The sequence below is a fragment of the Thunnus maccoyii genome, chromosome 19, assembly GCF_910596095.1.
Source record: "Thunnus maccoyii chromosome 19, fThuMac1.1, whole genome shotgun sequence".
Taxonomy (NCBI): domain Eukaryota; kingdom Metazoa; phylum Chordata; class Actinopteri; order Scombriformes; family Scombridae; genus Thunnus; species Thunnus maccoyii.
The window spans coordinates 15147674-15358550 of record NC_056551.1 but is presented as its reverse complement, the minus strand read 5'-3'; the positions used below and the strand labels follow the sequence as shown (position 1 = coordinate 15358550).

Below are 210877 nucleotides of genomic sequence, written 5' to 3'. Positions count from 1 at the left end.
TAAAATGGAAAATAAAACCCACAGAATGACAACAATAATAAAGTAGAATAAAAATAAAGATAAAAAATAGAATACATAGAATGCATAAAATCAAGTAAAATACATTTTAAAAGAAGCAGCAGTGCATAAGTGCGAAGCAATCAATGTTTATATCAATATTTAAGAAAATATCCTTATTCTTGCTTATAATTAATCTACCGTAGGGGCATTACAGTGGGATCGCTCATCTCTTGGCAAAAAAAAAGCGAATGTGTGTCCTAAAATGTCAAACTGTTCCTTTAACATGAACTCAATGAACCCCCCTGTGCAACGCAGCCCCACAGAAAAGCCCTGCAATAAATCCTACATGTGTGAGTCTTTACGGAAATACTTAATGCAAATACAAGCCCTGCATTCACAATTCTACTCAAGGAAAAGTCTGAAAGTGTTATCAACAAATATCAAAAGTAAAAGAAAGTTTATTTGTAGCACCGTTCAGCAACAAGGCAATTCAACAATTAGAGCTAAGACAGGATATAAAATAAACATTTATACAGACAGAATGCTCCCTTTCAGAGAGTTATAAATTTGTTAAAACATTTTACTATTGGATTACTATCACTGATGCATTAATATGTAAGCTACATTTTAAAGTTAAAGCTAATTTAATTATGTAACCCAGTCTGTTTTATCTGTAAGCAGCCTATATATAATATATTTACGTATGTTATGAAATAATAATATGTGAATATCTAAATCTGTCAAATACAGTATATATAGTGGAGTAGAAGTAGAAAATGGAAATACTCATGTAAAGCACCTTACTCCGCTGTTTGTAACCTTCTATTTTTTTGGAGTTGACAGTTACTACAGTATTTTCTGAGGCTGCAATTATTGTTGTTGTTGTATGGGAACGCATTGCATTGAAAGAAATTTCTATTATTTTGTCAAAATATTAGAAATACTGCTTTTTTCTTTTGCACATTTTGTCCATCCATTATTTCCCTGGTTCTTGGAATATGAACCCCTAAGTCCCTTTTCATTACCAAAATGTACTTTTTTTTTAATTCATTTGTGCATTTAATGATTTATTTGTGCATTTATTTATTTAGCTTATGTGATTTTCCGTGCTACACAGTGATTCGGCATTTGAACTGAAATAATACTAGTGTCCAACACTGGCGCTGTTTCTCTGTCGTCATCTTGTGGACGGGTGATGAAATTGCAGACGTCATCGTATCAACGTTTTTAGCTACACATCACAATTTATCCTAAGATCATTGCTTAGTGACTCCTTTCTCAATTTAAAAAGCTTAATATTTTTAAAATCACGTTTAAATTAATATTACATAAAGTATGATGTAAAATAAATGTTTAATGTTTAATAAGACAAGCCCAGAAACATTTTTAATTGTCATTAGCAATACATTTATAATTTTTAGTTGCCTGTCAACTGATATACAAGCAACATTAAGAGTCGTGTCATCAGTTTTGAAGTGTTTGAACAAAGTTATTTCAGGATTAAGTAGTTTACACGATAAAAAAAAAAAAGTCTGAAAAACAAAGATTAAAAACGTAGGTTTTGTTGACAATGGCAGTAATGAACTAATAGATTTTTTAACTGGTAAATAATTAAACTTGTATGACATCTGTCGGCAATGGGAGTTCAATAATCATATGGAAATCATTTGCCTGCTGCTGTTGGTACTTTTCCATTAGACACCCCCATGTAAACACACAGACGTTAGGCTAACGGCTGCTAACCTGACGTAAGCTAACATTAGTTGTTTGCTCGGCTAAGGAAGGACGCGTTGTTTTTGACATTAAATGAAATACATGGATAATATATATATTTTAATGACAAATTTTGGGATACAGTTAGACTTTTCTGTTGCTATCTCAAACTGTGGTCATGGGTCAGGGTCACTTGGTTATCTATAGGGGAAGTTACGGTCATGTTACTAGCATCGTTTAGCTTCCTAGTTAGTTAGCGTTAGCAGGAGGTGTTAAGCTAGATACAAGCTTATTTCAGGCGTAGTTGTGACGCCTCACTTTTTTCCCACCCGCTTTCCGTGAAGACCCGCCCTAGTCTGACTCTGATTGGCTAGTACTCATTGTCTTCGCTGGTTAGATTGGTTAGATTTAGTCGTAAAGAGTGAGCTGTTTGGGTTACAGTAAGAATATCAAGGTCAGAGCCAATCAAAGGCAGAGTAGGGGCGGGTCTTCGCAGAATGCGGGTGTGGAAAAAATAACGCAGCCGTGACAATGTCTTCCTCTTTCAAAATAAAGGGTTAGAGTTTTATTTGAATGGAGAAAATATGGACATTTTGACTTAATTTTCCTAGTGAATGAATGAATGAATGAATGTTTTTATTAAAGTGTCCTGCCATCTCATGGCCCATCCCTCATGGGATTATAATAGTTACCTTTAACAAGCATCCATGTTTACAATACAACAGCTTCCAGTTGTGCTGGTCACAAAAAAAGGGATCACATTGAATCCACAACACCAGCAGAAAAATGCTTGAAAAATGTCTATCTCTAGTGCACAAAGTTGTATCTTCTGTATTTTCTGTAAGGATTTGGGGCAAACTGGGGGAATTACGGTCTACAATCAAAAAGTAACACTTGGTGGATCCTTTATAGGCTGATTCCAGTATTTCTTTAGACTTGATATGTCTAAATTTGACTACTTTTAGGCAAAAAAAAAGTTAACTGAAAGAATATAATAATGAATATAAAATTTAAAAATGTGAATAATAAAAAGAGAAGGGCCTTGGGCTAAAATCCTGTGCAATGTGGTATTAACACAGCTACAGCTATTGATGTTATTGGTCATTTGTGATCCACATCTTATTCTTTTGTCAGATCTGCAATGCAAATTTTGTAAATGTTATCAATGCGGTGTCTTGTTATTATCATACACTTTTAAAAAAAAAAGGTTATTACATTGGAAAAGTAAAGCTTTTATCCACTCGAGTTTTATTTTTGAAGTATATAGGAAGTGTGTGACTCTCTCGCCAGGTAACTTTCGGTAACTTGACTTGTGTTTTTTCTACCAGCTTCCAGCTTTGCCCGATCACTACTCAGCCGAGCATAAGCAGAGAGAAGTCAGCCCGTCGTGTCTCTACCCGAGGCCGGATGGTAAAATCCAACCTCCAGCGGATCCTGAACAGTCATTGCTTTGCTCGCGAGAAAGAGGGAAAACAGCAGTCTTTTACTACCATGGCGGATTTAAGTAGTGGCATTTGTGACATGATTGGGAAGTAAGTAAACGATGAAAAAATACCTAGCCGTCTATGCTATCCGTGGTGTGGGGGAGGGGTGGCTAAGCTAACCTAGCTAGCAGCCGTAATAGCGGAAGTAAAACTGTTTATTCATAATGTGCTGTACTATCAAAGCCTCAGTGGTATGTGGCAGGCCTAGCTGTAAATTATGTACGTGTCATGGGCCTTATCGTGCTGGCCCGAGAGACAATTTGAGCAACATTAGCTAACGTTAGCTACGAACATCGTCGAACTTCTGTTAATCTACGTCACTGTGGGTAACTGCGCCAGCTAGCTACGTTTCAGATTAGCTATAGCTAATGGTGTTGTGGGGGAGAATATTAACAAATAGCTAGTTAAAGGTATTTGAAAAAGTAAACTAATTACAGAAAAGGGATTGACCTCTACATTAGGATATCGCGTTAGTGTATTTAAAGACCAAAGCGACTTCCTCGTTGAAGAAAATTATTGTTTACAACAACGTAGACAGAGTTATTTTCTTCAAACGTAACGTAAAATATTACATATTCACGATATTATTGCCGAGAAAGTGTCGTGTTTGACGTTGTACGTACTCTTTACATAATAAATACGCAGTCTATAAAGAGACAACGTACGTAGCCTCAGCTCACGTAATTAACTGTAACATCTGGTGTCTCCAGTAAGGTAAAGGAGGAAAAAAAATGACAGAATTCGCCAGGTGAGCACATGTTTTCTGGTCACGTTGATCTCGTGAGAGTCAGGTCGATAATTACGCAACTGTCAGTTTACTGCCGCAGGCCTGGTGACGGCAGGACGATGATGCACTGGTGCATGTTTTGATCGCCAGCTCATCTCAAGGACGGAGAAGGGAGAGATTATTCGTGTAATACTGGGTGTTGATTTTCCTGTGGTGCAGTTTAACCGATGAGTGGCCTATTCGTAGATGGTCTACAGGACACGTCATTTGAACAATAAAGGAAAAAGAGAGTGAATGGACTTTGGTGTTGAATATAGAAGATCCTGAACACTTATAACATGTGCCAAGTCACTCGAAATATTGATTTTCAACTCAGCTATGTTAATGGAGTTTCATTCACTCTGTTTTCAGTATTAAAGTGAGAAAAATGAGCTGAACAAAGTACTAAATGACAGTTCTGATAATCAGAGCTGTGTTGTTTTATATTAGAGCTGAAGCAATTAGTGGATTACGTGATCAACAGAAAATTAGTCTCCAACATTTTGGATTAGACCTGCTAGGATTAGTATATTTGTTGATTGACAGAAAGATAATCAGCATCTATTTGATAATCTTTTAAAAATATATATATTTTTATTGGTTTTCAAATTTTTTACACATAAAATAAAGACTTAAAAAGTAAAAGAAAACAAAACCTTAAGAATAGTAAAAAAAAACATGAAAAGTTATTTAGATATATACTAATCACGGGGTAAGCAGGGATGTAACTAATGATCATTTTCATTATCGTTTAATCTGATGATTATTCTCTGGATTTATCAATTAGTTATTTGGTCTATGAAAGGTCAGAAAATAGTGAAAAATGGCGGTCACTGTTGCCCAATCCCAAGATGCAACCTAAAGTGTCTTTTGTCCCAACCCAACAGTCCACAATGCAAAGATATTCAGTTGCTATCATAGAGGACTAAAGAAACCAGAAAATACTACATACTTAATACTACATACTACATATTTAAGAAACAGAATATCAACATGTTTTCTTTTAAATTGACTCAACAATGAATTGAATATCAAAATAGTTGGCAATTAATTTTCTGTCGATAGACTAATTGATTAATCATTGAAGCTCTAAGGGTAAGTTAGTCTCCAACAATTTACATTCTACCTGTTAGGATTGATATATTTGTTGATTTACAGAAAGTTAATCTGCAGCTATGTGATAATAAATGGCTTTCGTTATATTTTTTAAAGCAAATATGAGAAAAATTCACTAGTCATTGCTTTCTGAAACGTGAGGATTTGACTTTTTCTTTATCTGATTAGAAACTGAAGCTCTTTTGAGTTTTGATTGTTGACTTAATAATACAGACTAATTGATTACATCACCATGTACTGTCAGAGATTATAATGGCTTTTTTTCACTATTTTTAGACATTTTGCTGACAACAATAAATCAAGAAAGTAATCATAATCATATTCCCTCATTAAAGCTTCTCATTTGTGAGAATTTGCAGCTTTTCTTTGCCCTATGACAAAGTAAACAGAATATCTTTTAGGTTGACAGGACCTTTGTTACAGTGTGTACGAAGAACAATGGTCACAAGATACTGTATGTTAGCCTGTTTAATTTATTTGAAAAGAGCTTTGTGGACATAACAGCTTAACTTGAACTGGTTGTCTCAAGTAACCACACTAAGAATTTGACTTGAAGAATGGGGGTCTGGGTTTGTGCTTGTAGCAGCAAATATTTTTGGTCGGTTGCCTCCCACCGCATCCTGCTGTGTTGGTACACCGCTCTTTTAAAAGTTATGTTAACAGCTCTGTAAACACAATGCGATTGTTTTAGGGAACTGTAAGCAGAAAGTGAAAGATCATCCGGATCTGGTTGGAGCACGTAGTTAGTAGCTGCAGTATTTATTAAAATTTAACTTTACAGGTTAACTTTACAAGTTATTTTTGGTAGGCAGAGTTTGGATAATCTCGTGTTTTATTGTCAATAAAGATGAACAAAGGAGACATTTTTATTGCCAGAGCACAGATGTTTTTTTTGAGCTTAAGTTACATTTGCAGGTTCTTTTTGTCCTAAGTGACTCACAATAAGTGCTTTCAACCTGAGTAGGAAAAAGAGGTAAATGTCAGCACAAGTTGGAAACACACACCTCTCAGACAGACAAGTGAAAGCAAGAACACCGCTACAGTACCAGTGCGTAGGAGGGGTTTTTTTTGTTTTGTTTTAGAAATGAGATATGCAAATTCGCAGTATCACAGGGTATTGACATAGTTTGAAAAGGTGTCGGCTCAGTTTACAGCTGATAAACAGCCCAAAACATCACAGTGAGCTGCATGGAAATGTTTGTATTTGGAGTGGTCGTGTACTTTTGAGTGTCCAGAACAATGTTATACTACTGACAGTGTTTGCCAAAAAACACAAGCAAACAATATTACAAAGGATCAATAATTGTCTTGCCTGTGTGGGCAGTGTGACGCAAACATCCTCCATAATTTAGAGCTGCGACGGTTAGTCGAGCTAAAGAAACGTAATCAGCAACTATTTTGATGATCACTTAATCGTTCAGGTAATTTTTTTTAAAGCAACAATGCCAAAGATTTGATGGTTCCAGGTAATTAAATATGAGAATTTGCTGGTTTTACATGATAGTAAATTGAAGATATCTCAGGTTTCGATTGTTTATTGGACAAAAAGACATTTAATAAAACCATCTTGTGCTCTGGGATACTGTGATGGATATTTTGTGCTATTAGATATTTGTTTGAGAAAATAATTTACAGATTAAGTTAGTTTAGTTATAGGAATAACAGCCTGTAGTTTTCACACAATGCAAAGTTGGGTAAAGTCATCATTTGTCTGTGTCGAGTCCCATTACATGTGTTTCTCATGGTAATCATATACAAAATTATATAAAAATAATTATAGAAAATTCCTGAATGTGCATTTTTGACATGTGTACACACAGTAACAGAAGATATGTGCTGAATATCAGAAAAACCTTTCAATAAGTGTGTTGTGGATTGTAATATTTATTGGTCAGAGTCGTAATCATGTCTCCCCTCTGTCCCCCTTCTTCTCCAGCCTGTCCCTGCACTGTAGTAGTACCCGCGGCCCGGGGCCTCTGTGGTGCTCCTGATGCCCCTCTCCCACCCCTGAAGATCCCAGGTGGGCGAGGGAATGGCACACGGGATCACACTCCTTCAGCTCGGCCAATCTACTCAGTAAGTCTGAAAGCAAACACTCATTTCAGATTTAGCGAGAGGAGGAGCTGCGATACAGAAACAAGCGTGTGCTGAACAAACATGTTAAGAATAGGAACTTCTCTTGTTTCACTACAACCATTTCCTGTCACATGATCTGGTGTTTGTTTGCAAAGCAGAGGAAGGCACACCAGGGTTTTACCTGAGCCAGTTATCTACGCTCAGCAGTCAAACATCCAAAATTTTTTCTCTTCAGATTTCAGGTCATTTTACAGGCTCAGTTGCAGGATGTTGTGGCTACATTTCCATCCTAGTTAGAGAGAAACGTAATATTTTCATGACACTTGATACATTAAACTTCCTTTGCTGTTTTCCGATGCATTATTTATATTCATTTTCCAGGACCGAAAGTTGACTGTAACGGAGGAGCCAGCAGGTAATGGTCGCCCCGGGATACTCCACTTCCAAAGTCGTCCCACTGTTACCAAGACGATACAGTGGGATGCTGTCCTAAGCAGCAGCGCTCTCTACGTGGAGATACCTCTTGACCCGCTTCCTGAAGGCAGCAAGGAGAGGTGAGGCCAGATTAGAGGGAATGAGTGAAAACATTATGAAAATGTTGGCATAGAAAATGTTTTTGTAAAAGATGATAAGACCCTGGCAGGCAGCAGGCCTTGATTCCCTGTTAATCTCAATTTTAGCCTGATTTTTAGTGTCTCAGGCTGGCACATTTCAAAGCATCTGAAGAGAAGCCAACGCAGAGGCTTTTAAAATAATCCGTAAAAACACATCCCATGTTTGTCGGATACACACACACATATATATATATATATATATATATATATATATATATATATATATATATATATATATATATATATATATATATATATATATATATATATATATATATATATATGTATATATATATATATATATATATATATATGCATGAGATTCAGGCAACATGTTTGTGCCTGCATGTTAAGAGGTTGTTTTCCATTTTCTAACCTAAACTGCCCCTCTGTTCTCCCTCCAGTTTTGCGGCTCTCCTGGAGTATGCTGAAGAACATCTGAAAGTCGTTAGCGTGTTTGTCTGCTTTTACAAGAACAGAGACGATCGTGGTATGTGCTAACAACCCCGTTTTTTCCCAGCGCACATTCAGCATATTCACACGACTTTTTTTGATAACATGATTATTTAGCTTTCTGTTTTCTGACTCTCGAACGTCTACCTTCTTCTTTCAGCTAAACTGGTGCGTACATTCAGTTTCCTGGGCTTTGAGATTGTGAAACCGGGCCATGCCCTCGTCCCACCTCGACCCGACGTTCTCTTCATGGCCTACAATTTCGACAGGGACTCCTCGGACGAGGAGTAGCCCTCTGGACAGCCTCTCCGCCCCGCTTTTACCCCCCTCCCTCCCCTCCCTTCCCTTTTCTTCCCATTGTGTGTTCGTCCATCTCGTCCCAGCTTTCTCATACACCACCGTCTTCGTTATATCCTTGGCGGTAGCTGTCTGTATGCAAGTATTCACCTCCCCGTGCTTTTTGTGTCGAAGGGAATACTTAAGATGTGCATCTGATTTCCACCGTCTGTTTGTGTGTTTTTGTTATTACTGTTTTCATTGACGATTAATTGGTGTTGTCACCTTAAAAGGAGGGAACCTTTTTGTTTTTGTTTTTTTTTTGGACTTACAATCATATTGCAGTTGTTATAGTTAAAAGTTCAGTTTAATTTCCATATGTTGCGAAGTTTTGTTTATTTCCTTTTTAATGATAGATTAAGGTGGAGGATTCTTCTTTTTCTTGAATGTACAACAAAAAAGGTCATCAGGTTTACACTCGGGTACTCCAGCTTTCTGTTGATTGGCTAAATATGACTTAAAATTTGTCTCTGAATTGAATTACAAATACATTTCAGCGGGACCAGTTATTTTTTTTAGCACTAACATCCCTCTTAAAAGTATTATGATTCTTTTTGAAATAAGCGACAGCCCCAATAATTGGTACTCAATAGCTACGTAGTGAATCCATTTAGAGGTGGAGAGAAAAAGGTGAACGCTGTTGCATGTGTCTGATGTAGGCGCTTCAGTTTCAAGTGAGAAATCCTGTGATGAGTGTTTTTGGTACAAAGCGAAAGGAAAGTGAATAATCCAAAGTGCTTTTGCTTCTTTCTGCAATTTATATCTGACTATATTGTAGTTTTGGAGATTGGAGAAAAAAAAATGCTGTGATGTTATGATTGGATTTTTTTTATTTTTTTTTTTTTGGATTAGCATTCCTTTAACTTTTTTTTTTCATGATAGTATTGAGTTTGTTGTTCACCTACATAGTGGTACCGTTGTGCTTCTGTGATAATAAAACAAAAAAACAATCCTTTGTCTACTATCTGATGATTTCTTTCTTTTATTTCTTTTTTTTTTTTTAAATTAAATATCCTAAACTATGAATTGACAGTTTTCCAGCGTGAAGCCTGAGTTTTTCTACCTGACGTAATCACTGGAGATGCATCAAATTTATACGTAATCAGGGATTTTATTAATGATTTCATTTTAATTATAAGCTTCCTTTTAGCTAACAAAGTACAACGCACACCAAGTCACACTCAACACCCCCTTGAGCTTCTAGTGATAATAATAACTATAACTTGTATCCAACATAAGGGAAGAAAATCAGGTCAGTTACAAAAGAGCAGCAGGGCAAACATCCAGAGCCTGTCATGTGTCTTCATACCACCAGGAGGCTCCACAGGAAACTAAACATGAGCGTCCAACAACTGATGTTAAGGTTTCATCTGCTGTAACCATCAGTGTAAGATGTGTACTTATACAAACAAATGTTACTTAATCCTCTTTTGAGGCTTTTTCATATCTATAACCGTGTATATAAGTGCACTGGTATCTCTATTAGCTGCACATATTGATAATTCATTGATCATTATAGAGTCCTGCAGATGACACATCACACTTCACGTCATGAAGCTGATTATCAGACCTGAGTGTGTTTGCATGTACAGACTGTGTTGAATTGGTATTGTACTCACTCACCTGCTTTTTTAAAAGGCTTTGATTATATTATGTTATCCTTCAGTTCAATTTTCCCAGTTTTATCTGCTTTATTTGTTCATATCATTGTCAGGAATTTTATTCTATTTCATTTTCTGTGCCATTATTTGCTTAATTTTATTTAATTGTAGTTTTGAAGCGCTTTAATTTTGAGTTTCACCATGTAAAACACATTTTAACTGTGTTTTACTGTATAAAGTCTGTTATACAGCAGTCTGGTGACCTTATGTAACCTCTAAAGTGGCTCTACCTACCTTCAACCTGAGCAGAGATGTAATCAGGAGGAATAACTCAGCACACCTGGGCAGGGCTTTCAGTGACATCTGGTGCTCTTAACTGGGTAAAATCGATTAAATTTGTCTGTTGGTGTCTAATTAAAATAGATTGAGATGATAAATTGTCATCGTTAAAGGCAAAATATGAGATTACGTTCTTGTTTGATATCATAGCAGCAGCTCATATTCTTACTGATACCTTACTTCTTGTATTATGTTAAAACTGTAGGACAAAAAATATCATTTGAAAGGTTTTCAATATTCAGCAGGCAGCACCAATAATTTACTCAGAAACCATCATATGTGGTATATACATATACTGTAGTCAGCTGTAGATCTGCCTCATTTTAAATGTTATTTGAGTTACTTACCAGCAGACAGTAGTGATTAAGTGTTCATTTGAAGCCCTAAAGATTTAAAAATCCACCTCCTCTTCTTTATGATAAAGAAAACACTGCCTGTTCTGATTTTACTGTGCAAGGCACAAAGGAAAAAGAGAGAACAACTTGTGTATTTCTGCAAAATAAAAAGTCTTAAAAGATGTGTTTTCCTTCTACCACATAAAAGCTGATGATAAACTGGTTTAATGTAAGAACTGTGATTAACACCCCTGCACTATACTATATATGTCACTATAATCTGACTTCACACTTTACACTGATCTCAAAAGTCACTGTGAAATGTGTAAAACACATTAAAAAAAAGAAAAGAAAACAGTTTTCTGGAATCCAAATATTTATTAGGTACATATCAAGTATTATTATGACATGTATAAAATTTCAGATCACAATATGAAGCAATGAAACTCCTCAGACTGGCGTATGCTGCAAATGTTTGAGGTCGCCACATAAAAATGACTAATGATTAAAATGGAAGAGAAGCAACTAAAAACGATAGAAAAATGGCGCACGGACATAGATAATAGTAAGCATTCTAGGAAAATCAAATGTGACTTTTTCAAACATTTTTCTTCAAGAGTGCAATAAAAAAAAACAACAACACAGCACTGAAGCCAAGCGTCCACAAGACGTCTAAAAATTTGTTAGTACTGTAGGTTTCACGGAGGGAAGAAGACAGCGGAAGGAGAGAAAGAGAGAGAGAGAGAGAGAGAGAGAGAGAGAGAGAAAAGGGAGCGAAGGTCACAGCAGAGAAAGAAAGGAGGGTTATTAACTTGCCAGTCAACGCGGGGGGAAGAAAATAATCTTTGAACAAGATTGAGCAACAGCGGAAGTAATGCACATCACAGTTAGCTTTTAAAGACCATTTGTACTTGCATGTTGTTGATTTCAAAAAAAAAAAAAAAAAAAAAAAGAAAGAAAGCAAAAAAACAAAACCCTGAATGATTGAACAGAAACAAGGACGTCACCACAAACAAACAAACAGCCCGCCAATGAAAGGGGAGGAAGTGTTGGGTGAGACACACAGCTTCATCTCTGATCTGAAGAGTTTCCACGTTTAGTTCTCTAAGCTGTCGTCGTCTACAGCTTTAAACAAAACATGGCTTTACCTTGTTACAGTATAACGATGTTGATGAACAGGGGCTACATTTTTCCCGCAAAAAAACCCAACTCCTGTGTTAAAACTACTTTGAATACTTTAATCTGAACTTCTCGTGAGTGTGTCAGCTCTCCAGGTGACCTCTGTCCAGATCTCAGATCAGTGCACCGGCTCTGCTTGCGCGACTAATGTTATCTCCGCGGGACGTTGTTGTTTGAGTTCCTATCAGACCTGCCAACCCTTGACATTTTAAAGTACCATATCAGCACTGGAAAAGATGCCAATCTGCGTCAGCTGCTCACAATAGAAAAAAAAACAACATTTTTAACTCTGAGGGGGGGGGGATGGACTTGCTTGGATTGTCAACACAATATTTGATCGTAGTAGAAGATGATGTGTCAGGTCAAACAGATAAAAATAGTAACCGAGAACTGAACATGCGTGGGTGCAGTGTAATAATAAGGCCATGCATCTTTCTGTGCAGTCGTCACATGACTGTTACCATGTGGCACTATGCAGCTAAAAAAAAAATAATAATCAAAAAGGTTTAAAATGATCAAACTAATTGGGGAATAATGTCCTACAAAAGGGCAAAAAGGAGAGATAAAAAGGACATGTAGGCATATACTGTAAGATTATAACTGTCATTGGTCTTCCTGGTATGAAAACAACGTAATGATTTATGTAAAGCTTATGTAAGTGTGTTTCAAAGATATGAAAGGGGCAGTTCTTTACTGGTATTGCTGAATCCACTGGATGGTAACATATAAGAAGAGCAATAAATACAAAAACATGTCTTTTTCAGGATTGTATCCAAATAAAAGTAGCTTAAAGAATAGTTAAGAAACAGTCGAAAGACGTTGTGGGTCTTTTGGTCCAAATTTATGTTCATTTTTTGTTCACAGCTGCCACTTAACACTGTATTTTTGGCCATAGACCGTAGTGTGTTTGAGTCTGATAATCTGGTGAAACCGATGAATGTTTCTGTTTTGTTTTTTGACAGACTTTGCTGTCTCATGTCTCTTTCTGCGCCAAGAAACCAAACAGTTTATGTATTTACATATTCAGCACAGGCAATAATCTAATACTCTATCAGTAACTTCCAAAAAATGTTTTTTCAGCTTGATAAGTGTTCTTTTCCTGTTAAGTCTACTCTTGTATTCCCGGCATCTCTCTCTCTCTCCTTAATATACACACAGTGTGTGTATGTAATGATGAAATCAGGGGAAGTTGCTGACACTGATCATCTAATGATCTACTATTGGCTAACAAGGGCTTGTACATTAAATGATTAACTCAGGCCCAGTGTTGAAGTTGTAGGGACATAATTCAATCTTTACCTTGCATATACATGCATTTTACCAACTCTATATTCACAGTTATGTTATATTTTATGTGTTATCATGCAAGTGTAATTAAACATACTACCTGTTGAAATATTCCGTACTGTAATGTAAATGTGTTATGTCCTTATGCACCAATGAATTCTCACATATGCACTGTTGAAAACCCCCTCGCAATATTCAAAAGCTCTCACTTGTGGCATGTAGGACTGAGTATTGTTTACATTTTTCAGTACTAGTGTCAATATGACACCTGGACCTTTTTTTTTTTTTTTCTACAAAACCGTTTTTTCCCCCTTCGTTTAACAAAATCAGTTCTCAAATGTTTAACGTCGCCTAAACACAAGCAGCCATAGAGAACTTTGCCGAACTAAAAATAGTATAAAATTCAGATTTTTAAACCAGTAAATTTCTGATTCAAAGAATAAGTTAACAACTTATCTGACCGGGCATTGGATGCCAACTTTCGGTACAGTTAGTGACTGTCAGTGCTACAAATGCACTCTTATCCATCTCCTGTCTTCTTGTCCTACAGAGTCAGTATGTTTGGCTTATATACTGTATATTGATGTGGTGTCCCTGAGCCTCTGATGGTGTGCATCATCATGTTCATCAGGAAGCTTTGTCAAGGACTGAAAATCAGCAGCCTTTTGCATTCATAGCAAACTGAGACGGATGTAACTCCGATTCACGGATGTAATATGATGACAAATAACTCACAGGGTCATGGCTGTGCAATCCTAACAATGAAGGAGAAGCAGATAACTCAGAAGGTTATACTGAATCTAACAGAAGGAACAATAGCAGATGAATATCCGCTGAGCACGATATATGCTAACCATCTTTGTGTGAAGTACTGCTTGATTTCGGTTGCTTGGTAACACCATGTACGACCACAGTGTGCCCTTCCAAGCGTCATTGAAGAGTGGATGCAAGCAGCGCGCCATCGTGCTGTTCAAGCGTTTCAGGGTGCAGCACATAACTCTTTCACTTTCATTACATCATTACCAGTATTTCTCTGCTAGTCCATGAAATCTGACTGACAAAGTGGAAACCACGAATGAGAGGTTACACATATGAACATTAATAATGTTTCACAAATCATTTCAATAATGTTAGACGTTTCCACAGCGCTTATGAGACAGATTCACTGGTGCGTGCATGTTTATCTTGTACTTTTTTTTTTTTTTTTTATAGCTGCTTAGAAGTGGAAACAAAAAGTGCCCTTTTTTCCAAATTTGGTAAGATCCTGTTTGATACTTCACAAGTATACATTGCATTTTATTCTTAGTCGTGACTCCTCTACTTTTTTAAAGCAGATTCCTGAAGATTTTTTTTTTTACCCCTGCCCTGCCTCATGTCTTTGGTATGTTTATGAGGTTCAAAATGCCTTTTTTTATTTAAACTCCACATAAAATCTAAGGAGAGAGTTGTGCCTGTTGATGACTGTTGCATTCGCTAGGTATGTGCGGTTGCTGCTCTGTTGGGGCCAGAAATCTCCTGACACTCCAAACAAACCGGACACAGCTGCCAATTTATGTTAAGTTACCACCGGCGAGACATTTGCTATTCTCATTAGCTCGAGGCATGGCAATGGCATTATCCCAAGTGACATGAGCAGCTAGCAGGATGCTACCAGGTGCTCCTGGTTAAAACTATAAAACAAGTCTGCTGCACATGTCATTGATAAAGTGCTTCAAAGGCATAAACAGTGTGTGCTTCTCTTCATATATAAATGTGACTTTCTTAATTTTACTTTAACAAGTCTGCGGGCGTCTCACGTGATCTGCTTGCTCCAATTGTGCGGGACGTTGTCTCCTCTATGTGTCATTAGTAACCTTGTGAAATTGCCAGTCCTGCTGAGCCTAAATTGCTGTATTAACCTAGCACCGTTTTTCAAACACTGAACATATATAAAGCAGTTCAGCTGAGTTTTTTTTTTTGGTGTAAAACTGTACACATGGTACACAAAATGCTTACAGGTTGGCAGGAATCTAATGGCTGATTTCATGATATGACCAGAAGGGACATCTGGACTGTACTGTGTCAATTTTATGGAACCAGTGGTCAACAAGGTGGGGGTGGGGGTGGGGGGGGCAAATTAAAAAATTAGTTAATATCTTGAGATTGCTTGTGGGCGTATGAGTCAAGGCTCCTTATGTGTGTCTTTTTGTGCGTTTGTGGGGAAGGTAAAAAAACAAACAAAAAAAACAAACGTCCTTATTTGAATTTCAGGCTGGTGACGTTAATGGAGACAGTCCAAGTTCAACAGATGAGGTCAGTTCCTACTGAGGTTGTTTGTGTATGAATGATTGTATACATAAATGGCTGTATATGCAATATACATTTGCCCGTGGGTAAGTACAGTATGTGTGCGTGATGCGTTTTAAAGTGGAGCTCTAGGTACTTGACGGTATACGTGGGTGCACAGAATGGATGCTTATGTGCGTGTATGTATTCTACGTAGAAATGGGATTTTTTTTTCAACCTCATCGGCCCTTGCTGTAGCCGGGAAAGAACTGGTCGAGCAGCATCTGAAGCGTCTTGTTTTGGGTCATGATGTAGTCTTTGCCCAGGTCGTGACGGCAGGCGGGGCAGGTGTACACCTTCGCTCGGAATGACCGCTGGAGACAGGTCTGAGGAGGAGGGGCGCGGCAGGAGAAATTCAGACACAGATACAAATAATTGGGATTTTTTTTTTTTGTGGTGGTTATAAATATACGCACTCAAATGGACGCTACATACCTTGCAAACATTGTGTGTGCAGACGGTGGTGATGGGTTGGAAGGCCAGCTCCTGGCAGCACACGCACATGAAGATCTGCTCCATCTTGCGCAGGAAGTTCTTCATATGCACACAGATAGAAACACGTGAAAGGAGGAGGGAAAGAAGGAAAATACATGTTAAAACTGAAAAACAGGCAAACCAAAAATCTGCAGACATCCAATGAGTCGCTTTGTGAACGCAAGTGTCGAGGAGCCTGAGATGTGTTATGGTGTTAAGAGTGTGCTGAGATGCATACTGGTCCCTCTGCAAGGTGTCCCATGGCTTCGTCCCAGAGTTTCTTGTTGGCTGTGTCCTCTCGGATCAACTGCTGCTGCTGCTCTGACAGCTTGAATGTCTCCTCGATCTTCAACCGTTTAGAGGGAGGCTCCACCGCTGGTGACGATTCTGGTAAAGAAACACAACTAAGACTTTAACAAAGCAGCTACTCTTGGAGTATAAAAAATGAAAACTAAGCTGTTAAGCAAACTCATCTCACAGTGGTGCATGCCTGGGGGAAAATTCGATGACAAATATGAAATATTTACAAGCTATCTTAGGAGAAGTTCCGCTGCTCGCGCTGTTCTCACCTGTCCTCTTCTCACAACACCTCTAAAGACAGTGTCTGACCTGCTTTGAGCTTCATCTCTGAAAGCACCCACCACTATCCCTGGTTGTCTTCTGCTCTCCGTTACTTTGGGGCTCATCCTCGTCCACACTGGCCATCGGCTGCTCGTCCTCCTCATCCTCATCGTTCTCCTCTTTCTCCTTGATCTTGCGTTGTCTCCGCGGCCTCCCCCTGCCGGGATGGTGCTTCCCCCTGCCGCTGCGACCGGGTCTGGCATTGGCCTCTTTCCTTGTCTTGTTAGCCATGGCTGCCAAGTAGCCAGGCGGGTACTGCAGAGTAACACACAATCACTAAGAAGACTGCTTATTTGGAAGAAGAAAGTACAAACAACCAAGCAATGTATGTTAGTGTCTACGCAGTGAAGTTCACACATAGATGCAGGCACACTTGCGGTCTAACCTGAACATTAAGGTCCAGTTTTTTTATCCTGTCCAGCCCTTCAGGTGTCCATGGCGCCGGTTCCAGATCGTCCCGTCTCAGCAGGTACCGCCACACCAGATAACCACACTTTCCTATCTCTGGCCAGTATTTTACCACCTAAATTTCACCCCGAAAACAAACAGCAACACATTTTAAACATAAAATTCAGAGATCTTCAGGAGCAGGATCAAGTAACATCTCAAATCTCTATAATCAAAGTATCAAACTATGAGTCCTGCCTGGTCTATGAAGTAAAGAATCAAATTATTGTTACAAGTACAGCTTCCAAAATAGGTCATATTAAGTGAGAAGGTCAAAGAACAGGTGGGGATTAAGTGGCTTGTCCACAGATGGTTATATAAGAGTCTTTCTCACTATCATGCTTCCCTACATTTCCTGTCTGTTATGATAACAGTTCTGGTCCATATTTGTGATTTATATCATTTTTATTTATCTTAAGCAATAAGAAGATCTTGTTTTACAACCTAAAGCAAAACCTGTCTGTACCTTGTAGATACCATCATAGCGGTTTCCCTCCTCGGGAGCGTATTTGCTGATGCGTCGGCCTTTGGAGCTGCGCACCACTCTCACCGGTTTTCCCGCCCGCCAGTTCCTGGACTCTGCCCCATCTTTGTCGTTCAGAGGTGCATCGCAGTTTAAAGCCAAAGCCCTGCAGGAGTCGAGGGGAGCCAAGGGAAAGAATTATAGATGAGACAGGATGATGTTAATCAAGTCTGACTGAGGATTTGGGATGTTAATGAATAATCAATGATTAATTGCTATTAAGAAGTTAATCACTCAAGCTTGTTATTTGAAAAAGACACCCTGTAAATAAAAAAAAAATGAACAATCGGTGAGCTTTTTAAATGAGATTTTTTTCCAAAAGAACCGCATTTAGTGCATTTATTTGCAAACTTGAACTTGCGGTGGCTGAGTGGACATTTTTATTACCTGTAAAGTTGAGAACAAAACCTACGTAGATGGACAATCATACCTGTTCATGTGGGTCAGGGTCTGGTCAAAAGAGTGCTCTCCGATCCGTTTGTTTCCTGAGAGGTCACGGCCCCCGCTGCCTGTGTAGGTGAACTCATCTCCCCGGTCCTACAGGTCACGGTAACATAATTGAGTAATTGAGGTAAAATGCCGCTACTTCACACGTGACTCAGTAAACTACCTGTGAGAATATACTTCTGAGAAATTCATCTTGTAAATAATAGAAATAACCCACCACTTCATCCTCGAAGCCCCCGGCCAACACCAGCGAATAGGAGCCGTCGTTACTGCGCCCGTGGATACCACCGACATGTGGCCTGTGAACACCTGCCTCGCTCACCTGAAAGCACAAAGAGAGAAACAAGAAAAGCAGAGGAACGTAATTATAATGTGCGGAGGAGACAGATTTAATATATAATATAGAAATATATGATAATATACTTCATACTGAAATGATACTGACAGTATTTGAGGATGAGACAACTGCTCGATTTTCTGGGAATTTTAAATCAATTATCAGAGTATTTGGCTAACCTGAACTCTGAATTTCCATGTGGTTCCAACAGGAATACCGGGTATGGGTCCATAGTGGTTTGAAGGAACAATTGTGCACTCCTTGGTACGCCCCACGCAGGCCATACCCTGCAATTACATCAAGAAAGACAGCAAAGAATCTAAGCTACATGCACAAATATACCATCTAATGTCCACCTGAGTGAAAAAGTAGTGTTAAGGAGCGGGATTGCTGATTTGTAGGTCAAATCTAGCAAAAGCTTTCAGTGAATATTTATGTACAAAAAAAATGTTATACTTTCAAGAAATTATGAGCATACCATTCACAGAGGGTATAAAAACTGAAAGTACAAAAGCAACTTTTCGCAAAGTATTTTGAGGGTTATAAAATTGCGATAATGTGAAAGTCAAGAATAAACGCTGTGTGACTCACAGCGCTTAAATGTGCCCAAACACACAAGCCAGGCTGTTTTCAATTAGTCCGCAGAGAAAGGGAGCATTCTGGTAAAGAAAGGAGTTGTTTTCCGTTGGCAGTTCCAGGAAAGTGGCTAAGTCATGCTTAATGGCATTGTTCACATTACACCACGGAGCGGAGCGTCAGGGAGACAGCGAGCCCAGGATGGAAAGGAGCCACACAATATCTCCAAGTGTTGCCATTAAAAAAAGACTCTTAGGAGATTTGGGGGAAAATATTTAACAGTATGCTTAAAACAGATGCTTAAAAAAAAAAAAAAAAAAAAAAAAAAAAAACAAATTTAAATACATGTCAGCTGTCTGCTTCTGTCTCATTTTCTGCATCAGCAGCTAAAATGAGATGATTCTAGTTTTTGCCAATGTAATTTTCTGCTTTGTGCCCTACAAAACCACAAAAAATTGAAGGAGGAGGTGCAGGAGGTGTTCAGGTAGTCGTGTTATAATTATATGAGAAGAGCTTGATAATGAGCAAAACATTTAATCAGTTTCAAGCACATTATATAACTCAAACCAACATCATTAATCAACTCCAGAAGCCTGTTGAGTAGATATTAAGAATTGTTTGGGGGATCAAAGACGTCTGATCTGATCATCTGATTTGAGAGAATAATCTGCGGCGTGCTGAGACAATATTTGACTGAGCTTCAAAGAAAAACACACAACCATTTATCTCTCTCATCAAGCACAACACAAAACTCGGAGCAGACAGTCACCTACAGAAAATATTAAACACATACTGTCACTGATACACAAACCAGTTTACAGTAAGTTAATGGAGTAAAATGGCTGTGATGAACGGATAACACCCCAAACCTTCCCACAGGGAAAAAAAAACAACGACAACAACATGTAAAATAGGCAAACTTGTGGTTTAAACTTAAAAATGAAATGAATTCTGCTCTGAGGAGGTCCATTTCTTCTCCTTTTAAAATCACTTTTTAGACTATTTTGAATTCATGAAGTGTTACACACTCAGAAATTCATTTCATTTGGTGCTCTTCTTGTCGTCTTTCAGACGGACAAAAAAATGAAAAAAGAAGTGGATGCATTTGGAAAATGCTGGCCTCAGAAAGGAGAGCGTGACTTTTCAGAAACACTGATAATCTTGGTTGTCATTCTTTTTAAAATTGATTTCTTGCAATAAGTGTTACGGTGTAAAGTTGACGGGTGGAAAAGCAAAATCCGTCTTCAGCCTCTTGTACTGAGCATGTGCACGCCACTTGAGCCTGCGTGTGCCCAGTTCAAGAGACTGAAGCAGAAAACAATCTGGAAAAGTTAATGTTGCAGAAAAACTTTTGACACTCAAACTGCTTTTTCATATTTTTCCACATAGCCTTTTGCTCCTTCCAGGCAATTTGAAGAAGAACCACAGGTCTTCCCTCAGGCTCGCTGTTCACATTTTCTTTCAATCTTACAGGGACACCTGGTGTGTGTGTGTGTGTGTGTGTGTGTGTGTGAGTACTTTTAAAGGTCTCACCTTTCCCCAGTCCCTTTGACTCTCAGTCGTTGCTGAAGGCATCTTGGCCTTCTTCTTGCTGGCTTTGAGCTTCTCTCCTGCCTTGACAACCTCGCTGGTGTCGTTCTTACAGGTGGGACAATACCTGTAGAACAAAAGGAAATCATTTCCTGCTGACGTAAGCGTGTGTGTGTGTGTGTGTGTGTGTGTGTAAGTAACAAAGCTCTAGATAAAAAGATGGAGACGCTGTTTTAACACAGAAAATCCAGCTGTTGACAATCAGTGTCATTAAGTTTGATATAATCTCTCTTCAGCTAACATCCAACAAAAGATTTTATCGAAGCTTAAGATAACTTCAGTGTTTGAATCAGCATATTTTGACATAACCACTTTCCTTGGTGGAGATTCAACAAAGAAAAAGATTTATTGGCCATTTCCTGGCAAACACAAGTCACTGTAAAATATAATGAGGAGCACCACTTCCCCAAAATACCCAGAAGGCAAAGACATTTGTTAATAAGTACCTTAAAGAGAAATGTTGCACTGTCTTTTACATAAAAAGTGTACCAGGAAGTTGGTTAGGGAATGCTGTCTGACAATTTTATGTTAAGCTTTTCGCCATTTCATCTCCCAAAAGCAACACACGCCAGAAATAGAAACAGAGGGTGGGGATCTTCCTCTCCATAACTGCCAAAACACTAACACCTAGTTTCTGTTTGGCAGAGATCCTCAAAGCCACTGCATTAGATAAACTCACACCTGCGACTGCATTATGTCATTATTTCATATTGATTTTAACATCAATCACCACTTAATTACATCTTAAATGCACTTAAGCTCCTACTAAACACCATTAATCAGCCTTCTTAAATTGACTAGTGTCAGATCTTGGAGCTAATTAGTGAGCTGCACTCTCTCACCAGTCCTCGTCATCCGGGATGGTGGTAAGTGGCGGGTTGAGGCAGTAGATGTGGAACGCCATGTTGCACTCGTCGCACAGCAGCTGCATGTGAGCGTCCTGCTTCCCGCCGCACACGCAGCAGGAACAGAAGCGACACTCTGCGTCCGGGTCGGCCTTGCAGTGCTTACACTCGGGCCCGCTCTTCCCTGGATCCGAGGACAAGGAGGACAAATTCATACACGCATGCACACGCACACACGAACGGTTGTACTAAAAGCAATAAAGACTCTGTTGCATACGTTTAAATTGTCCATCCGCAGCCGAGAGCGGACAAGCTCCGGGTTTTTCCACCTGGTAGATTTCATCCAGAAACTGAACTTTACAATCTCCGATCACATCTCCGGGACCCCTGCAGGGAGGGCGAGAGACATGGACAGAAAAAAAAAAGGGGGGGGGAGATAGGAAGAGAGAGCAGGAGATGAAGAGACAATAACAGGAAGCCGAAGAGGGAGACGAAAAGAGTCCCGCAACCCTCCCAACTAGGAGGGAGGATCCTCACCCCAGGAGAATCTTGACTCGGAGCTCTTTGTTGGTGCGGGTGGTTTGGTTGAGGGACTGAACCTCTGCGTCGAACCAGAAACCTCTCTCCTCTGGGGTCTCCAAGTTGTAGTTGACCATCACATGCATGCCCACCAGTAGCTGGTCCCACCGCAGCAGGGTCCTGGCGCGAGGCCGCACATCCACTGGTCGCATCTCCACAACACCGTTCTCTGGGTAGCTGGGATAGGGAGAAGAGGGGAGGCAGGCAGAAAGGAAAGGAGGGGGGGGGGGTTTAGGTGTTTGAAATCAGCCTGATTTTTACATTCCTGTCTTATCTACACAAAGAGACAACGAGGCTCCCGCTGAGCACTCGATCAACAGTATCCTGTTGGAAGGTTGGAAGAAAAACTTCAACAGTGTAAAATCCTCAGGAAGATTTTTTTACAATTTTCTAGCTAGCAAAAGCAACTCTTCAGAAACTATTTAACATCTCAATGCATTAAGTGAGCGACTGCTCCATTAATAAGCAGTATATCTTTCTGTACAGGAAAAATCAGTCAACAGAAGCCCACACAGGCACAGAGAGACAAAAACTATCTGTAATACACGTGGATTTTTGCACAGAAAGTCGAAATGTTGAAACCAGTTGCTGTCCAGAGCCACAGCATGTAATTGTAGTATGACCTACAGATCAAAATTAATTATTAGGTTATTCAAGCGTGTATTTCAGGCCCCTGAAACATGTTCATCATCAGTTTAGAAAACAAAATAATGTTATTTTTTCTTTATCAATGTCATATGCTAAAAGGTTCAAGCACAGGTCTATTTAAGGACAAAGCAGCTATAAAAACTTGACTAGAAGTGAAACTAAGCCAAAAAAAACCATTACCAATAAACTTGTGGATTTAATTTCAGACTGGACTACTTTTACACAGTATGTCTACACGACATATTCCACAGATACAGCAGCTCTTACACAGTCTATAAGGACTTCTGATAGAAAAAATAATTACTGTAATTAAACATTAACTTTTTCTACAAAACAATACCCATTCACATACTGTAGATTGTTCATTTGCATCTACATACAATGAAACTCAGAAAAACAGTTGGACTTGGATTTTGGAGCTAATAACTGTGGAGGATTTTTACAACTATGGCCTCCCTCCACCTCTCCCCATTAATCTACACGGAAAATAACTGAATATGGCAACCTTACTGCCGTCAGCAAAACACTGGAACAAAATTGGACCTGTTGTTTCTGAGATATCATGTAAAACTAACATATAGACAGGACTAAGTCCCCAACTGGAGGTATTGGAAGCAAGAAAGAACAGAAAATGATCATCTTGCTCCATAGCAGCATCATTATATTCACTGTGTAATATTGCTTGTGCTCTCCAACCAAAGGCATGTTTTAGATGCCAAGAAAATTCAGGCCTAACGTGACTCAACGAGAAGAGACAGACTAAAGTCTGATCGGGCTTTTGAGTCATCTACATCCTGAGCACAATTTCTGGAAACCGCTGTACAATCTGCCCCACTCGACAGCAGCAGCAGAGTGAGGAAAGGTGAGGTGACTAAAAAATGACCAACAGCCAAGATAAACAAATGTGTAGTAATTACAGGATTAAGCTGAATAAAATGTCCACAGAACTTGATGTTTTCTGATGCTAAAAAAGGTTTTGTTTTTTAGAATATCACTAAACCACTAGGACACTCTGTACAGTTTGAAATGTTCCTCCTCTGCCAAAAAGAAAATCGGAACAAGTGTGATGTGTCTTCTTGTCTAGCAAACTTGGAGTGGAGATGTAGTGAGGTTAACTGCACAGGTTTCCTGCCTGCCAATCATCATTAAGCTGCGAGGATCAGGCCTGACTCTGGAATGAATTGACAGCTGGTTTGCTTGCCAATAGCTCGAATTATGCTTACAGACGAACAATGTGTTAGCAGTGAAGTTTAACTGCACAACAGCCTGCACACTCAGGTCCGCTCGCACAGTGGGAGGTTGAAGGGGGGGGGGGGGGGGGGGGGGGGGCAGGGAATTGCGTGCATGAGCAAGCAGTGCATGTTTGCATTTTTTTGGGGAGGAGGGGTGGTGGCTGAGCATAAACCGGGTACTTTCTCAGACAGTCTGCACTGACGCAGAACCAACGACGGCCTGTTGGGCTCTGGCTAAAAATCACAAATGCTAACTTACAATGCCCGACATTTTAAGATGTTATCCGTGCAGACTGTGCACTTATGCTTTTGCTTTCTTACTGAGAAGACTACGCTGCATATTTGGAGCCATTATAAATTGACGGGAGAAAGTGCACAGATGTAAGACTGTAAGAGTTGTAGCACACAAGTAGCGTACTCCCAGGAAGAATAGGCCGGGGCACAGTGCAGGGATTTCCTTTTTTTAGGCCCGAGGGATTACTGCAGTTTTGGGTAGGGTGGGGTGGGGTGAGGTGAGGTGGTGGTGGTGGTGGTGGGGGGGTGAATAAAAGCAACACACACAGACACAAGCTAACATGTACATGTGAACACACACTCACACACACGCACACACACACAGAGGAGAGGAATATCAACCTTGGAGCACAATAGGACTCAGCATGAACAGACCACACAAGCTCCAACTGTCTGTACTGTTGTACACTCGCCCTCATTCACATCGTGCCAGCTACGCAGGCACCATAAAAATGAATAACGGTATAAAAGAATAATATTGCAAGCTTAAATATCTTACAAAGCCAGATCTGATATAAAATGACATTTCATTTTATCAGTGTGGACATTTAGGGACTTACTTACAATGACTGGAATGGTAAAATACAATTTAATTCCTTTCATACACATGTAAAAGGCAACAAAATCATATAATGGATGCACTACAATTATCTTAATGGGGAAACATGACTTGGATCAATTGAAGTGAGGCTGCTGGCCCTGCAATGTGATACATTCATTAGAGAGCCCCTGCTAGTTTTGTCTAGGTTATATTTCCCTGCATTTGATGCTTTATCATAAATTCTATACATAAAAAAACATACAATAACCGTGATATTATTACTTCAGATTCCTTAGACTTCTTTTTTTCTGAGGATGTACTTGCTGACCCAAAACTGCCAACTAATGCCTCTAATTAAGAGTCGACCAGCATATGACGGCAAGCAAAATTCCTTGTAATGACTCACAAAAACACTAGAAAACATTTCTGTCCAGATCTGAGATATACAACAACCACCAGAACAGAAAGCACTGGTCTGCATTGTGTTGGATCATTTTAGCCCTTAACAACAGCTGCCAAACATTTTGGCGGTGACATCAGTACTTCGTGCAACTGCCCATGGTTGATGGGTGGAGGCTACTCTCAACGGACGCTGCTTTCAAGTTCATTCCAAATTTTGTGATACGTTGTCGCCAGATCATTTATCTGATTTGACCTGATTGTCCCAACTAGTCTGAGGGTCTGAATTCTAACATGTGCAGCGTCAGGTTTAAATGCCTACACAGAGTTAACTTGACTGTCCGCCTACGCTCTCACAGTGGCTAGACCCAAAGCCTGGTATTAAATAAAATGCAACTTTCCCTGGAGTTGTGGGAAGGAGGAAGAAAGAAAGGAACCGAATCATTTCTATCAATACAAAGTGTGTCTGAATGAAATGTATAAACATATTTGATCAGTTATGAAGTGGAGACAATATGAATTATCAGCAGAAGGGCTCTTACAGTCTGTTCAGAAACCATAATTATGTAGCTGAAGTCCCTGTAAAGAGGAAGAAAATGAAATGAGAAGTCCTCAATTTACTGATAAGCAGCTCAGTTTGAAATACACTGACGCTAAACAAGCTATCTGAATATAATTACTTGACAGAAGTGAAGCAGAGTGACCGCAGTCTCTCTTAACCTCGGCTCTGTGAGTAATTGAAGCCAAAATGTGAAGCTGCAACTTTATTAAAAAAAAAAAAAAAAAAAAGTACTTTAAAGGGATTCATCCCATCATTTCAATGTAACAGCACACATCTTCATCAGCTTCCTCGTTTTAAGCTCTAATAGAGCACCTGGGTTTCTGGAAAATCAGTGAAAGCTAACATAACTCAGACAATAGCTGATTGTGGTATACTATCATATAATGCGCACTAACACTGTAGCCTGACCAATATCTTTCTACAGATGTTATACACACTATTTTACAGTAAAAAAAAAAAATCAAGATTAAGTTTTATAATCCTTTCAAAAGCACTTAACATAGACATATTTGATTTAAAGTATTTTTTGATATAATGATTCCTCACATTTGGTTCATAATGTGTAGGATTTCAAGATTTCTGATTTTGATAACCCCCCAGTGGGTGTCACAGTGTATCAGACACTGTGATGAAAATCTAGTCTCACACAATCCTGCACAGGTTAAGAGTGTGCAGATAACGGATTACTAACAGATGCTATAATTGCACAGTAACTACACAAAGTGACTTTCAACAGTTTTGACAAAGATACATATGTACGTACTGAGGAACTTAGGCCTTTTTCATAGCAGACATTGTGATTTTTTTATGGCAGGAAAAGCACATTAATGATGGCCCCGTTCTATTTAAAGACCAACTGAAATCACATTTAGTCATCCCTTTTGCAGTGTTTTTTTTTTTAAATATATTCATTTAAGTTTTTTAAAATTACTACTAAAAGTAAGAAGGATAATATCAGAAATGCTCCTTTTGTCCTCTCAGCTGACTGTAGTGGCGTGACGGTGTCTGTGTCTGACTGACAGCAGCTGGCAGGCTGTAGGAAACATGAGACAAAGTAAACAAACATGTGCTGTAGCCTGCATGTCATGGGCAGAGAGCGTGTTGTTAGCAGTAACATTAAAGAGAACTGGACCAAAGTGACATTTGCTGTATGTTTACATGCTGTTTAATGTGCTGCAGCTGAGCAGCTAATTAGCTATCTGGCCTGCTAGCTGACGTTAGCGGTGTACTTTTCCCCAGTGAATGTTTGTTTGGTGGCTCGTTCAACAAGCTAATGTGCAGGACAAGAAGATGTGTGTTCATGTTTGTGAGTTTGATAAAAAAAAAAAGGAGACTTAAATGTGGAAATGTGGATTGTTCTTCAAAGTCTTCAAAGTCTGTGGCTCTTTTTTTGTGTAGCAGGATGCTATCAGGCTCAGTGTAAACAGTCTCTGCTCTGCTTGTGATAGAACACTGACGTTACTGTTGATGTTATCCATCAACATAGACGGAGAACGAACAGTATTCTGTTGAATTAATGCTAAGCTAGGGGGCGCCATTAAGAAACCAAAAAAATATAAAACATACATTTCCTCCTTTTGGTTTCTGACAAAGGACGGATTATTTATAAAGCATATTCTATGCCGTAGCAGACAAAAAAAGGCAAATTAATTTCAGTTGGACTTTAAGTGTCACAGTATGCCATGACAGCGTGACAGTGAGCCAGCATGCACAATTATACAATACTGAAACCAAAGCTATCATTTATTTTATTACTAACACCTGTGCTTTTCCTACCGTGAAAATAAATGTCTGCAGCGAAAAAAGACGTAAACCATACTGTCAAAGATTATAGGCACGGTAAACATGACCCCAAAATCTAGTATATCTATCAGCAGATCTGTAATAAGATATCAGTCATCCTGTATTTTAGTCGGGATCTAGATACTACTCAACAATCAAACAATGACTAGTCTGTGCAGAAAAAGGAGATGGAGGAGTGGGCGTGTGAGAAAGAGAAACTAAACTGAAACTACACTTTTGTTTCGCTCTTATTTCATTGTGACTAACTTCATTAGAAAGTGAAACATATAAAGCTCTCTCAGGCAAACTGCCACAGCTTTAGATACTTGTAAGCAGTCTCTCCAGGCAATAGCGATCGCAATAATTAACACAAATTGACGAATATACTCGCTAGAGCTTGCGAGTTGTTTCTTGTGATAAGCAGCATGTTTTTTTTTTTTTAATAAAAGGAAGTGATTACATATGACTCTTCACCAGTAGTAGATTTTTAAAAAGTGCATTATTTTCCTTTGCTTGCAATTTTTCCCCAATTCCCACAGTTTTTCTGCAATAAGTACACATGAAACATTAAAAAATGCATCACAATTTTTGAGAAAATAAAGTATTTTTGGCCACAATAATCACAGAAAAACTGTGAAATCCTGGAGGGACTGTGTAAGACATCTTCACTGCATACTATGTGTGGATCCTTGCTAATTAGAAGATAAAGCCTCTCTTTTAAGCAAAACCATCCCAGAACACCATTTTCAGTTCGACATATCAAGCGTGATTACAAACTATCCAGATTTCTCACATGCAGTGCGGGGCTCGGCATGTCAATAGGCCTTTTTTCACAGCAGACATTTTCGACTTGTCAAAATAGGAAAAGCAAAGGTGTGATTAATAACATTAACGATGGCTCCGTTATATTCAAGTGTCCCAGTGAGCCATGACAGTGTGACAGTGAGCCAGCAAGCGTAATACCAGGAACCTGAAATTGAAGCAGCTTAATGGAATTCAACCGTCATTAATTTTACTAGTTACACCTGTGCCTTTCCTACTGTGACAAGTACAAATGTCTTCTGTGGGGCAGAGATCTCAAAGCAGTGGGTGACAGTGCTCATAATAACCCTGTCAACATGTGGATTCTTAAACTTGTCTGGGTTTAAATCATTTCATTGGGGTCAAATGATGTCACAGGATATGTTTTTTGTTCAGACATTCAGTTTGTGGTGCAGTTTAGGCACATTAATTTGCTTTAAGATGCTTAAATTTACGACATTATAAGGCATTATTAAAAACCGAGATGCCAAATTCTATCTGCATATGACAAATATAACAGTCTGCTTGGAAACTACATGAACTTAAATTATGTTTGTCAATTTAATGTCTATATTTGTTACTCTCTCTACAGAGAATCTTAAACATATGCTGAACTCAGCCAAGATTTAACCATGAAACCATATCTGAGAGTCTTGTTTTAGAGCAAGACACACACACACACACACACACACACATACACATACACGTCATCCCAGTTCCTGGGAGCAGTGGAGAGAAGATTCTCCCAACATATCGCTTTGATTTTGTGGCTCATTACATTCTGTAGAAATGCTGTCCAGACTGGATTCATGCAAAAACATGGCGGTTCATTTTTTTTAGGGCTGGTTTTCTTTCTCAAGACTATGCAGGCAGGTGTTTACTAGGGGGAATGTGTGTGTGTGTGTGTGTGTGTGTCTAAGCGTGGGAAGGCGAAGAGATCTTACCCACCCTCCACTTTTCTCTGGCAAACAAGATGATGGAAGAAACCTGGAATGGCGCTCAAGACAGAGAGGGATACTACGCATTTAATAGACAGCAAAAAAAAAAATAAAAGAGAGACTATAAGAAAAGCTTTCACCAAAACAGAAACCTGATGATTTAGACCTTTTGCGTTTGCTGCTGTGGCTTCTCAACAGCACGCAAATTGGAATTTTATTCGTGGCACAGTTGGTGAGGACGCAAATCACATACTGCTGTGACGTCCTAGGTTTAAAACTAGCTTGGGACCTGCGTAGTCATGCATCTCTCCCTTTCTCTCCCTTCCCCGCTGTTACCGATCAAATAAACCAAAAGAGGCATGTGAGGCTAAAACAATAACCTGAACAAACAATCAAACAGACAGATAAATAATTAAAACCATTAAATTTAAATAAAAAGGGGAAAACAAGATGGTTTGCAATATTGGATCGTCCCTGCTGGCACACTCCTGTCCCGTTGCAAATGATGAAACAACAAATAAAAGCAGAATACCAGGGAATTGGAAAATTCGGAAGTGTCAAATGGGAATGATGTTTGCCTAAAAGAAAACACACATTTAGTGCTCAGCAACCCTTGATGTAGTTCCTCTAACACAACATCCCATGACAGAAACACACACACACACACACACACATATATGCGCACAACTACGACACACACACACAGCGAGGACGCTATGTCTCACCGGTGGCATGTTCACAGCAATTACAGACAAAGCTGAAGGAGGCAAGCAAAGAAGTAATGCTCCTGAGAACTCATGGGTTACCATGGAAACGTCAGCTTCTGAATGAATTTGCTGGAAAAAAGGGGAGCGCAAGAGATAGAGTCCAAATTGTAGCATCAACTAACACAAACCCCCTCTTCTCCATCCCCTGAACTGCCGGGAGAAAGCAGAGGCTGAAATTCCCAAAGCGCCGAACCGCCGTTACCGGTGCTTGCAGCCACTTGCCCCACACACACACACACACACACACACACACACACCATATATTTATGTCTATGGACATTTTTATCTAGTATGCCACACACCAGCAGCACAAGCAGATACATTTTTAACATGTAACTAGTAAGAACCAAACCCTATTTTCTGCTCTGCTGTAACACAGGAGCCCTGCATGAGATATGCAAGCAGGACGAAACACTCGCTATCCTCTCTGAGGAGCAGCATTGCAAATTCCAATCCTAAGCAGCATTTTACAGCCTAGAATGATCTCAGTATGCCAAACCAAAATCACAGTGTCAGTACAGCAGCATTTTGCTAAAATGCTAAATTCCGATCTGCACCATACACTTTTATTAGAACTGAAGATGATGTGCTTGTTATCACCTCAACCCAAAATCAGCTCAGTCGCAGCAAGAACGTTCCCCCGCATAATGAGCCGTCACTTACTCGTCATATTTAATGTGGTAAATTACGTCCTCTTCTCTCTCCTTGGTCTCTGTAGCTGCTGTAGAGTCTGTCTGAGAGGTGGAGGCTCCATTACTCTCCGAGTTTAACACAACATTATTCCTGTTACTGTCTGTGGTTTGGCCCTGGCCGTGGGCCTGTCCCTGCTCGGCCTCCAGCTTTCCATTAGTCCTTTTCGGGGGCCGGCCCACCTTGCCCTTGGTGGACGTTATCTGTCCTTTGGGAGTGCGTGTCACACTTTCGATGCAGGCCTCAAACCAGGCGCCGATGCTCACGTCTCTGCAGTCCACCAGCTCGTTAATCTGAGGAGACACAGAGACAGAATTAACCGCTGGTCTCGTTTGATCCCATCTGTCTGTTGTTTGAAGAAACACGCTAGTGTTTTTGTATGTTTCGGCTTATTTGTTACACACTATATACTTAACTGAAAGCATTACACAGACTATTGGATTTTTTTCCTACCTTGGGCAGCCAGTTCCTATAGTTTTCAGTGCAGTAGTCAACACTCCTTTGTCTTTATTTGTGTTAAGTAGTGCATTGTAAAGCGTGGACGACTCAGAAACCTTTTGCGAGTCAGTGATTCATATAGTAGCATTCACATTAAGCACTTCAACAGTCCAAGATGGAGTGCATTACCAACTACATTACCATATATCAATAACAGGTGGTGATCCCATCTCAAGAATGTCTCCGCAAATTGATTTGTTAGACTACATACATGAACTATTAACAACTGCATCCTGGGAGTTAAGAGGAATTCATCAAATTTCTAATTAGAAAGAGTAATGTGAGTAATATCAGTTAAGGGCAATTTGTAGTAAATGGTTTGAGACATGCAAAAAACATTCAATACTACTTGTATTAATTAAATCTTTAACATTAAATGTCCTGGTGAGTTCAGTGATGTCAATCTTATCATGTTTGAGATCCATTCTTGAAATAAATTTCACGGTTGACCATGTGTTTCTTTGTAAAAACCAAATAAAATATGCACCGAGTCTGTAATGAACGCTTAAAGCTGGTAAAGGCATAACATCCATTGAAGTTGCACAATATCCGGCTTAGTTATTGATCTTCCTGGACGCTCGCTTGGACTTTTGGCATCAAAAAGGAATCCTGTCATACACATATAATTTGCAGACATGTGAGTCAGCAAGCCAGAAAAGCATGGTAGAACACAGTAGAGCAGAGTTGACTAACACACACACACACGCACACACACACAAAGGCTTTGACTGTAGTCTGTCCATAATCTGTAAAATCGGTGAGTGACTGGGTTGTAACGACCTACTTCTTACATGAGGTTTGGCATTGTGCCCGCCTTGCAAGGTGAGCCATGTGCTTGTACGTGCATGTCATTACTACTTATAAATGAAAAAGGCATTTGGGGGATCAAACCTGTAAAAAGGGTGCTTAAATAGTGAGAGTGGGAAAGTACATTTGGCACCAATACACACGCTTTCACACACATAATACAAGCAGGCTCAGGTCATTTTGGCTGGAAGACTGTATGTAAGCAGGCTGGAGTTCTACAGCACAAAACAGCAGGGAAAGAAATGGATGACTGCTGAGAAAAAAAAAAAAAACACATGTAGAAAGGAAACTACACTGATAATCAGGTTTGTACTTTTACTGTCTTGGCAAATAGCATTATTACAAACTGCTGTATAGTATCAAATACAGTTCTAGAGAGGCGAATTGGAGCTTACATGAAAAAACCCTTCATGCATGCTAAATTATGCCACTAACAAATTAAATACTGACATTATGTGGACATTAAATGCTCTGTAATTTAGCAAAAAGACAGATCAGCCAGGTTCTTGCAAAATCTTGCAAATAGTTTCCAAATATTTACACTTTCATTCATTCCTACCTTGTACACCCCAATTCCCGGGTCGACTAGTGCGTTTTTGCTGGATGTTGGTGGCTGGGTGTCCCACGCCGGACTGGAGGACTTGAACCCATTTTTGGTACTGGTTGAGTTACTGGTAGCGCTGGTGTCCGGCTTGGCTTCTTTAATGGTGCTGGTGGTGTCGCTGCTGTCATTGTCTATATTGGTGGAGGTTTCCATAGCAGCGGGTGAGACGGGAGCTGGGGAGTTGTGGCTTTCAGATCTGGAGTCGGGGGGAGGAGCTGAACTACAGGCGACGGTCGAGGAGTCCTTGGCGACGGGGCTGTCGGGAGGGTCGGTCTGTGAGCGGATCAGCAGCTGGACGATGTCATTGAGACCCACGTTGTAGTCAAACAGCGTCTGGCCATCTTCCATCTAAAAATGTGAAAGTAAAAAAAAAACAAACACTTGAGACATACTATGTGAACAGGCACAGATGTACAGATGCAAAAAGCCATAATTATAGGGGCTGCAACTAACAATTATTTTCATTATTCATTAATATATATTCATTATTTCTTAATCTATCATTGAAAAATAATGACAAGAGCTTAGAGCTGGCTAGTCGTAAACCCCAAAGGGATTCAGTTTACAATGGAGCTGATTATTTTCTCGATTAATCTAGTAATCATTTTGTCTATAAAACGTCTGACAACAGAGTCTGTGGTGACATCTTTAAATGTCTAATTTTGTCCGACAGTCCAGAACCAAAAGATATTCAATTTACTATGATCATCACAACAAATGTTTTGGCATATTTGTTTAAAAAGTGACTAAAATAATCAGAATAGTTGCAGATTAATTTTCTGTTGATCGACTAATTGATTAATCGACTAATTTTGCAGCTCTGGTTTAAATTGAAATAAAAAAAAGCAAAAAAATACATTTGAGAAGCTCTGATGAGGAAATGTGTTTTGTTTTTGATAATAATTCTACTAGTTCAACTAGTTACTCATTAGTTAATAATTGTGTAATATTTTACCAGGCATCAACATGCCAAAAGATAGTGTATTTGAACAATTGCACAAACTTCAGTAAAGACATCCTTTATTAAATCTTGTCCCAAAGTTCTTTCCTAATAGACATCCGCTTGATATCAAATGAACACTGCTGCACCGTGGATTGCCCTCAGACCAATACATCAGGCTGCTTGTCAAGGACAAACAAAGAACATGTTAGACAGAGAAAACATTGAGCACAGTGACAGAAAGTAACTATGTATTGATACCACACTCGACAGCATACAGACGTTAAAAATAAACACACAGCACTTCAGTAAATCTACACACCATTAAATACACCGGTGCCATTTAAGAATGTTGCTTTGGAGCGACAACATCTGTTCTCAAATAAGCCAATGTCCAGCTAGTGATTAAATGCATTTAACTGAGGAGTAAGCATAAGACTAACATTTGTTACATTGACACCTATGACTGGTAAGCAGCAGCTACCTGGCACTAGTACTAATTAGCCATGTCGGTATTCATTTACATGTCCAATGCAATAGAAATGGATGCCAGCTCCACTCCACCCGCACATATCCCACACTGGTTTTCTACAAGAAATAGAAGAGAAAATAAATAAAAGAAATGAATGCATGAATTAAAGTGATAGGAGATGTAGCTGGGGGAAAGAAATGACTAGGTTGCTATGACAACCAAAAGAGAGCAATCCCCCCCCCCCCCACCACCACCACCCCACCCCACCCTCTCCACCCTCACCCCCATGAACCTGAATCATGTATATAATCTCTGTCGACACCGACCCACCACCACTACCATCGCTATCATCAGCGCGACCCTTTCAGGCATCAGAAAATGGTTCTTTCAATAAACAAGCTCTTGAAAAAGAAAAAGGAAAAAAAAAAAAAAAAACAACAGATGAGGGCCCACTGGAAACCCGTATTTACTCCTGTACCACATCCGATCTACTGTTAAGTACAGAACAGCTACTGCCTTAGGAATGGAGAGCTTATGGCGGACGCGCCAACTCATTACAGACATCAGCTATTCATTTCAGCCCTCAACCCCACAAGCCCATTGTGCTGGAGAGACGGGCATGGCCGCCGCTCTCTCGCTCGCTCGCTTGCGCTCCCCTTCTCTTCTTCGTTATTGACAGCGAGGAGGAGAGCGGTTGGAGGCGTAGCAGGAGAGCAGTAGAGGGAGTGGAGCGCAATTTCCCCAGCCCTCCCTGTTTTTAATAGTCTCATGAAATTTAGATCAGAGGAGCAGTGGTGCAAACACAGCCATACAGTGGTTGCTATACTCACCTGTCTGTCTATCTGTCTGGCTTCCTGTGGCAGTCTATCTGAGCATTTCTTTGTCTGTCTCCCTGCCTTAGCTCGGTCTTCAATTTACTCTCAGTAATTGTTTATCCTCCACTGTCTGTCTGCTTTTTTGTTACTTGATACTGCATTAAGAAAGACTGGCAAACAGACAAACAGAGAGCATCCAAAACAGACAATTAAGATTGCTGGTAGGGTCTGCTGCAGGCAGCCTCACTGTAGAGATGTACTGGTTTAGATGGACGGAGAATCACACAGACAGACATGAGTAGCAAAACCACATACAGTAGAAATTTCATGCGCCGCATCAAAACACATAAATGATATCTAAAGCTGTACCCGCTTTCCACAGCGACTTCATTACCGTCAGTGTGATCAGCCTCTCGCTGCGAGGTGTTACAGCCCTGACTTCAGTAATATAACCCGCTCAAAACAAAGACTCACCATCTAAAACAGGAAATATTAGAAACATACTTCCTATATTTGCGGGCTACAAGATCTCTTTGAGAGAAATATTGCCATGTTGACTATCTCTACTGTGTAATAACATCATCAAGGATAAGACATTTTCTCCTTCATCATAAATAATGCAGCATAATATAAAAATTAAAAAAAAAAAAAAAAACAACACACACATTGCTTCTGGTATCTTCATTATATGACTCAGTTCTGCATTCCAGTGGGAGACTTCGCTTCAGTCCCGGGCACACATCATAACAAAGCTTTCGACAAAACGGAGACACTTGACTTGAAGAATTCTCTAAAGGCTCGAACAAAATCAGAGTCAGAAATCCTTGGCATGGCAACGGTGTGCCTATGTGTGTGTGTGTGTGTGTGTGTGTGCTTACATGTGCATATGAGTGTATCAAATTGTTGAGTGGAATAACATTAACACCTTTCCACAAGGCTAATTTATCTGCTGTATTTCAACAGGCGGTCTCACAAAGACTCATTTCTTATTGTAACAGGCACCAAAGAACAATGTCAGACAGAGCCTCAAACAAAGACAAAAGAAGGACCTGTGGCTGCTGTAAAAATACACTCAAACATCTAAGACAAATCTTGTCAGGATTTAACTCACGCTGCCTTTTCTGTATCAGATAATATCTGTCATTGAACAAATCTGTTAATATCATTTTAAATCTACAGATTATAATAGCTATCATAGAGTAGAATCTGGCACTGGGGAGAGATTTGGCTGTAATACTGCATTACGCTTCATTATTGTGCCAAAATGCTGCCACATGGTTTCTTATTGTAGGGCTTTGAAAGCTCTTAATGGAGAAATAATTCTGAAATTTAAGTAACTAAGCAACACCTGCTTAGTATCTATGCCTGCATAACAATGATAGAATACATTAAGCCATCGAGTGAAGGTGGACCCAAATTAAAGGTGCAGTGTGTAGGATTTTGTGGCATCTGGCAACAACCATCTTCCAAGCATGTAGGAGAACCTATGGTGGACGCGAAACTTGCGAAAAATGCAAAAAAAGCCCTCTCTAGAGTCAGTGTTTGGTTTGTCTATTCTGGGCTACTGTAGAAACATGGCACTGCAACTGGCGGCCACCGTGGGAAAGGTCCTGCTGCCTATGTAGATATATGAAGGGCTCATTCTAAGGTAACGAAAACACTTTATGATTCTTATTTTCAGGTGATTAAACAGTAGGGCTGGAGGCTGTGGTGCCTCCCGTCCAATGAGAGCTCTCTGGGCCGTCTTGTTCAACATCAGGGCAACGCTCCCTGGTGTTGATGGCCCAAAGAGCTCTCATTGGATGGGATGGGGACGCTGAGGATGGATTGGTCACACTCTTCGCAAACCTGCATTCAACACAAGACATGCCCTCCTTTAAAATCCACAAGGGAAAAGAAAAAGAGGCAGAGCATAGACTGTATATAAATATGGCCGACGCGTCTCCATTTCCTACCGCTATGCAAAAGTGAGGCAAAAATATTTCCTTTCCGGGAGCTGCCATCTTGCTTGTGTAACGTCATTCGGAGCCAGAGTCTGCACAGTAGAGTCAGGAGGCGGGATGACGGCCCTTGGGTCACACCCCCTCAGCCATCCCACTGTCTGACAGAGGTTTGAGATCGGCTGTCACAGCTGTCAATCATGACATCACACCCCCTTTTTATATCGTCAAATAACTAATTACAAACAAGCTTATCAGAGAAATGAGCACTTGAGCAAGCATCAGCGTGTTAAGAACAATCTAAAATGACAGAGACCATCTTTGGGAAAAAAGTTATTTGACGTGCCCTTTGATTTTTTAGTTTGGCCCATGTCCCATTCACTAACATGGACAGAGCGGGACTTATGACCTATACTGCAGCCAGTCACCAGGGGGCGATCAAAATGTTTTGGCTTCACTTTTGGGGAGCTGTCATGAAGTCCATATTTATATACAGTCTATGAGGCAGACCAAGTAACACCTGGCGTCGTGACCTGGAGGCAGACGTGAAGAGAACTGGCCATACATGGAGACAGCTGGAGAAATTGGCCCAGGACCGGGATGCCTGGGGAGCCTTTGTTGGCGGCCTATACTCAAAGTGGGGCCACAGGCTTTAAGTAAAAGTAAGTAAATACACTAGGTCTGAAAAATTAATTGAAATTTTATCGAAATTACAATATGACCTTCTGCAATTTTCAAGTCACAGGAGGCACAATACTTGTTAAAGGAAATATGTGTGTCAAAATACCATTTTTAATTAAATATTGTGGCACTACAGAGATGTCCTGGCCTTCACATCATATTCTACAGACTTAAGAAAAAATCTTTGTTTGGTACAGATCTCTGCAAAAATCACACCATAACCATTTTTGAACCATGAAAAAGAGGATAATGATGTAAAAATTATCATTCTCTCCAATATCACAAACCATATCACAATTGCAATATCAGTCAAAATAATCACTATCAGATATTTTTTCAAAAATCGTTCAGTTCTATCATACACTAATTAAAACATGAATATTATATTCCATTTCTGCCAAGTCCGTTCCGCTAGATGCCACTGAATTCTACACACTGCACCTTTAATAGACTAAGAAATCATGATGGCCCATTCACTATCAGTGCCAAGTTCTAAAAGGAGGTTTAAAGGCGTGAAACCCAAGCCAGACCCACACTGCTGGTGGAGAGGAGATTTCATAGCGGGGAAAGAAATTAGCCTCTTTGCTCAGACAGGCCGTCCAAACCCCCTACTCCTACACGATTCTTCCTCGCCCTTGTCTCCGCCCACAGCTCGTCTTGGCAAAGAGCTGAGCAAAATAGGTCATATTTCCAAAAACAATGACATGGGGTGTGTCTGTGTGCCTGCCATCTACCGAGCTTCAATCTTTGGTCTACATTATGCCCAAGGACATTCGATCGTTTTCAAAAAAAAAAAAAAAATTCCACTGATAATTAGGAAAAATTACTTGGAACGGTAACAAAGGCTGGTTTTAGCCCCTGCACAAACAAGACATGTTGAACCAGCAGGGCTCAGTTTTGTCAATTTGCCAATTTGTTCAAATTTGTGGCTATGTAAAGTTATCTGACTTCTCAGCTAATTTGGGGATAAATTCTTTTATAGCATTAAAACTGTGTTACAAAATACATTCAAGATCTCTTGGTGACCTAAGACCCCAACAAAGTGCTATAGAAAGGATCTATACACACTCAGTTCAAGGTATTTCTACCTGTGTATGTAAGTATAAATTGTGTGACACATTAAAAAAGGAGTAAGACAAAAATATTGAGTATATTTACTGTAAGCATATTCCTGGGTTTGCAGGGTGAATGTATTTAGATTAAGGCCATAACATTATTCAAGAACTAAATGACTTTGAGTTATAGGCCCAGTCTTTTTTTGTTTATTGAGTTTGGCAAATAGATGAAACTACTTTTTTTAAACAGATGATGATTGAAAAGTTTTTAATCCTTGAGTATTACTGATGTATATAACCCTTTCTCAATACCATTAAGCATTAACAACATACTGTAGATTTAGTTGCTGCGTTATGTGTTAACCTATGATAACAGGTTGCAATCTTGCGTTTTTAAATTTGGTTATGAGATGACCCTTTTGTATGTTTTATAGGTTTACTGTATGCAAATATGTGCAATTATTGACCCGAGAAATATGAGACAATCAGTAGGTATAACAATCTGGCAGTCCTCTTGAAATCTGAGCTATTCACAGTGTACGAGCTGATACTTCACAGGTAGGACATTTGGCAACCATGCAAGCTAAAGCTACTATGAGAAGGAGTGGCAAAACTATGAAAACATGTGGGAGTGTTGGAAAAGCTGCAGTTGTAGTTCCTTTGTCTTTGCTCTTTGTCCAGCCAATCTGTCGAAGAAGGGTGTGACTGTGTACATGCATGGCTGCAGCCAACTCCGCTTCCCCTGAAATTCTCTATCAAAGTCTACAGCTCAGCAATACGCCCCCCCCCCCCTAAAAAAAACACATCATACGAAGAGCCACAACATCAATGCATGTATAATCAAATTGTAGTGATATCTAGGTCACAGCAACTGTCTGTGTGTAAGGGGGCATGCCAATAAAGCTTTCCTACAGCTCAACAATAGGCAACAGCTAACAGTGGAAGACAGCCCAACTATTTAGACATGAAACATGTTGCTGCCTCGGTTTAAAAAAAAAAAAACACACAAGTGAGCTACGGCATTATACTTAAAGCACACTGACGCATTACAAGCTGAGCTTTAAGCCACTTAATAAACAAGCCAAACCGTTTTCTTTTAATTAGTAAATGAGAGGCCTACAGTAGAAGTAGAGTGTGGGCGTTGAGCAGAAAGGCCGCATGGACAGTGGAAGGTGTGTGTGGTGAGCCTGCTCGTGAATGTGAGTGGCACGAGACATTCAAAGTGAAAGAGAGACACCGAGGACGAGGAGTGCACAGAGCAAATTGAAAACCTCATAAAAAAACAAAAAAACAAAAACAAAACACTGAGGCTAAGTTGTGCGGCTGCTGGCTTGAGACCCTTCCGACTCAAGGGCAAGCATGACTTTGAACTGGTGAGGCAACGTGCGCAGTGAGCTGGAGGGAAAAACAAGACGCCATTTTGAAAAAGGAATTAGACTGAGTTATTCTGCTACGAGTCTAAATCCTAACAGAGCGCAGGCACCACTGCGTGCATGTAAGGCCACTAGCTAGTGTACGCTGCGTGTCACTGGCTCATTCCATGCATTACTTAACACATGGAAATCCCCTAATCAACCCTCCCCGCTTATTTTCCAGCGAGATGAAGGAAGCACAGGATTTACTACACAGTCTTGGCCTTTGCCACTTCAGCACCGACACTCCATGACAACTCCAGCATAACAGCTAATTAATAGTTAATGAAGCACATTGAATCAAGCACAGTTTATAAAATTCTTGAACTGAAACAATGGAAGTCTTGTTTTGTGCTTTATCTTCGAAATCACTGCCCAGAAGAATCAAATTAGTTTACTAGTAAAAATATCTGCACCCAAGGGCACTGGTGCAGAAGGTGTAACACAGCTACTCAACCCAATATTGCTTGTTTCTTTTCATAACTTTTGTGTTCATAAAGCTTTCCTTAGTCTGCAAGGTTTGCCAACTTTACTTTGCCATTGTTTTTTTTTTTCTGAGGACAAACACATGCAGTAGCCCACAGAGACGCCTTTCACCTCACTATCGAAGAGCAATCACACTCTGGGCCTTGAAATCTTTCCTTGTCCATTCCAAACAGTTAAAGTATTTTCTTTCTTTCTGTCCAACAACATAAACCTCACACGAACAGAGAATCAGCCCACTGCATACCTCAGAATACGACGTCTGTTAGACTCCATTATCATAATTACACAACATGAAGTAGCTTAGGCCATTTAAAAATGCGGAAAACAATTCGAAAAGGAATTTCTTGGCCTTTGGTACCGTACGACACATATGAAGTAAATAAAAAGGCAAGTGTGACTAAATGCAAACAATGTGAGATCAACACATCATGTAGGCTGCTTGCTTCCCCGAGGGCTTATCTGCCTGGCTGAGTCAAACTGTGTTAATATCAGCTTTGTGATGTTATGCTAAAATGCTAAAGATATCATGACACCAGCATCTTGCCAGTAGTGAGCATCTTCTGCTTTTTACTGATAAAACAACAGCTGCCAGGATGAAGCTTTTCAATAACCTTTCACACGTCATACACACATTGTGACACTGTGGGCCAGCTTCTATACCGTATATTCACACATTTAAAAAAAAATAGCACATAAATAGTTAAAGATACAGACTCTGTTTACACTGAACTCTTTTATCATATTACATCACTACACCAAAGGGTGCAGGACGTACATTTTCCAAACACTGTTTGCATCTGCTACTTCAACGGTGGCAGTTACAACGTACTGTATGTGTGTTGGTATATGTGGTACCTCATAAAATATGCCTGTGTGTGTGTGTTTGAAAAGCAAACCACAGGCTCTGAGGCTGCACGCTGTATGCGACCATCCGCCATGACACACACAAATACACGTGTCCATCTCAGGGTAGCAGCTGACGGCTTTTACACCATTGTCTTTCCTAACTGCTGGCATTAAACTTGCTTCAATCACTGCGAGGCAAAGAAAAAAATACACTAACATCTGTTCACACACAGTATTACAGTATATAAATCTAACAACATGTCTACACAGTATGGGGAATTGAAATCCCAGCAGGCCAGTGACCAAATATTCAAGACTGGGCTTAGGCTCAAATGGGTCTTAAACAATTATTCTGGTTTCTGCACTTGTTTCCTCCCAAAGATGAAGTTGCATTGTAGCACTGGCTCGAAGATATTTTGTTCTGTTGGTGTTTCGTATTACAAATTCAATAGTCATTTTGTAGAATGTAGAATTGTATTTATGTTGAAACTGTGGTAGATGTCCTGAATCCACCATTAATGATAGATTCAAGCTTAAAAATATTGATTGATAGCACAGCGATGATTACCACGGGATCACCGTGATATCAATATTAACATATTTACCACTGTATTCAAAACTACCATGCTTGAAAGTTACATTTGTATGGCTCACATGAAATCAATGTTTTTTAGTGTTTTGCAAGAACACGTTTTCTGAAATAAACAGTAGCTGTATTTCTTTGTATAGGCATGATGTATAGAAACTGTAAATCAGTCAATGAGAGGAGTAATTGTGAAAAGTGTTTAAGAACTCTTTGAGCATTTTTACAAGCTGCATTGTTAATGCAGTCAGACAGGATAGTAAAGCAGAATAAACCACAAGAAATACAGAGTTAATGGTAGTACGGAATTATGTGAGATATCTAAGAAATGTTTACCATCTGTTCCACTTTGGTGGAGCTTAATGTAACCTGACAGAGAGATAAAACATGTTTTTTTGTGCTGTACATTACTATAAAATATGGCTGGGCGATATAGACAAAATCAAATATCACGATATTTCTGACTAAAGACCTCAATATCAATATTGAGGCAATATTGTAAGAATGACTATTGGTGCTTTCACAAAATATTTACACAATGAGATTTTTGATGAATAATCATGAGTAATGTGGATATAATGACTAAGTGGGTAAAGGCAAATAATAGAACAGCTAGAACAGTCTGGTAAGTTCAGAAAATTACATCATTTTACTGTAATGTGGCAGCTATACAAAGTCCTTAATGAGCTACGATAAAGCTACATTACTAACTCCCTTGATAAGCTATTTGCCTTGAAGAACACTGCGATCATCTGCTTCTGGTTTATTGGAGATTCCCAGCAACAGCCGAAGGAAAATCAGGGGATTCCGCCTTTGTCAATTACTTCCCAAAACTATGGAAGACACTACCGATAGATATCAGGGAAGCCAGCTCGCTAAATATTTTTGAAAGAAAGCTAAAAGCTTATCTCTTCACCTTAGCCTTTAACTAGATTTTCCCTCAGTCTGCTTCGCACAACTGCACTTATTTTAAAATGCTTCGCACTACTGCACTTACTTTAAAATGTTGAATTTTACTGATTTTATACATTCTATGTTTTAAATTTATTTTATTATTATTACTATGTATTTTATGTGCCAGTGGGTTTTATCTTCCGTCTTGTGTTACTTTCTGAGCTCTCGCTTATTTAGTCTCAAATTACCACCACTGAAGTACGCGTTCTGTTTCACATTTTCACTTTATTGTATCTTATGTTTATTAACATTAACATGTTTTTATGTTCATCTTATGTCTTTCTTGATGTGAAGCACTTGATGCATGTAATTTCTTTCGTTGTAAAGCACTTTGAGCTGCATTTTCTTTGTATGAAAGATGCTATACAAATAAAGTTATTATTTAAAACCAGGTAAAGACAACCTTATCAGCCTTATCACGATATTACGATATCCAATGTCTAAAACGATATCTAGTCTCACATCACCATATCAATATATTGCCCAGCCCTACTATAACACAAATCAAAATCATATATATGCCATGTTCAATAAATCAAGGCCTGATTGGGGCAAGAAAAAAAATGTCCCGGCTTGTATGCAAACCGTGTCTTGGAAACATGAGACTCATCCACATGAATCTGCATGAGTGATGTGTACGGAGCGGAAAGGCCATCAGCTGACAGTCCTGCCCTCACTTTACGCTGTGTGTATACCATAGTGACGCCAGGGTGTAAACACAACTACACTTGCTTTTGGATGCCAGGGCACGTGGAGCCAGGAGTCCCCTCCTCCCCCTCGAATTATCATTAACATCATCATCATAACACGCCACATGCACGAGCCTCCCTGATGGGCTCGAGTACAGTTCAGAGCTACTGGAGCCACATGTTACAAATACAAAACAGAAAGGCGTAATTAGACGGATATTTAAGGTTTGTTACATGTATAAACCAGGCTGTCGTTGCTCCGGTTAAAGAGAGAAGACATCGGCGTTTGTTTGCGCTGCACTACTTTGCTCTTACATGTGGAAACAGAGGGCGATGTTCTCCTTTTCTCTCTCGCGGCAATGTAAACAAACACGTCTACGGCGGTGAGACATTTGTTGCATGCAAGTCTCCAAAGCACCGACCCAAACAATGTGACACGGATCCATAATATGAGCACACATTCATGCCATATTGCCGTTTTCACCGGGGGCTGGCACACCGCGTACCCCGGGCTCTTGCGCAAGAACTATTGGCGAATTCCTATCAAAACAGGAAGCTTGCATGGGTCCGAAACGGCTACAACACCAAGAGGACCACTCACTCACTCTCCAAAACCAGCACCAAAACCCTGCCAAAGCAACAGAAAACCGAGCGCTGCATGACGGGCTGACACAGAAATTGCGTTTACCTGCTTCCCTCGGTAGAACAGGCGCTGTTGTTGTGGGCTTACATTGAAGATGTCCTGTATTTTCAACCGTAAAGACTCAATTTTGGTCAATCTAGAAAGATCCTCAACGGTTCGCGTCTCCTTCCCGTCTATAGTACGAATCTGGATCCACATCGTTGCACCGCCCTGTTGCGCCTCAAATAAATAGCAGATAAAGCGGGGGATTTGCCTACTAATATTGTTTTCCAGGGGTCAAAGGAGATATAAAAAAAGAGAAATGTTCAGGGCTCCATTGCGTTTTCCTCTGCAGAGGTAACGTCGGACTGGGTCGCGCAGGAGGTGTTTCACATGAGGTCGCGGCGCCAAGCAAATCTCGCGAAATAACGTTTAAGCGAGCACAGTTTGCAGTTAAAGGCGCAGCTCCCTCCTAAATGCGCTTCAAAAAACACATCAAGCCATGTATACATTTGAAAAATATAACTCAAACTATACTATAAATCAATAGCTGCGTAGTAACAAGAAGGGGCGTGTTCATTTTACATTTCCATTACATGATTATGCAGATTTATACCACTGAGACGTAGTGAGTTTATTGACACAAGAAGGCCTTTACAGCAGCTACAGTAGTCGAAGTAGGACGGTTGACCTGGTTGGGGCCCTAGGGCAAAAATGACCTGTCGGGCCCCTATTAACCCCTTGTTCCTCCTCCAGCAGTGTATTCCTATGCTAGAATATCGTATAGTAATTTGTGTAAACACAAGAAATACTGCTGATAAGGTTAACACAGTATCACTTGGCTTAAAACTAGACTTTAAAACAGGGCCTCAACATCCGCTAATGAGGCAGAACTCACTATCATGTTCCCAAACAATATTACAATTCACCAAATTACCACAAAACAACCTGGAGCTGTGTGGACCCCTGGGAATATGGGGCCGCGGGGCAGTTGCCCACCATGCCGGGTTAGAAATCCAATTTTCATTGTTTTTTTGTTTTTTTTATTAAATAGTAGTATATTATAGGATTAGCCCACTAAAGATCAATACTGGCATTTTAATAGACTCAGATCTTGGTCTCAGCAACATCAATTCATTATCAGCTTTTTATCATTAAAAAAATAGCAAGAATTAGAGGTTTCAAGCCTAGAAAAAGACCTGCACATGCAGAATGCTGCTACCATACTACTAAGAAACAGTAGAGCAGAGCCAATTGCTCCTATTCTTAAATCTTTACACTGGCTTATTAAAAGAATTGATTTTAAAGTGCTGCTGCTTGTTTTCAAATCACTTAGCAGCCGAAGGCCAAAATACACGCTTGATATGTGTTTTATAGGTCCCTCAGATCTTTCCAGGAAGTCAACTAGTCGTATTTTAAGTCAGATCCAAACACTGTGAGACTGCCTTTAGCTATGCTGCACATAGATATCCATCCATCCCACTTCTTGACTATTCTAAATCATTCTTTAAAAAATCTATTCTAAAAACACTCCTGTACCTGTCATTAATTTCTTCACTGCACTTTTATTTATTTAAAGGGGCAACATATTACTGCACTGGAACTGTTTTTTTTTTGTCTAATATATTTTGTCTATTTGTATCTTACCTCCGTTATTTAATTGTATTCTATTTTATTTTATTTAGTTTTCTCTTTATTGTGACTTTAAATGTTGTCATGCATTTTGTGCCTAGTATTAAGAACTTAGAATTGCCTCTGGCTTTCCCATGGTTGGATTAACCTACTAGAGGGCATTGGGGCAAAAATAAGTTGCAGGCCCATATTGACCCCAACTCTTTGTGCAGGTAACAATGCAGGAGCTATCTCGGGGCCCCTACCTTTTCAGTTATGTGTTTTACAAACTTATTTGCAATAACCACAAACTAATTACCAAAACTAAATAACATTGAACCTGGAGCCTTTGGGCCCCCTGAGGGTCTGGGGCCCCGGGCAGCTTGCTGCTTTGCCCAGTGGGTAATCCAGCCTTACTTCAAAATTTCTTTTCATATGGTTTAAATGAATTAAGAAGGAAAAAAAAACTTTTAATGCAGACTTTAGTCTTAATTAATGAAATATGGTGTCTCAATTATGCAATTTGCCACGAGTTGATCCATATTACATTGTTACCACAATGGTATGATGATGAAATATAACACAGGCTTTCAAATAGCAAATCACACAAACACATCAATCAAATTTCAAATAGCAGTTGGAAAACTTTCTTTCGCATGAAACCTCTAAATTCCCAGAACACATAATAGAAGACTCTTGAAGCCTCATCTAGCTCTCTCCGTTCCCCTGAAAGTAATTGTGCACAGCAGTGAAACTGTGATTTGAGAGAGGAAATCATTGTGTATCAAAAAGAGTGGCCTGTACTGAATTGAAATACCTCTCTTAGCATACAATACCTAAAATCACTGTAAAGCACAGGCCTCTCGTGGCAAAATTGCTTAATTAACAATTGTCCCAGCTGGAGACTTTTTCAATCTGCCACTGGCAAATCTACACTGTCAGTAGAGAATAATATATCTGCTCACTGTCCTAATGCTGCATTTATGTCCTTTGCTAATGTGACTAACAATACTTGGTAGTTTTAATAAAACAATGACTGGTGCTAAATATATTCAAGGATACTGTTATAACACAGCAGTCTGGTGCTAAATATATTCAAGGATACTGTCATAACACAGCAGTCTGTAAACAACTCATCTCTGCACATCCCTGAATCAGCCTACAATAGTTTGGGGCTTTACACAGTCAGTCACAAAGTATTGGATTGTCTTGCCCTGATATTTGTCTTACAGGTAGTTTAATCTCAGTCGGTGCACAAATCCTGCCTCCTACACTGGGGTTGGTGTACGGTAGCATCAGCCATACCCATAACCAGAATAAACATGTAGTGGAGCTTGTTGGGGCTGGTGTTAATATAATAATGCTTTTAAATTGAACTGCACTTTTCATTTGGAAGTGAATCTCAAAGTGCTCCAGCGTTGACCTCTTACCAGGCACTCCATTTTTGTACACAAGCCTGAAAATAATGAACCCAAAATAAGAAGGTGACTGTTCTTCAACCCTTTTGATAACAGTCATGATCCTGGTCTCATTTAAAAGGTAAATCTTTCAATTTTATAACCAAAAAGTCAGAATGAGTATAAGTGATCCTGAAAATAATGCCACCAATGATAAAGTGCCCCACGGGTGGGACTGTGACCCATAACAGGTTAAAAATATATAATATGAAGGAAATAACAAGGGTTAAAATGAGAAAAAAGCCTTCCTCAATGAAAGGGTTGTACACAGCCTAGGGGTTAAGAACTACCTGAAGGCTAAAAAAAGGGAAGAAAGACTCCTTATACATCATCATGTAGGTAAGGATGCTCATCTGTCGTACACTAGTGACTAGCCACATCTAGCGGTTAGAAGTGAGACATGCGTGTTGCTCAAGTTTCCACTGTACACGGAACAGTGTCTGCTGTGTCTTCAGTAACTCACTGGAGGACACTTCAGCGCTGAAGTTATGAATGAGTATTTTAACTGTGCAATGCTGTTGACTTTTTGTTGTGCACAACAGCTTTGTCGACAGGTGTGCAATGATTTAAAACGGAATGACAACTGTCTCGTTCAATCCGATGGTTTGATATAATCACAATAAAGGTTATTAATACGGTGTAAAGTGAGTGTGTCAGGATTGGCTCCAAAACCAAAATAACAATTTGGTGCGACACGCGACCTGCTAGCTACGTCAGGCTGCGCACATTTGCATCGGGCGCACGCAGGGTGGAAGTGAAGTGGACGGTTCACTGTTCGTCATGCAAGCCGGAATAGTCCGTTACTAGCTTTCTGTAAACCCTACAGGCTTCAGAAGATATTTGACACATGCCGCAAATGTGTCTCTAACGTGAACTTAGCGGTGTGTAGCTGTCAACTTGTAAACCTAGCTGGTTAGCCGGATGGCTAATGAAAATGAACTGTTATGCATTGTCGGACAATCAGTTAGTGTTACTCCGGCTAATGCTCCTTTTAGCCATCTTGCTGCCACTGACATCACTCTGTGCGCTGACGACATGAGATGTCTGCATAACTTTTTTACTAATGGACATTTAATTGCCATAAAATCTAACTATGGAAAGCGAACGCAGCAATTGCAGGCCCCAGATTGGAGACAATAGCAAGCTAGCCCAGCTAGCAAGCTGTCGTCGTTGCTAAGCTTGCTAAAGGCTGTCTTGCCTGTATGTCTGGAGCCACACTGAAAACGTCGAGGTATGTTGTTTCACTAACCAAGCTCTGGTCAGATTGTTTTGGTCTTATTTTGCACGTGGTCAGGAGACGTGATAATGGAGTGCACGGTAGATTCAATCTATGAGCAAGCTGAACAAACTTGGTGTACTTTTTGTTGTTTTAACTACTGTTAGCTAGCTCGCTAAATGCTAACTTCTGGCTAGGTAGCCATTGATCCAGGGAAACGAAAAGTTTGCAAAGATCCGGCAGGTAGATAATGAGAGTTTAGCTGCTGGTGTTTTTGACACAATCACACGAGGTAAACATTCCAGTGTTTAATCATGTGACCACCTGTCATGACAGGGATTAAATGTCAGGAAACCTAACCTTGTGATTTTAGGTATGTTAAGAGTGATTATCTTTCTGCTGTAAGATTATTTGAAACTGTAAATGCTTAGTAAGGACTTTTAATTTGTCTTGGTGTAGTTTTCCCTCACACAAAAACTATGCAGGAGTGTTGTTTGCAACATCATAGTTCACTGTAGGTGACACCTGTTACCCACCTCAGGTGCCTGCACCATGGATCAGGAGGATAAGACAGACCAAATCACAGCAGGTTGTAGCCAACAGATGTTCCACAACCAAGACCCAGCGTCAACGCCCCAGCAGTCCTGCTCCAACATCATGTCTTCAGATTCCAGATGGGTGAGCAGTAGCACCGAAGACATTGACCTCGTCATGACTGAGGATGGGTTCAGCAATGGCTGTGAAGTTGAGACTATGGTAGCATTACACTGTCCTGGTGACAGCGGAGATGCAGCTGCTGAAGGTGACCACCTTTCAATAAGCAATGATGGCATGTCAGAGTTTTCTAACAGTGACCTGTCACTGCCTGAGGTCTGCATCTCCACCAACAGCAATAGCTATGAGGAGAATATGAACTATGAGGTCCAGCAAGCTTATAGGATATTCACTGGCTTTCTTTTGGACAAGTACAAAGGGATCACCAGCCCATTCCTTCAACCCATCGGCCACCAGGAGGCCCAACATGGTATTGGAGGGGTCCGGGGTCGAGGTCAGTCACAGCTCAAGCAGTCGATGTGCTTGCGGAGGATGGAGGAGAGGTTTATCAGCCAGGAGTATGAGACCATAACAGAGTTTGTTGCAGACTTCAGGCTGATGTTGGAGAACTGCTATCGCTACCATGGGGTGGACCACTGGATCTCCAAACAGGCTCAAAAGCTGGAAATCATGCTGGAGCAGAAGCTCACATTGCTATCCAGGTGAAAATTATGTAAATACACAGTTGAACAAATCGCTTAGCTAACAAATGTTCAAAACCAATATACAACTGCAGTCCTAGAGAACCCAAAGGGTGTATTCAGTATTCAGCAAATGTTTGTCTGGCAAAGGAGGCTCACACTCATTTGATAGCACTTTTGATATGCACTTTTTGAAATAGAATAGTAGAGTAAGAGTACCTATATTGCCAGCCAGTATTTGTACATTGCACAAACGTAAAGGGTATATTATCATTATTATTATTATTGTTATTGTTATTAATATGATTATTATTATTACTATCGTCATCATCATTAATGATAGAGCTGAAAAAAAAAATACTACTACTGAACTACTGAAAACTTGATATTGGCTAGTTTGCTTAATCCACTATAATAGTAAATTAAATTTGGACTGTTGGTTGGACAAGACAATCAATTTGAAGGTGTGAACTTTGGGAATAGTGAATGAGGTGTATTTCACTTTTTTGTGACATCTTATTGGCCAAATGATTAATCAATTTCTCAAAAATTAATTAGCAGATTCATTAATCAAAACAATTATTAGTTGCAATCCTAATTAATAAGAGAATTTGACGCTGTTGCACACCAAATGATGATCTCACAATCATCATATTGATTGTAATTAATGATAAAAAATTACTGTTACATGTTTTAAAACAACCAGAAATACATTTTTATGCATGTTGAACAATTGTTTGGTTGTTGGATTTAGAGCTAAAATGACTAGTCGATTAATCTATTAGTTGATCGGCTGAAAATTAATCAGCATCTATTGTCATCATTGATTATTCACTCGAGTATTTTTTCAAGCAAAAATGCCAAATATTTGCTTGTTCCAGCTTCTCCAGTGTGAGGATTTTCTGTTTTTCCTCTGTTTTATCTCATTGTTAAATGACTGTCTTTGGGTTTTGACATGTTTTACAAAACAAGACATTTTAGACATTTTGTAGACAAAACAATTAATGGATTGATTGAGAAAATAATCAGGAGATTAATTAATAATGAATATAAATGTTAGTTGTAACCCTACTTGGATTGTATCAGTAGCATAGATATACTGTTTATTTTGCACAATGTTGACAGCTTCATTAAAGACTTTTATCACATTGAAACATCTGTTTTTCACTTTCATCACAATGAAATATCTCTTTCTTTCTTTCAATCTGTCAAACTAGGACACTTCGAGAGAAGACGACCTTGGCAGTGACTTCTAAAGGGCGTTTTGGTGTAGAGGAGGAACGAGGGTCAGGGGGCACCTCCACAAGGAGGAGACTGGCACCTCGTAGCTTGGCTACCATCACTGTTGGTGGACATGAGTCTATCATGGTCCAGACCCTACGGCTGGAGGAGCAACAGAGGGTCAAGGAGGAGAAGAGGTAAGTGAATCTTTTAAAGAAAAGATTAAAAGTTGCTGTTGTAATATTTTGCCAAATAAAAAGAAATACAACTCACAAGAAATTTATTAATTTGTTAGAACTGGGTTTGAAAGTAAACCAGTCTGTGTTTTCTGATCTTTTAGGCAACGTGAGCTTGAGAAAAAAGAAGCAGAAGAAATGTCAGCCAAGGAGGTGGAAGAGTGGGAGCAGAGCTTGTTATCACAGGCTTCGCCCCACACTGTGGACACCCTTTGGGAACTCCCTGCTATAGGGCATTTCCTCTGCCTGGCTCAGACTGCCCTTAACCTTCCTGAGATTGTATTTTTTGAGCTGGAGCGCTGTTTGCTGATGCCCCGCTGCAGCCTCCTCCTCTCCAAAATCATGTCTTCCCTACTGTCCCCATCACAGAGGAGGGCCACTCTGCACCGCCGGCCTGCCCTGCCTTACCGTCGCTGGGAGTCAGAGCTCAGGCAGCGGGTCATGGGATGGTATCGAGCTGTTGGTGGCGCTCGTGATCAGCCAGGTCGGGCTGAGCAGCTGGGACTCTGCCACCAGTTTTTCAGCTCCCTGGGGGAGGTGAGTCCTTTGGAGGAGAAACCCTTTCACTTGCTGCCCTTCTACCAGAGAGTGTGGCTTCTGAAGGGGCTTTGCGATCACGTGTATGAGACACAGAAGGATGTGCAGGATGCTGTACTGGCCCAGCCCATCCATGAATGTAGGGAGTCTATTTTGGGTTATGACAGCAAGGACAATGCCTATATACACTTCCCACATTTCTGTGGGGCAGACCTGAGGATCTACTGCCAGAGCCCCAGCACACCCCCAACTTTTCCTTTCCCTTCTATATGGGTGAAAAGGGTTGAAATAGAGCCAGGGACAGAGGGTGAAGAGTCGGATGGAATGAAGGAAGAGGGGGATAAAAGTGACAGCGGATGTTGCGGAGGCTCCATGGACACAGGAGAGCCTGATGATTTTGGTAAGGGGAAAGCAGAGACATTTGGATTTTTAAAAAGGGAAAATGGGAACAGAGAGGAAGATGGAGAAAGGTATAAATCGTGGTCACTGAAGAAGGAAGAGGGGTCTGAATCAGGGTCCTCTGATGGAGACTCCTGTGAAGACTCTAAATTGGACTTTAAAATACACAATAACTCCTTGTCCCTTTCACAAACAAGTCCTGTTGGAGAAAGTAGTGTGAAATTGAAGGAAGAGACTATAGAGCATCAGTCTAAAAGACCTACAGTAAAGCAAGAGCAGGGTTTCTCATTGGGCTCAGTGCGCACCATTAAAGCAGCGACACAAGATCCCTGTCTGAGTGTAGGGGAGCACAGCTACACAGGAAGGTCCCCTGCTCGCTCTGTGAATCTGGCCTCCCCTACCAAACCGGTGGGGAGTCCCAATCAGGGACACCAAAGGTCTTTCTGTTTGGAATGTTGTAGAAACAAAACTAGTAATGTTAAATCTGAGCAGCATGGCTGCTGCTGTGGCACATCAGGGCTAGCAACACAGCTGTCTTCTGAGAGCACTCAAAACTCAAGTGAAGAGAGGGTGACTGACAGAATCTGGACGAAAAAAAAAAAGCGGAAGAAAAAGCGAGGGAGGGAACAGCTGCCAGGGGTGAAAGGAGAGCACAAGCAGCTGCAGCACGTGGACAGGATGAGCCTGTGCCCAGCTGAGGCTGCCAAGTCTGCAGTGCGGAGAGTCACCACAACGATCAAGAGAAAAGACAAGAAGAAAAAACATAAAACAGGTGAGAAAAAGCTGAGTGATGATGTATGTGCCAGTGGTTTCTTTTGGAACTGCATCAGTCATGTGGTAAATGTGCATTCATAGCCACAATGCTGTATGAGATACTTTCTGAAGTTGTAATGTTTTTCAGTTTATTTTCTCCATAACAATTTGTTGATTCAATTGGTATAACTTATATTGTTGACAGGAAAAAAGCTTGAATCTTCAAAGAAAATTAAAGATGAACCCCCAGTTGAGCCATCATTTAAGGTAGTCACATTCATGGTACACCATTATGTGTTTAGTTGTGTATTTAGTTGTTACTGTTAATTAATCTAGTAATAAGTTTTGCTATCTTTTAACTATTTTATTGTCTTGATTTAAGCCTTAACATTCTTCTGCCCTTCATTTTTCTTGTCTGTCTCATTATTCTGATTTTCTTACTTGATATATTGTTTCTCCTCTGTAGTTGGTATGCACCAGTCTTGAAGAGTTGCGGGAGCTGATCAGTAAAACAGAAGATGAACTTGATGACCTGGAGAGCACCAAAAAGAGGCTGGTAGGTGACAATCACAATTCATGTGTTCCAGAGCCCTCTGCTTTGGTGGAGAATATAATGTGCTCATGCATTTTCACACATTTGAATGTTGGTGATTTGACTAAGGTTTCCTGTGCATGTTTGAACTGACAGGGTCGGTGGTATTATAGGAGAGAAGCAGTGAAAGACCTCCACAGCACTCTAATCAGACTACTGAATGAGCTTTCACCGTGGGAACCCAAACTTGTTAAGGCCTACCAAAGGAACAGGTACTCATTTGACATTTAAAGGATGATTGGATCCAACCTTCATAATTATTATATTTTTATCAAAATTTTGTGCTGATTATATTACATAGTCTTAGCAGTCGGGGCTCAGCTGACCAGCATAAAGCAGAATGACCCCAACTTTGTTTTAACAGCTCTCGTATCATTATTGCTGCACTAGAAATGAAATCCCTGCTTCTTTATTTCTACTTTTGCTTCCATATCAGGCTTCGTTTGAAGAAGGAATTTCATGATTTCAAGAATCATCCAGAGTACAATAACTTTGTGCGTGAGGAGTGTATGTCATCGTCATCATCATCAGATGATGATGAAGAGAGAGGTTCAGGGAAGGAGGCGTGTTCACTGTTGGATCATTACAGAAGATCTGAGGAAGAAGACCTGGAACATGTAGTTCCCAGAGGTCTATGGAGCGGAGGTAATTAACCTAGAATCTAAAGTGTAATATTATGATAAAGCTTGAAATTGTGTTTTCCCGCTTCTAAAGTCTGCAATGCAGTTAAATGCCACAGTTCTGAGCTTATTTGACTGTTTTAAAGGAATTTTAAATGAATGTCACTACTTATCTGTTGGCCTGCATAGATGACTAATTGACTAGTGCATCTCTAATAGACATCTCTAATTTGTTTTCAGCAAGTACCAGGGAGTTTGTGGCTGAATCTGCTGGAGAGAGAACAGTGACCTGTGTAACTCCCAACCATCAAAGACACCCTCTGGCCAGCACAGAGAAAGGCATCAGTCTACTGCCAAGAGTTCGGACTGGCAGCAGTAGCATTACTTCTACTCCTGACTCTGGACCACAGTCTAGATCGGAAATGATCCCATCAAATCAATCCAGGGATTCAAACTCAGCATGGGCAGCAAGGGTGTCAACGGAGACTTCATTGTCACACAGACCCCCCATTCTCCACCCCACCACTGGACTACCTAAGGGCTACACGCCCATTCCCACCCTACTGGCTAAGAGTGTGGGAAACAAAGTGACCTTAATGAAACGGCCTGTTGATTTTCCAGGAGTCAACAACATAGATAGACAGAGCAAAGGGTCTTTAGTCTCCCTGTCTACCACAAAACTTTCAAAAGCACAAAGTTCTCCATCCAGCTCCCAGCAGAACTCACAACAACTGCAGGCACAAGGACTACAACAGACACAAGTACTTAGACAGCCAGGAATGGCCACAGTGACGACAGCTCTTCCTAAATCACCACAGGCCAAACCAACCCAGACTGTACCAAAAAGTCCTGTCCAAGTGGTGTACAAGGTTCCTGAGGGGCTGGGTCACCTTGTAAGGAAAGACAGCAGCAGCCCAGTCAAGATCTCTGTTCATCCTGTCCTGGACCAGAACACTGGGGAGAAGATCATGCAGCAAGTGGTGATTCTGCCTTCTAAACTTCTCATTCACAAAAATGAAGAAAAGGTCACTTCTTTACATCAACAACAGACTAAGGGCATTCAGGTCCCCGTTTCTAAAGTGGCCAGCCCCTTATGTATGTCCACCAATGTGCCTGGGTTTACCATTCCTGAAAACAGAATCCCTGTTCAGCAAGTGGCCCCCCTAAAAGATGCCAGGACAGTGAGGACCCCTTCTCCTTCTGTTTCCCCTAGGCTGCAGCATGGGGCTCTAAACACAGCAGGGTTCAAGGGAATGCAAGTCTGTAGTCCCGAAGCAAGCACACCACAAGGTGGTATGCCAAACTCCTCATCTATCACAACTCCTGCCAGTGCAGTTTCTACTGAGCCTGTTAAGTCTACAGACCCTAAACAGGAGCTTAAGACTGTGTGTATTCGTGACTCACAGTCCATCCTGGTAACGACTAGAGGAGGCAACACAGGCATCGTCAAAGTCCAGACATCCTCAGACCAGAATGCCCTTGGATGTTTGCCCAGCAGTCCAGTTATCACCATCTCACCTCAGTTTAAAGCCTTCCTCGTATCCAAGACGTCATCAGCTTCTCCTTCTGCTCCTTCTCAGACTTCCCCTTGTACCATCCCAGCAGTGACAAGTACCTCAGTAGCCCAACCTCAGAAGCAGGTTCCTTCAGTATTAAAGTCCCCTTCCACTGTCACCACTCCCATGGTCACTACCCTCACTGGTGGCATTCCTGTTGCAGGCCCAGGAAGCCAGACTGCAGGAACTACTGTTGCCTTAAGTCAAGGCTCCAACAGTTCATCTGCTTCTAAGTTTGTAACAAAGATTGGCCAGCTTGCACAGACAGCAGCATCTGGTTCTCATTTTCAAGCTTCATTAGTAAAAAACACTGTTGTTGTCCCATCACTGAGTAGTTCTAGTGTTCCCCAAGTTCTCACACAATCTGAGTTCATCTGCAAGCCTGGTATGAAACGAGCCAGCACAGATGAGAGATCCCAAGTTACTAAATTTATTCTGGTCACTCCCTCTTCTTCCTCTGCCTCAAATGTAGCTGTATCAAAAGACACACCCTCTTCCACAAAACCACTTCCAAGTTCAAGAGTCATGTTCATCAGCCAGCCCACAACAACGTCATCCTCCACCTTTGTGGGAAGCATTCCAAAGCAAGGGATAGGGACAGCAGCTGGTGGACAGCTACTGACCACTTCATTATCAAGTCAAACTCAGAACATGGGATTAAGCCTAGGACAAACTGTTGGCAGTGTCAACTCAGAAGCGATGTCCAAAGTCAAGAACATCACCTTGCCCACAGGTTGGTTTTATTTGGTGTGATGTTTTACTTGAATTCTCGTATGTGACCGGTTTCTCGTGTTTGATTCAGTCTGTAAATTTTGCAACAGTTGGCCACAGCTATTCATTGTACATGTGGACTTAATACTGAAGTTGAAGAAATGTGGAGCTTTGTTTTTTTGATGCTACAGTACCCAATGTTTGACATTAAAGTAAATTTATAAATATATTAGTAGCATTAACACATCAAGCTATATATAAGTCAGGGTCTGTGTCAACCTTTTTTTGGTGTGCAGCATCTGTAGGGTTTAAAGTTTGTGCAGGCCGTTCTGCTTGTCAACATAAAACAAGTGATGCAAAGACTTGACCATTGGAGGACCATAGAACCCATACCAAATTTAAATATTGTATTAAAAATACCCCAAATACACCCCCATTATCAATGTTGATCAGTTGAATAAAACTGATATTATGCAGTCTGCTCAAAAAAAAACATTGCACAAATAAATATCTCAATCTTGTGTGTCTCCAGGGCTTCAAATCCAGTTGTCAGGCAAGACAACAACCATCGGACAGACCATCGGTGCACTGTCACGTTCCCCTTCCAAAAGCACACCAGTGTCTGTCTCAGATACAGGCTGTTCACCAGCCACCACCACACAACTGTTCCCGGTCACAAGTTCAAATACCATAACAAGCTGTCCTGCTCAGCTTACTTCTCACACTTCTCTAACCAGCAACTCTCAGCTCCAGGGTATCCCTCCCTTCCCCATGATCTCCCAACCAGGCTCTTCCACATCTACTGCTGCTACATCTGCAGGAAACATGATCAAGAAGGATCTTGGTCTGCCCACAAATATACTGTCCAGCAACTCTCCTGCTCAGGTAACCACTACCACGCAGAGTAGCCCAGCCCAAACCTCCACAACCAACCTTGTCCGTCAGCCCCCGAATATCCAAAGTGGCATTGGTGAGGAAACCACCTCCATCTTATCTTCCCCTCACCTTGCTCTCAATAAAACCCAAACACAAATCTCCTTGGCAACAACCACCAGTACCCCATTCACCACTTCTTCTACTGGCACAATTCAGCAGAGGATAGTCATCAACACTTCTACGCCCCTTGCTGCTGGCACACAGATCCTCCTTAACAATGCACGGTTTGTAGTCCCTCCCCAGGGTTTGGGTCCAGGCAGCCATGTCCTTATTATCTCTAGCCCTGCACCACAACAAGTGCCTAGTGCCAGTGCTACTAGCATTGGAGCAGCAGTACCTCCCCAAGGGGCAAGCCCTGTCACTGTAGCCCCTCGAGCACCTGTTTTACCCCTATCGCCAGCCAAGCTGCCTAGTGTGCCAGCCTTAAGTTCTCCTTTTGTAGCATGCACACCTGCTGTTGGTCCATCATTGCTAGCAACCAATCCCAATGTCATGCCAGTCCAACTAACAGGAACACCTGGCTTGGGCTCAGCGTTGTTACCCAGTAAAACAAGTGTAGTGTCTGCTCTGCCAAGGTTGCCAGTTTCGCAGGCTAGTAACTTTGCATCACCACCTGTAGGCACACCCACTCTGGTCTCATCATCACCTAGGTTAGGTAGTGTTCCAGCCCTAGTTTCCCCAGTGGTAACCAGTGCCTCTGTTCTTGGCTCAGCGCTGGCTACAATCAGGTTAGCTGCTGGTACACCCAGGCAAGCTGAATGTTCATCCACCATTTCACCTGCAGTAGCACCCCCTTTACCCAGATTGTCAGCACCTCTATCATCCTTGCCTGTTTTACCCAGCCCATCAGCTGTTGCCCTGCCGAATCCCGTCATACCAATTCCAGCACCCGTTTCCTCAGCCCCAGCCCCTGTGATAGCAAGCACACCATATTTGCATTCTCTTCCTGCTCAGCAGGAGGTTTCAGTGACAACCCTGGGTCCAGGCATACAGCCCCAGCAGACAGCAGTAAAAATTGCAGCACCCCCCACTGCTCCATCACAGTTTTTGGCGAATATGGGCCTTGGCAACGCATCAGTCAAAAAACAGGCAGTCATGCAACCAGTGTTTGCTGGCACACGGACACAAGTATTGCCAACTGTGGCTGTCCCTCCAATTGTAAGCACAGCGTCGAGGATGCAGACGCTGCCCATTGCTACAGTTCCACCAATCGGAAGCACTGTCAACAGCTTTGAAACAGCACCTGTGATGACCACACCTCCATCCAGCAACACTGTAATAATAACTCCAGCTCAACCAATCACATCACTGAAGACAAACAACACCATCCACCAACCTGTCGTTCCGACCAATCAAGCACTGGGAAAGCACTCTCTGCAGACCTCAGCTTTAGGTATGCATACCAATGTAGCATCCAAGCTACTCATTAGTCCTGATGGTGCTGTTTTGAGTACAGTTCAGTGCCAGGTCAATCCAGCAGAGTTGACCACCTGCCCCAAACCGCTGGCTGCACTGGTGGTTTCACCCAACAGTTCCACTGGAGCACTACACGCACATGATTCCTCTTTACAGCCTTCACAGGCAGACACAAAATGAACCAATTAACCAAGACCATGAGACAGCTATGTGAGGACTGAGACACCACTGCTCAGCTGGTTAGTTTTGGCAGGGCTCATATCCATCACTTGTAGTAATCTTGGTGTTGCTGCTTTCCAGCTGCAGTTTGACTCATAACCTAAATTTAAGATACAGTAGGTCATACCCTCTGGTTAGATGATCTTATAAGTAAACTGTATGCTCAAACAGACTGGAAATGTATACTGTGATGATGGTTTTCTAAATTGAAAACTATTGAGGTTGCCCTCAGATGAATGTTGTAGACTCTCAACTTTCCTTTTTTACTTCATGGCCAGTATTGACAACTGTTATAAAAATCAGAAGAATGAGAGGGTAGGAAAAAAATGGATTTCAACTCAAGTTTTTGTAATACTTTTCAATGCTACTAGATACTACTTCAGATGGTAATTATTGGGATACTATTCATTGGTACACCTTGCTTTACTTAACTGTCTGTTTGAACAATACAGCTGTATGACATTGTCCTTTTTTCAACTAGTAACAGTTTGAAAACTACATCTTACTTTTTAGAAATATAAAAAAACTAATAGATGAATTTGTACTACATGTTTGAGCCCATATAAAATGTTTTGAAGTCATTTATTTATTTTTACCATATAGATTTTTCAAAAATATTTACTAGGTACATTTTCATTGAACAAATGTGGACGTTACTGCATGGAAATAAACAATGCAACTGTCCCCAACAATGTGTTTGAGCTGCTTCCTTGTACACAGGGTCCTTGTGAAATCACTTTTTATTGTTTATTGAAACAACCTATGTACATTGTGTTCATGCATGTGAATAATTTTACAAAGTGAGAGATACAGTACTTTCACCTACGGGTATACTTGGCTACAAAGTATTAGGGACCATATTGACAGTGGCATCAGATTATCATCAAACAACAGATGAAGTTTAGAGTATGTTATCCAGTATTTTCCTTTCTTCTCCAGATGTCTGTGCTTTACAGAAGTCCTTTAGGGGGAATAAGGAGGAGGCAGCGGCCCTGAGGAGATCTTTTCATAGGCTGGAGGAGCATTAGGAACCTGGTGAAGAGTGGGACAAACATCCAGATATAAACAGCTGAAAATGTGCAAAAATTCCCACACACTGACTTCCATCACGATTATACAACTGAAAATGAATGTTGTCATACATTTTAACACATTCATCGTCATATCTGGAAACTTGAAGCACTTGACTAGAATTGAAATTAAAGCTCCGTGGGTTTAAACAATCTTGGTCTCTGTAACAGTGAGGTGAACAATGGGTCTAGCATGGTTGAAAGGCTCTTTTCTTTGAACCCTGGTAATTGCTGCATTAGGAAAGGATGGGCATTTTTAAAGGACATTGTGCTTTTGCAACTTCATGTCATATGAGAGGCTGTTGATCTGATCCCATTTCCCTCACTTTTCCCGCACTCACAGACGCATACCTCCCTTGGGAATGAAACATTTTTAATACCTTCCCTTGGTCTGGTGACATCATAATCTCTCCTTCAGGAATCTATTGCATCAGCTTCACGTGCTCGACACTGTGTTCAGAGCCCTGAGGCTTTGTACTAAACAAATATCCTCTGTCATGGACTTTGGGTTGTACAGACTATGAGTCTGCCCACGAGTTTGTTGACTGGTGATGTATTGAAATGATATATATATGTATATATATATATATATATATATATATATATATATATATATATATATATATACAAGTAAAAAAGAATTACATCACATCTGTCTAATTTGCTATCTCTTTCCTGACATTAAAACAATTTGACTCAGGGACAGGGAGGGTATGGAAAATCAGTAAAGTCAGTCATCAGGTAACTGCTTGTCCCTCACCACTGGTCGGAAGCTGCCGAAGTCAGTGAGAGCCATCTTGTTATCTGCTGAGGGTCCAGCCTCTGAGTACTGGCCTCCTGTGTAACCTGGTGACCCAGACCTGGGGCTCTGCAGGGGAGACAAAGATGAGCAAGGAATTTTGCAGAAACATTCAATACCTGCTTTTATTAGTCAGATTGCTAAACTTTCGCTTCATTAAAGGAAGGACGGTCTCACCCTGATTATTCTGTAGCCGCTCCTTTTCTTGAAATACCAGCAGCCCAGGAGGAGAAGAGCTGCCAGGATGACCATCAGCAGAGCTATGCCCACCGCCCTGTGGTGCACAGCACAATTCACTTAAACTAACAATCACTGAGCAATACACTTAATTCAATCATAAATTCAGGATGCATGACCATATTTCACTACTTTTCAGAATGAATGTGTTGGAACGTATCATATTGTACTGAAAAAAATATGAGGGTCAGCTATAGAGTGATAGTGATTGTAGAATTAATATAGTTACACATAGAGAAACACATTAGTTTATGACTTTATGTCTTATGTAGACATATCAGTTATGGTATTCACCACAGTATAGCATTATATAGATTCATGACTTATGTCAGAATACACAAAGCTTTATATACTTTGCTGAATTTAAAATAAAATAGATACACATACTCCTCAACTCTGACATATCCCCTCCTGCTGCTGGCAAAATAGATGTTGAAGTCTCCACGAGGCATCCCGTCTGTACGATTACACCTCATCAAACTGAAAATCAACGGTAAATCACTTGAAAATGAAAATGCAACAAGTATTTAAAACTATTTGACAAGCCCACATTTTCTTTCAGTGGATCAAATAATATCCCACAGCCCACTAGAATTACTAATTAATTCTAGTACTGAACACTAAAGGCTCTAAATAGACCTTTGTCAAGAACAACACTCAAAATTATTCATACAGCAACCAAATGCAGGCCCATTGTCAATTTAGACACACTTAACCACCATGAAGCTGAAAACAGTTGTTGCTCTTCATAATTAGTAGTTTCTTTTAGTATCGTGTATCTGGCTACTTCACCTACCACATAATAACCTTAACCCCAACGTTTTATCCAAACCATGTTTTATGAGTGTCGTACAATAATTGCTGGGTAGAAATTTGATAATTCAAATAAAGTTCAACTTGTCCTGTTTGTTCAAATGAAATCGTATTCTTTTGTTTTATGAATCACTGCCCTCACGCTTGTCCTTTTGTTTTTTCATCCAATCTTATTTGCTATAGAGGTAAACTAAGGATTTACCTCTCTCGCCCGGTGCTATAGTGGCACTAATGAGTAATATGTCAATTATAACTGGCTGACTAATGCTTGAAAAATATGTGAGTACATGTACATTTTTGATAGCAAATAGGCAAATGAATACATATATATAAATTTTTTTTTTGCCAAACCAGTCGGAATAGTATCAAGCAAATGTAGTCCGAATCCTGATTGGTGACAGTATCACCCGTTGCTATAGCAACATGCTAGGAAACCTTGTGCAACATAATCTATTTTTCCAGTTTGATGAGGTAATAAAAGGCAATTTGGAGTTCAGCTGACAATGAAAACTTGGCTAACTCTTTGAAAAAAACAAAATAGTCTTCAGTATCCCTATAATAAGGCAACTCTGCTGGGAAAAAAGACAAAGAGACCTATCATCTTACCAAATTGGATAATTAGATTGCAGACAGTTCCTCTGGTTAGGATGGCTTCTCAAAAAGTGCGGGTCCTCGGAGCTCTGTGTTATTTCACTGCCCAAATATCTTTCTTCAGTGTGCCGGAGAGCAGAGAGGGGCATAAAACCCTCATGACCGTCACGGGTTAGAGGCTCATGGTTAAACCCATTGAAGCAGACTAATTACCGTGAAACCCCGCGGTCCTGAACGCAACATTATTATCCACTCGTGAAACTACAGCCAGGAGTCAGCTGCTGGCTTTTGAAGTGTGTGTGTGTGTGTGTGTGTGTGTGTGTGTGTGTGTGTGTGTGTGTGTGTGTGTGTGTGTGTGTGTGTGTGTGGGATTGTTAGTCACAAACGTCCTGTACCAAGAGCCACAGTACACGCATATGCCTATTCACACCTTCAAACCCAAGAATAATAAAAATTGGGGGGAAAATAATCTATGCCTCAAGTGCATTATGGCCTATCTGTATCATAAAATAAAGAAGAAATATCATTAGGTTATATAAACTCATATTCAAGTATTGCAGTGCATAGTCAAAGAACACCAATGTCTGAGTTGCTCCCTCCAGAAAAAGTGTCCAAAATTATGAATTTTGGGGTTGAAAAAATATTTTAAACTTATGACATCAAAGATATCAACAACAAAAAGCAAATTAATTTAAAAACATGACAACACAAAATAATAAATAAATAATTAGATGGCTCTGAGTGGGAAGGACTGCTGAAATGTGTTATCTTTATAATCTTTCACTCAGAGGCAAATTAAGTCACGCTCAAAAAATAAATATTAAAAGAATGATTATATGCTTGTTATGATCCTGATCATTTCCTGTAGTATGTATCTTACCAATCCTCCAGTATGGGTATTATGTGTAATATGTGTAACAACAAGAAAACCAGTGTCAACACATTTGGAAATAAAGCTTTTTTATTATATTTTTGTTGTTAATATGCTGCAGTGTAAACATACTTTATAAAGCTAAGTTGAAAATGATATGAAATCTGAGGTCTGCCATCAGCCTAAATAAACAGAACCACACAGTTTCTTTGATGATATTATCAACCAATAATAAACGTCAGAGTGTTACATTGACTCATTCTCAATTATATACAATAGCTGACAAAATCAAATATCACTATATATTTTTGACCAAATACTTTGATATGGATCTTGCAACAATATTGTAGTGATGACTATTGGTGCTTTCACAACATATTTACACAATGAGACTTTTGATAAAATAATCATCAGTAATGTGGATATAATGACTAAGTTGGTAAAGACAAATAATAGAACAGCTAGAACAGTCTGGTAAATTCAGAAAATTACATCATTTTACTTTAAAACCAGGAAAAGACAACACTTAAGTCACACTAGGAGGCTAGAAGACAAGAAAGGGGGCAAGAGACAGCAAAAGTTTGCTTTTGTCTGCAAAAACGTTTTATGTTTCTCCACAAGAGGGAGACTAAAACCTACTTATAAAATTGAGTGTCTCTCAAGCTGACGTTTATTGAATTCACTTTAATGCAGATGAAGTTTTTTAGATACTTTATGAATGTTTTAATACACGAATGCACACTCAAGCTCAGTGATTCTCCTCCGATGACTTCGGAGCATGTGAGAGGACAAAAGAGGATAGAGACTTCGCAGGTAATCTTTCTGTTTTGTTGGAAGTGGGACGTTTTAGTGGGGAGGCAGCTGATTGGCTAATTGTACATGTGTTTGTTGTGATGTCAAGCCTACATCATTCCTCATTTAAACAGACAAGACAGATTTTTAAAAAGTGAATGACACCTGATTAGGAGAAAAAAATCATATAACTCAACACTTTGTGATGGAAATGACTAGATTCACCTTAGTTAGCTAGTGCAGAACAACGAGGGAAAGGCTGGACTTTTAGTTTTGCTAGTTAGAGCTCCAAAACCAGATGTAAACATCACAGACCTACATGCCACGTATCTCTTTTGTCATTTACTGAATTTAATTATTTCCGTATATAAATCTTATCTACGAAAAACTGTAGGAAAACCACCTACAAAACCAGCACCGCGATCCCATACAAAGATCCCCGAGGTCCTCGCCGGGTTGTGGGGGTGCAGACGGGACTCAGTCGGTTACCTATTAGGGTCACAATCGTTTGATAGGCTATGATTTGACTCCTCACCGGTTGAGGGAGTTATTCCTTTTAACGATTCTTCCGGTCGGCATTTTGAAAGAGAGACAGAGAGGGGATTGGACCGTGGACCCTCCTTTTTTCCTCTTTTCTCCGGTTCTCTCGAAAATTAATTAGTACCCGCAACCTCAAACGTTTAACGTTGTCTGGGGATAATCGTATGAAAAGGCCGGTTTGAGGGGATGCTCCCCCCCTCTCTCCCTCCCAGCAGAGATGCTCGCCGTGGGAAAGATGAAAACCCCCCAGTCCCCCTGACGGGGATTACTGCCGTTGTGCTAGCTGTTTACTCGGAGGAGCTGTTTGAACCGTGGGACGGAGAGGGAGCTAGAGACTCTTCTCCTGCTCCAGCTGCCATCCTACCCCTCCCCCTCCTCCTCCTCCTCCTCGTCCTCCTCCTCCTCCTCCACCAGAACCACTTCTTTCTCATCACATCCTGAGGTAAATAAGCCAGCAGATTCAACAATAACAACCGCTTTTCAGACAAATTAGTTTACCTCCCGAGTCTCTCCGCGTTGTCAGGCACACAGGCAGCCGTTGGTGAACGTTAACAGTCAGTGGGAGGGGGGAGTGGATAATTCTTGATTTGTGATGGGGTCTTTGCTTTGTACCCCTGCCTCCCTGGCGTCGGGTCGGGGTTACGCTTCCTTAGGCAAGTCCGAGGTCCACTTTGTGAGCTAGAGGTGCGTCGACGGAGGCCACAGCAAGTGTGAGGTGAAAATCTAAACCCATACACGACCCGAATGCTAAAAAGGAGCGTCTCAGAGTGAGCAACAAACGGCTAACTGGCTTTGATGCACTCCCGGTGATGCTAGCTTCGGCAACTTCCAGTTAACCTAGCGTTATACCTAGCCAGCTAGCATGGCTACATTTCCAGTTGTTGCTAGCCGGCTAATCCCGAGTTGATTGTAGTCACTTTCACAGACGTCTTTATGTTGCTCGTCTTCTTAGCAAGTGCCTACAACGCCAAAAATAATAATAACTGAGTTATAATACAGTCAGCATCTAGTGTCAAGATGAGCTAACGATAATGTCGCTGTTGTGTGTTTTGCAGAGCCCCGGAAACCTTAACTGACACTCTAACAAAAGAAAGAATTTCAGTTATAACCATGTTTGTTTGAATTGCCTTTGTTTTTTGTTTAGTTAGCTTCAGCTGCGAAAACGAAAATAAAACCACAGACAAGCTAACGTTAGAGGTTAAGAGATGTATAGACATAAACACACAGAGAGACATAATTATAGTAACGTTTTATCATTACTGTTAGAGGATTAATGTCAGCAGTTAGCGTTAGATTTGTCGCTACCCGGGTCTAATTGCAATGCACGACACACTGTATTCGCATGAGAGCTAGAATATCTGATTTTTGTATGTTTTAGCAGCCATCGCATGTTCGACTTCAGCAGGTTGAAATATCACATCTATAAAAAATGCACACACTGTAGGTGTATATTTATACAGGACAAAAAGGGCCAAAAATGGGAACATAATGGTTTGAGCATCAGGATCTGCTGGTTAACAGAAGCTGCATGAATCAATAACACCCAAAGACATGCCCAAGCAAAGCAGCCTTGCTATAAGGCCTTCATAAACTGTCTGCCTCAGAAGTGCAGTTATGTTGGCACTGTAATAATGCACACTCATGAGCTGACACAGTTTTAAATCCCCAATCCAGAAGAAGTACACTGTAGATATATGGAAAATATTTGACCATCCCTCAATATGAATAATTGTAAGAACAGTGTTGCTTGTAATGGCATCCAACCTTGTTAACAGTGCTGTAATAGTGTTTGTTGCCACTTTTTTTTGTCTCTGCAGAATTTTGGACATGTGAGGAATAGGAAGAGATTGGTGATTTTGAGCAGCCTGTGCATTGCCACGACCTCTTGACCTCATCTTCAGCATGAATGGTGATATGCCTCATGTTCCCATCACTACTCTTGCTGGAATTGCTAGCCTGACAGACTGTAAGTGCAACATCATCTCTCCAATGTTGTTCACACAGCCTAAACACTAACATTCAAACCAAGATGTGGCAAGTCCAAGGAATACTTGACTGCTAAGCAGGCCGAATTTGATTGGCTTTGTAGTTGTACCAGGGGCTACATACTGGTAATTGTGATGCTTCTTACTACTAGTGATTTCAGGGCAGACAGGGTTGAAGCAGCTAATGTTTCGAAAAGATGGGAAGTTGTAGGCCTAAATTTCTGTGTAATTATACACTTTGTGAATATATGATTTACTGCAGGACAATTGCACTGGATAGCATTAGAATGTAAAAGTGTATCTAATAAAGGGGTAACTTCATGTACAAAGATTGGTGGACCTTTCGTCACTCTGATATCACTATAATTTTCAGGCCTTTTGATAAAAGGATAGACAGCATGTTAATTATACTGTTACAGCATATTCTTTATCATGTATAACTTTGGCATGTATTCTGAGGCCCACAAAATGTTTCTTCTGGTCTGAAATATTGTGGACACCAAAACAGGATGTATTCTGAGTTTGAATCCATTTTTTTTGAAAATGTTCATTTTTTAATCTGCACCGTCACAAAGAAATTCACATCCTTACATTTTTCAAAACAGTTTAATGTTATTATTCTTTACAATCTTGCTTCCTCTGATTTCCCTACCAAGATAAATTGTCTTTCCATCATTCCTTTAGTGTTGAACCAGCTGCCCTTGCCTTCTCCTCTCCCTGCCACCACTGCTAAGAGTCTGCTCTACAATGGAAGGATCTCTGAAGAGGTCAGCAACCTGCTGGTGTGTCGGGACGAGAATCTGGTGACTCAGCTGGCACATAGCCTTAACCAGGTCTCCACTGAACACATGTAAGTACCACTCACCAGTCTTTCACAGCCTGCTCCACTACCTATTGAAGAGAGGAAAGTTTGCCAGTAGCTACTGCAGACGGTTTTTTAAAGGCGTGTTAACTCTTATATGAGTTTTAATTGGGAAATAAGTAATTGTTACGTCAATGTGGTTGTTAGTAGTGTTATTGGAAATGCATTATGCATTGCTGTTTCACTGTAATAACATCACTGTTTACTTAAAAGTGAAGTTGGGCATTGCTGTTTCAATTTAAATAATCACCATTGAATCTAGGATAGATAGATAGGTCAACCCATGCTCGGATTTGTCAGAATCATGAAGGGCTAGTCTAAGCTGCACTTAAAATGCCAACTGAGATTGGAAGGAAGTAGACTGCAGTGCCAGTGGGTAGCTATTGCCTGCAATATAACTGAGGACTATTCTTTTGTTTTCTCTCTAGAGAGTTGAAGGACAACTTGGGGAATGATGAACCCGAGGGTGATATGCCAATGCTTCTTCAAACCTTGCTGTCCAGACACCCCCAAATCTTCAGGGACAAAAGTATGACAACCCAGTACAAGGTTTGGGGTGGTAAGGAGGAGACATTGAGTCGTCTGCAGTTGAGCTCAGTGCATGCTCTCTCTGTGACTATATGCTTGGTTGCCACTGTTACTAATTATTCACCTGAGCATTTCCTGGGTCAAATGCACTTATTTTGCCTAGTTTCACTACACTAGTGGTTCCCAAACTGAGGGCTGGAAAGTAAAGTTGAACAGACCTGTGAAACACAGGTGTACCCAGTAACATTATCATTGCTGCATTGTTTTGCAATCATTATTGGAAATGAACCATCATTTATGTTATTAGTTTCACTTGTAATTTCCCTGATATGACAGCAGTTGTGTTGTTTACTCTTTGGCATGACTCAGAGGTTTGTAAGGACTGTTAGGTGACTATTTCAAAGTTTCTTATGCGCAGTAGGGCTAGTTAATTGGTCAGTATTGGAAGTTATTTTGTTTTGTTACAAGAGATAAAGAGCAATGCACTAAATACAGATAAGTGTGTTGTCACTCTGCACAAATTTAGCCTAGCTTAGCTTAAAGATAGAGGACCAGCAGAAGCGGTTAGCCTAGCTTTGCATTAAGTGAAAAAATGCACCTTCCAGCGTCAGTGTGAATTTTGGAGTAGCGAGTGTCACAGAAAAATATTTTAACATGGTCTCTATGACATGAAATCCAAACATGTATTTTAAAAGCTTAGCTGCATTTGTTTTGTCATCAACAAGGATATCACTAATTGCCATAAACAACTGTATAGTTATCTTTTTAACCTTAGTTCAGGAAATCCCTCTAGTTTTATGAGCAGCTGCAATAGCTTGCAATTACAGGTAATAAGCACATACAGTATGCATACACACTTGCATACTGAATCATTATTTGTGCCAAAGAGAAAAAAGGGGAACAAAAAGCTTTGCTCACAGCGTGTACTCTAGTTAGGGGTGCTGGCAGTTGCAAGATGAGCATGTAGTCAGAAAAAAGAAACCACAAGTGTTTGTGATAATGACCACACACTCAGATCAAGAATCTTTTATTAACACTGATGCATGAGTCTCATGAAGGCTTATCATTATTTGTGCTGTTTTGGCCAGCAGTCGGAACATAGTGTTTCTGACCCAGTGAAATGCTTCTCCAAAGATCTGCTCAGTGCATACTTGTCGTCAGACAGTGTGTACATAAACCTGCACCCTGTTAAACCCTCACCATTTTCCTGCAGCTCTAACCTCCTCCTTCATCGCTCTGACTTCCTAATAGCTTTTGTGGTGATACGTTTTACTGTCAGAATGATTTATAAGTATACAAGATTAAAGTTGAAATACAGTAACAGCGGTTTGAGTGTTGTTGTGAAGGACATCACAGTATAATATGATTATGAGATTATTGATACCATTATCATACTAATTATTGCATATCATACTACTGCATGTCCAATTATAGTGGTGTGTAGTGGTGGTGTTGTGTTGGACAGCATTATATTGAAATGCGTTTCTGATGTTTCGTCCACCCCCATTTGCAGTTTACAGTACGCACCTTTCAATATAATGCAATCCAATACAACAACACCACTAACAAAGGTCTAAAAATGACCATGTAACTGAATCAACACATCTCTAACACAATGTTAAATATGGATAAAAGGAAGTAAGGATTTATTTGATTGTAATAGATTATACAGGTATACCAAGTAAACTGGTAAACATATTTTGTATCGTAATAAATTAATATGCAATATAATTACTTGGAACCAGCTTAAAGTAGTACCCATTGTTGTCATTGAGTAGATGATGTTTGAGACACTGGAGATGTTATTCTATTTCACTTTTGAGTATTTTGTTTAACCTGAGCTACCTTTTTCAAGTGTAGCTGATAACAGATTTGAAATTCTATATCACTGAGTTTCCGTTTTTGGTGCTGCAGAGTTGTGTATGTTCAGCTCTTTGTTTGTATGAATGCAAACTTTTCTATCCATTTTTAATTTCCTAGGTGTAAGGCAGCAGCCGATGATGCAACAGTATAAGATCTCTCAGAATCAGGTGCATGGGAGTCCAGCATCAAACTATCAGCAAACCACTGTCCCTCAAAGCCCCTCTGGGTAAGGCTGTGCCAGTATGCTGTCAGATGCTAGAGAAGTACTTTCTGTACTGTACTTTTGATTACAACTATGTCTTCCTCCTTTACAGATGCTTTACATCCCCGCAGTCTGGGTCAGGAAATCGGTTCGTACCGCAGCAGAACAGCCCTATACCTAGTCCCTATACTCCTCAGAGTCCTGCTGACTATATGCAGTACAGTCCACCCAGTTACTCTCAACACCAGCAGACTCAGCAAGGTGAGTACAAAGTTAAATCAGAAGAAATGTATCGATAGCTGCCTGCCACACCTCTGCTAGGAATCACAGCAAATAGCAAACTTTGATACAAGGACTATCACAGAATAGTCAAATCTTCATTTTGTGTGCATTTCTTTCTGTTGCTGGCTTTAAACAAGTCTGTTATTGCTGTGTGCTTTTCCATCTTGATTAATATATTATGTGACCATTCTGTCTAAAACAAGAAGCCTCCAACTCTCCTCCTTGTTCCCTCAGAACAGTTGTTGTCATTGTCGCAAACAGTTTGACTGAGGATTTTATTTTGCTTTCCATTTTAGTTGCTGGTGGTCTCAGAAATATCCATGACAACAAGGTCTCTGGACAGCTATCAAGTAACCCCCCCAATCATAACACAAGACCAGACTCCGATGAAGACTACATGAACATGGCTCACAGACTGGGAAATGAGGTAATTTAGAGGGAATAAAAAGGATATCATCAACTGGACCTCAGCCCACGCCGACTGTTAAAAGTGATGATAAACGTCTTGTGTTCAACAGGAGAATGATCCCTCCACGAGGGCCGCCTCGTTTCCAGTTAAATCACCACAGTCGGTGTGTTCCCCTGCTGGGAGCGAAGAGACTGCAAAATGTATGCTGCCTTAGCAACAAGTCATCAAATCATTTTAATTTTGTGGAATCAAAAATAAGATTTTACAATTCATTATTTGCCAAGACTCTCTGGTGTCCAATTTAACTTAAATTTTATATTTATATTTTTTGTTTCCACAGGGTCAAGACCTCCTCTTATCATGCAGTCACATCCCCCCGATGTGCCACTGGGTGCAGCACCTGACCTGCTCCTCTCCTCTTCTGACCATAAAAAGAAGCATAGAGAAAGGAGCAAAGAGGAACATGAGCAGATGGACAAAAACACCTTGTATGACATTGTTAGCTCTCCACTGAAAGACTCTGCCAGGCTTACTTTAAAACTGGCCCGAGTGAGGACTTCAGACGCAGATGAATCTGGAGAGCCTTCTCCTAGTGCAGATCTAGACCATGAAACTGATTTGATGAATAATAATAATAATCAGTTGTCGAGGACTGCCCAGGACTTGTCACACAAGTTAGGTTCCGAGGAGCAGGCAAACTGTCAGCAAGTTCCTGTTCAGCCAAATATCAAGGAGACTGGAGTCGTCAGTGGGGTTGTGTTTGATGATGCTGAGATAGACGCACTTGCAGACTTTGAGAGAATAGAACGCGAGTCAGTCAGTGAGAGAGAGCGATGGTCTAAAGAAGTCCAGGATAAAGGTGAATTTCTGGGTGCCTGCCTTTGCCCTGTGCCTTCTTACATTTTTTTTCATGATCTATGTTTGTTCCTGTTTGTATTAAGGCTAAGCTACAGTATTTTTTTTTTGCAGATAAGCCACTGAAGAAACGGAAGCAAGACTCATATCCTCAGGAACCTGGAGTTGAGGCTAACGACGGACCTGCTGTTCACGGGGGCAACACTGGCAGCAAGTTGACACCCAAGAAGACGAACGCTGCAAGTAACGGTGCCAGTCGGCCTGCTTTGATGGTCAGTATTGATCTGCAGCAAGCTGGCAGAGTGAAAGGACAGCCTGTGGTGGTCTTGGAAGCACGGCAGCTGTGCGAGGACCACCTGCGGCGCCTAAAGTCAAAGACAGATGGAAAGGTGGATAAAATTGTCGAGAACAGACCTAGCATTGTCAAACAGCATGCCGACAACTCCAGGAAGTCTGGTCCAGACGTCCAACCAGAAACCCCTAAAGAGAAACAGGAAAGCTGGCTTGAATCTAAGCACCGATCGAGTAGCAAGGTGCACTCAGATGGCAGACGACCAGACAAACCACGGCAGAAACACGACAGACATTCAGACACGCGGCACAAAGAGGAAAAGAACCACAACAGTCACAGAACCCATGTCAGCCAACCTGAAACTCCCAAAACCATGAACAAGGCAGAGCGCATCTCCAGACAGGGAGAAGACAAAGGCAGGGATAGAGATAGGGAAAAGGACAGAGATCGAGATAGGGATAAGGACAGGGATAGAGATAGGGTTAAGGACAGAGATAAAGAAAAGGATATGGATAAGGACAGAGATAAAGAAAAGGATATGGATAAAGACAGAGATAAAGAAAAGGATATGGATAAGGACAGAGAAAGGGACATGGACAAAGTTAGACATAAAGATAGGAATAAGGACAGAGATAAGGATAGGGATAAGGAGAAAGATAGAGATAAAGAGAGGAATAAGGACAGAGAGAAGGATAGGGATAAGGAGAAAGATAGAGATAAAGAGAGGAATAAGGACAGAGATAAGGATAGGGATATGGACAAAGATAAAGATAAAGAGAGGAATAAAGACAGAGATAGGGATAGGGATAAGGACAAAGATAGAGATAAGGAGAGGAATAAGAACAGAGATAGAGACAGAGAGAGAGTCAGAGACAGGGAAAGGAAACACAAGATCCTGTCAAGGGAAAACTGCAACAGACACCAACACTCTCCTGACCGGCATACTAAACCTGAAAGCCCTAGAGTGAAACAAGACGGAAGCAGAAAATCCACTGACCTCAATGGTCGACAGAGGACAGACAGTTCCGGCCTTCAAACCCCCCAAAAAAAGGAAGAGAGGAAAAGTGGGGACGACCGCGTTATCTGCCAAACCGGGTATAAAAAGCAGCCCTTTGAGACTAAACCTATCGAGTTCCCCGCATACCTGCTGGGCGGAAAGTCAGGAAGTCTGAAGAACTTTGTGATTCCTAAATTTAAACGAGATGGGAAAGACAAAGATCCCCAATGTCCAAACAAATTGGTGGAGCAATGGAGCGAACCCCGGGTCAGGCTGCAGAGAGTGTCACTGGTAGAGAACCTAAGCAAAGGAGCTAAGCCTGTCGTTGTGCTTAAGAAACTAAGTATTGATGAGGTAAAAAAGATCATTAAGGAAAGCAGGAATGCACACAGCTTCAAGTCCAGGAACTGGTCTTCTTTTGACAGATCAGGGAAAGGTATGATTTACTTATGATTTACTTCATTTCATTCATGCTCATGAAATATGTACACAGAATTGTGGAGGATGTAAATGTGTGATATGACTTTGCTGAGTTTGTTTATTTACTTAAAACAGCTGTCTCTAGAATAGTTACCATCACAGTCATTAAATGATCTTCTTTTGAAGTTTAGATTTTTCTATGCTGAAAGCTCACTCACCTCTTGTGCCTACAGAGACAAACAAGCGCAGGCACAGCATGGTCAGTAAGAGACCCAAGTACACTGAGTCGGACTCAAATGAAGAGGATGAAGACGACTCCGACAAAGAGTGTGAGTGTATATATACACACCAGAGTAGTATAATTATACTCAAAAACACAAGAAAAAGTGTTTGAAATATTTTATGTATTTAATCACTTAAAGCTCAGCAAAAACTTTAAAAAATAATTTCTTAACGTCGCTCTTTTTGTTTCAGACGCAAGGAAAAGGCACAAGAAAGATCACGACAAGACATGGAAACAGGAAGTAAGGAGAGGTTCTGGAGAGCACCGTCGAAGCGGAGGTTTTCATAACGCTCGCCATCACCGCCATAAGAGCTCAGACGATTCAGACGGAAGTTCTCCACCACCAAGCCTAAGTGATGGTGAGTGTTTTTTTGCATAGGCACGGGCAGACAAGAAAAAATGTTTTGGTTAGGTTAAATGTCTCTGTGAAGCAAAGTGATTTTCTCTCCCTTTCACCTTTACAAAATGGACAACAAAAGCATATTAGGAGTCTCGTTTCTGACGGCTGCCGTTCAAATTATTGTTATTTGAAACTCATGATCAGTCAGACCAATTCCCAGGATAATTAAAGTACTACACCAAGTCTTTCTCTATCAAATATTCAGTGCTTGAACGGTTGCTGTCAAAAGATTTGACAAATGTGTTTTTGTTTTATTCAGTTGCCAGAAAATTGAAGAAAAAGGAAAAACAGAAAAACCGAAAGACATACGACTCCAAGCTGACACTAGAGGGTATTGGTTTACCACTTTGAATTCTATCATAATATTAATTGATTTTGTTATAACATAAGAACTCTATATTTTTATTAATCAATCTGTTTACATTTATTTAACAGAAAAGTTGGACTCTTCCACATTTAAGAGATTCACAGCCAGTGTGGACAACATTCTTGAGAGCCTTGAGGATGTGGACTTCACTGCCACAGGTAAACGTGAAACGTGGTGCAGTTTCCAAAGCTCAATGTGTCAAAGTGATAAGTTTAAAAATATCAACATCATAACTTTGTGCCCTCACGCAGATGATGATGAGATACCTGAAGAACTCTTGCTTGGAAAACACCAGTTGAGTGAGCTAGGCAACGACTCTGCTAAGATTAAAGCTATGGGCATCTTTAACAAAGTAAGAGAGTCACATGGTTACACTCATGTTCACAGTTGATATTTATCTGTTATTGCGAAAGTAACCAATAATCTGTTTGATCCACAGTTTCCATCTGATAAACTGGTGAAAATTGTGAATATCTTGGAGAAGAACATTCAAGATAGTGTCAAACTCTCCACATTAATGAATCATGTAAGTTGTTAGCCTGCTTTTATTATTTTACCTAATTTACCCAGTTTTTGAGAAGAGCTTTTCAGCAAGTTGTGTCATTTGTTTGATTTTTTTTTTTTCTTTTACTAATTGCTTTTGGAATATGTAGGGTAATGATTCCTTGGATGAGGAGCGGTTGTGGCGTGACCTGATCATGGAGCGGGTGACAAAGTCTGCTGATGCTTGTCTGACTGCACTCAACATCATGACATCCCCATGCATGCCCAAGGCTGTTTACATTGAGGATGTGATTGAGAGGGTGCTGCAGTACACCAAGTTTCATCTGCAAAACTCTTTGTACCCTCAGTATGACCCGGTCTACAGAGTGGATCCCCATGGAGGTCAGCACAGTTTTATTCTGTTCTTCTAAGTTGTAGACTAATATTGCTTTCCAGAAGCAGTTTTTAATTGACAATTGACAAGCTTTTTAGTCTTTAGGCTTTTTTATGCATGTTAGATTTTTAAAAATTGATTGTGCCTTACATTTATGTGTACTAATTATAGCTGAAGGCGTGGGAACAGAGTTCTTATAAGTTTGTTGAGCAATCAAACTTGAAAGAAATTTCAGCACGTTCAGGGACTGACTAATAACAAAAATGTATGAACCAATCACAATGTTTGTTTACAATAACTTCCGGGTAGAAAACCCCTGTGTACATACAATTTAACGGGGCAGAGCAAAAATATATGTCAGTTCAAGCAAGGAAAAAAGTAAACAAAAAAGCGAATGTAAATAAGTATAAGCAGTAAGTAGTAAAAGTAATTAAAAGTGAGCATAAATAAGTATAAATGAGTAAAGCAATGGTAAGGCGGCTTCCTACTATGACAAAGGCAGCTATCAGTTTGTCCGAGCAGCAGTGAGATGTTGCTATTGGGTAGATTTGGTTCATCAAAGACGCTAGCAAAGCAACACAGTACATAAAATAAGCACAGCAGAAACATCAGATAGGTCGGACCACTGTGTTTTACTATATATCTTTAAACGCTACAGTTACGGCTGGAAATTACAACAGAAATGAACAAGTTTGTCGATTTCATGTCTCTGCAATTCAAATCAACTGCCAGTTGTCTACCCAGAAGTGACTGTTGTTAGTGCAATGTCACAGTGGTTTGATATACTGCACCTTAAATTCTTGAAGACACGTTCATCATCTAAAGTTGGGGAAGAAAAGTTGACCATAGAATATTTTTGTAGTCGCATGTCTACAGAGTATCTGACACATTTAAACACTATTCTATCAAATGAAGTGTTTAAAAATGAAGTGGTTTACTTACGTTTCATCCTATCTTTTACTTTCTCCTTCTCTTACTCTCCAAGGTGGCCTGCATAACTCAAAGGCCAAGAGAGCGAAATGTTCTACCCATAAGCAGAAGGTGGTTGTCATGCTCTACAACAAAGTGTGTGACATTGTCAGCAACATCTCAGAGCTCCTTGAGATCCAGCTGCTAACTGACACCACAATTCTTCAGGTGAGATTCTGAATTTGGGTTGATGTCGTCAAAATGCATGACTTCATTTCATCGTTGACTTTAAAACTGTAGCATATCTGACTGCTTTTGTTGCCCACGTTTAGGTGTCCACCCTTGGTATTACACCGTTTTTTGTGGAGAATGTCAGTGAACTGCAGTTGTGTGCCATAACACTTGTGACGGCGGTAAGTCAATTTTAGTATTGTTTTAGAAGTAAACTATGCTATTGCTTCAGATTGTTGTTGTTTTTTATGACACACTCCTGCACAACATCTCTATTGTTATATTTTGATTTAGCGCTCTGCATTTTACTTTTCCTCAGGTGTTCTCTCGTTACGAGAAGCACAGGCAGCTCATTCTTGAAGAGATCTTCACCTCCCTGGCTAGACTACCTACTAGCAAACGCAGCCTCAGGAACTTTCGGTAACTACATCTCAAGTGAATATTAAGTTCTCAATCCACGCAAAAATGTATCTTTCTTCTTGTTCCACCAGTTTGATGTTCGAGCTTCACTGTGCAGAATGATGTATGTGCAGACATTAGGAGGCTGTTTTCACGTTCATCTGCTGAAAGTGAAAAGTTTCTCTGTGCTCATTTTAAATCTGAGTTGAAGGCGTGTACCTGCAAGTATGATTTGTGACATCACAACTAGTTTGGAGCCAATCGTGGTCCAGTATGCAGCTTACACAAAGTGTGATGTGGAAACTTGAAGCCTCCAGTGCACAAACACTGAGAATGGACTTTACAGAGAAGTAGGAGACATCTTCTTAAGACATCTTAAAACATGTCTGGAGGGGATCTTTAAAGTTGGCATAAATGAAAGCAATTATTATTGACGACCTTTGCATTGCTTAGTTAACTATGTCTCATACTCCCCATCCACCAGGCTAAACAGCAGTGATACAGATGGAGAGCCTTTGTATATTCAGATGGTCACAGCCCTGGTTCTTCAGCTCATCCAGTGTGTGGTACACTTCCCCTCTGAGAGGGATGTAGATGATGAACGTAGTAAGAAGGTAGGGACCAGGGATTTAACTAATATTTAAACTATATTTATCAGACTAATGTTTTGATTCAGAAATTGTTTTACATATTGGGTGCTGTTTTTTTTAAGGTGGATAAAGATGTCTTCATCACAAATTCTTATGAAACGGCCATGAGGACAGCTCAGAACTTCCTATCAGTGTTTCTCAAGAAGTAAGTCATTTTTCCCACTCTCACTTCACAGCATGTATGTCAAGTGTCATCCTGGCCACAGTACCAGCTTATACTGCAGAATAGGCTGTCATATTAACTGGTTCAATGTTCAAAAATACATTACTCTAAAAGATTGTATTGACTATTACTCTGTATGTGTCAGGTGTGGCAGTAAGCAGGGAGAAGAGGACTACAGGCCTCTGTTTGAGAACTTTGTTCACGACCTGCTGTCTACAGTCAACAAGCCTGAGTGGCCTGCAGCTGAACTGCTGCTCAGTTTATTGGGCCGGCTGTTGGTGAGCAGAATCATTCAGTCCAAATCTGTCATCAGTTATTTTCTCGTGAAACAGATACAGCTACTTATGGTTTTGGTGCAACGTCCCCCCTCCTTATCCTGTGCTCCAGGTGCACCAGTTCAGTAACAAGCAGACAGAAATGGCACTCAGGGTGGCGTCACTGGACTACCTCGGCACCGTCGCATCTCGCCTTCGTAAAGAGGCTGTCACTAGCAACATGGACCAAAAGGCTATTGACCGCATCCTCCAAGAGGTAGACATGATAATTATAGTATTATTTAAACACCCTTTAAATTAACAGCGCTGTCGAACTGCTTTTGAGATGCTCCTTGCTTATTGATCTCCTTACAGAGTCCAGGCAATGATGAGATCCAGCAACTCCAGAAGGCCTTGCTAGACTACCTAGACGAGAACATCGAGACAGACTCATCTTTAGTGGTGAGTGTTCCATTTTCATACACCACAATGAAAATTGCATGATACATACAGTAGTTCTGTATAATGTACCTCAAAATGTTCATTGTTCATTAAGTATTCATGTATTTGTTTCATCCAGTTTGCCAGGAAGTTTTACATCGCCCAGTGGTACAGGGACACAACAACTGAGGCAGAGAAGGCGGTGAAGTCTCAAAATGATAAAGATGATGATTGGAAAGGTCATTCCACGGATGTTGACTCGACTGGGGAGATTATGTTGAGGGCAGAAGCACGAAAGAAATTCCTCCGCAAGATCATCAAGACTTCACGATCGCATTTCAGTTCTCTGACGTAAATACTGCAACTCTCTGCATCACTGCACTAATTTGCTATGCTGTTTGACCTGTTGACCTATCCTAACTGTCTTCTTGATTTTCTTTCAGGTCAAACTCTAACACAGTAGACTATGAGGACTCCTGTCTGATTGTCAGATATCTGGCCTCTATGAGGCCATTTGCACAGAGCTTTGATATTTATTTATCACAGGTAAGAGGAATCATTTCACATAAAAAAGAGGGAGATTATATTATATTGCCTGTCAGTAACTTTTTTTCCTCTCTCTTTCTTTCCGTTTTTGTATAGATTCTGAGAGTTCTTGGTGAGAGTGCTATTGCAGTCAGAACTAAAGCCATGAAGTGTCTGTCTGAGGTAGTGGCGGTGGATCCAAGTATTCTGGCACGGGTAAATTACGCAGAATTTCTTCCATTTTACGTGCGTAACTACAGTGACTACAACATGTGTTGAGCTCTCATCACTGCCAAAATGCGGGTGACCTACACTCAGCGCTGACCCTTTGTAGACCCTGATGGTTGACTGAAGCTGCTGCTGCTCAGATAATGATTATTTTCAATACTGATTAATCTGCTGATTATTTGGTTTATAGAATATCAGAAGATAGTGAAAAATGCCTGTTACAGTTTCCTAAAGCCAACAGACAATAATGTTGTGATGTAATCAGGCAATTGTGCTAGTTCACTGCAGTCACACAGGCAGCCATAATGTTAAATAAAGTGCTTGACTGATGTCCAATCTTTGTTTTTCAGTTGGATATGCAGCGTGGGGTTCATTGTCGCCTCATGGACAACTCCACCAGTGTGCGAGAGGCTGCTGTGGAGCTCCTTGGCCGTTTTGTACTAAGTCGACCTCAGCTCATTGAGCAGTACTATGACATGCTCATTGAAAGGATATTGGTAATTTCTTAAGCTTTCCCTCTTCACCTTGTTTGACACCTGATTGTGAGGTTGTGAGGTAACATACACAGGATCTGCTCTGGTGATAAAAATTTAAACTGATTCAGTCACATCATGTGCCCTCTAAGGGGTTTGTGGAAATGAATAAGCCACATCTATCATAAAGCAGGCTCGAGCTTAACTTTGCCCTTTACTTTTTTAAACTCTGACCTAAAAGTTCATTTGAAGTGCACAAGTTCAGCTGAGGTTAAATCCTCTTTTCCCCACCCTGCCACCTAAAGATCAAATGAAGAACTGCAACCATTTGGCAGTTGAACATGCATTTCAAAATGCTCATAACAGTGCAGCAATTTGAGAAAAAAATTAATTTATCACTTTTATAACTTAACAAATTGATATTTTGCTATTAGATTAAGTTAAATTTAGCATAATTCTCAAAATAACTAAAAGAGGCACTTTATTTTAAGTCATTATTGAACTGTCCTTGTACCCATTTTGTCTTTACACAGGACACAGGTATTAGCGTGAGGAAGAGAGTCATTAAGATCCTGAGGGATATTTGCCTGGAGCAGCCAGACTTCCACAAGATCACTGAGATGTGTGTCAAGATGATCCGAAGGGTCAATGATGAGGAGGGGATCAAGGTTTGTGTTTGTTTTTATGCAAAAGCCTCCTACAAGTGGCAGATTCTAGCTTTTAATATATTTTTAATATACCTAAACATCTTTGACCCTGCAGAAACTGGTGAATGAGACATTCCAGAAACTCTGGTTCACCCCCACACCCAGTCATGACAAAGATGCCATGACCAGAAAGATCCTGAACATCACAGATGTGGTGCGTACTATCCGGATGTGTGAAAATACATGAATGCGCCAGTAACATGTTGATGTTTGACATAATCTGACTTGTCTCATGTTTTGATTTCATCCCAGGTGTTGGCATGTAAAGATTCAGGCTATGACTGGTTTGAGCAGCTTCTCCAAAATGTAAGCTGTTCAACTTGTATGAATATTTTTATATCTCAACAGCAGCTGTTGTGTTAATATTTTGTTTCGCACTTTATCTGATTGCCGTATGTCCTGTAACTGTTTAGCTACTGAAGTCAGAAGAGAACGCTTCGTACAAACCTGCCAAGAAAGCTTGCGTTCAGTTGGTGGACAATCTAGTGGAACACATACTGAAATATGAGGAGTCTCTTGCAGGTAAATGCATTTTGCGAAATAAACATACACGTTTGATTGCTAACAAAGATATTTATCTTGTGTTAAACATTAACGTGCTGTGACCAATTTGAACGTTTTCTGTGTTTGCATTTCAGACTGTGAGGACAAAGGACTCAGCTCAGGTCGTCTGGTAGCATGTGTCACCACTCTGTACCTGTTCAGCAAGATCAGACCACAGTTAATGGTCAAACATGCCATGACTATGCAGCCCTACTTGACCACCAAGTGCAATGTAAGGGCCATGTCATCTTGTTGAGTATTAGTATATCATTTTTAATTTCCCTGAAAGTAGGAGGAAAGACAGTAATGAACACCTACTTTTATGTTGTGCTATGGGCTCATCTAGTGGCAGGTGAATGAAAACACAAGTGTTCAATAGAGTTGTTCACTAAGTTATTTTACAACTCTTCGGTATTATCATTTCAGACTCAAAATGACTTCATGGTGATATGTAACGTGGCCAAGATCCTGGAGCTGGTCGTGCCTCTGATGGAGCAACCAAGTGAGACTTTCCTCACCACCATAGAAGAAGACCTGATGAAGCTCATCATCAAATACGGCATGACTGTCAGTCTCAATTACAGCTTATAGCTTTCAAAGATAGTTCTCCAAAATCATGCACAACACAGATGTGAAACTACTTTTCTGAGCACACGGTATTATAATATGTGTATCATAATATTTGTTGTGTTTGCTTCTCAGGTTGTACAACACTGTGTAAGCTGTCTTGGTGCTGTTGTGAACAAGGTCACACATAACTACAAGTTTGTTTGGGCTTGTTTCAATCGTTACTATGGTAAGGCCATGTACTTTTCTTAGTCTAATCAGAAATGTCATATAACTTGAAATGGAAAAGGCTTGAAAATTCATCTAAAATCAATATTAATAGTACATAGGGCTTGTAATTGTGAGCCTTTCCATTCACCTCAAATGAATGGTTACATGTAAAGCTCATACTCATCTCTTTTCAAATCAAGATAAATTAGAGCATTGAACACACACCAAATGTTTTTTTACTGTCCAGGTTCTTTGATTAAGTTCATTGTATGAGCTAGAAGAATAAAAGCAGCAATTGTGTGTATGATTTTGTAGGAGCTCTGGCAAAACTCAAGACCCAGCACCAAGAGGACCCCAACAGCTCCACTCTGGTAACTAACAAACCTACTCTCCTGCGCTCACTGTTCACCGTTGGGGCTCTGTGTCGACACTTTGATTTTGACCAAGAGGAGTTCAAAGGCGCCAACAAGGTAGACATCAGCACTCAGCGCTTAAATGTTGTACGCAAAACTGCTGTGGAACCTGTTTTGATGACTCTGTTTCTGTCTCTTAGATTGTCATCAAGGACAAAGTGTTGGAGCTTCTGCTATACTTCACCACTCATGAAGATGAGGAGGTCCTGATCAAGGCCATCATAGGTCTAGGTATATTGCACCTCATCTCAGTTTAACATAAGATGTAATCACTGTATATTGTCATGTGTTGTTCACAGCTCCGATCTTTTTATTTGCCTGTTTCTTCTTCAGTAATGACATCTGCATTTAAATTATTTCCATTGTCTCAAGGCTTCCAGTTCATCATGCACCCAGAGCTCATGTTTGTGCAGGATGTGAAGGTTCTGTATAACAATACCCTATCAGATGAAAACAGTTTGGTCAGTCTGAAGATCCAGGTGCTAAAAAACCTGCAGACATACCTGCAGGAAGAGGACTCTCGAATGCAGGAGGCTGACCGTGAATGTGAGTTTAACAAATCCATCTCTGCCTGTGATTATCACTCTGTGTTCTATAGTTAATGCACGTTCATGTAGAACATCTGCAGCCTGATCAGGAGGATGTTTTTGTTCATTCAGGGAAGAACCAAGCCAAGCAAGAGGATCTGAAGGAAATGGGGGACATCTCGTCAGGCATGAGCAGCTCCATAATGCAGATTTACCTGAAGCAGGTGCTGGAGTCCTTCTTCCACACGCAGTCCACTGTTCGGCACTTTGCACTGAATGTCATTATACTGACTCTCAGCCAGGGCCTCATCCATCCTGTACAGGTAAGTTCACAGTCTTTCTGGCATTCCAAACTAAAATACATAGTACCTCTTATAAGCAAGACCTGTTTAAGATTTTCTTTTATCACACGACACTGTTATCTTGAATGCATCACAAGATTTTTGTGTTTTTTTAGTGTGTGCCCTACTTGATTGCCATGGGAACAGACCCTGAGCCAACCATGAAGAACAAGGCCGATCAACAGCTGGTGGAGATTGACAAGAAATATTCTGGCTTCATCCATGTGAGTAATTGATGATGAGCAGAAGAGAGAGAATTTTAATTAATGACATACTCTGCTCATCTATTAACATATTGTAGTTCAAAACGAAGGCTTCACCAAAATAATCACAAACATTATCATTCTATCTACACGCTGAGTCGTATCTCTCTGTGAATTGACAGATGAAAGCCGTCGCAGGGTTGAAGATGTCTCATCAGGTACAACAGGCCATAGTTGGCTCCAAAAACGCAGTAATCCGAGGTGTTCGGCACGAAGACACAGACTCGGCCCTCTGTTCTCATCTTTACACCATGGTCCGTGGGAACCGACAACACAGACGGGCTTTTCTCATTTCCCTGCTCAACCTATTCGATGACAGCTCTGTAAGTTCACTTCTGTCCGTCAAATGTGTAGGTTTGTGTATCTTGAACTATGAACCCACCCATTTACTCGTTTTCAACTTTGCTTCTCAAAGTGGGTCCGAAGATAAATTTGTTTATCCGGCAGCATGGCATGAAGAAGTTGGGTGTCTTTGAGCTCATTGAGCTGATGCGACTTTGTCAGTGGCAGAAGGGACAGCAATAGACACAGAATACATGACAATTTTGGTCATACAAATCATCATTTGGCCCAATTCATGTGTGAATCAGTGAGTGAATTGATCAGTGCTCAGAAAGCAGACAATATTCTTGTGTCGTAAAGGCTGGTCATGAACAGTTAATTTAAACAATGGATGTTTTATATAATTTGTCCTTTGCAGAAAACAGAGGTGAACATGCTGCTGTTCATAGCAGACAACTTGGCCTGCTTCCCTTTCCAGACCCAGGAGGAACCTCTTTTCATCATGCACCATATAGATATTACCCTGTCTGTCTCTGGTAGCAACCTGCTCCAGTCTTTCAAGGAGGTGAGAAGCTTTGTTTTAATTTGTATGACTTTTTACTCATAATTTGTTTTGTTTATCATGAGATGAATATCCAAGCTTGCGTAATATATCCACTGTATTTTTGGTCTGTATTTGAGTGATTTTGTCCTCTGCGTAGTCTTTACTGAAAGAGCCTGTTGAGCGTCAAAAGAAGACGAAGCCGAAAAAAAAGAAGAAGAAGAAGAAGAAGAAGAAGAAGCAGAAGCCTCAGAGGAGGAAATACAGCTCTGAGGATGATGAGGATGAGGAGGAGAGCAGTAGCGAGTCCAGCAGCAGCAGTAGCAGCAGCAGCAGTAGCAGCAGCAGCAGCAGCAGCAGCGATGAGGATGACGAGGTGGTCCGCAGGCGAAAAAAAACTGACTCTGACTCCGAAATGGAAGATGAGGATGCAATTATGGACCGTCTCCCTGGAAACCCAAACCCTCTGCTGGACTTTGCCAGTGCTTCACAAGGCATCTTGCTTCTGCTTGTGCTCAAACAACATCTGAAGAATCTATACGGCTTCTCAGACAGGTAGGCCACATCAAAAATACCGGTTGACATATGTTTTATTAACTCTTTCTTAGCTGTGCAGTTGTTTACATGACCTAAACTTAACTGAACTTTTTGTTGGCATTACAGCAAAATCCAGAAGTACTCGCCAACAGAGTCTGCCAAAGTGTACGACAAGGCAGTGAACAGGAAATCTAAGGTGCACTTCAACCCTCGACAGACGCTGGATTTCCTGAAGGGTGATCTAGCCAACAGAGATCTCAGCTACGAGATCAAGAGGAATATTGTGAAACAGTATTTAGATGTAAGCATTTCTCAGCATTTCCTCATTCAGAATGTTTTGAGGGTTTTTTTCCAGTCTCACACAAGGTGTTTGGGGTTTGAAGGTTTTTATAGACCATACGATGCCAGTTACTGTATTTTTTGTCATTCAATGTCAAGTATTGACTGACTTAACGCCTTCTTTTATCATAGTTCAAGGTACTGATGGAGCACTTGGATCGTGATGAAGAGGACGAGGAGGGCGAAGCAAGTGCCAATGCCAGAAACAAAGCCATTTCTTCGCTGCTGAGGGGCCCAAAACCCCAGAACCACAACCACAATAATCATGCTGCTCCAGTGGAGTCAGATGATGAGGACAGTGAGGATGAAGATCCTCCTGCGGTAAGAATATATTTAAGGAGTTTAAATATGGGGTGGTGATTACTCATAGGATTTTCGCGTCACCTTTCACGTAATCACACTACTTCTGCATAGAAACTGTTCATATTCGGCATTAGTGAGGTCATTCGGATATCACATTTAAGATACACAACAGAAGACACTCATTGCTTTGAAAAAATGTGGAGAAGAAGAAAGTCACAAGGGGGAAACTGGCATATCAACAGTCCATCATAAGAAGAAAAAGATAACATGAATAGAATATTGTTATATGTACAAAATTGTGACCTGCATCAGCACATACTGTCCAAACAATGAGCAATTCATATGGGTTGACCATATAAAATAAAAATATTTTCCTCATTGTTGCACTGAGATTAACTCCGCTGGTGTTCCCACTGCGGCTACTGTTCCCTCATTAACCCAACATGAAAGGAAATGTGATGCTTCCTGTGGGAAAAAGGTTTCATATTGGAGACTCTAACATGCCACTGATTTTTATCCACAGCGGAAACCAAGGAAAGGCGGGGATTCCGCAGAGGATTCAGGTCACATGAATGAGAAGGTGGAGGCCATGGATGTCATTGCCATCTGCCGTCCCAAATACAAAGACAGACCACAGATTGCCAGGGTCATCCAGAAGACCAAAAGTGGCTACAGTATACACTGGATGTCTGGAACTTACTCTGGGCCCTGGGCTGAAGCAAAGAAACGGGATGGTCGCAAAAAGGTGCCTTGGGTTGACACGATCAAGGAGTCAGACATTATTTACAAGAAAATCTCCTTGACAAGTGGACACAAGCTTACAAATAAAGTGGCACAGACGTTACGGGCGCTATACGCCGCCAAGGAGGGGACTAAGAGTTAATCAACTGACAGACAGAAACCCTTCACAGCCAAACCAATGTGGATCCAGTATGTTACAAACAGAGAGAAGACAAAACCTCTTTATATTTAAGGACGCGATAGAGGAAAAGTACCGTGAACACTGATCTGTTCGAAACATGGGCATGTTTAAGTTAAACACAAGAAAAACACAAGAAGGAAATGTTTGGGAAAACATTGTGTGGGAGTTCCTTCGCTGTTGTGCAGCAACTCGGTTGTTTGATTTTTACTCCCACTGTATCATAGTTTAACTAAACACATGTTTATATCTGAACATAATTCTGTAAAAAAAAAAGAATAAAGTGAATGTTGGAAATTAGTGTATTGATGATGTTCTTAATAAAGTGTTTTTGGAGTTTAAACTAGCACCAGATGGATTTATTCACTTAACCTGAGCTCCAACAACTTTTAACTGTTTTTTTTTTTTTCTTTTCTTGTTTTAAACATTTTATTGTTTTCCCACACTGTAATGGAGTATCTTTGAAATGATTTACTTATGTTAAAAGCAGTGCAGTATCTATGCCTATATGCAGGGGAAGATATATTGTTTTTAATATAGAATTTGATGTTATACAGTAGAACACAGAGCAAGAAGAAAGTGACCCTCAGCACTTCTGGTGGAACAAATACTGCAATAAATTTTTCTTACGTCTTTGTTACTTGTTTGCGCTTGTTTTGTTTGCTTTTTTCATCACAATGCATAATGCATCATTTTTTAAGTCATCGGGCTCTGTCTTTTTTTGCCTGTACTGTGAGGTTCTCACGTGTGTGTGTGTGTGTTTGTGGAGCAAATCATAGAAGGCTTTTTCCAGCAGTGATTAAATTCAAGTCATTCATTTTCAGGGGCTCTTTGCCTCCTTGAGAAGGATGAAAACAGGTCTATTTGTGCCTCTGAATATTATCTCCTTAAGTGGTTGATTATGACTGAGGATGTGAACGGCAGCAGCTGGCAGGTAACTTAAGGAAATCTCTCAGACTTTGCCCTTTGCGCAATTTCTCTGTTCACATAAAGACTTTATGCATTCTGACAGGAAATGTTCATCCTAAGTGTACACTGTTGCAGGCACCACATGTACTGGACTGACCTTTTCTGTGTAAATGAATAATGTGATGCAATCAAGCCGATCAGGACTCCTTTTAACAGGAATGCTCATCTCTGCTAGTATGATCCTGTGTGTTTTTTCTGTCTCAGATCTATATGAGCATTACCAAAACCTGAAACCAGCTTATGTGTATTTCTGGTAACCTGGGGTCTCATTACAGAAACTTCCTTACTCTGAAATCCGTTCAGTTTAGGATGACATTTAGGATTTTCGGTATTACAGAAACATGTTTACTAACTGCATTTAGGAAAAAACCCTATCTTGGGATAGAAATTTAGCTATGACGGAACCATCCTAACTGAAGAATTTCCCAAGTTAGGATGGTATAGACCCTGTCCTAAATTAAAAAATAACTGCCAAATATGGCAGCACCACTGGTGTTAAGCCTGTATGGCATTGACAATGAAGATGGGGAACATGAACACTGAAATATTATGATTGAAAGGCTACTCACACCGTATGATGACACTTTAAATTTCTTGGACTGCGTCATATATCGGCTGTCAAGACAATTCATTTTGATTTTGATGGACGTGCTACGTCCAGCTCTGTAGAGGCCTGAGACAAGGAGGCTCTGCCTGTCAGTGGTCGTACAGATCACAAGTGCGCTTTATTTTTTTGCTAAGGGTCAGAGAAGTCACCCATGTTATCTGTACTCTGGTGCAGATAAAAAAAATATTAAAATTATGTCACTTGGTTTTTAAGATACAGCAATAGATTTTAATATAAGCAAAAAAATAAGTAGGGATCTCCAAACATGCACATTTACAGTAGTATTTCTATTGGTCTTACACATAATATGTCTTTTTAAGGGGAAGCGCATTTTTATTTTATTTTTTCAGCTAAAATGATAAACACTAACTGGGTATTATTTATAATTGAAAATGTATACATTCTATTGGATGATGTAAGAACGGAAATGTATGTTTTTGTGTAATACTTCTCTACAAGGAAACTGGGTCAGTTGAATTCCTCTTTTTATTTCAATCATTTGTATTGATTTATTTTTAATATATTATTTAAGTACTTTAGTTTATGTATCTGTTTATATTTGCATTTCTGTATGGCGAATATTTCAGATAAAATTGACCTGTGGATGGCAGCACTAAGCTTTACTGTCTAGTGTGCGAAAACCTAGAGAGGCCACGGAGAAGAAGACAATCCACCGGAAGAAAACCTTTCGCCTCAGCACTATACATTCATGGTAGCATGAGGTTGGCGGGCTGCTACTTCTGAGTGCGCTGGATGTATTTTTTCAACTTTACTGCTGAACTGGTGAACAAAACTTTTTAGCCTAATAACTCACTACCACGCGGACTCATTTCAGTCGGGTAAAGCCACAAATTCAGTTTAAAATACGTTATTTCACACTTAGCTAGCTTTTAGCTTGCATGCTAAGTAATACGATTTTAATGCTAGCAGACAGCTAACCAATGTGCAATAGTATTTTATTTTATCTTTCACACTCCTTGTACAGTTATTTGTGTTGTTATATTAATGTATTGTAAATAAAGTTAAAGAAAAATCAAGTTTTTAACGGTACCCGTCCTACTCTGCCTCTGATTGGCTTACCCTGATATTCTTACCCTAAGCCTAACCAATCACTCCTCATGCCTAAACCTAACAAACGAAGGAAACGAGTACTAGCCAATCAGAGGCGGAGTAGGGCGGGTCATGACAAAAAATTGGCAACCGGTGTTTTGCTAGCTTGCTAACGTTGGCCAGGCGCTGAATCTTAGAAACATGTAAGTTGGTCTGACGCTGTCAGCGTATCTGTCCGTTGTTTATGTAGGACATCTCAGCTATCTTTCTACCCGCTTTCTCCTTAGATACGTTAGTGGTGGGAGCCCAATCATGCCGTCCAGTGCTGGACCCAGCAGCCCGGCAGCTGCACTCGCCGAAGCGCTGGAAAACTCTTCCCGTCTGATTGACAGACACCTGCAGGATGACCGTTGCTTTCCTGACCTGTCAGAGCTGCTCAACGTCCCTTCTCACAGTAAGTCATGGGGATAGATGGAGCTGAGGGGAGATAGACTAAACATTAGCTGTCAAAAGTTTCTGTTTACACTGAGGCTGTCATGCCAAACCACAAATGGTAGTGTAAAGTAGGAGTTTGGACGATGTTTATAAAAGCAAATATCGCAAAAGGTTTTCACCAAGAACATTGATACTGATATTTGAGTCGCTCTTGGTGCTTTCAAATGTCGTTTACACAAATATATGCACACAAGAAAGATGTGAGAAGTGATTCTTAGTAATGTGTAACCTTATGTGATAGTGGAAAGGAGAGAGGCATTTACAGTCAGAGCTACATCATGTGGTTGTATTACAACTGAGAGGTTTTCAGTCCCAGACAAAATGTTTCAATGTGATATGGCTCAAAGGAAACTTTAAAACTGCAAACTAATTCAAAATATTTTGATGAAAATCCCACACATCATGTGATGACAAGACTCTGATATGTAATCATGTCAATTTTTCACTCTATGGTGAAAGGAGGTGACCAGAGACTTCCCAAATTTATTTACACAAATCTGGTGTCTTTCACAAATCTGTTTCCCTCTTGACAATACCAGTTTTCTAGCTCAAAGATGAAAGTGTTCACATGGAAATGTTGTTCATGTTATGTAGACAAGTACAGACTGCCAAAATATTTCTGCTGCTAAATAAATTCCCTTCAGAATAGACTATAGTATGATAAAAATGGTTCATAATGTGTGTAAATGGCATATAAAAATGAAGAATCAAGATGGTTAACAAGCTTTCTATCTGAGGTTATATTGGTGCTGTGGAACATATTTCAACTGATTGAAAACAGTCTGTCTATATTAATATGGACTGACTGAATTTATTAAATTTTAGAAATGCCTCTCTAAAACTGTTTAAACTAAAACAGAAAATTATAAACCTCACGACTATAAGATTTATTACAGTGTTGTTGTATCAGACTACATTAGTCATAGCTGGATGTACCTTATAAACTTGCAACTGTGTGTTACCCTTTCATATTTCACATAGTGATATGATTGAAATACAAAATTTGGCACCAAACTGCTGAGTCTGAGCATAGTGCATAATCAGACTCTGTGTTTTTGTTGTTTGTGTTGTTAGATATGCCGTCCCTCTCTGGTGTGTCGGACATGGACTATCCCCTCCAGGGACCGGGTTTACTCAGTGTGCCAAACCTCCCGGAGCTCAGTGCAGTCCGCAGAGTCCCTCTGCCACCGGAGCTGGTGGAGCGGTTCAGCTGTATCCTTTTGTTAGAAAAACTAACTCAGTGCTTTAGATTGACCCCAAGGTTTCCATCAAATGTACAGTGAACATTCAAAGTTGATTGCTCCTGTCTTTGTAGTTGACACATAGATTTCTTTTTAGCAAAAGGACATACCCAAGTAATGAGTTTCAACTTAACAGTTTTACAGATATGCAGTGTAACTGCATGATGGGAGTGTTTCCTGAGCTTTGTCGAGCATGGCTTGCTATTGACAACGACTTATTCATGTGGAATTATGAAGACGGGTGAGTATTTAGATTATGTGGAACTTGCTGACAATGACCATGATAAACAGTATAGGTAACCATCTAAAGTACACTCACAGTGCATTTAAATGTATTATTAATGTTCTTATTTTTTGCTTAATATTGTGAATTTCATTTGATGACAAACCTGAAATGAAGACAGTTATGTATTTTCTGCTGTATTCCTTGCAGAGGAGATGTAATCTACTTTGACGGCCTTATTGAAACTATTCTCGCAGTCGGCCTTGTGAAACCTAAACAAGGTATGTGGAAACACTTGAACTTACCCTTCAATTTATTTTTTCTTTTGTTCTAGTAATGTTTATTATTTGTATTTCTCTTCCCAGGGATTTTACAGCCACACATTCACTACCTCTTAGTATTGGCCACTTCTGTGGATGTAGTGATTCTGGGGCTGAGCTTCCACAAGGGTCAAACTGGTGAGTCTCTCCTGCAACTCAATCACAGCGACACTGCATTTGAGTTGTTCCCTTTTCACTTTTGATTTTGTAGATGCCGGCAAATAATCTTCCTCTGAAGGTTCTCTATTTTCAAATGAATTGAAATGTTAGCCTTAAGAGTCTGCTGGGGTATCCTGTTAAAAATAATCATATGTTGCTGTACAATAAATTTGTCTAACTGCTTTAAAGCTGCAGGAGGCATGCAAAATATGACTGTTCACAGGAATAAATTAGATACATTTATGTTTACATAATCAAACATGTACAAACAAGTACCAGATATTCATTAGCAACGCTAATATGCAAGTTTAGGACAGCTACTGTACCAACGTGTACATGATGACTAAAATGTATATTTTGTTTTCTAAATAAAATACCCCTTTGCATTTGAAATCTGTGAAAGTCTGTGAAGTCATCATGAGTAAAGACTCAACATGTTTTGAGCATATTTGTCTCTGTATGTACCTATTTTCACCCAAACCCAGAGGATCATGTTACAATACATAAATGAATGCATTGCCTTGTTACTTGTATAAAAATCAGCATGGAATATGGACAGAACTTGTGTATTTGTTTCCAACAGTGTTATTAATAATATACACTTGTATTGATTTATTATGGTCATTTTTGTGTGTCTCTGTTTTGTCATAGGGTTGAATGACAGCATGTCTGGAGGGATGCAGCTGCTTCCAGACCCCCTCTTCTCAATCCCGACAGACAACACCTACATCCAGTCCATCACTTCCACAGACCTGGGTCGCATCTTTATGGCAGGAAAGGACGGCTGCCTCTATGAGATAGCTTACCAAGCTGAAGCAGGCTGGCTGAGCCAGCGCTGCAGAAAAATCAACCACTCCAAAAGCTCACTGTCCTTCCTCATCCCCTCTGTGCTCCAGTTCTCCTTCTCTGAAGACGGTAAGAAAAGGGGACACATTTTTGGGGGAAAAGATGTTCTAGATCTGATTAAACTTAACTTTTGTCGTCCTTGTGCTCTACAGACCCCATTATGCAGATTGCTGTCGACAACTCCCGCAACATACTTTACACACGCTCAGAGAAAGGTGTCCTGCAGGTATGATGTTTATTTAGATATATCAATTTTTCACTCTTTCACATAATTTCTGATAAGCAAGGAAACTGACAAATTTGTGGTGATTGTCAGTGTGCTGAAATAATTAACAGTTTGGCTGTTTTTCAGGTGTATGACCTGGGTGCTGATGGGCAGGGGATGAGTCGTGTGGCAACAATGTCTCAGAGCACCATTGTTGCGGCTGCTGGAAACATCGCCAGGTATGTCTGGGTTTGTTGAACATCAAACATTTTTCCTTCACATTTCTCATTAATTCTCCTAGGAGAATACAAAAACTATTTTTTTTCTGTCTCTTTGAAACTCTCCTCCCTTTGCAGGACAATTGATCGTTCTGTCTTCAAACCTATTGTCCAGATCTCTGTGATTGACAGATCTGAGTCTTCAGACTGTCACCTGCTCGCTGTCACTCATGCAGGTAAAGATGACCAAACAGTAGTGAAGATGAGCAGAATAGTAGGATACATGTAGGGTAACATGAAACATTTTTTCCCTTATTTATGCCTGTACATGTTCTGTTTCTGTAGGTGTGCGTCTCTACTTCAGTACTACACCTTTTTCCCCTCCACACCAGAAGCATGTGGCAGTTCGACCAAGCCTGGTAGCTTTGGTTCATGTCCGTCTGCCTCCGGGGTTTTCTGCATCTTCTACCTTGCAGAAACCTGCGAAGGTGCACAAGGCACTACACAGCAAAGGTAAAAAAATATATATATCCTCTGCTACTCTTTAGTTTAATTGTTTACCAGACAAACCCAATGGGCATCAAATTCAAAGTAGTGTTATGGTCAGCTGATGTACAGGACCACAATTGGCAAGAATGCAGAATCTGCCTTTAATGACTTTCTCTTGTCTTTTCTTTGTCTAAATGTTGCAGGTGTTCTTTTAATGGCTGCTTCTGAGACTGAGGACAGTGAAGTTCTGTGGTGCATCAACCATGACTCCTTCCCCTTCAAAAAACCCTTGATGGAGACTCAGGTCAGCACACAAGACACGTAAAGGAAGTAGATCAGATCAGTCAGTTTAGGTTTCCATTATGTGCTCCTCTGTAGTGCAGCTTCTGTATGCAAGTGCTGTTTCGACAGAAACACAGAAACATTAGCATTTTTCCTCACTATGTTACATAACAACTGATATACAGTACAGAGCATGGAGTTATTAAGATTCTAAATGACTGATGGCTGATAGAAACTCTACATCATGTTTCTCTTTCTTCTGTGTTGTGTTGCAGATGATGTCTAATGTCGATGGACACTCTTGGGCTCTTTGTGCCCTTAATGAGGAGAGGCCAATCAAGATTTTTACTCCTCTGAACAAGGAACAAATCCCCATCACTGATTCACCTGTGGTGGTCCAGCAGCACAATGTCCCTCCACAGAAGTTTGTCCTTCTTTCTGCAAAGGTTAAAAGTGCTTTCATGACTCATCACATGTAGCTACTGTGTCGCTAGCAGTGCTCAGTCTTGTTATAGTGTGACAAAACATTGTCATAGTTTTGCATACTAAGTGTAGACTTCTTGCTGTTGTGTAGGGGAGTCACATCTTCCAGAAACTGCGGCCAGTAGACCAGCTCCGTCACCTGCTGGTGAGCTGTGCTGGAGGAGAAAGTGAAGAGATAGAACGCTTCTACAAGCTGCACAGGGTACAAATCATGATATTCTAATATTTTATATATACCCATATCATGGCCTGCAGCCTCAGACCAGTGTGCAGGCAAGTTACACACACACACACACACACACACACACAGTCATCTATTTGATTTGATTCTGTGTTCTGTACAGGAGGAGCAGGCGTGTGCCACAGCGTTGATCCTGGCTTGTTCCATCGCTGCTTGTGACAGAGAGGTTTCACAGTGGGCCACCAGAGCCTTCTTCAGGTCAGATAACACTGTTTATATGTTTATATGGACAGATCAACACATATTCACACTGTACACAAACTAAAAACAGGTCCTCTGTTAATGTTGTGATCAGATATGGAGGAGAAGCACAGATGAGATTCCCTGCAGCCATGACATCTCCCAGTACTGTAGGACCTGTGATGAGCTCTCCAGCACCAGGTATATGATCATTAGATACTGTCCACTCCTGTGAATGTATGTGTGTGTGTGTGTGTGTGTGTGTGAGGAGGTACAAATAAACTTGACGGCTTAAACTCCTGTGACATCTTACGTTGGATATATCAATAAAATGTAATATTAAAACATCTCGGGCATCACATTTGACAAAACTGTCATAAAATACATGTTTAAACTATTATAATTTCTGTTATCCTCCCCACCAGGCATCATGCCTCCAGCTTTGGCTACTCCTTTCACACCAATGCCCTCTGGGTCTGCCCCCATGACACCCATGTCAGCTGGCCCAGAGGTGATTTTCTCAGGGAAACACAACGGTATCTGCATCTACTTTGCTCGCATTCTTGGGTCAGTAAATCCTGTTAGCATTTATCACATTTGACATATTTTGAATGTGTTTTTCTCAGTGAGAGCCTCATTATGTGGGTTTGGGTTCAGTCAAAGCCGTCCATACTGAAAGATTCTTCTCTCCTGTTTTCTTCTGACCTAACTCTAACAGAAATATTTGGGATGGGAGCCTTGCTGTTGAGAAAACCATTAGCAAAGGAAATCAGACTGTCAGTATTGTAAGTATGATAATAACAGCAAGTATCTATTTACAACAGTTTAAAAGTGGTCATATGTTTTTAGAATGATGCTAGTAGTGGTTAGTCAGTGCTTTTTTTAATATCATCCCTACAGCTGGAAAGCAGCGTTGGTTCATTCGATCTGGAGTCGGTCCTTCTGCAGCTCAGTGGTTTGCGGGAGTTTCTTGATAAAAACTCTCAGTTCAGTCCATCCTCTCTTGGCGGTGCAAGGTAAGAGCTCCTTCTCTGCTTGCTTATTCTTATATTGAAATAATCGGTGTGTTGATGGATGAATAAATTCTATTAGCACATCTTTCCTAAATAGGCTGGCTACAGGTTAAAAGAGTAAATCTACAATCATCACTGAATCACAAGGAACCAAACATTGCTGCTGCTGCTCCATATTTCATTACTGCTCACACACTGCTCAATAATGCCACCTTCAATTTTTCAAAGTAAAATGTTTTATCAACTGCAAAACACCTGCCGTGACATCAGCTGTTGGGCTGTGAGCATGAATATTTCAGTCTGTAGAGGGCAGTTTAGAAGCATGAAAACGGAACCTGCAAAAACAGGATCCAGATCTGTATAATCTCTCTACTGTATCCAAGTCTTGTTTCCCATCCCCTCCTGAATAACATCTGCTCTGCTCCCTGTTAGCTTCAGCTCCCCAGCAAACCTGCAGCAAAGGCTGCTGGGATTTATGCGTCCTGATGGTGCCAGCTCTCAGCAGGTCCAGCAAGAGCTTCAGAGGAAATATCACAGTGAGTTATGAATGCAGTGTCCACGTTGTCCTCAATTGTGTCAAGATAATCTTTTATATGAATAACATCAATGATATTTTTAATCTAAATGAATAAAGCATATATAGATATTCGATGTACCAACAAAAAGGACTGGCTTTATGTTCATCCATTATTCATTATGATTATTTTACACCTGATATCTTTATACGTTCTAATTTGTGTGACTCTGCTTCCCTCTCTGCCTCTACCTGTATCCAGCCAAGGCTCAGGTCTATGAGAAAGTGTCCCTGCAGGGCATCCAGCAGTTAGTGCATCGCTCCTATCAGACTCTGGCTCTCTGGAAGCTCCTCTGTGATCATCAGTTCAGCCTCATTATGTCTGAACTGCCAAAGGTACGTGTGTGCACAACACTTCTCCGGCATCACGAACAGATGCTCATACATCATCACTGCAGTGTTCATCCATGTGCCTCCCTGAACGTAATAACCCCATTTTCAGCTAAAAACCTGGTGTACATTGTGAGCTCTCTTTTGTTCCGGGAGCACTAATTGCCACTTTTTTTTCCTGTGTTTGTAGGAGTTTCAAGAGCAGATGAAGGGAGCAAGTTTTAAGGATGTAGTGATCCAGGGCAAAGAGCTGTCTGGGGCGCTCGTCACAGCACTCATTAACGTCTACATCAAAGATAATGCCTCTGTGGATGCTATCAGCAATCACCTGCGGGACATCTGCCCCCTGCTGTACAGCAGTGATGACAGCGTTTGCTCCAAGGTACATACGGTACACACAGACAGATGGTGTTTGTGGGTCCTTAAAAGTTCTTATAATATTCTAAGCTCAAATATCTTAAAACCTTAAAAGGTACTAGATATGGTTAAATGTGTCAGTCTTTATTACAGCTTCAGGGTTTTTTATTGTACTTTATTGATGCACCTTTTTCACATTTCTTGTATTTCCTAAGGATAATTATTGGGGCAACAAGGACGTTAAAAGGTATTGATTCTGCCTCAGTGATTCATGTGTCTCAATACTGAATTTGCTGCTTTTGTCTCCCACTCAGGCTAATGAGTTGCTGCAGAGCTCCAAACAGATCCAGAATAAAGTAGATAAAGAAAGAACACTGAGAGAGTCTCTACGGCTCTACCAACAAATCAGCCAACACACAGACCTGCCGCTCGTCTGCTCCCAGTACAGACAAGGTAGCGATTCACAAGACGCCTCCACTTTCTCTGCTCATATAGTTGGTATGTTTACTAATGCTGTTGAACCGTTTCAGTGCGTTTCTACGAGGGAGTCCTTGAGTTGTGTCTCACAGCAGCAGACAAGAAGGATCCACAGAGACTGGGGCCCCACTTCTACAAGAACGGAGAGCCTGAGGAGGACCGAGTGGGACAGCAGGCCTTCCAGGAAAGGTAACGCAAGAAAGTATTGCAGCATAAGAATCCATCATCAATCATCTGCTATTGTAGCTGGTTGTCACCAAGGTTTTTCACCCCTCCTCTCTTCACTCCAGACTTTCATGTTATAAGTGCATCACGGACACCATGCAGGAGCTGGTGAACCAGAGCAAGGCTGCACCTCAGTCCCCCAGTGTCCCAAAGCAGCCTGGGCCTCCTGTCATGACCTCTGACCCTAACATGCTCAGTAACGAAGAAGCTACAGCCCACGTGAGTGAGAAGGGGACAGTTGATGCATATTTCTTGCTACAGCAGTGTATATGATCTGCATTCATAATGAAAATCTGTTGTCTCTCTTGTAGTTTGAGCAGATGCTCGGTCTGGCCCAGAGGTCTCAGGACGAGCTGTTTCACATCGCTCTGTACAACTGGCTGATCCAGGCCGACCTGACTGACAAGCTGCTAGAGGTAGTGTGTCCAAGCTTTTGTTTTTATGTTTTCACTTGAAACTACCATCTTATTGTAATTCATGTCTGTGCAGATTCTATATCGAAGGCTTATTATTTTCATTGTTTTCTTTTTTGTAGAGAAAAATACAGTTTTGTAAATCCAGCACACCAGTTTTAACTGATTTTTAATTCAGATTTTATGGCCTCTCACACCCAAAAGTGAGAGGAGAGACTTTGTAGAAAAAGTAGTACCCTCAGGGTAATAAAAGTAACTGCTGTGGGGTCAGTATGCTTCAGTCAAATCAGATGATCAAACAGTGTCTTAAACCCCCCCCACTCCTCTCCGGCATTAGAATCGGCAAGAATGAGTCAGACAATTTCTTTAACTTCCCAGAACCCACTATAACGACCCCTTTGGTGTACAGAGGTGAGGAAGTAGTCAGGATTTTAACATCTCTATTAACGGCCCTTTTTAAATTCTCACATAATTACTCACCTTTTGCGTGAACAACCCCAGTGCAACAGTAAATGCCTTTGAGGACAAATTGTCTGGAAGATTGTTATCACCGTTGTGATTATCATGTCTCGTCTCTCCCTATAATGGCAGGCTTTTCACCCAACCTTTAAGACTAGGCATTTGGAACAGCTATTAACACTTTTCCCTTCAAATGTGGTCAGACAACATGTCATATAAACTAGTTATTTTTAAGCATATTTTCACCCTTAAAATATAGTGTTTCACTGCAAATTGTATTCTTATCACTCAGGTTTGTGGTATTGACTTTATTTTCCCTGATGTTTGCATTTTAAGATGCAAAATAAAGACAGATTTCATATGTCCTCTGTTGTCCAGGTGAATTCTCCGTACTTAGAGGAACATCTGATGCACATGATCAAACAGGATCAGAGTAAAGTGCACAATATGGACCTGCTGTGGCGCTACTATGAGAAGAACCGTAACTTTGGCAAGGCAGCTCATGTATTGGCCCGCCTCGCTGACATGCACAGGTTTGTACACACAATAACAGGACAGTAAATTTCATTCTTAGAATATTTTCACTTAACATATATCCAAAGTTTATGAACAAGACTGTTCATACCAACACTGTCTCCTCCAGAAAACCTTTGTTACCACATGGTCTCACCACTCTTTTTCTTTCTAGTATTGTTTGATTCAGTATTATAATTACTAATAGTTTTTTTCAATGAACATAATAAACAATCATGCTGTTCTCTGCACATTCAGCACTGAGATCTCTCTGAAGCAGCGTTTGGAGTATATCGCCCGAGCCATCCTCTCCGCTAAGAGTTCCTCCTGCATCTCAGCTCAGGCATCAGATGGAGAGTTCCTTCATGAACTAGAAGAAAAGATGGAGGTATGTGTGTGTGGCGGCGATCACAGTGAAGAGAAAACTAGGTGTGATTCACATATGAAATTAAGAATTCCTTCCTTTGCCTTCCTCCTAGCTTGTGCGTATCCAAGTCCAGATTCAGGAGACCCTGATCAGACAGTACTCCCATCATCCCTCAGTGAAAAATGTCATCTCTCAGTTGGACTCAGAGCTCATGGACATCACCAAGGTAACAGGCGGCATCAGGACTTATAGATTATTAATAGCTGGGGTTTCTTTTGTTTTTTTTAAAGATTTTTTTATAGTAACAGGGAACAATTTGTTAACACTTATTTTCTCTTGTGTAGCTCTACGGGGAGTTTGCTGACCATTTTAAACTGTCTGAGTGCAAGCTGGCCATCATTCACTGCGCAGGACACTCTGACCCAATCCTAGTGCACTCTCTGTGGCAGGAAATCATGGAGAAAGGCAAGTGAAATGCCAACTACCACTGCAAAAATGTGTTGTTGTTTTTTTTTTTAAAATAATGCACATTTGGATTTTAGTGCTGATTGTTTAGCATCTTGTCTCTTAGAACTGGGAGACACAGTGGTCATGAGTCCAGCAGACAGGATGAGATCCCTCAGTTTGAAACTGGTATCGCTGGGAAAGATTTACGCCGGAACGCCAAGATATTTCCCTCTTGGTAAGCATTCATACCTTCCTGCAATTATGCTCCGTTTTCCCCTCTGTAGGATTTTCCAGCTTGCTGTTTACGGTTCTGTTAACAGTAATATAATTATATTTCCCTTTTGTATAATTGATGTAAGTATGTCTCTGTGGTGCAGGTCTGTAGGGTCATGCAGGTGCTCTAGGTGACTGCTAAATTTTCCTCCTATTACAATCAGCCTGTTCAAACTTGTCTGCTCCGTGGAGACACTGATTCATTTTATATACATCTTTGCACGCATGCTCTGAATCAATTATGTCCGACTCAAAACATATTTTCCTCAGTAATTAACATATTGGTGAGTATGCAGTGCTAACAAGGGTTGATGTTTCTGGTGATTTCAGAGTTCTTAGTGAAGTTTCTGGAGCAGGAGGTGTGTCGGCTGAACTGGGACGTAGGCTTTGTCACCTGCACCATGCAGGAGATTGGGGTACAGTTGCCACGTCTTTTGGAGGTCTATGACCAGCTCTTCAAAACTCGGGTACAGATAGAATATCATGTTTCATCAATACATTAGCTTTGTTAAAGCTTTTATGATGAGGACTAAGTTGTCTCATCTAATCCATCAACCTGCCTTGTTGCCTTTTCACCTGTAGGATCCCTGCTGGCAGCGGCTGAAGAAACCTCTGCACTTGGTGGAGTGTATCCACGTGCTTCTGTTAGGATACGTGGATGACCCCAGCAGAGTACCAACCTATGACAGGTAATCACTGTCTGAGTAGCTGTTCAGCCACCGGCCTGTAGTGGGCACTGCAGTGTTGGCTTTGTTTTGACAGAGACATTAGCACAAGTATAAGGTCCTTGGTTAAAATCCCTTTGACAACTAATGCCTACCAAAGTGTCTCTAGATAAAATCCTAAACTGTAATTGTAAACTGTGGTGTTGAATGAAAACTGCTTAAATAACATAATCAGTATGATGATAACAGAGAACATTTGGAGTAGCAGTATCAAAGGCAGAAGGTTCAAACTGCATTTTGGAGATAATTTCCACCTGAAATACTCTACACAGTCTTTTTGAACAGGCCTGATGATAAATTTGAGTTACTGATCTTTTTCAAAAATGTTTTATTGTGACTACACGTAGCTTTATGTAAAATACATGTAATTAAAAAGAAAATATTTTATTTATTTATCGGGATCCCCGTTAGCCAATATCAAGGTATCAACTACTCTTCCCATGTTCCACACAAGTAAACATTACATCATAATGCAAAACAATATTGTAATAAAATTCAATGTAAAAGGGAACAAAAAACAAATAAAACAAAAAAAGAAGTGAATATGAAATAGGTTTGAATCTGCAATGAGAGCAGCAATATTATAATTGACAATGCAGTGATTGGCTTTTTAGCTGTTCCTGGGCCACACATAATGTCTGTCAATCACTTTAGTGCTGGCAAGCTACACATGACTGTCAACAGCAGCTACATTCAGGGTGTCAAAGACACATTAATGACAGAAACTAATACAAAACCTTATTTCGCTTAATTTTGTCCAAGCTTGATGGTTTTTATGTCATAATTTTCTCTCTGTGAGGTCAGATAGCTTTGGGTCAAAACGACTAGTCACAGGGGGTCCTTGTTTAACATAAACTGCTGTTTTTTTGTTTGTTTGTTTTTAATCGTGAAACACAATAACTGGACATTAAATCTGTGTGAAAGTTGATAAAGTGAAACCAGTGAGCTCAGAGCAAGGTGCCCAGTCTGAAACTATCAAAACCTGCAATAAACCTTCAGTAAAGTTGTTTGCTATCCCTCCGTTTTAGGCGCCGATTCACTAACGTGTGTCTGGATAACATCTGTGGATACCTTGTGGAGCTGCAGTCTCTGAGCCCCAACTCGGCCCTTCAACAGACTATCGGCAACTTCAAGTCGCTGCAGTCGAAGCTGGACAAACTCCACTGATGTCGCTAGTAATGTTTTTTTCATCAGGACAACGGACAGGTGACCTCTGGATCTTCCACTGTTGCCTTAATTAAACAGCTGATTAAAAGTGTGATTATCGGCAAGCACAGCACATTGATCTTTGTACAGGCCTTTTTTCACCAAATGCATTTTGACATGTTACAGTAGGAAAATTCTTAAGATAACTGGTTTCAGGATCCTGGTATTGTGCATGCTGGCTCACTGTCCCAGTAAGTCATGACTTACTGGGACACCTGAATAGAACTGAGGCCTTGTTAATGTTATTAGTAACACCTGTGCTTTTCAAAATGTGTGCTGTGAAAAAGGCCTCTTCCACAGCACAGTTTGCCTCTTTTTCTCCTATTTAGTCTGTTGTGTGACAGCCTGGTGTGCGCTGTGTTAAGGGACAGTGAAAGTATGATGACCGTAAAGACGAGGGAGGCCGAACAGACAAGTTTTATAACTTATTTAATGCATTTTGTTCTAAAGTCTAAACATTATGCTGTAATACGACTTTCAAAAGCAAGACACAGTTGGTAGTTTGCATTGTGTGCAAACAGCTGTGTCAGATAAAAATGACAGGATATTTGAGTTACATGTGTTTATAAGAACATGAAATCAGACTTCTTGCTCTGAATTTTACAAGTCAGTTTTCTTATATGGAAAATGCACTTAATAATGATTGATTTGGGGATATATTGATATGAATACACTTGGTAAATCTTTCTGACTAAAGACTTTCTTTTTTCATCACAGGGGAATGATTTTTATTGTTCTACGTTTCACTCCAAACAAACAGTTCAGTGTCAGATGTTGTAATTATGTACATAAACTTGGCCATGATGTCGTCTCTTCTGCCAGGGTCATTCACACATTTAAACTTTATTTTCATGTGTATTTACATTTAACATTTTCTACTTGGCTGATAAGTTTAACAGTTCAGTTGTGTATGAGTGCTTTGATGATTGTTTTGAATGTAGAACAATTAATTTTAACGGTGCTGTTCACAGTGCTTCACTAAATACTTTTGGCCTGCATAGAGGAAAAAAAATTCATAAAACTTTTTTATAAAGAAATAAAATGTGTCATTGCTTTTGTGTATGAGGATGTTTTGAATACACTACACAAACTAGTTGTTACCCACAAACCAAACAAACCGGTGTCCTTCGTTCAAGTACAGTTTGGTGTTAGATTTCATAAATGATTTTCAGCAGGAAGCAGCTTTAAATTGCTGTGGTTTTACAATGTGACCCTGCAAAGAGGGTCAATAATAAACTTAATGACGTGACTGTTTGTGTTTATGTAATTACCCTCAATTAAAAAATGGCACTCAGGGTTTCATACAGTCATCAGCAACAGGGCAATAATTGCTAAAGGTCTTTTCCTCTAATTAGCTGTGCACTCTAGTACACAATTATGTTTAATGTTCAGCCTTATGAAAAATAAAATCATTTTGACTTGATGCTGGGTTTATTTTTCTCTTAATGTCAAGAGACAAGTCATCACACCTTCACAACTGCGGATAAATTATTCCACACATATTTACCATGTAAAACTAATACAGTCAGTGAACAGTCCCACACCTCCCATCAAATCAAAATGGCTTTTGCATCTTCATAATTTCATAGACTTCTGACTGATTCCATCACGTTATATTCCACTTAACACTCTCTTAACAAGAAATACACGTTTGTGTTAAAAACCTATGGCTAGAATAAATTTGTGCTTTTAGAATCTGCAGTGTGAGCAGCAACATTATATACTATCTTACTAACTTTTTTGCTTCAGAAATATATATATTAATCTTTACTTTACATACTACTTCTCAAAATAGAGCTACAATGTGTTTTTTAGTTAAGTAAAAGACTGAAGAGAAATGCTATGGAAAAGGAGAGAAAACTAAATATTAATGTATATATTACCTATAAAGGTATGATGCAGTCCATGTCATGAAAACAACAGATGAAGTAAGTATTTTAATAAGAATAACAATGCCTTCTGATTAGGTTTAACACAATATTTAAAAGAAAATATAGACTGAAATGGGCCTGGAATCAAGAAACTGGTTGTTTCAAAGCTGTGAAGCCCTGACCAGATCTCTGACACTTCAACTGTCAGGATGTCCCAGGGATCACGTTTAGTCGTATCTCTGGGCTGTGCAAAGCTTTCACGGTATTTGCTTAAAATGAGTTCTGTCTGTGCTTCTCTATCAATTCTGAGAAACTTAAACAACTCAACACAAACAACTCTTGAGAAAGCAGACACCAGATGCAGAAGGGTGAACAAAATTAACAGTTATATCAAAGAAAAACTTGGAAAATGTAATGATTAGTAGACACTGTGCTGATGTTTTACACTTTATCCACAAGTTCAGCTCTTCTAGTTTCTTGTACAAGCAATGGATGCTTTAAAAAAAATCACAGGCCAATTCTGACAGATTTGAATGAAGTGTTAAGTGGAGCAATAGCAACAAATGTGGAAGAATAAACAATGATGCAGTACCACAGATAATGTGTTTGACAGCTGAATAAAAATATAACTTGGGAGGAAAATATGTGGATATGAGACCACTTGAAAATTAGATTTGAACACAGTACAGTGAAGATCAGGTCTTCCAAAACCAGATTACATATACATAACCACATACTGAGTCCAATAGTAAAAACTGCATATGATGTACACAAAAGACAACAAATGAAGTGAGAGAATGTCGGAGTCCATTTCTACCTTTTGCAAGAGAAAGAAAGCTTTTTCACTCCGTGCAGGAATATGTAGGGGATGATGCAGGTGTAGGAGGCACCAACATAGCTTGCCACCTCCACCACTATCGATGAGGTGTGGATGCTGTTGGTGATGCGCAGAACCAGATGAGTCAGCCAGCAGACCAGGAACACGCTGGCTACAGCCACCACACTCTTGGCTGCCCTTACCTGAGTGCTTGAGCTTGGACTGGGTTTAGCTGGAATCTGGCTGGGCCTTGAAAGAATTGGCGGATCTCCAACTCTGCTGTCTGTGTTTGCTTCTGTGTTTAGGGGAGAGCTGTGACCTGACAGCCCTGCGTTTGTGCAGGAAGAAGCAGGCACGGCTCTATAAATGGTGGTTAAAGATGCAGAATTGTTTTGATCTTTTGAGGTGCCTGATCCAGAAACAGTGCTGACTGCTATCTCATCATTTCTTTTTTCAAGACCTTTGTTTTCATCCTTAACCATTTCCTTGGTGGTGTCAGAGTTATGACCTCTTATGCGCTGCTGGTTTTGAAGCAGAGTAATGACAATTTGAGCACTGGCAAATACAATCCCAGCAACAGGGAGTGCATTAGCCAGGGTGAGATAAAAGATCTCATAGGTGTGTTTGGTGAACGCATTAGGGAAGACATCTAGGCAGTCTTCATGACTCTCATTTGTCGCCTCCACTACAACAAAGAAAAAGTGCGGTATGCTGAAGACCACAGCCACAGTCCAGCTCCCAGCCAGCAGACAGGCCACCAGACACAGGCTGTCCAGCCGCACCGGTGCACCGCCATGTTTCAGGGAGCCGACCAGTTTCTGGTGCCAGAAAGCACTGATGAAGAAAGTCGTGTAGATGCTGCTGGTTTCAGACAGGTCAGCACAAAAACGAAACACGCCACAGTAGGTTTCCCCCAGGAACCACCGTCCAGCAAAATCTGCCACGGTGTCGGGCAGGTCCACCAGGTAGTTGGTGATGAGGTTGGAAACCGCAAGATTGATGAAGAGGACCTCACTGGTGCGGATCCCAGATTTCTGCCTGGGTAGGGAGTGTATGGCCAACAATTTGTTTCCCACGATCCCTGACAGAAACATGAATGCTCTGATGATGGATTCAATCAACTCATCTGCATCCATCGTTTCACAAGATCAGGTGACGACTTCCCTTAATCTTCACTCACAGATGAAAGAAGTTAAACAGCCTTACTAGTCTCACAGTTTCTCAAGCTTGTGATGTGGGAAGGATGCTTCGCTCTTTGGACATTTATAGAGGAGGTTAAGAAGCCCAACCCAATCACAGTGTAGACATCAAACCACGTCTAACCATTTTGTTTTCCCTCACGGAGACTTCATCATGTAGTCCCACTGAGACTACATAGAGTCACTTCCCCAGTAGTGTATTATCTGGATGAAGAAAGAATGAAGGGAGATAAAATACAGAGCTGAATCTGAATGCCCAATACGGAAGTGCAAAGTCCCTAAAGAGCAACCAGTCAAAGCTCTTAGTCTACTGATAAATTACACATAAAATGCAAACTCAGTTATAAAAACATACAGACTCAGTGGTCTCTATACTATACTTGAATTAACGGCAACTGGACTTGGTTGTAGATACTTGAAGACATAAAGCCTATCATCCAAGGGGCTTCTTCAGTTCTAACTGACTGGTGGGGAGTCCCCACCTCTGTGAGGTTGTTATTAAGGTCATTGATACTACTTGAAGCCCCTTGGAAGAGAGGCGAAACGTCTACAAGCCCAGGTGCCCTCAAGTCAACCCTCCTTGGATCGTTTCTATACTATATGACCCATTTTATATTTTCACCTTTGTTATTCCTGTGCTCCAGAACAATTCAGTTAATGCTTCTTTGCAAAATCTGACCTTAGATTTCTGCTGGAATTCCTGCTTGCAGATGTGATATTAATTTTGGCTTCAACTCTTTTTTTTAGTGTGTGAGAGAAATCAACTGCACAAAGTGAGCTCCATTTATTCTCCTGCAGCACCTAATTTTTACATCCCAGCGGCAACACAAATTTTGTGATTTTTAAAAAAATCTAAGCATCAACCTAACTGAACTGTAGCTCACTGTATGGATGCAAGTTTTTAAGTTTAGGTGTAAAAAGTTGCTGTCTAATGCCAGCAGAACACTTATACAGATTTTAGCTCCCAAAAATGTAGTTAACTTAAAAAAAGACAATGTTTCGACCCTACAGGGAATTGTTTGATGAAAATTGGTAAGGTTGAAATGTTTCCCTCTTTGGTCAAGTATTTGGGAGCTGAAATCCAGTGTGATAACACTCTACTTTTTTCTTTCAATAGCAGCTTATAAAACAGGTGGTCTGTTACTTTAAAGATGTGATCAGATCATTTTGACAATCAGACTGTGCATGATAACTTGAACAAAAATGGTTCTGATTGGCAACTTCAATGCATGACTGAGGAGGGCAAAATTTTTTGATTTGATATAAAAGAAACAAGTTTGCACTTGTTCTCTCCTTAACATGTTCCTTCTCTTTTTCCTCATTGACTTGCATGGGTTTTCATCTGGTCAGTTATTGCCCAGCAGCCACCAAACTTCATGTGTTACCTCAGGCAATGCCACCAAACACTCACTGAATGATGCCTTGACCCCCGCTTGCCTTTTTGTCTGGAGGACTGGAAGGACTTTGTCTGGGCTGGAACATTGTTGCACTTTATTTTAGTGTGAGTTCATTTTTGAAGTTTTAGGACTGCGGGTATTGTTGCACTTTTTGGGGGGCTCCAAACTAAAATCTTGCCTAGGGCATCAATGTAGTAAGGGCCAGCCCTGCAGTGTGGGGTCTCAGTGTGGTGTAGTAGGGGGACACACAGCCCGTCAACCTTTAAAAGGCTTATGGAGCACAGGCGTGTCAGCTCCATTCCTGCTCCTGTGACTACTGCCCCCTTGGTAAGTCAAACAAACTCTTTGCATTTTAATTAGGATTATTTGATTTTTAGGGTAATGTAGGGGTGCAAACGCACCCTGAGGTATTGGATTTTTATGTAAATATTGAATTTGTTTGATTATTACTACAGAATGATTGAATTATAAAATGTGGGTCTGCCAACAATTTATTTTCCCTTGTGAAGGGTCATAACAGTCCAAGAGTAGTGGCAGTGGCAAAGTATGAGAATGTATTTTACTATTAAACTGTTTACTTCTGGTTAGACTGAGATTAACATGTCCTGTGTTCAATTCACAGGCAAAGTGCTGGTTGCTGTTTATTTTACATTGTTAATTGTACATGGTTTTACGTCTTGTGTTTTAGTAGATTGAGTATAGTGTTAATTTACAGTTTTATCTTTTTTAGTGCTGAAGCTGGTATTGACCTCCGGTCACGGGAGCAGCTGGTGCGGGGGGAGTTCACCTGTTGATTTGTGGTAATATCATTTGTGGTAATATCATTTGGCACTGGTAGTAGTTTGGGTGTTTTTCTGTTGGGGGTGGGGTGGTGAAGAAAGGGGTTCATTTTATGTGTAGTTATCCACTGATAGCACACTTCCAGTGCATCAGCCTGCTGATTGGTGCATCGGACCACTGCAGCAAGACGCTTCAACTTTTGCATGATTGTTATAAACCAGCCTCTTATGGCTCTGTGACCCACACTGACTGTTGGCTTTGTTACTGAAGTTCAACCATACTTATATCAAAGCCTACACAGGGGTCACATTAGTGTAGTGCAGTGGTTCTCAAACTTTTTCACGTTAAGGACCTCTAAACTGACACAAATTAGACCACAGACCCACACTTGATAAGATTTTGTCCCAACGTCTCCCAACTGAGAAAGATTTTTGCTTTTAGATGTTTTATTACAGAAAGTGTATGAAACCTATGACCAAAATAGTCATTTATTCTGTCATTGTGTTAATTGTGGATGGAATATAGTGAAAATAAATTATTCCCCTTTTTGCTGGGGACCATCTGGAACCCCCTCAAGGACCCCTGGATGTCCCAGGACCCCACTTTAAGATCCACTAGTGTAGTGTAGTGTAGTGTAGTGTAGTGTAGTGTAGTGTAGTGGTGTCACGTCATTCATGAGTAAAAGCTCCACCTTTGGGATAAACCAGAGGCGGCATCTCTGCGCCGCTGCCTGCCGGGACAGACTGGACGGGATGCAGGATTGAGCAGGGAGCCGCGGGCTGTTTGGTTTCCAGCCTTTTCCTTTTTTTCCCCTCTTCGACTATGATTTTCGTTTTCCAGCGCTGTGAGGTTGATGAAGGGATTTGTCCGACAACATTCACAAACAAACGAGCACTTCTTCGGTGCGTGCGTGCTGTCTGGTTCGTTAGTATGAGACACTGATGAGTGTGGAGAGGACAGGATGCCCACCAGCGGCGCCGACTCGCTGAAACCCAGCGCCTTCATCCCGGTGTGCACGGCCGCCTGCCTCCTGGTCGGCTCTACCTCCCTTTTCTTCGTCTTCACGTAAGTACGAACAAGAAATGAAAAGTTGCACAGCACCCTTTTTTTTGTCCATGGAGAATCAATCTATCCATCCATCCATCCATCCATCCCTTATTCATCCATCATGCATCTGGTTTCTTTCCATTCAAATAGGATTTTCTGCATGTGCAATTGGATTTTTAGACCATAAAATTAAAAAAAAATCTTGGGCATCACCTTCTCTGGCATACTTAAATATTCAGAAATTCAGTGCTAAATTGTTATTAAACTGAACAATTTTATTGTCCTCTTTCAAAACTCTCATTTTAAAAAACAAATGCAGAATAAGTGCACCATCTCTGCTGCTTCTTCACTGACTGCACTGCTGGCAGACCCACCAGGGGCGGCTCACATCTGACCTGGTTGGCTCACAGTGTGGGCTAGTCTGGGTGCCTGCCCAGCGCACCCTGAGGACTCAGAGTAAGCACAGTTTAGGGGATAAGCCACCCACAATCAACATGTATCAGCGTGTCATTATGACCCACATGTGTCATAAATGCAACTGGAGGATATTAAATATGCAGTGGGTGAAAGCTTTTAAACCTGGTTTGTGATTTGTGTCAGGATCTAATTGTAATTGGGCAGTTTTGAAAATGTGTTGTAATGGTTTATTTTAGCTTTCATGGTTTGACCTATTTGTGAGCAAAGGGGAAAATAGTGGGAGGTTGAAAAGCTAACACTGACATGCAGGAAAAAATTAAATATAACATCCTTAATATGACTATAGTATATGGGTTAGACTTATATCTCTATATTATAATATACTGTAGATTCAAGAAACAAAACAAGCAGACCGGTGTCAGATATTAAAGCACCCTAATCGTAACATGTAACCCCCTCTGGTATCTACTATTGACTCGCTGTAAGAAGGCTCCCACCTCATCAGCTCTACACTAGTCTACTGACCCTTGACCTCTGTAGCCATATCTGTCCTAGATTCTCCTGTATTCTCCAGCCGTGCACTGTTTCCGCTGGAATCTGACACCAGATTGGGAGTACGGGATTAGGAACCTCTGGCCAATGCCATGTGATCCCCCATCTGGGAAAAAAAATGGAGTGTGGAATCTTTGAATTTACTATCAGCTGTTGTAGATGCAGCACAGATAGAGAAATGGTGTTCTAGTATTTAGTTTAGAAATGCGATTATGCCACATATTGCAACAAAGTTTAAGTATATCAAACAATTCTGAGGTTGTACAGATGTGGTTGTAGGAATCTGATGTATCGATGTACAGTACCACCTTCACATTCACTTGAAATAGACAGTGTGTCCAAACTTGTGACTGGTACTGTACATCATTATATTGTATTAATATTATTATTATTATTATTATTATTATTATTATTATTATTATTATTATTATTATAAAAAATACTGAAATGGTTTCAAAGCTTGGAATAATTTGAGACTATTTTGAGCTTTCTCCATGCTGGAATACAAAAATATCTCACATTCAAATTCATGGGACAATGTCACAGCTGTCTAATTCCTTTGAGACTTTATGGATATCCTGTACACAAAGACAGGCTTGCAGGCTAGAAAAGGTTAAGAAACCCTGATGAAGTCCATTTATACACCGAGGCGAAAAAAAAATCAATGGCCTGCTGACATGATGGATTGAAAAGAGACTATTTAATTGGGACTGCGATGCTAAACCAGCAAGACCAGGACGCTACAAATGATTGAATGAACAGTTTATCAGCTGAAATGGCCTCAATTTTTTAATTAACACAACCCAGTAGAATAGATCTTAAAATGTTCTGACCTCATGGCTCAAAATGACTCCGCAGTGTGTCTCTCTGACTACTGTAAATCAGCCTTGAGAGAAAATAATTGAAAACCTGCACTATTTAACTTAGCAGCATTATATTTTGCTTTAATGTCTGCAGTTTAACTTGCGAGTGTCTACTAACTCCTCATACCCCACTAGCTCTTTTGTTTGCACTTGTACAGTACTCTGGAAGTCCGTACAGTAGACTTGAAGGCCATTCATATATCAACATTCAGCAAGAAGTATGAAATATTTTCTTGGCAGGTGCTCTGTTTTGTCGGCTATAACAGCCCTCTGATATGAGCGATTATTTGTTTAAAACCCTGCGAATCTGCCAAGTCAGCAGCTGCAGTCACTCCCTTTCCTCCAAAAGCGGAGATGGACAGGTGCCACACTCTGTTTGGTCCCGCCTTGGTAACACTGAGTCGGAGTGACATCGCTTGTCATCTGCCATAACGTCACCCCGGCCTTTACCCTGGTTACTGTGAATCATGGGAACGTCAGTGAATGCCAGCTAGTCAGGCCTCATGTCCTCACGGGATTTCACTTTGAATACTCTCAAATGTAGTCACACTGTGCGCTACCATGTTAATATTCATATCCTGAAACTTTACGTCATTTTGGTTTTTTTACACTTTTTATGTTGATGAACATTTTTAACCCTACTTTTAACCCTAATTTTAACCCTATCTCTAAATCTTGCAGCTATGTTATATTCTTCTGGTATGTCTTCTGGTAATCATGCAATTATCAGTGTTTGTGCATACAGTACGTAACTCTTTGTGCGCATTAGTAGTGCAAGCATGCATGCCTCCATTTCTTTTTCCACTGCAGGTTTGGTGGAGTCAGAAAACGACCTTTAAAATCGCAGAGGCTCTCTTGTCTTCCTTTGCCTGATAAAACTCAGTTACCGGTTTCCTGCTTTTGTTCCTCTGACCTTGAACTTGTGTTTGGGTTAGCGCTCAAGCTTCAGTGCATTGTTAAACTCAAGCAGGTCACCTACGCCCCAACAAATACCACAGACACCAGAAAGATCAAGAAAAATGTCCCTTGTTGATTAAGATAGGTTTCACTCTGCCTGGACTGAAACCGTATTTGTCTGGTGGGCAAACTGTGCATTCAGAACACACTGAAATACTGCATGTTGAAATGAGAAAAGGCAGGGTTTTCTAATGAAGTGTGCTCACTTCATGCTGATAATTGAGGGTGCAAACACTGTAAACAGGTTAAAATATAATTTGTAAATTATTTGCATCTGAGATATTGTATGGGAGATGCAGTTTAAATTGAAACACTTGAAGGAAGTGAAATATCAGCCTATAAGCCTTGAAAACAGCTGAGCTGGCTGAGCTGAGTCTAAATTGCCTTCATCTTTATTAGATGGCACATAGTGAGGATGGAAATGATGAAAAGTGGATGACACAAGCAACAGATGATGCGAAAAAGACATTGTGAGCACATGCCCTGTAGAGATTTATAGTACAGTCTGTAGAAATTTATTCACAGCCAGTGTTTTATGTACTGACGACGTGTCTAGAAACCTGACAGATTACATAGCAGTGATGTCATTTATGTAACTGTCACAATATTTCACAAAAGCAGTAGTAGTGAACCTGCTGCTTGACCGACTGCGTGGCGTCTGCTGTGCCACTGACCCAGTGCGGGGATGAGGGCAGCCTGCAGATTGCAGAGCAGCTTACTGTTCTGTGTGATTTAATACAGCTCTGCCTGGACTGTTTCATTAGGTGGGACTTGTCTTGCCATGCTGCAGTGTAATGAACTGTCTCTCCCTGTGGTCCAGATGGTCTCCGACCAATGATGGAGGCTCGCCGTCCATGCAGAGGCATCTACGTTGTAATCTTGTCCGTAAAAATCAGTCAAATGAATTCTTACACGCTCCTATTTCACTTTCTCTGTTTCATCTGAAGCGACATAATTGATTTGTACTCGGCTAATTTTGCATGGTACTCTATATTCTATTTTATTATTATCTATCTATTTATTCTGTCCATTTTAAAACACTTATTTCAAAAGCTCCGTGTGATAATTTAACAGTAAACTGGAATCAATAATGAAATTCATTATTTAGCTCAGTCATGTTTTAGTAGGCTTCACTTCAACTTAAAGATCTTTTACAGTGTGGTGAGAGGAGGGTTGTAGAGCGGCAACAATTAAACGATTAATTGATTAATCCAGAAAATGAATTGACAACTACTGTGTTAATTGATTCATCATTTCAATCATTTTCAAGCAAAATTGCCCAAAAGTTTGTGATTCCTGCTTCTCAAATGAGTCATATATGGGAGTGAATTGAATATCTTTGTTTTGGACTGTTGGTCAGACAAAACAAGCAAATTGAAGACATAACCATGGGCTCTTAAATTGTCAATGCCATATTTTCACATTTTTTTAAATATTTCATCAAAAAAAAATCTGCAGATTAATGAATAATAAAGGTCGCAGCCCCACAGTGTTGTAACTAACTAGCTTGAAGTTACACAGCTTTATGTAACTGATCAGGTATGACAGTTTAATCACATATCAAACACGACCATGTTTAGTGACAGGAAGTTGGACACAAATCCCGAATAGAAGCCTTAGGGGGGGGGGGGATCATATTATGCTCTTTAATCTTTTCGTCACACATTTACTGCTTCTTAAGGTTCTCATAACTTCATTATGCTAAATTTGTTCAAATCTTTGAAGACATGCTTGTCCCATTTCCAGTGTTTCCTCATCTACTGAACAAAGGCTGTGCCATCATATGCAGTCATAGATAACCAGTGGAAAATCAATTACATTTAACTCATGGTATGTGCTGTATATTGTAGCGTGCTGTGTGATATATGGTGAGCCTTGACTGCACGCTCAGTGTGTTTAGCATCTAATGTGTGTGATTCCACAATGGACTGGACTGGCAGAAATGGCCTGTAATCCAGAGTTCATAATCCAGGGATTACTGGGTTTGCAGCTGGCATGGCATCAGCAGACGTTCCTCTCAGGAGGGGAACCCCTCCCCCACAGCCTAAAACCAGCAGGGGGGGGTTGGTGATTGGGCCGCACTGGGATGAAGCGCATAATTGCAGCGGATGACTCTTAATTTTGTTGGCGTTTTCACTTTTGATCAGACTTTGTCTTTAATCACTTGCCCATGGAGTCATATTTTTTAAAAAAAAAAAAACTTAATGGAAAATTTAATCAATTTTACACATTCTCCTCATGCTGACACTGGTTACACTGGTTATACTGTTTCCATTCAACAGTCCTAGAGAATAGCTTTATCTCTACCTGAGGTAAAGATACTGATACCACACCCAGCTGTAACATCTGATTATTCAAATCAAAAATTCCCACACAGTATATAGGTTAAACATGTGATGTTCAATCAAACACTGTTCACATAACCAGTGGATCTTTCCTGTCTGTCTACCACTGTAACCTGATTACACTGCCCCTCCCTCTAATCTCACACGGTAGCGACATAATCATACACTCATTCAGGATCATTCAGAGTCAAATGAAAAGATAAAACATGGTTCTCTAAGATTTTTAGGGCAAACATACACAGTAAGATTCTCCACTGGTTAAAATCCTGACAGGCTGTCCAGCTTTGTAGACAGTTGACATTAGTTATTTGTTTACAAGCGTCTACTGTATTATTCACAATTTTTGACAACTGCTTCTTTTAAAGCTTAAGAAATCAAATTTAACACAATTTTTTTTTTTTACCAATTTCAACAGGTTTTCTGACCCATAGATTGCTGTACAGCTTTAATTATGGCTATTTTCCTATTATGGTCACTGACATAATAACATGCAAATTTCGTTAATGCAGATTATTTGAATTTTTTAAGTAAACCAGACTGTCTTGTGCCATTACAATCTTCTAAACACTTTTACGTTACAAGTGACGGTGGGATTAATAAATGTGGTCCTAAATCACCAGTGAGTCTGTGATACTGTTGAGTTTTTTTCAATAATTTTTGCAGTTTCCACATCTAATGAGCCACTACAGTCAGTTAGTTAGTTAATGTGTCATGCATATACAGGTGCCCATAATGACTTACAAGACACCAAAATACAGTTGCAGTGTTGAAACATATGTCAAACATAGACAAGAACAACCCTTTTCACAACTTTGTCTCCTGTACCAAGCTCTACAAGTAAAATCAGCCTCATAAAAAGTTCCCTTCCTGAAACACAGCTCAACTTTCTTATAATCATTCATCCAGAAAAACTCATCAGAAATGAAGGACATTTTACTGAATAGTGTGGCCCTTAAATCATCATATAATGACCAACTTTGTCTTCAGTCTCACTTAAATCACGTAGCAAAGAGTCTTTTCTCTTCAAGGAGAGCAGTAAACCTGCCTGTGTCTATAGTTAATGGTAATGTACCTGAACATAACTGTGCACACAGACATCTTTGACTTTTTGCTAAATGCTGCCTCACATAAGGCTCCACACTGTAGCTGTTTTTCATCAGACAATATGTTCTTAACTTAGGTTTGTACCAAACATCAAACGACCATCTTTCTTTGTACACAAGGAACAGTTTGCGCTGGGCATCATGAATATTAAACTGTGATACGTTACATTATGTTACACTTGAAAACTACAAGTGTCTATTGCCGAAACAATTAATCTATTAATCAAATGACAGAAGATTAATTAGTAAACATTAATTTAGTAATTATTCAAGTCATCTATCAGGGTGAAATATATACTGGTTTAAGGTTTTTCAAATGTCAGGATTTGTCGCTTTTCTCTCATCATAAATTTAATATTTTTGGGTTTTGGACAGGTGGTCGAACAAAACAATTTGACCAATTTCTGATATTTTTTAGACTAAACGATTAATCAAATAATCAAACAAATAATCCGCAGATTCAACCCTTTACAAGTGTCCAGACCTGGTTTATTGTCTTGCTTCTACTGCAGGGTGCAGAAACATTCTGCCAGGAGGGACCCCGTCATTTAATCCCTTGTTGTGTGCAGTGGTGAACACACACTAATACACGCTTATCTTTCACTGTAAACAATTACTTTTACTCCCATCACAATAAATGGGATGAAGATTATCCCTTAAAATCTTTGTTGTAGCCGTGATTTGTGTTAACCTCAACCTTCTAAGGGATGGATACTTGCAAGGCTCACAAACACTGTTATACACTCTGTTTACAGCATGAATTCTGCTTTGAATGAACACTCAGTGGCAAGTACAGGACATCATTTTTTTCTTTTTTTGTGTCCTGTGTGTATGTGTGTTTTCAGATGCCCATGGCTGGCTGTGACCATCTGCCCTGCTGTGCCGCCATGCTGTGCCATCCTCTTCCTTTTTGTGCTGGCCAACTTCACCATGGCAACCTTCATGGATGCTGGTGTGCTCCCGATGGGTTAGTAGTCAAAGTGATGTTACACTTACAGATGAGAGATCACCTTTTTTTTAAAAATTTTTTTGTGGAAGCGTCATTTTTCACTTATTGCTCTCCAGCAAACGAGGATGAGGACAAGGATGATGAATTCCGTGCTCCGCTGTACAAGAACGTGGACGTGAAGGGCGTCCAAGTGCGGATGAAGTGGTGTGCGTCGTGTCATTTCTACAGACCTCCGCGCTGCTCACACTGCAGCGTCTGTGATCACTGCGTGGAGGTCAGTGCATGGACAGATTTAAAGACATAAATTTTAAATGGGGGGGAAAAAAATGATAAGGAAATAGAGTGCATAGATGGACAGATGAGAAAACTGAGTCGTGCTTATGAGAGTGAGTGCAGCGGTGTGTGTGTGTGTGAGGGGGAAGAGTCAATAAAGTGGGATTTCTGCAGTGAATGATGGACAGAGTGTGATGGAGGGAGAGAGATCTCATTAATCAGGTTAATCCTTTTCTCAGATCCTTTGTAGTCTCAGTAGAAATGCAATTTGAAAAAGGGTTCAGACAGCCTGTATTAAACAGAGAGTCATTAGAAAGCACAGTGGGTATTCCACCAGATACTAATATTTAACATAGACTGAATGATTTTTCTTTCTCCACAATCTCATCTCCAGGACTTTGACCATCACTGTCCGTGGGTGAACAACTGCATCGGGAGGCGAAACTACCGCTACTTCTTCCTGTTTCTGTTGTCGCTGACAGGTCACATGATCTGTGTCTTCACCTTTGGCCTCATATACGTCCTGCACCACATGGATGAATTGTGGAAGTTGCACTGCACTGTCACGTATCCTTATAGACACTCAATCAGTGTGTGTGCATCCATCTGTGCATTTATGTGTTAAACCTTTGTCTAACTATTTTGAAGGAGTTTTTCTTAACAGTCATTTCAGTTTGGTAGTGATCAGTATATCAGGGCTGTTTCTGATCCCGGTCCTGGGTCTCTCTGGATTCCACCTGTACCTGGTGTCCAGAGGACGCACCACCAATGAACAAGTCAGTTTGATTTTCCAAGTATAAAACCACTGTCAGGACAAGCGGAATTGTTAAAATAGAGGACTTAAAATGGTGTTAATATCTTCATGTCTCCAACAGGTAACTGGGAAGTTTCAGGGAGGAGTAAATCCTTTTACACGCGGTTGTTGTAACAACCTGGAGTATCTGGTTTGCAGTCCCATCTCTCCAAAGTAAGGGCCATTTTTAAAAAAAAACTTTATCTTCAGCATTTCAGGAATCCTACTGGCTAACACTCTGTCCTGTGACACCAGGTACACAGCAAGGCCCTGTAAGAAAACAGTCATCCATGTTCAGCCTCCGTTCCTCAAGCCAGAGATCGACAGGCAGATGCCAGTGAAAGTCAGGGACAACGGGACACAGTGCCAGGATCTTCAAATTAAAGTATGCATGAGCAGTTTAATATTTTCTCACACACACCATCATCAAAGGATTGTGACCTCTGCTGTCAAGGGATATGATTAGATCTCCCCTGTGTTTTTTTTCCCTCCTGCCAGCGGACCTCAGTGGGAGCCGTCGAGCTGTCAGACATCAAACAGATGAAAACTCCACCGCCGCTGCCACCAAAACCAGAGCACAGCCTGCTGAAAAGCCAACTAGCTGCCATGGACGGTACTGTAGGATGACATACATATACTGTGATAACCAGACATAGCATTGATTCAGTATTTTCATACTTGTATAGTACCATAGAAGCTCTATGTCTGCAGATTCATTTAAAATCCTCCTTTGTGGTGTCCTTGCTGAGCTGAATTTATGCATTTTTTTGTACGGTTTCTGTATTCTATGTTTTCTGTTTCCAGAGATGGGACATCATACCAAATCCATCATTCCTGTGTCCATTCCCACTGTGCCACAGCTACGGCCAGTCCTGGAGGCCATATCCAGAGGATCATCACCCATTCCTCCAGAGCAGGTGCTTTTCAATCTGATATGAATTTGTTACATTGTAGAAGTGTGATCCTCAATATACAAGCTCTTGGTTTGTGTCTGACAGACATTGTTTTCTGTTATTTCTTGTGTTGTCTAGGTGCTGAAGACTTCGGAGCAGCAAGGGAACAACAAAAGTCCTGACCTCCGCTCTGAGTCCAAAGAGAGCCCAGCGAGAGCCAGCCTGCATGCCCAGACCAACACCCTCTCCAGTTCACTGCAGCTCAATTCTCTGTCGCTCACCCTCAAACACAACAACCGCCATGGCAGCAAATCCCAGCTGCCTGCGATGCATGCTGACAGTTTTGGATCCAATCCCCCACCGGGCATCATCTCCTCCTCCAGCCTTCTGGCCAACCACAGTAGCAGCAGCCTCTCTTATGATAACCTCATCAACCCTGCAGACGCTCAGTTCCTGACTCAGAGAGGGGCCCCTCTGGTGGGCTACCACCCTCACTTCATGGCTCTGGGCACAGATGGGACTGTGGTGCAGCGGCCGGCCCCTCACGCCTACAGCCCCGTGTTTATGGGTGTCACCAGACAGTCTCCTCAGCCTCGAGACCCCTCGCCTTCTTTGCAGGGTCTCACCTCCAGGGATCCCTCACCCTCCTTCCAAGGTTTCATTCAAAGAGACCATTCTCCTGCTTTTCAAGGGCTGATGCCAAGGGACCTTGCACCCCAAAGCGCAACATCGCGAGACCTCACCCCTTCGGGTCTGGCAATACGAGAGAGTCTCCGAGACAGCCTCCGTGATCTCGGGCCACAGGGCTTGACACCTCAGAAGTCTGCTGCTGCACGCTATGACAACTTTTCAAAAACCATCATGGCATCTATCCACGAGAGACGGGAGATGGAGGAGAGGGAGAGGATGCTGCGTCTACAAGCCAGATCCCAAGCCCTGTATGGCCCAGACGTGGGGATCTATGACATCCCCAGCAGGCGGAGTCTTCCACCGGACAACATCCGACCTCTGGGCTCCCGTGGACCAACTCCCCCAGCCTACGGCTCCCGGGAGTTCCTGATGAGCACAGGTATCCTCGGTTACGGCATGAGGACCTCACCCCTCTCCAGCTCCTCCACGTCGTCTCTGACTCGAGGCCCAAAAACATCCAGCTCCCCTCTGCAGAGCAGCAGCAGCAGCAGCCTACAAAGCAAAGGCAGGTCCTCCTCTCCAGCCTACGGCCCTCCTGACAGACAGACGCAACCCCTCCCTTCCTCTACATCTACCCTGCCCCGCTTACCCTCCTCCACCTCCTCCGTCCCCTCGTACGCCTCCTACGCCACTGCAAAACGATCCTCACTCACATACTCATCTGAAGGGAAGGACTCAGTCACCCTGGGAGCTCTGAAATAATAAAAAACATACTCCATGTTTCTGATGGTGTGAATGAATCATCTATGCAGTGTTAGTCTTCACAGCTCCCAGATACTTTGTAAATATGAGGCCATTCAGGACTTTCCTGTGTGGGAGGGTATGCAAGAAACAAATATACACAGTGAAGAATAAACTTAGAAATATTCTTGCACATGTGAGTTTGACTGTTGTTAATTAAAAAAAAAAAAAAAAAGGCGATTCTCAGGATAGTTGTGCCTCCTCTTGCAGATAGAGCGAGCTCTATAAACTCAGTCAAAACAGAAGAGCTATGTGAAGAATACAGATTAACTTATTATCTGTTTGTATGTGTTTTGATATTGCTTTTGTGAAACAATGTAATACCACATGATCTAATTTGTCTCCCACTGGAAAAAAACCCCTATTTAATAGAATTTTGTAGTTGTTTATATGAATAAACTTATTTTATAATTTTCACTTCTGTTTTTATGTTATTTTCTGGTGTGAAGGCACCTGCACAGGACTTCAACAACACTCCTGAAATATATATATAAACTGAAAAAGCAAATGAGTCTTTATATATTTCAAACACCTCTAAGCAGCGACTGGAAAATTGTATTTTACTGTTGGTCATCAATCTTGCTTCAAAGATGTTAAGATTTGCACTCGATTTCTTTTTTCAAATCCCAAAATAGTTTTAGCTCATAACTCAGCAAATGACATGCTTTATGGAGAGAGACACCACGGCTCATTCAGTTGCTTTTAACTGCTACAGCGCATAAAGTTATGAAAGTACTGCTTGGAAAAAAAAGAAATTATGACCTGTAATGGGGACTTCAGTGAAACAAAACACTGTGGTGCACTGTGATGCCATTTTCTGTGTTGGATTTGTATATGGCACCCTCTAGTGAACAGTTTCAGAAGGTGGCGTGATGTCAGTAAGGCAGCCTGGTCCAGTAGATGATGCTATTGTGTGTAAAATGCCAGAAAACAGCATGTTGTTGATGTCAGGGGCTGCAAGTAAAGAAAAAGACCAGAGGAGGCTCTATAGTGTCCCTATTTTTCCAAAAGGTCAATTTGACAGCAGTTTATTATCACTACAGGTATGTCACATTAAGATGATACAATAAAAAAAAAACTAGAATAAAAAAGTCTTCACAAGGCAAAAATGTCAGCCTGCCTTTTTCCATTTAACCTGCGGGAGAAAAAAAGCTTTGTGGAAGATAGTTTTGTTTCTGAGGGACTAGATGAAGAATCAAGTGATGAATTTGACATTTTACTTTTTCAGACAACATCAAACGTCTCCTCTTCCAGCTGTCCTTCAGTCTCAGGACAGGCTCATAAGCTATTCAGAGGCTTTGTGACAGAAATATGTCTAAAAACTGGAACTTTTATTACCTTGAGCTGTGATAGACAATCTCACATTTTTGTTTAGGCAGTAAATTACACTAGGTGACACTTTGAGGTGGGAGCTTTTTTTCGTGAGTAATGGTTGCACTTGACCTTATAGCGGGTAAAAGCGTGGGTATGGCAACAGTAAAGCTTTAAAGGAGTTTACAACAAAGACGGCAAACTGACAGATCTCTCACCAGACCGGTAAATTCAGTGGGATGTAAAAAAGGCTCACTTATACAGGCTTAGTTAAAGACCTGACAACAACAAAAGATGTAAAGCACAAGCAAAAAAAAAAAAGCCTCTTAGCAACAAGTAAGATGTAAACACCATTGTTAAGCAGTCATCAAAGCAGACACAAATGTCAAAAATGTCAAACAAGATCGCAGATTATATTACACAGTCTTTTCACACAAGAGGGAAGACGAGGATAGAAACCTTCAAAGCGTCATTAGAACCCAAGAGGGATGTGAACAAGCTGCAATTTAAATCAGTCTTTGACATTCACTTCTCAAAGTTTCTGCATATCAGAGCTCAAAAAACTTTTAAACTTTTGATGTATTTTCTTTTTTAAATTTTTTTTTATAGGGACACATATGTATTATTAACCAATGTCACAAACCACAGCACCATTAGTTTAATAAAAAACCTAATGAGAGGCATTTAATAACCCATAGATGTCGTAACCCTCTTGAAAATTTGTTTCAACTTGAATTTAAAATGATCCTGTTTATCAAGCATTTTAGGTGTTGTGGATAAGAAGGTCCACATACAGATTGCCTGAACAGAGAGAGACTTTGTCCGAATGACATTTGAATGAAACCTTACGACTTCCTCTTGATTGTTTCACATCTCAACCTTTAGAGCCTGGTTATGTGGGCAATTATAAATAAGCTTAATAATGATTAAGATAATATATATTTGAAATTTAATGAAATGATCAAAACTTAACACATTTGTTTCTTGAGAACACCAGAATCAGGTTTATTGACCAAGTACTCATTCAAAGAATTTGACTCCAGCTCTCAGAATCTATTAAAATACTCAAACACAGCACAGAAGACACATAACAGTAAATATATATACAGCTAAAAAAAATACATCAAGCAAAAGAAATATAAGCAAACTTTGACATAGTGCAGGAGTGAATGGCAGTGGAAAGAATAATACTGTATGGATAACCCTGTTTACAGAGGTGGCTCCGATCCAAAAATGTAAATGTACATTATATATAATCTTAAGAGACTTTATCTCTGTGGAAGCAGTTTCTACCTTCCCACTCACTTGGCCAAAACACTTTTTATCATTCAGGAGAAGTAGGATCTGTATGTGACTTGTAATGATTCAGATGTCACAGTATATTTTTTATATAGAGCCAAGTAAGCATATAAGTGGTGCAAATATGAAGAAAATGATCTAATTTGCAACATCTTTATGCTACCACTGACAAAAAATCATTAAATGAAATATCTCTAAGGCTGTAATCGGAACTTACTGATACATTTCCTTTTGGTTAAAAAGTTAATCATAAACAGAAAGAAGCACGTCGCAATCACACAGAAAGAAACACATCTAAAAGCCAATTTAACAGAAAACACCACAACACAGTGACATAAAAACACATTACAATCACCTTTACACTGACATGTTTTGCTACATGTATTTGTTAAGACGTACCTGTCACTTTTCTTGCCCGGTAGACTCTATTATTCCCTTCTGATGCTGCAGTAAGTTGTTGTGTGTCTCAGGGAGATAGTGGTGCTGAAATGCCATTGCCATTTTGTCTGTATTTACTAGAAATTACTCCACTACCTTAAATCCAACACAATGAAACCTTTATATGTGGAGCCAAAGCCAATTCAGAGTTCTCATCCATATTCTTTGCCTCAGCTAGAGCTAATATTGCAGAAATTACTTTATGTCAGGATGGACTTTTTTCCCCCTTGCTCTTGTTGTTTTCTCTCTGTTTTGCAACCCCCCCCCCCCCCCCCCCCCCTTCTCTCATCCATCCTAGTTTCTGTAGCTGGGGGTAAAATGGTAATGACGGTAATGACAAGGCTGCTGTGAAAAGATGGATTGCAGGTTGTTGAGTTAGAGGAGTGAATCAAAAGAATTCTGCTCGCATTGTGGTGTCTGAGAAGCCCTCCTTCTTACATCATGCTATTTTTACAACATGTCCCCATAACAAATATTTCATAGAAGAGACTAAAACTCCACATTTGTCTCAATTATGTCACGAGCTCGAAGTATGCTGCTAGAGCATGGCTGATCTATAAGCAACTATATATTTAGTTTGCATTGTAAACATCAAACATTTTTAAAGCATCTGTTCAGCAAATTGCAAAAAAAAAAATGTTCTGACTTTCTTTTAGTTTTGGTTTTATGTGACCAGGTTTTGAGAAATGCATCGCAGGGGATTTCTGAATTAAAATTGAATGAATAACAGATGAAATAATGAGTCAAATTTTGTTTGTGGTGCTCAGAGCATTAAAAAATTTGTTTTATCTGATCTGAGTTAAACAAATTAAGTGGATAGACTCTAAGTGCAAAATCCCCCCTCTGGGTTTCCAAGGACAATGTTTCTTTGCTGTGGTGAAGCAATAGTAACACAAAGAGATATTTTTTTTTATCTAAAAAAACTGTATCTTTGGCAAATACCCACTTATACACAGGTCCTCCATCTCTCACACTGGACTCTCACGGCCAGTATGGACAAGAGGAATAATTACAGCAGCTGATAACTTTTTCAAAGACTTGAACAATTGATATCTCAAAAAACCAGCATGGAAGTAACATGAGAAAATTAGTTTTTTTGTAATTTTGGTGAACTGACCCTTTAAACCCACCCATACCATTACATAGAAGGCAATTTCTTATAAAGCTTTACCCTCATCATTGCCTAAAGCTAATTTGTGTGTATTCATTGATAAGTAATTAATGATAATAATGTTCTCACCTCCAGTCATCAGTCTAAACTTGGAGATGGCCAACAGGGTCGTGATCTCACAAATCAAACCTAATAAAATTAATAATAATAATCACTTAATAACGAGTAATTACTGTTCAACAGTTCATTCATATTCAGTGTTTTCAGTCTCTGGATCACAGAGTGTGCAGCGTTGCCATGGTTCTTCTTGCATCTAGATTCTCGATATTATGACAAACAGACCAATAAAAAAAAAGGACAAAAAACTGACACTTCAGCTGAGGACTATGGACTCATGATAACCTCTCGACATGAGCTGATTTCATTCCAATCAGTCTCTAAGTCACCTAAATCTTTCATGATACTTCTAGAGATTCTGCAGAGTGACCTACATTTGTGCTGCTGACTCTCTCTCTTGGTAACTGTGGGTCCCTCTCTCTCTCAGGCTCTTTCTCTCAGCTCATTGATATGCCTGATCATCAGAGGCATCACTGAACTGGGTGATTGTCATTTTCAGCTGCAGTGCCACCGATGCATTTCATTTCCTCTCTGGGCTCTGTTGGTATGATTAAGCACTTGCTGCAGAGACACTTGACAAGGAGGAGTTGGATTAATAGCATCCTTCTTGTTGTTTTTCCCTCGGAGGGGGGTATATCTTGCAATATTTACATTATTTATCAAATCACCGGGATGGGATGCATTGTAGTATTGCTTCAGGAGAAGTTGTTCTCTATATGAGTGATCCTTACTGGCAGCTTCTGCCACTTCTATAGCTCGCCAAGGGGACGCAGCATTAAGTCGATGTGAAAGTCAGGTGTTGCTTTGTCATTTATAGTCTGAGGGCAAACTCTAAATCTGACTGGATCCTTCCCAGAAACTGCACAGATTTCTGGTTCTGCACATAGAACAGTTTGTCTGCACTTAAATGTTTTGATCGTCTTTGAATACGAATAGGAAAATGAAAGGTGACCTTTCTCTTTTGAAGCAAGATGGTGACCTTTTCTGGTATTTCCAGTGTTATTATGCACTCTGTGTCACAGGGCCGTTTGAGACACGAGCAGCATTCAACACACTGCTGGCACCAATTTCCTTGTTTTTTTTGGGGTTTTTTTTGTAAACTCGTCATAGATGTTTTGTCTCAGTGTTAAATTGAATTAGCCTCAGCTACGGATGCCAGCCTGAACAGAGCAGAGGTGGGCAGTGTGGGGGTTTAATTAGGACAAAAATGTGCACTGATTGTGCCTCTGTGTGGCAAAGTCCACAGGAAAAGGATGTGAAATTCCCTGCTGAGAACCAAAGAATGGGTCTGTGTGAGCATTTCATTGCAATTAATACAGCGCCATACACACTGTAATGTAATATGTCTTTTTTCTCTGTGGGTGTTTGTCGACAGATCTGGTATGTTACACTGTACTGCGCACTCCCTGTTCATCCCAGTGTGTATAGATAATTGGCAGCAATAATTACATTCATTTCTGTCACATGGCGGAGGTAATTTACTATTCAGTTACTGTGGTGATGACAAAGAGCTTCATCTTCGGTAATGTGAAGAGCAGCAACAAAACAGAATTATTTACACATAAAGCTGAGGTGTGTGGATGCAGAGATGCCAGCCTGTTTTACACTTTCAGATTCATCAATGCACTCAGCAGAGCAGTATTTATTCTTGCTGTTTACACAGAGAAACTATTGTATTTGATTGTTTTCTCGTGTGCATGTGTGTGGGCGTTCATATTCCTCATCTTGTGGGAACATATATCTGCCTCCCTTTTGGGGACAAAAAACAAGTCTGCATGATGTAAATCATTCAATTTCAGGATGAAGACTTAATGTAAGGTTAAGGTAGGGTTTAGGGTTAGGGTTAGGGGTTAGGGTTAGGGGTTAGGGTAAGTCTTCAGGAAATGAATGTAAGGTGATGTGATGTCCTCTAAAGTGATGGAAACATGACTGCGTGTATGTGTGTGAATCAGGTCAGGCAACAGGAGCAGAGAATATATCACAGACTGAAGAAAAGTAACAAAATGAAAACATTTTCTGTCATAATAGGAGTCCAGGTAGACTATATACTCTGCAGGTGTGTATTTTGTTAACCTATAGAAGAACATGAAGTCTGTAATTTAAAAAAAAAAAACATGGTTGGAGGCATTTTTACCCAACAAAGAAAGTTATTAGTGGCATCAGCATTATGTTTGGTGAATGCTACTGTGGATTCCTTTGAGGCATTTTGTCTGTCTTCTTATTCGTTAGTAAACAGTAAACATTGAAAGGCGCTATATAATGTGGGGAGAGACAGAGGGTGAAAAATGGTTCCCAGCCCAGGATGTTGCAGCTTAATGAATATGAAATACACAATATGTTTCTTAAATTGCAAGATTTTCTTTGTAAAAATCAGCACGTTGTGGTCTATCTGGTTGTGCAGAATTAAATAGATGATTGGATTTTTTAAAAAAGTATACACTAGTTAACTTTTTATATCCTGAAATGATTGGACAGAGAATACTTTTTTAAAACCTTGAATCCCTGGAGGGATTTGAATCCTTTTTCTCCTTATTGCAAAGAAACCTTGTTGGACTGTAGATTTTCAAAGCTATCATGTGTGAGATTGAGATTTTAAAATTTTGCATTGGTAGTATTGAAAAGACACTGTGGCTCACCATGAACCTCCATTTATCTGACTCAGGTACACAGAATAAATGGACTGAAAGCTACACATACACTGCACCAATTTTCACTGGCAAACAAAAACTTTTACACAGAGAATTTTTCAAACTACTGAACGTTTAACAGGGCTCTTAATCTCTGTAGTCATCCCGACTACCAGCGTTGTGAACACATAAATGGTCAAATGAGTAGTGGAAAATGTCTCATGATTATGTGAGTCAGGCATCATGTTGTCAACAAGTAAAAAAGTACATTTAATATGTGAAAAATCTTTAATGTTCTTTGTCGTGTTTCTTTAGTGCCCATCATGTCTATACATTCAGGGAGATGGAGACAAACAAGACAATGACCTGCAATTTCTCTGAATAAGAATGTCTGGATGGTTGTTTTTGAACAACATTGCACAATGAGAAGTGTCATAATTGTCAGATCACTTTAATAGAATCTGCATAATAATTGGCTATAATGTGTCACTATTGAGCACTTAGTTAATTTGCCATTGTGATTAACTGAGAGAGTGAGGTAGAATGATGTTATTTGAAAAAAATAAAATAAAAAAACATTCCAACTCCAGCTCCAACTTTTCATTAAATTTACAGGAGCTATTAATACACTGTACAGATCTGTCTGCGTCCTTACATAACTGTTTTTAATATCTTTTACACATGTCACACACACACACACACACACACAGGAAAAAGGTCTACAGCTTCTGGAGGCTCTGTGACATGTGTTCCTGGCGTGGTTTGCATGGATTACCGAATCTCATAGAGAATGATGTAATTTTAGGGAACATAAAGCAGAGCTGCAGCGATTCATTGATTAGTCGATCGACAGATAATGAATCTGCAAAAATTCGGATTCCAGTTTCTTCAGCACTTTGAATTGCCTTGTTGTCAAAATGTGCTATACAAATAAAGTTGCCTTGACTCACAGTGACAATCACAGTGAATTAAATATCTTAAGGTTTTGGACTGTTAGTCACACAAAACAAGCAAACTGAAGACATCACTATGGCCTCTTTTTGACGTTTCATCGACTAATGAATAATTGATTAATCAATGATATGGTGAGTCCTTTCTTGTCCTGGTAAGAGTTTGAGGAGCATGAAAATCATGCACTGTGGCTGTAACTCAATTTGCCATACCCATATGTGGAGGAAACATGTAAGATTCTGGTGTGACCCATTGTAAAAGGATGCAAGATGCTTTTAAAGTAAAATGGATGCATGTGGATGTGAGTTGAAACAGGAAGTGGGTGTCACACTAAGGGCTGAATCCTGAACTAATTTGAAAATAAGTTCATACAATTAGCACAGGAAAAAAAATGTGTAAACAAAAAAACAAATCTGAGGCACATTCATACTAGAATTATAAAACAACCAACATTCACCCAAATGCAGTAGAAAATATAAATATGTGATCAGTGTTGTGGTCCCCAAGGCCAAAATGCTAAACGTAACTCCAGAAATACTGCAAATATTAAAACACGATGTAGCTTTACTGTCAGCCCCTACTGACGTCTAGAAGTTAAAAGCAGTTCAGTGAAAATGAAAGAGCCTGCATTCAAAACACGCTGACACACTGGAAGACGTGCGTGTATCAAGTGTATCATTGTGTCACAGCAGGAAGCTCTCACTGTTGTTTCAACAACAAAGCTACTTCTTCATTCAGCCTGTAGAGATGATGCAGAAGAAAGTCCTTGAAGAGAAATTTTTTCTTTAGACTTATTTAACACGCCTGTGTGTGCAATCTGTCGCAAAAGAGGTGCATGCATGTGAGCTGGCGTCAGGTAGAGTTACAAGCTGGGAGGTGGATGGAAGCTCATAATGAATGGAACATTAATTTTGACGCACAGATCTATACGGCTGACATTTTGTAACATTAAGTGTAATAAACTCAGTAAGCAATTTCCGAAAATATACACCCACAGAAAATGTCAATAAATCCTGTATAATTCATTTTAAGTATAAAAAGGTCTCATCCATCATGAGTGACATTTTCGGCTTCCGCACTAAGATGTCATTCTCCACTATCTCATACTGACTCCCAGTCACCAGCGAGCATTTCTCTTCTCTTCTCTTCTCGTTTGTTTTAATAGAACAATGCAAAGCTGTGAGGAGAGTGAGTCTAGATATTACATGTTTACTTCAGACTGAAATATGTCAACAACTACTGTATTGAATTGCCATGAAATTTTGTGCAACCAGAGGATAAAACCTACTGACTCTGGTGGTCTGTAGAAACTCGTAATGTAATAACTGCACATAATGTGATAAATAAATGTAATAAAAACTGATGATGTAATAATCTGCCAATAATGCCAATAACAAAAATGGTGAGTGCAAAATGTAATAACTATTTGCTCATAATTACATGATTACATTTTATGCAAGTTATTACATAATGATTTTAGTGGCAACCTTTTTGTTAAAAATGTTATAACCCGACATATATTGTAATGGCAACCATATTCAAGCATAGGGTTGCCATTCAAATGCAAACTACATACAATTGTTCCTTTATGTGCATTTTAGGTGTTTTATGTACTGAAATAATGCACAATGTCTCAGAATCCACCTCAGAAAAACAAAATATTGACAAGCCTAGTTCAGCCTATGAATGCATAGATATTATAAATGTACTGTATAATGTATACTGAATGTCCATAAATATTGGTGGATGGTTAGTAAAAGTTTCACAACAGGCTTCTTTCCCTAAAATGTAAATGCACCAATGTACTCAACATAAGCAAATATCATACAATGTGAAGACTTGTAAACAGTTTTAATAAACAAATACAACTGACATACAAAAAAAAAAACTTCAGTAAATGTAGATAATATTTTTATCAGAAATTAAACATTCTTATTAAAATGTAATAAAATTAAATTCAAATATTCGATTATTTATTATAAATATTTGAATAGCTCATATGAAAAATGCAACAATATTTTAAAAAAATTATGAAAAACTCATATATATACTGTATATAAAGACAGGTGACAAAATAAATTCAAATTAACAAATTAAATTAAATGATTAATAATTATATGTAACAGTAATTTTTACTATTTTCTACACTGTAGAACAATCCTGAAGATATTAAAACTATAAAATAACATGGAATTATGTGGTAAAAAAGTGTAAACAAAGCAAAATATGTTTTAAATTTTAGATTCCTGGAAGTAGCCACATTTTGCTTTGACGACAGCTTTGCACATTATTAGCATTCTCTCATCCAGTCGTGAATGTTTTTCCAACAGTCTTGAAGGAGTTCCCACATATGCTGAACACTTGTTGGCTGCTTTTCCTTCACTCTGCGGTCCAACTCATCTCAAACCATCTCAATTGGGTTTAGGTCGGGTGATTATGGAGGCCAGGTCATCTGATGCAGCACTCCGTCTTGGTCTTCTTGGTCAAATAGCCCCTACATAGCCTGGAGGTGTGTTCTGGGTCATTGTCCTGTTGCAAAACAAATGATGGTCCCATTAAGCGCAAACCAGATGGGATGGTGTGTCGCTGCAGAATGTTGTGGTAGCCATGCTGGTTAAGTGTGCTGTGAATTCTGAATAAATTGCCAACAGTGTCACTGGAAAAGTACCCCTACACCATCACATCTCCTCCTCCATCATCCATCATGGTGGGAACCAGACATGCAGATACCATCTGTTCACCTTCTCTGATTCTCACAAAGACAGTTGGAACCAAAAATCTCAAATTTGGAGTCGTCAGACCAAAGAATAGATTTCCATTGGTCTAATTGTTCATTCCTTGTGTTCCTTGGCCCACGAAATCTTCTTCCTCTTGGTTCTGAATTTTTTGGTTGTTGTTGTTCCAGAAGAAAAGAAGCACAGAAGCACAAAAACCTACAAAACCGGATGATCCACTACCATTGATGGACAGAAATACAAGTTTTTTTTGTTTTTTGTTTTAATATATGTTACATTATGGGCAATTATTACATTGTGAGTTTCTATCTGGACCTCTGAATTTACCTCTAGTGCCACCATGAGGTTGATGTTTTTGTTTTTTAGTGAAATATCTTGGCAACTATTAGATGGATTACCATGTGGATTGTAAGATAACCATTAAGTAATGAGGGATTACTTACAGTATCAGCCAAACGTTTGGACACACTTTCTGAATGAGAAAGTGTATCCAAACCTTTGTAGTAAAACCTTTGTAGTAAATTAACTACTTAGTATGTCTCACTTAACTTAAGGGTGCACAAAATTTCCGAACTTTTAAATTTGTGATAGAGATGCCAATAATACTTCTGTTTTTAATGAGTTGAAAAGTTGAGAACATAGTTGTTGAAAGCCTCTCTTTCTATGATATATATATATATTTTTTTATGTCTGCAGCTTTTACCATGCTTTCTCTGTATCTCTATTGCATATTAGGTTTTATAAAGTAATCCTTTGTTAGAATGTCAAACAGTTGAAAAATACCTGTGTTTGATGAAGCTGTTCTGGTGTCTGTCAGTGACCCAGAACCATTAAAACACTTAATGCTGGTGTTTTCCATTTGATGGGACTTGTGTTTTTCGAGTGTGCAGATGGAACAGTGGGAGAGCTGTGAATAGCAGTAATCATTTCTGGAACAAATGGATCCATTTTTGCATGTCAGTAAATCTTTTTAATGTGAAAACATGCTGTTTCATGGATGTTGCTTTGATTTGACTATGAAAGGACCAAAGATTTTTTTTTTTTTAAATTAAAGAAGATGTCTGAAATGTTAGCCCTTCTCTTTGTGGGAGCTTGAGTTGCTTTCCGTTTTTATCTGATTCACTGATGAAATGTAACATTTATCTTTTGATGTCTGACACAAAGGATGCAATGTTCTTTTTTTAGTGTTACTTCATTAGTTTCTGCTGCTACTGTGCCAATGTGTAAATTCTTAATTATATTGTCAACAAGGCCTCATGAATTGAAAAATAGGCTTAACCAACAAAGAATTACATAAAAATGAAAATGAGAAAAGCTTCACCTGAACTAAGGTGTTTAATGAAGCAAATCTTGAAAAAATGCAGAGGTGTTTGCTTTAAAAATGACAAACTGCAGACTATTAGTGAGGTTTAGACAAACCAAGATGAAAAGAAATACTGAAGAAGCCAATGAGGATTTCTTAATGCTCCAAGAATGCTCAATGATATCGAGGGATGCTCTTACATATCAATAAGAAAGACAGCTGATCTGTGGATGATAGCAGATCATTTATTTTACTTGGATCATTGCTGTCTTAGGGAAAGTGGTGTGTCTGATGGCAATTTGGAAGATGTCCTGGATGTTTTTTCTTTTTAAATTGAGAAAGCAAGTAAGACTCGACATCATAATGATAGTAGATTGCGTCTCAGACCATCAACCATGATGATTTCAGACCACTTCAGCTGTTCTTAGACTCATTTTAAAATGCTGTGATGTAACATCTGCTACATTGAATGAGCCAGGGGCTCACAATAGACATCTACAATGAGTAATTCAAAATTTTATGGTGACGGCAATATACCTAACCTGCTTGCAGGATATTTATTCCCTGTTTACATTTCATTCCTCCATTCTCTTCCTGTATTATCTCAATGACAATGAGTTGAGCAGGTGCTGTATGAAGATTTGCGTGCATAAAGTGATGGGTGATGAAAAGGCGTTTGATTTGTTTGGTACAGTTTGCAGAGCTGTTGGTTCAGCATATAGTGTGTATCTGCCTGCTGCTGCATACAACACTTCTATGTTTATGCACCTTCCCATCCCTCCATTTCCCATCCCTTGCCCCTTGTTATGCTGCACATGGGTGACATAGTACTGAACTAGTGCGGGCTTCTCTGTGCTCCAGCTGCATCGGCTTGTAAGCCCACAGGGAACCGTGTGTGTGTGCTTGTATGTTTTTATGTACGTGTGTGTGTGTGTGTTTGAACTGCCAGTGCACCAAGGCTGCCAGAAAATATGGGTAGAGCACAGGGATTGCAGGGCTCTGCACTTACCTAAGCCATTCACAGGCTCAGCATCACACAGTTGATTCAGCACCTTGCTAATAGCGCACACATTAACTGCAGCACAGATCAGAGGAGGAGTGCAGTAATGAGAGAGAGCCCAGCATGTGTGCGTGTGTTTGTGTGGATGTATGTGAGTGAACGTCTGTGTTGAGCAAATGTGTGCATGGTGCGTCTAGTGTGTGTTTGTGAGAGAAAGAGAAATAGAGGCACAGAGAGAGAGGGAGAGAGGGAAGGAGAGTGAGCGAGAGAGAGAGAGAGAGAGAGAGAGGGAGAGAGACAGAGAGAGAGAGAGAGAGGGAGAGAGAGAGAGCGGACGTGTGTTAGTGAGAGCTGGGAGGAAGGATGGCTGCTCATGTTTGAACTGCCTCAAATGCTCAAAGGGAGAGTCACGGCAAAAATTCAGCAGAAGCAGAGAAACAGACGTGTCACTGGGGGACGCATCTTGTTCATCATTTGTTGGGAAGCAGAAAAGATTTGGCAATGCCTGCTGAAGTGAAAGAGGTAAGTGGTGTGGTGGAATGGCTCTATTTGCTCTGTACCCTCCCTCTTTTTTTTGCCTATCAGTTTTTTTTTTCTTCCTGCAGAGAACTGTAGCTCTCCTCAGCTTTGCATTCTGCCTCTGTCATGATGAATGAAGGAGGCATCAATTGCTTCACCTCCTTGCCTCTTGCTGCTGTTCGGTGCAGTCTCCTTGTGTGCATGGGGACATGATGCTATCATCTTCATCAAGTGTCTGTGTGTGTGTGTGTGTGTGCGTGTGTGTGTATGGGTGCACGTGCACGGGTGTGCATGTGTGCAAATGCATAGGCAAGCTTATAAGGGGGATAATCTTTGATTGCATTATGAGGAGAGGTTGTCCCTTCGGGGAAAAAATGCTGCACACACTCTGGTAAGTGTATTGCCATGATGTATCTGAGAGACATTGAATCTGACCATGCAGCATTTAACTATTTGAGGAGCAGAGCAAAAACAGGAGGGAAAGAGGCTCCAAATAGAAACTTTGGGAATGAATATCCTTCCTTTCTTTTTTTCCAGGCAGTCATTTTCAATCAGCATTTCCTCTAAATAGGCCAGCCTGGTTGAATTATGGCTAAACAAGATGTATTACATAATGGGGAATTGTCTTTCTGCACAAAACAAGTTTTGAATGAGAAAAGTCTTTAGTCATTTTAGTGCCATTTTGATTCAGGATGTACAGTGACGTCTGTAAATTTACAGTGACCGATATGAGCATCACTGATTCAACAGATAGTGGAGGGCAGATGAGTTGTGACAAAGTTGTGACTAATGTCTTCTGACATCAGTGGGCTGATGTCATGTTTTATTATCCCGTAGAAGCATTACTGTTTCAACCCCACAGTTTGATAAAGACGAAAGCTGTTAAATCTAATTTATACTCAAGTTTGATCACTAGAAAATGACTTTGCTCTGCAGATCTGCTGATTTAATTGCCACTGAGAGAGCCCATTTTTGACATCATCTTTTCTTTCATGTGGTCTCTTCCAAATGGATTTGTGACCAGTTTGAATCATTGTGCCTGTTGTGCCCTTGAGCTGGTCACCAAAAACTGAACTCACTCAGCATTAGATCAGATTCTGTGTCTCCCAAAATAATACAGTGGCTGCAGTTGGCCTCAATACTAAGAGTTGACAGGAACAAGATGCTAATCATGTCATCCTGTCTCCTGCCTCGTTGCACCTAACATATATATGTTATACCTCGATTTTTGTTTTTAAAGCTAAGTCAGATTCAGAATCATCATCTTAACCTATTTGGCTCTGCAAGCACACTAAGTTAGTGATGGTGCAGCGAGTTATTTAAATGAGCTTTGACTCACAGTGGCCTGGCCTTCCCTAGAGCTCGAATGAGATGGGGGACAGGCAAACAGGCCCCTGTCCAGCCTATTATCGTCCTCCAAATCCTTAATCAAGCTGTCTGTAGAGGACAGTAGTATCCCTTCTGTTTTTTTGGCCAGGCATTCATTCAGTGCTCCCTAACAATATCCAATCAACCTCCCTCAGAGGTGCTCAAGCCAGGATCATCTCATTGCTGCCAATTTCTCCTGCAGTGTGACCCTTTTCTTCTCTTCTTCCCTCTGACACATTTTGTATGTGGATACGAGGGGCTCTTGTGTTTGGTGAGGGAATCATGCTCTCTCCCCACATTCAGTCAGCTGTTCACTGCAGCCTGATTTAATGCAGTGGAGTTGAGTTCTCAGTACTTGTTCGGTTGAATGCCGCAGCCTCAGAAAGAAGAGAGTTTTTTATTTTATTTTACACTTTTATCTCAGCTCACCATTCAGTTTATTGTGTCTGTGTTATTTAGTGACACATTTCAGGCGAGATTATGTGTTTGTGTCATATCTCTCATAATGAGAATTGATTAAGAATATGGATATGGTATTCAAATTGTAAAGTGTGTCATAAATGATGCAATGGAATCGATTTTTTCCCATAATATAACCTTTTAATTATCATCTGTAATGTTTTGATGGATTGTTTGAGTCATTGTTTGTCCTAGATTTCAGAGATATTCAACTGATTCGATCAGAAAGACGTCAAGACAGAAAAGGATGTAAAAGATAATCAGATATGGATTGAGATCATTAGAGTAGCAAGGCAATCTTCTGTAGACACACCAGAATAAATGTGAAGTTAGCAGGAGTTTTCTAGTAAGAAAATCAGCATAAAATCTGTTTACAGTCAAATAGTGCCTCCAGTTCTTTCTCAGACCAAGATGCTGAATAATTAATCCACTCTGGTTAATGAAACCCATTTTGTTGAAAAGAAAATGTGAGTTCTGCTTGAAATAAACAAATGGAAAATTACAGAAATGTCCACATGTTGTACCAGAGCAGCAGCTGGGTTATTGATTCAGTGGTCAGTTGTGGTAAATCAAGTCTAACACCAAATAACATATGTATAAATGACACTCACTGACATTTCTCACAGCCAGTCTCACTCACAATGTTGCTGAATTTCACCAAGGGACACTTTTTTATGCACTTAGATGACACTGTGGGCAACATCTGTCCTCATCTGTTTAGAGAAGTTAAAGCAAAAATCTTTGAAATGGTTCATTTTAGCAAATACCATTTGAAAGGTCTGCACTTGGGTACTGAATTGTTTTGCAGATAACCAATACTGTCAGTTGTCATTTTGGCCAATACAGATATTTTTAATTTTTCATTTCAATGCTACCATTTTTGCCAGTGGCAGGGACCTATTAAACCTGAACTGTGATGTCTAAAAAAACACTGCTTTCCCTGTTTTGATTTATTACCAAAACTACGCTGTTTGTAGTGTTTGGTAATAAATCAAAACGGCAGGGGCAAGTTTTAGCTATGTAGAAATAATTTAGCATTTGTTTTGGTATTAGGCTGTTGTTTCTTCTTCCTCTTCTTCTTTTTTTTTTACAGCAGTCTGATCTGTGAAAGCCACCAAGTAAAATATGTGTCAGTTTTTGTACATATAAGAAGGGAGAGAAATCTGCTCCCTGAAATCAATTTAACAAGTGCACACGAAGTTGGACAATAACTTCCTGTCCTTTTAAAATGGGCTAGTAGCTAATTCTTGACCCTAAAGGTTCAAGAATTACCTGGGTTAATTTAATTAAAGCACACTCCAGTACACGTGTAGTTAACAAATAAAGCATATATCCAGTGATTCTGATATATAAGACATAATTTCTACTTGTTGTGTTACCAGTAAACTATTTTTGTTATTACTATTGTGCATCGTTGTCTGCACACAAGGATATCACATTGGAGAAACCCCACAACCACAACCAAATTGAATAAGTGTTAAATGGCATCCTTTTTTATGTCTCTCTACATTTTTTTGGCTGTCTAGACATGATCACTGGTAGAAATGCTTTACAGCAGCTTGAGCCATTGTTTTCCTTTGGTCATGTATGTTATAGCTCATAAAAAAGCTTAAACAGAGAAAACATCTTTGATTTTCTAGACATATATTTGTCAAATAAAAAAATGCATGTGTATAGTAACTTTTTCAGCATGTAATAACAGTTAATGTTCCAAATTTATACATATAAAATGACAATGGAGTGGTATAGCTTCTCATGTGCAAACAACCTTAATGCCATGTTGTTCTATCATGGTGCTGTCTATATCTTCATCAATTCCCTATATTTGTGTACACAAAGAGGGAAAATATGCTGGACTGATGCTGATCAGTGCTTTCCTTATTTCTATGTATGGCTTAGGAGCAGAGTTCAGAGGGACCTCCTCCACTATCTTTGTCCCAGGAGGCTAAAGAGGCGACTTTGGATAACCCATCCACTAATGACGAACTGGACACACCCACTTCCATTGCCTCCATGATGACCTCGACCAATGACAGCTCTACTGAGACAGACACCCCGCTGCAGACAGACACTGAGGTTCATGACTTTATATTTGGTCACATTTGGTCACTGCCCACTGACTTCCTACAGTTTGTTATAATGTTGTTTATGATCGATCAGCAAATTCAGACACAAACTTCAAAAAGTCTAAAGGCCACTTAAGGAAAATTTTGTGATCATTTTGTCAAAACAAAAATTCTTTAAAAATAATAGTATTTTTAAACTTAACTTAAAATAAGCAGGAATATCTCATTTTTTAAAATTTGATTTGAGGTAAAAGAATAAGTAAAAAGCTTTTTCAGTTTTAAAGATCAATTCAGGTTATTTTGCTGACTGTATATATCTATTTGGTTATATTGAATTATCAGCCTATAAGTAGCACTTCTGACTCCACAGATTCTCAGGAAAGTCCTCCTGTAACTTACCAACATGTTTTAGTCATTCTTATGGTTCAAACAGGACACTAAAATGTGATCCATTATCATAAAGAAGTAATATAAAAATATATGTATCATAAAGGAAAAAATTTCTGATTTTACAATATAAATAGCAAAATTCATGACCAAGACACATGCACAAAACATTGTATTTTCATCCATGGGTCTCATCTCCTGAAACTTCAGTATGAGACCATTTAAAGATTATAAAATTAAAAAATTAAAAATTAAAACCATTAAAGATACTTTAAAATTCTCTTCAACAAACTACGCACTGAGTTCCAGTTATACTGATGGGCGAAGGAAGCCAAATTGCCTTCTAGGGCAATGATACCATGAAATTCAATGCAATTAGTTAATTTACATGTTTTTGTGCTTAAAACAAGTTTTGTCTACACCCTGCTATGAAAGAGTTAGAATCAAAATCAATGTACTAAACCAGACAATTAGATTTCCTGCAATTTACTCTGCTTCTAAACAATGGCTGGACCTCAAGTTATTTCATCAAAGTCCAATCTAAACTCATTTTCAACTGGGGGAATTCATTATTCTTTGGCAGGAAAGAAGAATTTATTATTTACTGGTGGCGCACAAAGCCAGGGAAGAGATGAAATGATGATGATTGTACATTGCTATGAGAAATGAGCTGGGATGGGCTGTACAGTTTAAATGAAAGATAAACACGAGCTGTAGGTAGGACCAAATGGTTCCTGCTGAGTGTAAACACAAGGATTTGGTGGCATTAAATGGGAGAGAGGGGGGAAACCCTGAGGCCTTTCAGACAAATGGGATTTTAAAGACTTCTGATGAGAGATTTGCAGCGATAACAGTTGTGGTGCATCAATTCTTGTAGGAGTTCAAGGCTGTGGAACAGGAGGGCGAGCAGGCCCCACATGACACCCAAGAATCCTCAGAGACGCAGCCAGAGAACTTCCAGACATTGGATGTGCCTGATTTTACATCGACTCCAGTGGTTCAAGATAATACTCCCACTAAGCAACCTATTCCTGAAGCAAACACTCAACTCTCTGAGTCTGTTACACCAACCACAACAACCAGCAGCACCACCACAGCACCACCCCCACAACATCATGTGGTACTGCCGCCTGGTGAGACTCAGCCAGTGAACCCAGACAGCCAGAGTAGAGTGTACACCCTACCTGACAGCTACAGAGGCATCGGGGGTGATTTGTGTGCAGGGTATGGAAGCCTGTCCCGCGCTTCCCTTCACAGCTATTGGCCAACCAAAAACTTCCAGCCCGGGGCTCACTACACCTTACCCTTCCTCAGGGACAGCTATGCTCCCTCAGGTCTCCGCAGCCAGACAGACGAGGATGGCCTCGGTGAACGGGGCGAAAACCCTCTGGACATGAAGACTGACCACCCAGCCGCCAGTTACCCAACACTGGGTGGAATCCATCAGTTCAGGCCAATTACCACCATGGAGCTCCTCAGGGAGCCGTCGAGAACCAGGTAAGGGTGGTACATTAGATAAAACTTTATTGATCCCACAGGGGAGACTGTATAAATGGATTTCAAGGACTCTTGTGGTTTCCATGGTACCAAGAACATGTAGAGTAAAATACAAATCAGTTCGCACAGGTACTCATACACTTTGAAGGTGCCAAGGGAAAGTGAAACAGTAGCATTTGTGTGTTGCTTTGACACTCAGTCAATTAACAAGGTTTAAAGGGGACATATCATGCTTTTTGTGATTTTCTGTCAATTATATACTGTTATAATGTTGGACGTCTATGTTAAACATAATCAAAGTTCCAAAACATGAGTCAAGTCAAGTCAAGTCAAATTTATTTATATAGGACATTTTATACGGCAGGCGTAAACTCAATGTGCTTAAAAACAATCAAAAAACAATGAAAAAAACCAATCGTTATCATTGTTCAAAGAAATAACAATAATAATAGTAGTTTCTAAAAAGAAGGTTTCACCCATTAACCTAACTAAAAGCTTGTGAAAAAAGATATGTTTTAGTCTGCTTTTAAAAGAGTACATTTAAAGGTGAACATATGTAAAATTCAAAAGCCCAGGCTTCAGCCTGCTCTGAATGCCCCATTTGCAAACTTACCTCTATGTCCCCATTGCACTGACATCAGATCATTTGTCACGCCCACAAACAAACATCCGTTCCACAGTCTTTGTTGCTAAGGTTTTTGCTGAGGTTATTCCATGGGCTGGTCGTGTTGTCCACTTGCATATTGGATCAGATTTTGGCTTGAACATGTATGGGTGTAATTGAGAAGTTGACATTTTGAGTAAAGAATGAGAAAAAGAAATTAAATCCTACTACTACGTCTGTACTACTGTACAGTACTGTACTGTGCTACGTAGCCTTCCAAAGTGCTGGAAATCTGCCAAGGGGCAGCTTCTGGCAGCTAACCAATCACAATAGAGAGGGCTCATCAGGAGGGGGCCTTAAAGAGACAGGAGCTAAAATGGCCTGTTTCAGACAGAGGCTGAACTGAGGGGCTGCATAAAGGGCCAATAAAAGATAATTTTCTCTATGTGGAAAGGATGATTGCCCTAACCCTGTCTTCTGTAACAGGTTTTCGGGGGAGTCTATTGATAAGGTCAGTCTTTGATCCCATTAAATGTTTTTGTGATGAGAAAACAGACTGGGAGGGTAAAGGATTGTCATCTCTGAAATATCAATAAGGTCCCTGATAATGAATTCACCTTTCACAAAGGCTACCAGACAGACAAGCCAATTTACCTCTATGGTGGACCTGGTTTACAACATAGAGTTTGACTTGATTGTATAAACTTCATTCCACCAGTTACATTTTACATCACATAACTCATTGTCCTGTATGTATACTGTAATGTATGTGTGAAGTGCTGTATACTGCCACAGTAACAAACATATCTAAACAAAATACAAATCAACAATTAAGCTGATTTTATCTCAGAGGACTTGCTGTGTAATTATACAAATTAATTGTAGCTGCACAGACACCCAGTAGTCACCTCTATCCTGTTCCTGTGAGTCTGCGTGGACAGCAGAGAGACAGATGGACAGCAGTTAAGTAGCAGCTGGTATCAATCAGGAATGGCAGCCTGCTGCAATGTCGATAAATAAGGAGGTTTCACCTGTTATTGCCTGCCAGGAGCTTTTCCTTAGCCTATATAAAGTGACAGAGCTGTTTACAAAAGATACAAGCAACTCACTTATAGTGCTAAACTCAGTGAAACTTGGTGCATCAAGTCAAAAATGTCATTCAACCCGTTTCATTAAACCTGTTGAATATGAACACTTAATGTTAAAACTGAACATTGAGGGAGGTATATTTTTAATCCTAATCTCAATGCATTTGTGACTTTTTCTGTCTCTTCAGAGGTGGCTACGATGACGCCTTCATGGCCCAGCTGGAGGGGAACCTGAACCCTTTCTTCCAGGCCATGTGCAGAGCGCAGACCCTGCAGTTACCCCACAAACGCAGCAGCATGGTCAGCCTGGACAGCATCCGTAGAGACCCGCGCTGGAGAGACCCTAACCTGCATGAGGTGATCTCGATGCTCAGCCACCCAATGGACCCAGTCAAGTCCAATGCAGCTGCTTATTTGCAGCACCTGTGTTACGAGAACGACCGCATCAAGCAGGAGGTGCGCCAGCTGAATGGAGTGCCAATTTTGGTGGAATTACTGGACCATCCTAAAGCTGAGGTCCACCGCAAGGCCTGTGGTGCTTTGCGCAACATATCCTACGGCAAAGACCACAATAACAAAATGGCCATCAAGAACTGTGATGGCATCCAAGCTTTAGTCAGACTGTTGAGGAAGTCCAGCAGCATGGAGGTCAAAGAGTTAGTCACAGGTACAGCTGAATCTTTGAGTCTCACTGGAGCCATAACCAGCAATGCCTCAACTTACTTCTACAACTTTTTTGAATTCTTTCCCCCTGCAGGGACTCTGTGGAACCTCTCCTCACATGAGCCGCTAAAGATGACGGTCATCAACCATGGGCTTCAAACATTGAATGATGAAATCATCATCCCACACTCAGGCTGGAGGAGAGACTCAGCTGACCCGTCCAAACTGCAGAGTGCCGAGTGGACCACGGTCTTCAAGAACACCTCTGGATGTCTGAGGTAACCTTGGCTGCTGTCAAGGAATGAATGACAGCAGCCACTAAAAGCTTACCTGTGATGGATTGAGTTTTCTAAGCTTTGCTAATAGCGTTGTTTCAATAGGAATGTCAGCTCAGATGGGGCGGAAGCTCGACAGAGATTGAGAGACTGTGAGGGGCTGGTGGACGCACTGCTTCATGCCCTTCAGTCAGCCGTTGTCAGCAAGGACACTGACAATAAGGTTGGTGAAGTCATCACACTGATTTACATTTTGAGTCTTAAGAAAAAAATAAATTCAAGATGTATTTTTAGAACATCTTATCACTTTACGGCATATTACCTTATTACCTTATAGCATAAGGTTATGTTTGTAGAAAAAAAGAGACAATCCAGGTGAAAACTTACGCATTGTTCATGTTCCTGGATTGAAGTGTTTAATGAGACTATAGATAATGAATGACAATATAGTAAAACATAGTTGTAATAATTTTAAATATGTCTTCATAGGAGAAGTCTTTATAACTATATTATGGTGTGTTAATATAAACCATCCATTAAATGTCTCTATATTGCCTATAAATAGGGAGACTTAAAGTAAAGGGTTACTCAAATATTTAATTCAAATCTAGTCATCAAAGTAATCAAAGTATGGAGAAGGTTCTCCAAAGTCTGCAATATTTCCTAAGAATTACAATTTTGATGAATCATCTACACATTTTATTCTAAAAATAAATAAATACTACGAATAAATAAATACTCCTGCTTCCTCTGTACAGCGTCTTTGATTGAAATCTTCTGTCATTGTCCTCTATTTAGTCAGTGGAGAACTGCGTCTGCATCCTGCGAAACCTGTCCTACCATGTTCACAAAGAAATACCAGGAGTGGAGCGATTTCAGGAGCCCCATGCTAATCATCTGATGAGATCAGTGGGGCAACAGAAGAAAAGGAATGAGCCTGACAGTTTTGGAGGGAAAAGACCCAAAGGTTTGTAGACATCATAGGTAATGAAGTGAAATAATTATCATTCCCTCTCTCAGGTTCATTTATTTGCTCTTGCGTAGCAGGGACATTCAGAAGATACATGTAATAATTAACACACTTGAATATGCTCTAGGTGCATGTCCAAAAGGGAGCTTAAAATAGCACAGGTTCTGCAGCTCAGACTACTAAAAGAGATGCACTGATGCACTGATTGTACAAGAGCAAGACTGATTTCTGAAGCTTTTACAGTTTATGAATGCAGACCACCTCTTGTAACACTCTGCATGTTTCCAGCTTTTAATAAGATTTATTTTCTTAATTTAGAGATGATTACCTAATTTTAGAGATCATTAGCCACTATCTATAAACTTGTAAAACCCTTACAGAATAACATTTAATGTTTTTTCTGTTTGAATTTTTCTTTATTTATTGTCCTGGCTTTGGGTCTTGGTTTCACATTTCTTGCCCCCTTTTTCTGCCAATTAGAGCCTGAATATTTTATAAACGCCCTACACGTACAGTGGCTGATGATGGATTTTGGTCTGCAGGAGAACCAGTTCCAAAATTGAAAAAGCTTGCATATACATACTGGTACAACAGTTATGTATTTTTAACACCATGCAACTGATGTAACAACCAGGAAGGTTTTTCCAGCTGTGAAAACCACTTGCTACTGATGCATAACCCAAATAAATAACCATTTGAATTACAGATGATATACTGTAATTAATAGGCTGCAGCAGTGCTGGAGGGAACAACTTAATGAAGAAATAATAGGGTTAGGGTTAATTGAAAGTTTCGCAGCTTTTCAACAATGCTAACCTTTCAACCAATTACAAAAACTCAAGAACACAACCAATCTACGAAAAATGCCTTTCTAAGCCAAGCACGAACCCTTAAATGAGGAAGCGTGTCTTAGATCTGGTGATGTAACATAAAAACAGGTGCTCCCGATGCACTGGTGGGCAATCATTGTCCACAAAAAAGGGGAATGAATCCCCACAAAAGTCAAGGCAAACTGCTTCATCAAGGTACAAAAGTCAAAAAGCCTTCATTGTAGTGGCTGCATGATAACAACCACACACAGGTCTTCCTCAGGGTCAAGCAATCACATACTCAGACTAGTGAATTAAGTGTTCACAGACACAGTCTTACTTGTTACACCTGTATGTACCTCCTACCAAAAAACCCAAACAAAACAAAAATATAATTGAAAAATGAAAAGAAAAAAGATATAAAAGAAAAAAATGGATAAAATGAGGAAATAACAGAAGAAAATTGGGTGGGAAAATCAATAATTTCATAAAAAAGTGAAAAATACTTTTGTTTTGTCACATTTATTACTAGTATACTTACTTGGGCACTCGCATAATGTAGACAATGTGAAAAACTCTAAAGAGAAATCTTTTGGATTAGTAAATTGAATTCCCCTGCATATTCTAGCCTCAATGATGATGGATCTTTTTAAAATGAAATTAATTACGTATTGATTTTCTTTGCTTTTAATTTTAATTAATTTCTTCTTTTTTATTTTTTATTTTCTATTCTTTTATTGTATAAATATTTTTCTTTTTTTCTTTTATAGTGTTTGTTTACTGAGTATAATGGGGGAGTCGGATGTGGCTGTGAAAATTATCATGTGTGATTGAATCCTGTAATTAGTGTGTGATTGTTTGAGCCTGAGGAAGACTGGTATGTGGTTAGTACAAGTTGGTAAAGACTTTTCAACTTTTGTACCATAACAAAACAATATGTCTTGACTTTGGTGGGAATTACTTTCCTCTTTTTTGTGGGCATCAACATGAGTACTGTCTCACCACATGGAGGAGCTCTGTGTTATCTGCTGCTGTGTCCTTTTCCAGCATAATCAAATCTCTGACATTGTTCTTCCTTCTTTTCCCTTCAAACTTTATTCATTAGAGGAGTGGTTCAATCAAGGTCAGTCTGCTCGTCACTCCAGAATATTTTCATGACAGTAATATGATGCTTCGATACCGCGTTTTGTCTTTTTTTGTCTTATTTGTACTGATGTAATGAAAAATGGTGTTTGTGTGCATGTGTGTATCCGTGATGTACAGGTTGGAAAAATGGATTAATGGACAGAAAATATGGAACATTGGATTTACCAAAACGTACAGAACAAATGAAAGGTATATATTTGAAAAACTTAACATAAAACACTGCATTTTAGATTGAACAGAAATACTGATTGCTGTACTACAACTATACATCAGGTTCATTACTAATAGATTACAGGCAGATAAATTATGAACAGCTTCCATCATATATCATCATCATTATCATCATAATGAAGCATCCGTACCTGCTGTCTGTGTTATAGGTCTAGGTTATTTGCTTTGTATGCATGACGTTGGCATGGCCTGGCAGAGAGCCCATTTAAATGCAAAGCCACACATCAGCACCTGCACCACTTGAGGAGAGTTTTATTACTGAAACAAAATGACCCACCAACTGAAAGAGTGATAACATTTTTATCTGCCCACATCTAGAGGAGGAACATTTCCTCTGGCAATATAAGACAGGCACTGGAATTAGCTACGATCCAAAGATACGGCATGACCCATGGACACTGATATATCTTTATCATATACTTCTGGTGCTCCTTAACTATCTTTACATTTTCTACAGTGTAATGGCTGTTTTTACCCCTGAAATCATATTGCATGTAGAAACTGTGGCAAATATCCCACCATTGTACTGTAAGGCATAATACTGTACAGTATATGTGGATCTGGCTGCCGTCGGAAAAGAGATCAGAGCTAAGCTCATGCCTCCCACGCTCCAGCCAGTGAATGCAAATCAGAATGACAAGCATGTTACGGTCTCGGGTAAGCTTTATACTACTTGGCAGCTGTCCAGCAGCCTCCACTGGCTCAATACAAAAATCCTCTGCAGGAGTCTGCAGGATCCGTAATTTTCTTCAGTCTCGTTTAATTAAATTAATCTATATGTTCATTTACTGACCTACCTACCTACTAACCTAACAAACTAGAGGAAATGCTGTGTAGCTGTCTGGCAAATCTAATGTACACTGATAAAAACACCTTCATTTAAACACAACATTTAAATATTTAGCCACTGATGGTCATGCTGGTACTTTTCCACTGCTTGAATGCCATCCCTGATGTTCTCTGCCTCTCTGTTAAAGGGTTGGAGCTGCTCTACCAGCCAGAGGTGGTGAGGCTTTACCTGTCTCTTCTCACCTGCAGTCACAACCACAACACCCTGGAGGCAGCAGCAGGAGCGCTGCAGAACCTTGCTGCGGGACACTGGGCTGTGAGTGAATTGAATAGTTACTTCTTATACGCCTATAGGGGTTGCGATGGTTATGAGTGTCCTCATTCAGGAGCGGATTCAGGATTTGTCTCTAAATGACATCATGAATAGGATGTCTCTGCTGTTCAGCTCAAGTGGAGACTTAAAATAGAGCTGTATCATAAAGGAATAACATATGTGAATTTAATTTGGGGATGGATTTTGTTTTTGAGGCGCGTAAGGAGGGAGATGATCATCTTAATCCTGTATCATAAGAAACAACCTTTACTACTATGTCCCGCAAGTGGATCATTAGGCCCATCAAATAATATGTTTAGATATACTGTGCCATGAATGCCACTATGATTTAATTCTGAGGCTAGGCTAAGAAAAAAGGAGTTTTAAAATTTGATATCAAGTTGGATCACACACAAGACAGGTGTTGAGAGAGTAGAACTTAGTTCTTATTTATAGAATAGATGGCAATTCATTTTTGTGGTGCACTAGTGGTGACAAATGATTTGGGTGGTTAAGATATAAAAGGGGGCCCTCAAAGCTAAATCTAGCAGATGCTTTCAAAAATGCCAAGGCTGACATCACTCAGCTGTTATGTTTTATGTCTGTGCTTGTAGTGGTCCAGCTTCATCCGGGCCACAGTGAGAAAAGAGAAAGGGCTGCCAATCCTGGTAGAGCTGCTGCGCTCAGATGTGGACAAAGTGGTCCGAGCTGTGGCTATTGCTCTCCGCAACCTGGCCATGGACAGAAGGAATAAAGACTTAATAGGTAACAGCTTGTAACTCATATCTACACCTGCACACTCAACACTAATTTTGCTATGTTGTTATTCTGTTGTTACAGGGAGCTACGCTTTGAGGGACCTTGTTGGTAATCTGCCATGTGGGCAGCAGCACCCAGCAAAGAATCTGGAGGGAGATACAGTGGTGTCAATTCTGAACACGATTCATGAGATCGTCACAGATAGCCCAGAGAACGCCCGAGCCATCATACAGGGTCATGCTGTTCAGAAACTGGTGGCAATCAACAAGTCAAGGTAATGTCTAAATTATAAACTTTATATAATAATATATTAGAAGCATCACATCCCAGGACAATCAGAAAGGGATTTTAATCATTGGGACAGGACTGTCTCAAAGCTGTCCTCTGCTGTTTAACACACGGTCTGATGATATGTTGTCAGCCAATCAGCACGTGAGACCAAAGCCGCTTCCCATGTGCTTCAAACAATATGGGCCTACAAGGACCTGAGAAACACTCTAATCAAGGCAGGCTGGAACAAGAGCCACTTTAAGGTATTTCTTATGATTTCCTGACATTTTACAACTCCAAGAACGTAGAGAGAATCAGCATGTGTAATGAACTTCATAGAAGTTTCAACAGTGACACATTTTTTTAATTTTGATACTCCTCCTTTAATATCTGGTAGTAACCTGCGTCCACCTCAGAAGGTAACAAAGTCATCAAACATGGATGAGGGGAAAAAAACCCAACCTACATTAACTGTGAAATCTGCTTGGTTGGGAAAATAGAAAAGTGAAGACGGTGACATTTGGGCTCAATTTGAAACCTGGAAATTGTTTGTGCAGTAGGCTGAAGGTCACCGAGCACCCGAACACAAAACACCCTTTCCAGCAAGGTGTTAAAGGGATCACAGATTACTTTAAGCATATTGTCTCCTGTTGCATCCAAAACACACACACACACACACACACACACACACACACACACACACACACACACACACACACACACACACACACACACACACACACACACACATACACACACAAACTGTCCAAGGCTCAGTGCAAGTCATATTTAAAAGCAAATATATGCGTTTTTGTGATAAGCATTCTGGTTGTCATCCAGTGATGTAATCCCTCTTGTCTTTCAAAGCCAACAACTACTGGAGCGACTAAAAAATCTAAGAGTGGAAAGCAAGGCAGTGATGACATCACCTTGCCTCTCATGGACAAAAACCAAGGTCAGCAAATCATTGCATGCATTCCTTCAGCAAAATGTTATTAAACCGTCATCCAAATGAGAAAAGTGTCCTCTAGCTCAGGGAGCAAAACTGCTTTTAGAACATACTGTGGCTCTTGTCATGTCACAGACAAAGAAATGGGCATTTTCAGTCCCAGACCATATTCTTCTGAAACATCGCCTTAAACCAATGATGTGCTACCAAGGTTATCAGTGCGCAGACTTGGCTTATTAGCCTGAACAGACTCTCCCAGAGGCAGGACCGTTTCACGCATCACCAGTCACATTTTGTTTCAATGTTTTTCCAAAAAGGGCTCCTACTTTCCCACATCAAGAGCGACCTCTAGCTTCCCACTAAAACAGGGATTTTCTTTTAAGGCTTCCTTATAAATTATGAACAGAAATTAAACTCCTTTTGAAATATGAATTTGTGGGGGAAAAGGTAAAAATGACTCATAAATTATTTAATTGCATTTGCCTTTTTCTCTCTCCAGTGCTTCTGTTCAAATCAATAGTCCATTTGGAAATTTGTATTATTTGATTTGTCACTTTTTGTGGCAAAATCTTCTTTTATTTGTTCCTTACTGAAGCTTTTTTGATGAGCTTTTCAGGAAGCATTTCAATTTTAAATGATTATACTTACATTTTCCAAAAGTGCCTTCTGTGGTGAATAGCAGAACTATGATTTACATATGTACTTCTTCTCTTCATGTATTTCCAAAACTCCCCTTTGCTACAGATTTGCCATATTGCCTGCAGCTGACTTTATTATGATTTTCCCTCGCAGATGTGTATTCCAGCTTAGAGCCGAGTGATAGAGTTGCAGATGGAAAAGGACCTGTTGTGGAAAGAGACGCTCTCCAGGTAATCTGTACCCAATGCATACATGTTTTCTGAAGATTACTTAAAATTGACTTTGTTAACCATCCCCGGTGTAGAGGATAAGAGAGAATTTTGTAATAAAGGTTTTCTTGCATTTGTAAATGTCAGTGCTTTTCATTTAAATTGAGTAACGCCGGCTGTGTGCATTTTTCTCGACCTAGGCGATAAGCGAAAGAAAACACTTCATCAGAGCTGGCAGGCCTGCAGTGGGCCTCATGGATAACAAACCTCCACCACTGGACTCCTGGGTGTAAACATGACAACACGGCCAGCCAAGTCAATTAAATCCTGTAGAGACACTCTCCATTGGTGTGAAATACGGATTTATGCCATCTGATCATTCTTGTAGAGACAGAGAAAAACAATTCAGTTAAACATACTTTCTTTTGTTTCCAGGATGTGCCAAATATTTACATGTATTTATTATGAAGGTTATTTGGCAGTATAGATTTGATGGATTTTGTCATTGGATGATAGTCTGAAAATCACAATGGATTATGAATGACATCTGAAATAGTTTAAATATGCAAACCGTGGTGAATCATGACTCCAAAGAATATATTACATGTACAATTAGAATTTTACTGTGTATACACAAGAATGAGATAATTTATAATACTTCTAGTTTGTTAAACTATTGAGGCCTAAAGTGACATGTGGATCTGTTGTTGTCCATCCCCATGGGTTCTGGACTAAAGAATATTCTGTTATAAAATTATTTGAAAAATATTTTTTGGTCAGTGTTTGAGGTAATTAGGATTAGGGCTATTGTTGGCCTGGTCATCAAACACATCCAAATGATTTGGAATTCAATTTAGTCTCGACAAACCTGCCATCAGACTCGACTGTGCAGTTATTAGCAAAATCGTCTCTATTCTGTTTGTTTCATGATAGGAAAAACGAGATTGTAAATGTGTAACAAAGGACTGTTAATATTCTAAATGAAGGCATTTATATTGTAATATTTATTGTAATACCCATGTTATTAATTAAAGGTTATAGATGTGTATTAGCTAATACCAGTAAGTGATCCTACATTCAATACAACTCTGCTTTGCAGTGGTCCTTTTTGCATTGCGATGTTAAATGACAAATGAAAATAAATGACGTGCATAATTTCTCATTTTTATTTGTATTCTCTTTTTGTTACAGTGGATAACTGTTACATTAAACAGCAGTCACTGGCCAGCTAAACAACCCCACTTTTATGTGTTCTTGAAGGGACTAAATTAATAGATTTAAAAATAAAGTTCATTAGCAGTGACTTGTGCATATACTTTGTTCAAAATTCTCTATGTTGTAGTCACATTGAAAATTTTAAGCATTTGTTTTGTCCTCATGTACATGTGCTCACAGCCAGGGCTAATTTCCGATACTAGTCACACTACGCAGGGTTTAAAAATGATAAACACACCCCTGTATAAGAGCTTGAACTTTAAAATGGCTTAATCACAATTACAAACACAACAACAAAGGTGGGTCATATTAGGCTGGATGCCAGTCAGCTGTAAATGAGGTCTGGCACTCACAGTACAATCATGTGCAAGTTTTCAAACAGCTAGCCTAACAGAGCTCCAGAGAGGCCAAAGCTGTGCCAAGAAGCAGATGCATGAGCCAAAAACAAACACTGAAAATGTATTTAATTAAATGTAAGGGGAACATGTCTCAGTTGAAAGTAACAAACAGGGATATGTTGGACATCCTGTATACATTAAGTTTAACATAATTGTTTATTGTTGCAACATAATATATCCTCACTCTGCAGAAATTACTGCAATGGTATTTTCTTTGTCTACCCTGAGCATTTGAGGAGCTCTTTGCAAAAATTCCAGTACTGCAATACACTGACATGAAACTCAGTGGAGTTTTCATCATTGTTCATTAGAATTAACTTCAAATTCAATTAAAAAAAGTTAATTGTAAGTATGATTCCCCGATTGAATATTTAGATCACAGAGCCAGCAAGAAGTGTTTAAAAGACTATTTGGTTTACACATGCAGAATGAATGCTTGTCACACTTACAGCATATTGCATCTGCAGTATGGTGATTCAGCAGTGACTCAGCAATAAATTATCATAAATGAGTGCACAAAACACTTTAAAGGGAACCAATGGGGGTTTTTTGTGCACATGAAGTCTTGATATAGTATGTGTGTTTTACATACACTGATGACGCTCCATGGCTAAAATGTCTTGTAATGAAATTTATTTTTAAATTACATTTCATTTTTTATTTGTTGTCATTTGTTTGTTCAAGTAAGTGTACGTTGAAATGATGGCATTGATTATATAAATGAATTGCCAAACAACTGTTATTAGAAAACAAAAGCAGTAATTTAGCTGAAAGCACATGCAAATGAGATCAAATCAGCTTCTTCACCATCTAATGAAAATAATTAATCTGATCCAAAATCAGGAGTTGTACATTTGCAATATCATGTAGAATATCATGGTGATTGCATATGTGAATGATATCGTTAAATGGTGAGTGATTTTCTGCATTAGACAGGAAAATTGTGCAAACAACATAATTTCCATGTTTAATTTGGTGCATATTTATTGGGATGGAGTTTTGATAATTTACTTATCTCTAATGCATCAGAATTATTTTTAGAAAATTTATCGTGGCAGTATCTTGATTTCTGTGTGGCACAGCTTACAGCAACTCATAAAATAACTTGTGTGTTGATTTAAAGTCACTGTCAGGTTTTATTGATGGTTAATAAAAGAAAAACGTTCATCGAAATGAGACAGAATATCAGTGGAAATCACTCATAAGTCCCTGGCGGGGGAGAGAGAGAGGAGGGCCAAGCAGGTGACATCTCCAACCATGTCAGCACAGCACATTGGACAACACAGCCCTGCCCTCAGAACTAAACCACAAGATCAACAAGGGCAAAGCTGTTTTCTCTTTGCCCCCAACAGCAACCTGCTGTCCTTTAATGAAGGAGAGTCTGCCCTGGTTGAACTGTTCCATCACATCTGATACTCAATCTTTGGATCTAAACCTTTCCTCCACTCAACCATGACCGTCTTCTCCAGCCTTGGGTTTATCCGCTCTTTGAGTGTCCTACTTGTGATGTTGACTGGTTTGAGCTTGAGCAGTCCCATCAGGTCTCCTGAGAACCATCACAGGGCATCAGTCGGTAGGGATGTGAGTGATAATCCGCTACTTGATGCACAAGACTTTTTGAGCCAGTTTCTGTCCACACTAAACCTCACAGAGCAGAGGCCCCATCCCCGGCCCCTTGCCGCCCGTAAGGAGCCACCAGAGTACATGCTGGAGCTGTACAACCGATTTGCCAATGACCGCACTGCTGTGCCCTCAGCCAACATTGTGCGCAGTTTCAAGAATGAAGGTACAAGCTTCTTTTTGTTTGACAGCACAAAAATCTTGGAAATGTGTGTATTGTGCAAAGAAAATTTGGACATGTTTGCTCATTTTTGTTGTATTATTTAAATAACATGTGAATGGTTTCGAATTCAAACTATTAGGATCCTGTTTGACATCCCAAAGAAATGATTTAATTGTTTAAACATTTTATGATTTCACATGAATGTGGAAGAGTGCATTTCTATTGTTTTTTTAAAATAATAAAGTTAGGCTTTAAGTAAGTTTTGACAATTTATGGATAATATAATGCAAACAAAATGGTCCAAGGGTATATTAAAACATTTAAAATATAGTTTAACGTTTGTTTTACTACAGAAACATACACAACCTATTGAGACACACTTATTAATATTTTAATTTCAGATTCCTCCCCCTACAGTGTAACGGCCAGGGGTGTAAGGATATATCCCCTGCTGTTCAACATCTCCATGCCCCACCATGAGCACATAACAATAGCTGAGCTTCGCCTTATCACCCTGGTGCAGAGGGCCCAAAGACCATATGCTGGCCTTGACTGCAAGGTGACCATCTACAAAATACATGAGGGTGTTGCTTGGACAAAAGAGGTGGGGAAAGTAGAGAGAAGGAGGGATAAAGAGGAGGTGGTGGAGATGAAGGATCTGGAGGAACTGGTGACAAAGCATATTCATGCCAAAGATAACAACTGGGTGTCATTTGACCTGACTCATGTGGTTACACTCTGGCGGAAGTCAGGGTTTACAACTCATAGACTGGAGGTTCATATTGCAAATCTGGGGTCAGAAGAGGCAGGGGCCACGCGAGAGGTCACAGAAGAGGGCGAAAGTTTGATTGAGATTGATATCGACAGAAGCTTGGAGGGGAAACACAATGCAGTGATGATTGTATTCTCCAATGATCAGAGCAGAGACCACAAACACGACAAGCAAGAGCTCAACCTAATGATTGAACATGAGGATGACCTTCCAGAAAACACGGACTGGAGCCAACAAGCTTTCTGGGGTCACATTAATCACAACGCCGGCCATGCTAACCAGGACGAACCAGACAATCAGTCTCTCCTGCAACTGCAGTCCAACCTTATCTACGACACACCTCCTCGAATCCGTCGCAATGTTAAGAGTGAGCCATGCAAGAGAACCCCACTGTTTGTGGATTTTAAAGACATTGGCTGGGATACATGGGTCATCCAGCCACTGGGCTATGAAGCATATGAGTGCAACGGCGTGTGCAACCCACCTCTGACCTCTGAGGTCTCGCCCACCAAACACGCCATAGTGCAGACACTGCTGAGTATTAAGAAACCGGAGAGAGCATCGCGTGCCTGCTGTGTACCCACTAAGCTGGAGCCCATATCACTTCTTTATCATGATAATGGGGTAATCACTTTTAACCACAAGTATGAAGGCATGGTGGTGGCAGAGTGTGGCTGTAGATAGTCCTGAAGGTGATACTGTTACACAGAAATAGAGACTGTGCACTGATGGATTTAAAGAAAATTAATCTGACATTTCAATCATCTCAGAAACATCTTTCTATCTCTCTATCTCTCTATCTATCTATCTATCTATCTATCTATCTATCTATCTATCTATCTAACTATCTGCTCATGTGCTTGTCTCCACAGCATGCAACATCTCAGCAACAGTGGTGTGTAAAAACACAAGTCTGGATTTAGTTGTAAAATGGACTCAAATCTATGCCACATGATGTAAATTTGCGATTGTATAAAGGCAAATCTTCAGTTATTATTATATTAGTATTAGTAGTAATGCTGCAAATCTTGTCCTGAAATGATTTATTATGATATTTGCCAGTTTTTGTATCTTAGTGTGTTTTTGGAGACATTTAATAATTCCTTCTGAGTGACAATATCCTTGCAAATATGGCCTCAGTTCCATCCAACACAGCACTGATATGAATTACAATGACAACCTTCTGAATAATTTAGAAATATGCATGTGGGATCTGAATAAGCACAAAAGATGTACCCTGAAGACAAAGTTTTCAAGGTTCAGAATCTGACAGGAGTGAAGTTTGCATGATGGTTTATTTCAGTGCAGGTGCTGGAACAGAATAGACTGATGGACTGAATCTTCCACACGCCATCTTAATGCAAAGTCTAAATTTATTATTGCAGACGTTTCATCATGCACCTGTCTCAAATCTTTCTTTGTTCCATCTACAGCAGAAATGATCAGTAGCGCAGAAGTTGAGAAGCTCCAGCTTGTCCAAACTGAACCTACATTTCTACATTTTAGGATCAGATTACAATGATTTGCACTACCGATATGTTTTTTCAACAAGAAAGTCATTTAATTTCAATTTCAACTGAATCACAGTCCTGCAGAAATGCTTTATAAGTAGTGGCTATACATGCTTCAGATTTATAAATGGTATCATTTGTTCTTGTGCCCTTTGGCATGTTGGAGGCACACGATTTAAAGACTGTGACATTTTTCCTCTTCTTTACTTGCCAAACTTGCAGAAAATGTATTTTTGATGGCTTTTGACCTGGAGAGAATTTCCACAGTGACTTGGAGCTTTTCAGGGCAGTAGCCAATTTCTCTTACCTAACATTGCTGTCAGCTTCTGTGAAAAGTTTCTTTATACCAGCCAATCATCTCTTGCTTTTGGTTCTCGCACAAACATTAATGTAATTATGGTTGTTAAAATAAAATATCTGAAAATAAATCTATTCATTGAGTAATTCTGTTGCTTCATTGTCAGGTAATCACAGCACTCTCCACCTAACAACCTTTAATCCCCGTCCCTCTGGCGTCACATGCCTGGCGGGCCTCTCTCTGCTCGCTTCCATGCCATAGTGATAACAAGGTGTCAGAGCCTGGAGTCTTGTAAACCGTCACTCAGGATGAGACGCCACTCCAAGTGGCAGCATTTGTGAGAACGTGGTGTCAGATTCCTGGTCTCCAACGCCAACATGTTCTATTGACAAAGCTGCCATCAGGTTGCTCTGTGCCCTCTGAACCCTCCCACTTCCTTTTTTTGACACGGGCATGCTGACGCCCTTATCAAGGCCACGGCAACAGTACAAATGGAAAAAAATACATGTCACATCATCACCTAGCTTCTGCTGTTAACAGTTGGAAGCAGATAACAATAATGGAATAACACTGTGGAACTTTCTGACTTAATAGGATCCTCACTCTGCTGGCAGATTTACATAGGCCAAGTGTGCAGGGCAGAGATATCGACTGGCCGTGAACAAATTGATTTCCCAGAGTGAACCTTTTTTAAGACTAGAATTAAGTTTCAACTTGTAGGAAATATTCCTAAAAACAGCAATATTCCTGACTTCTTAGTTTAAGTTCATGTCTCATACTATTGTAAACACATGACTCATCACGAAATGATCCAGAAAACTGAGGATTTGACACTTTGGACATCCTGTTGATCAGAGCTGGCTCTGGCATTGTAAACACCTAGTTTATTTTATTTGTAGCTTTGTAGGAGCTATGCCGTAGGCTGCAATATCTTTAATAAAAATAAACTTAATCAACCTGTTACAGATTTTTCTCTTAGGTGGTTAGTGCTGCCAGTGCAACCAGACCCAATGTTGATAATATTTTGCACATCAGACACCTTGACCACCTTGAGGGTGCCATAAAAACTGGCCTTATAACAGCAAAAAAGGGTTACTAAAACACTAGAAAACATCTTCAGCACAGCATACTCTAAATGACTTGTCAAGTACCCTCCACCTTAAAAGAATTAGGTTTGCTCTGAAACTTAATGATTTCAGGAAAATTAGTCCCCCCTTCATTTCTTTGAAGTCCACACCAATTCCAATAATAACTCCTCACCAGACAACTCTTAGAGGATTAATCTAATGGCTGCTGGGTAGTTTTTTCCTTTCCTGAATTCATTCAATTTATGCACAGCTGTCTTTTGATTTTCACTACTATGTTCACTGTGAGTTTTTGCGGGTTCCTCATATTCTGTGTTCTGTTTTACTGTCTTTATTTTATGGAAATCTGAAGCACACAACTGCACCAACTGTGTGAACAATAACAGAGCTTCAATAAAAATACAAATGACAAAAAACAAACAAAAAACACATCGCATTCTCCTGGAAAATAATGAAGTACATTAAAGGCATAATTCATTTTATTTTTGTCATTGTAATAACATTAAATTGGGTGGTATATTTTATGAAATACATTTAAAATGATTTGCAGTTACCCTAAACCTAAAGTTAACCTAAACATTTCACATCTAAACATCTGCTAACTGTAATATCGCAGTGTACTAATGGTACAGTCATGGTATCCACACAAATGTGTACCAACATTGTATGTAATTATAATATTTATTACATTTATTATTTGTGTTATAATTTCTTCAAAGCCAGAGAAATCTATGAAAAACAAAACCTTTTAACTGTTTGGGAAAAGATTATAAATACATAAAATGACATTTTAGAAGATTCTTTCATTTAGTATCATTTCTTTTAACTATTTTTAACATGGTCTGGGAGAGGAATTCACAACTGAGTAAAAACATTTGAGCGTGTTAATGTGTGGACAGTTTTGTTCATCACACTGTGCTACTTGTGAACACAAAGCTATTAATGTTCAGGGGTAAGGGGACGCCAAAAACACATGGTTCATGTCATTGGGAGATATAGAAGAGAGAGCATAAGAGAGATTTGGACGGGGGCCTGTAATGTCACATTATATTATAACCACAAGGGGGAGACTTTATATTACAGTACACCACAAAAGAAGAGAGGGTTACAGGCATGCTCTCAAAACCTCAAGTGTTTTGAGAACATAATCCAGGGGTTAGAATAATTTGCAGTCTTGACAAGGTCGGTCATGCATTCAAAATTGAGAATATACTGTTGGCATGCACCTAGCAAATATTAAACAGTATTATTACCGATGGTTTCAAGACTCTCATAAGTTTCATCACCTTACAAGGCATAGTATTATGACATAATATTTCACTGTTGCCAATTTAGTGCAATGTCATAATCAATGTTAGTTCAATGTATATTAAACATTCTTATATGCATTTTTCCAAATGTGTATGTTAGAGATAACTATTAATGGCTGAACTCTTCCACTTTTAAAGGCCTAAATCCAGATAAAAGAACATTTTTAAAAGTTATTTCGTGTCATTGTCAAGGACATATTAACCTGCTTGGGGGCCCTGGGGCAGAGAAGAGCTGTAGGCCCTCAATCCTCCAACTCTCTGAGTATTGTACTGTGTATTTAATCTGTCATCTTTAATAATGAGCAGGTTCTATTCTCGGAAACCAACCAGTGCTAAAGTACTGGTCATACAATGAGAGGGTAATAATTTTGGACCAGTCTTTAGTTCCCTATCATTTTGGTTGATTGGCTACTTTTGTGGTACATGTACTATAAACCAAGTGATACACAGTTACCCAAAGGCCCTTGAGGGTCTGAGGTCAAGGATCAGTTTCCCACTTTGCTTAGTTATTAATACAGCCCTAACTGGTCTGGTCATTGTTTATTGGAATTTAGACTTTTAGATTTTAAAGTCCCCCTCTACTCAAAAATATGTTTTTCTTCTTGTTCCTAACTTGAATGTTTAAGCTTCTCTGTGCAGAATGATGTATGTGCAGAGTTTGACACTAGAAGGCTGTTTTCACATTTATTGGCTGAAAGTTTCTCTGTGCTCAAATTCCAGTTTTAAGGGGTGGGCCTATAAGCATGATTTGTGACATCACAAATAGTTTGGAAGCCAATCCTGGTCCAATATTCAATGTAGACAAGTGTGATGTGGAAACTTAAAACCTCCAGTGCACAAACACTGATAATAGACTTTACAGTGAAGTAGATGCTATTTTAAGGATTGTAACAAGATAATTTAACGTTTTTTGTGGAAAAACCATATCAGACACAACTTATTATTCAACGAGTATTTTATATACATCTTAAAACTTGTCTGGAGAGGATTTGACTTTGTTGTCTTTTGACAATGAAACAAACTATGTATCATACAAAAATCTAATTGGAGTGGAAAACAAGGCACACATTTTCAGGTGTAATGGAACATTTGGTGCAATGCACACTAAAAATGAGCCTTTATAGTGTAATATATGGGCACAGGTATGTAAACTGTGTGTGTAGAAGTATTTAATGGGATTTATTTATTTATACTAGCGGTATTGGGAATGTTACTTTTGAAATGTAATAGTTTACAGATTAACCCTGTTAAAAATGTAATAGGTAATGTAACTATTATAACTAGTAAGTAATTATAATTACTTCATCAAAGTAATGTAACTAATTACATTTGATTATTTTTTTATTAGTTTTCTAACAGATGTCTGTAGATGTTTCCTGATATTGAGCATTTCGATGTTAACAGCATTTTCACTGCTGGTAAACAAGCTTTACACTGTACAGTTAGAGCCCTTTTCTGATTTCAGAAGGAAAATATTGTTTAATTTCCAGCACTGAGAGGCATTCTTGTCCCACGACATGGCCACCTGCCTTGACGTGGTCGGCTGGTCGCAGGCATGGCAGACTCAGGTTGCTTAGAGCAATGAGCATTGATTTGATTGACAGATGAGAGGCAGTAGTGTAAACCGTGTAGTTAGGCTATATAAGCTCAATACGATGTTACAGAAATATGATGTGACACTGACCAACAATCTGTTGGTCTTTTTGAGGGGCAGGTAGCAGGCCTCCTAGTTCGAGAGAGCAGCAGTTCGTTCAGTCTCGTTCAATTTAACCTGCCTTCTGTCTCGACTCGAGTCCGATTAAATCGCTTCTCGTTCACTCATACGTCCTAGTTCAAGAGAACGGTTCATTTGATCTCGTTCAGTGAGTAGCTGCCAGGCTGTCTCAACTCGAGTCACTCACTGATGCTCTTGTTCAAGACAATGATTCCTGCTCATTCATTGGTGCTTAAGGTTAGATAAAGGTTAAGGTTAGGATTAGAGTTAGGGTTAGGTTAAGGTTAAGATTAGTGTACAAATCTCACGAGAGTTTCGCAAATCGTCCCTCCGGCTCATCCAACCATTTAAGCCATTCTACCCTTGATGGTGTTGCACTGAAATTTGTCTTTACTGACCCATATTGTCCAGAAATATATGCCAAAAGAAGGCGTTTCTGCAGGGCGAAAAGATGCAAAGTAACAGAATGAATGTTATATTCTACATATAAGCTTTTTACTGAAAACAATATATTTAGATTTAATCCCTTTGTAATCACCAACATTTTGATTAGTAACTGTAAGTAAATTACATATTTTTTCTCAGTAACTGTAACAGATTACAATTACATTTATTTTGTAATTTAATTATGTAACATTATTACATATAACTAGTTACTCCCTAACACTGTGTACTAGGGATGGGCAGATTCACTGATTCGCATCAGTGCACCAGCATAAATGTTCACGATGGAATCGCCCTGATTAAAAAAGTGTGCATTGGATACAGTTTGGGATGAACTGGTGATGCATCGTTTCTAACATCTTTGCATTGGTAAAATCTGATTTATTTATATATAATTATTATTAGAGGCCCTATGCCTTTATTAATTTAGAAATGGGACCAATAATTTGTGACCAATAATTTGATATTTAGATTGATTCCTCCTCTGTTTGTCAAACGTGCTAGCATGCTACAGCTGTGGTGTGCTGCCAAAGCGTCCCGGGTGGAACTTGCGCACTAGAATTATTGTTCTGCGTGTTGGAGTAAGTGGATTATTAATCTATTTTGACAGTAACTGTTTGGGTCATGGAGCATATGCATTTAAACTGGAGACAGAGAACACTACACTACAAAGGACTTGTGAAAAGGCCTGTTTGTGAAAGGTCCAAGTGTTATTGTAGAGGTCAAAAAGAAACAGATACTGAGTTGCAGTACTAGAGAAACAAATATGTAACGTAAAAATGGCACTTTTTTGGTTAATTTATGATTTGCTGTATTCTTACGAAATAAAATCAAACTCAGTATCATTAGTATCATTCTTTTGCATCGCCTTGAGTTGAATCGCATCGTATTGCGTTGAATCGTATTGTGTTGAATCAAATCGTGTCGAATCGCACCGAATTGCAATAGGGGTGAATCGTATCGTATCGTATCGCATTGGTAGTTGCTTCCTATGTGTCTTTATCGGATTGTTGGCAATGCATCGAGATGCTTATCGCATCAGCCTCAGTGATGGAGATGCACACCCCCACTGTGTACTAGTCAGGGCCCGAGTTGTGGGCTGTAATCAGTAGAGGAGTGGACCTTCACTGGTTGGGGATTCCTCACGCTCTGTGACTCCAGTGACTCGAAATCCCGACTGTCTTTAGTGAGTTCTGGAGTCAGTAAAGAAGTCAAACCTCACATCTCTACAGCAGCGCCGCGCCACGCCTGTCACATTTCACGCGTGCATGCGCAGTGGGAGCGGTGTGGGTGGAGAGCAATTTGTTGTTTATTTTCGTGGCCAGCTAACCAGTAAATGTGTTGTTGTTAGCTTACAATGTATATATATTTTTATAGATATAGCCAAGTGTAAATATAAACGAGTACGCGTTTAGCTAATATGAGACTTTAACATCTCGTGAGGTAGCTGATTAGGACCATTATAGAAGAAGGTTAGCGAGCTAACGAGAGGCTGATGAATGTCTTTTAGCATTAGCTGTTAGCCCAGCTAGCCAAAATAACAGTAACGCAAGCTAACGCTTAGCGAAATTTAGGCAGCTAAAGCCACCCACTTATCATCCTCTACCGCCGGTTCTCAGAGCGCTGCTGTGTGGAGAAATCACTGTAAGTCCACAAATCAGTATCTGCTTGGTTCAGCTGATGATAGGAAACATACATTCTAACGTTATTTAACGTTACGGTAAGCCCAGTGACGGCTAACGCTAACAGATAACCACTCAAAATTAGCTAGGTAATGTTAGCTAGAGTTAATGCTCTTATGCAATAGCACTTTTACAACAAATGTGTATTAACTTGAATCGAATATCCGTAAGTAATAACAGAACTGATTAATTCAGGTTATGTTGGGTTGCATACAATTATCGGAAGCATGGTTAAGGGAGGACACGCTAGATTACCTGTGAAGATCTGGTACCCATCAAGGCTAACGTTTGCTGTGAAAATGCTCTTAAAAACCTAACATTAACCTATTGTCCACTTTACCTTCATCTGAAAATATTAAACCAATTCGAGAAAATGAACAAACAGTTTCCGGTGCCATAACAATGTTTCACTTTACATTTCAGTCAAGATGTATTGGCCATATTTGCAGATGATGGCTAGTGAGAGTTTCTGCTTGCATGAATCTGAACTTTATTGCAGTGGTTACCAGTTTTAATTCACATTTATGCAAAAGCAAAAGTTATTATTGGTGTAAAATGTCATGTCAATCAGGGACAACCTAAAACGTTTTCTCTTTTTAGTTATTGAGAGTGGCCTGGGTATTTAAGGTACAATAAATTGACTTTAGAGAGAGTTGAACATGATCAGCACGTCTCTAAAAATAAGTGATGGTGGTACACAGACGCACTGTGAAATTGTGGTTAGCATCTCATCTGAATTCTCAGTCACTGCTGTGTCTTAGGTTGTTAAACTTGCATTATGTCAATAGTAATTTAACTTTGACTCTTCCTTATGTAAAGGCATAGAGGATACAGCTGGAAAGCCTCCCCAAGGTTGAAACCTAAGGAGCAAGATGTCAATCACGAACACTCCCACAAGTAACGATGCCTGCCTGAGCATTGTGCATAGCCTGATGTGCCACCGGCAGGGAGGAGAGAGCGAAAGCTTTGCTAAGCGAGCTATCGAGAGTCTTGTCAAGAAACTGAAGGAGAAGAAAGATGAGCTTGATTCCCTTATCACAGCCATCACTACAAATGGAGCTCATCCCAGCAAGTGTGTAACCATACAGCGAACTTTAGATGGACGCCTACAGGTATAGTAGCAGATATATAGCAGCAAATTTGTTTTGTATTACACTCCTTGTAATTGTAAAAGAATGTTATCAATCTGTCTCATTGTATCCTCTTCTCTGTGCTTTAGGTTGCAGGGCGGAAAGGTTTTCCTCATGTTGTCTATGCCCGGCTGTGGCGGTGGCCTGATCTACACAAGAATGAATTAAAACATGTGAAATATTGCCAGTATGCCTTTGACCTCAAATGTGACAATGTGTGTGTCAACCCATACCACTACGAGAGGGTTGTCTCTCCAGGCATTGGTAAGAATCACTGGTTTGTTAGACTTGACTAGATCTTATTGTTTTAGGTTATTAAATTATTATTGATTTTTTGACCTACATAAATGTTCTTAGTAATCTATCCTCTTAATCTTTTCACAGATTTATCAGGACTGACCCTTTCCACTTCAGGTAAGGAAGTGCCACAGTTTTTGTCTTTTCTTTTTGATGGTTTGGGGGGGCGTAAAACAGTCTTATTTATGTCTGTTGTCTTCTGGTAGGACCACTCTTGGTAAAGGATGAGTATGACTATGATAACCAGCCGTCTCACTCCAGCTCTGAAAGCCACCTGCAGACTATCCAGCATCCCCCGTCAAGGCCAGGTCCACCAGAACCCTTCAGCAGCCCCGCTCTACTCCCCTCATCGGAGGGCACCAGTTCAGCTTCAACCTCTGCTTTCTCTACCATCAGTGCTGGACCCTCAAGTGAGACACCACATAAAAAAACACAACAAACAAAGCAAAATGAAAAACAAAATGCTGTAAAAATTTCAATTTTGTGTCATTGTACAAGTGGGTTTAGGTCATTTTAAAACAGCTTTTTAAAAAAAAAATTAAAAAAAAAATAAGGGATTACTTTTCCCCAGCAAAACAGTTTGAATTTTGAAGTGGATAAAGTTACTGTTAATGCAGCAAAAATTTATTTTTAGTATTTAAGTTTGGATCTACAACACAGTTGGCAAAAATTTGGCAACAAAACCGTTTTGAATTTATATTTACAGATCCTCCCCCGAACTGGAGCAGAAACAGCAGCTTCACTCCTGCAGTGCCTCAACATCAGAATGGGCATCTACAGCATCATCCGCCCATGCCTCACACAGGGCATTACTGTGAGTACATGGAATACATGGAAAATTGCAAAACTCAAAAATCAAGTCTGAAAAAAATAGTCCACAAAGACTTGTGCAGCTTGGGGACATTATTAACCTCTAGAAGGGCACAGAGCTGTTAGTTCACCAGTGATTCTAGGACAGGACAGATCTGATATAGGCTGATTCATAAATTACATCAGTGTTAACATATTTATGTGATGGGACCTCCTTAGCTGTTTTCCATGTTAAGGGGATTTTACCAGATATAAAAGTTAATTGAAAAATGGGTAAAAGTGATACCAGCAGCACCAAGACATCATTAGTTTACTTCAAAACAGTTGTTTCCAGCAGACTTTCTTATATTATTAATACATTATACTTTGTAACTGTGGTTGAAGTGAAGATTAGCCGTAGATATTAGGTCAGCCTCCACCCCTGACAACTCATGGAATTAATATTATTACACAATTTGTGCTAATTCCTAAATAACATCTCACATCTTTCACATCCAAAATTGCTTGTTTATATTTCATTTTTATGTGTTATTGCAGGGCCTGTTACTAATGAAATAGCGTTCCAGCCCCCCATATCCAATCACCCTGGTGAGTACTGAGCTACAGATGGAAGACTCTCTATACATTACCTAAATAATGTATCACAAAACTGTAACAAAATCAGTGCAACCCCGTTGACCTGACTTTGCTTGTTGCTTTGTTCCAGCCCCAGAATACTGGTGCTCCATTGCGTACTTTGAGATGGATGTCCAGGTTGGGGAGACGTTTAAGGTGCCATCCACATGTCCGATAGTGACAGTGGATGGCTATGTGGATCCCTCGGGAGGTGATCGTTTCTGCTTGGGCCAGCTGAGCAATGTCCACAGGACAGAGAACATAGAGAGAGCCAGGTACTCAGCCACATGCTTGGAGGTAGTATAATTATATAGCTCACTGAAGCAATTAATGTTTAACGTAGAGGTATGATTAGTGATTGACAGTAATTGAAAGTGATGTCATGTCTCTCTTCTCTGACTGTCTTTGCTTACCACTTTTCCTCTCTCCTCTCTGTGTTTTTTTTTTTTTTTTTTTTTTAGGCTCCACATTGGCAAAGGTGTGCAGCTGGAGTGCAAAGGTGAAGGAGACGTCTGGGTGCGCTGTTTGAGTGATCATGCGGTGTTCGTGCAGAGCTATTACCTGGACCGAGAGGCCGGACGTGCTCCTGGAGATGCAGTTCACAAGATCTACCCCAGTGCTTACATAAAGGTGAGATACAGAACCATGCTCATACAGTGAAAAGCAGAAATGTTTCAAATAATTCAGTCATAATGCCATTCAAGCTCTAAATTGAGGAAGATGTTGCCATTCTAAAAACCATACTCTTATGTTTCTCATAGTAGGAGTAACCATAATCGCAGTATAATGTGTGGAGCATCCTGTTGTTCGTTGTATTATATATTCATTTTTGTCATTTTTGACAAATGATGCTTGGTGTTCATTCTATTCCTTGTGCTCTCACCAGGTGTTTGACTTGCGTCAGTGCCACAGGCAGATGCAGCAGCAGGCAGCAACAGCTCAAGCAGCAGCTGCAGCCCAGGCAGCAGCGGTGGCTGGGAACATTCCCGGGCCTGGCTCTGTGGGAGGCATTGCCCCTGCCATCAGTGAGTGTTCCTACTGCTGCACTTACCCTTCAACAAGTGTATTATTACTGCTTTTCATCATCATCCTCCATGGGTATTTTCAGTCCAAATTAATATAAGGGACTTTCTTATTTCACTTACTCCATGCACAGCATTGTGAGCAAGACAATTATAGAACAGCACAAGCGGAAGAAAAGCAATCAGCAGACATCGTCAGTTAAATGATGAAGAAAAGAAAAAAGTGAGATTAATGTAAGAATCAGTCAACATATCTTCACTAAATTGAATCTGCTTCACTCATTTTAATTTAGCCATGCTTTAGCCAAGATTTGCAGATGTATTATGTTGGAAAATATAATTACTGGGTAGGGATGTGTTGTCAACATATACAGTAAAAAAAAAAAAAGACCAACAATATTTTAGTCTCCAAGATATGGCTAAAGGGCTGGATTTAGTCTAGAATGTACACAGACCAAGATGCGAAATGTATAAATTGACCTTTATATGGCATCGATGTTTCTTTGTTGCCATTTTACAGTCTTGACAGTGAAGTCAGTCAGACATGGAGTGAGAAGCTAGAGGGGCAGATTTGGCAATATGATGATACAACATAAAAGCTTGTGAGATATGTTTGATAATATTGAATAATTAACTAACAAAAGTAACACAATGTTCAGTAAATGGGAAAGTTTGGTCATTGTATAGCCACGAGCATAAATGGGCCTATGCTTTTGTGGTTCAGATCATCTGATTGGGAAAGTTGGAGTTGACGTTATGGCTTTAGAACAAACTTTCATTGTATTCCAAGCTTCTTACAAAATGATTTCAGCATTGACATGCTTAACAATGACTTTCTACGTAGCTGTTTGTCTATCTAGTACATGTTCCAGCTCTTACTAAAACAGTAACTTAGCTAACATGTCTCTGCAAGGTTTGGCCTTTACGTAGTTCCACATCGATTTAATCGTCGCTGCCTGTAATTCCCCTGCAGGTTTGTCTGCTGCTGCTGGCATTGGGGTTGATGACCTGCGTAGGCTGTGCATCCTGCGGATGAGCTTCGTGAAAGGCTGGGGGCCTGACTACCCACGGCAAAGCATCAAAGAGACGCCCTGCTGGATTGAGATCCATTTACACCGAGCTCTGCAACTACTGGATGAAGTTCTGCACACCATGCCCATAGCTGACCCTCAACCTCTTGACTGAGTTTGAAGGCATAAACTGTACGAAAAACAAACAAACAAAACAAACAAACAAAAAAAATCTGACTCTACTTTTAACAGACCACTCCACATAGGCTTGGATCGCCAAAGGAGGACTGCAGGGAAGCCTAGCTGAGTAGGTTGTAGGAGTAAAAACAAGGAAGTTAAAGGCCGGCAGTATACTCCGAACACACTGCTTTAAAATCCAGCACTGCAAGCAGTTCCCAGTATACTGAGCGAGACTCCAGGTCTGTAAATTCGGTGACTTCCAAACAAAAACTGGAGGAACATGTGAGTCACACAGGGAGGAGTTGTGGTACACTGGAAACATGCTGCCAAGAGGATGCGCATGAAAAAGGAAGGAATTGGAACTGCAGAACAGCGTGAAGTGAAAATCTCAACATCTCACTTTGACATGAATCAAAGAATGTGTCCACACTGAGATTAAAAGATGCAAAAAGTGTCTCAATCATTTAATTAACCATTAGTGCGGTACAAAAGCATTGTGTCACCACAACACAGTGTAAGGTGTCAAACAAGAACCAATTCACTCTTCTTTTTCTGTGCACATTTAGTTTATTTAATATTTAAGATTTTTAGATGTATAGAGTCCCCTCAACTGAGTGACAAGAGGGCAAACTATTTGGCTTAAAACGTGGTGCTTTGTATTGGATGCAAACCTGATAATTTACCCTGTCTGAACAAACTAAATTTGATTTCAGCTGGAGTATACTGCCGGTCCAGTCCTCCTTCATCGGCTCTTCGGTGCTGATATGGCTTCATGTAAGTGGAGTTTTTATTCCCCCCCCTCACAGATCAGGACATTTATGTAAAATCATGTTATTCATTACTCATGTTCTCGTAAGGATGTAATCTTAAATATTTTTCAATTCTGACAGTCCTTGTTTTTGTGTTTTTTTTTAATTTATATTCCCCTTTGAATAGTTGTTTTTAACGAGAGCATTTGAAAAGCTTGTTTTAGCTTCTCTTTCAAGACCATTAAACCGTTCCGTTATCCTACAACCAGTCAAGGCTGTTATGACATTATGAAGTGATGTTTTTCTATGGACGTTTTTCACACCCCAAAGTTTATTCGAAATATTTTCAAAAGGAAACGGTTGATAAGACAAATCTGTGTAATATCATTATTTGTAATAGTCATTTTTTAATTAGATGCCCACATAGTGTCCATTAGCACTTTATTAATTTGTTAAAGTATTTTGTCTTGTTTCATAGTCTCATGTGTGGTTACTTGTATCCATATAATCTCCTAGCATAGTTGAAACGTATTTTCTTGCTAATGATGATCTTGGTGAGATCCATGAAAATTGTGATACACTGCGCAAAATGTATGTTTTGTGGGTAACACTTTATTTTACAGATCCCTTCATTTTCTACTAATTTTCTGAAAATGTAAAAGAGTAATTTCTAACAGTTAATTTTTTGGGACATTTTGCAAAACATTTTGGTGCAATTTGGTACAAATGATAAGACAACGATGAACGATATATTAGCATATGAGGTTGTTTCTTAAAAATGCTACGAGTGAACATCTATGAACAATTTTGGTAACACTTTATTTTACGGATCCCTAACTTTCCTTTTCATTTCCAGGACATTTTTTCAACAATTTCCTGAAAGTAGCTTCAGTATTACAGCTAAAAAGGGTTTTTAATAAATAATCTAATATGCCAATGTCTTATTTGATACACAAAACTACACAGTGAAAACTGGTTTTCTGTCAGTCAAGACTCTAATTCATTAATATTTTTTGCAAATGAACAACTACATATGAATCCAAATATAATGAGTGAGACCTTGTACCAAACAAACAAACCAACCTAGCACTTATCATTTTTAACAAATTGCACCAGCCTTTCTGTAAAATGCCCTAAAAATGATCCATTACATCCTAGCAAATTACGCAGGAAATTTCCAGGAGATTAGTCTAAAATCAAGGGACCTGCAAATGCACTCATCTACTGCAGGTTTGAAAGATGTGTTCAGCTGTATTTTGGTAAAATAATGACGGTTTGAAACACACAGAGATTATAAATATACAGCGGCACCACTGTACTTAATGTAAGACTGAACTACAATTTAACAACCACCTTTCAAACCTACAGGGTGAGTATTTGATACTCAAAGGCATCTTTTGGGTGGAGTATGGCTTTAACATGGCTCACCGCCACCCATTTTAATTTGAGTTTTACTTGGATGACACTATTCTAGACAATAGCTGAGCAAAGGAAGCGAGGAATGAACTGTGAGAGGAAGCGTAAGCCATACTGATGCCAAATATACCCTATGAAACATGAAAAGGTTATCAGACTGCAGTCATTTCAGTGTTTTGTCGCTTGTAAAACTGAATGATTTTAGTTTTTGCTCAGCACTCTTGATCAAACAATATTTTGGTATTTGGAGCTCTGTTTACCTACAGCTGTTGCAGTATTTTATACTCTTTTTGCTACCTTTACATTGATGAACCACTCTGGTCATGACTGAAAATGATTGAAAAAAAAAAAAAAAAATGCTGTACAATTTTCAGGAAATGCAAGCTCATGCTCATCTTAATCTTTACAATGTCAAACATTCTGAATCCATACTGAGTTTGAATGATATTGGTGTTTATATGTATGAATATGGTTGAATAAAATTTAATGGGCTAACACTATTGTTTAGCAGCCATTAAATCTTTTTAAAGTGGAATTTGATTAATGCATAGAAGTTATGAGAAAGGACACTTGACTTTGAACAAGAAAACGTTTATTACTGCAAAGACAAGTCACAAATTTTAAGAAAACAACACTAAGAAGCTAGCCTGAGCTGAGATCTGAAATATTCAGAAAACCAAACTACATGTGTCTTTAATAGTTTCTATATTCATCAATACGACACACTAAATGATAATGTCTTTATAAATATAAAAGTCCCCCAATTGTCCTCGTTTTTATGTAAAATACACAATACAAATCACCCTACACGCATTGGTTTGCTTGCCAATTTGAAAAGATACAGTATATGAAGAAAACTTAACGGCACACAGAAAGAAAGTCACATGAAATTTGTGTGTATATATTATATCAGATACTATACATTATCCAAAAAAAAAAAAAAAAAAAAAAAGAAATCACACTTTAGCCAACATATCTGATAAAATGTTCACCAAAAGAACAAATCAAATAATTAGGACACAAATAAATATACCTTTTCAGTTTTTGATATATACATATTTTTGTCTAGGGTGAATCAAAATAAAAACCTTCCCCAAATGCCACTGCCAAATGCTTGTGCTTGCATTAGAGCGCGCTACAGATGGCCACGACTCACTAGACTGTCAAATGGCACTTGAAAACATCCAAATACAAATCTCAAACAGGTCACAGCATTCAGAAAATATCATTTGACAAAAGAAATCACGATCATGAGAAAACAAGTCGTAAGAGAGCATTTTTTACTTACAGTGGCTCTCCTTAATTAACCGATAGTTCTATACAATAAAAAGCCGTCTTCAGGTAATCTACCACGTGTAAACTACTAAGTGTTTGTGTGTGTCTGTGGTGTTGCGTCCAGTTAATAATAAATAGTCCAGACTAAGGACAGATCTTTATGTTTCCTCAGCCTTGGTGTCTTCTCAGCGGCAGCACCTGTGCAATGAAATATCTGCTCTGATAGTCTCTATCTGTAGCCCACCAGAGACCCAAGAGTCACCCAGGCCGTCTGCTCTGGCCGGGGCGAAATTAAAGGCACTGGAGTCTGCTATGGGTCAGTGAAGCTGCCATGTTGTCCAGGTGAAGAGGCATTTCTTAGCTTACACTCCTATGACAAGTTAAGGAATAGCTTATGTTTTTTTTTGTTTTTTTTGTCTTTTTTTTTAGTTTTTTTTTTTTAAACGTTTTCTGTTTGGAAATGGGCTCATTTGCAAACAGCTGTTACAAAAAAATTTCTCAATTTTAAAGACACTGAGAAATAAAGTACAATTGTGTTGGCAGCATTAGCATCAGTCCAGTGTTAACCAGGCAGGCTTTGAGATGCAGAAAGCTAAATCACTGTCTGGCACGAAAGTCTATGTAAAAAAAAAAAAAAAAAAAAAAAAAATTGACAGTTTCTAGCAGCACAGGTAGGCGTGCAAACCAGAAAGCACATATGTTCCTAAAGCACATAATTAAGATTTAAAGAAAACATTTTATAAGCCATTTTCACTTATGGCTCAAAAGAAATACAAGTTACCATCTAGAGTGTTGTAGTTAATTCATATGACAAGGGAGCTGAGATTCATATTAAAAAAAAAAAAAAAATCACTCAGAGAAAGGTAAAAAAAGCTAGAGGCAAGAAAGAAAAAAATATCCTGTAAAACCTTCATTTGTAACCAGTGCACACTACCCAGATTTACAACGCATTTAAAATGTTTAACTCACGAAGAGAACTCCATTGCTTTTTACAACCGCATTCTCAAAATTTCAGTGCGTGTTGGGAGTCAGTTAAGAATGGGGTACTTCATTTTTTTGCAGTTATTATATGAACTCAGATTGATGTGAGGCTCTAGAGAAAGTATAAGAGATGATCTAGGGCTTAAGTTTTCGTATTCATCGCTTTTTATTGGACGTTTTTTACTACTTTCTCGGTTTTCTCCCAACTTGCGTTCAACAGTTTTATACCAACAGTCAGGGAGCGAATCTCTCATGCAAATTAATTATGGTCACAGACTGATGTAAACAAAATGCCTCAGACCGTAAACTACCAGCTACTTAGAGTTCATTGACCTTTTCTTGCAGACTTTTCAAACTGTCCTTCAACAATGTAATAGGAAAGCTAGATTTGTGTGTGTGTGTGTGTGTGTGTGTGTGTGTGTGTGTGTGTGTGTGTGTGTGTATGTATGTGTGCGTGCGCTCAATTTCTACAACTCCAGACATTTCAAGCCAGCAGGATCAGGGTAAGGCTACAGTATGTGATGTGTACCGTACGCTGTGGCTTTGGGCTTGTCAGTCGCCCCAGAGTGTGATGTGTCCAAAGACCCACTAACCCAAATGACATGCAGTATTTGCACATTCCCACCCTCCTTTACTGTTAAGCACATTTTCTACACAGGCACATACCCTAGATAAAAAAAAATGGCAAAGATCCCATGTACTGCTAGTATCTAAAGGATTTTCTGACTATTGATATGCCTAAAAGGACTGATTACAGCAAATACAGTGCCAACCCTTTTTTTTTTTTAAACCTTAATCAACCTACATACATGACTTACAAAGAAAAACAAACAAATAAAAAAAACCTCCCAGTCCTTCTGTACAGTAGGTCTGCTCTTTGCAGTAGTATAATTCATGATTCATTATCAGTACCCATTTTAACATATGCATAAGCATCTAAGCCAAAACATAACACAATAAATATCAATAAATAAACATTTATGCAGAGAAATGGTGCAGACCATTTGAAAAAAAGTGTTAAACAACAAAAAAAAATTTGTGACAAAATGTTCCTATTTAGAGGATTAATCTCAATATTCTCCACAACATAGGCTATAACAGTTCAAGTATAGACGTAGTCTAATGAATCAGAAGTTAGTCCCCATGCCTTCCCCATTTCACAGTCTATCAACTAATTACAGAGGAGCTACCAAAAGAAACAATTACATAGAAACAATCAGGTCAACCACGTAAAAAGCAACAAATATATGTAGTGTATCATCATTATATATACTATACATATATATATCTATATATCTCTTTGAATATCAGAAAATATCTACTTTTGGTCCACTGTACAAAGATGATCTTTCAACAGGGAACAAAGGATGAAGCATTTTATGGGCTAAAAACGGAAATGAAAATGTAATCAGAGGTGAGAGAAAAGCAAAGCAGATTTTCTCTATCGCGTTGAGATTTGTGCAGTACAGTGGTGTGTGTGCAATAAGGTTTGGACAGACTGTGCTGCACGCGTCAAAAGGGCTGGCACCACTGGTTTGAGGTAGGGTGACTGATGGATGTGTTCCAACACATACACACAAGCACGCAGACACACACACACACACACAAAAAAAACCCACAGTGCAGACCAATGCATCCATGTACACACATACGCACACATACACATTTCACCCGATAACAAAGGCTAATGCAAGAATAGGCCTCAAGAGGGCAGAGTGAGGGCAGGAGCAAGGCTAAAGACCGTGATTCTGATAAGTAATAAGCTTAGTAGAGCTGATCCAGAGAAAACAACAGGTGTGTCTGTGCCTGCATCCCTTAGTCTCAACACTGATGAGCCAGCCCAAATCCAGCCACGTATCACCAGAAAGCCAAATCTGCGACTGGGACAATGCAGAGGGGCTGTGGGCTCTCTACACCACACAGTCAGGACTACAAGGACAGCTGCATTTAAGGATAAGGCACTATGATAAAGCCGAGGTACATTAAATCCCTGACATTCCTTCTGCTCTGCAACATGGCACTATGGGACAGGAAACAGCTCATGGGCGACCTAAATGGCTCACTCTCAGCTTCCTCTTGTTGGTTTGTTTTTGGTCCTTCGCGAACTTTGAGAAATTTTCATTAAGACAGAAACTGCGAAAACAGGGGAATGTGTCCAGTAAGTTGTTTTCAAGATTACAGCTCATCACATAAACCACACTACAGAGCATCTAAAATGAACAAAGGCAAGCGTTATGCACGGAGTGCATAGAAAAGCTAACATTGAGGAGGTGGTTTTGTACAGCCAGTCTTCTCAATCTCATTTCTATATACATAAATAGCAGCACAGATATTACTTTCAGGGTTTCTTTTTCTGTGGCTAAAAGCTATAAGTGGTTTTCAGTGGGTGGCTACCATATCATTTTCAAAACAGAACAGACAAAACTGCCCCATGATCCTTTTTCAAATGTCATAGATACAGCTACATACAATACTCAAAATATTTTTGTTCAGCCAAAAGTTTATCAGCAGTTGGAATGCATGTTGACATAAATCATACTAAAATTAACTGGAAATTTAAACAAATAAAACACAATGATAGCACCATGAGTTTTGGGTAATACCAATTCAAAGTACAGCAAAACTATATACAATAGGCAAAGGTCTTGAGTCAATCGATGCTCCACTGGGACTAGTGACATGGATTTGAGCTCTGAGACATCAGTAGTTTGAAGAAGTTTAAATTTCCTTCAAGATAAAATCTGTCGGTATAGACAGACAGATGCGGTAAATCATGTCTAACCAGGAAACATTTAACGGGTCAAATTAGTCCTTTTCCTCCACGTCCCTTCCACCAGCTGCCGCATTGTAATAGAGCACAGACTTATGGGATGACACCACATCCAGAATATAAGCAGTCAGACACGGACAGCACATCTCGGCCAAAGTATCATCATTTCAGCGCTCCTCCACTGACCGGGCTGGACGGTGAGAGGAGAGCGTGTCCACACAAGTGTAGACAGAGACAATGCATGAAACAGACGGAAACATCTAGACTTACAGAGAGAAAGATATGTGGAGAGTGAGACAGCGAAAACAGGCCAGACAAGGTCAGCCGTGCCCTCAGACCCTCAAACAGAGGCGTAGGTGTTGCCTGTGGCGCTGCAGTGGCGGATGGTCGGAGTACCAGCGGAGGGGGTTAGGATGTGCTCGGTGTGGTCCTGCGGGGGCTGGGGCAGCGAGTGGAGTACACCTGGCTGGACGACGCCCACCACAGGGTGGGATCCGTCCTCAAGCGCCCCGACCTGAATGACCTGGATCACCTCGTGCTCGGACTTCTCCCGCTTGGCAAGAGGTTCCCCGGACTCCTCCGTGTCCTCTTCTAAATCGCTGTCCATCCCGCTCGTTTCATCTAGACAGGAGGAAGCCACACATATAAAATACTGGTATGGACTCAAGAGCTCACTTAAAAAAGCTGGAGAGGATAAAAAAAAGTTTATTTTGCTAGCATTACTCAGGTGTTGTTTCTATGTGCTTCACTAACGTTTTTTTTTAATTTTTTTTTTTACTAGCATACATGTTATCAGTCCATTGTGCTTTATAAATTTTGCCACATACCTTTATCAATGTTAGTGAGAGATAGAGTGTTGAGGCTGTCGAACTGAAAACAGAGACAAACATCACAATTAGAGGGGCCATTTGAGGTTCACATTGTTTTAATGTTTTTCTCATCGAAATTAGAAACAAGATTGTAATTTGGCAAAACTTCTCTTCTATAAAATGACCAGAGGTCATTTCATATGACAAAAAAAACCCATAAGATGCCACAGTTATACCTCCCCCATGACACCAATGGGTGTCTCTCCAGTAGCTTGGGCCACACGATGCTCCACTAGGTAAAACATGTACTCGTCATACAGCAGGCGGATCAGATGGAAAGAACCAAAGCTGGCAGCACTGCGCAGGGTCAGGTCCCTTATCACCATAGAACTGACAGAAACACACATACACACACACACACACACAAAAACAGAGTAAGCAAGTGCTTTGCTTCTTCAACGATGCTGCACACTCAGACATGCTTTTTTGCAGACCTGTAGAAGGACCACTTGAGCAGGAATTGTCGAGCCGCCCGGGGGAAGCTGGGCCGGTGCTCATAGGGCTTGAGCACTTGAGTGACCACATTGTCCAGCCAGGCTGCCCATTGCTCCAGAGAGCTTTGCTGCTGTAGTGTGGCCTTGAAGTCCTGCTCCAAGTGCTGAACCACTCCCTCTTCACACTGGCACACCCATGATGCCTGCTCCTATACAGCAACATGGAGACAGAGCTGGAGGTTCACACTTGTACAATGAAAGTAAAAGTACAAATATAGGTCATATATGTTAGAGTACACATATAAAAAACACCACAGCTGTATCATATCAAAAAACAAAGAGCTGTTCTGACCTGTACGTTGGCAAAGTCAACACGGTTGAGATCACTCAGCATCTGGTTGATCTGTGACGTGTTTTGCAACACGGCACGTGCCGCCTGAGCCAGGTGGTTCAGAGATGTGTATCTGCGCAGTGTTTGCGCAAAGGCACTAACAGCGGCAATCTATGAAAAGAATGCACACAGAAGCCCAGACGTTACCTATTTTAAGTATACATACCTTTCAAAACTGATAGTGAAACTATAATACTCTCATGTGTTAATTACATATTTCAGAAACTGTGCAGCATTTTCACAAAGGTAGGCTCGATATGAAGGCTGCAATAGTGTACCTTAGTCTGGATCATTCTCTGTGGAATGGCATTCATGGCATTATTAAGCCAACCTTCCAGGCTTTTGGCAAAGTTGCGAATGGCTTGAGTCAAGGCACCTAAAAAACAAAAACAAGGAAAACCAAAGACGAAAAACATGATGACATTACAAGCATTAACACAGCAAATAAGTAAACATGAGAGGTGTCTATGACTGTGGCTCACTGGGAATGGGTCTCAGGACATCAGGAATGAGGATCTCCACAAGGGACTGGTACATTAGATGGTCACAGGTGCTCATCCATTTGAGTACAGCCTCGTTTCTGCACAGCGCCAATAGCTGTGAACGGGGGAGCCGTGCTTCAATCTCACTTATGCTGCTGCAGAATGAACAGACCACGTTTAGAAAAATGCCTTTGAAATCAGATTATCAGAAAATGAATTAAGTTTAAATTTATGTTAATAAAATGTAAGTTTTATCTCTCTTTGGTAAGACAGTAACAGACTTCAGCTAAGAAAACAAATGTGCATTGTATCTCGCGCTTGACCTCACCTGTTTTCTGTTACAGTGGCACCCTCTACAGAGTCAGGGGGAGAATAACGCCAGAATGTTTGCCACAGCTTCTCAATTAGACTGAACTGGAGGTTGACAACCACATCCAGGATAGCCTGAGACAAAACCAGAGAATAAACAAAAACAGTGAATTGTTTTGACTGGTAGTACTTTCTAAAATAAGAAGAAATAGTCCCTCTGAAGAGTGAAACAGCACATTGTCAAACATCAATTTTCAGTGCTGTGAAGCAAATAAAATTCCAGTCACTTCCATTGTACTGAAGTAACAGGAGAAATATCACACATGGACATCTCTAAACCTTGACCTGTCAAACCCAAACTATCTAATTTGAGCGCACTGCCCCTTTAATCATGAGCACAGTGTAGACAGTTGTCTGTCAGACAATAAGACCTTGGTCATGTCATGTGGATGACCTGATCCCTACTTTTCCAGACATTAGGAGACTTGTGATTGAAAACTTCACAAGATAAAAGAAAAAACTCTGTTCCAAAATGCCAGCGGCTGGCATTTACGAATCTCTGTAGCTATAAACACACATGACCTTTCCCAAAGTTTCCACACTCTTCTCTCTTTCCACACTTTTCTCATTAAAGATAGCTTAAATAAGATTAAACTACTAAATTGCCACCATGATAGATACTGGTGGATTAAGGCATATATACTTATCGAGGGGGAAAAACATAGACTCCATTCTAGAGGAGAATGAGACTCTTAATAGAAAAGATGTGGAATCGATTTAGCGGGTGGTGAAATCCAGCTCGATAGGAAAATGTACTGTCACAATGCCTGCATAGACATATTGATAATGATGTATCAATTAATGCTACAATATTGAAGTGGATTACTTAGCTTTCTTTGAACAGTGAAGAGGGACCTGACCCACCCACCCCCCCGTTGCCCCTGTGAATAACACTTGAGTGCCAAAGTGTGCTGTGATTACTTTGCAGTGGAAATGAGAAGAATGCACTTTATCTAACCTCACAGTGCTCTCTGTAAAGGGACTGGAGAGCTTTAACATCCTCTGGGCTGATGTTCTCCGTATTGCTCTGTCCTAGGTCCAGCTCTACAAAGTCAGGGAGTGCCCGCGATGCATCTGTTGGGGTGATAAGAAATGAAGTTGGCAACTGTGGAATAATCTGACAAACATCATATTAGTATTCCACATGTTTTGGATTTTAGAGACATTTTGATTAAAAGAGAAATGTTGCTGACCTAGGAACTGCTGGTGGTGCTGGCTCTGTGCAATGACCGTTTGCTCTGCTGCACCAAGATGGTTCTGGCCTCCACCTGAGTAATTCTCCCCAGAGCCAGCATCAAACTTCTGCACCGGTTTGAACCTGGAATCACACGGCTCACCTCAGTATCTATAAACACTGTGACTTGGATCACAGAAAGTACTGTATGCATGCCTGGCTGCCTGTGTTATACCTCTGTTTCTGCTGAACAGGTTGCTGTCTGAGGGCCATATACTGCATGTCTTCTTGGAGTCTATTTAGCGGGGAATCTGGTTTTACACGTATACCATAGTAATGATATTTGGAGTTCCCTCTGCAAGACAAAAAGCGAAAGTGAACACACATCGACCGGGCGAGGTGTACAGAAAAAGTCACACTGATGTATAAATTGTTTGAACAGGAGAGAAGAACTGATGAGGCTTTTAGTAGATCGGGATTTAGGTGGATGACGACAAGATGAGGACCATGCAAGCATACTGCAATTATGAAAAATCTTGAATCTCCAAAATGAAAACTTTTCCTTAATTAAGAAAAAGAAAAGCTCAAAAAGCTAACCTTGTCCCGAGGCGCCTTGTACGGAGTCCCATGAAGATGGAGCGGATGAGTTTGCCAAAAGAGGCTGCATTTACAGGGTCCAGTTTCTGCTCCTGGCAGTGGCGCAGATAATGATTGTAGAGGGTGGATCGTGGCAGACTTACGCCCTCTGCTGTCTCATAATTGTCCAACAGCCACTGGAGCTACAGGGGGAACACATGCTGTTTTACTGAGGAGATTCAAACACTGCAGCACGCAAACTGTGTGGAAAGACCTCAGACCGACAGTTTGTAATCTGGATGCTGCAGCACGACAGCACCACAAAAGCCCTTCTAAAGCAGCCAGTGAATTTTTAAGCGATAATAATTAAAACCAGCAACAAAAACAAAAAAAAAAACAGCAAACACCACTCCAAACTGAAATGTACAGAGAGTTGAGAGAGGCAGAAAAGCAAGAGAGAGTGTTTGGCAAAAGCCAAGGTAAGGCGAAGGCAAGCATTTGTAAAAGCAACTTACATGGCTGTTGAGCAGCGAGCTTCTCTGACTGGATAAACCCTCAGATTTTTGGAGCGTCTCAATCGCCATTTCAATCTGATAAAACCACGAAGCACAGGACAACAAAATGTAAGAAGGGGAAATAAAAACAAAAGCAAGAAAACTAAAGAGTAGATGTAGACACATTAGTAACAAAAATAAAGTGAATCTAGAAAAGATCCCAAAGCAAGCACCACTAAAACCCAAGCAGAGCAGGACTACCTGTCATTTCAGGAAAATCTTTGCCTAGTTAAGAAACAGGGACATACTGTACGTAGAACAGCATCAACTTAGTACATCAGTGATGGATAGCTGGCAGACGCCCATCCCTACCAGATTCCACTAGCACAGATCCACCTATAACAATTATCATGTACCAACAAAACATGACATAGGCCGACAAAATGCTATGTTTTTTTGTGTGTGTGTATTTCTGGCAAATTAGCACTGTGCTTTTTTGTGTGATTTCGTTAATACGTTTAAAAATACTGATCAAAACTCTACTCAAGTACCTGCATGGTAGCAATTCTGTGAGGTTATTCTTCTGCACTAAATAATACAGAATTAGGATTTATACACCGTATACTATATGTGGCTGTCAAGTTAGTATGGCATGAAAAAGTTTACTTACGAAGTGAGATACGCACTACACAGAAAATGTGACTTTGGCTCTTACGAAAGGATTGTTGGCATCAAATAAAGTACAAGAATTATTATTATGATTTCATACCTTGGGCTGCACGATGACTCAGTGGTTAACACTACATCACTGGTTTCAATCAAGTCACCACTTTGGTATTTCATTAATTTGAAAAATCATATTATTGAAGCCATTTATTTTTTATAGAGCTCATCACTTAGCCTAGACAAGGACAAGCTTTTTTTTTTTTTTTTTACTTCAGCAGTTAAAACGCACTTGCACCTTTGCACACATTTCTTTTTAACACAAAAACATTTCTCCTTTGCATAGCTTTTATTGAATGTTTTAAAATCTCTGCCGTGACTGACATCCACATAATGTAATGTCAGTCACCCCATCATCTCTACATTCTTGCCAGAAAGCATCATTATGGTGGACTATGTGAAAATGTCTAAATGGAGCGTTCAGAAGACAGTAAAAGAGCAAGCCTCCCGCGCTGTGTGTGCCACTTTGTCCACTGCAGGACTCTTGTGAGGAGTGGGTGAGTCTGTGGAGCCATGTGTCTTTCATAAACTCCAGGAGCGCATTCCCTGACTATTCCCTCTTATTTCTCCATTTTTAACTCTTCCTTTCTTCTACACCAAAGAATGGGAATAACAGACAGATGAAATCAGGGGTGGAAACAAAGCCCGGCATTACTTGAACATTAAATAATTAGGGTTACAGTGTGAACACTGCTGGCAGTAGTTTGATCACTATAGAGACTTGGGCCAAGCCTACGCAGCACACAGCATACATCAGCAAAGGATCATTGCCAGAGATAAAACAAGTCGTACATAATCGTGGATGAGGCGCACACTAAAGCTGTTTTTCTACTACTATTATTTGACATAATATGTGTACTATGAGTACACACTGAAATCTTGCAAACATGACTGCAATATAGAGTTTAAATACGGAACCCTGCTAAAGACACTAGTGCATAGTGTGACGGAAACAGAGCATGTATGCTAATAGAAAGAGACATGGCAAACTAATAGCTCTGTGGTGCTAAAGAAAGAGTTTGAAGTTACTACAAAGTGACTACAAACTACAGCACACACTAAGCCTATCAACACACAAAAGCAGGCAGGCAATGCAGGTGAAAAACCCAATTCGTGGGTGCTATGCCACTTACAGTAGCTGGGGAAGCTCGTGCCGTCTGGGTGGCAGGGTGGGGTCCAGTGTTGTCCATGAGGTAGGCCCCGGAACTGCTGCTGATTACCTGACCCCCTGCCAGGCCCATGCTCATTCCTCCACTGCCCCCTCCTCCGTTGTTGGTCATGCCGTGAGATGTCACCACGGTGGACACTTGTGATGAGCTGCCCTGTGTGTCAAAGTAGCTCCCTCCACTGTTCTGGCTATACAGCTGGGGCTCCGAGTATGTGTAGGTTCTTCTGTTCAGAAGAGAGGTTAGAGGTCAGTCAATGAACCCAAACTGGTAGAGACAATAACACTGAGAAAAAAGAAAGTCTAACACTTCAAACAGTTGTGTTTTCTTTCTTTAGTCCAAGTATGGTTTCTTAATTATACAAGGCACTTGTTGAGCCTATATGGTAATAATTATACACAGAGGGTCTGTGTTCATTATTATTTGTGTAGACACAGTCAAATACTGTAAACATCATCATAATGAGGACGATCCAAAATGTATCATAATTTTAAACTGTACCAATGTATGTGCAGTGAATTTTCCCCCCAATGTAACATAAAATAGTGGAGAATACAGAAAATAAAATGATTTTTGGGTGATTCTTTAAACGTTCACACATTATGTTGACATATGCCTGCTACTCTCTGGTACCTTTTGTATTTCTAGATGCTTAGATTATTATTATTATCATTACTATTATTATATAAGACTGGTATGAGTGTTTCCATCAGTAGCTGAGGTCACACACTGTGTGTGTTTGTGTCTGTACATGCACTGAATGCGTGTGTATGTGTGTATCACAGTAGGACAAACACAGCTTGGGCTTGTTAGTGGTGTGTGTATGTAGCCCCGTTCCTCACACCCAGGGGACCCTGGCGTAGCGTCAGCACTTAGCAGCACAAAGACAGGCCTACTTCTGGTCATGTTCAGGTGACTGAGCACAATCAAACACACGATGGCACACTCATCAGAAAAGAAAACAAACACAAAAATCGAACGCACTCCCACCAACATCATGTGCCTGTGACATGAATGATGGTGTGAAGAGACTTAAGAGGAGAAAGAACAGACTGCAGAGACGTAATGCTAATATCTGTGGGGGGGCGTAAGAGCAGGTCTGGGTAACAGACTGACTCACATGTTGCCATTGGTGTAGACGCCACTGTTTTCTTCCACATACTGCACCTGTGCTGGGTAAACATGCTGAACCTGTTGAACAGTCTGGGCCTGGCAAGACAAATTGAGTTGCAAATTTGTTATTAAGAAATACATTAAGAGATACAGACATAAATTAATGCAGGTGCAGTATGCAGACGTGTGCAGGAACATTCAGACAAAAAAGACACACACAGACAGGCTGGATGTACCTGTTGCTGGACAGGCACCTGCTGGGTGGAGCCGGTAGGCTGGACAGGCACAGTGGTCTGAAGAGGGACAGTGGAGGTGGAGTCAGCGCCTGCTTCAGGGGTCTGCATGGCGCCTAAATAACACAGAGAAAACACAGTCTTAATGGAGCTGAAAACCAACAACACTCTCAACATACTGGTCAAACTGGCAAAGCAACTTTACAACTCAGTAACAACAACATAATCTAAATGCATCATTAACCTAACACTCATCTTGCATCAAAGATTGATAACTCACTTTACTGATGAGTTAATCTACTGATACATTGTTCTGGTTGTTGTTGGAAGACATACCTTTACTTTACAACAGAGACTTACTTTTTTAAACCTCTCTCATTTGACAACAACCAGTGATATATTCAGAAACATCAGCCTCTAATAACTTAACTGAACTTGATCCTAAACAAGATTCCAGAGCATGTATTTAATAACGAAAAGACAAACCTATCATATTACATGACAAAATCTTTGAATGGATGAAAATAAATTCAATAATTATCCTCATGATTTGGTTAGCCCAGGACATAAAATGTGCCTAAATGAGATACTAATCTAGGCATAAAAGAAAACATGAGGTTTCATCACTGACTCCTATCTGTTTTGCCCAAATCAATGCTACTAAAGCTACTCTAGAGCAATTGTACCCGAGCACCTGTTTCTGCCTTGTGGTACTCAATGTACTGAGAGCCTCATGCATCAGTGACACATGGTCTTGTCTCCATGTTCACAGCCATAAAACAAGTTAATATTTAACCAACTCCAAATAGATGCTGCTTCTCGTCGCTCTGTCAGTCGCCACTTCTGCAGGTTTAATGTTAATTGAAACAGAGTCTTGGATCAATACTCAGGAAAAAGTACCAAGAATGAGTTGCAAGTTATCTAATAATTTAAGTGTCATTAGAGATTTAATACCATGTCTACAGTGCTAACTAACCAAGGCTAAAGTTAACTATTTTTAAGATCAGGATAAAAGTGAAAGGAGACACTGATGCTGAACCTGTGTTTGTGAGTTAATAATAGTATGGCTACATCACCTCGTTCCTTCCAGGGGAAGGCCACCTCCTCCCCATCACAGTTTCCATGAACAAGCCTCTCTTGGTTAATTAAGCTGGGTTTCCTAACAGCTTCGACTCTCTCCAGGGACAGCCTGCTTCTTCCCTTTATCTTCAATATCACACTGGCTGGTTGAAGGCTATCAGTTTATTTGTGCATGGGTGACTAACCTCAAAGTTGGACTACAAAGCTGAGTCAGTCTTTCTTGGTGCACTGAGTGTAAGATACAGAAAAGCAGTCGGGGAAAAAAAACTGCATTTTCTTGAAACACACAGGGGCACTGAGATTCATTAACGCAAAGCCTTCTGCTTTCAGCATGGCTATTTTAAACACCTTGGGGAGGGGAATATGTATATATACACTATCACTGTCAGACGTCTGCAGGCTGTTGCTAGACAGGCTGCAGTCTGGCTGTTGGACAAATAAACTACTATCCAGTTTATATTCTGTGATTCTGACAAGTACATTATGACAATTCCCAAAAAAAGCCTGAGTACACATATAATTAACATACTGCAGCACACACGCCTTTACTCTGAAGTGTGAAAGCCACTGGATGCAGGCTACCAAAGTGATAAAAATGTCATGCCATATAGTCAAACTGTAGCCATCGGCTTACTACATCCCAATGCTAAAAAAAAAGGACTGGTGAAGAGAGGAGAATGTAGACTTATATTCTACAGTGCAGTTTGAAAGCCAAAGTACATGGCCCCAACTGAGCCCAACTAATCAAGGAAAAGAGCCCCTGCATCACAACACACTCTTGTTGCCTCACCCCAACCCCCTCCACAAACACACATACATACACACCCACACACATACACACACATATACACACACTAACACACCTCCTGCCTCACCATTCAGGCACTCCCTTGTGGCCCACTTAAATGCTGTGCTCCACTGAGCAAGTGCAAGCCCTACAAAGACACAGAGGAACAAAAGCCACCAAGGAGGACAACAATTTGCCCTGCGTTTTCTCCCCTCTATTCCTCTTGCTAACATTACACGCAACAAAAAAGAGTGTGAGGTTTACAGTCACAGACTGCACAGAATAATAATTTGCCTGTCTGATAACCATTTATTGATGACGATGGAGTCTGGTGCTCCAAGTTAAGACATATAAGCTGCCGAACAAGGTTGAAAAGTACACCATATGTACAATGTCTCCCTCTCACACATGTACAGTAGCATCAAGGCAAGACAGGAGTGTATGATCAGGTGCTGGTACAGCAAGAAAATGGGGAGAAGGGAGATGCAATAGGGAGGCTGAAGTGGGGGACTTATTGTTATTTCTGGTTGTGGGATTTTGATTTGCATCAATATACAAAAATCAAGAGTAACAAAGCTTGTGTTCAACATTTAAATTGGATTTTATGTCATGACAGGACCACTGCAACCAGAAATGTGCCAAAATGTCCTGAAGCATCATGACATAAGTTAACAAAGCGAGTCTGAATGTACCCTGTTCAGCTTAATTGCCAGATGTGGGTTCAGGATATTATTGAAAAAGCAAGGACTTTTAAGTCTCCTCTTTCATCAACAATATACATTATTGCTGGAAGGCTGGGGTAAATAAACAAAAACATGCTGTATTCTGCTAAGCCATGAAAATGGATGACTGAATAATTGAATTAATCAGCCCCTCTTTAAGTGATTGGAAATGCAACAGGATCCAGGCAGCAGGTGGCATGGTACTATTTCTGCCCTGCTGGACTACAGGTAAGTGGTAACATGATCTGATAACTAGCAGTTCCCTACATCCTGTTTAGTGTGTGTGTGTATGTGTGTTAGAGAGAGTGTATATAGGGGGGAATGTCTGTGCATGACCTGTTTTGGGCTGTATATGCCAATAGATCAATATATTTATATTATTTTGGCTTTGTGTAAAAATCGCACCACTGGTATTTTGTCCTAATTGGTTTGAATCAATTTGGTGCTGTCAGATACTGGCAATGTCCACGTGCATATCAATGGCAGGTCTCTCTCATACAAAGGCCTTACTACAGGAGGAGTTATGGATCACAACTAAAATAAAATTAGAGAGAGAAACAAATTCTAGAGATGACGATGGACAATTAGAGTTCATTTAATGCCCCCCCCTCACCTTAGTGGACACAAACAGATAGATGGTCAGAAGTCCCACCACTACTGGCAGTGCACCTGTCCTCCACTTAACACACACACACACACACACACACACACACACACACACACACACACACACACACACACAAACACACACACAAACACACACACACACACACACACACACACACACACACACACACACACCTGTTCTCTCCCCAAAAGGGAATCAGAGGTCGCAGCTGCACAGGAGACCCAATGGACCCAAAAATAATTGTGATGCAACATTAAGAAACCAAGTCTCTACTTATATGACCCACCCATAGGATTAAGGAATCCTAAAATGCAAGTTTTCCATTCTGTTGTGAAATAGATGTGACAGGATGTTTTTACCCAATTCATGTGAATTTAAAATATTTCTGGCACAATATGAAGCAGTTAACTAACGACCAAGCTCTTCGCCTGTACAGTCTCATGCTGGATTGAAAACACTCCTTGTTCCCTTTTCTTGCGCACCCAGAGAAATACACGCACACTACAACAGCTAAAAAAAATACACAATTTGACAAAATATTTTTGTCAGTGGTCAGTCATTTTGGAGTATACCTGTATTGCAGAAGAGGTGGATAAACCTTGACGTTTACAAGTCCAGTAACAGAATGTGCATTGCAGACTAATGAAATGATTCGGGATAAAATAGGTAATAACATTAAGGTATTTTAATGATAACCAGGCAGGTGTTTTTTCCTAAAATCTGTCTACTACAGAAGTTAGCCTTGTGTTATCAGATAGCTTATCATAGCCATCTGATGCCACAAAGAGGGCAGCTGGAAAGCTAGCGAAGCTATCTTGCTCCCTAAGACAAAAGGGAAAGTAATGGCTTAGCTATTGTCAATAGCAGTTAGTGCATGGAAAGCTAGCTCATAGCACCTTCCATTACTGATCCACGTTATTGATTTTTGCTTAACCAACAAGATAGTAACCACCCGAAACCCAAACTTGCAATATCAACGCAACATTAGCCAAAAAAAGGGGATACCAACAGGCATTGTAAGAGGGCAACGCTGGCGTTAGCAACTTAGCAACAACAGACACCTGCTCCTGCTCCAGCTGACCAGCTAGCTTCAGTGACTAGCCCAGACCTGTGCTACCACTCAGCATGGTGAGTTTAAACAAATAACATCGTAAACTCGCTTTCTGCCCGTCAGTCTGAACACATCTGCCACGAAGCATGCAGTCAGAGAACACAGCTAAGCTCCTGCTAGCTGAGCACGACCTCTCACAGCTGTGGGTAACGTTATCTACAGTCAACGTTAGCAAGCAGGCTAACACGTTACAAAGAAACACCCTCGCTAGCAAACTACCCCCAGCTATTCACCGAGCCTTCATTCAGCAGCAGACAAAACATTAACCAGAGCAATTAATATCTCCTTCATACAAGAATCCCTTGAATCAAGAAAGGGTTTTAATTAGGTTAAAAATATGAAAGAATTTATTCAAACCTGAGCTGTGGACTAGTTGATGAATATGAGGATGGTGGAGGAGGTGGTAATGATGGAGCGAGAGGTTGTTGTTGGTGGGTTACAGTCGCCAGGACTACGGTGACTATGGCGCTGCCTCACTGGGCAACAGTTGCTATAAAACTCACCGGGCAGGTGGGAGGAGATTAAAGCGCACTTAATACAGCATGAACGGAAATAAAATCACATCGATATACGGACTATTTGAGTATATTAAGAATATGTTACAAGGGCTGGGCACACGTTTAGTCAGATTTATGGAAAATTTCAGAACATAATGTGTTGAAAACATGCTCAATGTTAGAATAAAGTCTGATTTTCTTTAAAATTTTAGCTTCCAGATGCAAGACAACGCCTAAAAAATACAACTCCTCAAGTTCTTGAACAATCTCTGATTGTCCACGCAAGATCCTGACTTTCATATTCTAGTACTTTTAAAAAAAAGATTTATACTTTTAATCAGTCTATTACAGTACTCATTATTATTACCTGGTATTTCTCAGTATTTATTCTACACTTGTGCAATGTTGACTTTTTTTTATATCTTATTGCACTGGCAATCTTAATTTTGTTCCCTTACATGTACATGTGTCGGAATGACGATAAAAACCTTGAAATCCTTGAAGTTGTTCTCAAGATGCTGTAGGGTCGTTATTTCACGCCTCCATATAAGTTTTATTAACAAGCCCTGATCCAGGACCTTCATGATGAGGTAGTAATTGTGGCATTATTTTAATTTCATACACATCATAATGTGTGGAGAAAGTGATTTTTCTGCTGCAGTAGTACATGTTTATTGTAAGATTCTGAAGATGACATGTTTATTTATATTTTGCCCAGTTAGGTTTATATATGATGTAATATATCTGTTATTAGCACACTTGAGGTTACAGCCCTGTCATCACATCCTGTTACAAAGGGCAAAATTTGCTTGTGTGAACTCATTCTTGTCTCTGTCTCAACCTCAGCAGTATATGGCTGTTGCCTATTCATTCGTCTTTCTTTCTTTTCCTTTGTATAGTGTTTAAACGGTGTTATGTTATAGGCAGAAGTAGGTCGTAATCCATCTGCATTAATTCAGAAAAAAAATCACAAACAATCATGGAAATTACAATGTTACAATAATCTTAAAAGATGTCACATTTATCTAAACGTGTTCCAGCCATTTCTCATTTCTCAGATTTGAGATTTTAGCAGATTGCATATATTTTGCCCAAATGAAAACGTCTTTTTCTGTTCTAACACTTTGTGTGGAAGGACAGAGTAAAGACAAGGTGGTATTGCTCTTAAAATGAATGCTGACTAAATGCTTGCCACCTGTCAAAAGCCTATCTGCACATTTCTGATGACAGAAATGTATTAACCTCTTTTCATTAACCTCTTATACATCGCTGCTGTTTCTGTGCACAGGCAGTGCCCAGTATGTCTTATTCACCATACCAGATGGCTGAATAGGCCAAGGGTGAATGCCATTCTCAGTTCTTCTTCTGTGCTGTGTATTTATTGACCATCATATTGATTTTTTTTTTGCCATGATTCTCACTGTCCTACTTTGTTATTGGAAAATTAACCCTTCCTAATGAATACATCTTTATACCCGAATGATTAAATGTTAGCACTGCAGGTGTTTGTTACTTGACCGTGTGAACAACTGCTTCAGGGCTTTTGAATCAAAATGTTCCTTATATTTGTGAAAAACAGTATGTTGTTTAGTTCAAACTGGACATTTACCTTTGCTGGATGAGCAATTATTGTCAACAATAAAATTTTAATAATATCTTCTCTTAAATTATTGCCACACTACTTGCCATTTTTATACATTGTGCAAAAAGTGGTGCGTGTTGTTAGAAAAACAGTTTTTGCAGATGTCAATGAAATTACTGAAATATAAAGTATGATACTCATCTACTACAAGTTAAAATATTTTACCACATAGCACAAGGAGGACTAAAAACATGCAGAACTTTTAAATTGGGAATAGTGATCAAAGAAAGACCCAATTGTTAAGAGGTTTCCTATAGATACAAAGCTTAACCTGACCACCTGTGTCCACTGCGCAGCACTTTTTTTGGTTAGCAAACAGATGCTTTTTGGAAAAGCTGTTGTTGTTGCTAAGCAACTACTGAAACCCCCATCTGAAGCATGACACTCTTTTGCTAAAAAAATTATTTTCAAGTAAAACTGTTTGTCCTTTCAGTTGCAAACAAGAAAAATACACTGCTGTGAAGACTGGTGCCTGCTGGACCCGTACAGGCTTTCCATAGTGTTATAATCACATCTGCAATTTACTTTATCTTATTGCCTCCAGATTTTCAGAATATTAAATTATTTATATCGCTAGCAGAAAGTAGTTCCACTGTAATGCCTTTTAAGTTTGTCTTGTTTTGGTTTATGATAATAGAGATGCTGACTTAACAGAGATAGCAATGTGAACAATTAAATGAGTTTATTTATGCCTGCCTAAATGTGGTTTATGGTGCGCAAAGCGGCTGCTTTTTAAAGAATCAACATTTTTAGAAATTCATGTTGCTCAGTGGCAACAACACTTACTATTTGTTGTGTTATTTTTATAGCCACAAAAATATCTGTATATCAGTGGCCTTGTACTTGAGTTACAGAACAACAGGCATAAAATAAGGTCTCTCACTAAGGTCACTCTTCCATTTTTATTGATGAAATGAGTTTCATGGCTCTCTCAATATGTTATATGTATGTCCCTCTTTATCAACTGCAGGATGCTTTGGAAAAATGACACATAGCTTTTGTGTCAAATAAGGAATAACAAACAACAAATGAAGGTACAAATGATTTACTTCTTTTTCTTGATATATTCCAAATATATTCAAAAGTTAAAGCACCAGAGCAGCAATTTTGCACATTTTAGCCCATGTACCACAAATCATGTAGTGCATGATACATACTTCAGACTGTTGCTGATCATTTTTCAAAGCAAGCTTTAGAGGATTTTATCCTTAAAGTCATTTCACCACAATAAAAAAATCAATTTTTTAAAATTGCATGTGTTGGGTAACCCATAGTGAACATCATGTCTGCTTCTTTTACTTATAGTTGTGCTTATGCACTGGATTAAAATGAAGCAATTAAAGAAACTGGCAAAAATAAAAGTAGCTATAATCACTGTGATGGTTTACTCCTCAAGCAAGTTTTGAAGTTAATCTTCAATACTGTATGAAAATGAATGGCAAAAACTTAAAGCCCCATGCCATGCTTTGAAAAATGATCAACTGTAATATGAAGTGTAAGGAATTTGTAGAATTTGTAGTAAATAAACTAAAACAAGCAAAATCATCAATACAAATCTGCCTCATACTCTAGGCACAGGAGCACTCATAGCACATTACTATATTCAAACAACAGGTTATGTCTATGAACATTACAGTGAAATGGTAAGGCTGTCTTGTTACTATAGTTACAAAGCCATGGTTCTAAGAAAAACCTTAATAAATGATCACTAGCGTACTTTGCTTTGATTGCAGTGTAGAATATTGTGCAAAATGTCACAAGAAACTACTTGAAGTACTTACTACGTGTTATACACAAGCTGTATAAAAACTGAGGAAGTAAACATTAAAATCCTGTAGACTCAGTCATTACTATACATTGATTATGGAGACAGAAGCCAGACTGTAGAGTCAGATTTTACATTTTACATTTACAGAAATTTAGCTGCAAAGAGAGGAAAAAAAAACTTGCACCGAGAATGTAGAGTCAATTTGTTCGATTTCATTGAACCCAGAAAGCTACATCTTAGATTGTTTTATCATCCCTTTATTTTTCTAAGTGAAGCTGCCGCCAGGTTGCAGTGCCATCTTGTGTTCTTCCTATTCACCATTTGACTTAAATAGATGGTGACACAAAATAGTACAAAGGAGAGAAACCTGCGATAGGATATTATCACCCCTCTGTATAGATGCAGGCGACCTGGCTTGTGCAGTGGTCCACCACACTGAAGAGCTCTCCTTCATGTAATTTTTGATTAGAGGCCACATCCTGCACTTGGACACCAAATCCTGCAGATGCACGCATGCACAAACACACACATTTGGTGCGCGCACCACACACACACACACACACACACACACACACACACACACACACACACACACACACACACAAACATAGAAACACACGGATGATTGTATACACAGCAAGAGTCGTGAAATCCAATGGCAATAAAGTGCTCATCCTAAAGCAATTTTGTTTAGACTGTATTTTCATTACCTGTAATGCAGGAAAGAGCTGTTTGTGAGTTGGTTACCCCATTGGGATTATTGACTGCTGGAGCGAGGCTGTCACCAAAGGCATCAACTTGCATCAGGTGACTCGAGCTGGTCTGTGCTGTGATCCCACCATATTGTGGAGGAGAATATAGCATCTTCATCTGGCCGGGGAGCTCTACAGAATAAATAAGAAAGTCTTGCTCCTTTATCCTCATTGTAAAGAACAACTTTATAGCTTTCTGTGGCTTTTCTCCTTAAATTATACATTACAGAAGAAAAGCAGCATTAGACCCCTTAAATGAAACAAAGTGTGCATCTCAGTCTTGTCAAAAACCCTGTCTTTATCTCAGCAGTTCAAACCGAACTGTGTGTTTCTGAGAACCTCGTCAACATCACTGTGCCTGTCAAGTCTGGGGGGAAAAGAGGTTATATCTATTTAAAGGTACATAGTGTAGAGCTGTCTGATTCTGTCTAACTAGAAAACCACCTGCCACCTGCTACACATCGTAAAGATATACTGCACAATTAATGTGCATGCGAGAAAATCTGTTCAAACAGATTGTCAAACCGCCCACGCGTTTGTTAATAGGCTCTTAAGATGTGAAACTTGCACTATAAACCTTCCTCAGAAGAACCTTCCCTTCAGCACTGAGCTGGTCTGTGCACAACTGTATTTACATCTATGGAGTGAGTATTTTGACAAACCTTGAAGAATACACAGATGATAAACCTCTGAGTACCTGGGTTGTGATCTGTGAGATCAGGCGGCTGGCTGGGCTGCTTCAGATCTCGGTTGTTCCGCAGTGATGTCCCATTGGGAGGATGCGGGAGGCAGGTGGAAGAGCAAGGCACACACTGGTCCCCAGGGAACAGCTGGTGAGGGGAAGGATCAACAAACCTGAAATATTTCAGACTTAAGTAAATACTCTGCTTGTGGAATTAAGAAAAATAACAATACATATTTTCTATGATTAAAAAAAATAATTATTACTTATTTGTAGCCTGTGGATAATGTGCAAACGTCTTTGTAATGATTTCCAAAAAAAAACAACAACAACAAACTAACAATGTTGAGACTTTTGCTGAGAGTTGTGTCATGTTTCAATGGTTTGATGCTTTTGAGGCTGGATGCCATTAACCATTAAGGTGTAAGTACCTAATATTCTAAATCTAAAAATATTTCTTAATATTTTTTCACACATGAAAACCCCTTAGAAACTAAATGGAACAAATAATGTTGTAAACTTTAAAAAGCCTGTATTTTTTGCAGGGCTACCATACTGAAACACATTCTACTGGTGTTTCCTTTGTTGTGTCCATCCTCTATATATGATTCAGTGTGTGATATTTTCCTTAAGAAATAACAAAGTTAAGTAAGACACAATATTATGTATTTTCTACAGGCAATGACATCAACTTATGGAAAGAAAAATCACCATCAAAGGTCATCATACTCTCATTTTAAACCACTTACTGTAGATATCAAAGGTTACAGAAATCAAACACATTCAAGATCACAAACTTTATCACCCTTACATTTGGTGAAAGATTGCCAACAACTGTATTGTGCCAGTTCTATATTTGCCACAGTTTCACACAGACAAAGGCACAGTGAAGCAGCAAATAAAGCATTAATGGATCCATCATGAGGTAATGACAAGGTCTACATAAATCCGACACAGACTTTGACAATAAACTGTCATCATGTGACTGTCCTAAGGCAATCCTTTACTTGAACACAGAAAACCAATTAAATCTCTTGTTTGATGCAGGTGAGATAGACAACACTGCATGTATTTGAAATGAACCTAACCACTTAAAAGAATGCAGCAAAGCTTCCTCTTTCAGATCTGTGCTACATCCATGTAATGAGGAAAGAATTGCTACTTTCATGGATTCCTTTGCCTCACTTCCTCAGCATGGTGGCTTCCAGCACAGTTGATTTAACCCTTCATTTTCTACATTTCTGCAATTCCAGTACAACAATGCAGTGGTTTAGTGTACTTGTACTCTAAGTAGGATGTATTCTGCTATGAGTTTGAACATTATGTAAAAGCATGCATCTGGTATTGCTATTTGTAATAAAATATACTGTAATCTCTGCACAATACTAAAACAATGTGCCATCTCAAGTGTTTATTATTGAGTTCAGGACAAAATGATTGATGCTCTGTGCTTAGCAATTGATATAAGCAGCAATAGATCCACTCTAGAGGCACTTCTTCTGAAAGTATTTCAGTCTGCACTCTATATACTATGGCCTGTGCAACCATAATTCATTAATAGCATTTTCCAACACAATAGTGGAAGTCTAAGCCTGCAATTCAGTCCGTCACCTTTTAAATAGATAATGGATGAAGGCTACTCCATCTGTAGTGAGTGTAATCGGCTAAAATAGGAAAGCTTGTTTAACTTCACTGAATATATATTTCTTTTTTCTCTACATCTGGGTTGTGTAGGAATTCCACAGTGAATTATTTTAAACCCCCCTGTCAAAAGAAATGTCTATATCCCAATTTTAACATCTCTGTTGCTCATTGTTACAACATAAAAAAAAATCAAGGGCATTACTTTCAGAATCATGTAACTCATTGTGAAATTCAGAGGATTAAGCTAAATTGAAATATTGTTCAGTGGCCATGGCAGCTGACACCCCTGCTGTGAGGTTTGGCCAAGTAACACATTTGCATGTCTACTTGCCAATAACAAGAATATTAAAGGAGCCAAAGTTTGCTGACAATATACAAGGACTGAATAGGAACCGAAAGGAATCCCAGAAAAGTGTACAGAAAATGGCAACAAGGATTTTACAATCGATTTAACATCTAAAAAAGTAATTACAGCGTCTCTTTTCTCCCACTGGACTTTAAATGGTATTTTTTAGATTTTATGATTCACTTATTGAATTCCTTAGCCGCTCCTGTCGGTGGCTATAGCATCCATTAATACCGGCGGTCGAGACCAATGAAGCAAGGCAAGGTCTGCTTTCACAGGCCAATTGTCCACCCAGAATCCTGCAGCGAATGCTTTGGCCTACTGCTGATATGAGAACAATCACAGCCAGTGAGGAGCCATGAGCATCTGGCTGCTCAGAACGACAGAAATCCTTTATCACATGCTTTGAAGTGTATAGATGAAGGGATGATTTCCTATGGCTTGACCAGGCAAATGAGTTTCTGGCCATCCACAAACTGTAAAGCCTCTTCCCAGCCGTAGCCCACCACCCCACACACACACCAATAAAACATACCAAAAAAACCTTGAGACTCTTTTATCAGCATGCAAACTAGGACCTTCTTTTAAACTGATTATTCTAATTATGAGCTTATAGCCATGAATCCATGACAACTAGTGTTTAAGTTGATTGTGATTGATTGAAGAGAGGAAAAAAAAACAAAAAAAGATTTGTGAAGCATTTAAATTAGTCATGGTTTAAAGTTCAAACTGAGCCAACGGGAATGCAAACTGAAAAGAAACTACCACTTGGCTTGCTCAATAAAACTAACTGCTCCGACCGTTGACTCCTATGTTGCTGCACATAAATAAAAATATAAAAAAATAACATGAAAAGGGTTAGGCTATGCTTCTCATGAGTGTGCACACAAACACAGTATGCATTTACAGTACATTACCAATGAGAGGGTTTCAATGACTCTAAAAAACATTTGGAATTCCTGTTATATTATATGCTCAAATTGAAGAATAGTAACATAGTTTGAAAGATTTATTTTGTCGATTTAATGCCCAAGATTTTTTTTTTTTATAGCTCAAATATATATAGAAAACTTTTAAAACTTTATGAACTTTCTGAAGCTTTCTCTCACACTGTAAGACCTACAGTCCCCACAATAACACAAAAAATCCTCAGTACCTGTAATTATCTTGTAAGGAGCACAACAGAGCCAAGTGAGGATTGCTGGAGGAGTCTTGTCCCTGCGGAGCAGCTGAGGAACAGGGATGACAGACACTTCAGGGCTGTCCACCACAGCCTAAATCTAACAGATAAACCTATTATGTGCACATGGTTGCCGGGAGATGTGTTTACGTATCTAGTTTTTACATCACAAATACATATGTGAAGAGCCAGAGCTTAGACATACCAGAGTATGACTCATGAGATGCACTGGAGGATGGGTTCAAGTTGTTGTCTATCCTTGCTAGGGGGGAAAGGCTTGGCTGCAGAGGGTGGATGGTTAAACAGTCTGTCAGTGTGTCCTGGGTCACATCAGCTGTAGATTTCATCTAGAGAAATGGTAGATGGAACATAAACATAGATGTTGGTGAAGAGAATGGTAATAGGATTCTGGCTGATATTTTTTTTTATAGCATAATACTAACAGCAGTAATACTCTTATAGTTTTATCAACAATATTACACATTTTAATCATTTACAATGAATAGGTTTTATTTTGTGCAGTTGGTTTTGGATTAGTAAGATATAATATATCTGATCATGCTTCCTCTAGCAGGTCACCTTGAGCACTTTTTGTTTTTAGATGTGAAAAAAGCCTGATTAACAGATGTGGACATTGATGTAAAATCCTCTTTTATATTAGCTGTGGCCAAGCCATTCATTTCCTGTCACTCTACTACATTTCAATGAAGGCAAAAATGAACAACATTTTTAAATGGTCATTATTTATACAAGGAAGTCATGTTAGTTATTTAGCTATTTGCAGACTAGACAAAAAAAAGCTATAGGATGCCTAAGAGGGTTGTTATACAGTATATATGGTATGCTTTCACAGTGGTCTCGGTAAGAAACAAATGTAAGATACACTCCATCTCAAGAATCATCACTGAAATCACAATTACAATGGGCGTTTGTTTTTAATCAAAGTTGTGCATGTGGGAAACTTTGTAAAATGTCACCTTTTTTTTTTAGTAACAACCCACCTTCTTTGTATCTATGGTGACATAACCCTCAGTAGGAACTTAAGAGACAACATATGAGAAACAACATAATTATGTGTATTATTTTGTGACCTAGCCTTGTCAGTGTTAATATACAGTAGGTGGATGTATAAACTGACAAGCCAAGATATTTTCATCTGACTGCATGCACACTTACAGTAGATGTAAGTTAATGAAAGTAAAAGTAAATGACATGTCTCTGTGAACGGTTAAGTTGCAGAGCTTAACAGAATGGGGTGGAGAGTGCATCACAGTGAGTATATACAATACTATCAGCTAATTAGGACAAATGGCTGTCTAATGAAATGAAACTTGTGAAATGTGTTAATATAGATTTCCCTTTGTCCATCATTGTAATGTTTAGGAAGTGATGCTGTGTACGTGCAATCATCACTAATGGTGGACAGTTTTACACCTTCATTGAGTTGTACACTTAGCATAAGTGTACAACTCAAGTAAAGTTTTTCTCAAGGAGGAAAAACTGTAAAGAATTGTGAATTGTGTTACAGCATGCATTGCGGTTCTTACCTTCTTCCGTAACTGTCGCTCTTTACTAGAATGGGATTTCACGTGTTTCCTCAAGGAGCTGGGATCAGTGTAACGCTTTGAACAGCCAGGCACCTGGCATGCATACGGCTTCTGTACAGCCACAGAAATATGAGAACTTGCACGAGTCCACATAGAGGCAAACAAGCTTTGAAATACCATCCATAATTGTATGGGTTGTCTATGCAAGGCTGCCACTCACTGTGTCCAGGTGTGTACGCTGGTGTTTAGCTCTGTCACTTGAGTTGCTGAAGGCCTTGTGGCATCCCGGGTGCTGACACAGATAGGGTTTCTCCCCCGTGTGGCTACGCAGGTGGATTTTCAGATTTTCTAGCCGCGAGAAAGCTTTCTTGCAGCCCTCAAACTGTAACCGCATACAAACACAGTAAAAGCAGTTAAAGGAGTCCATTGCAATCAGGTTGTAATAGATAAGTATTTCTACTACATGCATTTAAAACAGGCCTGGGGTTGGGGGACATTGATTTTGAGGTCCTTTACATTTTGGTGTATCTGCTTCATACATCGCAATATTCAATATAAGCTCTACAAGCATCTCCAACCTTATGTTGTTGCACATATACCTGGAGCTATGAGCTTATTAGCTGGAACTCACCACACACAAAAGGCTGCTGACCTCAGTGTGTGGGAGGGAGTGGAAAAAGAAAACCTTTTGAATAAAAAAATTACTGTCATTTAGTCTGACCTGACACTCAAGCCTAACACTAAGAACTAACTGCTCACTGCTAGTTTCATTGTTGGCGTGCAAGCAGGTATAAAACAGCGAAGCCCTGAGAGCAACATTTGGGAGAGACAGGTGCGTTTCAGTTTTATGAAAAGGTTATGCTATCTATTCATTATCGGAACTCCTGGCTATTGTTAGTAGTGAATAGATCCTATTTTATCACTTGTCATTATAATCAACCACAATGCTCTTACTATTAGCCAATTGATTACTTTGTGAATTTGTACTTGTAATTTAGATGACTGCACCTTTGTGTTTGTCAGCATGCTTTTGGATGTTGGCACTCTGATGCAATTTTACTGGAGAAAAGACAAATATTGTACTATATAATACAATAAGCGTAATTAACCAAATACTGTGCACAGCACACTGTGCGAAACCACCTTACAAATATAACACTCATAATTTAAGCTAGTTTAATTAATCTAATATATCACTGGGCAGGCAATATTTGCAAGAATCAAAGTCTCATCATATTTAATTTGAGACCCTTAATGGCAAATTTGCTTAAACATTCAACAGAATATGAATTTTCTATATCTCACTAGTTCAAATATACATTTTATTTTTTTATACTTTAAACAAATATCATATTTTAAGTGATACATCTCTGATGGTGGTGAGTGACACCAGCAGGGGTCAGTGTTTATACACACATCACTGTATTGTCGTTTTTGTGTTTTCAATCCTTTATCTTGCATCACCTTGACAGCAGCTGGTAGCTATCGATTACAAAAAAAAGTGTAAAAAAAAACTGTCACTATTCTTAATACGTTTACAAAAAACTCAAAACTGAGGAATGACTTCATTATATTCATAACAGAACCATATTAGAAACATCTTACACAAGGCCTTACTCTGTTACTTCTTGTGCTTCAGGACAATACCACAGTAATACAACTCAACAAAACTGCTCTTTTCTTGCAGTGTCATGCGACCACGGTGACTTAACTGCTAAGATATGTGAATTATCAAAGCTTTTCTCTTGTAAGGCCAGGACTTTACTCTCCCTCCTCCTGTTCACAGGGGGCTGGAATGTTCTTACTAAGCCTTATGGGGAAAACACACAGACCATGTCCAATTTTGTTATTCTTCCTCCAAGACTGAATTTTTTACATACTGATACCTCTCAATCACCACCGCCAAAGCCAAATTAATTTTTTTCTTCCCATTAATCATTCACTGATAGCATTCCTTTGAATTCCACATACACGGTAGACATACTCGCCAGTCTTTCTCATCACAATAGAGCTATTTCCTGTCAACATCTATTCTCGGAAACAATCCTAAATCCAGTCTCTAAAATTGAGCATGAAAATAAAGACTTTACCACTATCACTTCCTTGCTAAACTTTGTTTGCTGCAAAGCAAACAATGCAATGATATGACTATGTTATGAATGTTAAATGGATGGTGGTTGAATTCTGGAAGTTCTATAAATTCATAAGGCCTGGGTTTACCAGCGCTGAATATGAAGAATTCTTAACATTTAGTCAAAGCAAACAGACTAAATTGGAAACTGAACAAATAGTAGATTAGCACAAAAAGTGAAAGCAATCTTCTCATAACCCCTTCCCACGCATATAGGAGTAAATATTCACCTGGGCATGCTTTCCAATTCTCTTCTAATACAATAAATTCTCCTTCATGAGGGGATGCATTAGTAAAGTTGACCAATCATAAATATAAAGACAAGAATTAACAACAGAAACCTCTGCCACAAGAGTGCCACAAGAAAAACAGCGCAGACGGAGATAAATCGTCTCTCAGCACCAAAGTGCTAAAATACTGCCAGAGCTCCAGGACTAGCCAGGGGTAACTGTGTAACTCTCTTTCTCTGTCTCATGAAGCTCTCATAAAGCACGGAGGGCTTTTGAGTTGGTGGTGAGGGACGTCTGGGTTGAAAAGAAAGCAGCATGGCTCCTCAGTGTAGATCAGTGTTACAGCCAGCCTCTGACAGGTCCTGGCAGGTACTCATGCCCTGGCTGAACAATGACAGCTGCAGTCTGTGCCAGCAGAGTCTGTCCAGTGCCCAGTCTTACTCTGAGGTCAATTCATTCTGAACTCCACTCTTCCCTACCGCAACAGTGATATTTCTAACCTCTTCACTCTTTTTGTTTTATCCTGTTTCCTTGTACTGTATAGTTTTGGCTTTTCAGTCCCTGTCTCCATTGACTAGTGCATTCCTAAATCTTAGGAAGTTGCATGAAAAATAATAGTTTTCAGTGACTCCAAATGTGGGACAAAATGCTAACAGACAACAAAATAAATCATATAAAGCTTTAAATATTTAAACAATATACATAACAAACTGTCAGTGATTGTATAATTACTGTGCGATCTTTTTAATATTATCTAGTATAGAAGACACTACTTGTGACTGTTCATGAAACTCAATAAATGGCTACAATATGTTGTAATATGTATGTGGGTGATTTATCACGATCAAAATGTTACTAAATAATTACAATAGTCTCCATGCTAGGAGTCATTATGTTTATCAGCAGCCTGATTTCAGTACAATGTCAGAAGCTGTAATGTGAAAATGTATGTCTGGTGGTGAATCATAATTTTCTTGTGCCAAAATGCAGTTCCCTCCAAACAAAGTAGGGACAACACTTAAAATGTTGTCCAACCTGAAATCTTATCAGGCTTGTCGTCAGTGGTATTAGCAAGGATTGAATTACAAGCTCCTCGTGCAGGGAAATTTAGAGGATTTGGGGAAAAAATAAGATTTCATTAGAATTTTATGCAAATGCATTCATTGATCATAAAATGGTTAATGCTTACTGAAAGGTAATAGAAAAAAATGAAACATTTTTGGTATTTTCAGTGTTGGAATGGTAGTAAAAAACATGGCAGAAGTTGGATACAAGCTAATAATGGCAAAGAGCATGTCTCCACTACCTGAAGATAGAGTCCTGGAATTAGTAAAATGGAAATAGCCCAGGATAATATTAAATATTGTCCAAAAATCATAATTAACACGCCGACTTACAAGGCCAGTGGGAATCTGTTGTTTTGGTTTTGCAAGTTCAAACAACGCTTTTCAAACCTCATATATTTAAATCACAGTGACACACGCAAATAAACTGGTGAGTCTAGGATATGTTAACAAACTGTTCAATCATCATCAAACAGATTGTGAAATGACAGGTACAAGTCTGGGCCTGCCCTATATGTTCACTGTGTAACAAGAGCTGCCCCATTGTTCTGCTGCTGGCTTGCACTTCATTTATCATGCATCAGTTTATTCACCTGCCAATCATTTCCTAAGAATAACTGTGCTCTACACCTTGGACAATTGTGTTATTTCAAGTGATGCTCGTTTTCTCTAAGTATTAAAGTGCTTTTAATCTAACTGTTCTGAGAGATTCAGAATGTTCCTATCTAGCATTTCTAGCACAACTTCTCAATCTCAGTGGGAGTAGAAGTAATCACATGCCCAACCTCATGCTAGGTCTGTGAAAATGCCTGCACTCTTGACATAATGTTCAGACTTGACCTTAAGAAAATCCACATAGAATCAAAATGCCTCATTAAAGTCCAGGAAAGATACGTCTAATGTGCTGCCTCTTTCTCTCTTTGCTTTTCAAATTTGTTTTGTGTTTCTATAATTACTGTATGGCAAACACAGACAGATGCCACTTGGTATACATTCTGTTTTTGGCAATGGGTTGTGACAATGTATACTTCCCTCATTATTGAATGGATACATGGTACACAGACCCATCCAACACTTGCAGCCCCATGGCAACAGAGCTGGCTTCAACTAATAAGTGAGTATTTTGGTACAAAAGGTTGACTGCAGGTATGCATGCAGTTAATAATTAACTTGTTGAAAGCATATAATTGACTTGTTGAAAGCAGAAACACGGAGTATGTTTGGCTAGTCGTTTGTCCATTATTCATCTAAATCTAAGTCTTTTCCTAGTGATATATATATATATATATATATATATATATATATATATATATATATATATATATATATATATATATATATATATATATATATGTATATATATATATATATGTATATGTATATGTATATATATGTGATATGCATATGATCTCTCTCTCTCTCTCTCTATATATATATATATATATATAGAGAGAGAGAGAGAGAGAGAAACAGGGTCTCTACAATGTGAAATCTCTTAGATTATGTTCAAAAATAATGACAAGAAGAGTTATCATTAAATTGCAACATATCTGAAAGAACTATATCATCATTCTTGGAGACACAAGTCTACTAGTTCATCAATAATGCCAATTCTTTGGCCACAGAAGCAGACCTGTGGAGAACCAGACTATGGGGCATCACCTTCCCAGAATGATGGCCAAGTCTGCCAGTCGGTGGCCTGGCAAACCCCCTGCTGCTGACAGGCCCAGGCAGTAGCTACTACAGAGCCATGGTGCCATGCCAGATCTAAAGTGCTATGCCTCCTTTGTGCTGATTTAATAACTACATAATTGAGTTAACACCCATGTCAATTATCACAGAGCTCTGCTAATTACTCCATGGCTAAACTTAAGAGGAGAGAGAGGCCATATTTCTGATCTAAACATTGGCATGAAGGCATTTACGCTAAAAATGACTTTTTTCTGTAGGCTGAGGTGTGAAAGCCTTAAACTAGATACCGTGGGTTTGAATGAAACACTTAGAATTGACCCCAGTGAGTCCCTTACATTCATCATGTTCCTGCTTTGACTGCATTCACTCAGCCTCCTCACAAATAAGTAAAAAAAAACATCTGATTGAGAGGGAGCTGTGCTATCTGTGTATTGAAGGGGAGATAACCAGCGGAGTCTTCTTTCTAAGAGGCAGAGGAATAAAGTATTGTATGAAAATAAAGTATAGACTTCAGTTGCATGAAACAAGACACAGCTGTGATCTGCATGGTGTACCGTGCACTTGTTGGGTTTCTCTCCTGAATGGACCCTCATGTGGATAAGAAGCTTGTATCGGGCATTGAAGGGCTTGAAGTTGCGAGGACAGCCCACCCAGTAGCATGTGAAATCCTCAGCTTTCCGTTGGTCCACATGTAGCTTCTCTATGTGCCTTACCAGCTCCTCCTTTTGGTCATAGACTGCACTGCAGTCTAACCACCTGCAGCAGTGGGCCCCATAGTCTTCCAACTCTCCTTCTTCTTCCTCCAGCATTGGGACCTGGGGTAAAAAGCTGAACCCATGTTTGGGAGGAACGATGGGAGCCTGGGTAAGAGGGTCCTGAGAAGGGGTCTTTATTTTGCAGTGACGCCTGGGGAGGTTGATGTGCTGATGGGAGTGGTAGGGTGGTGGAGGCCCCTGTGGAGTAGCAGCTTCATGGATTGTAGTCAACAGGGCTGGCTGAAACTGTAAAGGTGGCAGCATGTTGGTGGCGGTTTGGCTGCAGCTTTCTGAAGTCTTCTCTAGTGCCCCTCCTTCCTCTGGGAGGCACTGCTGCTCCACCACCATGTTAGCCATCTGACTCTCCAGACCCCCTCCCTCTTCAAGCATCTGCATACGGCCACACTCTGTCTGTGGGGCCAGAGCCTGCGAAGAGCTTGGCATGCTGTAGGGATGTGCCTGGGGGATGCAGCGACCTCTCACACCCAGGAAGTGACCATAACCCTCAGATTGGACAGGCGAGAGCGTGGGGTGGGAGGCTGGAGAGCTGCGGGAACCATTGATATAAGCCACAAGTGAGGTAGGCGAGGTGCGTATGATGGAATTGAAATCAATACCCATGACATCTGACAAAGGCGACATGGAGAGAGCTCTCTTCTTAGCACGAGACTGTCTGGGGCTTCCGGCATCACCTGAAAAAAGGTACGAGGGCAGGGAAGCAGAGGTGCTCGTGCCACCTGATATGGTCGTGCCCGACATGGCTGTGCCAGGAGAAAGGCTGAGCTGCTCACCGCCCTCACTGGCCTGGGTGGAGCACTGAGGTAGTCCCAGGGGAGGAAGGACACGGTAGCCATACGGCCAATCATGTCTGCCACTGAACATTGACTGGGTTTCAAACAGACTGAGGGTAGTGGATGCCAGGGATTCTCTGGACAGTAAAGATCTGAAACAGATTGTTATTATACACTTTAGTAACACTCTTAAGGTTTAGTGAGCTCATCATCACATGCTGTTATTGATATTGCCCACCTGGCATCAGTGTGGGGAACCTGTACACTATGTGGATGTGATGGGGGATGAGGCGCTACAGGCCGTGCAGTATACGGTTGACCTGTGACATCAGTCATGGGACTACTGGTCACTGTCAGGTTAGCACCAGCTGGCTGCCCGAATACTTCTATGGTGGGCTCAGACACAGAGCAACCTGCTGTACACAAAGCCTCAAAATGAATAAACAGAATATCCACATTGGAGAGAAATGGTTATACATAATTCCAGCAGAGCAACAGACTTTAATTCACATTCCACACATCCAAGGACACCAACAAATTTAGTCAGTTATAACTAATGTTTATACAGTAGATTGTGGAATTTTCCTTGCCAACCTCAGAAGGCCAGAGACACTTTCTGCTCTGTTAATCACCAATGAGCTTTTCACCTCCTTCCACTTTTCCTCTGTAGAAAATTTAGGGACCAGCTTCATGCTTGGTTAATTATCAATAAATAAGAGAACACGAGGTCTAACGAGGAGACTGTAGGGGTGGGAAGAGCACATTGAGAATAAGTGAAGTATAAAGATGGTTTCAGTGAAGTTGAGAAGTCTGTATACATCATCACTATTATTATTATTTAATGGGTTGTGTGCCCTGATGTCTCAGTTAAAATAGGGACAGATTTTGTTTGAGCATGAATACTGCAGTATTAAACTACTGCTCTGGAGAGTAAAGTTACTCTTGCATTTTGCTCACAGGCCCTGGGTTGATTGGATATTTGTAACCTTTGTTGACCTTTGTTTTTACCTTTGAAGCTGTTGTTAGAGGAGCAGAGTCCTGTCTGAATGGTAGTCGTCACTGTTGTGGTTGGAGGATGAAGAGTAGGTACTTGCTGGTACTGAGATGGAGTCGGCATTGTTAGATGTTTCCCATTGATCAACACCTGTCTGCGGAGGTTCAGGGTTGGCAGGACAGCATGGTTTTCACTATGTTTCCCAGAAGCTAAAGAGTGGACAGTCCCTCTTTTCACTTTCTCCATCCCAGAGGAGGGACTAAGATTAGACTGTTGGGGGGAAGACACGGGTATCCTGATGGATTGGGACTGATGCCCTCTGATCACACTCAGTGATGGGGACACGCTACACGGAGACACCAGGAGCTGACAACCCTTTCCGCTCATGGCTGATATGCAGATTTGTCAGGAGCTCTGTGCCCATGAAGAAGTCAGTTCAAGTAGTTGTATTTTCTTTACACAGGAGCTGTTAGTCCATGGCTCATGGCTACAGTAAGAGATGATTCAAACACAAGACAACATGAATTATACAGTCCTCAAACAAGGAAGGCAGCATCAGCAAAGTATGGAATTGCAAAACAGGAAATGTAATATTAAACCACATACAGTCTTTGTACTTTGAACCCTAAACCTGTAGAAAAACACTCAAAAAAGAAAAAAAAGTGTGTCTTGTTTGTACTAGGATAAAACTATTTCAGGCTTTAAAATATATCAATAAATGCTTGCCAACATATAGGCTACCACCATAAGAGAATACAAAACTTTAAAAAATCATAATACAATTCTGTGTTTTCAGTATTAGCCATATAAGTAGTAGGGACACAAAGTAATCTAATAAGAATTTAATATTAAAAAAGTCCTTTAGGACTATTTTCAAACAGTAAAAAAATGTGACCTTTGCAGACAAGTTTTTCTTCACACTTCTATTGTCGATGGCTTGTTCACTCACCTATTGTTGTTGTCGCAAACACTTTTCCCAAAGTGACATGTCAGGATGAATGGCTCCTTCAGTCCACCGAGCTGTGAATGTAATCTGGAGAACACCAGGAGGATCAACTGTCGTGTTTCTCTCAGAGTTTGTTATGGGTGTGCACTGAGCAGAGAAGTCACGCCTCTGAGGAATCTTTTCAGTTTGAACGTCCCACCTCACTCCTCTGTTTCCAGGAACTTCTTTTCTTTCCCCGATTACCCTTTTGCCCTTGACACGGTTTTATGTGGACGACGTCATTTTAAACTGAGTGGACCTTAACAGTAAATAATTAAAGATTTTTTGGGGTTAGTAACAGGTCTCCTACTGTAGCCTATTATATGTCATTTGTTTGCACATGCATGACAAGTTTGTTATGTCATGAATTTCACAGGTGTTCCTAGCTTAGTAATACATTCATAAGGATATTATTTTTAATAACTAATTAATTTACATTTCTGGAAAGAATCATTTTAAATCCCTACTTCCTTTTTTGTGCCATTTCTACTTACATTTGCCTTTCCCCTAATTAAAAAAAATGCAGTTATTTAATACGTTGCATTTTTACAGTGGCTTCAGGCTACATGATGTAACTGCAGCATTAGAAACAACAAATCTGTGGTGGTAAGGTAAAAGACTTTTGGGTATAAAATAACTACAGTGTTCAACATCTTGCACATATACAGTGATCCAGCGAGTAAAGGCTTTAGGGAGTGAATCCTGCCTCACAGTGGCCTAGCTTGATGATGATGAATACATGTTAAGTGTACTTTAATCTAATATATTTACATGTTTTTATTCTTAGTAAAATTGAAAAATGTTAAAAATCTACTCTGAAAAGGAAGGAAAATGTAATCAATCAATTCATTCTGCAATTATTGCACCTCATGACATACTGGGGCTATTTGAAACTGCAGACACACTTTAATTTTCATGTTTGATAAAGGTTTTAGTGTACATCGTTCTTTCATTTCTACAAATTCATAATTTGAGTCTTGCTTGCGACTTTGTGTTGCATGAATTGGCTACCTGCTCTGTTCCCCCCCAACACTCTTCTCCTCCTCCTGCTCCTCTAACCCTCCAACCTCAGCTCAGACCCCATTGTTAGACACTTTTCTCCTGGCTGCTGGAGTGTTTGCTCTGTGGATCCTGCTCCAGGTTGGCATGGAAACCAGCATGTTTATAGGAGGAGGGAAGGTAGCTATTCTTTGGGAGCATACATGGAGGAGGGGCCCTGCACGCTCCACAATCTGTTATAATGAGGAATTTATAGTTTGACAGACAGAATCCACTAGATGGAAATACATTTGTAAGTAGACAATGCAGACTACTGTGTCTTGAGTGATGGATGACTAATAGGATTATACAGTCAGTCATAATGGCTTCTGAGAATTTGCATTGATCAGGATGGTGGATTGTAGCAGTGTAAGGTGCAGTGACTTCTCATGTCTTAGAGGCATTTCACTGTATTATCTAAAAATATGGAATTCATTTATCCTTGCTCTGTTGTTTATAAAAAAAGGTAGGATTATTTGGAGCTATGGATTGTACTGTAGTCATTTGATGACCAAGACTGATCCCTTGAGATTTCAGATAAAAGATAGCGGCTTTGAATTTAAAGTAGTAGTGACCTCTGGTGGTTCTGCAGGGGTAACAATTAATTACTGCACTCCCAGCCTGTAAAAGCAACTAAGTAGAATACAAATTCATTCAGTGTTTTCAGTTCATCACAATGTAATTTTCATTGTTATTTTCCTAATTATAATCCTCTTTAAAAAAAAACTTTAATTGCTTTCTTTTCTGAAACAGGAATGTGCTGTAGAATACCATCTCTATACCATCTGTTATTGTGTGTGTGATATGTTCCCTCTCTTGCCAGCAGGGGATACTATTAGTACACCGGTGGGTTGTTTGCAACACAATTAATGACACTAAAAAGAATTCAGATACGGGGAAAAAAGGATACGAAGAAAAATGTAAGAAAAGGACAGGGACTGATGCTTGTGAAGGTCATGAAGATAAGACTGCTGCTTGTTTACATGATTATATAAAATACTTGACATCTTCCAGGGATCTTGCTTGCTTCAAGCAGTGATCCACAAGTCCCGCTGTGATTTGGCCTCTTCTTCCTTCGACTAAGTGAGTCACGGTGTGTTTCCCAATGTCAGAGTGTAACAGGATGGAAGACCGTCTGAGCTCGAGGCAGAACAACAACAGCCACTCGTTCTTGTTGTCAATGACAAACACTGACACTTGGAGCAGTGCTTTCATGTATATGCTCACGCCGGATAACATTTACAGTTTACAACTCTCTCGGTCAAACTGAAACAACATGTCACTTCTCTTTTTTTTCCTCTGCATCTTTTACACAGGAGTACGGTATGTTTTAAGGAAAGGATGTGAGGAAAAGAGGCAGAGAAGGTGGTAAAATAGGTGTAGCAGAGCGAAGAAAAGACTTGAAGAGGTCTAGATGAGACACAAGTGTTGACCATTTGTGAAGCGCTCCATTTGTAGCAGAATTAATGCTCTAATAGACTCTCCACCACTTACAGAATCCATTTTCCCCCTCTTGATGACAGCATCAGCACTCCTGGAAGTAGCGCAGCATTCATTCTGGTGTCAAGATGAGAAATCATGGGTGATTTCTCTTGAAGTTATATTACAATAGTCACTTAAGGTAATGCACACCCCACTGGACCTGTGATTAATTAATCTACTTTTGATTTGCTAATGACAGTTCAAGTCAAATACAAGGTTAGTGAAAGCTGGGTCAATCCTTTTAACTGCGGCCGTAGAGAGGACTGTAATGAGTGTAAGAGATATCAATTTATTGGTATCATCCCTCATTATAACGACTCCTATTAGCCTGCGGCACTTCACATACTCTTAGTGCATTAATAGACAAATACAGCATTACGCACACCCATACCTGAGAATACATTAAAAGTTTCCGATAAACATTAAGATCACTCATGTTGTTTTGGAGCTAATAATGTTAAATTAATGTTTTGCTAAGATGTCTAAACTAAAAAGCCCATGAACTGTGTGCTCTTGGAGATATCATCTGCTGTATATGAAGTACAGTAGGGGAGAAAAGACCCATCCATCCATCTCCTCCTCTGTCAGTACCAACATCCAGATGAAGATGAGTGTGAGAGAGATAGGCATCTGAGCATCTTTCATCTCCATCCATCATTCTTAGTTGACTTCTCTAATAACCTTTACAGAGAAGTGATGTCTGATGAAAAAAGAAAGGACAGCAGGGAACACAGGAGCTCATGTCTTCTCCAGGCTCTTGTCTTTCTTCCCTTCCCCACTGTGTGTTTTTGAACAGGATGACTAATAAAAGATTGCTGACACAACAGCCCTGTGTTTAGATCCGCCGTTAGGCCACGGGCTTGTTCTTAATTTGAGCGCAAATTTGGGGTGAAGCCTAAGGGTGTGGGTGCTGTAAGCTCCCGCTTTCTTTTTTTGGATATTATTAACTCTGCGGCTCAGGAAAAAACATCTATGATGATGAGGCCGGAGCGCCAGAGCTCAATCACAGGACTTACACTGAGTCTGCCAAATCAACAGAGACATCTCCCAAGATTTCAATATAAACACAAAGAATGAAAAGAAGCTTGGACAAAAAATAGACGCGGATCGAGAGTGAACGGGAATTTAATTTAAGGAACAGAAATCCAATTAAATCTGGGTTATTCAACCATAACATGATGTGGCTCAATGACAAAGCGTTAGGCAATAATAATGACCCAACTTGATATAATACTAACAAAGGAGAGCTTTTTTTCTACATGTAAAACATTTAAGCACAAGATCTGGAGCTTCTTCACATGACCTCTGATGATATCAATACATGAAATTTAAGTTTCAATACTGTAGCTATTCTTGCAGCTACTCTGCATTTTAGACTAACATTAAAAGTTTTCAGGATGCATGCACATTTCCTCTCTTTCTGCACTTGAATATGAAAATATGGATCAGCCCATTTATTGTACTGCATTTGGCTCTTAAATGCACCCAATGCCTCACTATGACAGTTTTTTATATTTTTTCAAATAGTGTCTAAGTGTGGTCAGTCGCAGTTATCATAGCTCAGTGGTACAGCACATGCTTGTGGGCACCTGTGAGTGCTGTGATAGCAGCGGTAGCAGAGGAGATCTACATGAATGTCTTGGTGCTAGTGTGGTGGTGAGGGCTGACAGGGCAGACAACCTGGAAGGTCCAGACACAGGACTGTGTGTCATTAGACCCCTGCCCGGAGCCCCCTGGTCAGATCCTCCCAACATCCGTCTTCATTGAAAAGGTTGCTCTCTGAGCAGATGGTCATTAACAGCCCCCCACCCCCCCCCCCACCCCCCCCCACCCCTCCTTAGCACCCTCTATGCACTAGGACACTACCTAGAGGACACCCATCATCCCTCAGGAATCCCAGAAAACCTCATCGTAGAAGAAGAAGTGGCGCCTGACAAGGCCACCTGGTAACGATCACTCTGGGGTCTTCATAAATCTCCTTTTGAAACCTTTCAAAACAACAGCATGAAGTATGGTGATGGCCCATGTAGCAGAATAATCAATATGGTAGACCTTTGGCACATGACAGAGGTGATCAGAGAATCCAAATGGCCCCAAAAAGTGAGTGATCTCATCAGTGCTTTCCTCCGCTGTTTTCTTTTTCCAGTTAAGTGTTTTTGTGGAAAGGTGACAGGATTTCACAGTCATTTAGGTCCTGTTGCTTCACTGTGATCACCCCTTGCTGATTATAGCAAGACTTTGTTAGGGAAGGGACTATCAAATGTGATGCTTTGTGAGCCTGAACCAAACAAGACGTCTTATAAAAATATAACACAGATTTATGAAAACATTACACAACCCAAATATAAAGTGAGACTCCAGTAAAACAGAAGAAGAGAAACAGGTCACAGATTTGATTACGAGGTTGTCAGTGGTGATTTGTGAAATTGTAACTCTTGAGGTCCAATATGAGTAATGTCAATGTTATCTACATTTTAGTCGAGACAGTCTCATCATCAGTATCTCCAGCGGCAGCCACCATGGATCCCAATTACCGCAGTAATCACTCCCTAGCTGAGAGCAGGGTTTCAGACAGGGTAAAGTATTATCCATCTTCATCATATTCATTATCAGGCAGCAGACGCAGGTGTCCTGGCCACCCACTGCTCCACACGATTAGTGACTGATAGACGGGGGGACTGCAGCGCCTTTGCTCCACAGAACATGCCCACACACCCATTTTGAAAAGAAAAACTCTTAACAAAAACAAATTGTTAAACTATGCATAGGACTTTCTAATGGTAAACTACACTTCTCTTTTCAGATACACAGTAGTTGTTGCATGTCACATACATCAGGTAGACAAGGTGCCATGTGCACAGTACGTGCATGGTCAAAGTTCACACAGCAGGGGGCTTCGCAGCACATCATCTGTTCTCTCCTGATTATCCTCTACTGTCTCTCTAACAAAGAGGGTCAGTGTGACAGACGTTTAATATCTATGTTTCAGACGACGACAGGACAAAAAGGTGACATGGAATGATGGCAGGTAGTAGTGGCATGTTTGTCACCCATCCATCCAGCTCATACTCAGGCGCACATGGGTGAAAAGGGCAGCATGCTTCCCGCTGGAGGTATACGGGCGCTCCCTGTGTAGACAAAGCCACAAATGTGTATTGCGTAGACTGTTGTGGGTGCTGTGCAGTACTCTCAGTATAACTCAAATAAATCACCTCATTAGCCTGTTCTCTAATGGTTTATTGCAGCACCAGGCTGACACCCTGTTCCTGTAAAAGCTCATGAGATTTCAAAATTCAAAAATGCTTTTGGGTGGGATCGTTTTCCTATCCTCTGACACCTGGTCGAGGTCATTCTATTAGGTGGATTGATTTACATATAAATTGAACATGCAGTATTACGCACCTCCTTAAACTCATCTGTTTCGCCACTGTATCCCATTATCTGTCTTGCATACTTCAACAAGCATTTAATTTCTTCCTCCATATTGTCTTATGTTTCATTATGTTTCAGTGTTATTTATTAAAATTCATTTAGCTAATAACGCCCACATGCACTGCCCCTTTTCCTGCAATGCACCTATTCTAATGTGTTCTGAGCGACTGTGTGTCCTGAGGTAAAATGGGAAATGTTGAAAATTCACTGGAATATGAAAAGCAATCATATTTTCTGTATCAGTAAGCAGGTCTGTTGTAGCTGGGGGTCATTCTTGCTCTCTGCTGTTGCTTGGGGAGGCATTTTGTAAGAGCCCCCAAGGCTCACCTAGTTAATTAAGTTTTTCTGCTATTAGAATGGTGTAACTTGTGATTTTCCTCCACTACAAAGCTAATTCTCTTCTACAACTGAGGGTTTGACAGACATTAGTTCTTCTCATTATGATGCCTTGTGCTGTATATATGGAATATATCACCAACAAAAATATATTACATGCCATACATGGATACATGCCATGAATAGTAAATGGTCTTTCTATCAGAAATTAGCCTGTTAGTAGACTTTAAAGTAGAAAAAGTGTCTAAAGAAAGTGAAAGAAACTTTGTTGAGCACACAAACTATGCAGTGGAGTTGTCTTGGTGATATGCTATGAAGAGGTGGAAGGGAAGATCCAGATATAGAAATGTGTGGGGGTGTGTGTATGACTTTATCTACTGCAAAGAATTAAATTAAGCAATAAAATTAGCTAGGTGAGACACTAATGAAGAGTGAAAAAGACAAATTGATTCAAACCTATATGGAAAATGTAGCTGAATGATTTTCTGCTGCAGCTGCACTAAAAGCAAATACTGCACCATTTTTGCACTCCCTTTACCAGCAGAATTATCTGGTAAATTTTCAGATTGCTCAATATTTACACTCCACAAGGTTAGAATCCTTGCAAGAAGCTTTTTAAACAAAGTATTTTTGTGACATCTCAAAATCATAAACCTGCAATGACCTGCAATGGAGTGAAGAACCAGAGCCATCACCAAACATTTCATGAAAGAAGCCCTACAAATTACATTGATGTATTTTTTCTTGGCTATCTATAAACCTCCCCAAAATTTGATGTTGTCCAGACAACACAAAGTGAAATCAAATATATACAGTCACATTTTTAAAAAGAATGTGCATGAACTGTGCATACAAGAGTGTGCAGATCTTCACTGAAGGGATTGGAAGAAATAATCTAATAATGTAATTCCTTAGATACATGTAACCCTGCATTGATCAATAATTATTTAAAAAACATAAAATTGCATTACTATGTGTACTATGAAAGATGTGTGTGGCTTTTAGGGCACCTGCTGAGAATTATAAAGCAACTCTGCAAATCTATGGAGCTTTAGCCTGGTTATGTTTTGGTGAATGGTTGCATGGTCTCACTGCTCTCATCAACACCATTGCTAGCAGTAGCAAGCAGCTGTTTCCAGCAAACAATCTATAAAAAAA

At 40.0% G+C, this 210877-nt stretch overlaps 13 protein-coding genes across 23 annotated transcripts; 8 read left to right on the top strand and 5 right to left on the bottom strand.

Annotated features, from left to right (window-relative positions):
* The first annotated feature begins 3046 nt into the window (after positions 1-3046).
* On the top strand, positions 3047-9510 carry oaz1b (ornithine decarboxylase antizyme 1b). The gene is given in 6 exon segments (XM_042394646.1): positions 3047-3245; positions 7016-7067; positions 7069-7155; positions 7537-7709; positions 8174-8259; positions 8383-9510. Coding segments are annotated over 6 exon segments (654 nt in total). The 5' UTR covers positions 3047-3120; the 3' UTR covers positions 8514-9510.
* Positions 9511-11762: 2252 nt separating this feature from the next.
* Positions 11763-44537, bottom strand: LOC121885707 (E3 ubiquitin-protein ligase UHRF2-like). Of its 2 annotated transcripts, none has more exons than XM_042395403.1 (16): positions 44188-44537; positions 32582-32974; positions 30691-31010; positions 22022-22240; positions 21762-21871; positions 21482-21668; positions 20583-20706; positions 18653-18760; positions 18354-18458; positions 18120-18226; positions 17633-17795; positions 17105-17242; positions 16740-16974; positions 16337-16485; positions 16060-16158; positions 11763-15950 (listed from the first exon to the last, which is right to left on the bottom strand). In XM_042395403.1, the coding sequence occupies exons 1-16, from the start codon at positions 44338-44340 to the stop codon at positions 15804-15806; spliced, it is 2757 nt and encodes a 918-aa protein (XP_042251337.1). In that variant the 5' UTR covers positions 44341-44537; the 3' UTR covers positions 11763-15803. The 2 variants fall into 2 exon arrangements, with proteins under 2 accessions (XP_042251337.1, XP_042251338.1); XM_042395404.1 differs by lacking the exon at positions 44188-44537 and adding an exon at positions 43815-43916.
* Positions 44538-47630: 3093 nt separating this feature from the next.
* Positions 47631-59148, top strand: LOC121885104 (uncharacterized protein KIAA2026). Its single transcript, XM_042394250.1, has 10 exons — positions 47631-48420; positions 48947-49661; positions 50858-51058; positions 51202-52805; positions 52992-53053; positions 53253-53342; positions 53475-53590; positions 53815-54023; positions 54239-56287; positions 56798-59148. Exons 2-10 carry the CDS (start codon positions 48958-48960, stop codon positions 58795-58797), a joined length of 7035 nt encoding a protein of 2344 aa, XP_042250184.1. The 5' UTR covers positions 47631-48420; positions 48947-48957; the 3' UTR covers positions 58798-59148.
* A 281-nt stretch (positions 59149-59429) lies between these two features.
* mlana (melan-A) lies at positions 59430-65120 on the bottom strand. Of its 3 annotated transcripts, none has more exons than XM_042394253.1 (5): positions 65048-65120; positions 61330-61422; positions 60883-60979; positions 60667-60774; positions 59430-59868 (listed from the first exon to the last, which is right to left on the bottom strand). In XM_042394253.1, the coding sequence occupies exons 2-5, from the start codon at positions 61416-61418 to the stop codon at positions 59800-59802; spliced, it is 363 nt and encodes a 120-aa protein (XP_042250187.1). In that variant the 5' UTR covers positions 61419-61422; positions 65048-65120; the 3' UTR covers positions 59430-59799. The 3 variants fall into 3 exon arrangements, with proteins under 3 accessions (XP_042250187.1, XP_042250186.1, XP_042250188.1); XM_042394252.1 differs by lacking the exon at positions 65048-65120 and adding an exon at positions 62362-62678; XM_042394254.1 differs by lacking the exon at positions 65048-65120 and adding an exon at positions 61958-62346.
* Positions 63697-86279, top strand: LOC121885103 (nipped-B-like protein B). 2 transcript variants are annotated; one of them, XM_042394249.1, is made up of 47 exons: positions 63697-64991; positions 66367-66515; positions 67219-67384; positions 67825-67925; positions 69905-70013; positions 70102-70250; positions 70568-70698; positions 70790-70880; positions 71021-71539; positions 71650-73260; positions 73478-73573; positions 73719-73886; positions 74187-74258; positions 74363-74452; positions 74546-74646; positions 74734-74820; positions 74948-75179; positions 76157-76308; positions 76413-76493; positions 76631-76731; positions 77195-77324; positions 77423-77505; positions 77669-77801; positions 77911-78054; positions 78153-78239; positions 78358-78569; positions 78662-78764; positions 78861-78959; positions 79322-79468; positions 79978-80112; positions 80207-80305; positions 80404-80457; positions 80565-80673; positions 80790-80926; positions 81121-81261; positions 81397-81490; positions 81787-81941; positions 82025-82115; positions 82257-82430; positions 82544-82734; positions 82869-82976; positions 83138-83338; positions 83716-83862; positions 83999-84393; positions 84502-84676; positions 84847-85035; positions 85541-86279. In XM_042394249.1, exons 2-47 carry the CDS (start codon positions 66452-66454, stop codon positions 85898-85900), a joined length of 8214 nt encoding a protein of 2737 aa, XP_042250183.1. In that variant the 5' UTR covers positions 63697-64991; positions 66367-66451; the 3' UTR covers positions 85901-86279. The 2 variants fall into 2 exon arrangements, with proteins under 2 accessions (XP_042250183.1, XP_042250182.1); XM_042394248.1 differs by lacking the exon at positions 63697-64991 and adding an exon at positions 65153-65264.
* Positions 86280-88126: 1847 nt separating this feature from the next.
* nup155 (nucleoporin 155) lies at positions 88127-102746 on the top strand. Of its 3 annotated transcripts, none has more exons than XM_042395685.1 (34): positions 88127-88295; positions 88850-89016; positions 90132-90269; positions 90443-90539; positions 90732-90802; positions 90887-90979; positions 91652-91915; positions 91999-92072; positions 92199-92290; positions 92408-92505; positions 92615-92782; positions 92962-93062; positions 93316-93486; positions 93615-93725; positions 93868-93962; positions 94060-94145; positions 94370-94511; positions 94663-94729; positions 94845-94960; positions 95390-95493; positions 95734-95867; positions 96052-96243; positions 96533-96671; positions 96749-96884; positions 96986-97139; positions 97232-97336; positions 98171-98325; positions 98564-98693; positions 98785-98898; positions 99017-99137; positions 99244-99354; positions 99723-99859; positions 99975-100081; positions 101146-102746. In XM_042395685.1, the coding sequence occupies exons 2-34, from the start codon at positions 88875-88877 to the stop codon at positions 101282-101284; spliced, it is 4104 nt and encodes a 1367-aa protein (XP_042251619.1). In that variant the 5' UTR covers positions 88127-88295; positions 88850-88874; the 3' UTR covers positions 101285-102746. The 3 variants fall into 3 exon arrangements, with proteins under 3 accessions (XP_042251619.1, XP_042251618.1, XP_042251620.1); XM_042395684.1 differs by having other exon boundaries at positions 88127-88351; XM_042395686.1 differs by lacking the exon at positions 88127-88295 and adding an exon at positions 88743-88765.
* Positions 102747-104007: 1261 nt separating this feature from the next.
* LOC121886135 (rhodopsin) lies at positions 104008-105147 on the bottom strand. The gene has a single exon (XM_042396058.1). The coding sequence runs from the start codon at positions 105145-105147 to the stop codon at positions 104008-104010; it is 1140 nt and encodes a 379-aa protein (XP_042251992.1).
* A 1753-nt stretch (positions 105148-106900) lies between these two features.
* On the top strand, positions 106901-119383 carry zdhhc8a (zinc finger DHHC-type palmitoyltransferase 8a). Of its 2 annotated transcripts, XM_042395351.1 has the most exons (12): positions 106901-106934; positions 107338-107407; positions 108228-108452; positions 115517-115638; positions 115737-115894; positions 116288-116460; positions 116567-116669; positions 116769-116860; positions 116942-117071; positions 117185-117299; positions 117491-117603; positions 117718-119383. In XM_042395351.1, the coding sequence occupies exons 3-12, from the start codon at positions 108349-108351 to the stop codon at positions 118969-118971; spliced, it is 2364 nt and encodes a 787-aa protein (XP_042251285.1). In that variant the 5' UTR covers positions 106901-106934; positions 107338-107407; positions 108228-108348; the 3' UTR covers positions 118972-119383. The 2 variants fall into 2 exon arrangements, with proteins under 2 accessions (XP_042251285.1, XP_042251286.1); XM_042395352.1 differs by lacking the exon at positions 108228-108452 and having other exon boundaries at positions 106912-106934.
* A 13020-nt stretch (positions 119384-132403) lies between these two features.
* arvcfa (ARVCF delta catenin family member a) lies at positions 132404-148205 on the top strand. The gene is made up of 16 exons (XM_042395470.1): positions 132404-132424; positions 136148-136324; positions 137579-138198; positions 140079-140557; positions 140648-140831; positions 140934-141060; positions 141627-141795; positions 143713-143730; positions 143871-143942; positions 144962-145089; positions 145701-145851; positions 145927-146119; positions 146267-146378; positions 146983-147070; positions 147857-147933; positions 148113-148205. Exons 1-16 carry the CDS (start codon positions 132404-132406, stop codon positions 148203-148205), a joined length of 2709 nt encoding a protein of 902 aa, XP_042251404.1.
* A 2772-nt stretch (positions 148206-150977) lies between these two features.
* On the top strand, positions 150978-152764 carry LOC121886134 (bone morphogenetic protein 10-like). The gene is made up of 2 exons (XM_042396057.1): positions 150978-151311; positions 151710-152764. The coding sequence occupies exons 1-2, from the start codon at positions 150978-150980 to the stop codon at positions 152762-152764; spliced, it is 1389 nt and encodes a 462-aa protein (XP_042251991.1).
* Positions 152765-159520: 6756 nt separating this feature from the next.
* Positions 159521-167853, top strand: smad4a (SMAD family member 4a). Of its 2 annotated transcripts, none has more exons than XM_042394443.1 (11): positions 159521-159628; positions 160944-161236; positions 161344-161518; positions 161639-161668; positions 161758-161961; positions 162258-162365; positions 162899-162949; positions 163068-163251; positions 163438-163606; positions 163863-164001; positions 164972-167853. In XM_042394443.1, the coding sequence occupies exons 2-11, from the start codon at positions 160997-160999 to the stop codon at positions 165181-165183; spliced, it is 1512 nt and encodes a 503-aa protein (XP_042250377.1). In that variant the 5' UTR covers positions 159521-159628; positions 160944-160996; the 3' UTR covers positions 165184-167853. The 2 variants fall into 2 exon arrangements, with proteins under 2 accessions (XP_042250377.1, XP_042250376.1); XM_042394442.1 differs by lacking the exon at positions 159521-159628 and adding an exon at positions 159663-160086.
* Positions 166103-185224, bottom strand: rfx3 (regulatory factor X, 3 (influences HLA class II expression)). Of its 3 annotated transcripts, none has more exons than XM_042394439.1 (17): positions 185089-185224; positions 180407-180519; positions 180178-180266; positions 179025-179283; positions 177190-177264; positions 176696-176877; positions 176334-176453; positions 176118-176242; positions 175883-175998; positions 174884-174999; positions 174556-174710; positions 174352-174449; positions 174035-174184; positions 173683-173891; positions 173425-173578; positions 173207-173249; positions 166103-173000 (listed from the first exon to the last, which is right to left on the bottom strand). In XM_042394439.1, the coding sequence occupies exons 2-17, from the start codon at positions 180512-180514 to the stop codon at positions 172720-172722; spliced, it is 2280 nt and encodes a 759-aa protein (XP_042250373.1). In that variant the 5' UTR covers positions 180515-180519; positions 185089-185224; the 3' UTR covers positions 166103-172719. The 3 variants fall into 3 exon arrangements, with proteins under 3 accessions (XP_042250373.1, XP_042250375.1, XP_042250374.1); XM_042394441.1 differs by having other exon boundaries at positions 179025-179280; XM_042394440.1 differs by lacking the exon at positions 185089-185224 and adding an exon at positions 181480-183657.
* A 3578-nt stretch (positions 185225-188802) lies between these two features.
* On the bottom strand, positions 188803-202833 carry glis3 (GLIS family zinc finger 3). The gene is made up of 9 exons (XM_042395753.1): positions 202461-202833; positions 201691-201865; positions 200461-201604; positions 195010-195171; positions 194790-194900; positions 193448-193589; positions 193219-193291; positions 190088-190245; positions 188803-189137 (listed from the first exon to the last, which is right to left on the bottom strand). The coding sequence occupies exons 1-9, from the start codon at positions 202831-202833 to the stop codon at positions 189022-189024; spliced, it is 2454 nt and encodes an 817-aa protein (XP_042251687.1). The 3' UTR covers positions 188803-189021.
* Between the last annotated feature and the right edge of the window lie 8044 nt (positions 202834-210877).

Bases quoted from the DNA above. Each gene is read 5' to 3' on its own strand.
- arvcfa (XM_042395470.1), top strand. From the start codon at position 132,404: ATGCCTGCTGAAGTGAAAGAG. The intron at 143,943-144,961 runs GTATATATTTGA...TCTCTGTTAAAG, and splicing joins ACGTACAGAACAAATGAAAG to GGTTGGAGCTGCTCTACCAG. The intron at 147,071-147,856 runs GTCAGCAAATCA...TTTCCCTCGCAG, and splicing joins TCTCATGGACAAAAACCAAG to ATGTGTATTCCAGCTTAGAG.
- nup155 (XM_042395685.1), top strand. From the start codon at position 88,875: ATGCCGTCCAGTGCTGGACCCAGCAGCCCGGCAGCTGCACTCGCCGAA. The intron at 90,270-90,442 runs GTATCCTTTTGT...ACAGTTTTACAG, and splicing joins GCTGGTGGAGCGGTTCAGCT to ATATGCAGTGTAACTGCATG. The intron at 99,860-99,974 runs GTACAGATAGAA...TTTCACCTGTAG, and splicing joins ACCAGCTCTTCAAAACTCGG to GATCCCTGCTGGCAGCGGCT.
- LOC121885103 (XM_042394249.1), top strand. From the start codon at position 66,452: ATGAATGGTGATATGCCTCATGTTCCCATCACTACTCTTGCTGGAATT. The intron at 83,339-83,715 runs GTAAGTTCACTT...TGTCCTTTGCAG, and splicing joins ACCTATTCGATGACAGCTCT to AAAACAGAGGTGAACATGCT. The intron at 85,036-85,540 runs GTAAGAATATAT...TTTTATCCACAG, and splicing joins AGGATGAAGATCCTCCTGCG to CGGAAACCAAGGAAAGGCGG.
- LOC121885707 (XM_042395403.1), bottom strand. From the start codon at position 44,340: ATGTGGATCCAGATTCGTACTATAGACGGGAAGGAGACGCGAACCGTT. The intron at 16,486-16,739 runs GTGGGTGCTTTC...TTTCTTTACCAG, and splicing joins GAAGACAACCAGGGATAGTG to AATCGTCACCAGCGGTGGAG. The intron at 15,951-16,059 runs GTATGTAGCGTC...CCTCCTCCTCAG, and splicing joins GCACACACAATGTTTGCAAG to ACCTGTCTCCAGCGGTCATT.
- zdhhc8a (XM_042395351.1), top strand. From the start codon at position 108,349: ATGCCCACCAGCGGCGCCGACTCGCTGAAACCCAGCGCCTTCATCCCG. The intron at 116,461-116,566 runs GTATCCTTATAG...CAGTCATTTCAG, and splicing joins AAGTTGCACTGCACTGTCAC to TTTGGTAGTGATCAGTATAT. The intron at 116,861-116,941 runs GTAAGGGCCATT...CTGTGACACCAG, and splicing joins TGCAGTCCCATCTCTCCAAA to GTACACAGCAAGGCCCTGTA.
- glis3 (XM_042395753.1), bottom strand. From the start codon at position 202,833: ATGAGCGGAAAGGGTTGTCAGCTCCTGGTGTCTCCGTGTAGCGTGTCC. The intron at 194,901-195,009 runs GTGAGTGGCAGC...GTGGCTGTACAG, and splicing joins AGCGTACACACCTGGACACA to AAGCCGTATGCATGCCAGGT. The intron at 193,292-193,447 runs GTATGTCTAAGC...CCTGTTCCTCAG, and splicing joins ATCTCATGAGTCATACTCTG to CTGCTCCGCAGGGACAAGAC.
- smad4a (XM_042394443.1), top strand. From the start codon at position 160,997: ATGTCAATCACGAACACTCCCACAAGTAACGATGCCTGCCTGAGCATT. The intron at 161,669-161,757 runs GTAAGGAAGTGC...GTCTTCTGGTAG, and splicing joins ACTGACCCTTTCCACTTCAG to GACCACTCTTGGTAAAGGAT. The intron at 163,607-163,862 runs GTGAGATACAGA...TGCTCTCACCAG, and splicing joins ACCCCAGTGCTTACATAAAG to GTGTTTGACTTGCGTCAGTG.
- LOC121886135 (XM_042396058.1), bottom strand. From the start codon at position 105,147: ATGGATGCAGATGAGTTGATTGAATCCATCATCAGAGCATTCATGTTT.
- mlana (XM_042394252.1), bottom strand. From the start codon at position 62,495: ATGCCCCTCTCTGCTCTCCGGCACACTGAAGAAAGATATTTGGGCAGT. The intron at 60,980-61,329 runs GTATGTGTATCT...TGTGCACCACAG, and splicing joins GGATATGTCAGAGTTGAGGA to GGCGGTGGGCATAGCTCTGC. The intron at 59,869-60,666 runs GTGAGGGACAAG...ACTCTTCACCAG, and splicing joins TCGGCAGCTTCCGACCAGTG to GTTCCTAATGCTCCTCCAGC.
- LOC121886134 (XM_042396057.1), top strand. From the start codon at position 150,978: ATGACCGTCTTCTCCAGCCTTGGGTTTATCCGCTCTTTGAGTGTCCTA. The intron at 151,312-151,709 runs GTACAAGCTTCT...TTTTAATTTCAG, and splicing joins GCGCAGTTTCAAGAATGAAG to ATTCCTCCCCCTACAGTGTA.
- rfx3 (XM_042394439.1), bottom strand. From the start codon at position 180,514: ATGCAGACCCCTGAAGCAGGCGCTGACTCCACCTCCACTGTCCCTCTT. The intron at 179,284-180,177 runs GTGAGTCAGTCT...TCTTCTGAACAG, and splicing joins GTCTACACCAATGGCAACAT to AAGAACCTACACATACTCGG. The intron at 174,450-174,555 runs GTGAGCCACAGT...TTTGTTTTTTAG, and splicing joins TGTCCTGAGACCCATTCCCA to GTGCCTTGACTCAAGCCATT.
- LOC121885104 (XM_042394250.1), top strand. From the start codon at position 48,958: ATGGATCAGGAGGATAAGACAGACCAAATCACAGCAGGTTGTAGCCAA. The intron at 53,054-53,252 runs GTAGTCACATTC...TCTCCTCTGTAG, and splicing joins CAGTTGAGCCATCATTTAAG to TTGGTATGCACCAGTCTTGA. The intron at 54,024-54,238 runs GTAATTAACCTA...ATTTGTTTTCAG, and splicing joins CAGAGGTCTATGGAGCGGAG to CAAGTACCAGGGAGTTTGTG.